Raw genomic sequence first — 283,457 nt, 5'->3', positions numbered from 1 at the left:
TAAATGAAGAGAGAGAGAGCCACATTTAAGTCCCTTTTGCTCCCACAAGGTCTGGGGCTCAGGCAATGTTTGCTGCTGACCCTGAAATGCTTAGGAATAAAAAGCCAGCCAGTGAGCCCTGGAGAGGCTGGGAGGATTAAGTTCAGCTCCAGATTTGGAGCTTGAAGACTGAGGCCTAATGTCAACGGCTTGCTGGAAAGGACCTCTAAGGCTCTGGCCCCAAGCCTGTGCAGGACAAGAGGGATTCACTTCTGCTTCCGAATCCACTGGTTCTCTTTGGTTCTGTCTCTTTCTCTAGAATATGGTATCTACTTTTCTGGAGTAGTTTTTTATCTTTCTGTCTGTTTCCTGGGCCTCTTTTCCCTTTTCTCTGCTCTTTTAAATTATATTTAAAGGAATATTTATTATATGAATTGGATAAAATTATATGTTTCTTACATATACATTCTTACATATGTCCTTATCAATGTAAATTGCTTTTAATGTCTGTGTAACCCTTAGTTGATTTTTTCAATTTTTTCTTTCTTTTTTCTTTTCTTTTTTTTTTTTGAGATGGACTCTCGCTCTGTGGCCCAGGCTGGAGTACAGTGGCGCCATCTCGGCTCACTGCAAGTTCCACCTCCCGGGTTCACGCCATTCTCCTGCCTCAGCCTTCCGAGTAGCTGGGACTACAGGTGTCTGTCACCATGCCTGGCTAATTTTTTGTATTTTTAGTAGAGACGGGGTTTCACTGTGTTAGCCAGGATGGTCTCGATCTCCCGATCTCGTGATCTGCCCACCTCAGCCTCCCGAAGTGCTGGGATTACAGGCGTGAGCCACTGCACCTGGCTCTCTTTTTTTTTTTTTTGAGATGGAGTCTCACTCTGTCACCCAGGCTGGAGTACAGTGGCACAGTCTTGGCTCTCTGCAGCCTCCGCCTCCTGAATTCAAGTGATTCTCCTGCCTCAGCCTCCCAAGTACCTCGGATTACAGGCATCCACCACAACATCCAGCTAATTTTTTTTTTTTTTTTTGGAGACAGAGTCTCACTCTGTCGCCCAGGCTGGAGTGCAGTGGCGTGATCTCGGCTCACTGCAACCTCCGCCTCCCAGGTTCAAGTGAGTCTCCTACCTCAGCCTCCCAAGTAGCTGGGATTACAGGCGTGCACCACCAGGCCCAGCTCATTTTTGTATTTTTAGTAGAGAGAGAGTTTCACCACGTTGGCCAGGCTGATCTCGAACTCCTGACCTCAAATGATCTGCCCACTTCACCTTCCCAAAGTGCTGGGATTAGTAAGCAATGGCGCCAGCCGTTTTCCATTTTTTTGAGGCAGGGTCTTGCACTGTCACCCAGGCTAGAGTGCAGTGGTGTGATCATGGCTCACTGCAGCCTTGAACTCCTAGGCTCAAGCAATGCTTCTGTCTCAGTCTCCCAAGTAGCTAGAACTATAGACGTACACTACCATTAGGTACACACGTAATTCAACAATTTTTTTTTGTAGGGATGGGGTGTAGTTCTGTTGTTCAGATTAGTCTCGAATTCCTGAGCTCAGGTGATCCTTCTGCCTTGGCCTCCCAAATTGCTGGGATTACAGGTGTGAGCCACCTCACCTGGCTAGATTTTTTAAAAATAATGTCTTTTTTCCCATAATAAATACTTACAAAATTAGAAAATCCAAAGATTTAGAAGATTAAAAAATCTTAAAAAGTATTCTAGGCTGGGTGCGGTGGCTCATGCCTGTAATCCCAGCACTTTGGGAGGCCGAGGCAGGCAGATCACAAGGTCAGGAGATCAAGACCAGCCTGGCCAAAATGGTGAAACCTCGTCTTTACTAAAAATAAAAAATTAGCTGGGCATGGTGGCATGTGCCTGTTATCCCAGCTACTTGGGAGGCTGAGGCAGGAGAATCGCTTGAACCCAGGAGGTGGAGGTTGCAGTGAGCCGAGGTTGCGCCACTGCACTCCAGCCTGGCGACAGAGCAAGACTGTCTCAAAGAAAAAAAGTATTCTAAAGTCTTAACTCCCAAAGACAATCAATAATAATTTGGGTGTAATTCCTTCCAATCTTTTCTTCTATGCATTTTTTTTTTTTTTTGAGACAGAGTCTTGCTCTGTCACCCAGGCTGGTGTGCAATGGCGCGATCTCAGCTCACTGCAACCTCTGCCTCCCTGGTTCAAGTGATTCTCCTGCCTCAGCCTCTTGAGTAGCTGGGACTACAGGCATGCGCCACCATGTCCAGCTAATTTTTGTATTTTTAGTAGAGACGGGGATTCACCATGTTGGGCAAACTGGTCTCGAACTCCTGACCTCAGGTGATCCACCCGTCTCGGCCTCCCAAAGTGCTGGGATCACAGGTGTGAGCCACCGCTCCTGGCCCTATGCATATTTCTTTACACACTTTTTGTGATTATGCTGTATAGACAATTTTCTTTAATTTAAAAACTTAACTGTCTTTTCATGTTATAAACTCTGACCATGAGGCTGTAACTGTATGTGTATGTTTCCTTACTGTTCCACTCTGACCTGAATACCTTTAAGTAGATCCCCATCTGGGGACATGTAGGTTATTTACCTTTAAGCTTTTCTTTTCTCTATTATAGATGACACTACATATACAATTGATTGTTTTATCCACCATGGCTCATTGACTATCTACAGAAAAAAAGTTCTTCATCTTTGGCTTGGAGACTGGGTCTCCATATAATCCTGAGTGGAATGGATGAGGATGTTTGGGTTTCTATGTCTATGACTCTGTGTGGGGGTCTCTTTCTGTTGGAACATGAGTAGCAGATTGTGGGGTGTTCAATAAATACCAAATGCTGACAAGGTATGTATATATTTGTGTTCATGTACCTTTCCCTGTGTCCCTGGTTTTGCTCTTGTGTATTTAAAGTGGGTGTTGTCTTTGTGCAAAAACTCTAAATACAGAAATTCCATATATGTGCAAGTCTGTGTATCTATGTCTATAAATACAGTGTGTACCTTTGCGCAAGTTGTGTATATGCCTGTGTATCCATGTCACACGTGTCATTAGAAATGTGTATTATAAGGCCAAGCATGGTGGCTCACGCCTGTAATCCCAGCACTTCAGGAGGCTGAGGTGGGTGGATCACCTGAGGTCAGGAGTTCGAGACCAGCCTGACCAATATAGTAAAACCCCGTCTCTACTAAAAATACAAAAATTAGCTGAGCGTGGTGGCGCATGCCTGTAATCCCAGCTGCTTGGAAGGCTGAGGCAGGAGAATCACTTGAACCCAGGAGGCGGAGGTTGCAGTGAGCCAAGATTTCGCCACTGCACTTCTGCCTAGGCGATAGAGCAAGACTCCGTCTCAAAAAAAAAAAAAAAAGTGTGTATTATACAGAACCTTATATGTGTATCTATGCCTGTGTGTATACAGCTAGGCTGGACCTCGTTTCTTGGGGCAGTGTGTCTGCATCTGTGTGTACCTATGCTCATCTCTGTGTGGATCTCTGTGTGCATGTTTGTGCTGGGTGTGCATGCTGGGACTGGGCTTGTGTGAGTGTGAGTGTGTGCACACCTGAAGGAGCTGTGGCCTTGCTTTCTCCCTGGGAGCAGAGTTGTGCCCAGGGCAGAGGTGACGCACCCTCCCTGAGCTCCCCATTCTCCTGGGAACCAGCTACAGAGAGTGAGACCGAGAGCAGACTGCGTCAGGAGCACCAGCCCCTTCTGTAACCAGCCCAGGCCTCAGGCAGTAACTGCGGTTCTCACAGGTCAGACCTACCCACTGTGTCTCAGCTGCCAGGAAACCGTGTTCCCAGCGCCCTCCTTGGGCCTGGGCCAGATCCCCAGTGAGCAGAACCCAGCAGAGGGGCCACATTAGTCACCCTGTGGCAACAGCAGGGAGTAACTTCCTGGACCTGAGCACCACTGCCTCTGTATGCAGTAATGCGGAGGCTGCCTCCCATCCTCCACTCTAATACATCCTTACAACTGAACTCCAAGATGGCCCAGACAGTGGCTTTTTTTTTTTTCTTTTTCTTTTTCTTTTCTTTTTTTTTTTTTGAGATGAAGTCTCGCTCTGTTGCCCAGGCTGGAGTGCAATGGTGTGATCTCGGCTCACTGCAACCTCTGTCCCCCGGGTTCAAGCAATTCTCCTGCCTCATCTTCCTGAGTGGCTGGGATTACAGGCATGTGCCACCACACTTGGCTAATTTTTGTATTTTTAGTAGAGATGGGGTTTTGCCATGTTGGCGAGGCTGGTCTCGAACTCTTGACCTCAGGTGATCCACCCACCTCAGCCTCCCAAAGTGCTGGGATTACAGACATGAGCCACTGCTCCTGGACCTTTTGTTTTGAGACAGGGTCTCACTCTGACATACAGGCTGGAGGGCAGTGGTGTGATTACAGCTCACTGCAGCCTTGACTTCCTGAGCTCAGGGGATTCTCTCACCTCATCCTCCCGAGTAGCTGGGACTACAGGCATGCGCCACCATGCCCAGTTAATTTTTGTAGTTTTTGTAGAGATGGGGTTTCACTATGTTGTCTGGGCTGGTCTCAAACTCCTGAGCTCAAGTGATCTGCCTGCCTGAGCCTCCCAAAGTGTTGGGATTATAAGTGTGAGCCCCCGTGCTCGGCCTGGATGGCTTTTATTAGCCTGTTTTCAGATGAGGGGATAGATCGAGCATCATGACCAAGGTTAAGGCAGAGCTGGGCCTTGGTCCCAGGTTTCCGGACACTGGGTCTAGGCCTCTTCCCGGCGTTCCATATGGGGGTTCTGCTCCCCAGAAATGGTTCCCTTAGAGGGCAACAGTGGGAGGCATGATTTCTGGGATTCACTAGGTTGTCCTAGGCTGGGGAGTGAAGGAGCAGGAGGCAGGACAGGTGTCAGCACTGAACAGGCCTGCCCTCTTACTGGAATGTTCTCAAGACTTTAAGCCTCACAAGCAGAGGCTTAAAGTGTTGGTGCCATAACTGGGATGACCATGGAATTCACTGTCATACTCAATGATTTTGTGACTGAACAGGAGCTCTGTTAATAACCTGGGTTATGGTCACCCTACCTGTAACCCCTCTGGAAGCGAGACTCAGTCATTGTCACCAGCTCCATGGTCTCCTTGACCCTCACCTGTGCCAATGTCCCTCTCCTCACCTGGTATCCCGACAACTTCCTGACTTCTTAGCAGTGAGGGGCAGCAGGGGCATCCTTGGGTCCCAGGTGGGCATAAGCGTTCCTTGGGGTAACTTGGAGCTGGCAGAAAAGCAGCACAGACCCCACCCAGGGACACCTGGGACACCTGCCACATGATCACTCCCTCCCTCAGACCTGTATTCTCTGTGGCTGTGTTCCACTGCTTCTGCCTGTCTTCCCTCAGAGCCCCGCACCAGCAAGCAGAGCCTGTCCCTATAGGTCTCTCTCCAGGGGTGGTGAGATCCCTCTCCTTGTGCAACAGTGGACCCTCGATTCCTGGGACTGTGTACATTTCTTAACCTCTTCTCCCCTCGCCTCCCCCGGCAAGCAGGCCATGAGCTCTGGTGACCACCCTGTCACTCACAGGGCCTTGGAGACTCAGCCTTCTGTTCCAGCCCCATCCCGACTTGCTGGGTGGCTTTGGCAAATTACCACCTTCATCGTCTTCAGAGTTTCTCCTGGTTGTGAAGTGGGGCTGATACTCTCTGCCCCTCCCTGGCTCCCAGCAGACCTGCAGGGATAAGCAAGATAATAGCCAGGAACTAATGTGGAGGGAGCTATCAAGGGCCAAGTAAGAGGTATCAGTGCTGGCCCGTGTTTACATGGGTGTGGACCTTTGGTTCCCAGCCTCCTGGGGCTCAGGACCAGCCCTGACAGCTTCTTGGCTTGTGGCTCCTTTGTCCCACTTCCAGAAAAAGGACAGAAACTGAAGCTAAGAGCCTGGTGTCTGAAGCAGATGAGACTTGCAGAGCCACAGGGTTTGAGGCTCTGGAATGTTGACCTCCTGGCCTGGCTATGTCCCCAGCCACTGGCTGTGTGACCTTGGGCCAGTCACTGCCCCTCTCTGGGCCTCAACCCCTCAGCTCTGACAGCCTCCATCAGCCCTATACTCAGGGGGCACTCCTAGAGGCTGTAATTGGAGGCCATCATTTGGAGACAGAAAGGATCTTGTTATCTAGTCCAGCTCCTTCATTCTTCATAGACTAAGTAAAGAAAAAAGGGGCCCATGGTTAGACCACAGATTAACTCCATGGTCAGCCTGGTTAACCCAAGGTCGTAAACTAGTTCCAAAGGGGATCATGTGGACCGTGTGCGGTGGCTCACGCCTGTAATCCCAGCACTTTGGAGGGCCGAGGCTGGCGGATCACAAGGTCAGGAGATCGAGACCATCCTGGCTGACATGGTGAAACCCCATCTCTACTAAAAAAATAAAATAAATAAAAAATAGCCGGGCGTGATGGCAGGCGCCTGTAGTCCCAGCTACTTGGGAGGCTGAGGCAGGAGAATGGCGTGAACCTGGCAGGCGGGGCTTGCAGTGAGCCGAGTTCACACCACTGCACTCCAGCCTGGGCAGCAGAGCAAGACTCCATCTCAAAAAAAAAAAATAAATAAATAAATAAACTTCTTTCTACTTTATACCCATGTTATTTCATAATTTATAGACTCCTTTAAGCTGTCTTTAGTTCTTCACCCATAAGGCAAGACATAAGCAAACAAAGGCTAAATAACCGATGACAAAATCAATAAAACCAGTCTCCATCTGGTGCTGGGTGGCCGCTCACCTTCTGCCTGGTTCCCCTGAAACTGCCCCTCCTCTGCTCATCCCTGTTTCTGTTGGTGGCATTGCCACCAGAGTCTGGAGTGGCTCCCTTCCCCCGGTCTCCAGTTCTGTCTTCTTCTCCCTCCCTGTTGTCTCTCCCACATCTCAGAGCTTCATGTTTTGGTGATTTCTTTCTTTCTTAAATGTAAATATATCTGAGGCCAGGGGCAGTTGCTCAAGTCTGTAATCCCAGCACTTGGGGAGGCCGAGGCAGGTGGATCACCTGAGGTCAGGAGTCGGAAACCAGCCTGGCCAACATGGCGAAACCCCATCTCTACTAAAAATAAAAAAATTAGCCGGGCGTGGTGGTGGGCACCTGTAATCCCAGCCACTCAGGAGGCTGAGGCAGAGAATTGCTTGAACCCGGGAGGCGGAGCTTGCAGTGAGCCGAGATCGCGCCACTGCACTCCAGCCTGGGCGACAGAGCGAGACTCGTCTCAAAAAAAAAAAAAAAAATTCAGAAAATGCAAGTTGACAAAAAACACAAAAACCATCTGTAATTATATCAATGACAGATAACACTACGGTCATTTGGGTTAATACCCTTTTTTAGTTTTTTTTTTTCCCCTAAACATGTAGACTTGAAAAAACCACAACAACAAAAAACTCCACTACAAGGGGTGTCTTTATTTCTTCCCCAGTCTGTTTTCTTAGTCTCCCTGGTTCTGGGCTCCTCTGATACAACCCCCAGGAGCCACTGCAGGTAGGGAAGGAGAGGCAAGCCCTCAGAGAGCCTGTGGGAAGGCTTAGGAAACCCCCGGGCTTCCGGGTTTAGGGCTTCCAGGTGGAGCTATTGACAACAATCTCTCCCCGGGGGAGCTTAAAAGTACCTTCCCAGGCTTTAGTCCTGCTTGGTTGGGTGGGGAAGGGAGTGGTCTTGTGCAATAGGGCAAACCACTCCTCATTCAGGGCTGTTTATTTTAGTGGGCAGGGATGGGTTTGGGAGAAACAACCCAGTTTTTGTGAGTGTTTACCTGAACTGTTGGGACCAATAAATTTTGGAGACAACTACCCAATATAGGGAAGGCAAGATGCGTTGTAAGGGACAAGATGCTGGGGGTTCTAGGCCGGGCGTGGTGGCTCACGCCTGTAATCCCAGCACTTTGGGAGGCCGAGGCGGGCGGATGACCTGAGATCAGGAGTTCAAGACCAGCCTGACCAACATTGATAAACCCCATCTCTACTAAAAAATACAAAAATTATCTGGGCGTGGTGGCACATGCCTGTAATTCCAGCTACTCTGGAGGCTGCGGCTGAGGCAGGAGAATTGCTAGAACCCGGTAGGCCGAGGTTGCGGTGAACCTAGATTGTGCCATTGCACTGCAGCCTGAGCAACAAAAGCGAAACTCTGTCTCAAAAAAAAAAAAAAGATGCTGGGAGTTCCAGAGGCAAATGCCTAGAAGTCCCAGGCAAGCACCTAATGCTGGGTGGGATGGGGGAGGACTGTGAATGGGTTAGTGCCTGCCCAGCTAAAGAGGACCCTGAACTCCGTGCCTGGATTGCTAGGTCCCCCGAGTTCTCACAAGAAGCTAGCCATATGGATTTTTTTTTTAACGAAGACTTCTGACTCCTTAAATGTTGGCAACTAAATTAAAGAAACTAAACGACTATTTGAGTCAAAGCATGATTGTAGGCTGTCGGTGTGCAACCTTTGACTAGCCTTCACCAGAGATCTGCTATGTGCTTCACACAGGTTCCCTCGCCTAATTTACTTGGTGTTGCTTCTTCCCTCTGTCTCTCTCCCTGTGCTGTGACCTCTGGTGATGTAGCCTGCTTATCTGCCCACTCCTTTTTTTTGAGATGGAGTCTTGCTCTGTTGCCTAGGTTGGAGTTCAGTGGCGTGATCTCAGCTCACTGCAAACTCTGCCTCCCGGGTTCAAGTGATTCTCTTGCCTCTTGCCTCAGCCTCCCGAGTAGCTGGGATTACAGGCATGCGCCACCATGCTCAGCTAATTTTGTACTTTTAGTAGAGATGGGGGTTTCTCCTTGTTGGTCGGGCTTGTCTCGAACTCCCAACCTCTGGTGATCCACCCACCTTGGCCTCCCAAAGTGCTGGGATTACAGGCATGAGCCACCGCGCCCCGCCCACTCTTTAAAGTTTAGATCACTCCTTTCCCCTCCTTAAATCCCCTCCACCCACCAAACTCCCAGCTTCCACCTCCCTGCTTCCAAATTGAGCAGCTTGTGGATCCCAAACAAAACCCAGGATCTCCACTGCCCAGCTTTTGCTCAGTGTGATTTTGTTATGCATGGAACACCCACACCCATCTGCTCATCTCATTTTTTTCCAATCTTTTTTTATTGTGATAAAATACATATAATGTAAAATTTACTATCTTAACCATTTTAAAGTATATGGTTTAGTGGCACTGAGTACATTCACATTGTTGTGCAACCATCACCACCATCCATCTCCTGAGCCTTTTCCTTTTACAAAACTGAAACTCTGTACCCATTAAGCAACAATTCTCTATTTCCCTTTTCCCAGCAACCATCATTCTACTGTCTGTATGATTTTGACTACTCTAAGCATTTCAGATGAGTAAAATCATACTTGTCTTTTTGTGACTGGCTTATTTCACTTAGCATAATATAGGTGTCCTCAGGTTCATCTGTGTTGTACCATATGTTAGAACATCCTTTTTAAGGCTGAATAGTATTCCACCGTGTATATTGTGTGTACTCCATTTTGCTTATCCATTCATCTGTTGATAGGCACTCAGGTTGACTCCATGTTTTAGCTATTGTGAATAATGCTATGTACATATGTGTGCAAGAATCTCTTGGAGACCCCTACTCACCTAGTTTTTTTTTTTTATTTTAGTTTTTTAAGATGGAGTCTCACTCTGTCACCCAGGCTGGAGTGCAGTGGTGTCATCTTGGTTCACTACAACCTCCACTTCCCGGGTTCAAGTGATTCTCCTGCCTCAACCTCCCAAGTAGCTGGGATTATAGGTGTGTGCCACCACACCCGGCTAATTTTTGTATTTTTAGTAGAGAAGGGGTTTCACCATGTTGGCCAGGCTGGTCTCGAACTCCTGACCTCAAGTGATCCACCCACCTCGGCCTCCCAAAGTGCTGGAATTACAGGTGTGAGCCACCGTGCAGGGCCACTCACCTGATGTTAGACTTTCTCCACGAAGCCACTTACTAACCTTAATCTCCTCCACTTGACTGGCCTCTGTTTTGTTCCAGCAGCCATTTTTCAGATACCTGGTACCCACAAGCAGGGCCTAGCTTGGGAGATGCTAGGATAACTAAGACCTGGTCAGCGCCCTGAGGAATCTCGTCTAGATAAAGGGAGACACACACTAGCTTGGGCTTACGCGTGCAGTGGAGCTGTGTAGAGCAGGAGCGCGTGGAGAGGGCAGCAATGAACTTTGGCTGGAGAGCCAGAGAAAGCTTCGTGAGCTGGAGCACGGGGTAAAGCAGGAGCTTTCCAGGGCTGAGGGGACTTCTGAAGTAGAGGAAACTGCCTGCTCAGGGCATGGAGGTAGGGATCAAAGTTCTGAGTCACGTGGGTGGACACAAAGCAGAGGATGGCTGGGGCCATCTCAGGGATAAGAAGTTTGGGGACCAGATTGTTTTGTCACCGTATCTGCATCCCTGTGGCCTGCACGCCAGAGTGTGAGCGCCAGGAGAGCAGGAGCTGTGTCTTGGCGTTCATTGCTCCACTCCTGTCACCTGCCTGAGACTGAGTCCTCACATCCTTGCAGGAAGAACACGGCATCCAGTCATAGTCACAGCGCCCCCTAGTGACCCCCGAGAGCTCCCATCTCCTCGGGCACTCCCTCTGCACATGCAAGCAGCTGTTACTAGGGGTGGCGCTTTGCCTGGCATCCTCTCACTTGATGTCTATCCCTCCCTGAGAGGATGTTCACTTCAGGCCAACAAACCCTTATTAAATACTTGCTCTGTGTTGATCACTGTTCTAGACACTAGGGTAGCGTCTGAGAACCAACTGATAATGGGGGTTGTTCCCAGTAGGGATCAAGTCTGTTTTGAGCCTCGAAGGATGGATGAGTGTCAGAGTAGGGGGTCAGAAGGGAAAACACGGTGCCCTATGAAATGGAACAGTGGGGATGAGCCCCACCCCCTGCCGCTTACTCAACATTTACTAAACTACAATTTACCAAGGTCACAGAGGGAGCATGGGGTGCCGGGAACCCAGACAGAACTGGATGCCATCTGCGGCTCTGGGAGCTCACAACCCGGCAAGAAGACAGACAGTAAATAAGAGGTGCTCTCGGCTCAGGGTGGTGTTAGCAGACACAGGGGTGTGAGGCAGGGAGTGTCCACCACCTGTGGTTGTGTGGGAGGGTTTTGAGCTTAGGCTGAGGCGTGCAAAACGGGGAGGTGGTCCATGAGAGCACCAAAACCAGGTGTTATCCATCAAAACGAGGCCTGTCCCAGCGTGCTAAGAAGGTTCTGCTTCTTGATCTGGGTGCCTGCCTCAGAGGTGTGTGTCATTATGGAAATTCATTGAGCTGTACACTTATAACTTCATATATGTACATTTATGGTAGTTGTACTTGCTTAAAATTTGCTTTTAAGTCCGCCCCCCACCCCCACCAACCCTGCTACCTCTTTTGTAAGACTAGACTCTGGGGATCCAGTCCTCCAATCTCAGCTCTAGGGCCTTGGGGAGGCAATTTCTATGAATTAGTTTCTTCACCTGTAAAATGGGGACGATTGTATTGTCATCACAAGGGCTGTGTGCAGCGCCAGCAACTCGAGATACGTAAAGCATTTAAATAGTGCTTCCTCTGTGCCCCTCTCAGCAGTATCAAATTTCTAATGATTGGCAGTGTCTGGCACAGAGGAGCTCAATGTAATTCACTGAATAAACGAGCGAATGAGCTCAAAGTATGATTTTTTTTTTCTTTTTGGCACTGGGAGGTAGCTTGAACAAATGCAGGGGTGTGGGTTGGAGTGGAGTGTCTCTACTAAAGGCTCCTGGGACGGAGCTCAGAGCCTGGTTAGGGGATGCTGCACTCCAGCGCAGAAGCCAGGGCTTCTGTGGGGAGGGAGACAGCTAGTCACATGGGCCCTAACATGTGGAGGTAGGAGCCAAGGTGCCTGTGCACCCCTAACCCCAACCTCCAGATGAACAGAATTGTGGAGAGCTCAGCCACTCAACAGGCTTGTGGAGAGGCTCACACCAGGAAGAAATGCTACATAGCAGCACTGCAGCCTCCCCACACTCGTGGCTCCCGTGGCCCTCTCACTCCTCCCCTCTGGTGGTCAAACCTGGCACTGCTCTCCAAAGTCAGGGGCCGGCCAGTTTCCAGAGAGACGATGGAAAAACCTGCTCTACAGGGTGGCCGAAGCCTGAACCAGCTGAACAGGACGGTCCCATCACCCCCCAGCAAACTTGTCCCTCTCCCGGCCCACAGAACAGAGACAGAAACCCCACAAACCACTTTTATTACCCAGTGGGCGGGCTGGACTGATGTTGGAGAACCTTGGGGGTGGGGGTGGGGGCTGCGGGATGCAGCTGAGCCTCTCCTGGCTCTGTCTGCCGGTCTAGGCCAGGGTGGGGCTGGTCAAGGGCAGAGAGCTCAATCTTGGGGGAAGAGGAAGAGAGGATAGAGAGGCCAAACAGGCCTCTTCCCCTCCTCTTCACCCATGCCACAGCATTAAATAAACAAAAAGCAACTCTTTACAGCACAAACTACACAGGGAAGTCCTTCCTCCCAGCCCTGGGCGCACAGCGTGGAAGAGGAGCTCTGGAGGATGGGGTTGGGGCCTCCAGGGCCTGACACCACCCTATGCCTCTTCCTAGCACCATGGGGTAGGGACAGGCAGCTTTGAACAGAGGAAACAAAACTCCAACTTCCTCCAAACTCCTATGCAGGCAGGTCTATCTAGTCTGGTAGTTCTGGCCCAAGGGTTTTCTGCTCCTTCCAAACCTTTGAGCTTTCTCAGGACCTGAGCTTAGCTGAGACTTCTCCAAGAGGGGCTGGAGCCCTGGTCTCTGAGGCACAGTGGGCCTGGGAAACAGGCAAGAGTCTGGTTCCAGAGTTTTTCCCAGCCCAGGCCTCTGCCTTGGCAAGCAGGAAGCAGGGCCAGGTGAGAGCCAGTGAGACCCAGGCTCAGAGGGGCCGGGTGGTGTGGTTATACACCAGGTGCTCCGTGTCCTCGGTAGTGGAGACAGTGGAGCTGGCAGGGGTGGGTGGTGGGTGGTGGCAGTGGTGGTGTCCGCGGAAGTCCTTTCTCTGGTTCTTGAAGAAGCAGTAACCCAGGATGGCTACCACCACCACAATGCAGATGACCAGGAACACTGCGACACCCACCTCCACAGAGCCTGGGTGGGGGAAGAAGGGGCAGAATAAGGGGCTCCCAGGGCCTGCCTGGTTCTGACACCCACCCCCACTCTATGGAAGAGACCAAGTCAAATGGATGCCAGGTGTGGAAGGACATGGGCACCCGACTCAGACCTCTCACATATGAGCAGCTGAACAGCTCTGTCCAGGAGCTCAGAGGAACTCTGGTGGGCCTCAGGTCTCAGCTCAAGTCGCTCTCCTTGCAGTTAACTTGGGGGAAGCCTCGGACGCTGCTGACAGACATCGGCATGCACTTTACTGTACTCCCTCCCTCGTGTGTGGCAGGCATCCCTATTTGATTACGGTACTCTGTCTCTATAGGCCACCTTGGCATCCTTCTCAACACAGGTTAGGCTGTCACAACAGGTGGAATTGATCCGTGAGTTGACACCTACATGCTAACCTCAGTTACAGGACAGTTCAGGGCTTACCTGTGCTGGGAAGGGGGCTTTCCCGCCTCAGGCCAAACACATCCTTCTCTGCAGAATGATGAGGGGAGAGACCAGTCAGTACTAAGGGCTCAGAGACTCAGCTGTTCCCCAGTGCCCCAGACCTCACACTGCCATCCTCTCCCACTCCTACTCCAGGCACTCTGAGGATGGAGGGGTGACTCCCAAAGGCCTGAGGACAGAGTGGAGGCCACTGGCTAAGCCTTCCCGCGTACATGCCCACCCTCTCACTGGCCCGCTCACTGGAGATGCCGCGACAAGACTCGAGGCACTGCTGCTCTTCCTCAAAGTTGTTCTTGTTGCCATAACAACCACCATAGGTAAAGCGGGCGCAGTGTTCGCTGAAGGGGTTGTAGTACCAGCGCGGGATGCTCTCCTTGCAGAGTCCTGTGTCTGGCAGGTCCACGCAGTGCCCTGCGGGGTATGGAGTAGGCTATGGTGAGCGAGTCCATGGCCTCCCTGCCACCTTCTGCCAGGCTCCACGTGGCTGCTGCCCAGCACCTCCCCACCCGCCATGGCTCAGGGAGGGCCTGAGAGGCCCCAAAACACCTGGCCCAGCTGCAGTGGTGCCAGAAAAGGGAAGACAAACCCTGGACAATAATTGTAGGCACAAAAGTAAACTATGCCGACTCATAGTTATTTCAATTTTCTTTCAGCTTTTCTGACTGGGTCACGGTCTCAGTTTTCCAACACTGGGTGGTTTACCTCTTTTTTTTAGACAGTGGCTCGCTGTGTTGCCCAGGTTGGCCTCAAATTCCTAGGCCAAGTGATCCTCCCACCTCAGCCTCCCTAGTAGCTGGGATTCCAGGTGTAAGCCACCACGCCTGGCTGGTTTACCTTTCTTAAAAAAAGGATGGGCCTCAGGGTCTGAGCCTTGGCAGGCAACAGCAACTAGCTAGAGCTTATTATTATTATTATTATTTTGCCCAGGCTGAGGTGCAGTGGTGCCATCTCAACTGACTGCAGTCTCTACCTCCCAGGTTCAAGTGATCCTCCTACCTCAGCCTCCTGAGTAGCTGGGAGTACAGGAACGCACAACCACATCCAGCTAATTTTTGTATTTTTTGTAGAGATGGGGTTTTGCCATATTGCCCAGGCTGGTCTTGAACTCCTGAGCTCAAGCAATCTGCCACCCTCGGCCTCTCAAAGCACTGAGATTATAAACGTGAGCCACCGCGCCTGGCAAGCTAAAACTTACTGTTTTATTATATTTATTTGTGTTGTTTTTTAATGTTTGGCAAGTAATAGTGGCTTCCCATTTATGGTAGTGATGTGAAAGTTCCTTTCTAATGTATTACATTTAAAAAGTAACTGATTAAGTAAATAGGATCTGAGCAATATGTGGTGGGCATGGCTGAAATTATGAAGGTGTTGGGAGAATGAGTGATGCCTGGAAAACACAGAGCCACAGAAGAGAGCCCAGGAGCCAGCCAGGGAAGAAGCTGTGCCATCTGGAGAACTGGGAGCCCACCCTGGCTCTTTGTACCCACAGGCCCGTACACCCGGCAGGCCCCTCAGGCACTGCTGGATGGAAATAGTAAGGATGGCAGTGTCAGCATCTGCCCTGATCCAGGGCACCTGGGGAGGATCTCACCTTTGTCACTGGGGAAATGGATGCGCTGGAGCTCGTCAAAGCCACTCGTGTCTGCAGAGATGAAAGGTCAGAGGCTCAGCCCAACAAGGGTCTCCCAGGGGTTCAGGGCAAGGCTGTCAGGACCTCCCTGTCTGCTGCCCAACCCCCTCTATCCCCCAGGCCTCACATTTTTCACAGGCAGCCTCATCGGAGGCGTCGGGGCAGTTGGGGGTGTCGTCACACTCCAGGAAACTGTCGATGCAGCAGCCATTGCTGCAGCGGAACTGGGTGGGCTGACAGGTGCCAGAGCACACTGGACAGGTGGAGGGGAGGTCAGGCTCAAGCAAAGAACAAGTGCCCAGGGCCCACCTTCTACTTGGCCCTCTCTGCCCAGACACAGCACATCCCCCAATCCCTTTCCACCAACCCCACTCCTCCCCCACGCAAACTGGGCAGATCCTCATAGGAGGATGCTGGGCTGGAAGGGGTGGGATGTTTGTGGTCCTTCCACAAGCTGTGAGGGGAGGAATGACTCGGTCAAAGGCAGGCTGCTCAGGGGCATGGGGATGATATGGGCTGGAGATGTGGCGGGGATGGGGGATGGGGAGGGGAGTAAAGCCCACCTGGATGGCGCCTTTCCATGGAGGGGCCTGGGGGAGAGAACAGAGAAGTGAGAGGAGGCACGACCAGGCTCCAGTGGGGATGAGATGATTGAGGTGGGTGGGCAAGGGAGAACTCCCACCACCCACCTCCCTGGCCACAGAAGAGAAAGACCACTCACCCTGGGGGAAAGTCGCCTGAGCCCCAGAGCTGCCTCTCAAAGGCCCACCTTGCACACCCCGACAGGCTAGAATGCACTCTTCTTCCCGAAGGTAGTTGTTCTTGTTGCCCAAGCAGCCTCCATAAACGAAACTCTTGCAGATCTGCTCCGTGGGATCATAGTACCAGCGTGGGAAAGAGCCCCGGCAGCGGCCCACCTTGTTGGATGCGAGGCAGTAGTCTAGGGGGGAGAGCTTATGAGGGGACGTTGCGGCCAATCAGCACAGCGGGGGCTCCAGGTGCTGCTCCTCACCCCTCCCTCACCTTCTGTCTGCTTGGTGGACAGCACAGTGACTGTGACGTTGGCTGTGTCCTCTGGGTGGTCTGAGCTAGTCACTGTCAGCTGGAACAGGTAGGTGCCTTCCTTGAGTCCCCACAGTTCCACCTGGTTTGGGTCTTTCCTCTGCACACAGGAGTGGCCATCAGGCTTGGGCACCCCCTGATGCCCTTGGGCTGTCCCAGGCCCGGCCAGACACACACCCACACCCCTGGGGAGGCCAGGGGGAGTTGGATTAAATGCATCTTCAGCCTCTCTCCACCCCATCCCATCCCATCCGGGGGCCATTGGTTGGCCTAGGGCCCCAGAAAGGGGCTCCCAGAAGGCTGGCAGGCAGAGGGCGGGGTCAGAGAGTCAGCCCAGTGTCTCACCTCTACCCTGACATCCGTGTCACCCCGCAGTAGACGCCAATCTGTGTTTTCCACATCCTTCAGCACCACGGGTTCCTGGGGTTGTACCTTCAAGTCTATGCCTGCCCAGGCCTTGGGGATCCCAGACCCTGGCAGGGGGAGAAAGTGAGATAAGGTCAATTCTCACTAGATGGACCAGGCTTCTCCCAGGAGCAAAGCGGGGTGATGAAAGTATGGGCCACACCTAGACCAAACTGGGACTCTGCAGCCTGCATGGGGTACGGGTGGGAGCCCCCAACAGAACCAGCTTCTTGATCTCTATTCAGAGAGCATGTTTTTGGTATACTGAAGATATTTTTATGTTGTAACCCACTTTCTTTTCTTTTTTTTTTGTTAGAGATGGGGTCTTGCTATGTTTCCTAGGCTGGAGCGCAGTGACTATTCACAGACTCGATCATGGCCACTACGGCCTCAAACTCAAGCAATCCTCCTGCCTCAGCCTCGTGAGTAGCTGGGACTAAAGGTACAATTACCACGCCCAGCTGTAAACCTTCTTTCTGAAGCAAATTACTGAACAAATTGCCATCTGATCTTATTGAGTAAACACACACACACACACACACACACACACACACACACACACACACACTTACTTGAGGGGATGCGCTTGTTTCTATTTTCTACAATAGAAATACCTCAGACAGACTCGGCCTCCTGTTACAAGGGGTCCCGGGAGCCACGCCCTTCCTTGACTTGACAGTGCCTGTGTCTGAGGCTTCCCCACCTCAGGGTCAGGGATGAGGGAGGGTGACAAGCACAGTGCAGGATCCCTGCCTTGTGGCCCCTCAAAGATATGTTCACATCTAACCCCTGGAACCCATAAACGTGACCTGATTTGGGAAAACGGTCTTTGCAGAAGTAATTAGGATCTCCAGATGCGATCATCCTGGATTAGCTGGTTAGGCCCCAAATCCAATGACAAAGTATCCTTATAAGAAACGGAAGAGGAGAAGACAGAGTGAAGGAAGAGAAGGGCACGCGAAGACAGAGGCAGAGACTAGAGTGATGCAGCCACAGCCAAGGTACGCCTGGGGCCACCAGAAGCTGGAAAAGACAAGGAAGAATTCTCCCCTAGGGTCTTTGGAGGGAGCACAGCCCTGCTGACACCTTGATGTGGGGCTTCTGACCTCCAGAACTGTGCAAGAATAATTTTTTTGTTTTGTTTTGTTTTTGAGATGGAGTCTCACTCTTTCATCCAGGCTGGAGTCTCACTCTTTCATCCAGGCTGGAGTGCAGTGGCACAATTTTGGCTCACTGCAACCTCCGCCTCCAGGGTTCAAGTGATTCTCCTGCCTCAGCCTCTCGAGTAGCTGGGATTACAGGTGTGCACAACCATGCCCGGCTAATTTTTATATTTTTAGTAGAGATGGGGTTTCACCACATGGGCCTGGCTGGTCTTGAACTCCTGACCTCAAGTGATCCTTCTGCTTCAACCTCCCGAAGTGCTGGGATTACAGGCATGAGCCGCCGCACCTGGCCAAATTTGTTTTAAGCCAACCAGTTCATAGCCATTTGTTACAGCAGCTCTAAGAAATTAATACATTGCCCTTCAGGGGATTAGTCCAGTTGGGCAGATAAGACCCCATGACATGAAGCAACATGTGGACAAAACAAGGCAGTGGACATTCAGAGAAAGGAGGCCACAGCAGGCTAGGGGGATAAGGCAAGGCTTTCTGGAGGAGGGAGAAAGGATTTTTTGATTTTTTTGTTTTTGTTCTTGTTTGGTTGTTGGGAGAATGTAGGGTGTTGTTGGAAATGGTAGAACACAGCTGGGCGCGGTGGCTCACGCCTATAATCCCAACACTTTGGGCAGCCAAGGCGGGCAGACACAAGATCAGGAGATTGAGACCATCCTGGCTAACACAGTGAAACCCTCTCTCTACTAAAATACAAAAAATTAGCTGGGCATGGTGGCACATGCCTGTAATCCCAGCTACTCAGGAGGCTGAGGCAGGAGAATCGCTTGAACCTGGGAGGCGGAGGGTGCAGTGAGCCGAGATCGCGCCACTGCACTCCAGCCTGGCGACAGAGCAAGACTCCGTTTAAAAAAAAAAAAAAAGAAAAAGAAAAAAGAAAATGGCAGAACACATGAGAAACCAAAGCAAGGAGTTAGGAATTTGCAAGGCCAGTTTGCTGGGCTTGAGTTGACCTCAAAGTGCCCTGGAGGCCAGGCCAGGGTGTTTGGACACAACAGGAGTAACATTCAAATATTAAACAACTGGTAGTACAGAAAGGAGACAGACACTGGCCGTGAGCAGTGGCGCAGAGTCCTGGAGGCCGGCTGCACCAGACATTGACCTCCTAGATACATGACAGAGGTCCAGGAGTTCAAAGGGAGGGGCCAAGGGCTTGGGCAGCAGGAGCACTCCTGAGCTCTTAGCAGCAACTGTTTTCCCATCTGTTTGGAAGTATTCTGTGGAGCGAGGAGGCTGGCAGGTATACCAGTGCAGTGGCCCAGGGCAGATGCAACAGGAGTGGCCCAAATGCCAGGTCAGCCAAAGGAATGGAGATAAAGTTGTGAGAAACAACGCTGGGCTGATGCTTCTGGCTTCTTCTCTGCCAGTCTCTGGGAACTGGGAAGGAAAAGCCAGGGTACAGGCAGAAGGGAAACCGGATTTAGAGGGAACATATAGGTTAAGTCATAGAGAAGTTAAATTTGGGAGAAGGCAGGCCACCTGGAACCTGCAGACAATGAGAGACAGGCAAGGGTTGGAAATAGAGGCACTGGCTGAGTGTATGCTGGGCAGCATGCTAGGTACTCTACCTGCATCAGCTATATCCGGGGTTGGCACTAAGCCTGCAGGCCAAATCCAGCCCACCATCTCTTATATTTTGGAACGGATGAAAAAACAAGAGCCGGGTGCTGTGGCTCACACCTGTAATCCCAGCACTTTGGGAAGCGGGACAGGTGGATCACCTGAGGTTGGGAGTTCAAGACCACCCTGACCAACACGGAGAAACTCCATCTCTACTAAAAATACAAAATTAGCCGGGTGTGGTGGCACATGCCTGTAATCCCAGCTGCTCGGGAGGCTGAGGCAGGAGAAGTGCTTGAACCCAGGAGGCGGAGGTTGCGGTGAGCCGGAGATCGCGCCATTGCACTCCCAGCCTGGACAACAAGAGCGAAACTCCATCTCAAAAAAAAAAAAAAAAGAAGGAAAGAAAAGAAAAAGAAAAAACAAAAGGCGAATCCTTTGTAATGACATGTGAAAAGCACATGAAATTCAAATTTGTGTCATCAATTGGAACACAGCCTTGCCCACACATTTACATGTTGAGTATGGCTGCTTTCATGTAACAACAGCAGAGCTGAGTAGTCGCAAGTGGGACCCTATGGCCCACAAAGCCTAATAATTTCTATTTAGATCTTTACAGAAAAAGTTTATTGATCCCTGTCCATCATGTACTTTCATAACCAGCCTGCCACACCTACATTCTCATCCTCTTTTCAGATAAGAAAGTTGACACCAGAAAGATTAAATGGCTTGCTCAGAGTCATTCAGTTTCTAAAGGCAGAGCTGGGATTTGAACCAAGGTCTGTCAGACTCCACAGCAAATGCTCTCTCCAAAACCTAATTCTATAGGTTATCCACCCGCTCAGAGGTTGTGATTTTAATTGCTTTTATAATGTTGGGTTTTTAAATTTTGCTTTTCTAGTTTAGCTAATACATATATGATATAAAATTCAAAAGGTGGCTGGGTGTGGTGGCTCATACCTGTAATCCCAAAACTTTGGGAAGCTGAGGCAGAAGGATGGCTTGAGCCAAGGAGTTTGAGACTAGCCTGGGCAACACAGTGTGACCTTGTATTTACAAAATAAAAAATTAGCTAGGTGTGATGGTGTGATGGCTACTTAGCTATTCAGGAAGATGAGGTTGGGAGGATCGCTTGAGCCTGTAAAGTCGAGGCTGCAGGGAGCTGTGGTTACACCACTGAACTCCAGCCTGAGTGACAGAGTGAGACCCATTTCTCTTTTTTTTGAGACAGAGTCTTGCTCTGTTGCCCAGACTGGAGTGCAGTGGCGTGATCTCGGCTCACTGCAAGCTCTGCCTCCCGGGTTCATGCCATTCTCCTGCCTCAGCCTCCCGAGTAGCTGGGACTACAGGCGCCCGCCACCACGCCCGGCTAATTTTTTTGTATTTTTAGTAGAGATGGGGTTTCACTGTGTTAGCCAGGATGGTCTCAATCTCCTGACCTCGTGATCCGCCCGCCTCGGCCTCCCAAAGTGCTGGGATTACAGGCGTGAGCCACCACGCCTGGCCCGACCCCATTTCAAAAAAGAAAAACAAAAACCAAAAGGTACAAAAGGCTAGTGAAGATTAAGTCACCTCTTCTCCTTAAGAAGGAACCTTCTCCATCAGGTTTATTACCCCAAAGGTATGTATGTGAGAGAGACAGAGAGAGAATATCAAGAGACAGTATTTGAATTCACAAGCATGTGAGTTCTTCATCTTGTTTTGCCCTTTATATATATTGGAAATCGTTCCATAGCGACACATAAAGAGTTTCCTTTTGTTGTTGTTGTTTGATCATATTCATTGTATAAATGCACCACAATTTATAATTTATTTAAACAGTCCCTACCAGTTTCCTGATTTAGATTTTCTTTCTTTCTCTCCTAAGAACTAAACCATGCTGCCTTAGGGTTTATTATTATTATGAAAACAACATCACAGTATTCAATTATAGGATGTGTTGACAGACAATGCGATTGTTTCCAATTCTTCCTTATTATAAACAATACTACGGGGACTAACTGGCTGGTAAGTTGTTTTATCCGTGTATAGGTGCAGCTGCAAGATAAATTCCTACAAGTGGAATTGTGTCCAGGGCTTTGTGCATTTAGGTTCGATAGATATTGCCCAACTACCCTCCACAGAGGCTCTCTAGAGAGTTTTTTCAAGTGTTAGAGTGAATGCAAAGAAAGAAGAGAAGGTAAAGAGATAAGAACAGCTGGTAGGAGGCTGAGTCACAGGGATTCCTCTTTGATGAAGTAGAGAAAGCAGAGCCAATGGGGGACTCACAGAAGGTGGTTCTGGGGCTGAGAAGACCAGGATGCACAATGACAGCAAAAGGGATGGGAAGGGAGAGATTTCAGGAAGAAACATGTTGAATGTTTCAGAGGCCTACAAAAATAGTAAAAAGAGAACTGGGTTCCAGGGATGAGCAGGAACGAAAAGTGGCTGTCTGGAGGCAACCTCCCAGCCCAGGGGCTTGGCTGACAAGCAGGAGAGCACCCTGAGAACACCTGCCAAGGGAGTAGTGAGCTGGGAGGATCCCAGTCCTCCTTGCATTTTGTAGAAAGAAGACAGACTACGTAGCAGTGTGCCTAGCAGACAGACAGGCTAGCCCCACCAGGCCCCCAGAGTGGAAGTAGCATGCAGAGTGATGCATCAGACTTTGAGCTGAATCAGGGGCTGAATCCCACCCCACCCCGCACAACTCAGTCCTCTCCAAGCCCCAGCCCCCAAGACCAAGGGGCAGGTACCTTGCCTTACCACTCCCTTCTTCCCACCCCCAAGAGAGCAAAGGGCTAGAGTGGCAATAAAACCAGCCCCTCCCCCAGTTAGTTACCAGGTCTCAGGACCTCAGGGAAGGGCAGACTCCGCCTCCTAAGCCACTCCTTCATAGGACTGGGGAGCAGGAGAGGTGGGGGAAGAGAAGGGGAGAGGAGGAAGTGCAAGCTGCTCGGCCTTCAGCTGCAGGAATCTGTACTGGCCTGACTTGGCCACAGGCAGAAAGAGGAACAAACAAACCCATTCTGGGGAGCATTTATCTATGCTATAGGAGAATCAAAGGTTTGGAAGCTCTCAGTGCCCGTGACCCACCCAACCCTCCTCATCCACCCTAGCCCTTAATGGCTCTACCCTGTCATTACCCACCTCCAACCTCTCTAACTGGACCCAGCTAAGAATAAACCCTTTGACACACACACAGCTTTTCCCACTTCCCAAAGCACTGCAGCACTCTAAGAATGGCCTAGAATGGCCTGGAGCTCATACTAAGTCCAAGCCCTACCTGCCTCCCTCAATGTCCCAGGAAATCCCCACTCCACCCTCTCTTGTGGCAAACAGGCAGGTCCTGGGGGTTTCCAGATGACGATGTCTGGTCTCAAGACCACGAGGCCATAGTCCAGCTCAGCTCCCTGACCAGACTCCAGAATTTCACACTCTGGCCCTGGAGAGGGACTCCCATGGGGCCTCCGTGGAGCAGGAAGGGCATGGGCAACTCAGGTCAGTAAGAGTCATCACCACCTACACCTTCTGCTACTTCCTTGTGGAACAGGCTGCAGCCCTGGTCCAGTGGGACTTGGTGGCCCAGACTGGCCCTCACATATGTCCCCCTCCCATCCACAGGAATCCCCATCTCACCTCTCCTCAGAGACCCAGGAGAGCTACTGGAAGGATAGGGAGAAAAGAGGACCCTTAGACTGGCAGAGAGACTAGCCCAGGAAAAGTCTGCGGAGGAAAGCCCTTTCTCCACTTTCCAGAACGGAGACCACCCCCACATGTGGCCCCAGCCCAGTTCTGGCCCCCAAACTCCCCAATCCCTGGTTCTGTTATCCACTGGGCTATGTTGGGTCAGAATGCTAGGTTTTTACCAGAGAGATGGTCTTGTGTGAAAAACAGCACAGGACTTTTTTTGGAGGTCTCCCCTGGGGTGAATCCCAGGCCTACCATTTATGGGCAGTGTTACCCTGGGCAAATTCTTTAACATGGGAGTCTCAGTTTCCTGATCTAAAAAGTGGGATGACTGCTAGTAGCACCCATTTTGGAAGTTGTTGCCATGAGGCCTGAGTGAGAGGACGGGTGGCACAGCAATCAGTAAGCTGTAAAGTGCTCACAGAGGTTATGAGAGGTGACCCACCCCTGCCCTGGAGCCCCACCTGGCCAGAACAGCAGGTGGAGAGAATGGGGGAACCAAGGCTCTGGACTGGCCCTGATCCCAGCAGACAGTTCAGCCCGAGGAAGAAAGAGGAGGAGCCCTGGCCTCCGCTTTGCCCTTATCCATGGAAGTAAACAAGGTTTGGCTACCAGATTCTAAGCAGGGAGAGCCCTGTCTGGCTCATGCGCATGCACACACACCTGCCTGGACAGCTGACATCCCTTCCCCTACTAGGTATACATACCAACAGGCTGACTCATCCCACAACCCTCCTCATCCCCCACCCCAGAGCCTCTAGGCTTCTGTGCCTACAATATCACTCCTCTCCCTTTGGATCAACCGCAGACTGGGCTTGTTTTCTAGTCTCAGATCTGGCAGTCTTCCTGGACCACCAAAAGGCCAATCCATTCCTAGAGGGTAGAGAGATGCTAAGCAGTCCCAAGTCCAGCCAGTGGAGGAGACTATGGCCAGGCTCACCTGACAGGGAATCGGTGTGCCCAGACCAGTGCTTAGCCAAGGTGCCTTTCTAGTCACCAGACCATCCAGACAGCTCACTCCTTCAATCAGCCTATCAGTGCCAGAGGTCAGGAGTCCTGGGGACTTCCTCTCCCCTCCAGTACACACGGCCCAGAGCCAAAGGCTTCCCTGTGAGCACCAGCCCATCACCTCTGAACATCCTGAGTTCAGGAGCCAGAGCCTGGGCCCTGCCCTCCTTACTCATGTCCCCTTTCGTTTAAGTTTACTGTTTGTACTGCCTACTACCGATGTGAGGGCGATCTGGCTGCGACATCTCTCACCCCATTGATCGCCAGGGTTGATTCGGCTGTACTGCCTACTTCTAAGGAGGGCTTCGGGTAGAAATAATCCCAGCACTTTGGGAGGCCAAGGCGGGTGGATCACCTGAGTTCAGGAGTTCAAGACCAGCCTGGCCAACATGGTGAAACCCCGTCTGTACCAAAAAAAAAAAAAAAAAAAAAAATTAGCCGGGTCTGGTAGCGAGCGGGTGCCTGTAGTTCCAGCTTCTCGGGAGGCTGAGACAGGAGAATCACTTGAACATGGAAGACGGAGGTTGCAGTGAGCAACCACAGATTGGGCCATTGCACTCCAGCCTGGGCGACAAGAACGAGACTCCGTCGCAAAAAAAAAAAAAAAAGTGAACTCTCCTTAACTCCTCTCTGATGTTCGCCTACCCTAGGACCCCATAACCAGTCCCTTTTTTGAGTCTCTCCAAACCCATCCATCTTGGCACCCTCCTCACCTCCAAAGCCCTGAGTCTGCAGCTGGCGGTAGGAGCGGTACACTTCCCTCGTGAGGTAGTTGATGAAGCCCTCCCTGGGCGCGAACTTGCACACGAAGTTCTGCTCGTAGAGGCAGTTGATGAGGAAGCAGGCGGCGATGGCGTCCTCCCCGCGGTCGGGCTGCAGCTCCACTAGCGCCAAGTTGCAGTTCTGGGTGGTGCAGCAGGCGCGCACGCAGTCCCAGCCCCGGCGCACGGTGGGGGACTCCAGGAAGGTGGCTCCGTTGCTGACCGAGGCGTTGGTGTCCAGCACGAAGGCAGACACCCCGGCGGTAAAGCGGTTCAGGCAGTCGGCTCCCGCGGGCAGCCCAGAGGGCGCGGGCGGTGGCCCGGCCTGGGTGCCCTGGAGGCCGAGCGCGCACAGAAGCCACAAGGCGACTGCAGGGATGCGGGCCGGGGCGAGGCGGGCGCGGGCCATCGTCCTCGCAGGGGCCATCGCCTTCCTCCCCAGGGGGGTAACCTTCAGAGCGCGGGCCTCTGGGTTCCGAGGGTGCTGGTGACCTGAGAGAAGGGAGGGGACAGAGGAAGAGACACATCTGATCAGCCCGGGAGACTTTGGAGGAGGCGGGCCGGGCGGGAGGAGGTGGCGGGGAGGAGGGACCGGAGCACCTCGGGAGCGAAGAGGGCGCACAGGCCCGGCCCTCCCACGCGCCCTCCAGGGACCCGGCAGCCAGACAGACGGACAGGCGGACCGCTAGGGAGCTCACGTACCCGGACACACGCACGAGCGCAGAACAAAGGGCCGGACATGCTCCAGCCCGCTCCGCCTGCGCCTCCGCCTTGCGCGCGGGGGCCCCGGTTACCTGCGCAGGTGAGTTGGGTGGGGCCGGGTCCGCCGAGGTTCGGGTCCCGGCTTCCTGCGCGGCTCGGGCCGCGGCTTCCGCCCCGGTGCTCGGAGAGCTGGGGCTCGGCCGCCTTCTCCCCCTGGTTTCTGGTGAAACTGAGTCAGCGCCGTCGGGGCGGGGCCGATATTCACCTTTGCGCTGCCGGCCCCGCCCACGCCAGGTGCGCTGCGGCCGCCTCTAGCGCGGAGCTCCAGGCCCGGCCCACCCCGCGGCCCCGCAGCCCCGGCGCCTCCCCGGCAGCCAGCTCCCCGGAGGGGCTCTCGGGCTCCACCCAGTCCAGCCTCGCGAGGGAACCCCGCGCCCGAAGCGCATCCCCCAGCCGGGAGGGGACGCGGCCGGGACGCGGGGCTTCGGCCTCTGGGGCGGCGGCCTCCCGTCTTCCTTTCCGGCCGGGGCCTGCTTTCCCAGCCCCAGACCTGAGGCCGGATGCAAATGATCTTTCCGGCCCTCGGGAAATCATTTCCATTTCGTGGCGGGAAGGGAACCCAAAAGTTGCGTGGCTGCATCTGTGATAACTGGGATCCGGGATGTCTGCCTCACTGTCAGCTCCGGGAAGCCCTCCCTGCTGTCAGGGTGAGAAACGGAGGCGATTCCCCGCGTCCAGGCTCCCCTGCGTGCTCCACGGGGCTTCCCTGTTGTTCAAGGCCCCTCCTCATCTTGTATGTGCAATTCGGTCCATTCCCTGCTATGGCTCATTGGACTGTTGCCCCCTTCCCTGGAGCCCAGGCTTCCTCTCTTTCACAAAGGGGACGCTGCTGGCCACTTTCTTCCGGGGAAATGTCATCCTTGGAAGCCTGGAGGTTCCAGTTCACCAAGTAGCTGAGTTAATGCCCTTCACGAAACAGTGGACTCCTTAAAGCCAAGCTCATTGCTCCTCCTGAGTAAAAAACTCTTAAGAGACCATTCTCTACGGCAAGGGTCTGAACAGATGAAAGACGGATGAAGGCAGGGCTGGAGGAATCACATAGCATGCTCTCTTAAAATACAGATTCCAGACCTTTTCCTGATGGCTTAACAACCCCCAACCCAATAGGAACATTCTTCCCAGTTTCTCATCCAGAGCAGCTTTGCCTAGCAGATCCTGTGGCCAACCCTTGGATTTTGCTGAACTGCAACATCCTCCAGCTGCTCACATAATGCGTGTTGGGGTGGGAATCTGGGGCCTGTCTCCCTTTCTCTGGGTTTTTAGGGTTTATCCACAGATCCTGGCACACTGGTGGATATACAACAATGATGGTATGCTGGGAATGAAGAAAATGATTGTGCAGTCACTGGGAAGAAAGGGTTTTGTTGTGATTTGATTTCCCCCTATGGCTAACACATTCAAGAATCTTTTTTTTTTTTTTTTTTTTTTTTTTGAGACGGAGTCTCGCTTTGTCACCCAGGCTGGAGTGCAATGGCACGATCTCCGCTCACTGCAACCTCTGCCTTCCGGATTCAGGCAATTCTGCCTCAGCTTCCCAAGTAGCTGGGCTTACAGGTGCACACCACCACGCCCAGCTAATTTTTGTATTTTTAGTAGAAACCAGGTTTCACCTTTTTGGCCAGGCTGGTCTCGAACTCTTGACCTCAGGTGATCCACCTCGGCCTCCCAAAGTGCTAGGATTATAGGCGTGAGCCACTGCGCCTGACCTCAAGAATCTTAATACAGGGGACTATTACCTTATGGTAATATTACATCACCATAAATTTATCATTACATCCATTATACACACCATTATAAAAACCAACATGAATTCAGCACTGACAATGCCCAAACTCTGTTCCTAAGCACTGCCCACATATTACCCTATACTCAAAACAAACCTAGGGAGGTAGTATTTTTAGCCCCATTTTACAAATGAGCAAACAGGCTCAGACAGGTAAACTGACTTGTCAGGTCATTCAGCAGTGAAGCGGCAGAGTAGGGATTGGAGCCCGGGCAGGCCAACTCCATGGCTTCAGTGCTTAAACCCTGGGCTTTATGGCCCTTGCAATTCTGACTTCATCTGGAAGTTCTGCCCTCACCTCAGATTCAACTTGCCTAAACCCATAAGTCACTTTCAAGTGGTGAGCATCCACCATTTGTTGAGATGCCCACTGTCTTCCCTCCAGGCACTTGACATAGGATTGCTAATTCTCAGGACAACTCTGAAAATTGTTTCCACTTTGCAGAAAGGTTCACTGACTCCATCAAGGTCAGGTAGTGAATGAAGAGTGGTGACAGGTTGTAGAGAAGTTGAACTTGTGAGCTTCAGACTCAGACTACTGGGTTTAGCTCTTGTATCTGCCACTTACTATTCGTGTGGCCTTATGCAAGTTATTTGAACTCTCTGCCTTAGTCTCCTTGAATGGGCAGTGGGGCTTCATAGGGTTTTTTATGAGGATTAAATGAGTTAATGCAGACAAAGCATTTGACACCAAGAGTTCTCAATAAATGTTACTTGAAATGACAACAACAACAACAACAAAAACACATGCTGGTGAGGATGCAGAGAAAAGGGAACGCTTATACATTGTTGGTGGGAATGTAAATCAGTTCAGCCACTGTGGAAAGCAGCTTGGAGATTTCTCAAAAACTTAGAACTACCATTCAACTCAGCAATCCTATTACTGTGTATATACCCAAAGGAAAATATATTGTTTTTCCAAAAAGACACCTGCACTTGTATGTTTATCACAGCACTATTCACAATAGCAAAGACATGGAATCAACCCAGATGGCCATCAGTGATGGATTGGATAAAGATAATGTACTTCATACATACCATGGAATACTATGCAGCCATAAAATTAACAAAATCATGTCCTTTCCAGCAATACTAATGCAGCCGGAGGCCATTATCCTAAGCAAATTAAGGCAGGAACAGAAAACCAAATACCACATATTCTCACTTATAAATGGGAGCTAAGCACTGAGTACACATGGACATAATGATGGAACAATAGACACTGAGGACTACCAGAAGAGAGAAGGAGGGAGGGGAGCGTGGGGAGCGTGGGCTGAAAAACAACCTTTTAGGTCATATGCTCACTACCTGCGTGACAGGCTCATCTGTACCCCAAACCCTATACCCATGTAACAAACCTGCACATGTACCCACTGAATCTAAAATAAAAGTTGAGGCCAGGAGCAATGGCTCATGTCTGTAATCCAAGCACTTTGGGAGGCCAATGTGGGAGGATTGCTTGAGCCCAGGAGTTCAAGACCAGCCTGGGCAACATGGCAAGACCCCGTCTCTATAAAAAAAAAAAATACAAAAAATTAGCCAGGCATAGTGGAGCATGCCTGTAGTACCAGCTACTCAGGAGGTTGAGGTGGGGGGATTGCTTGAGCCGGGGAGGTCAAGGTTGCAGTGAGCTATGATCATGCCACTGCACTCCAGCATGGGTGAAAGAACTAGACCCTGTCTCAAAAATAAGTAAACAAAATAAAAGTCGAAATGATTCTTTTAAAAAAGTGACAGAGCCAGGATTGTATCTGAAGTCTTTATGACATTAAAAGGCATACTTTCCATACTACCTTATGCTGCTTCTTACATACTAATAAGAAAAACTACATGTGAAGAGAAGAAAGACTATAAGGTATGCCATCAAAGTAGTGAAAGTGATGGTATTTGAATGGTGAGACTGTAGGATAACATTTCTTCTTTCTAGTTTTAAAAATATTTTCCAAGATCCCTTCAGTGAACATGGGATGCTTCCATAATGAAGAGAGAGACACACCGTGATGACCTCAACATACCATATTTAATGACAGTCTTCCTTGGTAATCACTCACATCCATCTCTTGTCTGTTCCCACTGCTGCCCTTAATCTAGGCTCTGTGCCAGCTTCCTGATGGAACTCCAGGCCACCCTGCACACTGCCATGTGGTTCCCTCCTCCAGCCCTGCCTTCATCTGTCCCTCACCTGTTCAGACCCTCAGTCATCCCCAAGAACTTCTCTGGCAGAGTGTACAGAGCCAACTGTTCCCTGGACCGACTCATGAAGTTCAGTATTTGCTTAGGCAGAGAGTGTCAGAGCTGTCAGAGGAGACTCAGCTAAAACCCTTCCCCTGGCTGGGCACCGTGGCTTACGCTTGTAGTCCCAACACTTTGGGAGGCCAAGGCAGGAGGATTGCTTGAGGTCAGGAGTTCGAGACCAGCCTGGGCAACATAGTGTCTGAAAAAATAAATTTTGAAAAACAACCCAGCAGGGCACGGTGGCTCACGCCTGTAATCCCAGCACTTTGAGAGGCCAAGGTGGGTGGATCACGAGGTCAAGAGATTGAGACCATCCTGGCCAACATGGTGAAACCGCGTCTCTACTAAAAATACAAAAATTAGCTGGGTATGGTGGCGCGTGCCTGTAGTCCCAGCTACTCGGGAGGCTGAGGCAGGAGAATTGCTTGAATCCGGGAGGCGGAGATTGCACTGAGCCGAGATCGTGCCACTGCACTCCAGCCTGGCGACAGAGCGAGACTCCAGCTCAAAAAATAAAATTAAATAAAATTAAAAATTAAAAAACCCTTCCCCTTACATACAGCAAACTGAGGTCCAGAGATTTGGCCTTGGTTTGTTCATAGACACAGGGCCAGCTCCAGACCTCAGGTCTCTTGACTGCCAATCTTAGGCCCTTTCCTTGATTTGAGCTGCCTTCCTGCAAAGTATTTGCAAATGATATTGTTTTTTAATTCTATACTGTGGGCCCAAGGGGAGTTCACTCTTCTCTTTTCTTTTTTTCTTTTCTTTTTTCTTTTCTTTTCAAGATGGAGTCTCGCTCTGTCACCCAGGCTGGAGTGCAGTGGCATGATCTTGGCTCACTGCAACCTCCGCCTCCCAGGTTCAAGTGATTCTCTTGCCTTAGCCTCCCAAGTAGTTAGGACTGCAGGTGCCTGCCACCATGTCTGGCTATTTTTTTTATTTTTTGGTGGAGATGGGGCTTCACCATGTTGCCCAGGCTGATCTTAAACTCCTGACCTCAAATGATCTGCCCACCTCGGCCTCCCAGAGTATTGGGATTACAGCCATAAGCCACCGTGCCCGGCCAAGGCTATGTGGCTTTTTTCTTAGGCCATACTCACTCTTTTCTTAGGCCGTGTAGTTCACTTTCCCACTGCAAGCTTGGGAAAAGCTCTGTGCCACAGGCTCCATTCCTATTTGCCACATCACAAATACCAATCATTGCTCTAAGGAGTGGATGATTTGATGAGAATATTCAGTTCTTACACCACTACTAGAGGAGGAACACTGACTGCCTTGTTGTGGATGTGGTCTGGCAGTTTCTGTAGGTAGGACTGGTGGATTGTCTACAAATGTGGCCACCGACAGTGCCTCCCATTCCTGGGTGTGCATGCTGCTTCTCCCACTAGAAGGTGTCTTTTACTTTCCTTCTCTTTGAATCTGGAACTTGCTTTGACCAGTTGGACCTAGCAGAAGTGGGGCCCTGTGACTTCCAGGCCTTATGAAATCTTGTAGCATTGTTTTTCCCTTTTAGAGCCAGCTGTGATGTAAAGAAGTTTGTGCTGCATGAGAGAGATAGCACCTGAAGACAATGAGGCCCTGGAGGATGAGAGACTCTAAAGGAAAAGGGAAGGGCCTGCTGTCTTCCAGCCACGCCCACCCCCAACTGAGAAGCTGGGTGAGGCCATCTTGCATCTTTAGCCCCAGTCAAGTTACCTTAACAGAGACTAGCTGACCCTGCCAAGCCCTGCCCAAGTTACAGAATCATGAGCAAATAAATGGCTGTTTCTGTTTTAAGCTTTTAAATTTTGGGGGTGGTTTATGTGTCAATAATAACTGAAACAGATAATATATACAGAATAAACTTTAGTTTTAATAATCTAAGTAAAAGCCCACTAATTCATTATGCAGAAAAAAATGATTTTTTTGAGACAGGGTCTCGCTCTGTTGCCAGCTGGAGTGCTGTGGCACAACCATAGCTCACTGCAGCCTCGACCTCCCTAGTTCAAGCGATCCTCCCACCTCAGCCTCCCGAGTAGTTGAGACCACAGGTATGTGCCACCACACCCGATTAATTTTGTAAATTTTTTGTAGAGATGGGGTCCCACCATATTGCTGAGGCTGGTCTCTAACTTCTGGGCTCAAGCCATCCTCCTGCCTCAGCCTCCCAAAGTATTAGGATTACAGGTGTGAGCCACTGTGCCCAGCCAATTTAACTTTTATTTTAAAAAGACATCCCCTCTCAGATACTGCTACAGCTCTGTTAAATCAAATTTAGCCTCCTTACATATTTTAAGTTTGACCTAAAAGTTTCTCTGTACATAGTGAACTATCACCTAAATGGAGATGTAAACAGCCTGTAATCTACCCTTGTGCCAAACACCAAGTTTTGGCCAATCAAAAGGGGCCAGCTGTTCAAACCCTCTTCAAATAAGGCAAACACTGAGCTGTAACCAATCTGGCTGTTTCTGTCCCTCACTTCCATTTTCTGTACATCACTTTCCTTATTCTGCCCATAAATCTCTGAGCCCACTCTGGCTCAGAATGCTGCCCAATTTACCAATCGTACTTTGCTAAATTAAACTCTTAAATTTAATTTGGCTATGTATTTTTTTTTTTTTTTTTTGACAGAAATTTGCTCATGTCACCCAGGCTGGAGTGCAATGGCGCGATCTCGGCTCACTACAACCTCCGTCTCCTGGGTTCAAGTGATTCTCCTGCCTCAGCCTCCTGAGTAACTGGGATTACAGGCATGCACCACCACACCTGGCTAATTTTGTATTTTTAGTAGAAACGGGGTTTCTCCATGTTGGTCAGGCTGGTCTCAAACTCCTGACCTCAGGTGATCTGCCCACCTCGGCCTCCCAAAGTGCTGGGATTACAGGCGTGAGCCACCGTGCCTGGCCTAATTTGGCTATGGATTTTCTTTTAACAGCCCTTAAAGGGGTATTTTTTTTTTTTTTGAGATGGAGTTTTGCTCTTGTTGCCCAGGCTGGAATGCAATGGCTCGATCTCAGCTCACTGCAACCTCCGCCTCCTGGCTTCAAGTAATTCTCCTCCCTCAGCCTCCTGAGTAGCTGGTTACAGGCATGCGCCACCATGCCCGGCTAATTTTGTATTTTTAGTAGAGATGGGGTTTCTCCATGTTGGTCAGGCTAGTCTGGAACTCCCAACCTCAGGTGATCCACCCACCTCGGCCTCCCAAAGTGCTGGGATTACAGGCATGAGCCACCGCGCCCATCCTGTTTTTATTTTATTTTATTTTATTTTATTAAGTTCTGGGGTACATGTGCAGGATGTGCAGGTTTGTTGCATAGGTAAATATGTGCCATGGTGGTTTGCTGCACCTATCAGCCCATCACCGAGGTATTAAGCCCTGCATGCATTAACTATTTATCCTGATGCTCTCTCTCCCCCCAACCTACCCCACAGGCCCCAGTGTGTGTTGTTCCCCTCCCTGTGTCCTAAAGGGTTATTTTTGAGGAATATTCTAATGTCAGAATTTGAGGAGTATTCTAATGTCAGAAATGCTCACATGAGGGTGGAGGGTACAGGGAGGTGATAATGAAAGGATACAATGCCTCAGGAGGAAGTTTGATATTTTTGTTTGAGATCTATTGTACATGGCAAATATAACTAATAATTGAGTACTGTACATTTCAAAATTGCTGAGAGAATAAATTTCAAATGTTTTCATTATTAAAAATATTAAACATTTGAAAAAAATGCTCACAATATTCCATTGCGGTAGGTTGCTTCTAAATGGTTCCCAGTGATCCATACCTCCTGGTACTCATGCCTTGTATAATTTCCTCTCCTTGAGTGTAGTTGGACCTAGTGACTTGCTTCTAATGGATAGAATCAAGCAAAAGTCATAGGATGTCACTTCCTGGATTTGGTTACAAAGACTGTAACTTTCTCTCTCTTTGTCTCTCTCTCTCTCAGTGCCCTTGGTGTGGTGGAAGCAAGGTGCCATGTGATAAGTAAGCCTCCAGAGAGGCCTGCATGGCAGGATCCAATGTCTCTAGCCAACAGCATCTGGGGACCTGAGACCTGCCAACACCCTTGTGAGTGAGCCTGGAAGTGGACCTCCTGCTCTTGAACCTTGAGGTGACTATAGTGCTGGCTGACACCTTGACTGCAGTCCCTGAGCTGGGGGGCCCAGCTGATCTACTCCCAGAATCCCCCCTACTAAAACAGTGATATAATAAATGCTTATTGTTTCAAGCTGTTAAATTTTAGAATGCATTCACTGAAAAAATTAGGATATCAAACTATAAACCATTTACTTAGTCAACCTTTTAGGGAACTAATATGGCCATAAATATCAAGCCTCTTACAATTTTGCACATTCTTTGACTTTGTAGTTCTACGTCTATAAACTTCTCTTAAGGGAAATCATGGATGCTAACAAAGAAATAGTTACAAAAGTGTTCAGCAGAGGAACACTATTTATAATGGCAAATTGGTGGCAATCCATATATCCAAAGATGGGACTGAGTGACTAAATCATGGAATCACCTCTAATAGAACAGGTTGGGATTCATTAGTGAGTTTTAAAAACGGTAAAGGGATTTGCCAGTGGCATTTGAAAAGACAAAATAAAATGAAATAGAATGAAAAATATCAGAGTAAGGACAAGTTTTGCCTCATAAGAAATTTAGCTTTATATATGTACATGTGTACATTGTGATATTAAATTCCTTACTCTGAGTCATGGTCCAAATTTTGAATAACTGCAGTGTTAATAAAAGATGTATATAAAACTACTTAGGCCAGGCACAGTGACTCACGCCTATAATCCCAACACTTTGGGAGGCCAAGGCGGGCGGATCACCTGAGGTCAGGAATTCAAGACCAGCCTGGCCAACATGGTGAAACCCCGTCTCTACAAAAATACAAAAATAGGCGGGGCGTGGTGGCTCATGCCTGTAATCCCAGCACTTTGGGAGGCCGAGGTGGGCAGATCACCTGAGGTCAGGAGTTTGTAGACCAGCCTGGCCAGCATGGTGAAACCCCATCTCTACTAAAAATACAAAAATTAGCTGGGCGTGGTGGCAGGCGCCTGTAATCCCAGCTACTCGGGAGGCTGAGGCAGGAGAATCGCTTGAACATGGGAAGTGGAGGTTGCAGGGAGCCGAGATCACGCCATTGCACTCCAGCCTGAGGGACAAGAGCGAGACTTTGTCTCAAAAAAAAAAAAAAAAAAATACAAAAATACAAAAATTTGCTGGACATGGTGGCATGTGCCTGTAATCCCAGAAATCAGGAGGCGGGGGAATTACTTGAATCTGGGAGGCAGAGGTTGCAGTGAGCTGAGATCATACCACTGCACTCCAGCCTGGGCGACAGAGTAAGACCCTGTCTCAAAAAATAAATAAATACAACTACTTAATGACATAAAATGTAACCAAAATATATGAAGTTATAAAATTCATGTTAGAAAATGATCTAATTTTGTGAAAACCCAAACAATATGTGAAAAAAATGGAAAATAAATACACCAAACAGATAATTTATACTTTATTCATTTGTATTTTAGAGTTTTCCACAATGAGCACATCTTTTTAAAAATTCATTTCTTGAGTAATCATACTAATTTAAAAGTTTTCCAAATAACTGTATGTGGTATTTAACTATGTTAAATATATATGCATAGACGGCCGGGTGCAGTGGCTCACGCCTATAATCCCAGCACTTTGGGAGGCCGAGGAGGGCAGATCGCCTAAGGTCAGGAGTTTGAGACCACCCTGCCAACATGGTAAAACCCCGTTTCTGCTAAAAATACAAAAATTAGCTGGGCATGGTGGCAGTTGTCTGTAATCCCAGCTACTTGGGAGGCTGAGGCAGGAGAATAGCTTGAACTGGGGAGGCAGAGGTTGAAGTGAGCTGAGATCACACCACTGCACTCCAGCCTGGGTGACAGAGCAAGACTCCATCTCAAAAAAAATATATATATATATATAAAATATATATAAATATATATAATATATATAATTATATATAATATATAAATATAATATATATAATATATAAATATAAAATATATATAATATATAAATATAAAATATATGTAATATATATAATATTTATATATATAATATATATTATTTATATATAAAATATATAATATATATATTATTTATATATAAAATATATAATATATATATTATTTATATATATAATATATAATATATATATTATTTATATATATATTATATATATTATTTATATATATAATATATATTATATTATTTATATATATAATATATATAATATTATTTATATATATATAAAGACTAGAAAAAAATAGACAAGAAAGAAACTTGTCAGAATGTTAGTGGTGGTGGTTTTTGTCTGGTGGGATTATGGGAAATTTTGAATGTTTAAAAAAAATTTTTTTTTGAGACAGAGTGTTGCTCTGTCGCCGAGGCTGAAGTGCAGTGGCACAATCTAGGCTCACTGCAACCTCCGCCTCCCGGGCTCAAGACATTCTTCTGCCTCAGCCTCCCGAGTAGCTGGGATTACAGGCACGTGCCACCATGCCCAGCTAATTTTTTGTATTTTTAGTAGAGATGAGGTTTCACCATGTTGCCCAGGCTGGTCTCGAGCTCCCAACCTTGGCCTCTCAATGTGCTGGGATTACAAGCGTGAGCCACTGTGCTTGTCCATGTTTTAGAAAATTTAGAAAAGTTTCTAAGTAAACACGTTTTTCTTCTATAATAAAGTATAAAGTTTTTTGTTTTTTTTGTTTGTTTGTTTGAGAGGGAGTCTCGTTCCGTCCCCCAGGATAGAGTACAGTGGCACAATCGGCTCACTGCAAGCTCCGCCTCCCAGGTTCACGCCATTCTCCTGCCTCAGCCTCCTGAGTAGCTGGGACTACAGGCGACCGCCAACACGCCCGGCTAATTTTTTGTATTTTTAGTAGAGACGGGGTTTCACCGTGTTAGCCAGGATGGTCTCGATCTCCTGACCTCATGATCCGCCCATCTGGGCCTCCCAAAGTGCTGGGATTACAGGAGTGAGCCACTGCGCCTGCTATAATAAAGTTTTTAATAAAAGAAAAGACATTTAAAAAGAGCAGCCTGGTTCTGCTGGGGTCTGCCTGCTGCCCATTTTATCTCAGCACTGGACCTGGCCCAAGCCAGGAGAGCAGGCAGGCACCTTTCTCCCTGCCCAGGCCCCCGCCCTCTTTTTCTGCCCTGATGTGGCTGTGTGCTCCTGGTGGCTTTTATCTCTCATCTCATCTTGGATCTTGAGCTCCCTTATCTTTGGGCAAACTTGCTAATGAATGGTGGTACCAATAGGCCAGGGAGGAGATGTGGGTCAGTGCTAAGTTGGAAGTATATAATAAGGAGCCTCTTGGTATAAATAATGGACATCACTCATTAGTGTGTCATCAGGCTTCATGGTATCCATGCTGCGTGCTCATATAGAATCTTATCAACCCCCAGTTTACGAATGAAACATGTTTTTTTGTTTCTTTGCTTTGTTTTTTGTTTTTTGTTTTTTGTTTTTTTTTTGAGATGGTGTTTCACTCTTGTTGCCTAGGCTGGAGTGCAATGGCGTGATCTTGGCTCACCGCAACCTCCACCTCCCAGGTTCAAGCGATTCTCCTGCCTCAGCCTCCTGAGTAGCTGGGATTATAGGTGCCTGCCACCAAGCCCAGCTAATTTTTTATTTTTAGTAGAGACGGGGTTTCTCCGTGTTGGTCAGGCTGGTCGCGAACTCCCGACCTCAGGTGATCCGCCCGACTCAGCCTCCCAAAGTGCTGGGATTACAGGCATGAGCCACCGCGCCCGGCCTGAAACATGTTCACAGAGGCTGCATGCATGCATCTGTCTGTCCCTGTGTAGGCTTTCATAAAGTTTGCATGTTTGTATGTCCCCAGCCCATTACCAGTCAGTATCTGTTAAACGTTACCTCCTAAATAGCTGTCTAATTTGCCTGCTTCTTGCCATTGACAGCACTACCTCCCCTACTAGCTCTACTGCAATGGCCTTCTAGCTGGCCTCCACCAGCCCTTCTGTGCCCTCTGATTGTCTTTCTGTGCAACAGCCACGGTGATTGTTTGGAAGTTTAAATCTGAACATGTCAACTTGCCCAAGCACCATTGCTTAAGACTCTTCAGTGACTGCCCAATGCCCTTAAGATGGAGACAAAATTCCTCAACATGGCTTACAGGGCCCTGCCTGGGTACCTCAACCCTTTCTCCTGCCTCACTTTTCCCTCTCTTCTCCCTCTGTTCCAGCCTCATTGACCCTCTTAGTCCCTTGTACTCACCATCTCCCTTCTGCCACAGGGCCTTTGCACGTCCTCTGCATTCTGCCAGGCCCATTCCTGCTGGCTCCTAGGCCAGGTTAACTTCTACTCATCTGTCAGAACTCAGTCCAGATGTTATCACTTTCCAGGTTATACCTTCATTAGACATTCATATAGCACCTCCTACTTTTCTTCAAATCACTAAATGAAATTGCAATTTTACATTTATTTGATGAGTCGATTATTGTTTTTTTATTTTCACACTAGACTATAAGTTCCTTCCATGAAGGCAGGGACTGTGTCTCTTTTGTTCTTCTTTGTTTGTTTTTTGTTTTGTTTGTTTGTTGTTGTTGTTGTTGTTATTTTTTGGGGATTTTTTTGAGACAGAGTTTCGCTCTTGTTGCCCAGGCTGGAGTGCAATGGCACGATCTCAACTCACTGCAACCTCCACCTCCTGGGTTCAAGCGATTCTCTTGCCTCAGCCTCCCAAGTAGCTGGGATTACAGGCGCCCACCACCACACCCGGCTAACTTTTTGTATTTTTAGCAGAGATGAGGTTTCACCATGTTGACCAGGCTGGTCTGAAACTCCTGACCTCAGGCGATCCACCCGCCTCAGCCTCCCAAAGTGTTGGGATTACAGGTGTGAGCCACCACGCCTGGCCTTTGTTTAGTTTTTATAGAGACAAGGTCTCACTATGTTGATCAGGCTGGTCTTGAACTCCTGGCTTCAAGCAATCTTCTCGCCTCAGCCTCCCAAAGTGCTGGGATCACGGGTGTGACCCACCGTGCCCATCCTGTGTCTCTTGAATAGCCACTGAGCATAATGTTTGGCCTACCAGGGGAGCTCATAAAATCTTTGTTAAATGAGTGAGTAAATAAATGAACAAAACACAGTGACTCTTCTCATCTAGTTTCTTTTCCTGAAAGGGCTCTCAAACCCTTCAGAAGATAGGAAACAGAAGAGGCAGGGAACTATCATAATAATGCCTCCTGGCCACAGAGTATTAAAGTGACAGCTGAGTCGACAAGATGCATCCTAGAGGCCCCCCTCCTCCTGCTCAGGAAGAGAGCCACATTGATGAAAGCCCAGGCATTGGCCACCAGAGCCTCGCCAGCAGGGCAGGGAGAGTGGGGAGGTAAATAAAGGACAGGAATGAATGTCTATTGACAGGGACTCTGTTTCGGATGCCATGCTAAATGTTTACATGCATCATCTCATTTTATCTTCCCAACAAGCCCAATCTGCAGATGTGAAAACAGACTGTGAAACTTGGCCAAGGATTATAAAACCAATGCAGGGCAAAGCTGAGTTGAACTCAGATTGTCAGCCTTCCTCCAAAGCCTGGGCTTTTCCTGGCTGCCATCTTAGCTTCCAGCCGCTCAAACACCTCCCTCACCTTCTTAAGTGAGGGCCTAAAATTTCATCATTAAACTGTCATCCATTCGCCTTTTTCCTTTTTTGAGACAGGGTCTTGCTCTGTCGCCCATGCTTAAGTTCAGTGTTGCCATCGTAGCTCACTGTAGCCTTGAACTCCTGGGCTGAAGTGATTTTCCCACCTTCCAAGCAGCTAGGATGACAGGTGTGCACCACCATTATCTGAGTAATCTTGCTTTTCATTTTTTACTTTTTTTTTTTTTTTTTGAGATGGGGTCTTGCTCTGTCACCCAGGCTGGAGTGCAGTGGCACGATCTCGGCCCACTGCAACCTCCGCCTCCTGGGCCCAGGCGATTCTCCTGCCTCAGCCTCCTGAATAGCTGGGGCTACAGACGTGCGCCACCATGCCTGGCTAATTTTTGTATTTTTAGTAGAAACAGGGTTTCGCCATGTTGGCCAGCTGATCTCAAACTCCTGACCTCTAGTCATCTGTCTGCCTCAGCCTCCCAAAGTGCTGGGATTACAGGCATGAGCCACCGTGCCTGGCCCATTGTTTACATTTTTTAATGGAGACAAGCTCTCACTATGTTGCCCGGGCTGGTCTTGAACTACTGGCCTCAAGCGATCTTCCCGCCTGGGTCTCCCAAAGCAGCTAATTTTTTATATTATTATTATTTTTTGGTAGAGACAGAATTTCACCATGTTGCCCAGGCTGGTCTTGAACTCCTGAGCTCAAGCAATCCACCCTCCTCGGCCTCCCAGAGTGCTGGGATTACAGGCGTGAGCCACCATGCCTGGCCCCATTTTAAAAAAATTACAGGCTGGGCACAGTGGCTCACGCCTGTAATCCCAGCACTTTGGGAGGCCGAGGCGGGTGGATCATGAGGTCAGGCATTTGAGACCAGCCTGGGCAACATAGTGAAACCTCGTCTCTACTAAAAATACAAAAAATTATCCGGGCATGGTGGCAGGTGCCTGTAATCCCAGCTTCTTGGGAGGCTGAGGCTGGAGAATTGCTTGAACCTGGGAGGCGGATGTTGCAGTGAGTCAAGATCACAATTGCCCTCCAACCTGGGTGACAGTGCGAGACTCCATCTCAAAAAAAAAAAAAAAAAAAAAAAAAAAAATTACAGTGTTCTTCTGTCACTTTTTTAAAAAAGTTTAGACATTTTCATTATGAAAGACTAAACAAAAATACCCTGCCTTAGAATGCAAGTATGTATGCCTGGAAGTATTAGTCCCTGACACCTGTGTATAAGTTAGGTCTGCAGGTTTCCTCTGTGTCAGCAAATACCTGAATCAGGGGAGGGTCAGGTGGTAAGAAACATGGCTTCCTAAGCAGTTGCCTCAGGGGAGCGGGCATGGTAGACAAGTCTTGATAAATTTGCCTTTACAAGCAGGTAAACTGCCTTTATAGGCCAGGCTGATAGCAGTTTACATTCGGACACACCCAGACACTGGGGGCACTGGTCCCATGGGAGCCATCGATAACTGACCTCCAACTCTATCTACCAGCTGGGGCTCTGCCCCCAGTAGTGCTACGCTCTAAGTAAGAATCCCTGCCAGCCAGGGACCCTGCTTCTGCGGAATCTGACCACAGCTTCTCAGAGCCCAGAGTGGATCAAGCCCCAGGAAGGTGGGATACAGAGGGATCTCAGGTGAGAACGACTCAGGTCCCATTCCAGAGCTGGCCATAGAGCAGCGATTGGAGCCCTGTACCCTTCAGGACCCCAGGGCCCCTTCCTCTTCCCTGGGCATGGCAGCCTCTTGACCTTTGCTCATCTGCAGTTTATGCCACTTTGGGCCCTAGAAGCTTCAGAAAGAGAGGCTGGGGCATGGCTCTGGAGTGCCACTCACTGGCTGGCAGTGAGGAGCCAGGAGACTGGCATTCCCAGCACCAAAGTCCTATTGATCTTTGCCCTTGCCCCTCCCTGGGAGCCTTGGCCCTCCTCCTGCCTTCATTTCTTCTCTGCTGGCCTCTCCTGTTCTCTGTCTCCTCACTTCCCTCTGTGGCTGTGCTCTGAACTGGCAGTTTTTCCCAGCTCCTTGCCCAGACCAATCCTTCCATGCTGTCTTCAAGCCCTGCTTCCTGCACATCTCCCAGCCCAGACGGGGAGAACCCATGTAAGAAGGTCCACTGGGCTTCTGGGAGGAGGAGGACATCATCCACAGACTCAGAGTCCAAGTCCCACCCGGACTCCTCCAAGATACCCAGGTCCCGGAGACCCAGCCGCCTGACAGTGAAGTATGACCGGGGCCAGCTCCAGCGCTGGCTGGAGATGGAGCAGTGGGTGGATGCTCAAGTTCAGGAGCTCTTCCAGGTGGGTAGCACAGTGGAGAGTGGGAGGAGATGGGGGCCTGGGGCCCACCCAGGGCACTGAGACCTTCACAGGAGCTGGAGGGCTGATGTGAGGTGCTTCCGTGAAGAGAAAGCTTTTGTAACTGATGAAAGAAAGAAGCATAGGTTTGAAGTCCAGAAGTCTGCCTCCCTCTAGGCTTGGCTGTGCCTCTAATGCTCTTTGTGATCTGGGGAAGGTCTTTTAACATCCCTAATCTATAATAGGACTGTTAGTGCCTGTTGTATCTCCTTTGTAGGACTGTCTGGGGCTCAAATGAGACAATAGAAGGGAAAATGCTTGGTCACACTGTTTTTCAAGATTTTATATCTTTATTTACTCCCATCCTCAATGCACATACATGTCTGGAGCTACATTTTCGTTTCTTTTCTTTTTCTTTCTTTCTTTCTTTTTTTTTTGTTTGTTTGTTTGTTTGTTTGTTTTTGAGACAAAGTCTTGCCCTGTTGCACAGGCTGGAATGCAGTAGTGCAATCTCAGCTCACTGCTCTGCCTGCTGGGTTCAAACCATCCTCCCACTTCAACCTCCTGAGTAGCTGGGACTACAGGTGCGCACCACCACGCCTGGCAAACTTTTTTGTACTTTTTTTTGTAGAGATGGCTTTTCACCATGTGGCCCAGGCTGGTCTTGAACTCCTGGGCTCAAACAATCTGCCTGCCTCGGCCTCTCAACGTGCTGGGATTACAGGTGTGCACCGCCATGCCCAGCCTAGAGCTACATTTTCCAATTCTGTAGCCATCAGCCATGTGTAGCTGTTTGACTTTAAATGTGTTATAATTAAATAAAATTATTCAGTTCCCCAGTCACGTGGGCCACATTTCTTTTTTGTTTTTCTTTTTTTCTTTTTTTTTTTTTTTGAGACAGAGTCTTACTCTGTCACCCAGCCTGGAGTGCAATGGCGTGATCTTGGCTCACTGCACCTCCGCCTCTCTAGTTCAAGCAATTCTCCTGCCTCAGCCTCCCGAGTAGCTGGGATTACAGGCATGCGCCACCATGCCCGACTAATTTTGTATTTTTAGTAGAGACGGGGTTTCTCCATGTTGGTCAGGCTGGTCTCGAACTCTCGACCTCAGGTGATCCGCCCACCTCGGCCTCCCAAAGTGCTGGGATTACAGGCGTGAGCCACCGTGCCCAGCCAACATAGGCCACATTTCAAGTGTTAAATAGCCCCATGTGGCTAGTGACTACTATGTTGTCAGCACAAATATAGAACATTTTCGTTATTTCAGACTGGACAGTGCAAGACTAGAATGTTAAGAGTAACCAAAGTTGAGTGCCAATACCAGGACCTAAGCAATCTTTAACCCTGGCTCTGACTAACACTCTTCAACCCCACTCTGGGAAAAGGACAGGTCTTGGTCCCTGGTCACTGGAAATGGCACTTTCTTACTTATATACCTTCAAACCTGGATTCTAGAGAGGTAACAACTGCTGTTCCAGCAATAAGAATAACATTCTGAACACTTAACTACATGCTAGGCACAGTGCCAGGCACTGACATGCATTCTTTCATTTAATCCTCCCCACAACTCCATTAAACAGGTAATGTTTTTCTTTTTTTATAGAGATGAGATCTTGCTATATTGCCCAGGTTGGTCTTGAACTCCTGGGCTCGAACGATCCTCCAATCTTGGCTTCTCAAAGTGCTGGGATTATAGGTATGAGCCACCATGCCTGGCCAGCAGGTACTGCTTTACAGCTGAGGGAATGGAGGTTTACAGATGTTGAGTAACTTGCCCAAGGTCATACAACTAGGAAGCCATGGGACCAGGTGTGGAGCCTGGCCACTTATTTGAGCAGCCAATGGTTCTCCACACCTGAAATACTTAAGAAAAAAAAACAGATGCCCTGGCTCCTCCTCAACTGAATTTAAATCTACTACAGTGGAGTCCAGATACTGGGCATTTTTTATAAGCTCCACAGTTGGTTCTAATGTGTGGCTGGGCTGAGAACCATAGGCCAAGCTAGCCAGGAGTTCAAAATATGTTGTCCTTGTTTCTCTTTCTTGTTGACTCAGATCCTATCTTTTTGGGGCAGCAGGGCCCTATAATTCCTGTGGGTAAGGGTTATCAGCAGTCCTAGGGTTGCAGGTGGTGAAGAATGATTGATGTGACCCAGTCTATCTCGAAACTAACTGGGTCATGTGTCAGTTTGGTCAAGGTGTTGACCAAAGATGCAGTATCCCAAGCATCTACCTCCCAAGCCCACTCACTGAGGGTGGGGAGACCCCTTGGAGCTGGGAGGCAAACTGTCTTGGCCTGTGTCTGCTCTGACCTCGCAGGACATATCCACTGCTCTTCCCTAATTCCAGCGCTCTCCACTGGATCAGTTTCAATTTCAGATTGTTTACTGTGCACTTGCATACAGTCTCAAATTTCTGACACTCCAGGGCAAATCCTTCCAGGCATCAAAGAAAGACAGTAGCTAAAGAACCTTGTTTTGCAAGATGAAAGTGGAGGGCTGGAGGCTGTACAGTAATAAGCCTGTAACACAGAAAGCAAGACATGTGGGAGGAGCGCTCCCAGGCAATGACTGGAATAAAATGCCTGGCCTGTGATTGCCATGGTAATTGTCCAAAGGTGCCAGGTGGCAGTTTCTCTCCCAATCCCTGCTCTTTTCAGCAGGAAGCAGTTAAGTGGCTGGGGAAGCCCCAGGTGGTTGGTCATCTTGGGCAGAGGTCAAGACAGCACAGTCTCCAGCCTTACTCTGCTCCATTCCAGTTTATGGAGAGCCCCTGCCCACCCACCAGGGCTCTACCCCAGACACCCACCTTAGACAGCAGCAGTGGGAAAGCATCTAAGGATGTAACACTTTACTTGTTTAGTATCTTGGGACCAACCTTCCTTTGTTGGAGGGCCCTACCTCTTCTCCCTGGATGTGCAGCCCAGTGTGGGGTCTTCGGAGGAACCAAGTCTGGGGACACAGACTTGGGGTCCTAGAGCTCCTGTTGTCCGGAGGTAGAGCATGATTTGCCTTCTAAGCAGGGACTTAAACATGCATGAGTTTCTTCTATTTTATGGAGACCCTTGCCCAACATGCACCCCTTTTGTTACCATCCCCTCTATTTCTTTTCTTTTTTTTTTTGAGACAGAGTTTCACTCTTGTTGCCCAGGCTGGAGTACAATGGCATGATCTTGGCTCACTGCAACCTCTGCCTCCCAGGTTCAAGTGATACTCCTGCCTCAGCTTTTCAAGTAGCTGGGATTACAGGCGCCCACCACCACACCTGGCTAATTTTTTGTATTTTTAGTAGAGATGGGGTTTCACCATGTTGGCCAGTCTGGTCTCAAACTACTGACTTCAGGTGATCCACCCACCTCAGCCTCCCAAAGTGCTGGGATTACAGGCATGAGCCACCATGCCTGGCCTGGCATCCCCCATTTCTTGTCACTTTAGAGCCAAACTCCTTAAAGGACTTGTCCACACTCACAGCCTTATTTACTTTTTCCCTGCCTGTCATCACTCAATCCACTGGAATCCGGCTTCTGTTTCCACCACTCTGTTGAGAGCTCTGGCCAAGGTCACCAGTCACTGCCTTGGGGGTAAATCTAATCTTCACATTAGCAAGGGACACTGTTGACCATCCCAGAGTTTTGAAACATTCCTTTCCTGTAGCTTCCTTTTTGATATAGTAACATTTTAATCCTATTAATTAGAATTTAATAATTCTATTAAACTTTTGACTTAAAAAAGTATTGTCAGCTGGGCACAGTGGCTCATGTCTATGATCCCAGCACTTTGGGAGGCTGAGGTGGGCAAATTGCCTGAGTCCAAGAGTTCAAGATTAGCATAGGTAATATGGTGAAACCCTGTCCAAAAAAATACAAAAAATTAGCAGGGGGTGGTGGTGCGTGCCTGTGGTTCCAACCACTTGGGAGGCTGAGGAGGGAGGATTGCTTGAGCCTGGGAAGTCAAGGCTGCAGTGAGCCATGATCGTGCCACCACACTCCAGCCTGGGTGACAAAGCAAGACCCTATCTCAAAAAAAAAAAAAAAGTATTATCAATGAATATGTGAAACAAACATTTGTGTTTAACTTGATTGCCTCTATAAAAAAAGGAAAAAAAATTGTTGGTTCATCTGAGCCTTATTTAATTGCTGGTCTCCCTAGTGGAGAGGTCAGGAGTAAGGACCCTGGGTATGGAAAGGAAGTAAGAAAGGGAGTCAAATCAGGCAGCAGCTTCCAGGAAACCACCCTATGTGACATAGAGTCACACGTTTCACACTTGTTCATCTCAGTAGGGGTTTTATATACCTGCTTATGTTCTGAGAGTTCAAAAATTATTTGAGGGCAAGAGTATTTGGACTGTGATGTGAGCCCATATTCTCAACACCAGATTGCAGTAGTAGTCCTTTTTTTTTTTTAATAGAGATGGAGTCTTGCTATGTTGTCCAGGCTCGTCTTTAACTCCTGGGCTTGAGCAATCTTCCCACCTTGGCTTCCCAAAGTGCTGGGATACAGGGGTGAGCCACTGCACCCAGCCTGCAGTGGCAGTCTCATACTCAGTAATACACATACCTTATATTCAATATATAGTCATACCCTGCTTAACCACAGGGATACATTCTGTAAAATGCTACATTGTTAAGCAATTTCATCATTGTGCAAACATCATAGAGTGTATGTACACAAACCTAGATGGTATAGCCTACCACACATGTAGGCTATATGGTGTAGCTATTATTCCTGGGCTACAAACCTGTACAGCAGGTTACTGTACTGAATACTGTAGGCAGCTGTAATATAATGCTAAGTATTTATATATCTACACATAGAAAAGGTACAATAAAAATACGGTAGAAAAGATTTTAAATGGCACAACTATATATGTCACTTACTATGAATGGAGCCTGCAGGACTGGAAGTTGTTCTGGGTGAGTCAGTGAGTGAATGGTGAGTGAATGTGAGGGCCTAGGACATTACTGTAGATTTTATAAACACGGTACACTTAGGCTGCACTAAATTCTTTTTTTCCTGCTGGGTACAGTGGCTCATAACTGTAATCCCAGCACTTGAGAGGCCGAGGCAGGAGGATTGCTTGAGCCCAGGAGTTCAGGACCAGCTTGGGCAACATAGTGGGACGCCACTCTACAAAAAAAATTTTTTTAATTAGCCAGGGGCCAGGCGCAGTGGCTCATGCCTATAATCCCGCACTTTGGGAGGCCGAAGTGGACGGATCACCTGAGGTCAGGAGTTAGAGACCAGCCTGGCCAACATGGTAAAACCCCATCTCTACTAAAAATACAAAATTATCCAGGCATGGTGGTGGCCACCTGTAATCCCAGCTACTTGGGAGGCTGAGGCAGGAGAATCGCTTGAACCCAGGAGACAGAGGTTGCACTAAGCCAAGATTGCACCATTGCACTCCAGCCTGGGTGACAAGAGCGAAACCCTGTAAAAAAAAAAAATTAGCCAGATGTGGTGGTGTGCACCTGTAGTCCCAGCTACTTGAGAGGCTGAGGTAGGAGGATTGCTTGAGCCTGGGAGGTTGAGGCTGCAGTGAGCCATGATTGTGCCACTGCACTGTAGCCTGGGTGACAGAATGAGACCCTATCTCAAAAACAAAAACAAAAACAAAAAAAACACTCCACAAAACAACAACAACAAACAAAAACAAAAACAAAAACAACACTCCACAAAACAACAACAACAACAAAATGTCTTTTTAAGTTTTAAAAAACTGGTCTTGAGGCCAGGCATGGTGGCTCACACCTGTAATCCCAGCACTTTAGGAGGCCAAGGCAGGTGGATCGCTTGAGGCTGGGAATTTGAGACCAGCCTGACCAACATGGTGAAACCCCGTCTCTACTAAAAAAATAAAAAATTAGCAGGACGTGGTGGTAGGCACCTGCAATCCCAGCTTCTCGGGAGGCTGAGGCAGGAGAATCACTTGAACCCGGGAGGCAGAGTTTGCAGTGAGCTGAGATCACGCCATTGCACTCCAGCCTGGGCAACAAGAGCGAAACTCCATCCCCCCAAAAAAAAAAATCTGGTCTTGAACTCCTGACCTCAAGCAATCCTCCTGCCTTGGCCTATCAAAGTGCTGGAATCGGCCGGGCGCGGTGGCTCATGCCTGTAATCCCAGCACTTTGGGAGGCCGAGGCGGGCGGATCACGAGGTCAGGAGATCGTGACCATCCTGGCTAACACGGTGAAATCCCGTCTCTACTAAAAATCCAAAAAGTAGCTGGGCGTGGTGGCAGGCGCCTGTAGTCCCAGCTACTCAGGAGGCTGAGGCAGGAGAATGGCGTGAACCCGGGAGGCAGAGCTTGCAGTGAGCCGAGACTGCGCCACTGCACTCCAGCCTGGGCAACAGAGCAAGACTCCGTCTCAAAAAAACAAAAAACAAAAAACAAAAAAAAAATCAAAGTGTTGGGATTATAGGCATGAACCACCATAACCAGCTGCTACACTAAATTTATAAAAATATTTTTTCTTTCTTTTTTTTTTTTTTTTTTTTTTTTTTGAGACAAGGTCTCACTACGTTTCCCAGGCTGGTCTCGAACTTCTGGGCTCAAGCAATCTGCCTGCCTTGACCTCCCAAAGTATTGGGATTACAGGCATGAGCCACTGTGCCCAGACTATACATTTTTTTTTCTTTCTTCAGTAATAAGCTAACTTCAGATTACTGTAACTTTTTTACTTTATAAACTTAAAATTTTTTTTTTAAATAGAGATGGGATCTGCTATGTTGCCCAGGCTGGTCTCGAACTCCTGGACTCAAGTAATCCTCCCACCTCAGCATTGCAAAGTGCTGGGATTACAGGTGTGAGCCACTACACCCGGCCCTAAACTTTTTAATTTTTTAACTTTTTGACTCTTTTGTAATAACACTTAGTCTAAAACACAAACACATTTTACAGTTGTACAGAAATATTTTCTTTCTTTATATGCTTATTCTACAAGCTTTTTTTTTTTTAGACAGGGTCTTACTTTGTTACCCAGGCTGGAGTGCAGTGGCACGAATAGGGCTCAGTGCAGCCTCGACCTCCTGGGTTCAAGTGATTCTCCTACCTCAGCCTCCCAAATAGCTGGGACTACAGCCGCACACCACCACGCCTGGCTAATTTTTGTATGTTTTGTAGAGATGGGGTTTCACCATGTTGACCAGGCTGGAGCTTTGTTCTATTTTTTAAAATTTTAATTTTTTTTAACTTTTTTAACTTTTTTTTTTTTAACCGAATACATAAGCACACACATTAGCCTCAATAGGGTCAGGATCATCAATATCACTATCTTCCACCTCCACTTCTTGTGCCACTGGAAGGTCTTTAGGGGCAATAACAGGCATGCAGCTGTCATCTCCAGCAGTGCCTTCTTCTGGAATACCTCCTGAGGAATCTCCCTAAGACTGTTTTACAGTAACTTTTTTGTCTGTTTAATGAGTAGAAGGAGAACACCCTAAAATAATGATAAAAAGTATAGTAAATACATAAACTACTATAGTTATTTATTATCATTATATGTATTCTGTACTGTGCATAATTGTATGTGCTATACATTTATACAACTGCAGTACAGTAGATTTGTTTACACCAGTATCACAAATATGTAATTAATGCCTTGCACTATGACATTATGATGGCTACAATGTCACAAGGCAATAGGAAATTTTCAGCTCCATTATAATCTCCTTTTTTTTTTTTTTTTTTTGAGACAGAGTCTTGCTCCGTCACCCAGGCTGGAGTGCAGTGGTGCAATCTCAGTTCACTGCAACCTCCGCTTCCCAGGTTCAAGCAATTCTCCTACCTCAGCCTCCTGAGTAGCTGGGATTACAGGCATGCGTCACCACACTAGGCTTATTTTTGTATTTTTAGTAGAGACAGAGTTTCCTCATGTTGGCCAGGCTGGTCTCAAACTCCTGACCTCAGGTGATCTGCCCGCCTTGGCCTCCCAAAGTGCTGGGATTACAGGTGTGAGTCACTGCTCCTGGCCTCCATTATTATTCTTATTTTTTTTTTGAGATAGATTCTGGCCCTTTGACCCAGGCTGGGGTGCAGTGGCTTGATCTTGGCTCATTGCAACCTCCACCTCCTGGGCTCAAGCCAGCCTCCCACCTCAGCCTTCCAAGTAGCTAGGAGCACAGGCCACCATACCTGGGTAATTTTTTCATTTTTTGTAGAGACGGGGTTTCATCATGTTTGCCTGGCTGGTCTCAAACTCCTGTGCTCAAGTGATCCACCCGCCTTGGCCTCTGAAAGTGTTGGGATTACAGGCATGAGCCACCGAGCCTGACCGCATTATAACGTTATGGGATTACCATTGTATATGTGGTTAGTTATTGACTGACATATCATTATGTGGCACATGACTATACATATATTGAATATCACAAGTGATATAATGATGGTTTGGGGGGCAGGACTGATACTTTTTTATTTTTTTATTATTTAATTTATATATATATGTGTGTGTGTGTGTGTGTGTGTGTGTGTGTGTGTGTATAGAGACGAGGTCTCACTGTGTTGCCCGGACTGGTCTTGAACTCCTGAACTTAAGCAGTCCTCCCACCTCAGCCTCCCAAAGTGCTGGGATTACAGGCATAAGCCACTGCACCTGACCAAGACTGATACTTTTTTAAAGGCAAAGTTCTAATGATTAGAGTGTTTTTTGCTTGTTTGTTTGTTTTTGAGACAGAGTCTCGCTTTATCGCCCACGCTGGAGTGCAGTGGCACGATCTCGGCTCACCACAACCTCCACCTCCCAGGTTTGACTGATTCTCCTGCCTCAGCCTCCCCAGTAGCCGGGGTTACAGGCATGCACCACCACGCCTGGCTAATTTTTGTATTTTTAGTAGAGATGGGGTTTCGCCACGGTGGCCAGTCTGGTCTCAAACCCCTGACCTCAGGTGATCCGCCTGCCTCAGCCTCCCAAAGTGCTGGGATTACAGGCATGAGCCACCACTCCCGGCCTAGAGTTTATCTTTATTATAATGCCCACCCGCACCCTCTGAGATTCCAGTTACAGATGTTAGACCACTTGATATCCACAGGTCATCAAAGTTCTTTTCTATTCTATCGTCTCCCTCTACCCTGCCCACCCAGGTTTTTTTTTAATCTGTGCTTCATTTTAGCTCATTTCATTTGCTATATCTTCAACTGACCTTTTTTTCCCCACAGTGTTAAACATGCTGTTAATTCTATCCAGTAAAGTTTACATTTAAAATATGCAATTTTTCTTCTCTAGGTGCTCCATTTGGTTTTGTTTGTTTGTTTGTTTTGAGACAGATTCTCACTCTGTCACCCAGGCTGGAGTGCAAATGGTGTGATCTCAGCTCACTGCAACCTCTGCCTCCCTGGTTCAAGCAATTCTCCTGCCTTAGCCTCCTGAGTAGCTGGGATTACAGGCATGTGCACCATGTCTGGCTAATTTTTGTATTTTTAGTAGAGATGGGGTTTCACCATGTTAGCCAGGCTGGTCTCTAACCCCTGACCTCAGGTGATCCCCACCTCAGCCTCCGAAGTGCTAGGATTACAGGCGTGAGCCATAGTACCTGGCCTGGTTCTTTTTTTCTTATTATTTTTTTTAATGGAGAAGAGTTCTTGCTATGTTGCCAAGGCTGGTCTCAAACTCCTGGCCTCAAGCACTCTCCTGTCTTAGCCCCCACCAAAGTGCTGAGATTAAGGCATGAGCCACTGTGCCTGGCTGGTTTTTATTTATTTATTTATTTATTTATTTATATTTTTATTTTATTTTGAGACAAAGTCTTGCACTGTCACCCTGGCTGGAGGGCAGTGGCATGATCTCGGCTCACTGCAACCTCCGCCTCTCGGGTTCAAGCCATTCTGCTGCCTCAGCCTCCCGAGTAACTGGGATTACAGGTACACGCCAGAACACCTGGCTAAATTTTTGTATTTTTAGTAGAGACGGGGTTTCACCATGTTGGCCAGGCTGGTCTCAAACTCTCAAACTCCTGACCTCAAGTGAGCCGCCCATCTCAGCCTCCCAAAGTGCTGGGATTATAGGCGTGAGCCACTGTACCTGGCCTGATTCTTTCTTTTATCTTCCGTATCTCTCATTACTGTGTTTATGTTTTCCTTGTCCGCTAATTCTATCATTTATGTCTTTTCTGGGTCTACTTTTTAAGTTTTTTAATCTAGGCCAGGCTGGGTGGCTCACGCCTGTAATCCCAACACTTTGGGAGGCTGAGGTGGGCGGATCACCTGAGGTCAGGAGTTAGAGACCAGCTTGGTCAACATGGTAAAACCCCATCTCTACTAAAAATACAAAAACTAGCCAGGCATGGTGGCATACACCTATAGTCTCAGCTACTTGGGAGGCTGAGGCAGGAGAATTGCTTGAACCTGGGAGGCAGAGGTTGCAGTAAGTCGAGATCGTGCCACTGCACTCCAGCCTGGGCAACAGAGTGAGACTACATCTCAAAAAAAAAAAAGTTTTTAATCCAGAGTGAGAGGGAGAACAGCAAGATTGTTAAGGGGCAGAAGGAGCTTGGTCTGCTTTTATTGACTAATTTCCCTCTTGGTTATAGGTCATATTTTCCTGCTTCTTAGCGTGACTAGTAATTTTTTATTAGAAACTGGACATTGTACATTTTATGTTGAGTGACTGAATTTTTAGTTTGGCTTTGTTCTAGTAGGTGGTTAAGTTACTTACAGTTCAGCTTGATCTGTCTGAGCTTGCTTTTAAGCTTTGCTAGGGTTAGTCTAGAGTAGCCTTTTGTTTTTGTTTTTTTTTTCTGAGACTGTCTTGCTCTGTCGCCCAGGTTGGAGTGCAGTGGCGCAATCTCGGCTCACTGCAAACTCCGCCTCCCAGGTTCACGCCATTCTCCTGCCTCAGCCTCCCGAGTAGCTGGGACTACAGGCGCCTGCCACCACACCTGGTTAATTTTTTTGTATTTTTAGTAGAGATGGGTTTTCACCGTGTTAGCCAGGATGGTCTCGATCTCCTGACCTTGTGATACACCCACCTCGGCCTCCCAAAGTGCTGGGATTACAGGTGTGAGCCACCAAGCCCGGCCTAGAGTAGCCTTTAATCTAGAGAATAATTTATCCCTCTAGTAAAGCCTGACCTTTGTTATTATTATTATTATTATCATTATTTTTTGAGACAGAGTCTTGCTCTGTTGCCCATGCTGGAGGGCAGTTATGTAATCAGGGCTCACTGCAACGTCAGCTTCCCAGGCTCAAGTGATCCTCTTGCCTTAGCGTCCCTCGTAGCTGGGACTACAAGAGCATGCCACCACACCTGGATAATTTTTACACTTTTTTTGTAGAGACAGAGTCTCACTATGCTACCCAGGCTGGTCTCAAACTCCTGAGCTCAAGTGATCCTCCCCTGTCAGCCTTCTGAATTCTAGGATTATAGGCAGGAGCCACCATGCCCAGTAAGCATGACCCTTTTGAGGTCTGTACTGAACTCCTGCATGATCAACGATAACTGTCCACTCTGGTTGAAACTCAGTTTGTCTCCAAGTGCTGTGTGGGGTCTCGGAACTGTTTCCCCCTGTGCCTTCAGTGCCTCATAGTATCTGGTCTTGTGAAAATTTTACTCTATGAATGTGCATCTTAAGAGTTCAACAAAGATTCAAGAGAAACTTTATGCAGATTTCTGGAGGTCTCTTTCTGCATACCTCCTTCCTTCCCAGAACTTTGTCCAGCAACTTCCAGCCCTCTCACCCCTCTTAAACTCTGATCTGTCATATCAATTTAGCAAGACCACTGTGCTGTGTTTGGGATCACTCTGCTCTGTGATTTGGAAGTTGCCTCCAGGAAGAAATCTGAGGCAATGGGAGTTTACCTCTTTTGTGTCCCTCGTCTCTGGGATCACAGTCCCGAGTTACCTGTCATCCAATGTCTGAAAACATTGTTCATATATTTTGTCTAGTTTTCTAGTGACTTAAATTGTGAGAATAAACTTCATCATGACCAGAAGCATAAATATCTGATTAACTCAGCCTTCAGGTCTCAGAGCTCACTGCCTACCTAGGAAGCCTTCCTGAACCCCAGGCTTGGTTAAGTTCCCCTCCCATGTGCTGCCGTAGTATCTCATCAGGGTGCCTATCACCCTGTATTGTTTTTTGTCATTTTTTTTTTTTTTTTTTTTTTTTTTAGATAGTGTCTCACTGTTGCCCAGGCTGGAGTGCAATGGTGCGATCTTGGCTCACTGCACTCACTGCAATCTCAGCCTCCCGAGTTCAAGCGATTCTCCAGCCTCAGCCTCCCGAGTAGATGGGATTAAAGGTGCCCACCACCACACCCAGCTAATTTTTTTGTATTTTTAGTAAAGAAAGGGTTTCACCATATTGGCAAGCTGGTTTCGAATTCCTGACCTCAAGTGATCTGCCCACCTAAGCCTCCCAAAGTGCTAGGATTACAGGCATGAGCCACCGTGCCTGGGCTCACCCTGTATGGTAACTGCCATTTCACTTGTCTGTATCCCTCAATAAACTATAGGCTTTTCAAGGCCAGGGTCCTCCTCTCTGTCTTGCTGTATGTGTCATCATGATGCTTAGTACATAGGATGCACTCAATAACAAGGCAGAGGCCAGGCCTGGCCCTGTCTCTACAAAGAAATATAAAAATTTGCCAGGTGTGGTGGAGAATGCCTGTAGTCACAGCTACTCAGGAGGCTGAAGCAGGAGGTTTTCTTGAGTCCAAGGAGCTTGAGGCTGCAGTGAGCTATGATCGCACCAATACACTCCAGCCTGGGTGACAGAGTGACACCGTGACACCTTGAATCAAAAAAAATGAATAAAAATAAATAAATAAATGCTGAGTAGATGACCTAGAGATCAAGGAAGCAAAGGGGAAAATCTAGATCTTAAGGTGAAAGGGCTAACTTAGGCACTATTTATTTTTAAAAAGGTATGGAAGGACCAAAATTGTTAAAGTGGTTATCCACTGGCAATTGGAGCAGTGAGAAGGTAGGTGAGGTTTCTTTTTCTTTTTCTTTTACTTATTTTCTTTCTTCTCTCTTCTTTCTTCTTCTTTTTTTTTTTTTAACAAAAGCAACTTTCTTGAAGTATAATTAACATAGCATTAAATTTGGACTTTTTTTTTTTTTTTTTGAGATGGAGTCTCCCTCTGTCACCCAGGCTGGAGTGCAATGGAGAGATCTCAGCTCACTGCAACCTCTGCCTCCCAAGTTCAAGCAATTCTCCTGCCTCAGCCTCCCGAGTAGCTGGGATTACAGCCGCAAACCACCATGCCCAGCTAATTTTTGTATTTTTTTGTAGAGATGGGGTTTCATCATGTTGGCCAGGCTAGTCTCAAACTCCCGATCTCAGGTGATCCACCCGCCTCGGCCTCCCAAAGTGCTGGGATTACAGGTGTGAACCACCCCACCTGACCTTAAATTTGCCCTTTTTAAGTGTACATTTGGACGTGTTTTGCCATATGTAACTACCACCCTAATCAAGATAAAGAACATTTCTATCATCCAAAAAGTTCCCCAACTAGCACTTACCTTTAAACAAATTATATAACTTAATTACTTTTTTTTTTTTTTTTTTTTTTTGAGACAGAGTCTCACTCTGTCTCCCAGGTTGGAGTGCAGTGGCGCGATCTCCACTCACTGCAAGCTCCGCTTCCCGGGTTTACGCCATTCTCCTTCCCCTGTCTCAGCCTCCCGAGTAGCTGGGACTACAGGCACCCACCACCAGGCCCCGCTAATTTTTTGTATTTTTTTTAGTAGAGACGGGGTTTCACCGTGTTATCCAGGATGGTCTCGATCCCCTGACCTCGTGATCTACCCGCCTCGGCCTCCCGAAGTGCTGGGATTACAGGCGCCACCGCACCCGGCCTATATAACTTAATTACTTATTATGTCTGTTTTTATTATGTCTCCTTGACTGCCACCACGATATAGACTCTTTGAGGCAGGATCTTTATTTTGCTCACTGAAGTTCCCAAGTTCACAATGCCAGGTAAATAATAGGCACTGGGCACATATGTTGAATAAATTCCAAAGGATTTAATCAAATGCGAAAGGTGAAATTCTCGGTCAGGCGCAGCGGTTCACACCTGTAATCCCAGCACTTTGGGAGGCTGAGGCGGGCAGATCACTTGAGGTCAGGAGTTCAAGACCAGCCTGATCAACATGGTGAAACCTCGTCTCTACTAAAAATACAAAACTTAGCCATCGTGGTGGCAGGTGCCTGTAATCCCAGCTATTCGGGAGGCTGAGGCAGGAGAATCGCTTGAACCCGGGAGGCGGAGGTTACAGTGAGCCGAGATCAAGCCACTGCACTCTAGCCTGGGCAACAGAGACTCCATCTCAAAGAAAAAAAAAGTATGGCTGGGCGCAGTGGCTCACACTTGTAATCCCAGCACTTTGGGAGGCTGAAGCAGGTGGATCACGAGGTCAGGAGATCGAGACCAGGCTGGCTAACACTGTGAAACCCTGTCTCTACTAAAAATACAGAAATTAGTTGGGCATGGTGGCGGGCACCTGTAATCCCAGCTACTCAGGAGGCTGAGACAGGAGAATCACTTGAACCCGGGAGGTGGAGGTTGCAGTGAGTTGAGATTGCACCACTGCACTTCAGCCTGGGCAACAGAGCAATACTCCATCTCAAAAAAAAAATTTAATTAATTAATTAATTAATTAAAAATGCAAAAATTAGCCAGGCCTGGTGGCGGGCTCCTGTAGTCCCAGCTACTCAGGAGGCTGAGGCATTGAGAACCACTTGAACCTGGGATGGGGCGGTTGCGGTGAGCTGAGATTGCGCCACTGCCCTCCAGCCTGGGCAACAGAGTAAGACTCTGCCTCAAAAAAAAAAAAAAGTGAAATTCTCAAACCAGTGAAAAATTGTAAACGTGAATATAAAATATGTATCCAAGTCAGTATGGGAAGAACTTGTTAAGCATTTTAAAAGAAAAAAAAAAAAGGCCGGGCGCAGTGGCTCACACCTGTAATCCCAGCACTTTGGGAGGCCAAGGCGGGCAGATCACGAGGTCAGGAAATCGAGACCATCCTGGCTAATATGGTGAAACCCCATCTCTACTAAAAATACAAAAAAATTAGCTGGGCGTGGTGGCGGGCACTTGTAGTCTCAGCTACTCGGGAGGCTGAGGCAGGAGAATGGCATGAACCCGGGAGGCAGAGCTTGCAGTGAACCGAGATCGCGCCACTGCACTCGAGCTTGGGTGACAGAGCGTGACGTGGGTGGATTGCTTGAGCTCAGGAGTTAGAGACCAGCCTGGGCAACACGGTGAAACCGCGTCTTTACCACAAATATAAAAATCAGCTGGGCGTGGTGGTGCACGTCTGTGGTCCTAGCTACTCAGGAAGCTGAGGCGGGAGGATTGCTGGAGCCCAGGAAGTTGAAGCTGCAGTGAGCCGTGATCTCACCACTGCACTCCAGCCTGGGTGACAGAGCGAGACCCTGTCTGGAGAAAAAAAAAAAAAAAAAGCGCCAGGCACAGTGGCTCATGCCTGTAATCCCAGCACTTTGGGAGGCCGAGGCGGGCAGATCACCTGAGGTCGGGAGTTCGAGACCAGCCTGACCAACATGGAGAAACCCCGTCTCTACTAAAAATATAAAATTAGCCAGGCGTGGTGGCGCATGCCTGTAATCCCAGCTACTCGGGAGGCTGAGGCAGGAGAATTGCTTGAACCCGGGAGGCAGAGGTTGTGGTGAGCCGAGATCACGCCATTGCACTCCAGCCTGGGCAACAAGAGCAAAACTCCATCTCAAAAAAAAAAAAATAGCAATACACACTGGAAAATACCATTAGATTTAACTATATAAACACATACATGTATTTCCCCAACAGCACCCCTCCAGCACAATAGCTATTTCCATCATATGTGAAATCTAGGTTTAATCTGAATTCAATAAGTTAAAAAGAAGGAGTTCTTAAATCAGTATGAAAAAAACTGAAAATCTCAACAGAAAAATGGTTAACATATCAGTTCTTGAAGTGTAGTCTAGTGACCGATGGAGGTTCCCAAGAACTCTTTCAGAGGTTCTGTGATTATTTTCATAATAACGGTAATTTTTTTTTTTTTTTTTTTTTTTTGAGAAAGAGAGTCTTGCTTTGTTGCCCAGGCTGGAGTGCAGTGGCGCGATATTGGCTCACTTCCTGAGTTCAAGCCATTCTCCTGCCTCAGCCTCCCAAGTAGCTGGGATTACAGGCGAACGGCACCATACCTGGCTAATTTTTGTATTTTTAGTAGAGATGGAGATTTCACCAAGTTGGCCAGGCTGGTCTTGAACTCCTGACCTCAAGTGATCCATCTGCCTCAGCCTCGCGCCTGGCCAATGCTAAGATTTTGTTTGCCTTTTTCAGTATGTTGACATTTGTGCTGATAATGCAAAAGCAACAGTGGCCCTTCACATGAATCAAGAAAGTGGCACTAAACTGTACTAGTAGTCGTGTTCTTCACTACTACATCGTTTTCACTTAAGAAAGTCCTCTTCATCTGTAAAATGGGTAAAGGAAAAGATAACAGAAAGAATGTCCTTGTTGAAGCAGTAAAATATTAATTTTATTAATTATATTTGAGCTCACGTCCTTTTTTAATAGACCTATTTTTTAGAGCAGTTTTAGGTTCACAGACAAATTGAGCATAAGGTAAAAGATATTTCCCATATCTCCCTGCCCCCACATATGCATAGCTTCCCCCACTATCCCCCACCCAGCAGCAAGGTTATATATTATTTGTTACAATCAATGAATTTACATTGACACATCATTATCAACCAAAGTCCATGGTTTAAATTAGGCTTCACTGTTGGTGGTGTACATTCTATGGTTTTGGACAAATGTGCATGACATGTATCCATCGTTATAGTGTCATACAGAAGAGTTCCACTGTCCTGAGAATCCCCTGTGGTCTACTTGTCCCTCCTCCCTCTTACCCCTGTAGCAATCACTGATCTTTTTACTATCGCCATACTTTTTCCAGCAGGTCTTACTGTTGGGATCATAGAGTATTTAGGTTGGCTTCTTCATTTTTTTTTTTTTTTTTTTTTTTTGAGACAGGGTCTCTACTTTTTTGCCCAGGCTAGACTCCTTGGGACTATACAGGTGCATGCTACTGTGACTGGCTTCAAACTGGCTTATTTAACTGTCATATGCATTTTAGGTTCCTCCGTGACTCTTCCTGGCTTGATAGCTCATTCATTTTTGCACTGAATAATATTCCATTCTGTGGACATACCAGTTTGTTTATCCATTCACCTACTGAAGACTATCTTAGTTGCTTCCACGTTTTGGCAATTATGAATAAAGCTGCTATAGATCATCTGTGTGCATGTGTTTTTTTTTTTTTTTTTTTGAGACAGAGTCTCTCTCTGTCGCCCAGGCTGGAGTGCAGTGGCGCCATCTTGGCTCACTGCAAGCTCCGCCTCCCGGGTTCACACCATTCTCCTGCCTCAGCCTCCCTAGTAGCTGGGACTACAGGCACCCACCACAACGCCCGGCTAATTTTTTGTATTTTTAGTAGAGACGGGGTTTCACTGTGTTAGCCAGGATGGTCTCAATCTCCTGACCTCGTGATCAGCCCGCCTCAGCCTCCCAAAGTGCTGGGATTACAGGCGTAAGCCACCGCGCCCGGCCATCTGTGTGCAGGTTTTTGTGTGAATGTGTTTTCATCTCATTCGGGTAAATACCAAGGGAGTGCAATTAATGGACTGCATGGTAAGAGTGTGTTTAGGGCTGGGCATGGTGGCTCACGCCTGTAATCCCAGTGCTTTGGGAGGCAGAGGCGGGAGGATCACTTGAGACCAGGAGTTTGAGACCAGCCTGGACAACATATTGAGACTTCTGTCTCTACAAAAAATTAAAAATTAGCTGGGTGTGGTGGTGTGCACCTGTGGTCCCAGCTACTTGGGAGGCTGAGGTGGGAGGATCCCTTGAGCCTGGGAGGTCAAGGCTGCAGTGAGCCTTGATCGTGCCACTGCACTCCGGCCTGGGTGACAGAGCAATACTGTGTCTCAAAAAAAAAAAAAAGTTTAGTTTTGTAAGAAACCACCAAACTGTCTTCCAAAGTAGCCATACCATTTTGCATTCCCACCAGCAATGAATGACATGAATGAATGAATGTTTTAATTTGCAATTCCCTAATGACTGATGTTGAACATCTTTTTATACACTCACTTTTCATCTATATATCTTATTTAGTGGGGTGTCTGTTCATATCTTTTGTCCATTTTTCAATTGTGTTGTTCATCTTCTTCTTGTAATTTAATTTTTTTTTTTTTTTTTGACAGAGTCTTGCTCTGTCACCCAGGCTGGAGTGCAGTGGTGCGATCCATTCTCTGCAACTTCTGCCTCCCGGGTTCAATCGATTCTCCTGCCTCAGCTCCCGGAGTAGCTGGGATTACGGGTATGCGCAACCACACCCAACTAATTTTTGTATATTCAGTAGAGACGGGGTTTCACCACGTTGGCCAGGCTGGTCTCGAACTCCTGACCTCAAATGATACACCCGCCTCGGCCTCCGAAAGTGCTGAGATTACAGGCATGAGCCACCGTGGCCAGCTTTTGTTTTAAGACAGAGACTTGCCCAGGCAGGCTGGAGTGCAGTAGCACGATCTCCGCTCACTGCAACCTCCACCTCCTGGTTGAAGCCATTCTCCTGCCTCAGCCTCCCGAATAGCTGGGATTACAGGCATGTGCCACCAGGCTCGGCTACTTTTTGCATTTTTAGCAGAGACAGGATTTCATCACTTTGGCCAGGCTGGTCTTGAACTCCTGACCTCAAATAATCCACCCACCTCAGCCTCCCAAAGTGCTGGGATTACAGAAGTGAGTCACTGTGCCTGGTCAATAATTCTTTGTATTTTTTGGGTAACAGTCCCTTATCAGCTGCCTTTAATTTATTTATTTATTTTTTTTTTGTGACGAAGTCTCCCTCTGTCACCCAGGATGGAGTACAGTGGCACAATTTCGGCTCACTGCAACCTCTGCCTCCCAGGTTCCGGGTTCAAGTGATTCTCCTGCCTCAGCCTCCCAAGTAGCTGGGATTACAGGCATCCACCACCATGCCCGGCTAATTTTTGTATTTTTAGTAGACACAGGATTTCACCATGTTGGCCAGGCTGGTCTTGAACTCCTGACCTCAGGTGATCTGCCTGCCTCAGCCTCCCGAAGTGCTGGGATTACAGGCATGAGCCACTGCACCCAGCCAAAATATAGTATATGTTTAGTAAATTACTGTTGAATGGAAAACTGAATGGGTGTTCTGAGTGAGGAGAAAGTCTAACCATGGGAAATTGGAGAGAGGTGGGTTGAGTCCCTGACAGTAACCTTCATTCCAGCACCAGCTGGTCAGGCCCCTCTGAGACCCATGTGATTTCCAAATAGGATCAAGCAACCCCTTCTGAGCCTGAGATTGACCTGGAAGCTCTCATGGATCTATCCACAGAGGAGCAGAAGACTCAACTGGAGGTAGGATGGGGGCTAGAAGCTGGCCTTGGGTCAGTGGGAACCCAGAAACCCAGGTTTTGCCTCCTTTGGTGGAGTGCAGAGAACCAATCCAGAGGGGAGAATTCTTGGGAGATTGGTGGGGACTTGCGGGAAAGTGCTGTGACTTGGGGCCCTCTCTGTGTTCTCTCCTATCTAGGCCATTCTCAGGAACTGCCCCCGCCCCACAGAGGTAAGGGATGTTCTGCTGGTCTGGGGTAAGAGGAGGCCCAATGGGGGAGGCAGCTAATGAGGAGTATTTGAAGGGAAGGCTTGGCTGTGGGTCCTTCTCCCTTCTCTGGGGAGTCAGGGGCAGGGGAAGATTAGGGAGGGCAGGGTGGGGGGTGAACTGTGACCCCAAGCCTTGGTCTCACTCCTGTTTCTCTCTCAGACTTTTATCTCTGAGCTGCTCAGTCAACTCAAGAAACTCCGGAGACTCAGCCGGCCTCAGAAATAAGCCTGAGAGACCATCTTTAGCAGCCTCAGCACTGCCAGGCCTGCCCTGAAACTCCAGATCCTGGCTAAGAAGGAAACAGCTCCTTGGGACACAAACAAGAAATGTGGACAAGGAGGGACATTTGCATACTCCTACTGTCTGTGCGGTCACAGCTAGTTTCTGTCAGCTGGGCTCTCTGGGAGAGAGCTGGCTGTTGTCCAGTGCCTTCCTTGGCAGCCAAGTGGATAAAACCTTTAGAAGCCCCAGCTCAATGGAGTGTGGAACATATCTGTGCTGAGGGACAGGGGAGGGAGAGAATGAAGTGATACACAGGAAGGCCACAACCTAAGTCCCTTGGCTGTGCCTACACACCTCATCCATCCATCCATCCATCCATCCATCCATCCATCCATCCATCCATCCATCCATCCAAAGGACTCGAGAATTCAAAAACGAAGGTCACAGCTCCACTTCAGAGAGATCACAATCTAGCAAGGCCTCGGGGCCAAGCAGACATTATCTGCCTAAGGTACACAGCCTCCTGGCATAACCAACAAGAGGGACGCCAATGGCAAAGACTAGTTTCAAATCCTAGAGAGGAAGTAACAGGAAAAATCTAGCTGGATCTGAGAGCCTCAGAAAAGGCTCCTCCAACCAAAAATGATGCAGGAGGTAGACCTCAGCCCGAGGGCTCTTTATAGTTGGTTCCAGCCAGCGGCAGGAAGAGAAACAGCAGAGGCAATGCCAGAGGCATGTGAAGGGTACATGCCGAGAGGTCAGGGGTCCGGTTAGGGCGCATTGCTGGAAGAGAGATACTGAGACTGAATGGCAGGCAGGTTGGGACAGGAGCCCTAGGAGGTGGGGTCCTTTGCCAGTAAGGCAGGAAGCAGGGTGTGTGTGCATTGTTCCTGTGTGCATTGTGTGAGTAGGAGAGAGGCTGAGAAATCCAAGATAGTGGGGCCTGGTGGCTAAGTGGGGCTGCCCAGAGCTGGAGCACAGTTCAGTTGAATGAATACACATGCTTACTTCGTATGAGGCCACCAGGATGGGTAGGGCTGCTCCTGCCTGGAGAAGTTCACAGGATGGCTCAACCATTTCCCCCATTCCCCACAACTGTGCTTACAGCCTGCTCTGTTCCTGCCACCTCTCACAGGGCCCAGGCTCACAGGGTTGTAGAAATGAGATGCTGGGCCCAATGAATCAACATACTTTATTAGATCCACTAAGTGCCAGGGGAGGGCCCTGTGCCCTACAGCCAGGTTACAGGGCTCACCCGTAGATTCAGTCTGGTCTCTCCCCATCATGCCTCTCACTTCCAGTCTGGGCTTCTAATAGGAGGGCCCCGACTTCTTCCCTCCCAGTCATTCTCTCGAATGGAGAATCTTTCCTCATTCCAGGGACACCAAGGCTCAGGAAGGGGCCTATCCATCATCAGTAGAGCCAGACAAGCTCTCCCATCAGACGTCCTGTGGCTGGGCCCAGAAATGGGTGCCGCTGCCTGTGGGACTGCCCTTCCAGGAGGACCAGAGTATCTTCAGTGCTCTCGGCCTGCACGCTGAGGAGAGTAGGCAGATGTCTGGTGCTCTTTAAGCTCAAAGGCATCATGGCCCTCTCTGTGGAACAAAGGGATACAAGTCAGGGATCCAGGCAGCCCTTAAGCTCTCGCACAGAATATTCCACCTGCACCCACCGGAAGCAGCGGGCACAGAAGAGGTCTCCATCGCAGCCAGCGCAGCGTAGGGTGGCATCCTCATTGCAGATGCAGCACCAAGGGAGCTCCTCTTCCTCAGCCTCAGGTCTGGGGTCCACATCCTGGGCCTTCAGGGATCAGAGAGGAATGGAGGAAGTAAGGTACCCAGTGGGGTGTGGGAGCTGCTGCGGGAGCAGTCATCCAGGCAGGAAGCAAGGCTGGGGGCGGCCTGGGGGTCTGCATCTGGGGCTTTTCTCACCTCAGGCTCTGCCCTGCAGGGTTGGGTCCGAGGTCGAGAAGCCTGCTCCGCAGGGATGTTAAAGCCACTTGCCTCATCCAGGGCAGCTTCTTCAGTGAGCTGCGGACAGGGCGAAGAGGTACCACTCCCCTGCTTCAGGCCCAGGCCCTCCATCTCCCAGTATTTCTGTGCACTGTGGACTTAGCTTCTCAAACTCATCTTTTTCTTTACTTGTGGCCTGTGGCTGCTGATTCCCTATCTCCAGGGACCAGTGGGCAGGTCTGGGTCACAGGGACAGCGGGGGCCCAAAGAGAACAGGAGCTTCACAGTTACTGTCCACCCAGCCCCAGAGTGGAGGTGGGGTAATGAGGCGGAGATGGGACAAGGGGTGGTGGGGTGGGTAAGCCAGGCCCACCTGCTGCAGGACTCTCTGGATGGCTGTCTCCTCATCCTCGTCGTCATCACTGTCTGGGAGGCGATAGTCCTGGAGGGTCACTTGAAGAGGGAGACATGGGAACAGGGGAAAGGGGAGTGAGGGTGAGAGATTTCACATGAGTGCCTGCCCTCCTGCCTCCCAGAACTGGTTTGGTTCCCAGGCGCACTTATTCTAGAGCTGAGAAGCCTCTTCAGCCACCCTGATGACCTGTCCCTGCCTGCCCCAGCCCTGCAGGGCTGCGCCATCACTGAAGCAGGCCTGAGGGCTAGGTTGGGGGCCGGAGCGGAAGCCTCAGCCCCTGAATGGACTGAAGGTCCCCTGCCTTCATGGCTGCCCCTGACTCCTCACCCACTGCTTTGCTCTACCACCTTCCTTGTGACTCTGGGCTGGGCTCAGCAGATCTCTGGGCGCAAATACCCCCAGCACCTGACTCAGCCCTGCCAGGGAGGCCTTGACCAAGGGATACCAGTGAGCAGCTGCTCCCCAGCCTTCACCTCTCTCGGGGTCCTGTCCCCGCAGCACGGCTAGTCGCTTGACCAGGGCCAGAATCCGTTCCTGCCTCGTGTTCTCCTCCCGCAACTCAAGTGCTGCCTCAGCCAGCAGTCTGCTCTTCTCCTCCTCCAAGGACCAGCTGGCCTGCCTCTTGGAATTAGCGCTCCCTGGGCCACCCTGGTTGAGGTCATTCTGGAGAGAGGCAGCTGGAAGGGGTAATGCCATCAGGGAGGCAGAGACATCCCAATATCTCTCCTCAGAAGCCAATGAGCCCATTTCTCAACCCTTTCTTTTTCTTTAATAATTTTTTCTTTTCTTTTTTTTTTTTTTTTTTTGAGACGGAGTCTCACTCTGTCACCCAGGCTGGAGTGCAGTGGCGCCATCTCAGCTCACTGCAACCTCTGCCTCCTGGATTCAAGCGATTTTCCTGCCTCAGCCTCCTGAGTAACTGGGATTACAGGCACATGCCCCCATGCCTGGCTAATTTTTATATTTTTAGTAGAGACGGGGTTTCAGCATGTTGGTCAGGCTGGTCTCCAACTCCTGACCTCGTGATCCACCCGCCTCGGCCTCCCAAAGTGCTGGAATTACAGGCATGAGCCATCACGCCCAGCTTTTCTCAACCCTTTCTAATCACAGGTCATCAGCTTTTTGCTCAGTACTAGCGCCTATGGTTTCTATTACAAATAAAATCAGTATTCCTCCATTTTTCCAAGTGTAAAAAACTAGTAATCTTAGCCATGTCTTTTCCAACCACATCCATCCCCATCTACCTGATATTTTAACATTCTGCCCTAAGGGTGGGGGTCCTATGGTTTGAGAATCACTGCCCTAAAGGATCAAGACATGATGAGGCCCAGGTTCAGCCGATCTCATTGCCTTTCAGGGCAGGAATTAGCATTTCCTGGGATTAGCACAGAGAGGGCAATGAAGGAAGCTAAGAGCTTGTATATCATTGGGCAGGAAGAATTTTACCAGATTAGGTGTGGCTCTGACACAGTCACCTTCAGTTTAGTGTTTCAGAGCAAGAAGCTTAAAATCACAGCTTTAGGTTTAAGTCTCATCTCTGCAGCTTAATAGCTGTGTGACCTTGGTCAAGTTCCTCAAGCTCACCAGGCCTGTTTCCTCATTTATAAAAAAGAATAGTATATACCTTATAAGATTTTTTTTTTAAACAGGGTCTTGCTATGTTGCCCAGGCAGGTCTTAAATTCCCCGGCTCAAGCTATCCTCCCTCCTGCCTCTGCTTCCTTAAGTGCTTGGGATTACAGGCATGAGCCACCACACCTGGCCTCATAAGATTATTGAGGCTATTCAATGAGATTGTGCCTCTAAAGCAGGATTTCTCAATCTTAGTTCTCTTGACACTTTGGACCGGGTAATTCTTCATCGTGATGTGCTGTCCTGTGACATAGTAGATTTAGTAGCATCCCTGGCTTCTATCCTGTAGGTGCCAGTAATATCCTCTGGGTTGTGACAACCAAAAAGTCTCTAAATGTTGCCACAAGTAGCCTGGGGGACAAAATCATCCTTTGTTGAAAAACACTGCTCTGAAGCCTTCAAATAGCACGGTCCAACAGAATGTTCTATGATGATGGAAACATTCTACATCATGTTCTATATCTGTGCTGTCCAAGATGGTAGCCATGAAGCCCATATGGCTACTAAGCATTGAGATGTGGCTGGTGCTACTAAATAGCTTCTTCTTCCTTATCAACATCATGACTGCAGAGAATATTCACTGAGTACTCACTATGAGTCAGATATGTTCCCAAGCACTTATTGGATTATCTCATTTACTCCCCATGATCTCCCTGTGAGGCAGGTTTTTCCATACATACCTTCATTTTACACATGAGGAAAGTGAGACTTAGGTCAAGTAACTTGTCCAGCATCACACAGCTAATACGTGGTAGAACTGGGAATCACTGTCTGATTCTAAAGCCTGTGCACTTAAACACTAGGCTTACACTGGCTCCCTTTGGAGTAAGCACTCAATGAATGGTAACTCTTATAATGTTGATCACTCTCTGATTTATATTCATCTCCCAGAGGGTGGACAGCAGAGCCTCTCCAGTCTGGGGAAAGAGGTGGGGAAGATTCCTAGGGAGCCAAGTGGAGGGGTTACCTGGGCCTCCTCTTTTCCAGCTTTCATCGATAGCCACCTCAGATGCCAGCTGTGTTAGCAGATCCTGTGTCTGCTGGGCTTGGGTCCTGGTGTCTGGTATGTGATGTGCCTGCACAGACGAGGAAACCTCAGTGGAGAGCAGGGGTAGCCCAGAAGCAGTCTAGGTCAGGGATGGATGCTAAGTAGTTCTCAAAGCCCAGGGAAAGGAGAAGGATCCAGGGCCCACATAATCAAGTAGGTCTGGCAGTCCCCAACAGGACTGAGGGGCCACTTTTTCCTGCCCTACCCAATCGTGCTGTTTGTCCCTGGTCCCCGGGTCTGGTAGCAGGCCTGAGGATCAGGAGGTAGGGGTGGGAGGCTTTGCCAACTCCTGCAAAGTACATAAAGTACAAAGGTTGGTGCAAAAGTAACTGAGGTTTTTGCAATTAAAAGTAATGACAAAAACCGCAATTACTTTTGTACCACCCCAATACCTGTATCGGGGCTTCTGCTGGGTCCTCCCCCTAGCACCCCCACTTCTTTCCTAAGCCATAACACTCACCGGCTGGGGGGTTTGAGAAGGTAGAACTCTGCCCTGCAATGCTGCAAGTCGTTCCTCCATTTCCTGGGTGGAAGGGATGGAACCCTGACGTTCATCCTTTAGCGCAGCCAGCCGTGCCTCTATCTCTGCCTGTGAGGGGACTAACTCTGCAATTGGCATGAGGGGAGCCTTGTAAGGGCCAGAGGCATCTCAGTCCCAGAAGCCCTGGACTGTGTCCTCTAGGCAACCCCATCTGCCCCTGCTCACTGGGCTTGTTCTCCTGGCGGAGTCGTGCTAGGCGCTCAGCAATCATCTGGTCTTGTCGGGTCAGTCCCTGGCTCTGGGAAGTGCTGGGCTTCTGCTTGGCTTCCAAGGCTGCCACACGCCTGGCAGGATATGAGATAGAGGCTCTTGAAGAAAGCAGAGGGGAAGAGTGAAGGCACCCACTCACTGTTTCCCATTCAAATCAAATCATTTCTGGGCACCTAGGGAGGCCTCCAATGGGCAATCTGCTGTACCCCTCACTCATGTCACCCTGCAGCCCAACCTGGCTGACCAGCCAGAGGGTCCAGCTGAAAGGACAAGCTCTACCAAGTGCCTGTCCTGGAGAGAGGGCTGAAGAGCTGCTTTACCAACCCAAGAGGGCAGTCAGGAGCCGGAGAGGAGAGCATGCTCCTGAATCTGTGCTCATTTCATCTAGAAGATGGGGGGAGGGTCTTTCCCTATGGCTCCCTTATCCTTTCCCCAACCTCTTTGTCTTTTTCTCTTCAGCACTTACTTCTTATAGTTCTGAGGTGGTGACCACTTGGAGGCATTGGCAGAAGACCCTCTACAGAGAAGAAATCTAGTGTTATAAATCCTGCCATCCCACCAGGCAGTGCCCCCTACTCCAAACACTTCCTCAGCTGACTCTCGCCACAGAGTACAAAGCTGGGAGGGCTGGCCAGACGCCCACTGCCATACTTGACTGAACTTTCACCCATGCCTGCCTCTTACCTGGTCAGGACCTCATGGCATTGCTTGCAGACTTTCTGTTGGGTGTTCCCAGTCCGAGGCACTGCTGCACTGAAGCTTAGGCAGCCAGAACAGAAGGCCCTGCCACAATTCTTACAGCCGTACTACAAGAAACATGAAGCGGGAGATCCCCCTCTCACCCGCCCCTGCAGGCTGCTCCCAGGGACTCTCCAAGCACACACAGAGAGAAGTCACTGAAGTTATGACCAGCTGCTGGGAGGAGGAAGAGAAGTGGGGCCCCTAAGGCCTAGGGGTGGAGAGTAAAGCAATTCCTTGGTTTCCAGTACCTTATTCAAGCCAAATGAAGGTTTATACAAAATTCCCATGCTTTCTACCCTGTCTTCAATTCCCTGACCCAGGGATGTAGAAGACAGATAAATAAAGCCCAGTATTTCAGGCCACTGACTCTTCCACAAAGGAGAATCAGAGAGACAGGGCAGAGCCGATGCCTCCTCTGCTCTTGCAGAGATGGAGGGAGGCTTGGCTCAGGATGGGCTAACAATAGCCTCCATTTATTAAGCACTTACTATGTGCCAGGCACTAAACCCAGTACTTAACATTTATCATGTGATTTATTCCTCACAATTTACACACATTATTTTACTTAATCTTGATGCCAACCGTGATTATCCTTATTTCGAGAGGGCCAGAGAGGTTACATAACTTATCCAAACCAAGGTCACCGCCTCAATAAGACAGCAGAGCTCAGAGTTGAACCCTGACTCCAAAATCCAGGTTGGTAAACGCTGCACGGTCCTGCCTTCCTACGCGACACTAATTTACTCCATCTAGTTCCCATCATCTCCTGGTCAGAATCCCTGGCCACAACTGAGGCAGAGGGAGCCTGCAGTTTACCAGAGGAATCTGGCAGGTCTGTGATAGGGACAGGACAGCCAGCCTTCACCATGGTGCCCCAGAGGCCGGAGGAAGTGTGGTAATCTAACTCCAGCGACCTGGAGAAGGGCAGGCTGCGGGATGGGGAAGGTATCAGAGCAGAGGGAGTAACGGGCTTGGTGTGATGGACACCGCGCTTCGGAGGAGCAGGGTGGAGAGAAGAAAACCGCCAGATGCTACACTGGGCCGACAGAACAGAGTAGCTTTGCAAAAATGACGGCAGCGCGCTTTACAGTTTATAGGGAACTCTCACCTAAAGCACTTCAGTGGACCCTCACATAAACCCTGAAAGCGAGGGAATGTTAGCCCCATTTTACAGAAATGGAAACTGAGGATCAGTGACTTCATCAAAACCACATAACTGGAAAGGAGCCGTAACACCAAGTCTTTGGACGTTAAGTCCCGCGCTTTTCCCTTCTCTCCTCCCTGGCCCTGCAGCCCTCGGGGAGGGAAGACTCGCCTCCTTCTTGAAGAGGGTGAACTTGACAGCGCAGCCGTAGCACCTACTCTCCATGGTGGCTCCCAGCACCGCAGGGTCTGCAGAGCTGAGATCACGCCGGCCAAGTCCTGGAACCCTTGGACCCTCACCCCAGCTCCGCCCTTCCCTTCCCTGCCCTGCCCTGCCCCGCCCCGCCCCGCCCCACACGCCCACTGGCACTGTCCCGCGGCGACCTAGAGCAGGGAATCCGGACGCTCTCCTGCAGCCAGCGTACGGCAGCGGCAGCAACGGGGGCTGCTGGGAGTCGTAGTTCATTCACGACTGCCGGCCTCCCTCAGAGTCGGTCAAGCCTGACCCAGAACACGATTCCCAGAGGTCTGGGCGCCGCTCGGAGCCGGCGGTCCTCAAGCGCGCTTAGACTCTTGGGAGTTGTAGTACGAATCCGTCAGGCCGGAACCATGGCAGTGACCAAGGAGCTCTTACAGATGGACCTGTACGCGCTGCTAGGCATTGAGGAGAAGGCAGCGGACAAAGAGGTGAGAACGGTGGCGAGGAAGGCTGATCCTGAGAGGTCTGGCGGCCCTTTCTGTCCTAGCGCCTCGGCCGCGGCTGGCATCCGCTCTCCAGGTTCATTCGGGTCCTGGGCGGGAAGCGAGGGTCGGCGCTATGCCCTCCGCAGGCAGGCTCCCAGACACTTCCTGGACGGTCCGAGGGCCTCAAGAGGAAGCGAGGCACAGAGGGCTCTTCGCGCCGGGTGGCTGTGCTCTCCCCGTGGCCCCTGTCTGCTAGAGGCCGCCGGGTGAGGCAGCAAGGGAACGCTAGCCTCTGCGCCTGCGCAGTCTCGGCCTCCGTTTCCGCTTCTGCCTTGACTGTGACAAGAGGTGCCTCATTTCAGTCTCTTCTGCAGGCTGATTTAATTCTTCCACTTAGAGCCTAGGATGAAAGAAAAATCAGATCTCAAAGCCTCTCCACTCCCTTTTCATGTGACCTTGCCAATGTGACCGATGACCCTGCTGTCTCTATTTTCTTTTCCACTCAAGCCCATTGACTCTTTTCAAGTAGCTGATGCCCTTCTCAGCATGTGCTAGTTAGTGGGCTAAAAGCAGGAGGATCAGAAGATTAAGGCAGATGGTATAGAGTTCCATGCTACCTTAGGTGGTGATAAATATGCCAGGGAGTGAAACACTGATCAAGCTGGATTTAGGATTTCTGTTATCTCCCCCTGAATCATGGTGGTAGTTTTAACAATATACGAAGGAGAGGCGTTCATCAAATGAAAATTAGTGCCCAAATGAGCCGAGATCGCGCCACTGCCCTCCATCCTGGGCGACAGAGCAAGACTCTTTCTCAAAAAAAGAAAGAAAATTAGTGCCTACTAGGCCGGGCGCGGTGGCTCACGCCTGTAATCCCCGCACTTTGGGAGGCCAAGGCGGGCGGATCACGTGGTCAGGAGTTCGAGACCAGCCTGACCAATGTGGTGAAACCCCGTCTCTACTAAAAATACAAAAATTAGCCGGGCGTGCTGCGCGCACCTGTAGTCCCAGCTACTTGGGAGGCTGAGGCAGGAGAATTGCTGGAACCCGGGAGGCGGAGGTTGCAGTGAGCTGAGATTATGCCACTGCACTCCAGCCTGGGTGACAGAGCGAGACTCTGTCTCAAAAAAAAAAAAAGGAAAAAAGAAAATTAGTGCCCACTAATGTCCCAGTACTTCTGGGCTGCGCTGCTCATGGGGTGAGTGAGCTTTTGAGAAGAGGAAGCTCTGGGGCAGAAAATCAGAGAGACCCAGAGGGCCCTTGAGAAATGCTGTCAACCTGCACAAATCTGTCCCCTGCAGCCACAGTTGAAATCAGAAATGGCCATGGGATGTCTATGAAGCATCAAAAGCATCTGCTCCACCTCTCTCATGTTTTAATATTTTAGGATTAATAATTCCTAACACCTGTGTAATGCTTACTATGTCCTAGACAGTATTTTTTTTTTTCTGGATAGTATTCTAAGTGCTCTATGTTTGCAAATTATAATTTTTTAAATTCTTTATTTATTATTATTATTATTTTTATTATTTTTGAGACGGAGTCTTGCTCTGTCGCCCAGGCTGGAGTGCAGTGGCGCGATCTCGGCTTACTGCAACCTCCGCCTCTCGGGTTCACGCCATTCTCCTGCCTCAGCCTCCCCGAGTAGCTGGGACTACAGGCGCCCGCCACCATGCCCGGCTAATAATTTTTATTTTTAGTAGAGACGGGGTTTCACCGTGGTCTCGATCTCCTGACCTCGTGATCCGCCCACCTCAGCCTCCCAAAGTGCTGGGATTACAAGCGTAAGCCACCGCGCCCGGCCTGTTATTATTTTTTGAGACGGAGTCTCGCTCTGTAGCCCAGGCTGGAGTGCAGTGGCGCAGTCTCAGCTAACTGCAACTTCTGCCTCCCAGGTTCAAGCGATTCGCCTGCCTCAGCCTCCCGAGTAGCTGGGACTACAGGCATGCACCACCACGCCCGGCTAATTTTGTTTTTTTTTTTTTTTATTTGAGACGGAGTATCGCTCTTTCGCCCAGGCTGGAGTGCAGTGGCATGATCTCGGCTCACTGCAACCTCTGCCTTCCGGTTTTAAGTGATTCTCCTGCCTCAGCCTCCCAAGTAGCTGGGATTACAGGCGTCTGCCACCACACCCAGCTAATTTTTGTATTTTTAGTAGAGACGGGTTCTCACCATGTTGGCCAGGCCAGTCTTGGACTCCGGACCTCGTGATCTTCCCACCTCGGCCTCCCAAAGTGCTGGGATTACAGGTGTGAGCCACTATGCCCTGCCTGCAAATTATTCAATTAGTACTTTATTAATAGTGAGAAACTATTTGAGACATTTCACACAAGATCCAAGTGGGAAATCTGGAGGGGTTTTTTTTGTTTGTTTTTGTTTTTTGTTTTTTTTTTTTTAGACGGAGTCTCACTCTCTTGCCTAGGCTGGAGTGCAGTGGTGCAATCTTGGCTCACTGCAACCTCTGCCTCCCAGGTTCGGGGAATTCTCCTGCCTCAGCCTCCTGAGCAGCTGGGATTACAGGCATGTGCCATCACGCCCAGCTAATTTTTGTGTTTTTATCAGAGACAGGGTTTCACCATGTTGGTCAGGCTGGTCTTGAACTCCTGACCTCAAGTGATCTGCCAGCCTTGGCCTCCCAAAGTGCTGGGATTACAGGTGTGAGCCACCGCGCCCAATTGAAATCTAGAGTTTCTAACCCTGAAGCTGCGAACTCCTGAGGAAGTCAGTTGGAAGCCATTCTCTATTAATTAGAGAAGTTACATAATCAGATTTTTTAATTTTTTTATATTTATGTCTATTTTTTGAGAAAAGATCTCACTCTCATTCAGGCTGGAATGCAGTGGCACAATCACAGCTCACTGCAGCCTCAACTTCCTGGGCTCAAGTGATCCCACCTCAGCCTCCCATGTAGTTGGGACTGCAGGTGTGCATCATCATGCCTGGCTAATTTGTTTTGTGTTTGTTTTTGCTTTTTTTTTTTTTCCCAGAGGTGGGGTCCAGCTATATTGCCCAGGCTGGTCTTGAACTCCTGGGTTCAAGTGATCCTCCTGCCTTGGTCTCCCAGAGTGCTGGGATTGCAGGCGTGAGCCACTGTGCCCTGCCCATAATTGGATTTTAAAGAAAGTATTTGACTGAGTGTGATGGCTCACACCTGCAGTCCCAGCACTTTGGGGAGGCCAAGGTGGAAGGAACGCTTGAGGCCAGGAGTTTGAGACCAGCCTGGGAAACATAGTGAGACCCTGTCTCTCTATATATTAAAAAAAAAAAGCTGGGCAGGATGTTACGCACCTGTAGTCCCCGCTACATGGGAGGCTGAGGTGAGAGGATCACTTGAGTCTGGGAAGTTGCAGTGAGCTATGATTTTGCCACTGTATTCCAGCCTGGATGACAGGGTGAGACCCTGCCTCTCTCTCTCTTTTTTTTTTTTTTTTTTGAGACGGAGTCTGGCTCTGTTGCCCAGGCTGGAGTGCAGTGGCACAATCTCGGCTCACTGCAAGCTCCGCCTCCCGGGTTCATGCCATTCTCCTGGCTCAGCCTCCCGAGTAGCTGGGACTGCAGGCGCCTGCCACTACTCCCCGCTAATTTTTTGTATTTTTAGTAGAGACGGGGTTTCACCATGTTAGCCAGGATGGTCTCGATCTCCTGACCTCATGATCCGCCCGCCTCGGCCTCCCAAAGTGCTGGGATTACAGGCGTGAGCCACTGCGCCCAGCCCTGCCTCTTAAAAAAGAAAAGAGAAAAGAAAAGAAAATTCAACACTAGTGTGCACAATGAAAATGGGTGGGGGTGGGAGGAATGGAAGAGCTGCCACTAGGGGGTTAGGTGGGGCTGGTGTCTAGGCAAGAGACCAAGGTCTGAGATGGGCAGTGGTGGCTGGGATCCAGTTCTAACTCAGATGAGATAAGGGATATGTGTGAAGCCGCTCTATAAAGGGTAACAGGTGCTGCTCCTGCCTTTTAATGGGGGAGGCAAGATTCACGCATCCAAGGGAGACATGGTAAGTTCCTTAAGAGGGGTACACAGTGCTGTGGATGTTCAGTGTAGGCTGAGATTGCTTTTAGTTTGAGAGAAGGAATAAAGGAAGTAGAGAAGGTATTTGGGGCCTTGAAGAATGGGCAGAGTTTGGACATGTGGAGATGGAGGCAGGGCATTCCAAGAAACCAAATGTATATATTAATACATACAGTCTATGTTGGAGCATAAGTAGGTGGCACCCTCAAAGAGGCCTTACCTATTTTTCTTTTCATAGCAGCCATTCTCCTTTCTAGCACTTACTGCCATTTACACTTTGGATACACTGGCTAGCTTCATGGCAGCGCACTTTTTGTTAGAAAGCAAGAGAGACCTAGGCCCTGGTGTCCTCGCATCATGGTTTAATACCTGTCATAGACAACCTAGGTTACTGTCATAGGGCAACCTAGAGGACAAACAAATATTTAAAATGTATACAAGGAAGAACTCCTAAACTGGTTGTCCAAATAGCCTAGGAGTTCTCAATTTGGCCTCTACAGAAAGGCTCCAGGAACTGGGTGAAGGAACCTCTGAAAATCATGTGTGATTTTTTTTTTTTGTATTTATTCTGGAGTAGAGGAGGACTTTTTTTTCTTTTCTTTCTTTTTTTTTTTTTTTTTTTTTTTGACACAGGGTCTCTCTCTGTTGCCCGTGCTGGAGTCAGTGGCATGATTACTGCTCACTGCAAACTCTGCCTCATGGGCTCAAGCAGTCCTCCCACCTCAGCCTCAAAAGTAGCTGGGACCACAGGTGTGCACTGCCATGCCTGGCTAATTTTTGTATTTTTGTAGAGATCGGGTTCCACCATGTTGGCCAGGTTGGTCTTGAACTCCTGGGTTCAAGCAGTCCTCCCGCCTTGGCCTCTGAAAAGTGTTGGGGTTATAGGCATGAGCTACCACGCCCAGCCAGAGGAGGGAATTTTAATCCAAAAGTCAAAGAAGCCCTGATGGAGGCCAAGCTCCCTGTGTTACTGATGGTGAAACTGCAGCTCGGAGAAGGTGGTTAGTGGCAGAATTGGGACTAGAACCCTAATGCCCTGATGTCCAGCTCAGGCCTCTGCTCCTTCTACTAAGCCTCCCTGGCCCTGTCCAGCGTGGTTCAGTGGTAGTGATGAGCACCACCACCAAATTTAACTTGTGTTCAGACTACTTCTCTGAATCTCAAATCCGTGTGTCTATCTGCCTGTTTGATCCCTCCATTTGGATGTTTCACAGCGGTCTAAATCTTACTACATCCAAAAATTGGCCGGGCGCAGTGGCTCATGTCTGTAATCCCAGCACTTTGGGAGGCCCAGGCAGACAGATCACCTGAGGTCAGGAGTTTTAGACCAGCCTGGCCAACAGGGTGAAATCCCATCTCTACTAAAAATATAAAAATTAGCCAGATGCGGTGGCATGTGCCTGTAGTCCCAGCTACTGGGAGGCTGAGGCAGGAGAATCACTTGAACCTGGGAGGCGGAGGTTGCAGTGAGCTGAGATCAAGCCACTGCCCTCCAGCCTGGGTGACGGAGCTAGAATCTGTCTCAAAAAAAATAAATAAATAAAATTGAACTCTTTCAATTCTCTCTCCAAACCTGCTCCTTCCTTGGATTTCCATCTTATGGCACCACCATCCATCCATTCAAGCTAGGAACCTGGAGTCATTCTCAGTACCTCCCTATCCTGTCACCCCTGCCATCTAGAACATCACTGGGTCCTGATGAGTCAGCCTCCCAAATAATCCCCAAACCTGTTCACCCTCTCTATCTCCACCACCACTGCTCCAGCCTAGGCCCCCATCCACTCAGCTGAATGTTTAGAGGAGCCTGCCAACTTGTTTCTGCTTTCAGGCTATTCCATTCTGATCTATTGGGCCTCTCCAATTCTCCTCACAGAAAATGGAATGATCTTGGCCGGGCGCGGTGGCTCACGCCTGTAATCCCAGCACTTTGGGAGGCCGAGGCGGGTAGATCACGAGGTCAGGAGATCGAGACCATCCTGACTAACACGGCGAAACCCCGTCTCTACTAAAAATACAAAAAAAAAAATTAGCTGGGCGAGGTGGCGGGCGCCTGTAGTCCCAGCTATGCGGGAGGCTGAGGCAGGAGAATGGCGTGAATCCCGGGGGGCGGAGCCTGCAGTGAGCCGAGATGGCGCCACTGCACTCCAGCCTGGGCGACATCGAGACTCCGTCTCAAAAAAAAAAAAAAAAGAAGGCGCATCTATTTATGTGCTGGTCTCCCTAACTTCACCATGGGCTCCTTGCAGCTTATTTAGTCTCGTATCTCCATGTCTAGCCCAGGTTGACGTTCAAAACATAGTTGTTAAATGAATGAAGTAATTTGACCAACTAACCCTGGAACACAAATCTTAACCTGGGGTCGAAGGTCCCATGATGGTTGGGGGGTTGGGGGGTGGTTGGTGAACTTGAATAGGAAAAAAGAAAAGAAAATGGAATGATCTTGTTACTCCCTGAAAACCCTATTTAGCACTTCTAATAAAATACTCAATAGAATTTCTTTTCTTTTTTTTTTTGAGGAGTCTCGCTCTGTCACCCAGGCTGGAGTGCAGTGACTGCAAGCTCCGCCTCCCAGGTTCACGCCATTCTCCCGTCTCAGCCTCCTGAGTAGCTGGGACTACAGGCGCCCGCCACCATGCCCGGCTAATTTTTTGTATTTTTAGTAGAGACGGGGTTTCACCATTCGCAGGATGGTCTTGATCTCCTGACCTCGTGATCCGCCTGCCTCGGCCTCCCAAAGTGCTGGTATTACAGGCGTGAGCCACCGCACCCAGCCAATACTCAACAGAATTTCTTAGCTCATTCATACATTTTCCTCTGCCAGGAATGCTCTTCCCCCCCTTCTGCTAATCTGAGTTGCTTTTACTTGTCCTTCAGAACTCAGTCAAAATGGCATCCTCAGAGAAGCCTTGCCTGTATTCTGTTTCATGGCAGCTGGTTTTTCTTTTTTCTAGCATTTATTTCAGTTTGCAGTTATGTATTTATCTGTGTGATTATTTGTCTCATGCCTTAATCCCCTCTGCACTCCTACTTCTGAGGACCAGATCTGATTCATGCTCTTCTGTAGCAGCCCCTTACCTGGTGACTGGCACATAGTAGGTTCTCAATAAGTATTTGTTGAATGAATGAAGTAGTAGCTAAAGAGACCACTGCAACGACTTTACTTGAGAATCAGGAGACCAAGGGCAGTCACTGCCTCTCTCAGGGACTGACTTTCCCCAAATGTAAAATGAAGGAGTAGGGCAAACTACAGTTTGAGGGGGCAAATGACCCATGACCTTTTTTTTTTTTTGAGACGGAGTCTCGCTGTCGCGCAGGCTGGAGCATGGTGGCACAATCTCGGCTCACTACAACCTCTACCTCCCGGGTTCAAGCAATTCTCTGCTTCAGTCTCTGGAGTAGCTGAGATTACAGGCACCCGCCACCACACCCGGCTAATTTTTATATTTTTAGTAGAGATGTGGTTTCACTATCTTGGCCTGGCTGGTCTTGAACTCCTGACCTCGTGATCCGCCCGCCTCGGCCTCCCAAAGTGCTGGGATTACAGGCGTGAGCCACCACACCCAGCTGACCTTTTTTTTTTTTAATGGCTTATGTGCTAAGAATGGTTTTTACATGTTTAAATGATTGTAGAAAAAAAAACACAGCTCAACAACCAAAAAACAAACAATTCAGTTAAAAAGTGGGCAAGCCAGGAGTTTGAAGTTACAGTGAGCTCTGATCACGCCACCATGCTCCAGCCTGGGTGACAGAGTGAAACTCTGTCTTTAAAAAAAAAAAAAAAAAAAAAAAAGACAAAGAATCTCAATAGACATTTCTCCAAAGAAGATGTACAAATGGTCAATAAGCACATGAAAAGATGCTCAACTTTACTAGTCATTAGGTAAATGCAGATCAAAACCATGTTGAGGCCAGGTGCGGTGGCACACGCCTATAATCCCAGCACTTTGGGAGGCCGAGGCAGGTGGATCACCTGATGTCAGTAGTTCGAGACCAGCCTGGCCAACATGGTTAAACACCGTGTCTACTAAAAATACAAAAATTAGCCAGGCGTAGTGGCAGGTGCCTGTAGTCTCATCTACTCGAGGAGGCAGGAGAATTGCTGGAACCTGGGAGGCAGAAGTTGCAGTGAGCCGAGATCGTGCCACTGCACTCCAGCCTGGGTGATGGAGTAAGACTCCATCTCAAAAAACAAACAAACAAAAACATGTTGTGATACCACTTCACACCCATTAAGATAGCTATTATGAAGACAAAAACAACAACAACAACAACAAAACCCTGGTGTGATGGCTCATGGAGAGGCTAAGGTGGGAGGACTGCTTGAGCCCAGGAGTTCCAGGCTACAGTGCGCTATGATTGTGCCACTGCACTCCAGCCTGGATGACAGAGCGAGACCTTGTCTCTAAAAATAAAAAGTAAAAAGAGAGAGAGACCAATAAATGTTGGTGAGGATGCAGATAAATTGGAGCCCTGTGCATTGCTGGTGGTGCAGATAATGTTAAGATGATATGGTGATTCCTCAAAAAATTAAACGTAGAATTACCATATGACCCAACAATTACCATATGATTCATATGATAATTAAATATAGAAGTAATGTGATCCAGCAACAGAAACAAAACACAAAACAACAAAGGAGAATATACAACAAAGACCATATGTGGCTCCCTAAAATTTTTACTCTCAGCTCAGGCCGTTTACAGAAAAATTTGCTCATCCCTGTTCAAGTTAGGGACAAGTTCAACTCTGCCTTTCTGTACACGGAACTAGCCTTTCTGCAAATGTTCTTCCCTCATATCACAACAAACCTAGCAGGCCAGAAGTGGGCTAAACACTGCCTTTCATGGGGATTTAACAATCAGCCATTCTCCTTGTTCCCCATCCAGCCCTAGAGGAGACAGGCAGGGCATGGTGTGGTTTTTTTGTGTGTGTGTGTGAAAGCCTTAAGCTGAGGACCTGGGTTTCGCGTGGAAGTGCTCCTAGGGAGAGGATCAGTCTCCTGCTAGAGCCTGAAGCAGCGAGCACCAAATTCTTCTTTTTTTTTTTTTTTTTTGAGACGGAGTCTCACTCTGTCGCTCAGGTTGGAGTGCAGTGGCACGATCTCGGCTCACTGCAAGCTCTGCCTCCCGGGTTCACACCATTCTCCTGCCTCAGCCTCCCGAGTAGCTGGGACTGCAGGCGCTCACCACCACACCACCACGGTTAATTTTTTTTGTATTTTCAGTAGACACGGGGTTTCACCGTGTTAGCCAGGATGGTCTCTATCTCCTCACCTCGTGATCCGCCCGCCTCAGCGTCCCAAAGTGCTGGGATTACAGGCATGAGCCACCGCGCCCGGCCAGCAAGCGCCAAATTCTTATACAGACACTCACAAGGCAGGGCACCACGGCTGCCAGAATGAAGGATTAAGTCGTGAGTTAACGCTGTTTGCAAACCTTCAAGAGAGATTCCAAAGTAATCTCAGGAATTACCTGAGTGACTGCAGTGACCTTCTAATCCTTTTCCTATTTCTGTTCTTGATCCTCTTCACACAGCAGCCACAGTGAGCCTTTAGAATGTAAATCAGATTTTGTTATCTCTGGTCACAACTCCCAATGGCTTCTCCCAGTCTTAGAATGAAATCTGAAGTCCTTCCCCTGGCCACGCGGCCCTTACTGCCTGTCCTGCACGTTCCCTGCCACCACTCTCCCCTTTGCTGACTGTGCTCCAGCCACATCAGTCCTCCTGATATTTCCTACAACATTGTGATAAACAGTGTATTTAACACAAAATTTACTATTTACCATTTTAATCCTTTTTGATTGAAGGATTCACTGGCATTAAGTACATTTACATTGTTGTGCAGCCATCACTACCATCCATCTCTAGAACTTTTCCATCATTTCAATCTGAAACTCTGTACTCAACAGTGACTCCCCGTTCCCTCCTCCCCCCAGCTCCTGTGAACCACTTCTACTTTCTTTCTCTATATGAATTTGACTATTCTATGAACCTCATATAAATGGAATCATGCAGTATTTGTCCTTTTGTGTCAGGCTTATTTCGCTTAATTAACATCATGCATTTGAGGTTCAGCCATGTTGTAGCATGTGTCAGAGTTTCCTTCCTTTTTAACGTTGAATAATATTCCATTTTTTGTACATACCACATTTTGTTTATCCATTCATCTGTTGATGAATATTTTGGTTGTTTCCAGCTTTTGACTATTGTGAGTAATGCTAGTATGAATGTGGGTTAGAAATCTGTTTGAGCCAGGTGTGGTGGCTCATACCTGTAATCCCAGCACTTTGGGAGGCCGAGGCTGGTGGATTGCCTGAAGTCAGGAGTTCAAGACCAGCCTTGCCAATATGATGAAACCCTGTCTCTACTAAAAATAGAAAAACTAGCCAGGCACGGTGGTGGGTGCCTGTAATCCCACCTACCCAGGGGGGTGAGGCAGGAGAATTGCTTGAACCCAGGAGGCGGAGGTTGCAGTGAGCCGAGATTGTGCTACTGCCCTCCAGCCTGGGTGATAGAGTGAGACTCCGTCTCAAAAAAAAAAGAAATCAGCCAGGCGCGGTGGCTTACACCTGTAATCCCAGCACTTTGGGAGGCTGAGGCAGGTACATCGCCCAAGGTCAGGAGTTCAAGACCAGCTTGGCCAACATAGTGAAATCCCGGCTCTACTAAAATACAGAAATTAGCTGGGCATGGTGGCAGGTGCCTGTAATCTCAGCTGCTAGGGAGGCTGAGGCAGGAGAATTGCTTGAACCCGGAGGCGGAGGTTGCAGTGAGCCAAGACTGTGCCATTGCACTCCAGCCTGGGCAACAAGAGCGAAACTCCATCTCAAAAAAAAAAAAAGAAAGAAATCTGTTTGAGTCCCTACTTTATGAATTTTTTGTGGTTGTTGAAACAGGGTCTCGCTCTGTTGCCCAGGCTGGAGTGAAATTGTGCGATCACAGCTCACTGCAGCCTCAACCTCCTGGGCCCAAGCAATCCTCCCACTTCAGTCTCCTGAGTAGCTAGGACTACAGGCATGTACCATCATGCCCAGCTGATTTTTCAATTTTTTGTAGAGATGGGGTTTTGCTATGTTGCCCAGGCTGGTCTCAAACTCCTGGCCTGAAGTTATCCTTCTGCTTGGGCTTCCCAAAGTGCTAGGATTACAGGCATGAACTACGATCCCTGGCAGAGTCCCTACTCTAATTTCTTGTTCTAGTGCGGTGGATAATGCCTGTAATCCCAGCACTTTGGGAGACTGAGGCAGGAGGATTGCTTGAGCCTAGGAGCTTGAGATCAGCCTGAGCAACATGGCAAAACTCTGTCTCTACAAAGGAAAAAAAAGAAAAAATTAGCTCATTGTGGTGGCGCACGCCTGTAGTCCCAGCTACTCTACTCGGGAGGCTGAGGAGGGAGGATTGCTTTAGCCCAGGGGATCAAGGCTATAGTGAATTGAACCACTCCACTCCAGCCTTGGTGACAGAGCGAGATTGGGTCACAAAAACAAAAACAGTTCTTTTGAGTATATACCCAGAAGGAGAACTGCTAGATCATATGGTAATTCTATGTTTAATGTTTTGAGGAACTGACATACCGGCTTCCACAATGGCTGTGCCATTTAACCTTCCCACCAGCAATATACAGGAGTTCCATTTTCTCCACATCCTTTCAACACTTAAATTTTCTGTTTTCTTTGGATAATAACCATCCTAATAAGTGTGAAGTGGGCCTCCTGTGATTTTTTTCAAACTCACCTAACACATTCCTGATTTTCAGGGCCTTTATACTTGCTAATCCTTCTGCTAGAAAATTCTTTCTCTGGGCAGTTGTCTATCTCCCACACCTAATTCAGGTTTCCATTCAAATATCATCTGCTCAGAGAGGCTTTTCCTGACCATCTATTTAAATGAGCTAGCCCCACACCCTTATCTGCTGTCTATTTTGAAGTAGATCTCGCTACTACACATTATAGTACATGCCCATTTGCTTACCATTGCTCTCCCATTAGAATGTAAAAAATCCAGGAAGGAAAGGACTTCCTCTGTTTTGTTTACTACTATGTCTCCAGCACCAAGAACAATGCCTCGCCCTTGGTAGATGCTTAATAAATGTTTGTTGAGTGATTGATGAACATGCATTCTTATTTTCTTGGGCAGTAATATTTTATGACGAAGTGAAATTATTAGACTGAGAGTAAATATATTTACAAGCTTTTGGTTTATAATGCAGAATTGCATTTCAGAAAGGTCATACTGACCTATATTCCCACCCGGTAGGTAGGAAGTCTCCCATCTTTCCACTTGCAGCCCTGACTCTAGAAAGCCACATGCTGTGCGTTTGGTGCCTTGCCCAGAGCAGGCACACACTGAACCTGTTTTATTTTATTTTTTGAGACAGAGTCTCACTCTGTCGCCCAGGCTAGAGTGCAGTGGCATGATCTTGGCTCACTGCAACTTCTGCCTCTCGGGGTCAAGTGATTCTCCTGCCTCAGCCTCCCAAGTAGCTGGGACTACAGGTGCCCACCACCACGCCCAGCTAATTTTTGTATTTTTAGTAGAGACGGGGTTTCACCATGTTGGCCAGGCTTGTCTTGAACTCCTGACCTTGTGATCCGCCTGCCTCAGCCTCCCAAAGTGCTGGGATTACAGGTGTGAGCCACCACGCCCAGCCCACACTGAACCTTTATTAAATTAAACTTGATAGTGTTCTGTCTGGTTCTTTTTCATTTCCCTTCCTTTTCTCCATGAGTGTTTTAGAGGAGGGTTGAAACATTTCCCATAAACAGCATTTTTATTAAGTGCCTATTGTGTGTCAAACTCTGAGCCTGGTGCTAAGGATACAGATGTGAAGAGAAGCGGTTTTAGGGCCCCCACATCTTGTCTGTTTCCATCTTCTCTGTCTCTTGCTCCTGGGACCCATCATTTTGAAATGCAGAGGCTAACGTTGGCAGTTCTTCTAGAAATTCATATTTTTCTTCCTTCCCTCCCCTGCTCCCTTCCATCCCTTCCATCCCTTCCTCCCTTCCTCCCCTTCCTCCCTTCCTTCCTTCCTTTTTTTTGAGGCACTATCTCCCTCTCCCGCCCAGGCTGGAGTGCAGGGGCGTGGTCATGGAAGCAGTCCTCCCACCTCAGCCTCCTAAAGTGTTGGGATCACAGGCGTGAGCCACTGTGCCCAGCCTAAAAGTTCATGGTTTTTAATCAGCTGATGATTTCCTAGAGAGGAACTTGGTGCAGAAAATAACAGTTTTTCCATAGAGGAGCAAGAGTCAGCTAAAAATATATATTAAAAATAAATTTATGGTGGCTCATGCCTGTAATCTCAGCACTTTGGGAGGCCAAGGTGGGGGGGCTCACCTGAGGTTGGGAGTTCAAGACCAGCCTGGCCAACACGACGAAACCCCATCTCTACTAAAAATACAAAAAATTAGCTGGGCTTGGTGGCAGGCACCTATAATCCCAGCTACTCAGGAGGCTGAGGCAGGAGAATCACTTGAACCCGAGAGGCAGAGGTTTCAGTGAGCCGAGATCGTGCCACTGCACTCCAGCCTGGGCGACAGAGCAAGACTCCATCTCAATAAATAAATAAATAAATAAATTTAATAAAGAGAGTAACCATTTTTATTTTTGTTTTTTGTTTTTTTAAAGATGGTCTCGCTTTGCCCCGGCCAAAGTGCAGTGGTGCAATCATAGCTCACTGCAGCCTTGACTTCCTGGGCTCAGGTGATCCTCCCACCTCAGCCTCCTGAGTAGCTGGGCTTACAGGTGTGCACCACCATGCCAGGGTAATTTTTGTATTTTTTGTAGAGATGGGGTCTCACCATGTTGCCCAGACTGGTCTTGAACTCCTGGGCTCAAGTGATCCTCTGGCCTTGGCCTCCCAAAGTGCTGGGATTACAGGCATGAACCACTGTGCCCAGCCAAAAGTAACAGGTTTTGTTTTTGTTTTTGTTTTTGTTTTTTTTCTGAGATGGAGTCTCGTTCTATCGCCCAGGCTGGAGTGCAGTGGCACAATCTCAGCTCGCTGCAACCTCTGTCTCCTTGGTTCAAGCAGATCTCCTGCCTCAGCCTCCTGAGTAGCTAGGATTATAGGCATGCACCACCACGCCTGGCTAATTTTTGTATTTTTAGTAGAGACGGGGTTTCACCATATTGGTCAGGCTGGTCTCAAACTCCTCACCTTGTGATCCGCCCGCCTCAGCCTCCCGAAGTGCTGGGATTGAAAGTAACAGTTTTTGTAACTATCTTTAATGTGTAAGGCTAAGAATTGTTGCTTGTTGCATCTACCATGTGTTGAGAATAGATGGAAATCATGATATAGATGTTAGAATTATAAATGTGCCTTCATAATCACCTTTGTACTTATTAGCAGTTAAGAAAGTGGACTTTGGAGTCAGATTGCCTGGATACTTGCCCCATGACCTAGTTTGTGACCTGGAGCAAATATTTAACCGCTCTGTACCTTGGTTTCCTCGTCTGCAAAACGAGGATGATGATAGTCTATCCTGGATAGCGTTGTTTTGAGGCTTGATCCACGTAAGCATTTGGCACAGTGCCTGGCACAGAGTGAGCGCTCACTATGAGTCAGTTCTTGCTGTTTTCATCGTGAGTCCATCTTCCTTACACTGTAAGCTTGGAAAGTCAAATGTAAATCGCCCCCAGCTTGTGTCCAAGGCTGCCCTCCACCTGGACCCCTTCTTTACTCACTCCATGCCTGACAGATCAGTGCTGAGTCGCCTAACAGCAAACCAGCGATTCTCAACTGAGGCAGTGGCCAGGGTAGAAAGGCGGTGGAGGATCAAGTAGAACAAAATTGAGGTTCACCAGAGTTCAACATTTAGTTCACATCAACAAATGAATGGAGTTCATCACCACGGACAAGGTACGGTTTGAGCATGGTAGGACTTAGAACTGAGTAAGATACCACTTCTGACTTCTGACAGCTCACACAGTTATATACTTAGTGAACGCTGAGGTGCAATGAATGAGGTTCAGTAAGAGTATACAAGAAAATGCTGTAGGAATAAAGAGGAAGACATGATTTATATGACTGGTGTTTTTATGCAAGATCTTGAAGGGAGAAAAGAATATATTGCAGCAGTTAGAAGGGATCTTCATGGGCTGGGCACGGTGGCTCACGCCTGTAATCCCAGCACTTTGGGAGGCCGAGGCGGGCAGATCACGAGGTCAGGAGATCGAGACCATCCTGGCTAACATGGTGAAACCCCGTCTCTACTAAAAATACAAAAAAATTAGCCAGGCGTGGTGGCGGGCACCTGCAGTCCCAGCTACTCGGGAGGCTGAGGCAGGAGAATGGCATGAACCGAGGCGGAGCTTGCAGTGAGCCGAGATCGTGCCATGCACTCCAGCCTGGGTAACAAGTGAGACTGTCTCAAAAAAAAAAAAAAAAAAAAGAAGGGATCTTCATGGTCATTTACTGTCTTATTTTGTAGACTGGAGAATGGAGGTTCAGAGAGGTTACAAAATTTTCCATGACCATCCAGCGAGTGAGCATCAGCCTGAGACTAGAGCCCCAGTCAAGATCCTTTCCACTTTTGTGCAGCCTACATGTGTATTTCTGGGGTTCTCACTCTGTCCTCCAGGCTGGGACCACAGGAGTGCACCACCATGCCCAGATAATTTTTAGAAAAATATTTTGTGGAGATGGGGTCTCCCTATGTTGCCCAGGCTGGTCTAGAATTCCTGGGCTCAAGCAGTCCTCCTGCCTTGGCCTCCCAGAGTGCCGGGATTATAGGCATGAGTCAGCATGTCCAGCCTGTCTTTCTCTTCTGTCTGTAGCAGCCTTACCTTTCACTGGAAGCCCTTTGAAGGGTGTGTAGCTCATTCATCTTGGCAGGTAATTACTTGGGGAAGCCAGATGTTTGAAAATGCATTTTGATTGTTTTTCAAGACTCAAAGCTTAAGTCTATTTATCAGGAAAACTCCCAGGGAAACTTAATATTGACATTTTCTGGGAGGGAGGTTATATTATAGCATATAAATTACTGCAAGGAAAAGCCTATATTATCTTTAAGCTAGCTATTATCTTAGTACCACTAGCTACATATTTCTTTTATACCCTAGAAGGTGGTGCATCAACATTGTTTCTTAAAAATTTAAGAAGACTTGGTTTTTGAGGACAGAGGACAGACAAGGGCTTGAAGGAGCAACCGGGGCATGCAGATGTGGAATGCCTAGCATGACAGGGAATGGGCACGGCCTAGGGTTTGCTGAGGAGGTCGCAGGAGATGAATCTGAGAAATGTGTGTTTGGGCCTCTAGGCCCTAGGGTAGTTACACTTGATTCTGTGGGCATCTGGGGGCCATTTCTGGATCTGAAGTGTACCTGATGTAGTCTGTTGTCTCCAAAGGGGGCTTTTCCCAGAACCTCTTATATCTAGACCAGATGCTGAGGCCTTGAGGTTGGGTACTGAGCCTGTTTGTTTTGTTTTGTTTTGTTTTTTTCAGATGGAGTTTCACTCTTGTTGCCCAGGCTGGAGTGCAATGGCGCGATCTTGGCTCACTGCAACCTCCGCCTCCTGGGTTCAAGCGATTCTCCTGCCTCAGCCTCCCCAGTAGCTGGGATTACAGGCGTGTGCCACCACACCCAGCTAATTTTTGTATTTTTAGTAGAGACAGGGTTTCACCATGTTGGCCAGGCTAGTCTCGAACTCCTGACCTCAGGTGATCCGCCCACCTCGGCCTCCCAAAGTGCTGGGATTATAGATGTGAGCCACCGCGACCGGCCGCCTGTTGTTTTTTAGTTTAGTTTTTTGAGATGGAGTCTCACTCTGTCACCCTGGCTGGTGTGCAGTGGTGCGATATTGGCTCACTGCAACATCCGCCTCCCAGGTTCAAGCAATTCTTCTCCCTCAGCCTCCCGAGTAGCTGGGTCTACAGGCACACGCCACCACACCCAGCTAATTTTTGTATTTTTAGTAGAGACAGGGTTTCACCATGTTGGCCAGGCTGGTCTCAAACTTCTCACCTCAGGTGATCGCCTGCATCGGCCTCCCAAAGTGCTGAGATTACAGTCATGAGCCACTGCACCCAGCCTTTTTAAAATTTTTTTGTAGCCTCAATATATTACCACATTATTTATTTATTTATTTATTTATTTATTATGGTTTTTTAGAGGCAGGGTCTCCCTACATTGTCCAGGCTGGTCTCGAACTCCTCGGCTCAAGGGATCCTCCCACCTTGGCCTCCAAAATTGCTAGGATTACAGGTATGAGTCACCGCACCCGGCCTATTTTTTTTAATTTATTTTAAGTTATTTTTTCCAAGCCTGGTTTCACTTGAAGATAGTTGTTCTTCACCAAGGGCCTGACCAGCTCTGGGTGGATCTAGCAGACGGTCTCTAAGTCCTCTCAGTATCTCCAAGTCCCCTCAGTGTCACTCTTCACCAAAGCTGTCTGGCTGAAGCTCTGGATTTTTTAAGTTACTTAGGTGCCTGTTAAATCAAAAGGAATGATTCATTTGTGTTTGTAAGCTGTAAGCGATTCATTAGCATTCAAGATAATACTTCACATTTATATGACACCAAAGTGCTTTCACATAAATTATCTCATTTGATGTGACCTTCAAAACAAGGTAGTCAGGGACTACTGGCACCAATTCATAGATGTGGAAACAAAGACTCCAAGAATTTAAGTGATTCGCCCAGCATAAGGTGGCTGGTACTGCCACCTTATTTTCTTTTTATTTGGAAAGAGAGTCTCGCTGTGTCGCCCAGGCTGGAGTGCAGTGGCACGATCTCGGCTCACTGCAACCTCTGCCTCCTGGGTTCTCAAAAAGTTTTTGAGAACTTTTTCCATGACCCACGCTTCAGGACCAATTAGAGCAACAGGAGACGGGTCTGTGGGCCCCAGAGAGTCTCACAACCCCATCTGTAACACAGATAGAGATTTTACCTGCCTGGGACTTGGATAAACCCAGCAGGTAGTAAGCTGCTCTGAACAGCTTAAGGAACTGTGTTAAGATTTGTGTTAAAACTACCATAGCACAGTTTCCATTTCAGTTAAGTTAGTGGCATTCAAAATGTTGTCCATTTGCATAGCGCTTTCCCTATTTTTGCTGTTCCTAAGTATTGTTATTAAGTTATTTTCACTAAATCAACTAATTTCTTTTCTTTTCTTTTTTTTTTTTTTTTTTTGAGACAGTCTCTCTCTGTCGCCCAGGCTGGAGTGCAGTGGCGCAATCTCGGCTCACTGCAAGCTCTGCCTCCCGGGTTCACGCCATTCTCCTGCCTCAGACTCCCGAAATCAACTAATTTCTTTTTACTAATACAAATTTGTTTATAAAGGAAACAATGCATTAAGGGAAGACAGAAACGAATGAGATGTAGGAAGTACCAGGGCCCAGAGGGAAGGAGTTCTACCCCCTGGGAAAGGGCAAAGACTGGACAGAGGAAGTGGCTCTGGGGCTAGAGACCCAGGCCTCTAGGGGTTAAGAGTGACAGCAGGCAGTGGGGAGACGTTTCTGGCAGATCTGGGCAGTGAGAATCTACAAGCTGAGAGAAGAAGGTAGGAAAGGCTTTTGGGGTCTGAGCCTAATATAGCGGTTAGGATAATGTTAAAAGGGAGGAGGTGGGCCAGAGAGCAGGGTGGTATCTGAGGAGGAGAAAGAGGGCTGTAGACTGGGTTTCAAGTGGGCTGGTTTGGGGAAGTGGACCGAGGAGAGCAGGATAGGAGGGAGTACTGTAGGGGAGTGAAGGAAGGGGGACCTGGAGATGAGAGCCGGGGGATGGGAGGAGCTAAAGAGTGACCTCAGGATTGGCTGAGGAACCAGAGCCCACAGGGGGTACAAGGGCCATCGTTTGGGTAGAAGCAGGCCAGGCTCCGTGTGTGGCCCCAGCTCTTCTAGGTGGCACAGGCCCCTGTTCTGAGACTGAACCATAGGCCATGGTTATCAGCCTGAGAGGGATGTCAGTGTGAGGCCCAGGTTCTCTGGTATTATCTTGGTACCACCAGCAGGCCCATGTTTTGGGAGCATTGAGCTGAGGGGGCTGTCTGGGGTTGGCCGGCTCTCTGCTTGTGCCAAGCCTTGGGAGCAGCCCATAGGTTGTACATTGCCCAGGCATTGGGGGATTTCTCTGTAGTGCTGTCCCAATAGGGGTCACAGGCTGTAAGGAATGAAAGGATCAATCTTTCAGGCACAGGGAACTTCTCTTTTATTTTTATTTATTTATGTTTATTTAAAGAGATGGATCTCACTCTGTTGCCCAGGCTGGCATGCAGTGGCATGCAGCCTCAAACTCGTGGACTCAAATAATTCTTCCCAGCCCCACCCAAGTAGCTGGGACTACAGGTGCATGCCACCATGCCTGGCTCATTAAAAAAAAAAAATTTTTTTTTTTTTTGAGATGGAGTCTTGCTCTGTGGCCCAGGCTGGAGTGCAGTGGCATGATCTCGGCTCACTGCAGGCTCCGCCTCCCGGGTTCATGCCATTCTCCTGCCTCAGCCTCCCGAGTAGCTGGGACTACAGATGCCCGCCACCATGCTGGCTAATTTTTTGTATTTTTCGTAGAGACAGGGTTTCACCGTGTTAGCCAGGATGGTCTTGCTCTCCTGACCTCATGATCCACCCACCTCGGCCTCCCAAAGTCCTGGGATTACAGGCATGAGCCACCGCGCCCGGCCCATTTTTAAATTTTTTGTAGAGGTGGGGTTCACTTTGTTGCCCATGCTGGTCTTGAACTCCTGGCTTCAGGCGATCCTCTTGCTTTGGCCTCCCAAAGTGTTAGGATTACAGGCATCAGCCACCATGCCTGGCCAGAGGGGACTTTTAGACAGGTGGCCAGAGCTCTGTGGTTTGCTTCCTGTGTGTGACATCAGACAGTCATATACCTCTGGGGTTCCTGCTAGTGAGGGGATGGGGAGGCATCTGCCTCTCCGGGCTTGGGGAGACGTGGCTGCCCCATCTCTTATCACTCACTGTCCCTGTGACTGGAACTGGGCCTGGCAATGGGTTTCCAGCTGATTTACCTGGGATGCTTTTTCCATTCAGTGCTTGTTGTCACATAGAGCTGCCTCCCTCTGTGTCCTCCTTATCTAAGTCTAACCTATCAGCCTGGGCCTCTTTACTTGTACCACTTATTGACCTGGCTCCAAGCTTTATTATAAGAAAGGACAGCAACCTTTTAAAAAATAATGATCCCTTCTTTGTAGGGCACCTTTCTTTTAAGTTAATGATGGCTATTTTCTATTTATTGGATCCCTTAGCACTTTGCTTTTTTGGGTGAGTCAGGAGTTCCTTCCCCCGTCAAGAGGTGAAACTGGAGGCAGGTGGATGTCAGAGGCCCTGCTGTGTGCTTGCGGCAAAGCCCAGTGGAGGTGGCTAGAGATCCAGCTCCCAGCCCCCCTTCCCTGCTCTGGGTTCAGGTTGCTGAAAGTGGTAGAACCGGTTTTGGAGCTTCCGGGGAAGGGCTGGGTGGCTGCCAATTTATTATTCATTGTCTGATGTGGGCAGTGGGGGGGTAACATTTAGTTCCCACTGTGGTTATCCTGGCAGTCTGCTTTCGTAATTCCTTCCCTTTCCCAGACTTGGTTTTTTAAGAGGAAGTGTTAGCAGGGAGGAGGAGAAATTGTGAAATAGTGGTCAGATCTCCTAGGGTCTGGATGGCACCTACTTCCTTTTGCTCCTCAGTGGGTCTGAAGTAATTGACATAGTTGATGTTTCCGATTGTGTTTTGGTTGAGAACAAATGAATGTTTGCCAATTAATGCAACAGATATTTATTGTGTGCCTGCTGAGTGCCAGGTGCTGTTCACTGTTCTGGACCCTGGGGAGAAGCAGAACTCCCTGCCTCCTAAGTACATCCGCTTTATTTGTAAGGGGAACCCCCATACCTTCCTATCCCTTATGCTCTCATTTAAGGTACAGTTATAACCAGCTTATCTGTTTCTCCAGACCGTACCAGAAAAGAAGCAGCAGATGAGCAGCACTTCTAGGGAAGGGCTGGCATCTGGCAGTCTAGTAGAGGCCAACTAAGGAAGTAATAGGAAAACTATTAAAAGAGTAGAATTTAAAATCCTCGCCACCTAGGGAAGCAAATGAAAAGCCTGACGCCGCTCTCCGTAGAACGTGTCATACTATTCAGTAGTTTATGTTCTGGATGATGATCCTGAGACATCAAAGACAGATTAAACTCAACCAGTCTAGGATGGAAAAAGGGTGGTAGACAGTGAGGTTTTTAGAAAGACATCAGGAGAAAGACCAAGTTTCTGCAAATTGCAGTTTGAAGTACTCACGGAGCTTACATTTATCTGAGATCTTCGTCCTTCTGAGGCTGGGCCTTAGAAAGAGCTTCTCCTCTGAAAAGCCATGATCTGGATGGGGAACTTTGGGTTGGAAACATTTGAACTGTCACCTGAATCCTTTGTGAAGTCTCAGAAATGCAAGTGTTTCTAAGTGCTAGAGAGACCAGGGGATTTAGGGGAAACCTATAGGTAAAGAAGAAAAGCTGCAAGTTAAGGCTCTAGGAGCCTTCCGCACCTTGCTGTGGCTGCTTCAGCTCTGCCTCAGTGATCCCAGCACCTGCAGACACAGTTTCTTTCTTTCTCTTTTTAGAGATGGGGTCTTGCTGTGTTGCCCAGGGTGGTCTCAAACTCCTGGGCTTAAGCGATCCTCCTGCCTCAACCTCCCAAAATGCTGGGATTACAGGCGTTGAGCCACTGGACCTGGGCCAGAGTCGGTTTCTGGAGGAGCTTCCAACCTGGGATACCTGGGTTTCAGCAGTCCTGTCTATCCTATATCATGAGGAGTAAGATTTTAGAGGATGGCCCTTCTATTTCTTGTTCTTCTGAAAGTTCCTCTCCTTCCCAACTTTATGATAGTTATAAAAAATAATTGTTGTACATTTTTACCCTGAATCTAGCCTTTGAGCTGTTCATAAGGTAGGATTATTTAATAATAAACAATACTGAGACCGGAAGGTTTTTCAAAGGCCTGCTTTAGGAGAGTTGTGTTTACATGGTGAGAAATTCTTCAGGCAGCAGTCAACTCCAGGAGGGCTGGACAAAGCTGGGAATCTAGTTTGTAGTACAAAGCACCAAATTCTAGGCCAACCGGTTCAAAGTCAAAACTGGTCTTCCAGGCTAAAACCAAGGGATGGGCCCTGCCCAGGGCAGGTTTAACAGTTAAATATAGTAATAACTAGTTAATCAAGACAGACATACTTGACCAACATTCTTAGGCCAGCTGGGTTTTGATTCAAGGCCACTCTGGAAGATCTCAGGCTACCTACCCATCCCTTCTACCCCTTGAATAAGAGTATTTCAGAGATCCTGGGAGTTAACCCAGGATTGAATTTTAGATCTACCCCGCAGCAGACTCAAATCCAGCCCTGTCCACTTAGAGAATTGAAATGGAGTTGACCTGCATCCAGTGTGGACCAGGGTCCATTTCTGAATTCCTGTCCAATTGGCATCCTGCTGGCCTGGTGTCACAGTTTACCCTCTTCCAGAAGTAGAGGAGAGAAAGGTTTGGGAACTTGTAGGAAGCACCTAGTTTTTGTCAGGTGCTTACACGGATCATTTTCTTTAATCCTTCCAGCAGCCCTGTGTGTAGGGTTTATTCTTCCCATTTTGATGTTGAAGTCCCTAAGGCTTTGTGAGCTTCAGTAATTTGCCCAAGGTCATGCTATCAGTATGTAGAAGATTCCGAATTTGAAAATACATCTGCCAGACTCCGGAACTTGCCCTCTTTTAGTGAACCATGCTGCCTCCTAGCTTAGAATTGTGGAAAGAAGCTAAACAATTTTGTTTTTGTTTTTTACCAGTTTTTTTCTTGTATCACCTGAAAAGTAATACAAGCTTATTATGGAAAGTAAATATCAGCTATAACCCTTTCAGCTGTTTATAAGGTAGGATTATTTAATAATAAACAATACTGAGACCGGAAGCTTTTTCAGGGATATCCCTTTCCTTTCAGAGATGTTGTTGTTGTTGTTGTTGTTGTTTTGTTGTTTTGTTGTTGTTATGGACTTTCACTCTTCCCTCCCAGGCTGGAGTGCAGTGGCACGATCTCGGCTCGCTGCAACCTCTGCCTCCTGGGTTCAAGCGATTGTCCTGCCTCAGTCTCCTGAGTAGCTGGGATTACAGGCTCCCACCACCATGCCCAGCTAATTTTTGTATTTTTAGTAGCGACGGGGTTTCACCATGTTGGCCAAGCTGGTCTCGAACCCCTGACCTCAGGTGATCTGCCCGCCTCGGCCTCCCAGAGTGCTGGGATTTCAGGTGTAAGCCAACACGCCCAGCCCAGAGATATTTTTATATTTTTGTATATCTGTCTGTTGGGGATGAAAGTCCTAGCCTCCCTGTTTGGCGTTATCTGACACCACTCTGGCAGAGCTTTGGGGTAGCAAGAGTGGAAGTCTATGCTCTCTACCTGGCCTTTGATGGCATGGGTGGGGTGGCGGCCACTGTTTTTTCTGTGGTAATTGACTGGAGTAGAATAGTTTTTGCCTAAAGTAATGTTTGTATGGCTTTTCATTGAATGGAATTTTGGGTATCATAATTAACCCTTATGTCACAGTTTCCTCATTTGTAAAATGAGGAGGATAATAATTTCTACCTCATAGGGGCTTTAAGAATTAAATAAGTTAATATATGTAAAGCATATTTGACAATATGAGTGGATTTTTCAGTTTGAATAGTTTTATTTTCCTATTACAGTGAAAAACCAAAATTCCAATATAGAACATTCAAAATAAATTATGAAACACAAAACAATATTTATCATTACCTTAGAATGAAATTCAGAAAGCATTCTCTCAAAAAAAGGAAAGAAAATGAAGGAGATGCCACTGCTGGACACCCCTTCTGTCTTGTTTTCTTACTGCTCCTTCTTCTTTTTTTTAATTTTTTTTTTTTGAGACAGAATTTTATTTTTGTCCCCCAGGCTGGAGTGCAGTGGTGCAATCTTGGCTCACTGCAACCTCCGCCTCCCAGGTTCCTGCCTCAGCCTCCCTAGTAGCTGGGACTACAGGCGTGTGCCACCACGCCCAGCTAATTTTTGTATTTTTGGTAGAGACAGGGTTTTACCATGTTGACCAGGCTGGTCTTGAATTCCTGACCTCAGGTGATCCGCCCACCTCGGCCTCCCAAAGTGCTGAGATTACAGGCATGAGCCACCACACCCAGCCTGCTCCTTCTTCTTCACACTCACTTCTACTCCCCCTCTCAGATTTACAAAAAGGGACATACAAACCATTTTATTTTTTTTTTTTTTGAGACAGAGCCTTACCCTGTCACCCAGGCTGGAGTGCAGTGACGCGATCTCAGCTCACTGAAGCCTCTGCCTCCCGGATTCAAGTGATTCTTCTGCCTCAGCTTCCCAAGTAGCTAGGATTACAGGCATGCGCCACCACACCCGGCTAATTTTTATATTTTTAGTAGATACAGGTTTCACCATGTTGGCCAGGCTGGTCTCAAACTCCAGACCTCAAGTGATCCACCCACCTCGGCCTCCCACAGCAATGAGATTAGAGGTGTGAGCCACCGTGCCCAGCCTAAACCACTTTAAAAGAGCCCCATGATACAAAAGAAAACATCTTCCACAAAACCCCCCTACATCCCTGGGGCAAGCCTACTAGTCCTAGTCCTGAGGAAGTTCATCTTGAAGGTAGTGTTGCAGGTGATGCCGTAGATACTGGGACATGGACCGCCTCCCCTCCCTTGCCCTCACCCATCCCAGAGAGAGGGTGGAGATAGGATCAGAGAGGAGGGGCCCAGAGGCCAGGAACAAACACCCAACAGACTCCTGTCAGTGTGTGTAGGTGCTTATATATGTGGGAATGAACCTTGATGTCAGAGGGCTGGGGAGATTGAGAAAGAACATCTTTATAATGTTTTTGGTATTGTTTTACTTATTGAAAAAAAGCAAACAAGGGCCCTGAAATATAAAATATGTTCAGTAAAGGAATGAGGCTGGGGGCACAATAAAGCAGGCAAAGAGAGCAAAAGAAAGAAAAGACGAATGATAATGGACCTAAAAAGTAAAGATGATATTGCAAAGATGACACTGTCTTAAGCTAGCACCTCCTTTCCCTTAATATTGTTCTTTTTTGTAGTGAAAACAGAGCTAGGCAGGGAGGGTTAGGGTGGGAGGTGAGCAGGCAGGGCAGGTGTGCTTCTGTGGGCGATTGGGAAGGTGGGTGGCACGTCTACACCCTCTCTGCCCAGTGCCTGTCCTGGGTGGTTCCTGCTGCCTCCAGGGCAGTCAGGAGAACCAAACAGCTTGGGCTGCCCTGGCAGGTCCCCTGGCTGTGGCCCAGCAGGTGGCAGCACACCCCCAGAGGTCCTGGGCCCGGTGGCTGCCTCATGGATGAATTGCCCAGCAGGTGCTCACCTTGTGGATGCTGGCTGCTTACCTCTGAAAGTCCTTATTTAGCACACTTGGGTGTAGAAGCGTTTTCTTGCGTCCATCTTGGAAGCTTAGAAATCCAATCTGCTTAGCTCTTGCTCCAGGAGGTTTGAGCAGCAGGTAACACACACCAAGCAGAAGGGAGAAAGCAAAGGCCTTGGAGGCAGAGGACGGATTCTGGGGTTGTGTACCCTGTCTTCACTGACGACAGCTATTAGGTAGCACACGAAAGAGAATCTTGGTAGCTGTGTTTATTTTTACTTATGTAAGAAATATTGGGGTTTCTTTCTTTCTATTTATTTAAGAGAGAGCGTCTTGCTCTGTCACCCAGGCTGGAGTGCAGTGGCATCATCATAGCTCACGGCAGCCTCAAAATCCTTGGCTGAGGTGATCCTCCCGCCTCAGCCTCCTTAGTAGCTGGTACTACAGGCACGCACCACTATGCCCAGCTAATTTTTTATTTTATTTTAATTTAATTTAAAATTTTTCTATTTTTTTTTTTGAGACAAGGTCTCACTTTGTCATCTAGGCTGAAGTGCAGTGGTGTGAACATGCTCACTACAGCTTCAACCTCCTGGGCTCCAGTGATCCTCCCACCTCAGCCTCCTGAGTAGGGGGACAAAGGCACATGCTACCACACCTGGCTCATGTTTAAAAAATTTTTGTAAAGATGAGGTCTTGCCATGTTGCCCAAGCTGGGCTGGAACTCCTGGGCTCAAGCGATCCTCTCGCCTCAGCCGCCTGAGTAGCTGGGACTACAGGCATGCACCACCACACCTGACAAAAAAAAAAAATTTTTTTTTTTTTTGAGACAGAGTCTCGCTCTGTCGCCCAGGCTACAGTGCAATGTCATGATCTCGGCTCACTGCAACCTCTGCCTCCCAGGTTCAAGTGATTCTCCTGCCTCAGCCTCCCGAGTAGCTGGGACTACAGGCGCCCGCCACCACGCCTGGCTAATTTTTTTGTATTTTTAGTAGAGACGGGGTTTCACCGTGTTAGCCAGGATGGTCTTGATCTCCTGACCTCGTGATCTGCCTGTCTCGGCCTCCCAAAGTGCTGGGATTACAGGCTTGAGCCACCGCGCCCAGCCTAAACTCAAAAGTTTATAATATCTATGTCAGAACATGGATACCTCTGTCTATTATAATCTTTTATTTAAAAATTTTTTTAATAAGCATAGCAAATTCCTGAACAAACTTTTTAAAATTTATTTTTTATTATTTTTTTGAGACAAGGTCTCCCTCTGTCACTCAGGCTAGAGTACAATGGCATGATCTCGGCTCACTGCAACCTCCGCCTCTGGGGCTCAAGTGATTCTCCTGCCTCAGCTTCCCAAGTAGCTGGGTCTACAGGTGCATGCCACCATGCCCGGCTAATTTTTGTATTTTTAATAGAGACAGGGTTTTGCTCTGTTGGCCAGGCTGGTCTCGAACTCCTGACCTCAAGTGATCTGCCCACCTCAGCCTCCCAAAGTACCAGGATTACAGGCATGAGGATTACAGGATTACATGCCAGGATTACAGGATTACCCCATGTCTGGCCAATCATAATCTTTTTTTTTTTTTTTTTTTTTCTGAGATGGAGTCTCGCTCTGTCGCCCAGGCTGGAGTGTAGTGGCACAATCTTGGCTCACTGCAACCTCTGCCTCCCGCATGAATCAAGCGATTCTCATGCCTCAGCCTCCCAAGTAGAGGTATTACAGGCGAATATGTCATCACACCCAGCTAATTTTTGTATTTTTAGTAGAGACGGGGTTTTGCCATGTTGGCCAGGCTGGTCTCCCACTCCTGACCTCAAGTGATCCACTCTCCTCGGCCTCCCAAAGTGCTGTGATTACAGGCGTGAGCCACCATTCCCGGCCTCAATCATAATCTTTTATTTTATTTTTATTTTATTTTATTTTATTTGAGACAGAGTCTTGCTCTGTCGCCAGGCCGGAGTGTAGTGGTGCAATTTCGGCTCACTGCAACCTCCGCCTCCTGGGTTCAAGCGATTCTCCTGCCTCAGCCTCCCAAGTAGCTGGGATTACAGCTACCCGCCACTACGCCCAGCTAATTTTTGTATATTTAGTAGAGATGGAGTTTTACTATGTTAGTTAGGCTGGTTTCAAACTCCTGACCTCAGGTGATCTGCCTACCTCAGCCTCCCAAAGTGCTGGGATTACAGGCGTGATCCACCGCGCCGGCCAATCATAATCTTTTAAATGAGTCTCCCTGTTGATGGGGATCTTGACTGGCTAGTATCAACAGTGTTGTAGAGAGCATCCTTGTATATTTATTTTTGCCATACTTCTACAAGTCCAGATTCCTAGGACTTGGGTCAAAGGGAAAGAACATTTTAAATTTTGATGGCTGAATTTTCTTCCAGATAGGTTGCCCCAGTTTATATGCCCACCGAGAATGTGTAGAGTACCTGTCTGCAAGTGGCTGTAGAGAAAGCAGGGTACCGTGCTCCTGCCTGTTCCCGCAGCCCCTTGACATCTGCAGTGGTGAGATTGAGCACTTGGCAGGAAGTGGGCCCAGCTCCTGTGCTGGGCGACAGTGGCTCGCTCCCTGCATGGCCTTGGCCTCCTCCATTGCCAATCTCCCTGGTGGCTAGGAAGTGGGCGCCAGCAGCTTCTCTTTTAGGTGTGCATGGGATTCCCCTTACCCATTGAGCAAGGTTTTCCTGTTTGTCCCTGGGATGAGAGTGAATGGCCGTGTCTTCTGTCTGACTCTTCCAGGTAAAGAAGGCGTATAGGCAGAAGGCCCTCTCCTGCCACCCAGACAAAAATCCAGATAATCCCAGAGCAGGTGAGACTCTTCTCAGGGCGTGGGGAGAAAGAGACCCACTCACCCGGGTATTGTGTTTCCTGATGTAAGCTCTGCATGTGAGTGCTGTGGGGTGTAAGCACACATTGCCTGGCTCCAGGCAGTGGGTCCCAGGGCTTCGCTTCTGTGAGGGGTGTCTGGTCAGTTGCTGATGTGCTCACCGCTCCTTGTTGGTCTGTCATCTGCTGATGTCGGCTTGTCTGCCATCCTGTGACTTCTTTGAAGTGTTTGTTTTTTTTTGTTTTTTTTTGAGGGAGCACACCATTACAAAGTCTTAACTTTATTTTTCTTCTGTCTTTTTGATCCTTATGTTTAGCTGAACTCTTCCACCAGCTTTCTCAGGCCTTGGAGGTGCTGACCGATGCTGCAGCCAGGGTAAGCACAGCCTCCTTCATCGGAATCGTCCCCCATGGTTAGAGACCACTGCTGCTTCTCGACCTCGGTCCTCTGCCCTTTGCCATGTGGCACAGTCCTTGCTGTCTAAGCCCAGGAGACCCAGTCACCAGGCTGCCACTCTGACGGCTCGTGGGCTGGGGGCCAGGCAGATTGCTGGGGCTCTGTCTTTACTCTCTCGCTGACCCTCTGCCCTGTGCCCCTTTCTCCTGCCAGGCTGCATATGACAAGGTTAGGAAAGCCAAGAAGCAGGCAGCAGAGAGGACCCAGAAACTTGATGAGAAAAGGAAGAAAGTGAAGCTTGGTAGGTGCCATCATAGTGCTCGGTGGCCTGTGGTTTCCTGTGGCCATTTTCATTCATCTCCCTCACCTGAAGCTTCACTTCCAGCAACTCATCTCAAAGCCTTTTGGCTCAGGCTCTGGGCAAAACACTGTTCTTAGAGGTTGGTTCCTAAAGACACTCTTAGGAATAATAACAATAATAAGGTTTAATATTAGCTAAGCATTGTGACAAATGCCTTATTGTCCCTTTAATTATCATAACTATACAAGGAAGTGTGGGTACTAAACATTTTTTAAGAACATGGTTTTTTGAGACAGGGTCTCACCCTGTCACCTAGGCTGGAGTGCAGTGGCATGATCTCAGCTCACTGCAGCCCCCACCCTCTGGGTTCAGGCGATTCTTGTGCCTCAGCCTCCCAAGTAGTGGGACTACAGGCATGCACCACTACGCCCAGCTAATTTTGTACAGTTTTTGTAGAGATGGAGTTTCACCATGTTGGCCAGGCTGGTCTTAAACTCCTGGCCTCAAGCTATCCACCTCAGCCTCCCAAAGTGCCAGTATTACAGCTGTGAGCTGCCATACCTGGCCTCTGAAGCCATTTTTTATAGGCAAAGGAGCTAAGGCACCAAAAGTTTAAGAGCTTGCTGGAGCTGGTATTTAAACTTATCCAGTGTGAGTAAAATTGGTGCTTGTGGCCGGGCGCGGTGGCTCACACCTGTAATCCCAGCACTTTGGGAGGCTGAGACGGGTGGATCATGAGGTCAGGAGTTCAAGACCAGCCTGGCCAAGATGGTGAAACCCCTTCTCTACTAAAAATACAAAAATTAGCTGGGTGTGGTGGCGGGTGCCTGTAATCCCAGCTCCTCGAGAAGCTGAGGCAGAGAATTGCTTGAACCCAGGAGGCAGAGGTTGCAGTGAGCTGAGATCACGCTGCTGCGCTCTAGCCTGGGTGACAGCAAAACTCCATCTCAAAAAACAAAACAAAAAAATTGGTGCTTGTATTCACCATTTCTGGCTGAGTCTTCTTTTTTTTTTTTTTTTTTTTTAAAGAAAGACGGGGTTTTGTACTGTCACCCAGGCTAGGGTGGCACCATCATGGCTCACTGCAGCCTCAAACTCCTGGGCTCAAGCAGTCCTTCTGCTTCGGCCTCCTGAGTAGCTGGGACTACAGGTGTGAGCCACTGTGCCTGGTTGGGTCTTTTAGTTTGTTCTAACCCCAATTCCTACCCGGAGTTTTCACTTTGAGAAGCTCCCTCAGAAGGATTCAAAGAGGTCCAGGCTTTCTCTTCTCTAATAGCTTTATTGAGGTATTCTTTGTATATCATAACATCAACCCATTTCAAGTGTACACTTCAATGATTTTTCGTAAATTTACCAAATGATGCAACTCTGACTATAAATCAGATTTGGAACATTTTCATCAACCCAATAAGATTGCTGCAAGCATTTTTCTTTTCTCACTTAAAAAAAAAAATCACTGGTTATAGCAGCATGGTCCAAGCACTCTTTTTTTTTTTTTTAAACGGAGTTTTGCTCTTGTTGCCCAGGCTGGAGTGCAGTGGCACGATCTCGGCTCACTTCAATCTCTGCCTCCTGGGTTCAAGCGATTCTCCTACCTCAGCCTCCCAAGTAGCTGAGACTAAGTTGCGCACCACCACACCTGGCTAATTTTTGTATTTTCAGTAGAGACGGAGTTTTGCCACATTGGCTAGGCTGGTCTCGAACTCCTGACCTCAGGTGATCCACCCCGCTTGGCCTCCCAAAGTGCTGGGATTACTGGCGTAAGCCACCGCACCTGGCCCAGTCCAAGCATTCTTTACTCAATTTTCTCCTTTTCCTCTTGCTCTTCAACATCCATATATTTTAATATGTGCATATAGCATCCCAATATCCATTTCTCTATTAAAAGAAAAGCAAGTGCCGGGAGACCCCATCTCAAAAAAAAAAAAAAAAAATAGAAAAGGAGAGTCTAAGTAAGTAAAGTGCACAAACTTCTCTGGCCTAAGAGAAGGGTTTTCTCACGGCAGCTGGCCTGGCACATGGTTGCAAGCAGGTTTCTCTTGGAAGGTAATGCCCTCACACAATCTGGGACCCAGGGTGATGCCCTAACACTCTGCCCATCCCTGTAGCCAGGTCCACAGTGAGGCTTGGTAAATGTGAGTTGAGGTGGGAGGTAAAGGAGACAGTGAGAATTTGAGCTCAGTGTGTGAAAAGAATCAAAGCCAAAGCAAGCCAAGCTGTGGTGCCAAACCACAGAAATCGAGCCCAGCAGCTCCGCCCATTGGCACCCCTGACACATGGCCCTGGGCTGCTGACATAAGCACCACCCACACCATGTTCACTAGAGAGAACCAGCTTCGTCAGTGTGAGCTGTTTTTAACTCTTCCAGACCCCTGGCTACTCTGCTAGACCCCATACTTCTATGCTGTGATTTTTCTCAATGGAAATTGACTCGGGGGCATGGGCATGGAGGGAGGGGACAGAGTTACTGTATGGTCTCGTCGTGATTGAGACTTTGGGGAGGCAGCCAGAGCTGCGGTGGGCCGAGGCCACGTGGAAACTGAACAGACCAGCAGTATGGTCATTCAACCCTTGTGTCTAGACCTGGAGGCCCGGGAGCGGCAGGCCCAGGCCCAGGAGAGTGAAGAGGAAGAGGAGAGCCGGAGCACCAGGACACTAGAGCAAGAGGTGAGCACTCAGGCACACTGGCCAGAAGGCCACCTGCAGGAGGAGGAGGTGGGGGAGGACAGACCTGGTGGTCGCCATGGCAGGAGAGGGCATGCTCTTTGCACCTTCAGTGGGAGCTGGGTGATTTGTCCCCCCCACAGGTTGCTGAGTCCTAGCTTGCAGGTGGAAGCTCCCAGGGACTTTTTACAAGGTGAGCCAGCCTGGAACTGGACCTGCACAGAATTGTCACCCCCGCCCCCTGCTCTGCAGATCGAACGCCTGAGAGAAGAGGGTTCCCGGCAGCTGGAGGAACAGCAGAGGCTGATCCGGGAGCAGATACGCCAGGAGCGTGACCAGAGGTTGAGAGGTGCAGGTCCATCACCCCGCCTATCTCCCCTCCAAGGCAGCTCCAGATTGCTCAGAGCGGCCACGCTGGCTGTTCGGTGGAGCTGCCGTGGAGGCTTCTACCTGCTGGATCCCTGGGGTCGCCCCATGGTACCTTACTCTGACACATGCCACTTATCCTGTCTTCCTCCCAGTTCTCTGGGGCCTATTTGCTTTTTACTCTGCCTGAGATCTCCTGGCCACCTTTGTCTTAGTCCCAAGCAGAGGTGGCCTTGTTTTGGGACAGATCACCACGGGGAGGGGCCCTGGGACACTTTGTTTCCGTAGAACCTCATGGTCTGTTTCTCTGCCTCCTGTCCCTAGAAGGTGTTCCTAGCTCTCCATTCAGAGAGTGCTGACAGGTGGCCTTCAGGAGGCAGCTGGGTAGACCACCCCTGGGGTGGCAGCTTCTCTGGGGATGGGCATCTACTTTCCCCACCAGGCCCTCAGCAGAGCTGGGCAGGTATTGCCCTTGGTCAGGAGTGACCCTTTCCAGATCCTTCTGGCCCTGGGCTGCATTTCCTTTGGGAGAATCTCTGACTCCCTCATATTCTACTTTTCTTCTTTTCCCAATATTTCTAGGAAAGGCAGAAAGTACTGAAGGCCAAGGAACCCCCAAACTAAAGGTGAGCCTGGGCAGGATCTGTGGGCCACCTCATACTCACACAGCCTCCCCTCAACAGGAATAGATGCTTCCTGTGGCTCGAGGGTTTCTGGTGGGGCCGCTGGATCTGCATGGAGCCAGCATCATTACCATCTCCCTCCATGCTGCAGCCTCCTGGAGATCAGAGCTTGCCACGAAAGGCTGCTTTTAGCCCTGATCACAGGGCAGAGGATTCCCTAGAAGCCCTCTCAGGAGAGGGTCTTCTGGATGGGAAGCATCCCTAGGGTGAGCAGGCCCTCCTGCTACAAGTTCCCAAGGGGAAAATGTTCCTGGTGGCACTCCCCAGATTGCAGGAGCCTTGGAGACTTGGAGGGTGGGAGGATGTCTGCTCAGACTGTCAAGCTCAGTCGTGGGGTGAGGTACTGTTCAGCCAAGAATCAATGTTTCATGAGGCTGTCTTTTCAGCTAAAATGGAAGTGCAAGAAGGAGGATGAGTCAAAAGGTGGCTACTCCAAAGACGTCCTGCTACGGCTTTTGCAGAAGGTCGGCCCTGTTGACGTCCACTCTTTCCTATCATCTCAGTCCACGTCTCAGCCCACACCCTAGGTCTCTGCTCTCAATGCCTGAACTTCCCTTAACATATCTACCTGCTTTTTTTTTTTTTTTTCTGTCTCATAGACCACGGGACGTCCTAGAGACTTCTCCCGAGGCTACAGCCTTCCTTTCACTTGTGTGGCCATGTGCCCCCTTCCAGCCCTCTGTCCTTTGCTACCTCGGTCTAACCCTTACCCTTAGAAGCAAAGAGCTTGGCTGAGTGGGTTGGGAGGGACGAGGTGCATATCTGGCACAAAAGCCCCGTCCTTTTCACCACGTTCAACTAGCAAGGACGCTATGCAATGAAATATGTCAGTCTAAGTCACCAGGGCTTTGCTCATCATTCCTTTGCTGCTCTGTGTTCCTAGAAAAAAATTTCTTTCTTTCCTATCTCTGATCTCACTTCACTAAGTAGGTGGGGCAAGAAGTTATCTCCCAGCTGAAAATGCCCCATGGGCCTCAAGGTAGCCCAGGCTTGTCTCTGGCATGACCTGGGCCATCCTGAAGGCCAAGTCATGCTTATTAGGACCCCTTTGTCCCCACAGTATGGTGAGGTTCTCAACCTGGTGCTTTCCAGTAAGAAGCCAGGCACTGCTGTGGTGGAGTTTGCAACCGTCAAGGCGGCGGTGAGTGCTGCATGAGGCTTGGGAGCCCCTCGTGGCCCTGTCATTCTAGGGCAGGGACCTAATTCTGTGGGCCCTCTGAGTTAGGTAGTCCGCACTCCTAGGGAATCTCCGGGCCAGCTTAGAGCCAAGGCTTTTCCCAGGGGCCCCTGACTCCTGGAAATAGAGGCACCGTGTGTGAAGGGATGGATGGGGGGTGCTCTGGGGAGAAAAGAGTACAGACTTGATTCTGCTCCCTGCTGGTGCCTTCACACCCTCCACCTGTACCCCTTGGGGCTGTGAGCCCCAGCACTGCCTTCCCACCCTTTTTGCTCCTCGCCTCCCCACATCAGAAAGCTCCCCCAACCCCTCTCCCGCAGGAAAGGCCAAAGCGTTAACACCCATCACTTGAAGGCTGCTGAGGTTGGCATCTCTGCTTAGAGGGCTAGAATGCTGGTTCTATTCTCTCTGTGGGGGTAGAGAGAGCCTCTTTATAGCTGACTCAACGGATGGGACAGGACTAGATGCTGTGTTTGGCAGGAGCTGGCTGTCCAGAATGAAGCTGGCCTGGTGGATAACCCTCTGAAGATTTCCTGGTTGGAGGGACAGCCCCAGGATGCCATGGGCCGCAGCCACTCAGGACTGTCAAAGGTGAGGAGTCAGGCCTCGCCCGGCTGGGCACTCAGGTCTCGGAGCTCTTCCTACCTGGGCTCCTCTCAGACTCTTTCCTTCCAAATTCAGGTCTTGGGGCCTAGAGTGAGCTTGGCAGGTCCACCAACCCAGGCAAGAGGGGCCGTGATTTCACGTTGAACCCTTTTCCTCTCTGAGGGCCAGAGAGGCCCCACCCACAATGTATTCTTAGACCTTGCTTTCTCTCCATATCTGGTCTCCTGTTGGGACTCTCCTTCTCACCAAAGGGATCTTCCTGGCCCTCAGGTTGCTTGGTTGTGGCGTGTGAAGCATTTGGAGCTTAGACGACCCAGTGCTACAGAGAAGGGGCAGGTGACTACTAGGGCAGCCACTTCCTTCCCAGCGCTTCCGTTTTCTGGATGTGTCTCTGGCTGCCCCAGACAGGGACCGACTGTCAAGAGGCAATATCTCCTCTTAGAAGTAACCCTGGCAGGCTGGGCGTAGTGGCTCACGCCTGTAATCCCAGCACTTTGGGAGGCCGAGGAGGGCGGATCACCTGAGGTCAGGAGTTCAAGACTAGCCTGACCAACATAGTGAAACCCCGTCTCTACAAAAACACAAAAATCAGCTGGGCATGATGGTGCGCACCTGTAATCCCAGCTACTCAGGAGGCTGAGGCAGGAGAACCGCTTGAACCAGGGAGGCAGAGGTTGCAGTGAGCCGAGATTGTGCCATTGCACTCCAGCCTGGGCAACAGAGCAAGACTTCATCTCAAAAAAAAAAGTAACTCTGGCTACCCTGCTGACACGGGGTGCTGCCTGCCCAGAGTCTGGGTGCCCTGCCTGGGTGAAGTGTAGACCTTCCAGCTTGTGTGTAACCCCCAACCCGCAACCATGGCCCTGGTGTCTTTTGGCCTGGATACAAAGGCTGGGGCTGTGGGGCTCCTGGCCACACCTGTCCCCACCTTGGTGGAACAGATTGCTTTGGGGGCAAGATCTAGCAACCTGGTTCTCCCCTTCTCTGCAGTGGCCTAGGGCCTGTCTGGTGTGTCCACAGACCCTCAGCAGGCTGGCAGGAGGCTGCTCTCATTACTTTACCCACACCAGCCTGCTCCTCCACTTGACTGGGGTGACTGGAAAGCAGCTTTCTGCAAGTGTGTCCCAGATCCTGGATGGAGGGAAACGAACTGGCCTGGGCCTGACTCAGGGCCCTGCTTTAGAGACCTCATTCCCACCTTCAAGTCTCAGCATTTCACAGCCCCAGATAACACTCCATAGATTGTGTTAGAATTGTATTCATCCTCTCCTGTACCCACAGCTCGGTACCTATACACAAGGGGAGGAAGGAGGGAGGCCACCGATTTAGGTCGTAGAAATGGTGTGTGCCGGAGCTTCCCTCTCCCCTTTGCTACTCTTAGCGAGTCCTGGGGTCCACCAACACATGGCCCAGCCAGTGCTGCTGAGCTCTGGTTTCTGTGTTCTGGTGAGGCCATGGGGTGGGGCCGTAGCACAGCCTGTGGCTTTGACCCAGTGGGCTTGGCCTGGTTGGCAGGTCCATCATCGGAGGGTTCAGGCGGCAGAACTCTCTAATCCTGGGAGACGGTTCTGGAGACCAGCTGTGCCGCTTTGCTGTTGAATGCCCATCCCTGGATCCAGTTCTCCTCTCTTCGAGGAAGGAAATCTGCCAGGGCTCCCATCACTAATAATTCTGGGAATTCCCCAAAGCACCCCTTTGCAAGCCGTGCACGTGCCTTTGGCTGGCATTCTCTAGAGCTGCCTTCCTTCACCAGGGATTGCTCCAGGTAGCTGTGTTGGCAGACTGAGCCACGTCCTCATTTCTGCTAAGGATTTGCCTGGTCTTTTTCCTGAGTTATACTCTCTCTCTACCTATCTCTTCCTACGTGGCCAGCCCCTGTATGCGTCTCGCCTTTGCTGGTGGCTCCAGGCCATGGTCTAGCCAGCGCTGTCCATTAGAACTTTGTGCAGCGATGTTTACGTCCATTCTGCACTGGCCAGTGTGGTAGCCGTTAATCATGTGTGGCCACCGGGCATTTGGAATGTGGAATCTGGAATAATGGCGCAGCTGAGGAACTGAATTGTTAATTTTATTTAATTTCAATTCAGTGTCATGCAGTGAGTGGCCACCAGAGTAGACCGGGTCAGGCCTTCTCCCCTTTCTTCCCGGGCCTTCCCACTTTCCTCTTCTGCCTGGGTTGGACTGCCTTTACCCAGGCTTGTCCCGTGACCTCTCTGTTGACAGTGGCTTCCCAAGAGGCTGGCACAGGCCTCTCATCTCCTCTGCCCAGTCTGTGTCCTCCCACTTCCTGACCTGACCCCGTGCCACCTTTTGGCCCTGCCAGCCTCGACCTGGTTCCTGTGGTTGCCGCACATACATAGCCTCCCTTTCCCGGCATAGCCAGCTTCCTTCAGGGTCCTGCCAGGAAGGGCCGCCCCCCCCGACATTTCCAGCTTGCCTCTGTCCCTCCACTCTGGGGTGCCTGGGAGGACTGTTCAGGACCCAGAGAGCAGGCAGAGCCCTGGATTCCTATCCTGGAATCCTCCCCCAGGATGGAGAAGCTCTGCCTGTCTGAACCTTCCAGCGATAGGCCTGGAGTCCTATCCCTGTCCTTTCTTTAATCCCCAACCTCTGGATCCTCCAGTCACCCTGGCTTTGCCCACCCTCACCCCATTTAGAAGCTGGGCTCGCTAGGAAACTGCTCCCTTAGCATCTGCAGAACTTCCTCAAGAAGTGAAATCCCCAGGTCCACTTTGAAGGAGAGGAAGGGATCACTGAGGTCTGGGGTAGGTGTCCTCTGGAAGCAGGGAGTGTCCACAAGGCCCTTCTCTGAGTGCTGGTGGAGGGCACTGGACAGAGAGAGCGCCGATGGCAAGGTGGCAGAGTAGGTTGCTGTGTAGGCAGGTGGGGGCTCCAGGATGTTGGGGCAGCTTGAGCTCTCTCGGTAGAGGCGTGGGGGCTTGGGTGGGGCCAGCAGGGTGGCCCGGGGCTGCTCGTCCCCCCACAGTGGCAGGCGCCGGCCATCTGGCCTCCCTTGTAGCTCCCGGATGACTTCTCGGTTGCTGTACTCCTCGTGGTCCCCACCCGCTGTGCTGGCCTGGCTAAGCACACTGCCCTGTCGCCGGAGCCGCCGCGGCCGCCCCAGGCTCAGCCGCTTGAAGAAGGAGGCGTTGCGGAAGGAGCCTTTCCGCCAGGTCTCCATGGGGCCCAGGGGAGCCAGCAGACAGGTGTTCAGGAGCAGCCAGGGTGCATGCGGTCCCTGCTGGGGCAGTGAGTGCCAGCAGCTGGGGAGGCTCCCCTAGGAGCAGAGGCCTCGGGGTTTCCGCTCAGCACAGACCTTTGACCACATCTTGGATGGTGAGAGGAGGGCTCAGGAAGAAGGAACTTTTTTGTCCAGGAGAGCAGACAGCTGGGAGTTCCTGGCAGCAAGATTTTCCCACAGGGACAGGACTGGCCTGGTTACTGAATAGGGCAGTGGAAAAAACCCCAGAAGGAAGAAGCAGCACTTACTGGAGCCAGAATGAGGGCAGCTCCGGCGGAGGCAGAGGTGGACCTTCTCGGGCTGGGTGAGGCTGGCGAGCACTCCTTCCACAGGCAGGCGGCAGATGGCCCGAGCTCACTCGCCTGGTGTTTGCCTGGCTCCTATGCGTCTCTGGGGCAGTGTGGGGCCGTGCCCTCTCTGCCGGTGGCTCCTGGACTCTGATGAGTGGCTTGGCTGTTTGTGGCGGTGGAGATGTGTTTTTGTTCTCAGCTGACTCAGTCAGATGGGAAGCCAGGTTTCGTGCTCTTGGGTAATTGCAGCATCCGCGTGCAGGGATGGGGCAGCTGGGACCAACACCCCAGGGCAATGGGAGCTTAAGATTCCTCTGGGGACTCGTGTGGGGGCAGCCCTGCTTCATGTGTCACCACGCGGCTTCCTTTCTCATCACAGCCCCACCACCCTGGGCCCCCAGCAGGTGCGCCTGGCTCCCTGCCCACAGTGTCTGGGTAGGAGGAGTTCGGGGCGGGTGGGAGTTAATTGAAAGGCAGGCGTGTGGAACGATTGTTGGGGAAGTAAGAGACCTGTAGCTGGTATGGGTGACTCAGCCCTGCTGTCAGGCCCTCACGAGCAGGACCTGCGGGAACAGGAAGCGGGGCAGAGGGTATGTTAACGGGGAGCAGCGCTATGCCTGTGATGGGCGGGCTCTGCTGCCCAGGGTTGGGCTGGGGGCCCGCCAAGGGTGGCTCCAAGTTTTCTTGGCAGAGCAGCATTAACCTGGGGATGGGAGACGTGGCCTCCTCTTGGCCTGCCATCAGCCTGGCTGCTATTTCCTTGTCCTCCCTTGTTTTACCCTAGAGGGCTCCTGCCAGGAGAGCGGCTGCTGAGGGCCGGGCCGTGCTGCCTCCTACACCTGGCTGTGCTCCAGCCCTTCCCCTCTGGCTACCGGGCTTCCTCTGGGGTCCTCCTTCTCTTGCAGGAGGCTGGGCCAGGGAGGCTGCCGTGAATTGTCAGCCGTGCTCTGGGCCACGCTTAGCAGTCCGGCCTAGCTGGGACTGCTGCAGCCGGGGAGAGGGGAGAGGGGAGAGGGGAGAGGTGCAGCTATCGGGAGGAACAGGGGAACCCAGGCTGAGTAACACTTCCTGTTTCTCTACACCCCTTACTCCAAACCTGCTGGCCAGGGCCTGGCATCTCAACCCCAGCCACTCCCTTCCTATTCCCCGGGTCACTGACCACCACATTTTCCTCCTGCCTTGTTCTGTGACAGCGTCCCCACGTGGGGTACCATGGATCAGGGCCCGACAGCTCTCTGCTACGGGCAGGCCACCGCATCTTGCAACCCCTGGCGTAGCTCACTTCTGTGCCAACTCAGGTGGGCTCCACACTTCTCTGAGAAGTTGTTGGGACCACATGATCATCACACAGCCTAAGTGGCACTGAGGGAGGAGAAGGTTTAATTCCCACCGCAGACCTTATCAGGGCGTGGGTTGGCAGCTTAGGCCCCGCTGTAGAGCTGCTTCTCCACCCTACAGCCTTGGCCCATTCAGACGGTTGTTTATTATTCTTTTGATTATTTAAATACAGCATTCCTTAATCTCCCGCACTGTGCTGGCAAGTTCATAAAAGCTTTGAGCCATGGGCCCTGCCCTCCAGGAGCCCTGGTGTGTAGTTTTAGAGGCACGCTGGCCTCATACTTGCCTTTCTCCCCTTCGAGGGTGGGGCATTCCGGGCTGCCTCGGGTAGGGCTCCCTTCTGCATCCTCAGCAGGAGCCAGACCACAGGGCACCGGGCATGCACAGTGCCAGGGTCAGTGCCCAGCAGAGCCAAGTGCATCCCTGCTCCTCAAACAACTTCCCTTCCTTGGGAACCTAAGAGGCAGAAGCCATGGGGCAGAGGGAAAGGGGTGAAGGATAAAGGGCCCAGAGGAAATGAAGGGAGACGAGGGCCCGGCTTAGAGGGCCCGCAGGTGATTCCTGAGAAACAGATGGACCAGAGCTGACGGGGCCTGGGGAAAGGGAGGGGGAGCTGGCTGGGTAGAAGCCGGCCTGGAGGCCAAAGGTGGCGTGTTCTGGGGTACACAGGCGAGCCAGGATTCCAAAAGGATGTTCCGGGTTCCTTCCCTTCCTCTGCCGTCCTCCCTCCGAGACTTAGACCGCAGCTCTGCCTCGGCACCGTACTCGGAGTCTATGAGGCTGTGCCCTGATGTCCCTGACCCCTCCCTGTCCCTGCTCTGTCCGACAGGGCTCAGTGCTGTCAGAGAGAGACTACGAGAGCCTCGTCATGATGCGCATGCGCCAGGCGGCCGAGCGGCAACAGCTGATCGCACGGATGCAGCAGGAAGACCAGGAGGGGCCGCCCACATAACCCCAGCTCCAGCCATCCACCCCTCAGCCCTTTTCTTCAACGTCACCAATAAATTTTTTTTTTTTTTTTTAGGATTTTACCTCTATTCCATACATAGGTATAAGGTGCTGGGTTCTGCCGCAGACGGCTCCACCCAGGCCTGGCGCCCCTCCCAGGAAGTGGGCAGACCCCCAGGGAAACGCTCCGCAGGGTGAGTCCCAGAGTCCGTGCACAAGCAGAGCACAGACACAGCCACTCATCACAGCCCTTTATTGGCTTGGGCTAGCTATGCAGGAGCCACGCGCCAGGGCCGCTGGGGTGCCCAGCTCCGGCCCGGGGCAGCTGCCCGAGGAACATGGCCTACACAAGGCCCTCGGCCCAGGCCCGAAGCAGGAGGGCAGCTGGGAGCACCAGGGCACCGGGCACTGCCCTCTCCCACTGCTTGACGCAGGGTTTCAGAGAAGGCCATTCACTGCCCGTTGGGGCTGGGCCCATGGCGGTGATGATTTGGGAAGAGAGGGGCAAGGCAGATGGTGAAGCAGGAGCTTGGAGGTCAGGGCCCACAGCAGCCCCTCCACAGGGGCGCCCCATCTGCAAATCAGCGTGAGAAGGTCACTCCTTGTGCAGACACCACACCAGCGTCTGGCCCACCCCCGTCATGCTCAGCACACGGAAGCCCCTGCGTTCCAGCTTGTCCAGGACTATGCGGGGAGGGTCATCGACGTAGTATTCATAACTGCAAAGAGACAGGATGGGTGGGGTGAGGAGGGGCTCACAGCAAGCTCCTGGCACAAAGCTAGTGTCTGCGGCAGGCAGCCTGGCCACTCTTGTAGTGACTCACACTTGCTGGCTGCTTGCTGGGCGCTGGGGTAAGTGCACGCCCCCTGCCTCCTCCCCTTCTAGGTACTTCACGAGCTATCTCATTTGTTCTTCCCAACAGGCTAGTGAAGGTGCCACTGATGGGGCCATTGATAGATGAGAAAACAGAGGGGTTAAGCAGGTTCCCCAGCGTCCCAGATGGTAGAGCATGTTAGTCTGACCACAGCCCTGCCGCGGCGCTCCCTGAGCTTGCTCCCCACCCAGGCTTCCAGCTGGGAGGAGGTTGAGGCTGCAGTGAGCCATGATTACACCACTGCACTCCAGCCTGGGTGACAGAGTGAGACTCCATTTCAAAAAAAAATAAGCCTCCAGGCCCCTCACTGCCCTGGCTGTCCTGCAGTTCTGAAGCAACAAGGCTGAGCCCCAGTAGCTCCTGGCTCTGTGCACCACTCCCTAGCATGGAGAATGCTGGTGGTCCTTCTTTCAGGTTTAATTGATGCTGAAAGACCATGAAGCAGACAAAGGGCTCAAGCCTCAAGCTGGGCATGGAGAGGCAAGTGCCTCATGGCAAAGGGAGGGGGCTGGCTTCTGTCCCCGAGCCTTGACCCAGGGGCTGGGATCAGCCCTCCTCTTTCCCCAATTTGAACTGGCACTCAATCTGACAACTCTTTTCAGAGAGCCTGTGTAGCTTGGGTTCTCCCTGCCTCCAGGGGTGAGAGGAGGAATGGAAGCAGTAGTCACAGTTTAGACATGGAGGCATTAGGAAGGATGCCAAGGGAAATGGCTAGGTCCCCCGGCAGCAGCCACCCTGGAGGTAGGACGTAGGCTCCCTGCTCCATGCTTCTAGGGCTTAGCTTTGCGACTCAGCCAGATCCTCACGACAAAAACCTTTCTCTGTGCCTGTCTATGCTTGATGGGGTCCAGCTTAGGAGAGGGCAGGGCAAGGAACAGTCCGCTAGTGGAGTCCTAGACCCAGGGAATGGACTGTTTCTGCGGTTCCAGTAAGGATGTGGAAAGCTTTCAGAGCAAGGCTCATGGGGGAGAGGGGGGATGTTGGAGAGGCTACAGATGGGACCAACTCCTCCAGAGAACAGAGCCCCAGGATGCAGGCAGGGGGCTCTGATGCTGGGCCCTGTCCCTGGGCTTGGAGGTTGTGTAAAGGGAGCAGAGGCAGGTCTAGGGGCTGGCAGGTAGAGGATACTGAGGGAGGCTGCTACTTACAAGTTGTTTCCCAAGACACTTCTCTTTGAAGCCCCCAGATGCTGCATCAGCTCTGGATCCGACTGTTCATCGCCCACCATAGTGGGGCCCACCTCCTGCAAGGTAAGCCACAGTGGCTGCTTGGCTGGCTGCCAGAAGGTGGTGCAAGGTCTTGCCTGTCCTTCCTCCCCTGCCTGCTAGCCCTGAGTAAGCTTCAGGTAAAGGCTACAGAGAGTAGCGAGGATCCTTAGGGGCTGAGCACAAGCTGTGAAGGAGTGGAGCCCATCAATGATCAGGAGGAGCAATGTAGGGGCCCTCCCTAGTGCCTTAAAGCTCAGCTTTAACTGGGCAAAGTATCAGGAGCCTATAGTCCCAGCTACTGAGGCTGAGGTGGAGGATCGCTTGAGGTGGGAGGAGTTTGAGGCTGCAGTGAGCCATGATTGCACCACTGCACTCCAGTCTGGGCGACAGAGTGAGACTCCATTTCAAAAAAAACAAAACAAAATAAACATTATGTAAATGAAAGAAGCCAGACTCAGATCACATTACCACAGAAAGGTAATTAGTGGTTATCTAGGGCTGAGGGACTTGGGAGAAATCAAGAGTGTCTGCCAGTGGGTACAGGGTTTCCTTTTGGGGTATTAGAAATGTTCTAAAACTGATTATGGTGATGGTTGCACAACTCTGAGTACACTAAAGAAACAACAACACTGAATTCTACACTTTAAATCAAAGAATGTATGGTATGCACATTACATATCAATAAAGCCATATCTTTTAAGAAATAAGAATCACTTCCAGGGGGGCCATTTCCAAGTATGGGTTCCCAAGCCCCAGACAGAGTTTTAGGAGGTCTGGGAAGGGACCCAGGAATCCACATTTTAGCAGCTGAGCAGATGGCTGCTTCACAAAGCGCTGCCCAGGGCTCTGCAAGAGCTCTCTGTTGGGTGGTGAACCCACCAAGGAGGTTGTGTACCCTTTGCTGGTTCACCCCAGCACTGGGCAGTGAGCAAGGGCAGAGAGCACCTTGCTGCCCATCTGGGAGGCAGAGTCATGTCTTTCTGAAGCTAAAAGGGGACTCCTGAGGGGCAATCAGAACCTTTTTACAGATAAGGAAACTGCACCCAGAGAAAGGAACGTGACTTCTAACTCATGGTGTTCCCACCTCTAACTGCACAGCCCCTTCTCGCCTTCCTTTTTTCCCAAGCAGGGGGTTCTTTGTTTTCTTCCTTCCCTAAAGCTTCAGGGATAGCCCTTCCTGGAAGTGCCTAAGGGTGCAGCTAGTTGCTGTTTATGGGTCAAGGACTTGGCACCGGGGTTTCAGCGCCTTGGCACGTCCTTATCTTTTCCAAACCTCTTTCCCTCAGGTTATTCCCCCTTTTTTCTCCTGCGGAGCGGCTCTGTGCAGGGCACTGGGTGCTGCGCGTGAGGCCAGGGCTCCCTGGGTCTCTCCCGCGGACAGGTAGGACAGGAGCCGGAAGCGCCCGGAGGTCGCCCTGTTGCCGGGACGCACGTACCCGGGCCCCTTCGCGGCAATAAAGGCTCCGGGCCGGCCAGAGCTCGCTAAGTCCCAGGAGCCGAGCTGAGCCCGCTTCTCCACTCCCTCTCCCCGGCCAAGGGGGCGTGTCTGGGCGGGTTCCCGGTCCAGCCCCCGGTGGGTGCAGCCCAGGAGGGAGGCATGAAGGTGCGGTCGCAGCCCCCTAGGGCCTGGTCCCGGCTCCAAGTCGCCAGGCGGCCGGTACTTACCATGCGGATCTGGGTGCTGATGAGCAGGTAGGGCATGGTGCACGCGTCCCGGCCTGGCTCCCACCGGGGGTTCTAGGCTGGACGCCGACTCCAGCCCTTCTCGCGTCGGGACTGCGACGCGCAGCTGGGAGTCCCGTTACTCCGGCTCTGGCCACAGGCGGCGTCAATCCCGGGGCACCTCGCCCGTGACCGCCGTGGCCGCCAATCAGGAGCGGCTGCCGTGACGCGCCCTGCAGTCGGCGGTTCGGGACCCGCCCCCGCCCTCCCGGCGGCGGACTTGGACCCCGGGGCCCACCTGAGGCTTCCGCCGAGTGATCCAGTTGCGGGAAGGTGGAGTGCGGGGAGGAGAGGGCGGTCCCACGACCTGGAAGGATACTATCCTGAAGCTCCAGCGTCCTCCAGGACGCTTAGTGCTGCTTTCTTTGCAGCCTGTGATCTTACTGCGTCCCCGCGCGCGTGTTGCCCCCGCGCCCGCTTCTTGCAACGCTGCAGGCCAGGTTCCAAAGTCCCTGCCAGGCTGAACCCAGAGCAAACGGCGTCCTCACGGAGGCCTCTCCAGGCCCCAGTCCACCCCTCTCAGAGACGCCTCGACAGCTTCAACTGGGCCCCACTTCCCCTCGCCAAGACATGCGCTCCAGAGATTCCTTAAGCGCTGAGGAGGCCAGGGCACGAGGCTCGGAGCTAGCCCTGAAGGCGACAACTAAAATACCACCCAGGGCGCACTGCGCATTCCCCCTCCCAGACCCTAATTCCAGCACAGAGGCGGATCCTTGCTTTTCTGTGGACCCGCAGGAAAGTCTGTAAAGGAACCGCGCGCTTGGCTGGGTGCCAGGTCTGGAGTGACTGAATGTACGGAACCTGGCCTTCCCTCCCCTGAGCTTCCCGCGCAGCTGGACAGACGCGGCGCACGCGCAGGAGGTCACTGGGCAACACCTGGGGCAAATGAAACAACTTCCCCCGCACCAGCCACCAGTGAGCGGCTGCGAGTTCCCAACGGTGCGTCTACGCCCCTCATCCGCATGTATCAAAATCTGACAACTCATCATTCTTTATCTGCCTTGTTGTGATTGGTTTTCTTTTTTCTTTTCTTTCTTTCTTTTTTTTTTTTTTTTTTTTCTGGACATGGAGTTTCGCTCTTATTGTCCAGGCTGGAGTGCAATGGCGCGATCTCTGCTCACCGCAACCTCCGCCTCCCAGGTTCAAGCGATTATCCTGCCTCAGCCTCCTGAGTAGCTGGGATTACAGGCATGCGCCACGACGCCTGGCTAATTTTGTATTTTTAGTAGAGACGGGGTTTCTCCATGTTGGTCAGGCTGGTGGCAAACTCCCGACCTCAGGTGATCCACCCGCCTTGGCCTCCCAAAGGGCTGGGATTACAGGCGTGAGCCACCGCACCCGGCCTGTGATTGGTTTTCTAGAAAATAAAGCAAAACAAAAACAGCCTGTAGGTAGCCTTCCCTCCCATGGGAGGGTAAAAATCTTCACTTTTTAAGAGGGGCATTTATAGGGGATGCTGCTGTTCCAACACTTTGACAGACGTGGAGAGAGCTATAAGGGAAGCAGGAAGTTGTAATCCTAAAGGTTCCTTAACTGGTCTAATTTATTATTCTGTAGTTCCTACCCCTGCCCTCTTACCCACTGACCTAACAAGTTAGCCAGAGAGATAAAACACATTCATGCTTAACAAAGGATGTGTTAAAACTGACAGAAGGGCCGGGCGCCGTGGCTCACGCCGCTAATCCCAACACTTTGGGAGGCCGAGGCGGATGGATCACGAGGTCAGGAAATCGAGACCATCCTGGCTAACACAGTGAAACCCCGTCTCTACTAAAAATACAAAAAATTAGCTGGGCGTGGTGGGGGGCGCCTGTAGTCCCAGCTACTCGGGAGGCTGAGGCAGGAGAATGGCGTGAACCTGGGAGGCGGAGCTGTAAGGGAGCCGAGATTGGTTGGGCCACTGCACTCCAGCCTGGGGACAGAGCAATACTCCGTCTCAAAAAAAAAAAAAAAAAAAAAAAAAAAAACTAACGAAAGATTAATGCCCAGGAGCTCCTACAACTCAGTGAGAAAAAGACGAACAATGGAAAAAACAGGGGTAACTGACTTGAATAGGCCCTTCACAAAACCAATAAATATATAACATGATGCCCAGTATAGCATTAGAAATCCAGGAAATACAAATTAAAGTCAATTTTACTTTTTTTCATTTTAACCACATTTATTTAAACCACAAGACCTTGTAGACACAGTGGCTCACGCCTGTAATCTCAGCACTTTGGGAGGCCAAGGCGGGAGGATCACTTGAGCCCAGAAAGTTGAGGCTGCAGTGAGCCATGATTTGGTTTATTTTTAAGTAATTTATTCCTACTTAAAGACAGATTACCCTACATGTGAAAGCTATGCACAAAAATCATCCACTGATTAGAAGGATTTTTTTAAGTTATACGATTGACCTTGGTTTTTACAATGGTAAATGAAAAACATAAAATTCTTCAGTTGAATGAAGTATGGAAGGATTTTTATGTTGTCATTTTTTAGTTAAAACAGAGCAAAATATAACTCACTGGAATATAGAGATAAGAGCTGAGCCAGGCACGGTGGCTCATGCCTGTAATCCCAGCACTTTGGGAGGCTGAGGTGGGTGGATCACTTGAGGTCAGGAGTTCGAGACCAGCTTGGCTAACATGGTGAAACCCCGTCTCTACTAAAAATACAAAAATTAGCTGGGCGTGGTGGCACACACCTGTAGTCCCAGCTACTTGGGAGGCTGAGGCAGGAGAATCGCTTGAACCCAGGAGGCAGAGGTTGCAGTGAGCTGAGATCATGCCATTGCACTTCAGCCTGGGTGACTGAGTGAGACTCCGTCTCAAAAAAAATAGCCGGATGTGGTAGCACATGCCTGTAGTCCCGCTTGAACCTGGCAGGCGGAGGCTGCAGTGGGCCAAGATTACACCACTGCACTCCAGCCTGGGCAACAGAGCAAGACTCCATCTAAAATAAATATATGAAAAAAAGATAAGAGCTGAATGAGCATGCCACAAATGGAGAAAGGGGGTATTTTCACAGAACCAGTATTTTTCCCAGTCCCATCTCCACTTGATGTCAATCAGAACACACCACTGGCCATTTTACAAAAAACAAACAAAAAACACAAATGCAATATGCTGGTGCACACATACCCATTACTGTATGTACAACAAAGGAAAGGGGAAGGTGAAAATGAAATAAAACTATACTATATTGGTCGGGATGTAATGGAACCAAATTGCAGTTTTCTAATTGAGGATGTAATCTTGGTCTGTAAGAACAGAGGTTTGGAGTAAAGTAGTAGGTTCCTTTTTTAGTAGACACCTGTCTCCTGCAGGAAAACGTCAATTGTGTATTCATCCTCCATTACCAACTGTGCAGGTATGTCTGTTTCATTGATTGGCTGCCCATTAAATCTGAATCTGATCTGCCTCATTGACAAATCCTGTTATTCACAATAGGCTCTCATCAGTTTACTAGGTGGTGTATGCCTCTTAAACTGCGCCACAGAACTATCCTGCCATACCACCTTCAAATAAATATGATCGTTGTTCTCAGTCTTAACTTCTTCCTTGAGCTTCCATGGCCATGGCAAGCACCAGAATCTCTGCAGCTGCTGCTTCACAAAGCAGGTACTGTTACCGCCCTCAAGGGAGGGTCGCTTGACCCGTCCGGTGCAGTTCTCACCAATAGAATGAAACCAGGTTCAGTAAAGCAGAGCAGAAATGTTCATTGGTCAAGAATGGAAAAGGGGAGCTTCTGCTCAAAGCACCTGCTCCCTGGACATTGGGTAAAGGGGGATCTTAAGGGTTTTTTGGGCAGATAGGTGAAGACTGGGGTAGGGATTCCTGGATGGGTTCTTCCAGGAGCAGCTGGAATGTGTAGATTCTTTTTGCACCTGGCACTGTTTGTGCTTAGCAAGGTACATTTCTCCACACTGGGTGCAGATTTTAGTATAGCAGTGAAGCAGTAACTCAGGTCAAGGCAGCACTGCTGAGTTCAATTCATCTTGTCACTGGTTCCTGGTTATTGGCACCTGGCCTTTGTTTCTGTAAGCAAGCACGGCTGGGAGGATGGTTAATTTCACAGGTTTTGGGGCTTCCTGAAAGAACTGAGGGCCAGCGCAGTGGCCCCTGCCTGTAATCCCAGCACTTTGGGAGTCCAAGACATGCAGATCACCTGAGGCTGGGAGTTAGAGACCACCCTGGCAAACATGATGAAGCCCCGTCTCTACTAAAAATACAAAAATTTGGCTGTGCACAGTGACGCATGCCTGTAATCCCAGCACTTTGGGAGGCCAAAGCGGGTGGATCACTTGAGGTCAGTAGCTCAGACCAGCCTGGGCAGCTGGTCTCTGCCCAGCGAAATCCTGTCTCTATTAAAAAATACAAAAAATTAGTTGGGCCTGGTGGCGGGTGCCTGTAGTCCCAGCTACTCGGGAGGCTGAGGCAGGAGAATCGCTTGAACCTGGGAGGCGGAGATTTCAGTGAGCCAAGATCAAGCCACTACACTCCAGCCTGGGCGACACAGCAAGACTCCGTCTGAAAAAAATAAAATAAAAATAGAAAAATTAGCCAGGCATGGTGGCATGTGCCTGTAGTGCCAACTGTTTGGGAGGCTAAGGCACAAGAATCACTTGAACCCTGGAGGTAGAGGTTGCAGTGAGCCCAGATCACACTGGGCAACAAAGCGAGATTCCATCTCAAAAAAAAAAAAAAAAAAAGAATTGAGGTCATGTTGCGGTAACAGTACCAGATCCAACCAAACAAGCACATAAGCAACACCAGGAGTACAGAAGACTAAATTACTTTTTTTCTTTTTTTTAAGAGGCAGGGTCTTGCTCTGTCACCCAGGCCAGAGTGCAGTGCTGTGATCAAAGCTCACTGTAACCTTGAGCTCCTGGACTTGAGGCATCCTCCCACCTCACCTCCCACATGCCACCATCCCCAGTTAACTTTTTTTTTTTTTTTTTTGTAGAGACAGTCTCACTGTGTTGCCCAGGCTGGTGTCCAACTCTTGGCCTCAAACGGTCCTCCTGCCTCTGCCTCCCCAAATACTGGGATTATAGGCATGAGCCACTGTGCCCAGCCTAAGCTACCTTTTTTTTTTTTTTTTTTTTTTTTTTATTGAGACAGAGTCTAGCTCTGTTGCCCAGGCTGGAGTGCAGTGGCACAATCTCGGCTCACTGCAAGCTCTGCCTCCTGGGTTCACGCCATTCTCCTGCCTCAGCCTCCCGAGTAGCTGGGACTACAGGCGCCCGCCACCACACCTGGCTAATTTTTTGTATTTTTAGTAGAGATGGGGTTTCACGGTGTTAGCCAGGATGGTCTTGATCTCCTGACCTCGTGATCTGCCCGCCTCGGCCTCCCAAAGTGCTGGGATTACAGGCGTGAGCCACCACGCCCGGCCGTAAACTACATTTTAAATCTGCAGTGAGATAGTGCTTTACAGGTTAGCAAAAAATAAAATAAATAAATAAATTTAAAATGTTAAAATCTGTAAATATCAAGTGTTGGTGAAGATGTCAACAATCCCACTACCGTTGGGCTTGCAAGTTGGTGTGAATGATACCCTATGATGCAACCAAACCTCTCCTAAATAAACCTCAGGAAAACTCACAGCCATCAGGATACATGTACAAGAAAGTTCACAGCAGCACTGTAACCAGTAAAAAACTGGAAACAGCCCTTATATCTATCAAAATCAGACTAAAAGTTTTTGAGCTAGGTTGGGTGGTTCACACTTGTAAGTCCCAACACTCGGGGAGGCCAAGGCAGGAGGACTGCTTGAGTCCAGGATTTTGAGACCAGTCTGCGGAACACAGTGAGACCTCCATTTCTACAAAAAAGAAAGTTTCTGGCTGGGCGTGGTGGCTCATGCCTGTAATCCCAGTGCTTTGGAACGCCAAGGCAGAAGGATCGCCTGAGCTCAGGAGTTTGGACAACATAGTGAGACTCTGTCTCTACTGAAAAATTAGCCGTGCATGGCGGCACACACCAGTAGTCTCAGCTCCTCGGGAGGCTGAGGTAGGAGGATAGCTTGAGCCCAGGAGTTCAAAGCTACAATGAGTGGTGATTGTGCCACTGCACTCCAGCCTGAATGGCAGAGCAAGACCCTGTCTCAACAACAACAACAAAAAATTATTTATATATATATATATATATATATATATATATATTTCTAAAAGGGTTGGGCATGGTGGCTCATGCCTGTAATCTCAGCATTTTAGGAGGCCGAGGCAGGAGGAATGCCAGAGCCCAGGAGTTTAAGACCAGCCTGGGGAATACAGGGAGATGCCGTCTCTACAAAAAAATTAAAAAATTAGCTGAGCATGGTGGCATGTGCCTGTAGTTCCACCCCTGGCTGAGGTGTGAGGATATTTTGAGCCTGGAAGGCAGAGGTTGCAGTGAGCTGAGATCATGGCAAGCCTGGCTAATTTTTTTTGTATTTTTAGAAGAGACGGGGTTTCCCCATGTTGGCTAGGCTGGTCTCAAACTCCTGACCTCGTGATCCACCCACCTCGGCCTCCCAAAGTGCTGGGATTGCAGGCATGAGCCACCGCACCCAGCCAATTTTTGTATTTTTTAGTAGAGATGGGGTTTCACCATATTGGCCAGGCTGGTCTTGAACTCCTGACCTCGTGATCCGCCTAACTGGGCCTCCCAAAGTGCTGGGATTACAGGCGGCAGCCACCGTGCCCGGCCTAGAGAAAGAATTATTTTTTAAGGCATCAAGAACCTTAAACGTTATACACACGGGTAAGGCCACCATCCCAAGGCATTTGACTTGTCACCTCTCTTGGAAGAGCCGGGGTAGATGAGGCAGATGTTCTGGGCAGAGGGCAGGACAACAGTTTGGGGTCTGGTCTGCTCTCTTCTCAGGCTGGGCTGTGGAGGGGGTGGGAAGGTGGGCAGTGCATATCTCAGGCAGCCAGGCCTTTATTACATTTGCAAAGCTGGTCTGCAGATGCAGCACAAGATAAAGAGCTCTGTCCAGAACCACCCACCACACTGCTGATTGCCCTGGCAGACACGTGCCTGCCAGATAACATCTTTAATATCCAGGGGGAAATGAATTCCCCTGCTTGGTCTGCCCATTTGGCCTAGCCTCTCATCACAATCCGTTTATCTCACAGAGCTGCCTCCCCCCACATACAGAGAGGAGAAATTATTCTTCTGCCACTGAGCTTTCTGCCACAGCTGAGAACACACTGTCAAAGTGGCAGGGCGTGCTGTGGGTCACGCCTTCTTTTCTTCCTTCCTCCATTCAGCTTTTATGGATGCTTTTGCATTAGAGCTGTGCCAGGCACAGGAGACCTGGGTTGAATCAGGAGTGAACCCCATCCTGGAAGAGTGGGCAGTCCAGTGGTGTAGACAGAGTAGAAAGCAAATAATCACAGAACAGAGTGTAATGGGTCTGGTGCAGTGGCTCACGCCTGTAATCCCAGCACTTTGGGAGACTGAGGCGAGCAGATTACTTAAGATCAGGAGTTTGAGACCAGCCTGGCCAACATGGAGAAATCCCGCTTCAAATAATCACAGAACAGAGTGTAATGGGCCTGGTGCGGTGGCTCACACCTGTAATCCCAGCACTTTGGGAGAATGAGGCGAGCAGATTACTTGAGGTCAGGAGTTCGAGACCAGCCTGACCAACATGTAGAAATCCGGTATCTGCTGAAAATACAAAAAGTAGCCAGGCGTGGGGGTGCAAGCCTGTAATTCCAGCTACTTGGGAGGCTGAGGCAGGAGAATTGCTTGAACCCAGGGGCGGCGGAGGAGGTTGCAGTGAGCCGAGATCGCACCACTGCACTCCAGCTTGGGCGAAAGAGCGAAACTCCGTCTGAAAAAAAAAAAAAAGAGTATAATGGAGGCAATAGAGCCACAGGAGCAAAGCAGGGTGAAAAGCTTAATTTCACCAAGGTGGTGGTCTGGGAAGGTTTCCAGAGGAAATTTTTATTTCCTCCAAAATAAAGTGTATATATATATTTTTTGTTGTTGTTGTTGTTGTTGTTTTGAGAGGAGGCCTCACTCTGTCGCCCAAGCTGGAGTACAGTGGCGAGATCTTGGCTCACTGCAACCTCTGCCTCCCAGGTTCAAGCGATTCTCCTGCCTCAGCCTCCCGAGTAGCTGGGATTACAGGCGCGCACCACCATGCCCAGTCAATTTTTGTACTTTTAGTAGAGACGGAGTTTCGCCAGGTTGGCCAGGGTGGCCTCGAAATCCTGACTTCTGTTGCCCAGAGTGCTCATGGCTCACTGCAGCCTCGACGCCCTGGGCTCAGTGATCCTCCCATCTCAGCCCCCAGAGTATCTGTGACTACAGTCACGTGCCACCACGGCCGGCCTCCTGTATTCTTATATATATACAATATCTCACAATTAAAGGGAAATAAATATAAGATCTAGTCAAGGGTATTGGGAGGACTGGCCTAGATATTTCTTCTTTCACTAAACTAAATTTTAACTCTTAAGAAATGTTCACAATAAAATTGTTATCATAGTCCATAAAATCGGTCTTTTTAGTTGCCACAATTATAAGCTGCACACAATTACAAGAGTAAAATAGAATTATAAGACATGCTGTTTAAGATTTATGGCCGGGTGCGGCGGCTCACGCACTTTGGGAGGCCGAGGCGGGCGGATCGCTCGAGACCAGGAGAGCGGGACCCAGTCTCTACAAAATAAAAATAAAATGTGGGGAGAGGGTGACGTTTTCCAGGTACAGAGGAGAGGTCCAGGCAGAAGCGCAGGTAGAAAGTGTGAATATGCTGAGCGTATTCCGGAAGCAGCAAGTAAGCCGGTGTGACCGGAGGGAAATGGAAGCCTGGCTGCCGAACGGTGAGGGTGACTGCGAGAGCGTCCGCCCAGGAAGTCCCCGTGCTTTCCCGCCTTTCCCGTCTTGGGCCCCTTCTTGCTTTCCTTTCGCGCTCTGTGCTGACTCCGCCCCTCCGGCGGCGCCCGTGGCCCCGCCCCTGAGGGAAACAGACAGCGGGCAGGGCCGGCGTGGTCATCTCTCTGCGCCTTCCCTCAGGGCGCCGAGCAGCTGGCGCCGTCTGCCTGACGTCACGGTCGCTGACAGCGTGAGCCCGCGGCGGCTGCTGCCATGGTGGTTGGCGGCCGGGTAAGGGTCTGAGTGGATCTCCTGCCAGGCCAGAGCGCCTTCGGGGCCCGCGAGTGGAAGGCCAGGAGTTTGCAGCCAGGACGGCGGGTTTGTGGTCTGCAGTGTCGTGAGGCTGAGGTGGGGGTTGAAGGCCCAGAAGCCGGACTCTGTGACCCGGGTCGTGTGGTGTGCTGGAGGGGCGGCTACGTCCAGGCGGGGTGAGAAGAGCGGCAGTGGGGCCCAGGAGGCTGGAGGAAGCCTTAGGGTTCAGATTGGGGTGCGCGTAGTCGGGAGCTCAGGGTTTGGGCAAGGGGATACCTGCCGGGGTTCAGCCTTGAGGGTGGGTTTACGGGGTTCACGAATCTCTCTCTCCTTACCCCCGCCCGCGCGCCTGTCTGCCTGCTCCCGGTGACTTCTGCTGGCCGCAGGTGCAGCATGTCTAGACTGGGAGCCCTGGGTGGTGCCCGTGCCGGGCTGGGACTGTTGCTGGGTACCGCCGCCGGCCTTGGATTCCTGTGCCTCCTTTACAGCCAACGATGGAAACGGACCCAGCGTCATGGCCGCAGCCAGAGCCTGCCCAACTCCCTAGGCTATACGCAGACTTCAGATCCCGGACGCCAGGGTAGGAGCCCGTCTCCTGAGACCGCGGTCACTGCAGACTAATGGGCCTGAGGTCTGGGCTGCTTTCGGTGGAGACTGTGGGACAGGGTAACGGAGAGAAGTGCTTTAGGGTTTCACTTTTTTGGAAGCTTGTTGAAAAAGCAGTCGTCGGGCTGGGCGCGGTGGCTCACGCCTGTAATCCCAGCACTTTGGGAGGCCGAGGCGGGCGGATCACCTGAGGTCAGGAGTTCAAGACCAGCCTGGCCAACATTCAACCAGATGTCAACCTGGTGAAACCCCATCTCTACTAAAAGTACAAAAATTAGCCGGGCGTGGTGGCGCGGCCTGTAGTCCCAGCTACTGGGGAGGCTGAGTCACGAGAATCGCTTGAACCCGGTAGGCGGAGGCTGCAGTGAGCTGAGGTTGCGCCACTGCACTCCAGCCTGGGTGATAGAGTGGGACTCTGTCTCAAAAAAAAAAAGGCAGTCGTGGTTTTCTCTACTCTTTCGCCTGTATTCACAAGAAAGTATATTTCAAAAAGACTGTTTAACTTTCACTTTTAGTTCTGGCCACAATAGTGCTATGTGGGTATTAAAGGCACTTGCTTAGTGTTGGGTGAGGTGTGTAATAAGTAGAGGAAGAGTCCAAAAGAGGGCAAAAAGAATAATCTTGTAGGGATTAAAAGTCTTGAGGCTTATGTATTAAATCATATATTAGAATTTGAAGACTACTTGGCAACTGTCAAGACAACTTGGCAACTATCTCATTCAAGTTTTTTTTTTTTTATCCCTCCTATAAGGAAACCAAGATTCAAAAAGATGGTATAACTTTCCTGAGGCTGTCACAGATTAAGTGGCAAGGTTGGGCCTGGTCACCTGGTCCAGTGGACTTTCTACGGCATAAGGCTAGGAGCACGCTTAATGCAATTGAAGCTGAATGTGGCTGGCAGCCTGTACAGCTGAAATGAGTAGTTCTTGCAGATTTGTTAATTCATTTGAGCAAAGGATCTAGGGCTGGTTCAAACTACTACCATCTTTATGCAAGAGGAGTGTTTTTTTCTTTTCTTTTCTTTTCTTTTTTTTTTTTTTTTGAGATGGAGTCTCACTCTGTTGCCCAGGCTGGAGTGCAGTGGCATGATCTTGGCTCACTGCAACCTCTGCCTCCCTGGGTTCAAGTGATTCTCGTGCCTCAGCCTCCCGAGTAGCTGGGATCACAGGTGCGTGCCACCATGCCCAGCTAATTTTTGTATTTTTAGTAAAGATGGGGTTTCCCCATGTTGGCCAGGCTGGTCTCGAACTCCTGGCCTCGGCCTCCTAAAGTGCTGGGATTACAGGCATGAGCCACCACACCTGGCCAAGAGGAGAGTTTACATTATCTCACTCCCATGCTAATTGAAAATGAGTGTTTTCTCTGATTACCAATGTTAGATGGTTTGGAAAAGTTAGTTTTGGAGTCTTCAACGAGCTATCACCTTAGATTGCAAATGATTGTCAGCATTTTATAATCTTGTGGTAATCTAGTATTGGAGTGTGCTTCCTTCCCTTGTATTTTGTTTGTAATTGCTTCGCAGTAGTCTTTCTTCTGAGATTAGAAGAAAGTGGCCACATTGCCAGGGATCTTTCTTGCACTACATTCTTGAGCATTATTGGATGTATGTTGTGGCCTGGCCTAGTTTTTTACCAGATTTCCTTTAAGAAGGGATTTATGCTTGCCAGATTGTAGGGTCCCGCCTCTCTGGTTTTTTTTTGTTTTTGCATTTTCCAGTCCAGTTACCATAGGTGGCTGTCACTTTGCTAGCATTTCACTGCTGGAATTTACTCAGAGTGAGATCTAGGGTTGGGTCAGCAGGGCTTAGTAACGGTGTCTTTCTGAGGCAGTTTGGATGGGCTTTTTCTGGTGTACCTTTTCTCTTAGTAACTGCCCCTTCTCCTAGTCCTTCTCTGATATACTAAATGAAGTTCTGGGAGAAACTCCAAGTTTTCCCTACTATTCTTTGTGAAGTGAGAGATCAGAATTTGAGGGAGCTCAGTTTTAGTTTTAGTTTTGCTATGTGGTTGGTATTGACTCCCTGGTATTGGGCACTATATGGTGAGGTAAAGGTTTTTTTTTTTTTAACTCTAGCAGGACAGCTGTCCTCCTTCAGGCTCCACGCTCGGGCAAGCATGTTACATTATCTGTCGTGGTGTGCAGCATTCCTGAAGGGCTCTGGTATGGAAGGTTCTTGGAGCAGAGGGCTCTTGTTTAGAGATCCCTGGGTAGTTTCTTGAGACTTGTTACCACGACCTGGCTGTGAATGTGTGCTATCTGAGTGTCACTGGGCCTTCTCTTCCAATGGAAAGCAGGTATTCTTGAATTCTGGGTGTGAGATCTCTTCCCCACTATATTCCTGTGTATCACTGGCTCCCATTCGTTCCCCCTTCAGTGATGCTCCTGCGGGCTGTCCCAGGTGGGGCTGGAGATGCCTCAGTGCTGCCCAGCCTTCCACGGGAAGGACAGGAGAAGGTGCTGGACCGCCTGGACTTTGTGCTGACCAGCCTTGTGGCGCTGCGGCGGGAGGTGGAGGAGCTGAGAAGCAGCCTGCGAGGGCTCGCGGGGGAGATTGTTGGGGAGGTCCGGTGAGTAATGCAGCTTCTTCTCCTGCTTTATCCCTCCCCTGCAGCTTTTCAGCTGAGGTGTGTTCTGGCCTTCGCTGTCTGTCCCTAAAGAATAAACCAGTTCTATAGCTTCTAGCCTAATCTGGGTTGAAGCTGTACATTTGGTACCTCACCTTGCACATGCTCCTTGCTGCTTCCGGACTCTTATGGTTGATCTGTTGTAGCTGCTGAAGCGCTCTGTTTGCCTAACCTAGTCTGTCCGTGCGGGCTGGGCCCAGGAAGCTGCCCTGCTTACCCTCCTGAGGGTTAGAGACTTAGGATTTTCTTTGCTTTTGGCCCTTTAATGAGGAGCAGTAGTAAGAGGCACCCCATGGTGAGCAGAAAGACAGGCTGGATGGGACCTAATGGTACCCTTCGGGATGGGGCCTGCTTTCCAGATCCCACATGGAAGAGAACCAGAGAGTGGCTCGGCGGCGAAGGTTTCCGTTTGTCCGGGAGAGGAGTGACTCCACTGGCTCCAGCTCTGTCTACTTCACGGCCTCCTCGGGAGCCACGTTCACAGATGCTGAGAGTGAAGGGGGGTGAGTTGTCTCTCTTGGAGGCAGTTATGGCTACAGCCAGGTTGTGTTTTGTAAAAGTATTATCAATGGAAAATCCAAACCAAGCTGCTGCAAATGATTTTTGGAACAGGTAAGAGTATAATAAATACAGAAGAGTTGAAACAAAAAACCCATCCAATTTATGTCATTCAGACAAATGTAGATGTTAATAGCAGTTATTGCTTGCATCTGTTATCTTAGTTTATTACATAGTTATGATAATTATTTGGGCATTTTTCTGTGTTATCACAAGGACTTGATAAGCATTGTTTGACTTTGTTCCTTTCCTTGGGTGGCTGAGCTGGTATACGGAGATGGCTAAGCACGAAGCATGCTCCTCCCTGGGAGTCACCCTCTTCCCACAGGGGAGCCTTGCCTGTGATCCTTTGCATTTTTACAGGTGGGAGGTGGATGTCCTGAGTTCTCAGTGGCCCAGGAGGGCTGATGATAGGCCTTTCTGTGAGGCGGGGCAGCTGGCAGGAGTCTGGTGGACAGCCTCCTCCAAGTCTGGTCATGCTAAGGGCGTTTTGAGTTTAAACCACTAGCACCACTTTGAAACTCTGGTCCCAAGGATAGAGTGTGATGTTGTCAGTAGCAGCATCTGACCCATCTGACCTTGTCTGCTGCTAGCTCCAGTCATTCAGGTAGCCTGTGTGAGGCCTAGAGGCCGATTTCTCCTTGTCCAGCCTTTATTCTTCTCAAGGGAAAGACTGGTGCAGAGAACAGCCAAGTTTTATGCTGGATCAGAGGAATTAGCTATAAGCGGGCACATGGAAACCAGAAGTTAAAATCAGTCCAGGTGCGGTGGTGGCTTATGGGTAATCCCAGCACTTTGGGAGGCCGAGACAGGAGGATTGCTTGAGTTCAGGAGCTTGAGACCATCCTGGACAAGGCAGCAAGACCACGTCTCTACATAAAATAACTACCTGGGGGAGGCCGAGGTGGGCGGATCACCTGAGGTCAGGAGTTTGAGACCAGTCTGGCCAACATGTCGAAACCTTGTCTCTACTAAAAATACAAAAATTAGCCAGGCGTGGTGGTACATGCCTGTAATCCCAGCTAATCGGGAGGCTGAGGCGGGAGAACTGCTGGAACCCAGGAGGCAGAGGTTTCAGTGAGCCGAGATCGCACCACTACACTCCAGCCTGTGAGACAGAGTGAGACTCCATCTCAAAAAAAAAAAAAAAAAATTAGCTGGGCATGGTGGCATGGGTCAGTAGTCCCAGCTACTTGGAAAGCCGGGAGTTTGAGGCTGCAGTGAGTCATAATTGTGCCACTGCACTCCAGCCTGGGTGACACAGCGAGACCCTGCCTCAAAAAATAAAATAAAATGTAAATACTAGGTGATAGGAATTTTTCAGCTCCATTATAATCGTATGCACCCACTGTTATATGCGCAGTCCGTGGTTGACTGAAATGTCATTATCACCAACGCTGGATTTGATGACTGCTCAGGGGTCTCCAGAAACCTGTGGAGTGGTAGTGAAGAGCTCTCTGTTCCTCCATGGGGGACTGCTGTTGCCTGGGTTGTCAGATCCCTGTTATCTGTATTCTCAAGGGCAAGCAGAGGTGGCCCTTTTCCATTCAATTTACCTAAATGGCTCTGGGCCAAGAGATGCTTCCAGAAGTTGTGTTAAAGAGGGGGCAAAAATGAAATTAATATTTGATACATCTGAATTGAAGAGAGAGACGGAGGAAGTAGTTGATAGTGGGCACTGAGATGTAAAGAACATCTCTGCAATCCAAGGAAGCAGGCCACTTGGGTGGGGAATTGATGTTTGAACTCTGTAAGGAGGTTGAACAGAAGGAGAGGTCACAGCTCTGCCCAAGATCAAACAAAGCTTGAGGCCCTTCACAACTGTTTTTGGTTTTGTTTTGTTTTGTTTTGAGACAGGGTCTCACTCTGTTGCCCAGGCTGGAGTTCCGTGGTACCATCACAGCACAGCAGCCTCAACCTCTTGGGCTCAAGTGGTTTTCCTGCCTCAGCCTTCTGAGTAGCTGGGACTACAGGCATGTGCCACCATGCCCAGCCAATTCTATTTTTTTTGTACAGATGGGGTCTATGTTGCCCAGCCTGTTCTTGAACTCCTGGCCTCAAGCAGTTCTCCCACATCAGCCTCCAAGAGCTGAGATTACAGGTATGAACCATCGCACCTGGTCCTCTTTGTGATGATTTAAAGAAGTTGTACTAGGCCAGGTGTGGTGGCTCAGGCCTGTAATCCCAGCACTTTGGGAGGCCGAGGCAGGTAGATCACCTGAGATCAGGAGTTCAAGACCAGATGGCCAACATGGTGAAACCCCGTCTCTACTAAAAATACAAAAATTAGCCAGGCGTGTTGGCAGGCATCTGTAATTCCAGCTACTTAGGAGGCGGAGGCAGAAGAATCACTTGAACCTGGGAGGTGGAGGCTGTAGTGTGCCAAGATTGCACCACTGCACTCCAGCCTCAGTGATAGAGCAGTACTCTGTCTCAAAAAAAAAAAAAAAAAAAATTACCGAGGCCAGGGTGTGGAGGCTCATGCCTATAATCCCAGCACTTTGGGAGGCTGAGGTGGGCAGATCACTTGAGGTCAGGAATTCGAGACCAGCCTGGCCAACATGGCGAAACCCTGTCTCTACTAAAAATACAAAAATTAGCTGGGCGTGGTGGTGCGCGCCTGTAATCCCAGCTATTCCGGAGGCTGAGGCAGGAGAATCACTTGAACCCAGGGGGTGGAGTTTGCTGTGAGCCGAGATTGCACCACTGCACTCCAGCCTGGGCGACAGAGAAAGACTCCATCTCAAAAAAATAAAGAAGTACAAACTTCTGGGGTTAGTGGGAGCCAGAGCAGTTAACCAGGGACACTTGTGGGTCCTTCACTGCTTGGGGTGCTCACTGGGACGCCCAAGGCCACAAGGAGCAGGCCAGGGCTGCCAGACACCTGTGATGGGGCAAGGGGAAGGGTGGGTTTCTTAATTATAGCTCCATCAGGCTGTGTCCCATGCCCAGTCCCGTGGCATGAGAGCAGGTGGTGGTGCAACACTGTGTGGTTGAGCCGGATGTTCTCTAGGGCAGTGGCCGTGGTGAATGATTCTTTGTGCCATGGTCATTGCCATGTAGGTCAAGAGAGAGCTCTAGGAGTCTACAAACTCTGAAATGGCTTTGAACATGTGTGTCTTGGGGCAAGGAGAGCTGCTTTGAGGGATGAAGGGCTGAGATTTGATGGGCTGCTTGATTTCACTGAAAGCTGTATTCCTTCCTTCTTCCAAATAACAACTTTGAGGTCTCAGGAGATTGAGGGTGGCAGAGGCAGAATCATTGTGCAGCTCTGTGAGCTTGTTCCCCAGGCATTGTGCCAAACACAGTTTGAGTTCCCTCTGTCAGAACCCAACTTGCCCTAAAACACCAGCTCCTCCAGCAAGCCTTCCCAGGCATCTCAGCCAAGAGAGATTGCCTGCAGCCTCATCATGAAAACTCCTTCTTGGGCATTTATGACCTCATTAAGTTGGGTCTTATCTCAAGGTCAGGGTCCATGTGTCTGGTTATCTTTGAAGGCCTCATACTCAGTCTCTAACACGGTTTAGGTGGAGTTAAGAGAAACTTAATTGCCAGGAGGGGAGATGTGTGTAACTGAGTCCTTCATTACTGCTTAAGAGTAGAGTGGCAGTCTCTTTGCTCAGAGGGAGCCTTGGGTCTCTGGCCGACTGTGAGAACTCCTGTCCTCCGGAGTGCACAGGACCAGAGGGCCTTTTCAAAGGTCCCTGCTTGTCTCTGGCAGATCTCAAAAGCCTCAGGGTATGTTAAAAGGGTCACTCCTCTCTGGTAGATTTCTCCAAAGGCTGGCTGGGTTAGTCTGGGAGGTGGAAAGAGAGAGAGAATGGTGTAAATGTGGTAGCCCTTGGCATGTGATTAATCTCTTCTGAGGCCACAGAAGCTGCCTCAGGCAACAGGGTTTCAGATTGTTGAGGGTTCCTTAAAGTGGGGCTGAGATGCAATTAAAGTCCACTTTCTGTGCCAGCTTCCCTGGAGCCTCCCTGCCTCACAGGGCTCTACCATCTTTCACTCTATTTGTGGCAGCAAGGCTCCCTGACCTCTCTTCTTGGCTTTGTGAGCTGGGCCTTTAGGATCGAGAGGGATGGCAGCATCACAGCTCAGGTCCCAGGGGATTCTGTGCTGATGCCTGGGCTCCAGCAGGGCTAGGTCCCTCCCTGGGAGTGCTGGAGGCAGAGAGACTCCTCTTTGGACTCCTGATTGGCTGAGGCAGCCCTCAACCCAGCAAAAAATAGGGTCTCCCCCTCTTTCTAGCAAAGGGAGATGATGCAATTCCAGCTTTCCGTTCCAGATAAACCATCTACCCATTTTGCATTTGGGCCTGGCTGGGCAGAGGAGACTCTGGCTTGATTTTTCTCAATCTGGCAGGAGCAGTTGGGAGTTTCATTCTCTAGGTTGCCCATGGGTGGTCTCGCTCATCAGTACCCAGGTTGGTTATGAAATCTAATGACACTTATCCTTGTCCCTTTAATTTCTAAAGGTGTTTTTTTTTTTTTTTCCTAATAACTAAAGGGGAAATCTACTTGGATAACCTCTTAAAAAACAAAGGTGAGGTTAGGAAAGGTTTTAAATACCCTACAAGTTCTTGTAGTAGATGTGTCTGGAGCCTCTTTTTTAGATGAGGCTGAAGCTCCTCTGTAAGGATGCAGTCAGCACGGACTGGGTACCAGGTCTGGCTGCTCACTTCCAGAGCCTTCAGAGCCTGCCACCTTGTGGTTTCTGGTTTTCTGGGCAGGACACCACTTCTGCCCTGACATTAGGCTGTCAGGTGTTGACTTTATTTGTAGATGTGTGTGTCATCTCTCCTTCAGTCCTGTTTTGCTCCAGCCACAGGGAGCCTATTCTTTTTTTTTTTTTTTTTGAGACGTAGTCTTGCTCTGTTGCCCAGGGTGGAGTGTAGTGGTGCGATCTCGGCTCACTGCAAGCTCTGTCTCCCGGGTTCTCCTGCCTCAGCCTCCCGACTAGCTGGGACTACAGGCACCTGCCACCATGCCTGGCTAATTTTTTGTATATTTTAGTAGAGACAGGGTTTCACCGTGTTAGCCAGGATGGTCTCGATCTCCTGACCTCGTGATCCACCTGCCTCGGCCTCCCAAAGTGCTGGGATTACAGGCATGAGCCACTGCGCCCAGCCTTGTGTTTGCTTCCGACCCCCAGAAGTCCTACCTTTTCCCCTGCTCAGTCCTTATCTATTTTAGGCATTTAGGGAAAACACCCTAATCAGCTGCTGGTGGCTGAGATCCAAGAGAAACTTGGCTTCCTCTTTAGTGGGTGCATCAGGGTTGGGGCTCCTTAGGAGCCACCTGGCATATGGCAGCCCCCCAAACACCTTTTTAGGAGGTGGTTTGCATCGTCTTCCCCTTCTTGCTTCTGGCTGCAAAATGGTTCCTATCACCTCTCCTCACACCCTTAAGTTCTCAAGGTTACTATGGGCTACTCCTGTTGCAGTTTAGGTTTGGTTGTTGACTTGGGCCAGAGGTTACGAGTTTGTGGATGTGCGTGGCTGCCCATGGCCTGAGGCTGCACCCACCCATGTTGGTTGTGGCAAGTGTCTCTGACTGATAAGGCAAAAATGAGCAGGGGCTTCTCACATTTGCCTTAACTGTCACAGGGTCCCAGCTGGTTGGCTACTCTTTCCTTCCCGGGTCATTTTCCCAGCCCTGAGTTCCCATAGGAAACTTTCTCTCAAATAATGATTTCTGCTGGGCATGGTGGCTCATGCCTGTAATCCCAGCACTTTGGGAGGCCGAGGTGGGCAGATCACTTGAGGCCAGGGGTTTGAGACCAGTCTGGGCAACATGGCAAAACCCCATCTCTACTAAAAATACAAAAAAATTAGGTGGGAGAATTGCTTGAGCCCAGGAAGTGGAGGTTTGAGTGAGCCAAGATCGAACCACTGCACTCCAGCCTGGGTGACAGAGCGAGACCCTGTCTCAAAAAAAAAAAAAGAAAGAAAGTCTGCCCTTAAGAGGTATGAATGATTGTGATTTGGTGCTTTGGACAATGCTATGTAGAGTGCTTCTTTGGGGGTGAGGGATAGACAGACCCTAGGGGCTCTGAGCTGAATAATCCCTCTTATTATCCCTTATATTTCTCTGCCAGTTACACAACAGCCAATGCGGAGTCTGACAATGAGCGGGACTCTGACAAAGAAAGTGAGGACGGGGAAGATGAAGTGAGCTGTGAGACTGTGAAGATGGGGAGAAAGGATTCTCTTGACCTGGAGGAAGAGGCAGCTTCAGGTGCCTCCAGTGCCCTGGAGGCTGGAGGTTCCTCAGGCTTGGAGGATGTGCTGCCCCTCCTGCAGCAGGCCGACGAGCTGCACAGGGGTGATGAGCAAGGCAAGCGGGAGGGCTTCCAGCTCCTGCTCAACAACAAGCTGGTGGTGAGGCTCCAGCTGCCTATCTGCTTCTCCTTCCCTCCCTCCTTCCATCTCTCTGCTCTTGACCCCTGGGGAATGAAGGCCCGTGTGGTTACTGCCCCTACAAGGTGACATGGGACGAGAAATGGTGAGACAGCTGGTTTTGCATCTGTCCCCCAGGTCGCATATCCTCTTCCAAGGAGGCCCAGCGTGGACCCTAGGGCCAGTGTACTGCTTGCCCCAGAGCTGCCTCCCCTCTGGGGAGGGGGAGTATAGTTCTCTGCCTTCTGTAGAGCTACTGCAGAAAGAGCTCTACCTCTCACCTCTAGGGAGAAATGTGGAAAGAACTGTATTTTTTTTTCCTCCTCATTTCCCTTGAGGCAGAGTCCAAGCTGCCAGCCCCATTACAAGTGACAACCCTGTAGGTCACTCAGCCACAATTCTCTTCTCAGGTTCACTGACAAAATGTATGCCCACCCAGGTATAAATGCCCCCCCCAGAAGTTAGAAGTTTCCCTTTTCCTTTCACACTTTCTTCATGTGCCAGCAAAAGACCTCTCAGGCCTTATGACATCTTGGAGTTGACCTTTCCTTCCAGCAGTTCTAGGAGGCCAGAATGCCTTCACCCCGTGATTGTGCAAGCTACTGGCTAGACAGAGAATGTGTCACACATTAACTGCACGTGGGAAGGGATGACTGGGGGGAAGCCTGCGTGTAGGAGCTGGCCTGATATTGATGACTGTAACATACTAGCTTGGAAATTCAAACCTAGGGTGTGGGGGAAGGCCAAGGCCCCCATTCTCCACAGCTGAGGAAAAAGGGGCCTCACCCGTTTCTGTCTGGTCTGCAGTATGGAAGCCGGCAGGACTTTCTCTGGCGCCTGGCCCGAGCCTACAGTGACATGTGTGAGCTCACTGAGGAGGTGAGCGAGAAGAAGTCATATGCCCTAGATGGTAAGTGCTGACAGCTTCCTGTGGGAAGGTGACTGACTGATTCAGGGGTGGGGCTGGCCCATCTGCCTGGGGACCCGGGGAACCACTAAGATGCTGTCAGCAGTTGTGGCTCAGTTACCCACTAGGGACAAACTCTGGCTCCCAAAGACCCTTGCTTTCTCCTCTGGAAGAAGAGAGCAGTCTTTGCTTATCTGTATATCATGCTAATTAGTAACACACATGCATGTGTTTTTAGGAGTAGTATCCTATCAATGTTATTCGTTTTTCTCACTCTAGCCACAGAGGGCAAAACCTTTTTTCTTAACCTGAGGTTTTTTGCTGCTGCTTAGAAATCTGGTTTCAGTTTTCTGAGCTGGTGGGGCAGGTGTTCTAAGAATATTGCTAGCTTAGAAGACTGGAATCTACTTGGCAAGTCTGTTGGCAAAGGCTCCACCCTGGAGGATAGGGTACATCTGATCTGTGCCAGGCTCAGGGCTTGGCCTTGTCTGTCATGAGGTCAGAGGATCCTTGGACTTTAGAGACTGATGTGTCCTGCTGAACTCCACACACTGAGTCAGGTACCATCAATGGGTAATGGGTTTCTAAGTCTGTGGTTCAGTTAATATCTTTTTTTTTTTTTTTTTTTTTTTAAAACAGTCTTTCTCTGTTGCCCAGGCTGGAGTTCAGTGGCCTGATCTCGGCTGACTGCAACCTCCACCTCCGGGGCTCAAACAATTCTCCTGCCTCAGCCTCCCCAATAGCTGGGATTACAAGCACATGCCATCATACCCGACTAATTCTTATATTTTTAGTAGAGATGGGGTTTCACTATGTTGGCCAGGCTGGCCTTGAACTCCTGGCCTCAAGTGATTCACCCACCTAGGCCTCCCAAAGTGCTGGGATAACAGGCATAAACCACTGTGCCCGGCCAGTTAACTGTCTAAAATGGATTTGTCTACCTTTCTATTATAAGTATAGCCTTACAAATATTATTGAATCCTTGATAATGTATACTCAAACAATACCTCAAAGTTAACATTCTAAACATTTGTAGAATTCTGTCGATGGAGAAAGAACAGACCAATTGAGTAGGATGTCTCTGTAGACCCTCAGAAAAATTCCTGGAAGTTTTAACAAAAGATGCTTATTTATGATTACTTTTTCTCTCCAAAAGTTTGTTTTCCCTCCTAAATTTCAGATGAGGATTCTCAGCTTTTGGGCTGATTTTTGGACTCTTCATGTCAAGAACCTTTCCTTTCCCTCTTGATCATTGATCATCTCTTATTAGTGCTAGTAGCCAGCATGAACCCCAAAGACAGAAGTGGAGGCAGTGGTTAGAGGGGCAGCACTTGGTTGGTCTGGCCTCCTGAGCTTAGCACCCATGGACAAAGCTTTACCTGCTGGAGGTCAGATGACTATGGAATGTCTTTGAAGGTTCTGCTCTGAGATCACAGCCTTTAAGAATTATCCTTACTGGGTATAAAGTTTATTTCATTGTATCTCTAGGAGCTGGACCACCAGGAGGTAGTCATTCTGTGGGGTCTCAGGCAATGCCTTGTCTACAACACTGTCTGTCTAGCTTGGCAGGAACTAGTTGTCTCATTCTTTGCTATTATTTTCCTAGTGAGACAGTACTTTGAAGAGGGCAGAGAGAAATCCCCAAAGAGGTAGCGTCCCTCATTGGTGGAGCCATGTGGTCCTTCTGTTTGGGAAGAGAGGTAGAGTCTTTCACAGCATCAGTTGTCTTAAAAATGCATTTGTGGCCAGGTGTGGTGGCTCATGCCTATAATCCTAGCACTTTGGGAGGCCAAGGCAGGAGGATTGCTTGAGCCCAGGAGTTAGAGACTAGCCTGGGCAATATAGTGAGACCTTGTCTCTACAAAAAAAAAAAAAAAAAAACACTTAAACAATTAGCCAGGCATGGTGGTGGAACATGCCAGCAGGAGGATTGTTTCAGCCCAGGAGGCAGAGGTTGTAGTGAACTGAGATTGCGCCACTGCACTCCAGCCTGCGCAACAGAGAGAGACCCTGTCTCAAATAAAAAAAGGAAAACATTTCAGATTAGCCAGTTTACCACCTCAATCCATTAACATTTGTTCCCTTTTCTCCATGTTTCCTTCCAAACTTGTTTTCTTCAAATAATTCTTGGCTGGGCACAGTCGTTCACGCCTGTAATCACAGCACTTTGGGAGGATGAGGCGGGTGCATCACCTGAGGTCAGGAGTTTGAGACCAGCCTGGCCAACAAGGCAAAACTCTGTCTCTACTAAAAATACAAAAATTAGCCAGGTGTGGTGGCACACACCTGTAATTCCAGCTACTTGGGAGGCTAAGGCAGGAGAATCACTTGAACCCAGAGGCGGAGGTTGCAGTGAGCCGAGATCGTGCTATTGCACTCCAGCGTGGACGACACAGCGAGACTCTTGTCTCCAAAAAAAAAAAAAGTCCTATGTTGCAGTGTTCTCCAGAGCATACGCATGATGGTCCTTATCTGGTGGTCTGTAAGCTCCAGCCTCGATACTCTTAAGTGACACTTCTCAGAACTTTCATGTGTATGGGCTTTCATTTCTTTGTTAGAACACTAACCTAGAAAACTTGAGTAAGACTAAGTGAACGTCATCTCTGGTCAGACCTCAGTCCATGTGGCTGTTGTGAAAGAGTTTTGGCCTAGAGCTAATTAATATTGTTGGATCGTGGATCCTTTTGAGAATTTTTTTTTTTTAAGAGATGGGGTCTGCCTATGTTGCCCAGATTGGTCTTGAACTCTTGGTCCCAAGCTATCCTCTCCTTGGCCTCTCAAAGTTCTGGGATTACAGGTGTGAGCCAATGTACCCATCCCCTTTAGAGAATTTTGTCAAAGCTGTGATCTCTCTCCCCACTTACTAAAATTTTATACAACTTGAGATTCATGGACACTGCCCCTCCAGAGTAAGGTCTGTTGGGGACAATTTCTGATTGTGTTGGATCCTTTTTTTTTTTTTTGAGGCGGAGTTTCTGTCGCCCAGGCTGGAGTGCAGTGGTGCAATCTTGGCTCGTTGCAACTTCTGCCTTCCAGGTTCAAGTGATTCTCCTGCCTCAGCCTCCCAGGGAGCTGGGACTATAGGATGTGCCAACATGCCTGGCTAATTTTATATTTTTAGTAGAGACAGGGTTTCACCATGTTGCTCAGGCTTGTCTCAAACACTTAGCCTCAAGTGATCCACCCGCCTCGGCCTTCCAAAGTGCTAGGATTACAGGCATAAGCCATCATGCCTGGCTGGATTCTTTTATATTTTAAATGCTAAAATCTGCTTCAAGCACACCAGGTGGACATTATAAAAAGAAGGTAACTGGGGTTTCTAATGACAGATGGGGCAGCCAAGGTGAAGCAGAAGTCATCCCTGAAGTCTTCCCTTAGAAGCTGTTTGCAGCCTTTTCTGAGACAGTCTTGCTCTGTCACCTAGTCTGGAGTGCAGTGGTGCAATCTCGGCTCACTGCAACCTCTGCCTCCCGGGTTCAAGCGATTCTCCTGCCTCAGCCTTCTGAGTAGCTGGGACTACAGGCGCCTGCCACCACGCCCGGCTAATTTTTGTATTTTGGTAGAGATGGGGTTTCACTGTGTTGGCCAGGCTGGTCTCCGACTCCTGACCTCAGGTGCTCTACCCGCCTCAGCCTCCCAAAGTGCTGGGATTACACAGCACAGAGGCGTGAGCCACTGTGCCTGGCTTCTTTGCGGCCTTTCATTCTGCTCAAGTTCACAACTATTTCCAAACAAGTCCAAGCTGGGCAGGGATTGGTGAGAGCTAAAGCAGTCATTCTTCCCACAAGCCTTCCTATGAAAGTGTGCATAAGAGCTGTGTCAACTCTGGATCTACCTTTGTCCTACAGGAAAAGAAGAAGCAGAGGCTGCTCTGGAGAAGGGGGATGAGAGTGCTGACTGTCACCTGTGGTAATAATACCCTGCAGTGTTCTGGGAAGAGCCAGCAAGGGCCAAAGCAGAGGACAGCCCTTTCTTTTCTCTGCCTGGGCCACAGAGGCATTTTCCAAAGGATCCAGGAGAGGGAGCTCTGGCTTGTATCTCCACATGCCTCAGTCCACCCCTAGCCAGAGACAAGGGAAGTTTCTGGTAGGGGAGGTGGCTTAGGGATGAGGCAAGCGGGGAATACAAGCTTTTTTTCTGATGGGGCTTGGAGAAATGAGTAGCTTTGTTAAGAGTCATCCTAGCTACAAAACTGGAGTTCTTGGCTCTCAGGAGGCTGGGACAATCTGCAGCTCCCCTATCCTGCATAAGCTCTTCTTTCCCCTGTGTGTGATCCCTGGCTGCTGGTACTTTGGCTTCTTTGCTTGGTTCGCGTGAGGAAAAGTAGATGTGAGCTCACCCCCCGGAAGTTTAGTGGTCAATTTATTAGGCTGCAAAAACATCAGCCCTTTTTGTGGTCTCATGTGAGGCAAAGTTCTGTCAACTTACCTGGGCCAGGGCTAACTCATATCCTGGGGTCTGGTTCCAGCACCTGAGTTTTAGTGAAAATGTTCCTTTCCTTTCCCACCGCCACCCTTGCTTTCCATGTCTCCACCCTCAGACTGTGAGCTAAGTGAGAGGCTGTGTTCCTCCATCTGTTGCTGAAACTTTTGTCTCTGCAAGGGTTCTTCTCAGAGGCCAGGTAACTGTTTCTTGGGTGTCATTGCTTCCCTGGGCTTCCAAGGATGAATAGCTGTTTCTGAGGAACAACTGTTTGGATTAAACATGGAAATGAGCCTCTAGAAGTGTCTGATACCCCCTGGATACTTAGCATATACATGAAAAAGCAACTTGGGCTGGTTACTCATCTAATGTCAACTGTGCTGCTAGAAACAATGCTGGGAGGATGGGGAAGTAAGACTTTGTTTCTGAAGACAGATGATGGGAAGCTGGCTGGCTGGTTCCCTTTGGGAGGGGGGATGTGGGGGAGAGGGCATAGATAGGAGGTCTTTCTTCCTCTGGTTCTGTTGGTTTCTAAGTTAACATCAGAAATTCCTAGAATATCCCCTTCCAATGTGACTATCCTAAGAAATTGCTTCCCAAGTCCCAGTGATACACCTGTATGCTTAAAGGCTAATGAGACTCACTTTTTTGTCTGCCCAGAAGATAAGTAGTATAGTCAGGTCTCTTATACTTTTATACTGATTCTTTTCATGCTTTTCAAGTTTTTATTAATGCCTATGGCTGTACTCCTTATGACAGGGGAAACTTGGAGATATGAGCTGAGAACTTGCGTAAATATTCTTAAGTGTAAGAGAGATTTACTGTGGTGAACCCAGCTTTTTTTATACCTAGAATACTTTGGAGACTTGTAAGCCTACCATTATCTACTAAAGAATACTAATTGGGGCCAGAGGTCCGTGAAGAATGGGGATTACGTACAGATGAAAATTAGGTATTTTCAGCTCTAGTTGAGGGTACAGGGATAGGGGACAATGCAACTAGGCTGTGGGTGGGGCATCCATTCCTTGCAGTGATGGTACTCAGCCCTTGTCCCTGAGCTTGCTGCTTCCCCCCTAGGTATGCGGTGCTTTGTGGTCAGCTGGCTGAGCATGAGAGCATCCAGAGGCGCATCCAGAGTGGCTTTAGCTTCAAGGTGAGGACAGGCTTTTCCTCCTTCCTTGTGCTGGCCTATCCCAGATTCCCTGCTCCTTTCCAGCTCTCTGTCAAAAACTTTTCTACAGCCTCAGTGACTTGCCTTTCTTCTTCTTTTTTTGAGACAGAGTCTCACACTCTATCGCCCAAGCTGGAGTGCAGTGGTGTGATCTTGGCTCACTGCAACCTCTTGGGTTCAAGCGATTCTCCTGCCTCAGCCTCCCAAGTAGCTGGGATTACAGGCATGTACCACCATGCCTGGCTAATTTTTGTATTTTTAGCACAGATGGGGTTTCACCATGTTGGCCAGGACTGGTTTCGAACTCCTGACCTCAGGTGATCCGCCTGCCTCAGCCTCCCAAAGTGCAGGGATTACAGGCATGAGCCACCGCATCGGGCCCTTGCCTCTCTTTTAGCAACTCTGGTGTCTGATGTTAGTTTATATTTACATTTTCCCCTTAGGAGCATGTGGACAAAGCCATTGCTCTCCAGCCAGAAAACCCCATGGCTTACTTTCTTCTTGGCAGGTGGTGCTATCAGGTAAGCTGCATTTCAGTGCTTGACATAATGGTCCTAAATGCCTTCTGACACCGATTTCCTTGCCAGGAAGAACAAGATCCTCGGCCTTCTCTGGCTCAGGTGCCCTTTCTTCTGAATGTTTGACCCTATTTTCAGTATGTCCCCAAAGATTAAAACAAAACAAAACAAAAAAAAACTTATAAAACCTCTTATACACACCTTGATCTTTTTGTGGCAGGTCTCTCACCTGAGCTGGCTAGAAAAAAAAACTGCTACAGCCTTGCTTGAAAGCCCTCTCAGTGCCACTGTGGAAGATGCCCTCCAGAGCTTCCTAAAGGTATGAGACTTCCTAAAGGTATGAGAGGGGCAGGTGGCAGGCAAAAACACCAGGGTAACCTTGTTTTTTCCTAAGGACATTATTGAGACCCTTAATGGGAGGGGTTTTCCTGGTAGGGGGCAATTTTGTGTTTGCCTGTTCTATGGGAAAATCAGAATCACTTGCACAGCTTATCAAAAATATAGATTTCTTCAGACCCACTGAATCAGCCACATGGTTGGGGACTAGAAATCTAGTTTAATAAACTTCAGCCTGATTAGAATATAGGAACCTCTTACTGAAATATCTTTGTCCCTTTTCCCAGGCTGAAGAACTACAGCCAGGATTTTCCAAAGCAGGAAGGGTATATATTTCCAAGGTAAACTCATTTGTCTACTTCAACATAGATCTGGGAACTCCTGAAAGTACATAGTATCAGGTTTCACTGTTGTCTCTTTTCAGTGCTACAGAGAACTAGGGAAAAACTCTGAAGCTAGATGGTGGATGAAGTTGGCCCTGGAGCTGCCAGATGTCACGAAGGAGGTAAGGCTTTTTAATACTGCCTGTTGGGCAGATCACCTGAGGTTGGGAGTTCGAGACAGCCTGACCAACATGGAGAAACCCCATCTCTACTAAAATTACAAAATTAGTTGGGCCTAGTGGCACACGCCTATAATTCCAGCTACTTGGGAAGTTGAGGCTGGAGAATCGCTTGAATCCGGGAGGTGGAGGTTGCAGTGAGCTGAGGTTGTGCCATTGCACTCCAGCCTTGGCAACAAGAGCGAAACTCCATCTCAAAAAAACCAAACAAAACTGCCTGTCATCACTGAATCATCATGTGACATTTTTAGAAAATAATCTTTCCTAGAGGTCTTATTTCCCTAGGAAAAAAGAGTCTACCTCTAGGGGAAGAGACAGATTTAATAGGCTCCAGGCTATCCTGGGAAAGTAGGAAAAAGACTGTAGCAGAGCTCAGGAAGGAAGCAAAGGGCCCCTCTTCTTAGGTTCCACTGGTTTGGGAAAATGCTGGTTTAAATTTTGAGTCCTAGATTTGTTCTTTGTCTCCCTAGGATTTGGCTCTCCAGAAGGACCTGGAAGAATTGGAAGTCATTTTACGAGACTAACCACGTTTCACTGGCCTTCATGACTTGATGCCACTATTTAAGGGGGGGGCGGGGAGGCTTTTTTCCTTAGACCCTGCTGAGATCAGGAAATCACACAAATCTGTCTCCTGGGTCTGACTGCTACCCACTACCACTCCCCATTAGTTAATTTATTCTAACCTCTAACCTAATCTAGAATTGGGGCAGTACTCATGGCTTCGGTTTCTGTTGTTCTCTCTCTTGAGTAATCTCTTAAAAAAAATCAAGATTCACACCTTGGGTGTGATTACACATGGGTGGAGCCTGCAAGACCTGAGACCTTCCAATTGCTGGTGAGGTGGATGAACTTCAAAGCTATAGGAACAAAGCACATAACTTGTCACTTTAATCTTTTTCACTGACTAATAGGACTCAGTACATATAGTCCTAAGATCATACCTTACCTACCAAGGTAAAAAGAGGGATCAGAGTGGCCCACAGACATTGCTTTCTTATCACCTATCATGTGAATTCTATCTATCTGTATTCCTGGGCTGGACCACTTGATGACTTCCAGTGTCCTGGCAGCTTTTGGAATGACAGCAGTGGTATAGGGTTTATGATGCTATAAAACAATGTCTGAAAAGTTGCCTAGAATATATTTTGTTACAAACTTGAAATAAACCAAATTTGATGTTATCAGCTCTTTATTCTTACTTGACACCTCCATAATTGTTTCCACCTACAGAGGCTGTTGCAGGCAGGTTATGGTTAATGCTCTTTACCATATATAAAATACAGGTATTGAGCTTATTTTTAGCCTAAACAAGGCCTATTGCAACTAAGCAGGTACTCCCTGCCCTTCTCATGTTCATTCTTAGGGCCATGAGCACAAACCCTTAAATCTACCTAGAAGAAAATTTAAGACTGAGATGCTTAGGCCGAGCGTGGTAGCTCATGCTGGTAATCCTAGCACTCTGGGAGGCCGAGGCGGGTGGATCACTTGAGGCCAAGGGTTTGAGACCAGCCTGGCCAACATGGTGAATCCCCCATCTCTACTAAAAATACAGAAAAAAAAAAAATTAGCTCGGTATGGTGGCGCACACCTGTAATCTCAGCTACTAGGGAGGCTACGGCAAGAGAATCACTTGAGCCTGGGAGGCGGGGGTTGCAGTGCACTGAGATCACACCATTGCACTCTAGCCTGGGCAACAAGAGCGAACCTCTGTCTCAAAAAAAAAAGACTGAGATGCTTTCATATAAGAACCAACCTCTTAATCCAGAATGTCACTGTGTCTTTATTATACCAACCCAGATTTTTTTTTTTTTTTTTTTTTTTTGCTGGAGTCTCGCTTTGTCACTCAGGCTGGAGTGCAGTGGTGCGATCTTGGCTCACTGCAACCTCCACCTCCTTGATTCAAGCAAGTCCCCTGCCTCAGCCTCCCAAGTAGCTGGGATTACAGGGGCATACCACCATGCCCAGCTAATTTTTTTTGTATTTTTAGTAGAGACGGGGTTTCACCATGTTGGCCAGACTGGTCTCGAACTCCTGACCTCAGGCAATCCGCCTGCCTCGGCCTCCCAAAGTGCTGGGATTACAGGTGTGAGCCACCATTCCTGGCCCCCAGATTTATTTTGTGTTGTAGTAATGAAAGATTATACTCAATTATACTGAAATATACAAAGATTATACTTTGATTATACTCAATTCTAATAATAAAACATTCTTTTTTGGTCTAAAACCTAGATTCGGTGGGTCGAGGAATCCATCTATCTCCAGGTGATATTCCCAAAGAACAGGCAAACACAAAATTGCCCCTTACCAGAAACCCCTCCCACTAAGGGTCTCAATAATGTCCTCAGGGAAAAACAAGGTTACCCTGGTATTTCTGTCACCTGCATCCCTCGTCTCCCCCAGTACCTTTAAGGAAGCTCTGGATGGCATCCTGCACAGTGGCACTGAGAGGACTTTCAAGCAAGGCTGTAGCAGTTTGTTGTTTTTTTTTTCCTAGCCAGCTCATGTGAGACCTGTCACCAAAAGATTAAGGTGTAAATAAGAGGTTTTAAAGGTTTTTTATCTTTAGGAACACTGACTATTCTGTACAGAAAACAAACAGGGCTTGGCCCAACCACCAATAACACGAGCATTCAGAGGAAAAGGTACCTAAGCCAGACCCGGCTGAAAACTGTTCTTCCTGGCAAGGAAATCAGTGTCATAAGGACACTTAAGACCATTTTACTATAATTTTTTTTTTTTTTTTTTTGAGATGGAGTCTTGTTCTGTACCCAGGCTGGAGTGCAGTGGTGCGATCTGGGCTCGCTGCAACCTCCGTCTCCTGGGTTCAAGCGATTCTTCTGCCTTAGCCTCCCAAGTAGCTGGGATTACAGGTGTGTGCCACCACACACAGCTAAGTTTTGTATATACATATTTTTTGAAACAAAGTTTCTTTCGCTCCTGTCACCCAGGCTGGAGTGCAATGGCACGATCTCGGCTCACCGCAACCTCCGCTTCCCGGGTTCAAACAATTCTCCTGCCTCAACCTCCTGAGTAACTGGGATTACCGGCATGTGCAACCACGCCCGGCTAATTTTGTAATTTTAGTAGAGATGGGGTTTCGCCATGTTGGCCATGCTGTTCTCGAACTCCTGACCTCAGGTGATCCGCCCACCTTGGCCCCCCAAAGTGCTGGGATTATAGGCATGAGCCACCTTGCCTGGCCTCCTTATATGTATTACTATCTCATAACATCATGTTGTATACCTTAAATATACAATAAATTAATGTAAAAAACAGGAAAACGTTTTGGGTGGTCACTGAGCACTTTGGGTAAGATCTGGATTGGAAGTCCTAACTAGTGAAAAGAGGTAAAGGGGGAAAAAAAGAGTCCCATACACTCCATTTGGCATCTGGCTTCCAGGGACACTGACAATGCTACTTTTCAATCTGATTTTTTTTGAGACAGGGCCTTGCTTTCTTACCCATGCTGCAGTGCAGTGGTGTGATCAGGGCTCACTTGCAGCTGCTACCTCCCGGCCTCAAGGGATCCTCCCACCTCAGTCACCGGAGTAGCTAGGGACTACAAGTGCATCCCACCATGCCCAAATAATTTTTTAATTTCTAATTTTTTTGTACAGGGTTTCACCATGTTGCCCAGGCTGACCTCAAACTCCTGATTCAAGTGATCTACCCACTTTGGCCTCCCTAAGCGTTGGGATTACAGATGTGAGCCACCGCGCCTGGCCCACTCCCTGATTTTTTTTTTTTGAGACGGAGTTTCCCTCTTGTTGCCCAGGCTGGATTGCAATGGCGCAATCTCAGCTCACCGCACCCTCCGCCTCCCAAGTTCAAGTGATTCTCCTGCCTCAGCCTCCCGAGTAGCTGGGATTACAGGCATGCACCACCATGCCCAGCTAATTTTGTATTTTTAGCAAAGATGGGGTTTCTCCATGTTGAGGTTGGTCTCGAATTCCTGACCTCAGGTGATCCACCCGCCTCGACCTCCCAAAGTACTGGGATTACAGGCCTGAGCCACCAAGCCCGGCCCGATTCTTAATCCTTAAAGACAGGCCAGGCATGGTGGCTCACACCTGTGATCCCAGAACTTTGGGAGGCTGAGGTGGGCGGATTACCTGAGGTCAGGAGTTCAAGATCAGACTGGTCAAAATAGTGAAAAACTTCTCTACTGAAAATAAAAAAAATTTGTCAGGCATGGTGGCACGTGCCTGTAATCCCAGCTACTCGGGAGTCTGAGGTAGGAGAATTGCTTGAACCTGGGAGGTGAAGGTTGTAGTGAGTTGTGCCACTGCACTCCAGCCTGGGCAACAGAGCAATAGACTGTCTCAAAAAAGACTAGAACTGCTTTTAAAACAAAGCATTGTAGGGCTATATGTGGTGGTTCGTGCCTGTAATCCCAACACTTTGGGAGGCCAAGGCCGGCAGATCACTGAGATCAGGTGTTCGAGACCAGTCTGGCCAACATGGTGAAACCCCATCTCTACTAAAAATACAAATATCAGCAGGGCGTGGTGGCGGGCGCCTGTTGTCCCAGCTACATGGGAGGCTGAGGCTGGAGAATTGCTTGAACCCAGGAGGCAGAGGTTGTGGTGAGCCGAGATCGCGCCATTGCACTTCAGCCTGGGCAACAAGAGTGAAACTCCATCTCAAAAAAAAAAAAAAAAAAGGGGGGGTGGGTGCCACAAGGCAAGCCATGGTATGTCTTTCATTTATTTTCCATTAGGTTTTAAGCACAATCATCTGCAAGTGGGACTTTCCTTTCTGGTTTCAAATCTTAAAGCAACAGAAACTGATCACCCCTATACAGTGCCACAAAGATTATGGAAACCCTGTCTTGAAATAGCTTGCACTGCAATAATTGCTATAAACAGCACATTCACTACTAATAACTACTTTATTAGAAGCCTCACAATCAAATCTGTTTACTTAGCCTCTGAAATGCTTTCTTGTTTGAAACATGGTCTCACTCTGTCACCCTGGCTGGAATGCAGCGGTGCAATCTCAACTCACTGCAACTTCCACCTTCCAGGCTTAAGTGATCCTCCCACCTCAGGCTATCGAGTAGCTGGGACTACAGGCACGTGCAACAGTGTGTCCAGATTAAGTTCTGCATTTTTTGTAGAGATGGGGTTTCACCATCTTGGCCAAGCTGGACTTAAAACTCCTGGGCTCAAGCGATCCACCTGCCTTAGCCTCCCAAAGTGCTGGGATTACAGGCGCAGGACACCACACCTGGCCTGAAATGCTTAAGACTCTAGAATTATCTTGAGTTAGTCTTAGCAATAAAAGACCAAGCTGGTAGATGGTGAAGGGCTAATGGCCCAGTAGGTTTGGCACAAGACTCCATAACCAAAACCTTACACAAGATCATTCAGACAGACAACTTAAAAACCTGCTTGAGAGTTTTACTGACAGAAAAAAAGAATCTGTGCAGAGACCCATTCCCTTTGCTACATAGCTCAGGCATTTTATTTTACCATTAATTCAGAAGTGAGAGAATGGTCAGGTCTCTCCAGCTTTAGTTCTCTTGGAAACATAAGATTGTCCAGTAGACAGCTTGTTAAACCCAAGTCATTCCCAAGGCACCATGTCAAAGATACTTCATACCCCTCCTCCAAAACCAAAGAAAACACACAGAGATTAATACACTACAGAAGGAATAAACATTTTAGATTAGTTTGTGACTACTGACCTGTCTCCTGTTTACACCATCAGAAAAGCTGATACAATAGCTGTTTTCCCGGAAGCTTTATCCTGGCAGTCACAACAGGAAGAGGCCTGTAGAGAACCCCAGGGAGCAGTGCACTCTCATTAGGCTGCAGCACTTAAGGTTTTTAACAGAGGAAAAACCCAATGATTCAGTCTTTGGCATCTCCCACTCCATCTGCATTAATGGCAAACATAGCTTCAGCTTCAGGAAGACAGGGAGAGTCGTAGATTTTGCAGATTCTGGTTTCCCCTCTTCCTTTCCTCAGATACAATCTGACCCAAAGACACAGACCAAAGCACCAATTTATTATAATTAAACAATTCCGTTCCTGACTTTATAACAGAGCTGAAAATTTTTTAGACATATATTCTTCCTAGGACCCTGGGAATGTTTCTGTACTGTTTTCCTTAGTGCATTTCCAACCTGGCAGAATCCATTTTTGCCCTGGCCCCTCTCAGTGGATTGTCCATAATGAAACAAATATTAAAAAAAGAAAAATTTAGGCCGGGCATGGTGGCTCATGCCTGTAATCCCAGCACTTTGGGAGGCCGAGTCGGGCAGATCACGAGGTCAGGAGATCGAGACCATCCTGGCTAACACGGTGAAACCCCGTCTCTACTAAAAATACAAAAAAATTAGCCAGGCGTGGTGGCGGGCGCCTGTAGTCCCAGCTATTCGGGAGACTGAGGCAGGAGAATGGTGTGAACCTGGGAGGTGGAGCTTGCAGTGAGCCGAGATCGTGCCACTGCACTCCAGCCTGGGTGACACAGCGAGACTCCATCTCAAAAAAAAAAAAAGAAAAGAAAAAATTTTTTTTCAAGACAGCGTCCTGCTCTTTTGCCAGGCTGGAGTGCAGTGGTATGTGATCATAGCTCAATACAGCCTCGAATTCCTATTCTCAACTGATCCTCCCGCCTCAGTCTCCTGGGTAGCTAAGACTACAGGCACACGCCACCACACCAGCTACTTTTTTTTGTAGAGACAGGGACCTCACTTTGTTGCCCTTACTAGTGTCGAATTCCTGGCCTCAAGCCATCCTCTCACCTTGGCCTCCCAAAGTGTTGGGATTACCAGTGTGAGCCACTGTGCCCAGCCCAAACATTTTTTAAATAACAGGGGAGAGGCATATCAATTATTCATATTCATTCTTCCACACTTGTGGGTTTTTAATTCTTTTATGAACTAAAACATCTATACCAACCAGAGCATGTTAATTAGATTAGCAAGAGTTCCTAAGTGTCTATACAACAGTAGCTTTAACAGGGCTTAAATGAAAATGTTATATCTTCATGTCTGCTTCACAGTTAACATGACATTCTGAAAAGAAGAACTGATCCCATCAACACCTTACCTGGTTGTTGACGCATGGGCGATGATATTTCCTCCAATAGGTTTTTTGGGATCAGCAGCAAACATCGCTGCTCCATCCACTTGAGCTACCACCTGATTAGTGATTACCACTGCTACACCAAACTGATGGGGAAAGGATAAATGTCAATTTTGTGGCCACAGACACTCCAAAAGCCTTAATGCTGCCACCACTTTCCCCCACAAAGTAACGAATAACTAATGTCTCTCTTCTTCCTTTTCTAAGAGCTTGATGATCTCAGGCACTGATGTCTTAGCCTCCTAGCAAGGCTCCTGGAATTCATAGCCACTGAAAGTAGGCATTCTCTGTCCCTATCCCACAACTTACCTCATCAGCGAGTCGCAGAAGCATCCGCAGAAACCTGGCCAAGTGCATCTGCCTGGCTGAAAGCTCACCTCGACCTGAGTAGTCTGTTCTGTAAAGGGCGGTGGCACTATCTACAATAAGCAGTGCATACCTACAGGAAACAAGGATTCTGTGAAGCCTATTTCTAGCCTGTGTCAGATTCTGCTCCTTTCCTTACCACCCTAAAATCTCATATTCATAGTTTTTCTTGTATATAGATATATTTTTTTTTTGAAATGGAGTCTAGCTCTGTCGCCCAGGCTGGAGTGCAGTGGGGCAATCTTGGCTCACTGCAAGCTCTGCCTCCCGGGTTCACTCCATTCTCCTGCTTCAGCCTCCAGAGTAGCTGGGACTACAGGCGCCCACCACCACACCCAGCTAATTTTTTTGTATTTTTTCAGTAAAGATGGGGATTCATCGTGTTAGCCAGGATGTTCTCGATCTCCTGACCTTGTGATCCGCCTGCTTGGCCTCCCAAAGTGCTGGGATTACAGGCGTGAGCTACCACGCCCAGCCTGTATATAGATGTTTTATTAAAATATCTGCACAGCACTAACATCTGAGGCACCGTTTAACAAGATTTCCAGCAAGTTCAAGTAGATTATGGTTTCATTTTTAATAGTGACTTGACCTAAACTACAAAGCAAGAGTGTCAACACAGGAATCATACTTAAACCTCCTCATTTGTAATTCAAACTACTATCAATCTAGCCAAATAGCCATTACAAGATTCAGGGAAGGACTCTAAGAACATATTTGGTGTCTTATACTGAGCACATACCTAGATTCTACCATCATGGCTGATGCTTGATAAAGGAGCTGGGTCTGGTGGTCTGTGTTGAACGCTCGAGCATATGCTACATTATCCAGGACATCACTGCCAGAGAGACCATACCTATGAGAGAGGAGAGAACATTTTTAGGCTGCACACAGAACTCAGGCAGATGAGCAATTCATTTCTGACACTTAAATTACCTGAATAGGTAGGAAGAAGTGGTACTGACAGTAGTTTCAGGGCCAAAGAATGTAATTCCCTTTCTATTAAGAAGTTCAGGCAAACTATAAGCAGAGAGATGATAGCACCCAACTACTCTGGAGCTCTACCTGGCAAGTCTTCAGGATAAATCAAATCCATTCTTTTTTTTCTTTGAGACGGAGTCTTGCTCTGTCACCCAGTCTGGAGTGCAGTGGTGTGATCTCATTGCAACCTCCACCTCCTGGGTTCACACGATTCTCCTGCCTCAGCCTCCCGAGTAGCTGGGATTACAGGCGTGCAGCACCATGCATGGCTAATATTTTTATCTTTAGTAGAGACAGGGTTTCACCATATTGATCAGGCTGGTCTTGACCTCCTGACCTCATAATCCGCCCACCTTGGCCTCCCAAAATACTGGGACTACAGGCATGAGCCACCCCACCCAACCTAAATCAAACCTATTCTTTGAGGGCCAGGTGCGGTGGCTCACACCTGTAATCTTAGCACTTTGGGATGCCGAGGCAGGTGGATCACCTGAGGTCAGGAGTTGGAGACCAGCCTGGTCAACATGGCAAAACCCCATCTCTACTAAAAATACAAAAATTAGCCGGGTGTGGTGGCAGGCACCTGTAATCCCAGCTACTTGGGAGGCCGAGGCAGGAGAATCGCTTGAACCCGGGAGACAGAAGTTACAGTGAGTCGAGATCATACCATTGCACACCAGACTGGGCAACAGAGTGAGATTCCATCTCAAAAAAAAAAAAGAGAATGTTTACATAAAACCCAGTGTGCTATGATTATGTTCTAGGTTCACGATTCTGTCATGAGGATAAACAGATGGCATTAGGATAGAGTTACACCTTACGATCCTGACCAAATAAAACAAGAATGAAGAGATATAAGTTTTCTCTATTTAGATCATGAATGTATGGTGAAAAAAAAAAAAAGATCTAACAGGTGTAAGTACTTTACTGCACAAGTCTTCTAGTTCTGCCTCAAGAAACACTGATATGGCTGGGCGTGGTGGCTCACACCTGTAATCTCAGCAATTTGGGAGGCTGATGTGGGCAGATCACTTGAGACCAGGAGTTTGAGACCAGCCTGGACTACATGGTGAAACACCATCTCTACTAAAAATACAAAATGTAGCCCGGTGTGGTTGCAGGCGCCTATAATCCCTGCTTCTCAGCTACTTGGGAGGCTGAAGCAGGAGAATCGCTTGAACCCGGGAGGCAGAGATTGCAGTGAGCCGAGATCGCGCCACTGCACTCCATCCTGGGTGACAGAGCAAGACTCTGTCTCAAAAACAAACGAACAAAAAAATACACTGATATAATCTACTATCAGAAAGGGAGAAAAGGCTGGGCACGGTGGCTCATGCTTGTAATCTCAGCACTTTGGGAGGCTGAGTGGGGAGGATTGCTTGAGCTCAGGAGTTTGAGACCAGCCTGGGCAACATGGCAAAATCCTGTCTCTATTTATAAAATTTTAAAAAAATTAAAAATTAAAAAAGGGAGACTATCTATTTGCTATAAAAACAGAGAAGGTTTACCAGAATAAAGAGTTATCCTAGCTTTTCTCTCAGTGGCGCTCACAAAAAAAGCTATGGGAACCTCTGTGCTTAGGCTCCAGAAGCAGGACATGGAATTCCCACAGCCTGGGACAAGTTGGCTGGAAATACCATCCTCTTTTTTTTTTTTTTTTTTTGAGACAGAGTCTCGCTCTGTCGCCCAGGCTGGAGTGCAGTGGCACGATCTCGGCTCACTGCAAGTTCCACCTCCCAGGTTCACGCCATTCTCCTGCCTCAGCCTCCTGAGTAGCTGGGACTACAGGCACCCGCTACCAAGCCTGGCTAATTTTTTTTATTTTTAGTAGAGACAGGGTTTCACCATGTTAGCCAGGATGGTCTCGATCTCTTGACCTTGTGATCCACCCGCCTCGGCCTCCCAAAGTGCTGGGATTACAGGCGTGAGCCACCACGCCTGGCCATAGCATCCTCTTTCATAGTGTTTCTTGAACTTCCTTAAAGATAATAACCTGGAACACCTGTTAGAAAACAAATTCCTGGGCAGGCTGTGGTGACTCATGCCTGTAATCTCAGCACCTTGGGAGGCCATGGCAGGTGGATCACTTGAGGTCAGGAGTTAGAGACTAGCCTTGCCAATAAGGCGAAACCCCGTCTCTACTAAAAAAAATACAAAAATTAGATGGGTGTGGCAGTGCACGCCTGTAATCCCAGGTACTTGGGAGGCTGAGGCAGGAGAATCGCTTGAACCTGAGAGGCAGAGGTTGCAGTGAGCCAATATCACACCATTGTACTCCAGCCTGGCAGCCTGGGCAACAAGAGTGAAACTCCGTCTCAAAAAAAAAAAAAAAAAAAAATTCCTGGGCCTAACCTAGACTCAATGAATTATAATTATCAGGGAAGAGTCTGGTAATTTGTATATTTAACAAATACCTCAGGTTATTCTTAACATATAAGTTTGAAAAACTAAGCTCATCTCAAAGGAGTTCTGTCATTCTTTCACAGTACTTCAGACTTTCAAGAAAGGCTAGCAATTGTGGTCATGATTTTCAAACTTTAGCAAGCATCGGATTACCTAGAGAGCCTGCATTTTTTTTGTTTTGTTTTGTTTTGTTTTTTTGAGATGGAGTCTCACTCTGTCGCCCAGTCTGGAGTACAGTGGCACGATCTTGGCTCACTGCAACCTCCGCCTTCTGGGTTCAAGTGATTCTCCTGCCTCAGCCTCCCGAGTAGCTGGGATTATAGGTGCCCGCTAACATGCCCAGTTAGTTTTTGTATTTGTAGTAGAGACAGGGTTTCACCATGTTGGCCAGGCTGTTCTCAAACTCCTGACCTCAGGTGATCCACTCCCTTGGCCTCCCAAAGTGTTGGGATTACAGGCGTGAGCCACGGTGCCTGGCCCTGGAGAGCTTGTTAAAACAGGTTGCTAGCCTGAGTATCTGATTGTTTCTGATTCAGTAGATCTGAAGTCCCATCAGACAATTTGCATTTCTAACAAGTTCTCAAGTAATGGTAATGCTGCTGTTCTGGGGACCATGTTCTGGGAACCCCAGAGCTACAGTAACATGAATGTGGGCTAATATTCTTCAATAGGGCATGGCAAAAATTAATCAGTAAGGGCTCTTTTGTTGTGAATGAAAGAGGGCTATTTTTATTAGCTTAAGGAGGCCTTGTGACATTCTCAGAAATATTATTCAATTATAAAATTTTTTCTTGATAAAGAGACCTGATTAAAACAAATTAATGAAATTTCTATGTAAACATATTTTTCAGCGAGGCACAGTCACTTATGCCTGCCTGTAATCTCAGCACTTTGGGAGGCCGAGGAGGGAGAATCACTCCAGGCCAAGAGTTTGAGACCAGCCTGGGCAACACAGCGAGACCTCATCTCTACAAAAATAAGAAATAGGCCAGGCACGGTGGCTCACGCCTATAATCCCAGCACTTTGGGAGGCCGAGGTGGGCGGATCACAAGGTCAGGAGATCGAGACAATCCTGGCTAACACAGTGAAACCTCGCCTCTACTAAAAAATACAAAAAAATTAGCCGGGTGTGGTGGTGGAAGCCTGGAGTCCCAGCTACTTGGGAGGCTGAGGCAGGAGAATGGCGTGAACCCAGGAGGCGGAGTTTGCAGTGAGCCGAGATCGCACCACTGCACTCCAGCCTGGGCGACAGAGTGAGACTCCGTCTCAAAAAAAAAAAAAAAAAAAAGAAATAAAAAAATTAGCTGGGCTTGGTGGTGTGTGCCTGTAATCCCAGCTACACTGAGGAGGGGGGACTGCTTGAGCCCTGGAGTTAGAAGCTGCAGTGAGCTATGATTGCACCATTGCATTCTAGTGGGGGCAGAGTGAGACCCATCTCTAAAAAAACAAACAAAAAAAATATTTTTTGTGAGCAAAATATTCATTAACAAATCCTGAATGCATTGCTCTATTGCTTGGGCATCCAGTAGGTGACCAAATCAAAGTTCTTGTCCTCATAGCCTATATTCTACTAGGTCATCTATCCTATCTGAATACTTATTTATGTTACAAGAGAATGTTTTAGTGACTCTGTCCAAAAGATAATCCTTAAACTACTAAAACAGTATACTTAAAAGTATGAAAGCTATACAGGATTGCCAAAACATTTTGAGAGGGAAGACACAATTAAGTATATACATCCTCAGAAAACTAAGATCAGGCTGCAAAAGAGTAATTCCTTTTCCTTCATAGGAATTTTGTAGGCAGAGACAAAAAGCTGCAATTACCATTCCAACCTAATTTTATGCTTCAGTGATATACATTCAATAGGCTGCATCCTCAAATTATAAGCTGGGAAAGATAATTTGATTATAAAACGAGAGAGAATATTCTCAACTTATTTAGGCAGGTTCCAACTTGAGTCTGACATCTCAGCAGACAATTAAATTGTTTTATCACTGGGTTTCCATAAAATGTGTGGCAGGGACTAAATTACCACATTTGACTCTAGACAAAGGAAAAGAAGTAAAACAATTTTGAGGATGTATTTAAAAACTTTATTTGATATAGAAACTTACAAACTCTTTACGAGCTTTACTCAGGTATAATTAAGATAACTCAAAAATGACCTGCTGTAAGTATAAAATTCACTGAAAGCTTTAGTGAATTTGCAGAGTTGTATAACCATGAACACAATCCAATTTTAGAACATTTTCATCACCGCTAAAAAATCTCTCAACTTCATTCACAGTTATTCCTCATTCCTATCGCCAGTAACCACAATTCTTCTATCCCTTAGATTATCCTCTTCTGGAAATTTCATATAAATGGAATCATACATTATGTGGTCTTTTGTGTTTAACTTCTATCATTTAGCATATTTGAAACCTCATCCATGTTGTTAACACGTATCAGTACTTAAGTTCTTTTTTATTGCTGAAGAGTATCCCATTGTATGGAGAAAACACATTTTGTTTATTCATTTACCAGCTGATGGACATTTTGGGCTATTATAATGATACTATAAACATTATCATACAAGTCTCTGTATAGACATGTTTTTATTTCTCTTGGGGTATATAACTAGAGTGAAATTGCTGCATCATATGGTAAATTTATATTTAACTTTTTAAGAAGCCACCTATTTTGCAAAGAGACCACCATTGTATATTGTCACCAGCAGTATAAGAGGGTTCCAGTTTCTCTACATCCTCCCAGTATTTGTTACCATCTTTTTAATTATAGCCTTCACAGTGGGTGTGAAGTGGTAGCTCACCATGGTTTCAATTTGCATTTTCCTGATGACTAATGATGTTGAGCATCTTTTTATGTGCTCATCAACCATTTGTAAATCCTCTTTGGAGAGATGTCTATTCAAATCCTTTGCCCATTTAAACAACTGGGTTATCTTTTTATTGTTGGGTTACAATAGTTCTTTATATATTCTGGATACTAGACCCTTTATCAGATACGTGATTTGCAAATATTTTCTCACATTCTTTGGGTTATCTTTTCACTTGCTTCATAGTGTCCTTTGAAGCACAAAAGTTTTTAATTTCGATGAAGTGAAAGCTAACTCTATTATCAATTTATTCTTTCATGGACTGTGTGTTTGGTGTTGTAGCTAATAAATCTTTGCCTACCCCAAGGTCACTAAGATTTTCTCCCATGTTCTCTCTGAAAAATTATAGTTAGGCTCTTATTTAGGACAATCACCCTTATAAAAACAGTATTGTAAAACATACACATATAACATTAAATTGAGCATTTTAACTATTTTAAAGTATACAGTTCAGGTACATTAAGGACATTCATGCTGCTGTGCAACCATCACCACTATTCATCTCCAGAGCTTTTTCATCATCCCAAACTGAAACTGTACCATTAAACAATAACTCCCCAGTCTCCCTACCCCCAGAAAACCACCATTCTACTTTGTTTCTTTGATTTTGAAGTATCACATATTAGTGGAATCAGACAGTTTTTGTCCTTCCCCCCCGCCCCACCAAGTTTCGCTCTTGTTGCCCAGGCTATAGTGCAATGGCATGATCTTGGCACACTGCAACCTCCACCTCCCAGGTTCAAGCGATTCTCCTGCCTCAGCCGCCAGAGTAGCTGGGATTACAGGTGTGTGCCACCACGCCTGGCTAATTTTTTGTATTTTTAGTAGTGATGGGGATTCACCATGTTGGCCAGGCTGGTCTCAAACTCCTGACCTAAGGTGATCCACCTGCCTCGGCCTCCCAAAGTGCTGGGATTACAGGCATAAGCCACCACGCCTGGCCTCAGTTTTTGTCCTTTTGTGACTAACTTATTTCACTTAGCATAATGCCCTGAAGGTTAGTGGATATTAATAGCATGTGTCAGAATTTCCTTTTTATCTGCAGGACTAGGTCTAAGAAAAAAAATTTGTTTTCTTCCTTTTAAGGCTAAAATAATATTTCATTGTGTGTATATACCACATTTTATCTATTCATTTGTCAATGGACATTGGGTTATTTCCAAAGCTATTGTGAGTAATGCTGCTATGAACATCGCTGTCCAAGTATCTGAGTTCCTGTTTTCAATTCTTTACATAGCTGGAAATGGAACTGCTGGATCACATGGTCATTCTGTGTTTAGTTTTTTGAGGAATGACCACACTGTTATCTATTTTAATTTTTATGTGTGGTGTATAATAAGGGTCTAAAGTTATTGTTTTGCATTTGGAAATTAATCTACATCAGCACCGTTTATTGAAAAGGCCATTTTTTCCCTCATTAAATTGCCTTGTCAGCCAGGTATAGTGGCTCACATCTGTAATCCTAACACTTTGGGAGGCTGAGTAGGGATGATCACCTGAGGCCAGGAGTTCAAGACCAGCCTGGGCAACACATCGAGACCACGTGTATTTGTAAAAAATTTTAAATTTTAAAAAAACTGCCTGTTACCTTTGTCAAAAATGAAGTGACCATAAAGGTTTCATTTCCGAACTCTCCATATTTATCCATATGCCATCACCATATTGTCTTGGTTACTGTAGCTTTATAATAAGAATTTAAACCAAAAAGTCTAAGACCTCAAATTTTCTTTTTTTTCCAGACATTTTGGCTATTCTGGGTCCTTTGCATTTCCATGTTATGTTCCATAAATGTTATGATTACTTTGTAAATTTCTGCAAAAAAAGCTTGCTGGAATTTTGATAAGGATTGGGTTGAATCTATAGATAAAATCTGAGGAGAACTGCCTTTTCTTGAGATAGAGTCTCGCTTTGTCACCCAGGCTGGAGTGCAGTGGTGCAATCTCAGATCACTGCAACCTCTGCCTCCCTGGTTCAAGTGATTCTCCTTCCTCACCCTCCCAAATAGCTCAGACTACAGGCAGTGTGCCACCATGCCTGGCTAATTTTTGTATTTTTAGTAGAGACAGGGTTTTGCCATGCTGGCCAGACTGGTCTCGAACTCCTGACCTCAGGTGATACGCCCACCTTGGCCTCCCAAAGTGTTGGGATTAGACAGGTGTGCGCCACAGTACCGGGCCAAGAATGCCATTTTAGTAATATTGAGTTTTCCCATCCATGACGTGGAATGCTTCCCTTTATGTAAATCTTCAATTTTTCTCAGCAATGTTTCAGAGTTTTGGCTGTACAAATCTTACATTTCTTTTGTTAAATTTATTCCTAAGTATTTTATTCTTTTTCTTGCTACTGTGAATGAAGTTTTTTTTTCAAGTTTTACTTTTGAATTGTTATTGTCTAATATATAGAAATACAATGGATTTTTGTATATTGATATTGTATTCTGCAACTTTGCTGAACAGTTTATTTAGTTCTAGTTTTTCTTGTGGGTGGATTCCTTAGGATTTTCTACATATGGCACCGTGTCATCAGCAAATAGTTTTCCTTCTTCCATTCCAATCTGGATGCCGTTTATTTCATTTGCTTGTCTGACTACACTGCCTACAATCTTTGGTACATTGCTGAATGTAAATAGTGAAAGTGGGCATCCTTGCCTTGTTATTGACTTTAGGGGGAAAAGCATTCAGAATTTCACCATGAAGGCCGGGTGCAGTGGCTCACACCTGTAATCCCAGCACTTTTGGGAGGCCAAGGCAGGCAGATCACTTGAGGTCAAAAGTTTGAAACCAGCCTGGCCAACATGGAGAAACCCTGTCTCTTCTAAAAATACAAAAATTAGCCAGGCTAATTTTTGGCTGAGGCCGGAGAGTCACTTGAACCCGAGAGGTGGAAGTTGCAGTGAGCCGAAATAGCACCACTGCATTCCAGCCTGGGTAACAGAGCACCATTTAGTATGATGCTACCTGTAGGTTTTTCACAGATGCCCTTTAGCAGGGCCTCTGATACATGTTATATTCATTATTGAGAGTGAGTTATTGAAGCCTGTATCCATTACTGAAAATGAAAAACTGGTCCCTTACTATTATTGATGAGTTGTCTATTTTCCCCTTTAATTCAGTTTTTGTTTTGTGTATTTTGGGGCTTTGTTGTTAGGCGTGTGTGTATCTTTACAACTGTTATATCTTCCTGACAAACAGTTTGTCATTATATACAAATGTTCCTCTTTGTATATAATGTATCTTTTTTTTTTTTTTGAGACGGATTCTTGCTCTGTCGCCCAGGCTGGAGTGCATTGGCGCGATCTCAGCTCACTGCAAGCTCCGCTTCCCGGGTTCACGCCATTCTCCTGCCTCAGCCTCCCGAGTAGCTGGGACTACAGGCACCCGTCACCACATCCGGCTAATTTTTTGTATTTTTGGTAGAGACGAGGTTTCACTGTGTTAGCCAGGATGGTTTCGATCTCCTGACCTCGTGATCCACCCGCTTCAGCCTCCCAAAGTATTGGGATTACAGGCGTGAGCCACAGCGCCCAGCCAATGTGTCTGTCTTAAAGTGTACTTTGTCTGATATTAGTATAGCCATGCAATGTCTCTTATGGTTACTATTTGCATGCAATATCTTTTTCCATTCTTTTACTTTCTAAAGGGTTTCTCTGGAAGAAAACATATAGTTGGATTTTTTTTTTTTAATCCAGTCTGACAGCAACTCTAAAGAATGCCTTTTTCTGGCCGGGTGCGGTGGCTCACACCTGTAATCCCAGCACTTTGGGAAGTCAAGGCAGGTGGATCACCTGAGGTCAGGAGTCTGAGGCCAGCCTGGCCAATATGGTGAAACCCCATCTCTACTAAAAATACAAAAAATTAGCTGGGTGTGGTGGTGTGCGCCTGTAATCCCAGCTACTAGGAAGGCTGAGGTGGGAGAGTTGCTTGAACCTGGCAGGCGGAGGTTGCAGTGACCTGAGATTACGCCACTGCACTCTAGCCGGGGTGACAAGAGCAAGACTCCATCTGAAAAAAAAAAAAAGAATGCCTTTTTCTACTAAGGAAGTCATTCTTTTGAACCACACATACAACTTTGGGAAATGGGGTTATAGAAGAAACATTCTTCAGCCAAACTAACCCTGGCAATCACTACATTGGTAAGTGTAGCCATAGTCTCTCTTATCTAAACCAGTAACCTACCTCTCAGCCACTGCCAGCAGCCGTTCTGGCCTAAAGGTACCCTCGGTGTCAATGTACATGGCCTTTCCTTCACCTCCACCCCGGTCAATGGGAAGCTATAGAGAACAAAAACAACAGTAGAAATGAACACTGTATTTCTGATACAGCTGACCAAGCTCCTCATGACATCTTTATAATTCCTCCAAGGCAAAGGGAAAAAAACATTTAAAAATGACAGTGGTAGGGAGGAGGCATTCCCTTCTGATATTAATAGAAATACAGCTAGAAAAATATGTAAAGCTGATTGTGTCTCAGTACATACAGCTAGTCCTGTCAGAACTGGACTGCTTAGAAATATAGCCCAAAGTAGGTAATAAAATTCTTTTCTTTTTTTTTTTTCTTCTGATAGTCTCACTCTGTCGCCCAGGCTGGAGTGCAGTGGTGTTATCTCGGTTCACTGCAACCTCCACCTCCTGGGTTCAAGCAACTCTCCTGCCTCAGCCTCCTGAGTTGTTGAGATTAAAGGCACATGCCACCACACCCAGCTAATTTTTGTATTTTTAGTAGAAACAGGGTTTCACCAAGTTGGCTAGGCTGGTCTTGAACTCCTGACCTCAGGTGATCTGCCTGCCTTGGCCTCCCAGAGTGCTGGGATTATAGGCATGAGCCACTGTGCCTGGCCTTTTTTTGTTTTGGAGACAGGATCTCACTCTGCCGCGCAGGCTGGAGTGCAGTGGTGCAATCTTGGCTCACTGCAACCTCTGCCTTCCGGGCTCTGGTGATCCTCCCATCTCAGTCTCCCAAATAGCTGAGACCATAGGTGTGCACCGCCACACCCGATTAAATTTTTTTGTAGATAGGGTTTTGCCATATTGCCCAGGCTGGTCTTGAACTCCTGGACTCAAGTGATCTGCCTGCCTCAGACTCTTAAAGTGCTGGGATTACAGGCGTGAGCCACCACACCTGGCCAGTAATAAAATTCTATAACTGCATACTAATACAAGACTGATCAATTCAAAAGTACAGAAACTTGGAAGACCATTTACCTTAGCTTTAATCAATAATGGGCCATGATCCAAAGCCCAGTTAATTTTAGCATGTCTAGATCAAACTTATACTTCACTTTATTGAGCAGTTCATTCTTCAGGGGTACTAAAGGGACTAGTCAATGCCCTCAGAGTGTCCATAGCAAATTTCAAGTGTGAGCAAGAAAGAAGAAAAAAACATATTTACTCCAATAGTATAAACAAGATGTTTAAAATGAACAATTGGAGAAAACAGAAAAATAAGTAGAAAGAATTTTAAAAAGAAAACAAAAAGGAAAGAAAAGAGAAGTAAATGAAATGCCATGAAAACTGTCTTATGAGCCACTCAAGGAAATCTCTGCTTTAGACTACCCATTCCATACCAGATACCTTTGAATTTTTCTACAAAGTTTAAGTGAATGATGCTAAAGGGTAATTTCTATTCTAGAAATCTACTTTGGAGTCATAATTCACATTTAAATTATGAGGAAAATCCTTTAGAACATTTTATGTTAAAGGCCTAGTAGAACCCAATTTTTTCTTTCTTTTTTTTCTGAGACGGAGTTTCGCTCTTGTTGCCCAGGCTGGAGTGCAATGGCACCATCTTGCCTCACCACAACCTCTGCCTCCCAGGTTCAAGGGATTCTCCTCCCTCAGCCTCCCAAGTAGCTGGGATTTCAGGCATGCACCACCACGCCCGGCTAATTTTGCATTTTTTAGTAAAGATGGGGTTTCTCCACGTTGGTCAGGCTGGTCTTGAACTCCTAACCTAAGGTGATTCACCCTCCTTGGCCTCCCAAAGTGCTGGGAGGCGTGAGCCACTGCACCCAGCCCAAATTTTCTTTCTTATCTTTGAGAATTTTTTTTCGAAATTACAAAACAACTATATGCCTATATTAAAAACCCAAACAATATAGAAGTAGAGGGCCGGAGGCCGGGCGCAGTGGCTCACACTTTGGGAGGCTGAGGCGGGTGGATCACGAGGTCAGGAGATCGAGACCATCCTGGCTAACATGGTAAAACCTTGTCTCTACTAAAAATACAAAAAATTAGCCGGGCGTGGTGGCGGGCACCTGTAGTCCCAACTACTTGGGAGGCTGAGGCAGGAGAATGGTGTGAACCTGGGAGGCGGAGCTTGCAGTAAGCCAAGATTGTGCCATTACACTCCAGCCTGGGTGACAGAGCGAGATTCCGTCTCAAAAAAAAAAAAAAAAAAAGAAGTAGATGGCCAGGCGTGGGGGCTCACACCTGTAATCCCAGCGAGTGGATCACCTGAGGTCAGGAGTTCGAGACCAGCCAGGCCAAAATGGTGAAACCCTGTCTCTACTAAAAATACAAAAATTAGTGGGGGCGTGGTGGTGCACACCTGTAATCCCAGCTACTCGGGAGGCTGAGGCACAAGAATCACTTGAACCTGGGAGGCGGAGGGTGCAGTGAGCGAGATCATCCCACTGCACTCCAGCTTGGGTGACAGAGTGAGACTTTGTCTGAAAAAAAAAAAAAAAAAGAGGAAGTGGTGGAGTAAAAACTGAAAGCTCTTCACCACTCTCCATCTCCCAGAAATAATTCCCCAGATTATTTTCTATGCATTTTCATATACTTCTTTTATATAAGTGGTTCTTCCACTTACTATGTGACTGAGAATATTGTTTCCCTTTCTGTAAAATGTAAATAAAACCGACCTTATGGGATTGTTTTAAAAACTAAATAAAATAATTCATGTAAAGTGTTTAGCACAGTACACTCTGAAGACATGATTTTCCCAATCTTTAGGGCACTGACTTTAGTGTATACAGTTATGGAAGGCTTTGTTAATTTGGTAAGGGAAAAATTATGTTACTATTTGGCAGATAAAATCTTTCACATCATGGGAATCCATGGAAGGAGCAAAGGACACATATACAACAAAAGAGGGTCATGCCTAAAGAAAGACTTGGAACCAGTGGCCAAGAGGACAGAGAGCAGAATCTGCCTCAGTTTCTTGGAGAGGAGGAAATATTAACACTCTGGGGACTAAGTCCCCAGGAAATAAGATAAATGAAGTTCTCCTTTCTCCTACCTCCAGGTAATATTAAGTGCTAACATGACAGGGGATTCTTTTCCAATTGAATAGACTTCCTTGGCAAAGGAAAGGCCACAGATGATTGGGAATAGGTAGGTAGACTGACAACAGGATAGTGGACAAGCTCCCAAGGTAAATCCCAAGGTAAATCTCCCAAGGTAAATCTCCCAAGGTAAATCCATGGGGATGGATTGCATGGTCTGTTCTCCAGCTTATTTGGCCCTTTCCACCTTGCCCTCCCAGTGCCATCATAGCCATCTTCTGTTACTGGATTGGGATATCATCAGGTTAGCTCTTCTTAATAACTGCTTAGGACCATAATTTAACACTTCTCATTTTATAGTGATGCAATATGTTTCTAACTTTTACCATTTTAATGATGCTTTGGTATAAATTATTTGTACATTTATCTTTGCGTATATGTGAAATGTTCTGTAAGACAAATTTTCTGTCAAAGGCTATGTGATTTTTTTGTTTTGTGGTTTTTTGTTTTTTGTTTTTTTTTGAGACAGAGTCTTACTCTGTTGCCCAGGCTGGAGTGCAGTGGCACGATCTCGGCTCACTGCAACCTCCACTTCCCGGGTTCAAGCAATTCTCTGCCTCAGCCTCCCAAGTAGCTGGGATTACAGGCGCCCACCCCCACGCCTGGCTAATTTTTGTATTTTTAGTAGAGACGGGGTTGCACCATCATGGCCAGGCTGTTCTTGAACTCCTGACCTTGTGATCCATCTGCCTCAGACTCCCAAAGTGCTGGGATTACAGGCGTGAGCCACCATGCCCGCCTGGGTATGTGCTTTTAAAATTGGTACTTATGTTAAATTGTCTTCTCAGAACTGTTTTTATTTTTTAATTGAGATGGGGTCTCGCCATATTCCCCAGTCTCGTCTGGAACTCCTGGGTTCAAGCAATCCTCCGGCCTCAGCCTCCCAAAGTGCTGGAATTACAAGCATAAGCCACCATGCCCGGCCCAGAATTTTGAAATTACTGTAGTACTTTGAACAAGCATGGGCTAATTCATTTTGTAACCTAACTGTAGCTCTCAACTTTATGACTTTTCTATTAGAGAGAGATCTAACATACAATGGGGTTTTACTTCATTAAATTGAGAAAACAAATGAGAGTAGATAATATTTAGATTTAAGTAATATTCTAACATCCTCTCTATATCCCTGGTTCCAGCTCTTAGGCTGATGAAATGTAATCTTTTCTATTAATTAATTAGCATTCTTTCTCTTTAAAAAAAAAATCAACGATCTATATAGTTGTTCAGCCATCTGCAAATGTTATTTTAACAGGCTATGTTTACTTGAGAATTTTGCTTTAGTTTATTGTTGACAGACATTATCTGACTACTTAATAAACATTCTCAGGCTAGGATTCTATTTGTACAACTTTGGAGTGTCAGCATGCTATGCAGAGTTGCCATGGCAACTATAGATATTATGTACTGTAGTCTAAATACTTATTCTACATAAATCCCTGTCAAAACATGGGAAAACATTTCTATTTAAAAAGGTCACACATCATGTCAAATGACGGATGTAAGAGCGACATTTTAAACAGCCCTAATTCCCTTTAGCTATCAAATTTCTAATGGAGCTCGGGCAATAGCTATAGTTTCTATAACTTACTCTTCCTCTTCTCAATGTTTCCTCCTTTATTATCATAAAAGGTCTCCTAAGCATCCTCCTCCACCCCTCCCCCTCAGCTCTTTCTTCCTAATGATTATGAGGATCTGGGTGCAGAGGCATTTGCCTGTAATCCCAGCTATGTGGGAGGCTGAGGTGGGAGGATTGCTTGCGCTCAGGAGTTCAAGAACAGCCGGGGCAACATAGACCCAATCTCAAAAAAAAAAAAAAAAAAAAAAAAGAATTTATTTCTGAGGAGAGTTAACAATGGACTAGGTCTACTCGATACTGACATGCTAGCTTGGCTGTCTCATAAGACATATGGTAGCCGGCCAGGCGCGGTGGCTCACACCTGTAATCCCAGCATTTTGAGAGGCCAAGGTGGGCGGATCACAAAGTCAGGAGATCGAGACCATCCTGGCTAATACGGTGAAACCCCGTCTCTGCTAAAAATACAAAAAATTAGCCAGGCGTGGTGGCGGGCGCCTGTTGTCCCAGCTACTCGGGAGGCTGAGGCAGGAGAATGGCGTGAACCTGGGAGGCAGAGCTTGCAGTGAGCAGAGACGGCGCCACTGCACTCCAGCCAGGGCGACAAAAAAAAAAAAGTAACATTTTGGTCCACAAAAATATCAGTGGAGCAATAAAGAAACAATTAAAATCACAACAAAAAGCCGGGCACGGTGGCTCACGCCTGTAATCCCAGCACTTTGGGAGGCTGAGGCGGGTGGATCACCTGAGGTCAGGAGTTCAAGACCAACCAGCCTGGCCAACATAGCGAGACCTTGTCTCTACTAAAAATACAAAAAATTAGCTGGGTGTGGTGGCAGGCACCTGTAATCCCAGTTTGGGAGGCTGAGGCTGGAGAACTGCTTGAACCCAGGAGGTGGAGTTTGCAGTGAGCCAAGATTGCACCATTGCACTCCTGCCTAGGCGACAGAGACTCTGTCTCAAATAAAAAAAATTAAAAAAAAAAAAAAAAAAAAAAGGAAAATAAGAAAAATGGGAGACTATCAAGCTAGGTTACTTGACGTTAAATTTAAATAAACTTGGGCCAGGCACGGTGGCTCACGCCTGTAATCTCAGCACTTTGGGAGGCCGAGGCGGGCAGATTAACTTGAGGTCAGGAGTTTGAGACCAGCCTGGCCAACATGGTGAAACCTTGTCTCTACTAAAAATATAAAAATTAGCTGGGTGTGGTGGCCATCATGCCTGTAATCCCAGCTATTCGGGAGGCTGAGGCAGGAGAATGGCTTGAACCTGGGAGGCAGAGGTTGTAGTAAGCCAAGATCGCACTACTGCACTCCAGCCTGGGCAACAGAGTGAGACTCCTTCTCAAAAAAAAAAAAAAAAAAACTCAATAGAGTTGAGTCCCGAGGATAGAAAAACACTAGGAAGCCTCTTCTGTAACATTGATATAAGGCAGATTTTGTTTCAGTTGTTTTGATCTCCAACAGTAAGTTGTGTCCATGGCAGAAGTGGGTATAATCTATCTAGATTAAAATAATGCCATGTTCTTCAAAATAACTAAAATTATAATAAAGCTTCAAAAGATTATAACAGAAGAGTTGGTCCATGGGCATGGGCCAGGTTCAAGGATACTTTGTGGACTGGCCACTCATGCAGCACATCCTTAAAGCCAGAGAACATTAAGACTAACTTAGACAAGGAAAAATGGCTCCCCATTACACTGCCTGAAGTTGCAGAAAAGATGAGAGTTTGTTAGCTTTCTCTTCTATATCCTACTCCCTCCCTTTCTCATGGATCTTTCATTTCCAGATTCCATTTTTACTTCTCTCTGTGACTTAGTTCCACATCTCTCAATGCTAGAAATTTTCACTCGGGGTTTGTCACCTCAAACCTGTCATCTCTAAACTTGTACTCATGTTTCCAACAAAACATGTTTCCAGAAAATTGTCTTCCCCTCTCAAACACTTTTTAGGTTTACTAAGTTACTGTAATACATTGTTGGGCTGAGGTGTATTTTTTATTGTCAGCCATTAAGTGCTGCCCTTTACAACATCTTTTCCCTATGTCTCTTTATTGTCACTATCTTAGTTTCCTGACCAGCTAATGCTTACTCTTCACAAAATCAAGTTTAAACTTCTTAACCTTCTGAAATAGGATCTTAATTTTTTTTTTTTGAGATGGAGACAAAATCTTGCTCTGTTGCCCAGGCTGCAGAGCAGTGGTACAATCTTGGCTCATGGCAACCTTGGCCTCCTGGGCTCAAGCGATTCTCCCACCTCCACCTCCCAAGTAGCTGGCACTACAGGCAGAGCCCACCACGTCTGGCTAATTTTTATATTATTTGTAGAGATAGGGTCTTGCCATGTTGCCCAGGCTGGTCTCAAACTCCTGAGCTCAAGCGATCCACCCACCATGGCCTCCCAAAGTGCTGGGATTACAGGTGTGAGCTATCATGACCAGTTTGATGTATCTTTTTAAGGGTCATCTCCTACAACTTTTCTATACAAACTCTAAACCAGTTAAATGACCTTGCTTATTTATTGTCTTTTCCTTCTAACTTATGCCTTCCCATCCTCCGTTCATCCCATTCTGTACAGTTAAATGCTTTTAATTTCCTTCCTTCCCAAATTTAGCATTTTTCAGAAGTCTGGTCCAAAATCTTTTCTCCATTAAGTATTCCATGATCACTCTAGGATGAAATTACCCCTTTCTATTCCTTAAACAGCTAACCCATTTCCTCTATGACATTCATTTTATATATCAGGCATGTTTTTGGACATCTATTATCTCCACTCATTCAAGCATTTATTGTTTACTGAGAGCCAAACACTGCCTTAGGCACTAGCAATACAGCAGAAAACATGCAGTGACATGATCCCAGTCACTGGAGGCTTGACCTCCTGGGCTCAAGAGATTCTACCACCTCAGCCTCCTGAGTAGCTAGGACCACAGGTACACACCATCATGCTGGGCTAATATTTTTAATTGTTTGTTGTTTGTTTGTTTTTAGAAATGGCATCTCAGAAACAGGGTCTCACTATGTTGCCCAGGCTGGTCTCAAATTCCTGGTCTCAAGCAATCCTCCCACTTTGGCTTCCCAAAGTACTGGGATTACAGGCATGAACCACCATGCTGGCCTCTTATGAAGTTTTAAGAACATCATCTCTGAAGTCTGGTTTGAGTCCAGTATTTCCTACTTAAATACAACGTACTGGGCAATTATTTAACCCACTGTGTCTATTTCCAAATCTTCCCACCAATGGGAGCATAAGTAAAGGAAAAAGAAACTGAAGGGGTCCAGGGAAGGTTTTTCCTAATGGAGGAGACACTAGGCATATTTGTATACTGATGAGGATAATCTCATAGAGAGGTACAAGAGAAAATGGAAGGAGTCCTTGAGAAGGTGGCAGGAGATGGTAACCAAATCATATTGATAGAATGGGCCTTTGAGAAGAAAAGGGACACTTTCTCAATTGTAACCTGAGATAAGAAAAGATGGGCACAAATGTAGATTTGATGCAAAGAGCAGGTTAGGTTTTTGGCTAAGAATGAGAGTTGAAGAGGAGCATAAAGTTCTGATAACAGAAGACGAAGTATGAGATATGAGATGCCTGTTTAACTCAGTGGGAAAGTACACCTAAATGGAGAAAGTAGACTTGCCAAGAAGTCTTGAATGTTAATCTAAAGTTTTGTCATCTTGAATTTTTTTCCCTTTTTTTTTTTTTTTTTTTTGAGACAGAGTCTCGCTTCTTTGACCAGGCTGGAATGCAATGGCGCGATCTCAGCTCACTGCAACCTCTGCCACCCTGGGTTCAAGCGATTCTCCTGTCTCAGCCTCCCAAGTAGCTGGGATTACAGGCACGTGCCAACACGCCCAGCTAATTTTTGTATTTTTAGTAGAGACGGGGTTTCACCATGTTGGCCAGGCGGTCTTGAACTTCTGACCTTTTTTTTTTTTTTTTTTTTGAGACAGAGTCTCGATCTGTCGCCCAGGTTGGACTGGAGTGCAGTGGTGCAATCTCGGCTCACTGCAAGCTGCGCCTCCTGGGTTCACACCATTCTCCTGCCTCAGCCTCCCGAGTAGCTGGGACTACAGGCACCCAACACCACACCCGGCTAATTTTTTGTATTTTTAGTAGAGATGCGGTTTCACTGTGTTAGCTAGGATGGTCTCAATCTCCTGACCTTGTGATCCACCTGCCTTGGCCTCCCAAAGTGCTGGGATTACAGGCGTGAGCCACCGCGCCTGGCCGAACTCTTGATCTGAAGTGATCCACCTGCCTCGGCCTCTCGAAGTACTGGGATTACAGGCGTGAGCCACCGTGCCTGGCCTGTCATCTTGAATTTAAAGTGAAGTCAGTCAGCTGTATGATATGATTTTTCTCCAGTATAATCAGCTACTTGGGTACAGACACTGAAAAGATAAGGTTGGCATCTCTTCAAGTGGGTATGTAAACTGAGGCTGTTTGCAAGAGAATTACTTTAATGATGAATCATAAAATCTAGACTAATGAAGAAGATGGAGGGCTGGGCGCAGTGGCTCACGCCTATAATTCTAGCACTTGGGAGGCCAAGGTGGGTGGATCACTTGAGGTCAGGAGTTCAAGAGGAGCCTGGCCAACATGGTGAAACCCCCTCTACTAAAAACACAAAAATTAGCCGGGCATGCTAGTGGGCGCCTGTAATCCCAGGTACTCGGGAGGCTGATGAAGAAGAATCACTTGAACCAAAGAGGAGGTTGCAATGAGCTGAGATCACGCCCAGGCTGAGCTGTACTTCAGCCTGGGCAACACAGCGAGACTCTGCCTCAAAAAAAAAAAAAAAATGTAGCAAGTAAAGCCAGGAAAGGCCTGGTAGGAAAGTATTTGAAATTAACGTATCTGACAGGAGATCAATGATTTGGAAGTTTCTATGACATGGAAGAATTCTGAAAGGAGTCTATCTTCTAACTATTAACAGCTATAAGATTCTTGAGGACAGAGAAAGTGCCTTTTATGGCCATCCTAACAGATACTTGCAAACCGCAGGAATGAAGTAATGCCTGCTTATTTGATTAGCTATAGCCCCAACAGCTCACCTGGCAGGTGACAGCTAGCGTATGACAGATCTGGGTCTTCCCAGTTCGGAATTCTCCAAACATTTCTGTGATAGATCCAGTCTCAATTCCACCTAAAAGAGCGATAAGAAATACCTCTTAGCATAATACAAACATGTAGTAACTGTAGTCATAGAAATGTTCTTGGAGCTCATCAGAAAGATGTTTATATAAGTTAAAAATTCAATTTCCAACAAGCGATAATTTTTCAAAAATGTATTTTGAGGCTAGCCGTGGTGACACATGCCTGTAATCCCAGCACTTTAGGAAGCTTAGGTGGGTGGATTGCTTGAGTTCAGGAGTTCGAGACCAGCCTGGGCAACATGGTGAAGCCCTGTCTCTACAAAAATTAGCCGGGCATGGTGGCGGATGCCCGTAGTCCCAGCTACTCAGGAGCTAAGGTGAGAGGATCACTTGAGCCTGGGAGGCAGAAGTTGCAGTGAGCCGAGATCATGCCACTGCACTCTAGCCTAGGTGACACAGTGAGACCCTGTTTCAAAACCAACCAACCAACCAACCAACCAACCAACCAACCAAAAGTATTTTGAAATAATTATAGATTTATAGATAGCTGCAAATAAGGCCAGGTGCGGTGGCTCACACCTGTAATCCCAGCACTTTGGGAGGCCGAGGTGGTCCGATCACCTGAGGTCAGGAGCTCGAGACCAGCCTGGCCAACATGGTGAAACCTCATCTCTACTAAAAATACAAAAATTAGCTGGAACTGGTGATGGGCGCCTGTAATCCCAGCTACTAGCAGGCTGAAGCAGGAGAATCACTTGAACCTGGGAGGTGGAAGCTGCAGTGAGCCGAGATCACGCCACTGCACTCCAGCCTGGGTGACAAAGTGAGACTCCTCCAAAAAAAAAAAAAAAAAAAAAAAAGGCTGGGCACAATATGGTGAAACCCTGTCTCTACTAAAAATACAAAAATTAGCCGGGCATGGTGGTGCATGCTTGTAGTCCCAGCTACTCAGAAGGCGGAGGCAGAAGAATCGCTTGAACCCGGGGGCAGAAGTGGCAGTGAGCCAAGATCACACCATTGCACTCCAGCCAGGGTGACAGAGCAAGACCCATCTCAAAAAAAAAAAAAAAAAAAAAAGCTGGGCGCGGTGGCTCACGCCTGTAATCCCAGCACTTTGGGAGGCCGAGTTGGATGGATCAGGAGGTCAGGAGTTTGAGACCAGCCTGGCCAAGATGGTGAAATCCCGTCTCTACTAAAGATACAAAAATTAGCCAGGCACGGTGGCAGGTGCCTGTCATTGCAGCTACTCAGGAGACTGAGGCAGGAGAACTGCTCGAACCTGGGAGTCAATGGTTGCAGTGAGCTGAGATCGTGCCACTGCATTCTAGCCTGGGCAACAGAGCAAGACTCTCTCTTTAAAAAACGAACAAGCAAACCAACAATAAAAACCATACGAAGTTTCTATGCACCTAGCCTTCTGCAGTGTTAACATCTTGCATAATGATAGTATAGCACTGATATTAGAAAACTGACATTGGGGGCCAGGCATGGTGGCTCACGCCTGTAAGCCCAGCACTCTGGGAGGCTGAGACGCGTAGATCTCTGAGGTCAGGAGTTCGAGACCAACCTAGCCAACATGGTGAAACCTCATCTCTACTAAAAATACAAAAATTAGCTGGGCATGGTGGCACTCGCCTGTAGTCCCAGCTACTTGGGAGGCTGAGGCAGGAGAATCACTTGAACCCAGGAGGTGGAGGTTGCAGTGAGCTGAGATTATGCCACTGCACTCTGGCCTGGGTAACAGAGTGAGACTCTGTCTCAAAAAAAAGGGAAAGAAAACTGACATTGGGCCAGGCAAGGTGGCTCAAGCCTATAATTCCAGCACTTTGGGAGGCAGAGGCAGGAGGATGGCTTGAGCTCAGGATTTTGAGACCAGCCTGGGCAACATAGTGAGTGAGGCCCCGTCTCAAAAAAAAAAAAAAAAAAAAAAAAAAATTAGCCAGGTGGTAAATGACCATAGTCCTAGCTTGGGGAGACTGAGGCTAGAAGATCACTTGAGCCCAGGAAGCAGAGGTTGCAGTGAGCTGAGACCATGCCACTGCACTCCAGCCTGGGTGACAGAGTGAGACCCTGTCTCGAAAAATAAATAATAAGGTCAAAAGCTTTATAGTTTTCCCTGAAGTCCTGAAGATTAGTGTGTACACAATGAGTAGTATTCAAACATGGAATGTTTTAACCAGTCATTAGGTTTTCAACCTTGTGGTAGAGTAGGTTATAATTATAGTTACTTCCTTAAGCAAAAGGAGCTTACTCTCTTAACGCAATATTAAATGGAGACTAAATTATTTAATTTGCAGATAAGTTTAGTATTTTATAAATAAGGTCCTACCTTGCAGCAGCCTTACCTCTTCAATGTGGATACTTCCTTTATCTCTCTTTTTTTCTGAGACAGAGTTTTGCTCGTCACCCAGGCTGGAGTGCAGTGGCACAATCTTGGCTCACAGCAACCTCCGTCTTCCAGGTTCAAGTGATTCTCCTGCCTCTGCCTCCTGAGTAGGCATGTGCACCTACAGGCATTACAGGCACGTGCCACCATGCCCAGCTAATTTTGTATCTTTAATAGGTTTCTCCATGTTGGCTGGGCTGGTCTCGAACTCCCAACCTCAGGTGATCTGCCCACCTCGGCCTCCCAAAGTGCTGAGATTACAGGCATAAGCCACTGCACCTGGCCTTCCTCTATCTCTTTTATCATTATCTAACAAGGAAATGCTACGCAAATATTTCAGTTTTGTTTTATAACCTGGAAGCTTTCCTAACTAGAGTTCACAACACAGGATAAAGGATTACTACACCTTGAAGTAGTTTGTCAAGCTCTTTGGAGCCAGTAGTAATCTGTATGATCTCTGACCGCCTTTGGTGGAATTCAGTTGCAGTGGTGAAACCCATTGGAACTAATTTAGCTGCCTCAGCCTGGGAAAAAGAAGAAATGTTAAATCAACAAAATAATATTCCTTACCACAGTGATCTTGATGGCAAAAATACATATATAGAGAGAGAGAGAAAAAAGAAATATTCGTAAAACAAGGTGTGAAATGGGAAGAGAAAATATCTAATAAAATTACCAGGATGATTTCTCTTTAGAAAGTCATAAAAAAGGATAATCTAATTCAGAGATTCCATGAAGATCAATTTTTAAATCACCAATTCAAGTTAATATATTAATATAGTTTTAAAAACTATTATAGATCCGGCCGGCTGCGGTGGCTCACGCCTGTAATCCCAGCACTTTGGAAGGCCAAGGTGGGCGGACCACAAGGTCAGGAGATTGAGACCATCCTGGCTAACGCAGTGAAACCCCATCTCTACTAAAAAAATACAAAAAATTAGCCGGGTATGGTGGCGGGTGCCTGTAGTCCCAGCTACTCGGGAGGCTGAGGCAGAAGAAAGGCATGAACCCAGGAGGCGGAGCTTGCAGTGAGCCGAGATCGCGCCACTGTACTCCAGCCTGGGCGACAGAGCGAGACTCTGTCTCAAAAAGCAAAACAAAACAAAACAAAAAACTATTATAGATCCATACATATGTGTTTTACCAAATTTATGACAAAAATGACAATACAGTACATCTTCATTTCCTGCTCCATCAACCGCAGACTGTATCCCTTAACTTCCTACTTCGTAAAAATGAGGACATTTGCCCTTCAATCTTTTCTCTCTCCATGGCTACTTCCCCACCTCTATCAGCTGTACCTTTTCTTTCATATTGTCTGGCTGAGAACATTCACATTCTATTTTGTAATTACAGATAAGTGTTCTATAATAGCACTATGGGTTGATTCTAAAATTAAAAAGTGCATTCACAAATATGCAAAAATAAAGCAACACACTCCTAAATAAGCAACAAGTCAAAGAAGAAATGACAAGGGAAATCAGAAAATGTTTTTGCAATGAATGAAAATGAAGATATACCAAAACTTATGGTCTCCAACAAAAGCAGTGCTTAGAGAGAAATTCATAGCTATAAACAGCTATATTAGAAAAGAAGGCTGGGTGCGGTGGCTCACGCCTGTAATCCCAGCACTTTGGGAGGCTGAGGTGGGAGGACTGCTGGAAGTCAGGAGTTTGAGACCAGCCTGAGTAACAAAGCAGGACCTTGGCTCTAAAAATGTTTTAAAATTAGCAGGGTGGCTGGGTGTGGTGGCTCACCTCTGTAATCCCAGAACTTTGGGAGGCTGAGGTGGGCAGATCACAAGGTCAGGAGTTCAAGACCAGCCTGACCAACATGGTGAAACCTCCTCTCTACTAAAAATACAAAAATTAGCCGGGCGTGGTGGCACGCGCCTGTAGTCCCAGCTACTCGGGAGGCTGAGGTGGAAGAATCACTTGAATCTGGGAGGCGGAGGTTGCAGTGAGCCGAGATTGCACCACTGCACTCCAGCCTGAGAGACAGAGCAAGATTCCGTCTCAAAAAAAAAAAAAAAAAAAAAAATTAGTAGGGCATGGCTGGGCATGGTGGCTCACGCCTGAATCCCAGCACTTTGGGAGGGTGAGGTGGGCAGATCACGAAGTCAGGAGTTCAAGACCAGCCTGCCCAATATGGTGAAACCCCATCTCTACTAAAAATACAAAAATTAGCTGGGCGTGGTGGCGTGCGCCCATAGTCCCAGCTACTCAGAAGGCTGAAACAGGAGAACTGCTTGAACCCGGGCAGCAGAGGTTGCAGTGAGCCAAGATCACACCACTGCACTCCAGCCTGGGCAACAGAGTGAGACTCCATCAGAGAGAAAAAAAAAAAAAAAAAGGCCTGGCGCGGTGGCTCACGACTGTAATCCCAGCACTTTGGGAGACCGAGGCAGGCAGATCATGAGGTCAGGAGATCAAGACCATCCTGGCTAACACGGTGAAACCCTGTCTCTACTAAAAATTAGCTGGGCGTGGTGGCACGTGCCACTCAGGAGGCTGAGGCAGGAGAATCGCTTGAACCCAAGAGGCAGAGGTTGCAGTGAGCAGAGATCACGCCACTGCACTCCAGCCTGGGCACAGAGGGAGACTCCGTCTCAAAAATAAAATAAAATAGAATAACATAAAATAAAATAAAATAAAATAAATAGCAGGGCATGGTGGGGCGTGCCTGTAGTCCTAGTTACCTGGGAGGCTGAGGCAGAAGGTTTGTTTGAGCCAGGAGTTGGAGGCTGCAGTGAGCTATGATCGCACCACTGCACTCCAACATAAGTGACAGAACAAGACTCTGTCTCTAAAAATAAAAAAGATAAATCATAACCTAACCTTCCAAAGAAAAGCAAACAAAACAAAGCAAGCAGAAGGATGGAAATAATACAGGTTAGGGTAGAAACTATTAAGTAGAGGACAGAATAATAGAGAAAAATCAATGAAACCAAAAGCTGGTTCTTTGAAAACATCAACAAAATTGACAAACTTTTAGCTGCATTGCCCGAGAAAAAAAGAGAAAAGACTCAAATTACTAAAATCAAGAATGAAAGAGGGGACATTACTACTGACTTTATGTAAATAAAAAGTAGTATAAGGAAACCCTGTGAGCAACTCTATGTCAACAAGTTAGGTAACTTAGATGAAATAAGCAAATTCTTAGAAAAATAAACTACCAAAACTCACTCAAGAAGAAAATCTAAATAGACCCATAGAAAGTAAAAAGATTAAACTTTTATAATTTTAAAACTTCCCATGAAGAACAAAAATCAACAAACAGCTGAAAAATCAATGAAAGTTTATTCTCTAAACTTTTCTATATACTTAGTATTTCATTTAAAAATTCACTGCAGGGCCAGGTGCAGTGGCTCACGCCTGTAATCCCAGCACTTTGGGATACTGAGATGGGCGGATTACCTGAGGCCAGGATTTTGAGACCAGCCTGGCCAATTCATATACTCACTGTCATTTCAGTGCAACTAACATGTACTAGACACTTACTCTGTATGAAACATAGTCCCTGGGACTCTGAAGGATATGGAGAAAAAGAAGAGCTGATCCTTGCCTCCACAGAGCTTATAACTTAATCAGGAAGATAAACTATACAAAATAACTATAGTACAAGTAAATGTGATGGGTAATATGAGAAGTACTAACAAGCCATGGGAGCTCAAGGAATACAGACTACTTCCTTTGGTGAAAAACAGGAGAAGGTATTAGCAAAGATGAAACTGGTAGAAATGGTCAGGCTAGTGGCATGTGCCTGTAGTCCCAGCTACTCAAGAGGCTGAGGAGAATTCCTTGAGCCCAGGAGTTTGAAGCTGCAGTGAGCTTTGATCATGCCACTGCACTCCAGCCTGGGCAACAGAGTGAGACTTTTTTTTTTTTTTCTTAAAAAAAAAAAAAAAAAAGGTGGGCGCAGTGGCTAGTGCCTGTAATTTCAGCACTCTGGGAGGCTGAGGTGGGCAGATTGCTTGAGGCCAGGAGTTTGAGACCAGCCTGGGCAACATGGTGAAACCCTGTCTCAACTGAAAATACAAAAATTAGCCAAGTATGGTGGTGGGAGCCTGTAATCCCAGCTACTCGGTAGGCTGAGGCAGGAGAATCACTTGAACCCGGGAGGCAGAGGTTGCAGTGAGCAGAGCCAAAATTGCACCACTGTGCTCCAGCCTGGGTGACAGGGCGAGACACTCTGCCTCAAAAACAAAAAAAACAAAAAAAAGAAACAAAAAAAACAAAAAAAAAAACAAACAATACAATCATAATCTTTACTGGCCAGAAACGAAGAACATAAAATATTGAAAAGTAAAGACACATAAGTCTATACCATATTGCATCTCAAATCATGTATTCTAGGTTTGCATTTTTGTGTTCATAGAAACAGAGAAGTGACTTGATTTCTGAAACCAAGATCTCACAAGGCAAAAAGAAAAGATCCCGTCAGCATTTGTTCATTCACAAAAACTGATGCCCAAAAAGCGAAAACAGAAAGACTTTAGGGACCCCTACTGGCTTAGTCAATATGACAATCTTTTAACAAAAGTACTGTTAGGGACTCAGAACCCTTATTTCCAATTAAGCAACCACTTCAACAAATATTCATTTGAGTAATCCAATAAATTTATCTAACACTAACAGTAATCGATACGTGAAAATACAATTTTATAAATAAATATTTGCAGTGGGGTGCGGTGGCCCCAGCACTTTAGGAGGCTGAGGTGGGCAGATCACAAGGTCAGATCAAGACCATCCTGGCCAACATGGTGAAACCCTGTCTCTAATAAAAATACAAAAATTAGCTGGGTGTGGTGGCACATACCTGTAGTCCCAACTACTCGGGAGGCTGAGGCAGGAGAATCACTTGAACCTGAGAGGCGGAGGTTACAGTAGACCAAGATCATGCTACTGCACTCCAGCCTGGCAACAGAGTGAGACTCCGTCTCAAAAAAAAAAAAAAAAAAAAAAAAAAAATTCTGCTTTATACTATATAAAACTTCAAGGGTAAAGGCAATAAAACTGTGTAACTATATAAACACTGAAGGACTAGGTTCATAAAACAAAATGTAACCATGGGGAAGTATGTATGTTAAAGAACTATATGAAGCTAGAAAAATAAATAGGCCAGGCACAGTAGCTCACACCTATAATCCCAGCACTTTGGGAGGCTGAGGTAGGTGAATCGCCTGAGCTCAGGAGTTCGAGACTACCCTGGCGGCATGTGCCTGTAGTGTAGTCCCAGCTACTTGGGAGGCTGAGGTGGGAGGATCGCTTGAGTTTGGGAGGTGAAGGTTGCAGTGAGCTGAGATGGCACCACTGCACTCCACCCTGTGTGACAGAGCGAGAACCCGTCTCCAAAAAAGAAAAGAAAAGAAAAGAAGAAAAGAAACAGGTAACAGTCACCCCTGGAAAGGATAATGAGATGACAAGAATGAGAGAGAGAAGGAAGAAGTCTTTCACTGCATTCCCTTTTGTACTATTCCCACTAATGCCTCCCTAGGTTAAGTAAGCAGTACTTACCAGAATTTTATCAGCTTTGGCTTCACTAATTCCCTTAATATTTATTAGCTCCTTCTTTGGTGCATAGGCAACAGCCTCCACAGTATGGAATCCAGCTTCTTCCAATTTCTTCACATCGTTGGCATTTATGCCACACTGCTGCAAATGAAGAAAACCATGGATAAATTTAAGCTTTAGTTCTCTAATCTAACACAGATGTTATGTGTCCTACATACTTCACAGAGGTGCTTGAAGACTTGTAATACAACTGTCCCTTGAAATCCTGGGGTGGGGAGATGGGAAGTTGGTTCCAGGACCCCTAGCAGATAACAAAATCCAACAATGCTCAAGTCCCTTATATAAAATGGCGTATTACCTGCGTATAACCTATGTACATCCTCCTGTTTACTTTTTTTCTGATATGTAGTTGATTGAATTTTTGATACGTAGTTTGTTGAATCTGCTGACACAGAATCCGGAGATACAGAGAGCCTACTGCATTATATGCAAAAGCTGAAAAATGAGCCCTATATATGAGGTACTTAATAACAAATTAACAACCTTTTCATTATCAAAATCAATAATTTTAAACTAGCATGATGCCATGTACATTAAAAAGAACTCCTATTAGCAATTGGAATTAAAAAGTAACTCCCAACCTTTTTTTGTGACCCTAAATTATCCTCTGAGACCTTGGGCCCTACAGGACCACTTTAAGACAGTGTTGCTCAACACTTTCCACATCAAGCACACATAAAAAACGGTATTTTTACACTATGGTAGGGTAAATAGATAAGGCTGCTCAGAATGTAAAGAGCACTATCTTGGCCTATCAATACTCTTTTTGTTGAACAATGACCGGAAAGCTCTGCTCTAACAACTGACATTAACAGTGAGGAAAACTACTTTTTGTCAGGGACTTTTATACCTCTTCTCAAAACAAACCACTCAAAGACACCTCTTTCTTCCTATATTCAAGTCAGCTTTGGTTTCATTAGCCACCAAAACCATGACTTCTGGGAAAACATGAGTTAGTAGGTGAATGTGGGTGTATTCAGGGGTTAGGAGAATTTAGAAGAGGGGAGAGATTAGTTTGCCAACATAAGCCATGTCTGCTATTAATATTTAAGCAATATGCATGTATGAGTATAAGGATGCTCATGGCACCAGAAATTATGACTCTGAACTTTCAAATGTTTATCACAAATCCATTTAAGTAACTTCTAGAGTCTTTTTTTTTTTTAATTAGCCTTTTGCACTCCTAACTTCTAGAGTCTTGAAGATTAGTCAGAGATGGGAAATATGAAAAAAAGAGACAGAAGAATCAAGTCTTTCTCTGCTTTCCTCCTACTTAGCCCAAATCAGCTGCACTCACAGGGCAGTCTCTATACAATGGACAGAAATAGTGTAAGGCCTCGGCTCTGGTGCTTAATGTTCTTGTGCAGAATCCTGAATTGGAGCTTGTCTCTTATACCATAACACCATCACACCCTTCTCTCTGCCAATGACAGCTGACAGCACAAATCTAGGTCAATGGAGAGAAGGTGCTTCCCTGTCTTCCTTGCATAACTGGTCCAGGCCACTATAATTCCCCGAACAGCACTTTCATACTTAGTGCAAATAGCACAGGATGCTTTGACCAGGCATGGTGGCTCATGCCTGTAATCCTAGCAGTTTGGGACGCTGAGGCAGGTGGATTGCTTGAGGCCAGGAGTTCAAGACCAACCTGGTCAACACAGTTAAGACCCATTTCTTAAAAAACAAACCAAAAAACAGCACAGGCTGGGCGCAGTGGCTCATGCCTGTAATCCCAGCACTTTGGGAGGCCGAAGAGGGTGGATCACCTGAAGTCAGGAGTTCGAGACTAGCCTGACCAACATGGAGAAACCCTGTCTCTACTAAAAATATAAAATTAGCCGGGCGTGGTGGCTCATGCCTGTAATTCCAGCTACTTGGGAGGCTGAGGCAGGAGAATTGCTTGAACCTGGGAGGCAGACGTTGCGGTGAGCCAAGATCACGCCATTGCACTCCAGCCTGGGCAACAAGAGCAAAACTCCATCAAAAACAAACAAGCAAACAAAAAAAACAGCACAGAGATTCCACCATGGGATCCTAGGCCTTAGTTTCTGACAGTCCAACTCTCAGAAATAAAAATGATAAAGTAGGAAGAGAATTGTTGACAAAGGAAGAGGCCCTGCCAGACATATTTAGCAATGATCTGCACCCTTTCCACAGGATTACTGACAACACTTCTGAAAAGTCTAATTTGGGTCTTGACCTTGGTAGTAAACCTATATTTTATGTAAAGGTTGTAATACCTTCCACTAGGTAGAAGAATCTAGTATATAATTCCAAAATTAGCAACTAACCACATACCTCTAACCGTGAAATGGGTTGTGGGCCAAAGCTTTCTTCTTCCACTGAAGTATCTGCATTTGCTTCAAGCTGCATCTGCATTGCCATTACTGAAAAATACAAATGCTTATCAGTATAAACACTAGAGAAATAAGGTGCATCTCTCTCCCCATCTTCTATCTAGCTAGTCGTATCAAAAAGACTTTAGGAAGAGGCAAGGCTATTCTCTTATCGTGCCTCTGTTCTCCTGCTTTATATTCCTTCAGTGTAGGGACCAAGTTTTACTTATTTTTATATACCCCATTATACATTATAAATGTGTTTGCAGACAAATACTGCATGATCTCACTCATATGTAGAATCTAAAAAAGTTGATCTTGGCGGGGTGCGGTGGCTCATGCCTGTAATTAATCCCAGCACTTTGGGAGGCCAAGGCGGGCGGATCACCAGGTCGGGAGATCGAGACCATCCCGGCCAACATGCGAAACCCCGTCCCTACTAAAAATACAAATATTAGCAGGGTGTGGTGGCACACACCTGTAGTCCCAGCTACTCGGGAGGCTGAGGCAGGAGAATGGCTTCAACCCGGAAGACAGAGATCGCAGTGAGCCGAGATCACGCCACTGTACTCCAGCCTCATGACAGAGCGAGACTGCGTCTCCAAAAAAAAAAAAGGTTCATCTCATACAAGGAACAAATAGAAGAGTGGTAACCAGAGACTGAGGAGAACACAGTCGTTGCAGGGGGCGGCAGGAAGGAGAGAGGTTGGTCAACAGGCATAAAGTTTCAGTTAGATAGGAGGAATAAGTTCTAGGGTTCTATTTCACAGTAGGGTGACTACAGTAAACAGTAATGTAATGTATACTTCAAAATAGCCAGAAGAGAGTATTTTGAATGTTCTCATCACAAAGAGAAATGACAAGTGTTTAACTGAATTGATGGATATGCTGATTACCCTGATTTGATCATTCATTATACAATGTATATATGTATTGAAATATCATCTTGAACCTCATAAATATGTACAATCATCTGTCAAAAACAAAGTAAAACTTATTATTTTCACAACCTTGGGACAGAAAAAGATTTCTTGAAACTGGACACATAACGCACTAGCCAAAAAGGAAAAGACTGAAAACTGAACTACATTTAAATTCAGCACTTCTACTGGGCACTGTGGCTCACACCTGTAATCCCAGCACTTTGGGAGGCCCAGGTGGGCAAATCACTTGAGTTCAGGAGTTCAAGACCAGCCTGACCAACATGGAGAAATCCTGTCTCTACTAAAGAAAAATACAAAATTAGCTGGGCATGGTGGCACATGCCTGTAATCCCAGCTCCTCGGGAGGCTGAGGCAGGAGAATCGCTTGAACCCGGGAGGCGGAGGTTGCGGTGAGCCAAGATCGTGCCATTGCACTCCAGCCTGGGCAACAAGAGCGAAACTCTGTCTCAAAAGGAAAAATAAATAAATAATAATAAAAAAATAAATTCATCACTTCTATTCATCAAAGGACACCACTAAGAGAGTGACAAGTCAAACCACAGTAGAGGAGAAAACATTTAGCACAAACATAACTGAGGGCTGATAACCAGTATATAAAGAACTTCACATCAGTAAGAAAAAGATAATTCAATAGAAAAACAGGCAAGAGATTTGAACAAGCACATCACAGAAGATATCAAAATGGGCAAAAACATATGAACAAATGTCCAACATCATTAGTAATCAGGAAAATTAAAATCACATTGAGACATTACTGTGTAACCAGCAGAATAGTTAAAATTTAAAAGGCTGAAAAATATCGTGTTGGCAAGCATGTGAAACAACGAAACACTCAACACTCCTGATGTATTTTTATAAAAAATTCAAAAACAAGCAACATTAGTTCATCTCATTAGAAATCAGTATAGCAGTTACCACTGTAAAAAGAGGGGAAAATATTAAATACTACACAAGGAAGGCTTCTGAGGACGATTCTATTAAGTGGTGATTACGTAGGTGTATATTCATTTTGTCTTGCTCTATCGCCCAGGTTGGAGTGCAGTGGCCTGATCACGGCTCACTGCAGCTTATACCTCCCAGGCTAGATCCTCCCTTCTCAGCCTCCTGAATAGCTGGGCCTACAGGTGCACGCCACCATGCCTGACTAATTTTTCCTATTTGTAGAGATGCGGGTCTCACTATCTTGACCAGGCTGTTCTCGAACTCTTGGGCTCAATCGTCCCCCCACCTCCACGTCCCAAAGTGCTGGGACTACAGACGTGAGACACTACGCCCGGCCAGTATATTTTATAATAATTCAAGGAGTTGTATACAGTTGTGAATGTGAATTTTTCTACATGTATATTACATTTCGCTTTAGAAGTTTAAAAAAAAAAAAAAAAAAAAACAGAGGCCAGGCGCTGTGGCTCACGCCTGTAATCCGAGCACTTTGGGAGGGAGAGGCGGGTGGATAACCTGAGGTCAGAAGTTCGAGACCAGCCTGACCAACATGGTGAAACCCCGTCTCTACTAAAAATACAAATATCAGCCGGGCGGCGTGGTGGCGGGGGCCTGTAATCCCAGCTCCTCGGGAGGCTGAGGTAGGAGAATCGCTTGAATCCGGGGGGCGGAGGTCGCAGTGGGCCGAGATCGTGCCACTACACTCCAGCCTGGGCGGAAGAGCGAGACTCCATCTGAAAAAAAAGTTTTAAGAAAACCAAACCTCACTTCAGATCATTCTCTAGGCAACATGTGAATGGTTTTCCGCATTAGATGACGAAAATACTGTTTTGGCAATTGGAGATTGGTACTTTCTAAGCAGGGTGTAATGGAAAGACAGACCAGGAATCCGGAAGCCCTGGCTGTGATATTAAACAGCTGTGGCTACACCGCTCTGATCTCGGACTTCTCGCCCGAACCCATAAAATAGGTGTTGCCTATAAAGGCTCTAATGTTTCTCCCCTAGTTCTAAAGACTGGGGTCCACTTGTGTTTTCGCCCCAGCAGCTGAGGGTCGGTCGGGCGCGGACACGCCCTGCCACCTCCGGATTTCACACTGCGCGTCGAGGCCCCACCTGCCGCTGAGCACTGGACCGGCCAGGACCCAGGTGGGCGAGGACGAGCCGCGGCTCTGGAGGGCCCAGCCTGCGCCTCACACACTCACCTCGGTCCGCAGCGCTCCCCACTCCAGCAGGCCGCGCGCTCCGACTTCACCCCGCGGGCGTGGCACGCGCCCGACCCGCGCGGCCCCCAACGCCCCTGGCTTACGCTCCACTTCTCTACTCGCTTGCCCCAGCCTTCTGCGCACAACCCAGATGAGTTTCAGCTCCCAGCTGCACGCCTCGGGAAGCGCCGCACTCTCCTTAGGGCTCGGTCTCTGGCCGCTGCGCGCGCTCCGCCGGCGACTTTCAGAATTCCCGCCAAACCCTCTCACCCAGGGTCACGCCCGCGTCGGCGTAACGTATCCCCGCCTCCCGGGTCCGCCTTCTCCTCGCTTCCGCCCTGCGCGCTAACCCAAGACGGGAGCTCGAGAGCTTGATCCTGCGCGAGTTTACAGACTGCCCTCTTCCCTTTTTGCGTAAGGACTAATTCAAACTTTATGCCGGGGGCGGTGGCTCTCGCGTGTAGTCCCAGCTGCTCGGGAGGCTGAGGCGAGAGTATCGTCTGAGCCTAGGAGTTCGAGGCCAACCACGGCAACGCCCCTACTCCTACCCCAGTCCCTCGCGGGTGGGGCGAGGGGTTTCAGGGGGCGGTGGGGGAAGACTTATCCGAGTTGGCCGTCTTCTGTTTACCTGATCGAAGACCACAACTCCCAAGAGGTAATGCGTCGGCCCGGGACTACATCTCCCGGCATGCACAGCTGGCGGGTCCGCGAGTTCTCACCATCCCAGCTGGACTATTAGCGGGGGCCTTAGCGCTCTTGTGGTTTGTTTCGGCAGTATTTGAATGTCAGCTTTTGGCACTTCTGGTCGCTCTGAGCCTCCGACTCACATTCCTGGAGCCAGGTGCTTTCCAGGCCTCATGGAGGTGGAGGAGCTGAGGAAGCTCGAGAAGATGGATAGAAGTGGGAAATGGAGCTAGCGTAGGGGAGAGGGAAATGGGTGGAATATTCGTCAATCTGTGGTGCTTTACTGGAGATTTGCAGGACTTCAGAGGAAGGGGGCATTGAATTTCATAACGTAAACCGTATCGTGGTTTATCAGAAAGTTTTGACCCGTGATTCCGGTTTTAAAGGCTGAGTAGGGCCGGGCGCGGTGGTTCACGCCGGTAATCCCAGTAGTTTAGGAGGCCAAGGCAGGCGGATCACCTGAGGTTAGGAGTTGGAGATAAACCTGGCCAACATGGTGAAACCTCGTCTTTAGTAAAAAATACAAAAATTAGCCAGGTTTTGTGGCACATGCCTGTAATCTCAGCTACTCGAAAGGCTGAGGCACGAGAATCGCTTGAACCCAGGAGGAGGTTGCAGCGAACCAAGATCTCGCCGCCGTACTCCAGCCTGGGCGACAGAGCGAAACTGTGTCAAAACACCACCACAAGCTAGCTGAGTAGGGTTTCTTGGGCGAAGTGGAAGACATTAATAAGCAAATAGGGTAGTATGGGCGTGGAAACGAACTACAGGATTAAAGATTAGTATTATCTGGCGAGGGAGGAAAAGTGCCAGAGCAAGTGCCGAAACTGGAAGGTTACATTTAGTTCAGGATGTGAAGAGGCTTAAGATCATATAAGGCCTGCACGGTGGCTCACACCTGTAATCCCAGCACTTTGGGAAGCCAAGGTGGGGGAGGATCGCTTGAGCTCAGGAGTTGGAGACCAGCCTGGGCAAGATAGTGGGACCCCATATCTCAAAAAAAAAATAATAAGCTGGGCGTGGTGGCTTGTGCCTGTGGTCTCAGCTATCCCGGAGGCTGAGGTGGGAGGACTGCTTGAGCTCAGGACGTCAAGGTTGCAGTGAGCTATGATGGGCCACTGCACTCCAGCCTGGGCTACAGAGTGAGACCTTGTCCCAAAAAACAAGCGACAACAACAAAACATGTAAGGAGAGGCTAGGCGCGGTGGCTCAAGCCTGTAATCCCAGCACTTTGGGAGGCCAAGGTGGGCGGATCACGAGGTCAAGAGTTCAAGACCAGCCTGGCCAAGATGGCAAAACCCCATCTCTACTAAAACTACAAAAATTAGCCGGGCGTGGTGGCGCATGCCTGTAATCCCAGCTCTTTGGGAGGCTGAGGCAGAGAATTGCTTGAACCCGGGAGGTGGAGGTTGCGGTGAGCCGAGATCACGCCACTGCACTCCAGCCTGAGCAACAGAGCAAGACTCCATCCGAAAAAAAAAAAAAAAAAAGGTAAGGAGCTTTGGTCTCTAGGTACTGAAGAAATCATTTAAGTTTTTAAGAAAAGTCATTTGGTTAGATCTATTTTCCCTCCACTTACTAATTTATTTTTATTTTTATTATTTATTTATTTATTTATTTATTTATTTATTTATTTATTTTAGATGGAGTCTTGCTCTGTTGCCCAGGCTGGAGTGCAGGGACGTGATATCAGCTCACTGCAACCCCACCTCCCGGATTCAAGCGAGTCTCCCTGCCTCAACCTCCCAAGTAACTGGGATTACAGGCGCCTGCCACCACGCCCAGCTAATTTTTTGTATTTTTAGTAGAGACAGGGTTTCAGCATGTTGGCCAGGCTGGCCTCGAAGTCCTGACCTCAGGTGATCCGCCTACCTTGGCCTCCCAAAGTGCTGGGATTACAGGTGTGAACCACCGCGCCCGGCCTTATTTTTTTATTTTTGAGACAGCATCTCGCTCTGTTCAAGTTGACCTTGAACTCCTGGCCTCAAGTAATCCTCCCACCTTGGCCTCCCAAAGTGTTGGAATTACAGGTGTGAACCATTGCAATGGCCTTATTACTACTTTATATTTGTGGAGTGCTTTAAAGTTGACAAAGTTTTTAGTTAATCCTCATACTATTACCTTGTGGCATTGAAGAACAGATTTCAGGAGAGTGAAAGTGAAGACACCAAAAAGGAAGTTCTTGCAATATTTCAGGCAAGAGATGAAGATTTGGATTAGATTCCAATTCTACCTTTTTGGCACCAGGGAGCTGTTCTGTGAAAGACAATTTTCCACAAGGCTCGGGGGTGGGCATGAGGCAGAGGATGGTTTCGGAATGAAACTGTTGCACCTCAAGATCATCAGTTAGATTTCCATAAGGAGTGTGCAATCTGGATTCCTCACAGGTGCAGTTCAAAATAGGTTTTCAGTTCCTGTGAGAATCTAATGCTCTCCCTGATCTGACAGGAGGCAGAGCTCAGGCAGTAATGCTTGCTTGCCAGCTGCTCACCTCCTGCTGTGCAGCCCAGTTCCTAACAGCCCACAGGTCTGTGTTGGGGCGTTGGGGTCCCCTGAATTAGAGGAATGACAGAGAGAACAGACTCAGACAGCTTTCTGGATGTAGAAACAACCTAACTTAGTGATTATAGATAGTACCTGTGATAATAGTGAACTTTCTTCCATATCAAAGTTACACACCTTTGCCTCCGGTTTTTCCAACACCCTTAGAGCATCTGCAAACCTACAGCCCTCCTCCTAGCTGACTGTAGTCACATGACTTTTACCTTTCTGGCCACCAGTTGTACCAGCAGTGTTCATCTGGCCCCAAATCGGCCAATCATTTTCCTGCTCCTGGAAAATTAGACTTGGGTTTATATTCAAGTCTGACCTCAGGAATTTATGGGGCAAAGTACACAGATAGATGTGTGTGAATGTCAAATCAGAGAAAGCACATCTGCAGAAAGATTAAGAAATTGATGTCGGGCACGGTGGCTCAAGCCTGTAATCCCAGCACTTTGGGAGGCTGAGGCAGGCGGATCACCTGAGGTCAGGAGTTCGAGACTCCTGACCAGTAGAGATGGTGAAACCCCGTCTCTACTAAAAATACAAACATTAGCCAGGCGTGGTGGTGCATGCCTGTAATCCCAGCTACGCAGGAGGCCGAGGCAGGAGAATCGCTTGAAACCGGGAGGCAGAGGTTGCAGTGAGCTGAGATCGTGCCACTGCACTCCAGCCTGGATGACAGAGCAAGACTCTGTCTCAAAAAAAAAAAAGAAATTGAGATACTAAGGAGAGAGTCAAAGATAAATAAACCATTTGAATTCTGACTCCTTTCCAGATCGCCTTTCCAGTTTCTCAGAAGCCTAGCAGTACTTACTCCTCCTGCTCTTGGGTTCTTTTTTACTTTTTTTTTTTTTATATAAACCTTGAACTCTTAAGGATTAATGCTCTTGAGTTATAAGATATCCCTACATTCCAATAAATCTCCCTTCCATTTTTATTGATTAAACTAGTTTGAGTAGTTTCTGTTCCTTTCTTCCAAAACAACCCACTGAGAACTTGGAAATAAGGCAAACTAGATTTCCCTCTAATAGTTAAATTGGCAATCTCTGAGAATATTTATAAATGTGTTAATTGAAAAATTTTGGAGTGTGGTGGCTCACACTTGTAATCCTAGTGCATTGAGAGGCTGAGGTGAGAGGACCATTTGAGGCCAGGAGTTAGAGACTAGTCTGGGCAATGTAGTGAGACCCCCCAACTCTACAAAAAAAATTCTTTTGTTTTTTTTTTTTGTTTTTTTGTTTTGAGATGGAGTCTCGGTCTGTCACCAGGCTGGAGTGCAGTGGTGAGATCTGGGCTCACTGCAACCTCGGACTCCCAGGTTCAAGTGATACTCCTGCCTCAGCCTCCCGAGTAGCTGGGACTACAGGTGCATGCCACCACGCCCGGCTCATTTTTTGTATTTTTAGTAGAGATGGAGTTTCACCATGTTGGCCAGGATGGTCTCGAACTCCAGACCTCATGATCCGCCCGCCTCGGCCTCCCAAAGTGCTGGGATTACAGGCGTGAGCCACCGTGCCTGGCCAAAAAAACACTTTTTTTTTAAATTAGCCAGGTGTGGTGATGCACACTTGTAGTCCTAGCTATCTGGGAAGCTGAGGAGGGAAGATTGCTTGAGCCCAGGAGTTTAAGATTACAGTGAGCTATGATTGCACCTTGCACCACTGCACTGCAGTCTGGGTGAAAGAGTGAAACTTTGTCTCAAAAAAAAAAAGTATAAATATATATATATGAATGTATATATATATAGATACATACACACACACACATATATATATATGTATTCTTTATATATAAGGTGATGTGTATCAAGTGATCTAATCTGTTCCTAATTCACCTTCTCTAGTATGCTTACAAAATGAGAGTCCTGGAATAGCAGACATGCATTGTAAATAAATGAACATCTTTCTACAAGTGTATTTCCCCAAGGTTCAACTGAATATAGTTTGCTATGATTTCTTAAAATTCAATCAATTTCACATCCATTAAACTTAAAAGTACCGTAATCCAGTTTTCCTAGGAAAACTAAGCCCAGCCGAACCTTGGGAAAAATACCTCTGTGTTAAACATATATACATGATAGATTTTAAATGTTTTCACCACAAAAAATGGTAAGTACGTGAGGTGATGGATTTGTTAACTGAGAAGCAGGCACACCAAATCACAATGGGTCTGATTCAATCCTCCCTGATGGCAATGGAGACCCATCTAACTAATCCCAATTACCTTTCTCTTTCTCCTTACAGACCTAAAAATCTCACCATTTCTATTAGCCTGAAAATAACATCCCTCTGTTCTTCTCTTCCTCCTTCAGCACTGAATCTCGCTTACACTAGGTTTTATTTAATGATTCTCCTCCTTATACTTTCTGTCTCACCAGTTTCCTCTCACACTTATTTACCTACTACACAAAATTATTCTTATTGGGCTTATGTGCCCTTTCCTCCACTTACTTGACCTCCCACCTGGATTGATGCTCCTGCAGAAATCTACACTAACGAGTTTGTGGATGCCTGGAGCTACAGATGACTGAGTTTGTGGATGCCTGGAGCTACAGATGACCGTTGCCCTGCTCAACCAGGAGAAGGAGGCACTACATTTAATGTTATCATGGGTTATAAATAATACCCTCTGTGCCTCGGACATGCACCTGGTTGTATCCATCTAGAAACTCAAGTCTGGGCTGCTTATCTTCCTGAGAGATCAGCTACAGAGGAACCGGGACATTTGGTCTCTGGCCTCTTCCTTTCTCCTTTAAAACAAATGAAAGGGGGAGTAATGGGAGATACCCCATACTTTCAATAAGTAGCCTCCAGGCATTCCCTTCCACCAGAGGAGCAATTGTTTTTTAAATAGCCCTTTGGCGCCCAGTCTATTACTAAACCATATGAGTCATTTTTTAATATTACTGCATGTGAGTTAACACAGTCTTCCCAAATTAAAGTTTTAGATGGGCCCTCAAAATTTTTAGGGCATGGTTTTCCTGCAGGTTTATATGGAAAGTATGGGGTCCCTGACTTCTCGCAACAGTGGCCTACACTGCCTTTCAAGTTTACCTAGGCCTCCAAAGCACTTTAGCCTGTGGGGCTTGCCAGAACTCGGATTCCAACTGCTGGAATGGACAGTTCCCCTCTGGCTAGGGTTGATCTAATGTTCCCTCTGGGTTACTGGCTGAGTTCTGCCCTGTGTGGCTTTCTGCTGTGCCAGGGCAGCACTGAGTTCAAATGCAGAGTCTCACAATCATTGTATTCTTCCTCCCCCAGGAGCACCCATTCTCTCTTTACACCAATTGGCCACTGCCAGGGGATGAAGGGGGATGATGTCGACAATTCAAGACTATTTCTTACCCTCTTCAGTGCCTGTTTCCTTAATATGATAATAAACCAGGTACTGCGATCACTCACCTGATTTTTGGTTCTTATGAAGGTGCTTTTTTAAATGTAGTTGTTCAATTTGATATTTCTGTCGGAGGGATGACTGCTGGAGGCTTCTATTAAGCCATCTTGCTCTGCCTTCTTGCAACACATAAAATTCAACAGTTTTGTGCAACTGTAAGTTCAAATGTTTGTAATTTTATTTATTTCATTTTTTTCTTTGAGATGAAGTCTCCCTCTGTTACCCAGGCTGGAGTGCAGTGGCGCGATCTTGTCTCACTGCAACCTCTACCTCCTGGGTTCAAGCAATTCTCCTGCCTCATCCTCCCAAGTAGCTGGGATTACAGATGCCTGCCACCATGTCTTGCTAACTTTTGTACATTTAGTAGACATGGGGTTTTTCCATGTTGTCCAGGCTGGTTTTGAACTCCTGACTTCAAGTGATCCACCTGTCTCAGCCTCCCAAAGTGCTGGGATTACAGGTGAGAGTCACTGCTCCCTGCTGCAAATTTCTTATTAAATTTGTTTGACAGATTTTAGAATTTCTATAAGTAATGTTTAAAATTACAACCATTTGAGCTGGGTGTGGTGGCTCATGCCTGTAATCCCAGCACTTATTTTATTTCTTATCAGGAGAATGAGAATCACCATTCTACTTTGCATCGGAGGTTAAGCTCATTCTTTCCCTTAAAATGGGAAGATAAAGGCATTACCCCCTCAAGGCCTCATATGATACTCCCCATTCTGACCCAGAACACCCAGAACTTTGGAAATTGGCTATTGCCATGTCTGGACTGCAAGTATGGGAAGCGGAAACTATTCTGTCTGTTGTCCCCACTACCATCCCCCTCTCTCAGTATCAACGTAGATCCAGACATTCTGCTTTACCTACCTCCAACCTGACTGTTCCCATACAGAGTTGTGTTAAGCCTCCTTACATGCTGTTAGTGAGAGATATCAAAATTTGGACAAACAGTCAAACTGTCCAATGCATTAATTGTCATTTATACACTTGTATTAACTCCCATTTTGACTCCAGGAAAAGTGTTACGTTGGTTCGAGCTCAAGAAGGAATCTGGATTCCCATAACTTTGCCGAGACCTTGGGAATCCTCCCCTTCAATACATTTAATTAATGAAGTGTTACAGTGAATTCTAAAAAGATCTAAGAGATTTGTTTTCACTTTAATCGCTGTTATCATGGGCCTAATTACAGTCACTGCAATGGCCACCACTGCTGGAATGGCATTACACCAATCCATTCAAACGGCTCATTTTGTTAATGATTGGCAAGCCAATTCCATCCAAATGTGGAATTCTCAACAAGGCATCCATCAAAAATTGGCAAATCAAATTAGTGATTTTAAGACAGTCTGTTATTTGGCTTGGAGATCAGGTAGTGAGTCTCGAGCATCGCATGCAAATGCAGTGCTATTGAAACACTTCGGATTTCTGCATCACCCCGTATTCCCATAATGAGACTGATCATTCACGGGAAATGGTCAAAAGACACCTTCTGGGTAGGGAAGATAATTTATCATTGGACATAACTAAATTAAAGAAACAAATTTTTGAAGCCTCTCAAGCTCACTTATCCATTGTGCCTGGAGCTGAGGCGTTAGATCAGGTGGCAGAAAATCTTTCTCAATTAAACCCCAAGACTTGGATTAAGTCTACTGGGGGCTCCACTGTAGTAAATTTTGGAATTATGTTTCTCTGTTTAATCGGCTTGTTTGTTTTTAGTGTGCCAGACCAGTCAAAGAATCCTGCGTCAAAATCAAGAGAACGAACAAGCCTTCATCTTCATGGCTTAAAGAAAGGGAGAGATGTTACGGGAAGTCAGGGACCCCGAACGGAGGGACCAGCTGAAGCCATGGCAGAAGAACATAAATTGTGAAGATTTCATGGACATTTATTAGTTCCCCAATCAATACCCTTGTGATTTCCTATGCCTCCTAAGCTGAGGAGGATGTATGTTGCCTCAGGACCCTGTGATGATTGCGTTAACTGCACAAATTGTTTGTAGAGCATTTGTGTTTGAACAATATGAAATCTGGGCACCTTGAAAAAAGAACAGGATAACAGTGATGTTCAGGGAACAAGAGAGATAACCTTAAACTCTGACTGCCGGTGAGCTGGATGGAACAGAGCCATATTTCTCTTCTTTCAAAAGCAAATGGGAGAAATATCACTGAATTCTTTTTCTCAGCAAGGAACATCCCTGAGAAAGAGAATGCGTCCCTGAGGGTAGGCCTCTGAAATGGCCGCTTCGGGGCGGCTGTCTTTTATGGTCGCAGCTGTAGGGATGAAATAAGTCCCAGTTTCCCATAGCGCTCCCAGGCTTAGTAGGACGAGGAAATTCCCGCCTAATAAATTTTGGTCAGACCAGTTGTCTGCTCTCAAACCTTGTCTCCTGATAAGATGTTATCAATGACAATGCATGCCTGAAACTTCATTAGCAATTTGAATTTTGCCCCGGTCCTGTGGTCCTGTGATCTCGCCCTGCCTCCATTTACCTTGTGATATCTTACTACCTTGTGAAGCATGTGATCTCTGTGACCCATACCCTATTCGTACACTCCCTCCCCTTTTGAAAATCACTAATAAAAACTTGCTGGTTTTATGGCCCAGGGGGCATCATGGAACCTGCCAACATGTGATGTCTGCCCTGGACACCCAGCTTTAAAATTTCTCTCTTTTGTACTCTGTCCCTTTATTTCTCAAACCGGCCGACACTTAGGGAAAATAGAAAAGAACGTGAAATATTGGGGGTGAATTTCGCCCGATATCTGGCTGAATTTCCCGTGATAGGCCACAGGGACCGCAATTCCTGGGCAAGTCCTTGTGCCATGCTAGGCTTAGAGCCAGCAGACTTTGGTGTGCACACAACCTAGTGAGATACCAGCTGGGGTGGCCAAGGGAGTACTTGCATCACCCCTCCCAGAACCCCAGGCAGTGCAGCTCACAGCTCTAGGAGAGACTCCTTCCTCCTGATTGAGGAGAGGAGAGGGAAGAGTAAAGAGAACTTTGTCTTGCATCTTGGATACCAGCTCAACTACCATAGAATCGGGCACCAGGCAAAGTCCTGAGGCTTCATTCCAGGCCCCTGCTGCTAGATGACATTTCTAGACACATCCTGGGCTAGAAGGGAGCCTGCTGCCTTGAAGAGAAGGACCCAGTCCTGGCAGGATTCATCACTTGCTTACTAAAGAGCCATTGGGACCTGAATAGTCAGTACTCACGGCAGGCCTTGGGTAAGACTCAGAGCCATGCTGGCTTCAGATGTGACCCAGCACATTCCCAGCTGTGGTGGCTATGGGTAGGGACTCCTTCTGCTTGAGGAAAGGAGAGGGAAGAATAAAGAGGACTTTGTCTTGCACCTTGGGTACCAGCTCAATCACAGTGGAGTAGAGCAACAAGCAGGCTTCCAGGGTCCCCATTTCCAGGCCTTGCCTCCTGGAAAGCATTTCTGGAACTGCTCTGGGCCAGAAGGGAATCCATTGCCCTAAAGGGAGAGAACCAGGCATGGCAGCATTCACCATGACCTGACTGAAGAGCCCTTGGGCCTTGAGTGAACTTTGGTGGTAGCCAGGCTACTTGCCCTGGGACTGAGGTAGTAGTGGTCATGGGGAGAGACTCTTCTGCTTGACGAAAGAGGAGGGAAGAGTGGGAAGAACTTCATCTTACAACATAGGTGCCAGCTTAGCTGCAGTACAATACGGTACCAGGTAGAGTCCTAAGGTTCCTGACTTGAGGCCCTGGCTCCTTGATGGCATCTCTGGACCCACCCAGGGCCAAGGGCAACTTCACTGCCCTGAAGGAAAGGACATAAGACTGGCTGGATTCACCACCTGCTGATTGTAGCACCCTTGGGCCTTAAGTGAACATAGGCAGTAGCCAGACAGTGGTCACCATGGGCATTGGGTGACCCAGTGCAGTTTCAGTAGTGGTGGTCATAGGAGTGATTGTGTCACCCCTTCCCCAGACCTCGGCAACTCAGCACAGAGAGACAGAGACTTTGTTTGGGGGAAAGTGAGGGAAGAGAACAAGAGTCTCTGCCTGGTAATCCAGGGAATTCTCCCAGATCTTACCCAAGACCACGAAGTTGGTATCTCTAAAAGTCTGCAAGAGCCACAGCATTACTGAGCTTGGAGTGCCCCTTAATACAGATACAGCTACAGTGATCAAAGACTTAGATCATAACACACAAGTCCCTTAGAATACTTGAAAAGCCTTCCCAAGAAGGACAGGTACAAACAAGCCCAGACTGTGAAGACTACAATAAATATCTAACTCTTCAATGCCCAAACACTGACAAACATCCATAAACATCAGTTCTATCCAGGAAAACATGACCTCACCAAACAAACTAAATAAGGCACCAAGAACTAATCCTGGAGAAACAGAGATATATGACTTTTTAGACAGAGAATTCAAAATGGCTCTTTTGAGAAAGCTCAGTAAAATTTAAGATAACACTGAGAAGGAATTCAGAATCCTATCAGATATATTTAACAAAGAAATTGAAATAATTTAAAAGAATCAACCAGAAATACTGGAGCTGAAAAATGTAGTTGATGTACTGAAGAATGCATCAGAGTATTTTAACAGCAGAATTGATCAAACAGAAGAAAGAATTAGTGAGTTTGAAGACAGGCTATTTGAAAATACACAGTCAGGCCCGGGCCCAGTGGTTCATGCCTATAATCCCAGCATTTTGGGAGGCTGAGGTGGGCGGATCACCTGAGGTCAGGAGTTCAAGACCAGCCTGGCCAACATGGCAAAACCCCGTTTCTAGTACAAATACAAAAATTAGCCAGGAAATGGTGGCACGTACCTGTAGTCCCAACTACTCAGGAGGCTGAGGCACAAGAATCACTTGAACCCAGAAGGCAGAGGTTGCAGTGAGCCGAGATTGTTCCATTGCACTCCAGCCTGGGTGACAGAGTAAGGCTCTTTAAAAAAAAAAAAAATGTCCAGGCGCAGTGGCTCATGCCTGTAATCCCAGCACTTTGGGAGGCCGAGGCGGGCGAATCACCTGAGGTTGGGAGTTCAAGACCAGCGTGACCAACATGGAGAAACCCTGTCTCTACTAAAAATATAAAATTAGCCGGGTGTGGTGGCAAATGCCTGTAATCTCAGCTACTCAGGAGGCTGAGGCAGGAGAATCACTTGAACCTAGGAGGCAGAGGTTGTGGTGAGCCAAGATGGCGCCATTGCACTCCAGCCTGGGCAACAAGAGTGAAACTCTGTCTCAAAAAAAAAAAAAAAAAAAAGATGAAAGAAAGAGAAAGACACAGAGAGAGAAAGAAGAGAAAGAGAAAGAGGAAGAAAGGGAGAAAGAAAAAAAGGAAGAAAGAAAGGAAAGAAAGAAAAAAAAGAGAAAGGAGGGAGGGAAGGAAGAAAGGAAGGAACGAACGAACACAGTCACAGGAGACAAAAGAGAAAAGAGTAAAAAACAAGCACACTACAGAATCTAGAAAATAGCCTCAAAAGGGGAAGTCTAAGAGTTACTGGCCTTAAAAGGGAGGTAGAGAGATAAATAGGGCTGGAAAGTTTATTTAGAGGGATTATGTCAGAGAATTTCTCAAACTTAGAGAAAGATATCAATGTTCAAGTACAAAAAGGTCATAGAACATCAAGCAGATTTAACCCAAATAAGACTACCTCAAGTCATTTAATAATGAAACTCCTAAAGGTCAGAGATAAAGAAAGAGTCCTAAAAGCAGCAAGAGAAAAGTAACAACATACAAAGGAGCTCTAATACTTCTGGCAGCAGACTTATCAGTGGAAACCTTACAAGCAAGGAAAGAATGGTATGACATATTCAAAGTGCTGAAGAAAGAAACTTTTATCCCAGGATAGTATATCCAAACATGAAGGAGAAATAAAGACTTTCCTAGACAAGCAAAAGCTGAGGGATTTTATCAACACCAGACCTATCTTATAAGAAATCCTAAAGGATATTTATTCTGAAAGAAAAGAATGTTGATGAGCAAGAAATCATCTGAACGAACAAAACTCACTAGTGAAGAGGCACAGCAAGATGGCAGAACAGAAGGCTACACTCTGTCCCTGCTTTTGGAACACCACATTTTAATAATTATCGACACACAGAAAAGCACCATAACAAGAACCAAAAAATCAGTTGAGCGATCATAGTACGTGGTTTTAACTTCATATCACTAAAAAGGCATTGAGGAGGGCAGTCTTGAATCATCAATGCCACCCCTCCCCCATCCCCTGGCAGCAGCCATGTGGTGTAGGGAGAATCTGTGCACTTTGGGGAGAGAAAGCACAGTGACTGGGGTACTTTACATTGAACTCAGTGCTGCCCTGTCATAGAAGAGAATAAAGCCATGAGCCCAGCACCCATGCATGCAAAAAACATTTGGACCAGCCCTAGTCAGAGGGGAGTTGCCCATCCCAGTGGTTGGAACTTGAGTTTCTCTGGGGTCCTAGATAAACTTGAGAGGCAGTCTAGGACACAAGGACTGCAATTCCTAGGCAATTCCTAGTGTGAGGCTGGGCTTAGAGGTGGGCTAGCTTAGCTGTGTAGAATAGAACACCAGGGCAACTGCTAAAATTTTTTACTGTAATCCCTGGCTCCCAGACAACATCTCTGGACACACTTGGGACCTGGTGGAACTCGCTGCCCTGAAGGGAAAGGTCTTGGGCAAGACCCAGTGCTGACCGGGCATGGTGGTTCACGCCTGTAATCCCAACACTTTGGGAGGCCAAGGCAGGCTGATCACTTGAGGTCAGGAGTTCGAGACCAGCCTGGCCAATATGGTGAAATCTCATCTCTACTAAAAATACAAAAAAATTAGCTAAGCATGGTGGCGGGTGCCTGTAATTCCAGTTAGTCAGGAGGCTGAGGCAGAGAATTGCTTGAACCCGGGAAACGGAAGTTGCAATGAGTCGAGATCATGCCACTGCACTCCACCCTGGGCGACAGAGCAAGACTCCATCTCAAAAATAAATAAATAAATAAAAATAAATTAAAAAAAAAAATCAGGCCGGGTGCGGTGGCTCATGCCTGTAATCCTAGCACTTTGGGAGGCCAAGGTGGGCAGACCACGAGGTCAGGAAATCAAGACCATCCTGGCTAACACGGTGAAACCCCGTCTCTACTAAAAATACAAAAAATTGGCTGGGCGAGGTGGCGTGCGCCTGTAGTCCCAGCTACTCGGGAGGTTGAGGCAGCAGAATGGCATGAACCCAGGAGGCGGAGCTTGCAGTGAGCCAAGATTGCGCCACTGCACTCCAGCCTGGGCGACAGAGCGAGACTCTGTCTCAAAAAAAAAAAAAAAAAAAAAAATCATCGCTGTGCTGGCTTCAGGTCTAACCCAGTGCAGTCCCAGTGGTGAGGCCACAGATGCTTGCAGCACCACACTGCCACCTATAGGTGGCTCAGGACAGAGAGAGAAAGAGACTTCATTTGTTTGGGAGAAGGGAAGAACAAGAGTCTCTGCCTGGTAATCTAGAGTATTTTTCCAGATCTTAGCCAAGACTACTAAAGCAGTACCTCTGAGTCTCCAAAAGCCACAGCGTCATTGGGCTTCGGGCCCAAGTCCCAAAGCCAGACTGCGAAGACTACAATAAATACCTAACTCTTCAATGCCCAGACACTGACAAATATCTACAAGCATCATTTCCATTCAGAAAAATATGACCTCACCAAACAAACTAAAGGCACCAAGGGCCAATCCTGGAGGAACAGAGATATCGCTGACCTTTTAGACAGAAAATTTAAAATAGCTGTTTTGAGAAAACTCAAATTCAAGACAAAAGACAAAAAAAGAATAAAAAATGAAGCACACAGGATCTACAAAATAACCTCAAAAGGGGAAAATCTAAGAGTTATTGGCCTGAAAGAGGAGGTAGAGAAAGAGACAAAGATAGAAAATTTTTCAGAATAAGCCATCTAAAAAATGTAAAAGAAAACAAAAATATGGCCAGGTGCAGTGGCTCACCCCTGTAATCCCAGCACTTTGGGAGGCCAAGGTGGGCAGATTACCTGAGGTAGGAGGCTGAGGTAGGAGAATGGCGGGAACCCGGGAGGCGGAGCTTGCAGTGAGCCGAGATCTGGCCACTGCACTCCAGCCTGGGTAACAGAGACTCCGTCTCAGAAAAAAAAAAAAGAAAACTTACTCAAAGGAAGAGATAATATCAGAGAAGATTCCAAACCTAGAAAAAAAATCAATATTCAACTACAAGAAGGTTATAGAACACCGAGGAGATTTAACCCAAATAAGACTACTACTAATAATCAAACTCCCAAAGGTCAAGGTTAAAGAGAGGGCCCTAAAAGCGGCAACAGAAAAAAAAAACAAATACCACACAAGGGAGCTCCAATACGTCTGGCAGCAGACTTTTCAGTGGAAACCTTACAGGCAAGGAGAGAATGGCATGACATATTTAAAGTGTTCCTTGTCATCCCATTCTTTCCTTGCTTGTAAGGTTTCCATTGAAAAGAAAGGACCTTCCCAGGCAAACAAAAGCTGAGGGATTTCATCAACACCAGACCTGTCCTACAAGAAATACTAAAGGGAGCTCCTCAATCTGAAAGAAAAGAATGTTGATGAGTAAAAAGAAATAATCTGGGCCAGGTGCAGTGGCTCATGCCTGTAATCCCAGCACTTTGGGAGGCCAAGGTGGGCAGATTACTTGAGGTCAGGAGTTTGAGACCAGCCTGGTCTACATGGTGAAACCCTGTCTCTACTAAAAATACAAAAATTAGCTGGGTGTGGTGGCGGGTGACTGTAATCCCAGATACTCAGGAGGTTAAGGTAGGAGAATCACTTGAACCCAGGAGTTGAAGGTTGCAGTGAGCCGAGATCGCACCACTGCACTCCAGCCTGGGCGACAGAGTGAGACTGTCTCAAAAAAAAAAAAAAAGGAAAGGAAAAAGAAATCATCTGAAGGTACAGAACTCACTGGTAATAGTAAGCACACACACAAAAAGCACAGAGACACATTTAACAAAGAGACACATTTAACTTACAAAGATGCACATAGACTTAACACAAAGGTGAGAGGTGACAGCGTGCTGACAGTCCTCACAGCCCTTGCTCGCTCTCGGGGCCTCCTCTGCCTGGACTCCCACTTTGGCGGCACTTGAGGAGCCCTTCAGCCCACAGCTGCACTGTGGGAGCCCCTTTCTGGGCTGGCCAAGGCTGGAGCCAGCTCCCTCAGCTTGCAGGGAGGTGTGGAGGGACAGGCGCGAGCGAGAACCGGGGCTGCGTGCAGCGCTTGTGGGCCAGCTGGAGTTCCGGGTGGGCGTGGGTTTGGCGGGCCCCGCACTCGGAGCAGCCAGCCGGCCCTGCCGACCCCGGGCAATGAGGGGCTTAGCACCCGGGCCAGCGGCTGCGGAGGGTGTACTGGGTCCACCAGCAGTGCCAGCCCACCGGCGCTGCACTCGATTTCTCGCCGGGCCTTAGCTGCCTTCCCGCGGGGCGGGGTTCCGGACCTGCAGCCCGCCATGCCTGAGCCTCCCACTCCCTCCGTGGGCTCTTGTGCTGCCCCAGCCTCCCCGATGAGTGCCGCCCCCTGCTCCATGGCACCCAGTCCCATCGACCACCCAAGGGCTGAGGAGTGCCGGCGCACGGCGGGAGACTGGCAGGCAGCTCTATGGGCAGCCCCCGTGTGGGATCCACTGAGTGAAGCCAGCTGGGCTCCTGAGTCTGGTGGGGAGGTGGAGAACCTTTATGTCTAGCTCAGGGATTGTAAATACACCAATCAGCACCCTGTGTCTAGCTCAGGGTTTGTGAATGCACCAATCGACACTCTGTATCTAGCTACTCTGGTGGGGCCTTGGAGAACCTTTATGTCTAGCTCAGGGATTGTAAATACACCAATCAGCACTCTGTATCTAGCTCAAGGTTTGTAAACACACCAATCAGCACCCTGTGTCTAGCTCAGGGTTTGTGAATGCACCAATGGACACTGTATCTAGCTAATCTGGTGGGGACGTGGAGAACCTTTGTGTCCAGCTCAGGGATTGTAAATGCACCAATCAGCACCCTGTCAAAACAGACCAGTCGGCTCTACCAATCAGCAGGATGTGGGTGGGGCCAGATAAGAGAATAAAAGCAGGCAGCCAGCAGTGGCAGCCTACTCGGGTCCCTTTCCACACTGTGGAAGCTTTGTTCTTTCGCTCTTTGCAATAAATCTTGCCACTGCTCACTCTTTGGGTCCACACTGCTTTTATGAGCTGTAACACTCACCACGAAGGTCTCCAGCTTCACTCCTGAAGCCAGCGAGACCACAAGCCCACCGGGAGGAAAGAACAACTCCAGACGCACCGCCTTAAGAGCTGTAACGCTCACCACAAAGGTCTGCAGCTTCACTCCTGAGCCAGTGAGACCACGAACCCACCAGAAGGAAGAAATTCCAAACACATCCGAACATCAGAAGGAACAAACTCCAGACGCGCCACCTTAAGAGTTGTAACACTCACCGCGAGGGTCCGCGGCTTCATTCTTGAAGTCAGTGAGACCAAGAACCCACCAATTCCGGACACAAAAGGATGGAAAAAGATATTCCATGGTAATGGAAACCAAAAGAGAACAGGAGTCGCTATACTTATATCAGACAAAATAGATTTCAAGACAGTAATGGTGGTATGTAGACTACTCTTGTCTTAAGTAGGAAGACTAAATAATGACCCAGGCTGAGTGGTTCATGGCTGTAATACCAGCACTTTGGGAGGCGGAGGTGGGTGGATAACCTGAGGTCAGGAGTTCGAGACCAGCCAGGTCAACATGGGAAAACCTGTACTAAAAATACAAAAAAGTAGTCAGGCATGGTGGTGGGCTCCTGTAATCCCAGCCACTCAGGAAGCTTGGGCAGGAGAATCGCTTGAACCCAGGAGGCAGAGGTTGCATTGAGCTGATTTTGTGCCATTGTACTCCAGCCTGGGTAATAAGAGTGAAACTCTGTCTCAAAAAAAAAAAAAAAAAAAAGACTAAATAACCAATAAAAAATAACACTTTTCTTTTCTTTTCTTTTTTTTTTTTTTTTTTTTGAGACGGAGTCTCACTCTGTCACCCAGGCTGGAATGCAGTGGCGCGATCTCGGCTCACTGCAACCTCTGCCTCCCAGGTTCAAACTATTCTCTGCCTCAGCCTCCCAAGTAGCTGGCATTACAGGCACCCGCCACCACGCCCAGCTAATTTTTGTATTTTTAGTAGAGACGAGATTTCACCATCTTGGCCAGGGTGGTCTTCAACTCCTGACCTCATGATCCACCCACCTTGGCTTCCCAAAATGCTGGGATTACAGGTGTGAGCCACCATGCCTGGCCTTAACTACAACTTTTCAAGACATGGATAGTACAATGAGACAAAGAGAAACAAAAAGTTAAAAAGCAGGGAAATAAAGTTAAAGTGTAGACTTTTTATTTTCTTTTTGTGTGTTTGTATATGCAATCAATGTTGTCATCAATTTAAAATAATGAGTTGTAAGACAGTATTTGCAAGCCACATAGTAACCGCAGGTAGAAAAACATACAATTGATACACAAGAAATAAAAAGCAAGAAATTAAAGCATACCACCAGAGAAAATTACCTTCACTAAAAGGAAGACAGGAAGGTAGGAAAGAAGGAAGAGAAGATCACAAAACAACCAGAAAACAAAGGTAAGAGTAAGTCCCTACTTACCAATAACATTGAATGTAAATGGACTAAACACTCCAATCAAAAGACACAGAGTGGCTGAGTGGATAAAAAAACAAGACCCAATGATCTCTTGCATACAAGAGACACATTTAACTTATAAAGATGCACATAGACTTAACATAAAGGGATGGAAAAAGATATTCCATGCTAATGGAAACCAAAAGAGAACAAGAGTCGCTATACTTACATCAGACAAAATAGATTTCAAGACAAAAACTGTAAGAATAGATAAAGAAGGTCATTATATAATGATAAAGGTGCCAATTCAGCAAGAGGATATAACGATTATTAATATGTATGCACCCAACACTAAAGCACTGAGATTAAAAAAAAGCAAATATTATTAGAGCAAAAGAGAGAGATAGACCTGAATACAATAATAGCTGGACACTTTAACACCCAACTTTCAGCATTGGACAGATCTCCTAGACTCCTTTTCTCCCAGACAGAACGTCAACAAAGAAACATTGGACTTAATCTGCACTATAGAAAAAATGGACCTAATAGATATTTATAGAACATTTCATCCAATGGCTGCAGAATACACATTCTTCTCCTCAGCACATGGATCATTCTGAAGGATAGACCATATGTTAGAATACAAAACAAGTCTTAAAACATTCAAAAAATTGAAATAATATCAAGCATCTTCCCTGACCACATTGGAATAGAACTAGAACTCAATAACAACAGGAATTTTGGAAAATATACACACACATTGAAATTAAACAATATGCTCCTGACAGTGGGTCAATGCAAAAATTAAGAAGGAAATTGAAAAATTTGTTGAAAAGAATGATAATGGAAACAAAACATACCAAAACCTATGGGATACAGTGAAAGCAGTATTAAGAGGGAAATGTATAGCTATAAGTGCCTACATCAAAAAATAACAAAAACTTCAAGTAAATAACCTGATGATACATCTTAAAGAACTGGAAAAGTAATGTCCAGACACAGTGGTCTGTAATCACAGCACTTTGGGAGGCCAACTCAGGTGGATCACCTAAGGTCAGGGGTCGAGACCAGCCTGGCTAAGATGGTGAAACCCCATGTCTACTAAAAATACAAAAATTAGCTGGGCATGGTAGCATATGCCTGTAATCCCAGCTACTCAGGAGGCTAAGGCAGGAGAATCCCTTGAACCCGGGAAGCGGAGGTTGTAGTGGCCGAGACTGTGCCACTGCACTCCAGCCTGGGCAAAAGAGCAAGACTCCGTCTCAAAAAAAAAAAAAAAAAAAAAAAAGCACTGGAAAAGTAAGAGCAAACTGAACCCACAATTAGGAAAAGAAAATAAATAATAAGGATCAGAGCAGATATAAATGAATTTGAAATGAAAACAATACAAAAATCAACAAAACAAAAATTTGTGTTTTTTTTTAAAGATAAAACTGACAAACCTTTAGCCAGACTAAGAAAAAAAGAGAGAAGGCCGGGTACAGTGGCTCACGTCTGTAATCCTAGCACTTTGGGAAGCCAAGGTGGGCGGATCATGAGGTCAGGAGATTGAGACCATCCTGGCTAACACGGTGAAACCCCCTTTCTACTAAAAATACAAAAAAAATTAGCCAGGCGTGGTGGGGGGGCACCTGTAGTCCCAGCCGCTCGGGAGGCTGAGGCAGGAGAATGGCGTGAACCCGGGAGGCACAGTTTGCAGTGAGCCGAGATCACACCACTGCACTCCAGCCTGGGCGATAGAGCGAGACCCCGTCTAAAAAAAAAAAAGGAAAAGAAAAAAGAAAAAAAGAGAGAAGAACCAGGTAAGTAAAATCAGAGATGAAAAAGGAGATATTACAACTGATACAGAAGAAATTCAAAGGATTGTTAGTGGCTTCTATGAACAACTATATGCCAATACATTGGAAAATCTGGAAGAAACGAATACATTCCTAGACACATACCACTTATCAAGATTGAACCATGAAGAAACTCAAAACCTGAACAAACCAATCACAAGTAATGAGATCAAAGCCATAATAAAAATTCTCCCAGCAAAGAAATGCCTGGGGCCAAACCAACATTTAAATAAGAATTAATACCAATCTTACTCAAACTATTCCAAAAAATAAAGCAGGAGGGAATACTTCCAAACTCATCCTACTGCTGGGCACAGTGGCTCACGCCTATAATCCCAGCACTTTGGGAGGCTGAGGCAGGTGGATCACCTGAGGTCAGGAGTTCAAGACCAGCCTGGCCAACATGGGGAAACCCCATCTCTACTAAAAATACAAAAATTAGTCAGGTGTGGTGACACATGCCTGTAATCTCAGCTACTCAAGTCATCTACCCGCCTCAGCTCCCCAAAGTGCTGGGATTACAAGTGTGAACCACTGTGCCCGGCCTAACACCTGGTGTTTTGGTAACACCTTTTCTCTAAGATCTAGAACAAGGCAAGCATGCCCACTTTCAGCACTGTTATTCAACATAGTACTGGAAGTCCTAGCTATAGCAATCAGACAAAAGAAAGAAATAAAGGGAACCCAAAATTGAAAGGAAGAAGTCAAATTATTCTGTTTGCAGATGATAGGCTTTTATATTTAGAAAAACCTAAAGACTCCACCAAAAAAACTCAAATTCAGTAAAGATAAACAAATTCAGTAAAGTTGCAGGATACAAAATCAACATACAAAAAGCATCAGCATTTCTTTCTCTTTTTTTGAGATGGAATCTCACTCTGTCACCCAGGCTGGAGGGCAGTGGCGTGATCTCGGCTCACTGCAACCTCTGTCTCCTGGGTTCAAGTGATTCTCCAGCCTCAGCCTCCCAAGTAGCTGGGATAACAGGCATGCGCCACCACACCCAAATAATTTTTGTATTTATTTATTTATTTTTGAGACGGAGTCTTGCTCTGTCGCCCGGGCTGGAGTGCAGTGGTGCAATCTCAGCTCAATGCAACCTCTGCCTCCTGGGTTCAAGTGATTCTGCCGCCTCAGCCTCCCAAGTAGCTGGGACTACAGGCGTGTGCCACCATGCCTGGCTAATTTTTTTGTGTTTTTAATAGAGACAGGGTTTCACCATGTTGGTCAGGCTAGTCTCAAACTCCTGCCCTCATGATCCGCCCACCTTGGCCTCCCAAAGTTCTGGGATTACAGGCATGAGCCATTGTGCCCGGCCAAGCAGCAGCATTTCTATATGCCAACAATGAACATCTGAAAAATAAATCAAGAAAGTAATCCCATTTACAATAGCTACAAATAAAATAAAATACCTAGGAATAAACTTAACCAAAGTGAAAAATCTCTGCAATGAAAACTATAAAACACTGACATGGCCGGGCGTGGTGGCTCACGCCTGTAATCCCAGCACTTTGGGAGGCCAAGGCAGGTCGATCATGAGGTCAGGAGATTGAGACCATCCTGGCCAACATGGTGAAACCCCGTCTCTACTAAAAATATAAAAATCAGCTGGATGTGGTGGTGTGCACCTGTAGTCCCAGCTACTCAGGAGGCTGAGGCAGAAGAATGGCGTGAACCCGGGAGGCGGAGCTTGCAGTGAATGGAGATCATGCCACTGCACTCCAGCCTGGGCGATAGAGCGAGATTCCGTCTCAAAAAAAAAAAAAAAAAAAACTGATACAAAAAATTAAAAAGGACACATAAAAAGGAAAGCTATTCCATGTTCATGGATTGGAAGAATAAATATTGTTAAGATGTCCATACCATCCAAAGCAATCTACAGATTCAATGCAATCACTATCAAAATGCCAATGACATTCTTCACAGAAATAGAAAAAACAAACTTAAAATGTATATGGAACCAGAAAAGATCCAGAATAACCAAAGCTATCCCGAGTAAAAAGAATAAAACTGGAGGAATCACATTTTCTGACTTCAAATTTTATTACAGAGCTATAATATTGAAAACAGCATGGTAGTGGCATAAAAATAGACACATAGACCAATGGAACAGAATAGAGAACTCAGAAATAAATCCATACATTTACAATGAACTCATTTTGACAAAGCTGCCAAGAACATATACTGGAAAAAGGAGAATCTCTTCAATAAAAGGTGCTGGGAAAACTGTATATCCATATGTATGAGAATGAAACTAGACCCCTATCTCTCACCATATACAAAAATCAAATCAAAATGGATTAAAGACTTAAATCTAAGACCTCAAACTATGAAACTATTAAAACAGGTAACCAAAGCAAAAATGGAGAGATGGGATCACATCAAATTAAAAAACATCTGCACAGCAAAGGAAACAATCAACAAAGTGAAGAGAAAACCCATGGAATGGGCGAAAATATTCGCAAACTATCCATCTGACAAGGGATTAATAACCAGAATATAGGCTGGGTGCAGTGGCTCATGCCTGTAATGCCAGCACATGGGGAGGCCGAGGCAGGTGGATCACTTGAGGTCAGGAGTTCAAGACCAGCCTGGCCAACATGATGAAACCCCATTTCTACAAAAAAAAAAAAAAAAATTAGCTGAGTGTGGTGGTGTGCACTTGTAATCCCAGCTACTCGGGAAGCTGAGGCAGGGAAATTGCTTGAGGCTGGGAGGTGGAGGTTGCAGTGAGCCAAGATCATGCCACTGCACTCCAGTCAGGGCGACACAGTGAGAATCTGTCTCAAATAATAATAATAATAATAATAATAATAACCAGGCGGGGCACAGTGGCTCATGCCTGTAATCCCAGCACTTTGGGAGGCTGAGGCAGGTGGATCACAAGGTCAGGAGATCAAGACTATCCTGGCTAACACGGTGAAACCCTGTCTCTACTAAAAATACAAAAAAATAGCTAGGCGTGGTGACATGTACCTGTAGTCCCAGCTACTTGGGAGGCTGAGGCAGGAGAATCACTTGAACTCAGGAGGTGGAGGTTGCAGTGAGCCGAGATTGCACCACTGCACTCCAGCCTGGGCAACAGAGCAAGACTCCATCTTAATAATAATAATAATAATAACCAGAACATATTAGGAGCTGAAACAACTCAATAGACAAGAAATCTAATAATCCAATTAAAAATGGGCAAAAAATCTGAATAGGCATTTCTCAAAAGACTTACAAATGGCAAACAGGCATATGAAAAAGTACTCAACATCATTGATCATCAGAGAAATGCAAATCAAAACTGCAATGAGAATCGTATCACCTCAGTTAAAATGGCTTTTATCTAAAAGACAGACATGAATGCTGGCAAGGATCTGGAGAAAAGGGAACCCTTGGACACCGTTGGTGGGAATGAAAGTTAGTATAACTACTATGTACAACACTTCAGAGGTTCCTTAAAAAACTAAAAATAGGCCGGGTGCGGTGGCTCACACCTGTAATCCCAGCACTTTGGGAGGTCGAGTCAGGCAGATCACGAGGTCAAGAGATCGAGAACATCCTGGCCAACATGGTGAAACCCCATCTCTACTAAAAATACAAAAATTAGCTGGGTGTGGTGGTGCACACCCGTAGTCCCAGCTACTCGGGAGGCTGAAGCAGAAGAATTGCTTGAACATGGGAGGTAAAGGTTGCAGTGAGCTGAGATCATGTTACTGCATTCCAGCCTGGCGACAGAGTGAGACTCCATCTCAAAAAAAACCCCAAAAAACTACAAATAGAGCTACCATATGATCAAGCAATCCCACAGCTAGGGGTATACCCAATAGAAAGAAAATCAGTGTATCAAAGAGATATCGGCACTTCCATGTTTATTGCAGCACTATTCACAATAGACAATATTTGGAAGGAACCTAAGTCCCCATCAACAGACGAATGGATAAAGAAAATGTGATACATACACACAATGAAGTACTATTCGGCCAAAAGAAAGAATGAGATCCTGTCATTTACAACAACATAGATGGAACTGGAGGTCATTACAGTAAATGAAATATGCCAGACACAGAAGGGCAAACTTTACATGTTCTCACTTATTTGTGGGAGCTAAAAATTTAAATAATTGAGGCCCGGAGCGGTAGCTCATGCCTGTAATCCCAGCACTTTAGGAGGCCGAGGCGGGTGGATCACGAGGTCAAGAAATCGAGACCATCCTGGCCAACATGGTGAAACCCCGTCTCTACTAAAAGTACAAAAAATTAGCTGGGTGTGGTGGTGGGCGCCTATAGTCCTAGCTACTTGGGAGGCTGAGACAGGAGAATTGCTTGCACCTGGGAGGTGGAGGTTGCAGTGAGCCAAGATCACGCCACTGCACTCCAGCCTGGCAACAGAGCGAGACTCCGTCTCAAAAAATAAAAAATTAATTAATTAATTAAATAAAATTTAAATAATTGAACTCATGGAGAAAGACAATAGAATGATGGTTACCAGTGACTGGGAGGGTAATGGGGACGGACGCGAGTGTCGATGGTGAATAAGCACAAAAATACAGTTAGATAGAATGAATAAAATCTAGTATATGATAACCTAAAGTGATTAAAAATTTTTAAAAATAATTGTGATACTAAGTTTAGCATAAAAACAGATTTTAGACAGAATCAGTTTATATATCATGAAATCTCTGTACTTAGCCATGGACAACAATATTTTCCATTAGTCCATTTTCTGTTGCTTGTAACAGAATACCTAAAACTCAAGTCATTTATAAAGAAACAAAAATGTATTTCTTACAGTTCTGGAGGCTGAGAAGTCCAAGGTTGATGAGACACATCTGATGAGGGCCTTCTTGCTGATAGGGACTCTGATGGGGTGCCTGTTGGCAGAGGGCACCACAGGTCGTGGGGGCTGAGAGTGTTAGCTCAAGTCTGTTTTCCTTTTTTTTTTTTTTTTTTTTTTTTGTGGGGGACAGGGTCTCACTCTCATCTAAGCTGGAGTGCAGTGGCATCATCTTGGCTCACTGCACCCTCTGCCTCCTGGGCTCAAGTGATATTCCCACTTTAGCCTCCCAAGAAGCTGGGACCACAGGCATGCACCACCATGCCCTGCTAATTTTTGTATTTTTTGTGCAGATAGGATTTTGCCATGTTGCCCAGGCTAGTTTCAAACTCCTGAGCTCAAGAGATCCCCCAACCCATTCCTCAGCCTCACACAATGGTGGGATTACAGGTGTCAACCACCGTACCTGGCTCTCTCATCCTTTTTTTTTCTTGAAATGGAGTCTTGCTCTTGTTGTTCAGGCTGGAGTGCAGTGGTGTGATCTCAGCTCACTGCAACCTCCACCTCCGGGGTTCAAGCGATTCTTTTCCCTCAGCCTCCCGAGTAGCTGGTACTGCAGGCAGGTGCCACCACATCCAGCTAATTTTTGTATTTTTATTAGAGATGGAGTTTCACCATGTTGGTCAGGCTGGTCTCAAACTCCTGACCTCACGTGATCTGCCCACCTCAGCCTCCCAAAGTGCTGGGATTACAGGTGTGAGGCACTGCGCCTGGCCAGCCTCTCTTCCTCTTCTGAAACAGCCACCAGTCCCACTCCCATAGTAACACATTAATCCATTTCATGAGGTTACAGCCCTCATGACTGAATCACCTCTTAAAGGCCCCACATTTCAATATTGGTGGATTGGAGATTAAGTCTCAAGAGTTTTGGAGGGGACAAAACATTCAAATCATAGCAATTGCTTTCTCGTAACATTGACTCCTGCAATAATGCTCTTCTGGTAATGTGAATGTCGGTTGTGTTTACAATAAAGTATATGGATAAATGTGTTAAGGTTTCATTATTAACAATTAATAAAATGCTGTGATGGTGTTTATGTTACATTAGATAAGAACTGCTATGTAGAAGTCTCTTGTGTTTGGTTAGTGCCAGTCTGAACACCTTACAGAGCTCCAGTAAAGGTTTGACCCAGGAAAAGATTTTAGACATAATCTGCTTATGCATTGTGAAATCTGTGTATTTACCCATAGACAACTGTGGCGGCAAACCTCAGCGATCTCAGCTCACTGCAACCTCTGCCTCCCGAGTTCAATCGATTTTCCTGCCTCAGCCTCCTGAGCAGCTGGGACGTAGGCGCGCACCACCACGCCCGGCTAATCTCTGTATTTTTAGTAGAGACGGGGTTTCACCATGTTGGTCAGGCTGGTCTCAAACGCCTGAACTTGTGATCCGCCCGCCTTGGCCTCCCAAAGTGCTGGGATTACAGGCGTGAGCCACTGCGCCCAGCCATATCCTGGGGATTAAAATCTCTTACATCATTATTTTTTCCCTAAATATTTCTGCTGAAATATTTTTAAAGGAGTGAAATGTATATTTTTGCCACTTGGGATTTATTCTGTCATTCAGTCTAAAAACTTTCTTCAGCTGTGAGTATAATTATTCTCAGCTATAGGTCCTACCAGGCTCAGTCTGATTTGTTATTTACATTCCTTTTTCTTTTTTTTGGGAGATGGAGTCTCTGTCACCCAGGCTGGAGTGCAGTGGCACCATCTCAGCTCACTGCAACCTCCGCCTCCCAGGTTCAAGCAATTCTCCTGCCTCAGCCTCCCAAGTAGCTGGGATTGCAGGCACGTGCCAACACGTCCAGCTAATTTTTGTATTTTTAGTAGAGACGGGGTTTCACCATGTTGGCCAGGGTGATCTTGAACTCCCAACCTCAAGTGATCCGCCTACCTCGGCCTCCCAAAGTGCTGGGATTACAGGCATGAGCCACTGTGCCCGGCCTTACTGTTCCTTTTCACAAACTTTAGAACTGAAGAAAATTTTAGGCCAGGTGTGGTGGCTCACACCTGTAATCCCAGCACTTTAGGAGGCCAGTGTGGGTGGATTACTTGAGCCCAGGAGTTTGAGACCATCTTGGGCAACATGTTGAAATCACATCTCCACAAAAATTAGCTGGGGGTGGTAGTGTGCATCTGTAGTCCCAGCTATTCGAGAGGCTGATGTGGCAGGATCGCTTGAGCCCAGGGAGGTCAAGGCTGCAGTAAGCCATGATCGTGATACTGCACTCCAGCCTGAGTGACAGAGAGAGACCCTGTCTAAAAAAAAGAAAGAAAGAAAAAATTTCAGAAGCAAACATATTAATGCTGGAATCAATCTCTTGCCCCACAAGTATTTTTTATTTGTGGAGCAATCACCTTCAAACTCTTGTTCTTCAAGTCTGATCTGGATCTTTGGGGCTGAGCTCTGTTATGAAGTCATGTTCTAAGAAACAATAATATTCTCACTTTCTTATTGACCAAAAAAGACATATATATTTAAGACTGGGCACAATGACTCAGGCCTGTAATTCCAGCCCTTTGGGAGGCTTAGGCGAGAAGATCATTTGAGCTCAGGAGTTTGAGACTAGCCTGGGCAACATAGTGAGACTTGGTTTCTCAAAAAAACAAACAAACAAAAAAAGACATAAATATTAAAAAAAAAAAAAAACACATTAGGAGAAGAATGAGTGATAAAAAAACATTACTTAGAAACAAATATATGGGGCCGGGCATGGTGGCTCATGCCTGTAATCCCAGCATTTTGGGATACCGAGGCAGATGGATTACCTCAAACAAAAAGAAAGAAAAGAAATATATCATCTTAAGTACTTGTTAAAAGAATGAAAATAGGCTGGGCACAGTGGCTCATGCCTGTAATCCCAGCACTCTGGGAGGCTGAGGTGGATAGATCACCTGAGGTCAGGAGTTTGAGACCAGCCTGGCCAACATGGTGAAACCCTGTCTCTACCAAAAATACACAAATTAGCTGGGTGTGGTGGTGCACGCCTGTAATCCTAGCTACTCAGGAGGCTGAGACAAGAGAATCGCTTCAACCTGGGAGGCAAAGGTTTTGGTGAGCCGAGATCGGCCACTGCACTCCGGCCTGGGCGACACAGCAAGACTTCGTCTCAAAAAAAAAAAAGAATGAAAATAAATGAGCTAGGTACCTACCATCACAAGAAGTTAGAAAAAGAACAGCAAACTGGGTGCAGTGACTGACACCTGTAATCCCAGCAATTTGGGAAGCTGAGATGGAAGGATCTCTTGAGCCCAGGAGTCCGAGACCAGCCTGGGCAACATAGCGAGACCACATCTCGAAAACAAGAAAATTTTTTATTTTTTTATTTTTAGATGGGGGTTTCACTCTTGTTGCTCAGGCTGGAGTGCAATGGTACGATCTTGGCTCCCTGCAACCTCTGTCTGCCGGGTTGAAGCAATTCTGCATCAGCCTCCCAAGTAGCTGGGATTACAGGCATGTGCCACCATGACTGGCTAATTTTGTATTTTTAGTAGAGACACGGTTTCTCCATGTTGGTCAGGTTGGTCTCAAACTTTCGACCTCAGGTGATCTGCCCACCTCAGCCTCCCGAAGGGTTGGCATTACAGGCATGAGCCACCATGCCCAGCCAAGAAAAAAAATTTTTTTAGAGATAGGGTCTTGCTATGTTGTGTAGGCTGGATTTGAATTCTTGGCCTCAAGCAACCTGCTTGAACTCGGCCTCCCAAACTGCTGGTATTACAGGTGTGACCCAATGCACTTGGCCTAATCTCAGTTTTGAATAGGTAGGTGTCTCCAGAGGAAGGTTTCTTTGGTATATCTTCAAAGGTCTATTGGATAAATGCTAAAATACTCTTTATAAAGAAACACTACTCACAAAAGATTTCAAGTAATAAACTTATTTTAATAGTGCAAAATGTAATCTGCTTTCCAATCAATAAAAGAAAAACTTTAAAAAAATTTATGAAACTAGTCAATACCTTGAACAAAGAAAAACACAAATAACTAAGTAAATATTACAATTGTGTACTCCAAACCCAAAAAAGCAGAGACCGTCATTACAAGCCAAACCTTTTTTAGAGTTGGTTGTTGCAGGTTACTAAAATGCATAAAACAAAATCTCTACTTTTCAGACTTACAGAAAAGAAATAACTCCAATAAGAAAGCTAACTTAAGTTTCATGGGAAACAGATCATACTGATGACTTTAAAATGTTTTTCAAGGAGTTTACAGAACAGAACATCTATATCTTGATTTTTATGGCAAATGAGGTTTGTGTTGACTTTTGAAGCTTATGTGTCTTTTGATGTATAGCTCAGAAGTAAAAACCAATCAAGAGGGACAATAACATTCAGGGGACTCACAGGACTTTAACCTGATCCAAAAACAAAGCAAAATTTTGAGACAAATTAGCTTAAAAATGCAAATGTATTTTGGTTTAGAATTAAATATAAAACAAAAATGATCACAATTAGGATCTGAATGAAGTTTGAGTAAATTTTTTTGTCTACTTCATACATAATATTGGTCATTTAATAATATGTATGACAAGGGTATGGCATCAGAAAACAATACTTACAGCAAGTCTATTATTACTGCTAGAAATTGATAAAACTAGTGTTTTGGATGTGACATTGTTTGACGTGTCATTATTTAATAAAAGAAAATAGAAAATTTTGCTGTAAAACATTCTTCAGAAAATTGGGAACTGCCTAGACAGATGAGTATCTATATATCTAAATGAATTTCTATATATATCTCCTTACTACATCACAAACACAAAACAACATTAATATATTTACATATATGTACTAGACAAAAATGAATTAACTTTCCCTAGAAAAACTATACTTATTAAGAAAACATTGCTGGGTGTGGTGGCACACACCTGTAATCCCAGCACTTTGAGAGGCCGAGGCAGGCGGATCACGAGGTCAGGAGATCGAGACCATCTTGGCTAACACCGTGAAACCCCACTTCTACTAAAAAGACAAAAAATTAGCCCGGCATGGTGGTGGGCACCTGTAGTCCCAGCTACTCGGGAGGCTGAGGCAGGAGAATGGCGTGAACCCAGGAGGCGGAGCTTGCAGTGAGCTGAGATCATGCCACTGCACTCCAGCCTGGGTGACAGAGCGAGACTCCATCTCAAAAAAAAAGAAAAAGAAAACATAATAGACACCATAGAATAAAAAGCAAGGCCCTCAAAAAAAGACGGCAACCATTTCAATAGCTGAGTGCTATTGCTTTCTCTGTTTTTTTGAGACAGGGTCTTGCTCTGTTGCCTAGGCTGGAGTGCAGTGGAATGGTCTCGGCTTACTGCAACCTCTGCCTCCTGGGCTCCAGTGATCCTCCTGCCTTAAGCTCCTAAGTAGCTGGGACCACAGGCGCAAGCCACCATGACTGGCTAATTTTCGTATTTTTTGTAGAGGTGGGGTTTCGCCATGTTGCCCAGGCTGGTCTTGAACTCCTGGACTCAGGCTATTCGCCCACTTTGGCCTCCCAAACTGCTGGTATTACAGGTGTGAGCCACCGCACCCAGCCCTACTTTCTCTTAATAGCATTTTAGTAACAGAGAAAAAGGATAATAGTTTGTAGACAGATACATTTCTACTCCAGAAATATCTGCTAGGCAGAAGCCAGGCAACCTAAAAATCATAGCTCTATCTAGTTATGGGAAAATGGCTAATGTTTTTGTCAGTGGTAACACTTCTTATACTTAAAAGTTAATCCTTAGGGCTTGTACTAAAGCAGAAAGCACTAGTTTAGTTAGGAGACATTTTTCCTAAGTGTCCTATTACTTAAACCTTTGGTACAAAGATGAGTAAGTTGACAGTAGGCTATGAGGCCTACCATCCAGACTTCATCACCATCATTCTGCAGAGATCTAAAAAAATACAGATTAACTATAACATCATCAGAAGGAATTTTACTCGGCTTGTAATGACCTAAAAACAAAGGCTGAACAGCAATGGGACCCTGAAATAATATCAAGTACATTCTGCTTGGTTGTTCCAATGGTGGTCCAAGGGTCTAGTGGTAGAAATGGCGGTCCTGAAACAGATCTTGGTAAATTTGCTTGACTACATTCTTCAGGTAGTTGTTCTCCAGTGGCACTTTAGATAGAATGGTAGCAATATCATCTTGGCTGGAAAGAACAAAGGTTAATCAATTTTTTTTTTTTTTTTTTTTTTGCGACGGAGTCTCGCTCTGTCGCCCAGGCTGGAGTGCAGTGGCGCAATCCGCTCACTGCAAGATCCACCTCCCGGGTTCACGCCATTCTCCTGCCTCAGCCTCCCGAGAAGCTGGGACTACAGGCACCTGCCACTACGCCCGGCTAATTTTTGTATTTTTAGTAGAGATGGGGTTTCACCGTGTTAGTCAGGATGGTCTCGATCTCCTGGCCTTGTGATCCACCCACCTTGGCCTCCCAAAGTGCTGGGACTACAGGCGTGAGCCACCGCACCCAGCCAGGTTAATCAATTTTTAAAAAAATCTTACACTTGTCTCTAATTCAGTGGAATTTATGTTCTTGGTCTCTCAGTTTCCTAGGAAACACAAATGAGCATTTCTGGAAATAACCAGATGTCCAGTTTGAAATGGGATTCCAAAACAGGGCCTAAGAACCAATTCTATATGTAATTGTGAAGTATCTTAACCTAGCTACTTTTGTTGGTCATAAAAAATCTTAGTCTTGGTGTTTGCTGACAAATATAAGGTGAGCAAATTTCCCCCCCCCCCCGCCCCCGAGTCTTGCTCTGTTACCCAGGTTGGAGTGCAGTTAGTGGCACAATCTAGGCTCATGGCAACCTCTTTCTCCTGGGTGCAAGCAATTCTCCTACCTCAGCCTCCCAAGTAGCTGGGATTACAGGCGCCTGCCACCATGCCTGGCTATTTTTTGTATTTTTAGTAGAGACGGGGTTTCACCATGTTGGCCAGGATGGTCTTGAACTCCTGATCTCATGATCCGCCCATCTCGGCCTCCAAAAGTGCTGGGATTACAGGCGTGAGCCACCACGCCCAGCCAAAAACAAAGGGTTTTGTAATGTTGGCCAGGCTGGTCTCAAACTCCTGGCCTCAAGCGATCTGCCCACCTTGGCCTCCCAAAGTGCTGGGATTACAGGCATGAGCCACCATGCCCAGCCTAGGTGAGCACATTTTTAACTGTTATCTTCCAATCTGTCAGCAGTGCATCTAAAAAGTCACAAAATACATCATAGTCTAGGAGGAATGAAACATTTTTAGGGCTGGTTCCACAGACTCTGTTTTGTTTTGAGACAGCCTGGTTCTGTCACCCAGACTGGAGGCCAGTGGCATGATCCTGGCTCACCACAATCTCTACCTCCCAGGCTCAAGCAATCCTCCCACCTCAGCCTCAAGATTAGCTGGGACTACTCACCACCACACCCAGCTAATTTATGTATGTTTAGTAGAGGTGGGGATTCGCCATGTTGGCCAGGCCGTTCTCGTACTCCTGAGCTCAAGTGATCCGCCCATCTCAGCCTCCCAAAGTGCTGGGCTTACAGGCGTGCGCCATCGTATCCGGCCCTAACCTTTTTTTTTTTTTTTTTTTTTGAGATGGAGTTTCGCTTTGTCTCCCAAGCTGGAGTGCAGTGATGCGATCTCGGTTCACTGCAACCTCCACCTCCTGGGTTCAAGCAATTCTCTGCCTCAGCCTCCCCAGTAGCTGGGATTACAGGTGTCCACCGCCACGCCTGGCTAATTTTTTGTATTTTTAGTAGAGGCGGGGTTTCACCATCTTGGCCAGGCTGGTCTTGAACTCCTGACCTCGTGATCCACCTGCCTCAGCCTCCCAAAGTCCTGGGATTACAGGTGTGAGCAACTGTGCCCAGCCAACTCTGTTTTTAAGGCCATAAAAATTGTTTACATATCATCTGTACTAAGCTAATGGTGAGTTTTTTCCTTCTTGATTCATGTTTTAGGTTGGAGTATTCAAAAAGTGAAGCAGGTACAAAAGAATAGACCAGTGGTCTCCAGCATCCACTGGAGATAGCAATAAAGGTCAATGACTTTAAGAAGAAATTCTTCGCCTGTAATCCCAGCACTTTGGAAGGCTGAGGTGGGCAGATCACGAGGTCAAGAGATCGAGACCACAGGCCAACATGGTGAAACCCCATCTCTACTAAAAATGCAAAAATTAGCTAGGTGTGGTAGCGCGTGCCTTTAAGTCCCAGTTACTCGGGAGGCTGACGCAGGAGAATCACTTGAACCCAGGAGGCAGAGGTTGCAGTGAGCCGAGATCGTGCCACTGCACTCCAGCCTGGTGACACAGCGAGACTCCATCTCAAACACACACACACACACACACAAATTCTTCAAAATGATCTCAAGAGAACTCACATTTAGCTCTCACTATGGTCCACTGATTTGCTGACCACTTTGAGGAATCTCTCAAATAAAATGAACACTAAAAAGTAGTCCTTGCCAGGCGCGGTGGCTCAAGCCTGTAATCCCAGCACTTTGGGAGGCCGAGGTGGGCGGATCACGAGGTCAGGAGATCGAGACCACGGTGAAACCCCGTGTCTACTAAAAATACAACAAATTAGCCGAGTGCAGTGGTGGGCGCCTGTAGTCCCAGCTACTCAGGAGGCTGAGGCAGGAGAATGGCATGAACCCGGGAGGCGGAGGTTGCAGTGAGCCGAGATTGCGCCACTACACTCTAGCCTGGGCAACAGAGCCAGACTCCATCTCAAAAAAAAAAAAAAAAAAAAGTCCAGAGTCTTACCCTGTTGGCCCTTTACTCACCTAGTGTTCCCAACATGATTCTGAATGGTGGAAGGTAATGGTACAGATGGATAATAGGCTGAGAGAAACAAAGTTATTTCAAACTTTGCAAATGCTGCAGAGCTAGAGAATAAAAGTCTCAATCTGTAAAAGACAAGATCCACAATTAAAAATGCAACACAATAATAGCATGAAACACAATTTCTTTTTTTTTTTTTTTGAGATGGAGTCTTGCTCTGTTGCCCAGGCTGGAGTGCAGTATACAATTTTGGCTCACTGCAACCTCCACCTCCCAAGTTCTATTGATTCTCCCAAGTAGCTGGGATTACAGGCGCCTGCCACCACATCCAGCTAAGTTTTGTATTTTTAGTAGAGACAGGCTTTCACCAATGTGGCCTCAAACTCCTGACCTCAGGTGATCCGCCTGCCTCACCACCCAAAGTGTTGGGATTACAGGCGTGAGCCACTGTCCCAGCACAATTTAATTTTATTTTTACGCTGGCATATCCAAGTTAGGCATACATTATTTATTTTCTTTTTGTTTTTCTTTTTTTTTGAGATGGAGTCTCGCTCTGTCGCCCAGGCTGGAGTGCAGTGGCGTGATCTCGGCTCACTGCAACCTCCGCCTCCCAGGTTCAAGCAAATCTCCTGCCTCAGCCTCCTGATTAGCTGGGACTACAGGTGTGCACCACCACGCCCAGCTAATTTTTGTATTTTCAGTAGAGATGGGGTTTCACCTTGTTGGCCACATTGATCTTGAACTCCTGACCTCAAGTGATCCACCTGCCTCACTTCCCAAAGTGTTGGGATTACAGGCTTAACGTGAGCCACCGTCCCAGCCCAATTTCATTTTCTTTTCACACTGGCATGTCCAACTTAGGTATATATTATTTCTTTTCTTTCTTTTTTTTTTTTGAGACGGAAACTCTTTTTTTTTTTTTTTTTTGAGATGGAGTCTCACTCTGTCACCCAGGCTGAGTGCAGTGGCGTGATCTCGGCTCACTGCAACCTCCACCCTCCAAGTTCAAGCGATTCTCCTGCCTCAGCCTCCCAAGCAGCTGGGATTACAGGTGCCTGCCACCGCGCCCGGCTAATTTTTTGTATTTTTAGTAGAGACGGAGTTTCACCATCTTGCCCAGGCTGGTCTTGAACTCCTGACCTCGTGATCTACACGCCTCGGCCTCCCAAAGTGCTGGGATTACAGGCGTGAGGATATGGAGTCTCTTTGTGCCCAGGCTGGAGTGCAGTGGTGAAATCTCAGCTCACTGCAACCTCTGCCTCCTGGGTTCAAGTGATTCTCCTACCTCAGCCTCCTGAGTAGCTGGGACTACAGGCGCCCACCACCATGCCTGGCTAATTTTTGTATTTTTAGTAGAGACGGGGTTTCACCATATTGGCCAGGCTGGTCTCAAAGTCCTGACCTTGTGATTCGCCCACCTCGGCCTCCCAAAGTGCTGGGATTACAGGAGTGAGCCACTGCGCCCAAGTTGTTGACCAAGTTGACCAAGTACTTACTGTATATATATATTCATTTAATAAATTGCTAACCAAGTACTTACTGTTGGGTTGAACTGTATTTCCCAAAATTCATATGTTGAATTCCAAACCCCCAATACCTCAGAAAGTGACCTTATTTGGAAATCTGGTCACTACACAAGTAATATGTTAAGATGAAGTCCTACTAGAGTAAGGTGGGCCCCTAATCCACTATGACTAGTGTCCTTATAAAAAGGGGAAATGTGGATGCAGACATGCAGAATGAAAGACACCACGTGAACATGAAGGGAGAGATCAAGGTTATGCATTTACAAGCCAAGGAATGCCAAAGATTGCCAGCAAACCACCAGACACTGGGAGAAGGCATGGACAGATTCTAACAGCCCTCAGAAAGAACAACACCCGCTTACACCTTAATCTTAGACCTCCAGCCTCCAGAACCTGTTAAGGTACCCAATTTGTAGCACTCTGTCATGGCAGTCCTTGGGAACTAATACACTTACTCATTATTATTAATATCTATGTTCATTAGGTTATAATTTGGTCCCCATCTCTTTAAATACTCAATCTCCTCTCCAAGGAGTCTGCAATGGTGCACTACCAGTGAGAATTCTTCAAGCATCTAGAAAAAGTGGGAAAAAAAATCCAATGAAATTATGAAAACATTTCAGTGCTTAGTGGCTCACTTATAAAGAACTCAAAAAAGTTAAACAATTGAATACATTTATCATTTCAGGATCCACTATTATTTATGTAAAGTTTCAGTTCTGCTTTTTTTGGAAAGATATCACAAATTTTCCTTTAAATACTTCAATCAGGCTTTAACCTTGGGTAACTGATGCTGGGTTGTACATGTCTTCTTCCAGGATTCCTTTTCTTCAACGTACTGGAAAATAAGCTTATGAACTAAAAGGGAGGAAGGAGGAGCTTGATCCTCTGGGAAAGGAAAAAAAAAGCAAAAGCAGGTTATTACTTATGATTCATATATTTTATATAAGCAAAAAATACTATATTATATAAGCTAGAAATATTCTCAAACTACCAGGTACATAAGTATTCTCTCCATTTTTTCTTTTTATTTTTTTTCTGGAGTCTCCTGTCTCCCTCTGTCACCCAGGCTGGAGTGCCATGGCGTGATCTTGGCTCACTGCAACCTCTGCCTTCCCGGTTCAAGCAATTCTCCTGCCTCAGCCTCCTGAGTAGCTGGGATTACAGGCGTCTGCCACCATACTCGGCTAATTTTTGTATTTTTAGTAGAGACGGGGCTTCACCATTTTGGACAGACTGGTCTTGAACTCCTGATGTCAGGTAATCCACCCGTCTTGGCCTCCCAAAGTGCTGGGATTACAGGCATGAGCCACCATGCCCAGATGTATTCTCTCCATTTTTATTTTCAAACATGATTATAACATGTATGGTGAAGATAAGACATTTCTACAAAAACTCAAGACTTTATCACATATAGAAACAGTACTTGAGTGAGAGTGTGGGTTTACATGTAACACAGACCTGAGTTTAAATCCTGGATTTCATTTCTTCTTTTGAGACGGAGTGTGACTCTATTGCCCAGGATGGAGTGCAGCGGCATGATCTCAGCTCACTGCAACCTCCACCTCCCGGATTCAGGCCATTCTCCTGCCTCAGCCTCCCAAGTAGCTGGGACTACAGGCACACACCACAATGCCCGGCTAATTTCTTCGTATTTTAGTAGAGACAGGGTTTCACTATGTTGGCCAGGCTGGTCTTGAACTCCTGACCTCCAGTGATCCGCCCGCCTTGGTCTCCCAAAGTGCTGGGATTACAGGTGTGAGCCACGGCACCCAGCAATCCTGGCTTTCTTTAATACCTAAGTGATCCTAGACACAACACTTAAGTTTTTTGATCTGTAGTTTCCTAATTTGTAAAATGGGGAACAAATCGCATGGACTTCATAGTGTTAATTTAAGTAATACACATGCCTGATACAGACTAAGTGCTCATAATTGTAATTTTTAAATTATGAAAATAGCTACTATTAATCATTGCTCAAGACTCCGTAATAATTTTTTTTTTTTTTGAGACGGAGTCTCGCTCTGTTGCCCAGGCTGGAATGCAGTGGCGCGATCTCGGCTCACTGCAAGCTCCACCTCCCAGGTTCACGCCATTCTCCTGCCTCAGCCTCCCAAGTAGCTGGGACTACAGACGCCAGCCACCACGCCTGGCTAATTGTTTTTTTATTTTTAGTAGAGACGGGGTTTCACTGTGTTAGCCAAGATGGTCTCAATCTCCTGACCTTGTGATCAACCCACCTCGGCCTACCAAAGTGCTGGGATTACAGGCGTGAGCCACTGCTCCTGGCCTTTTTTTTTTTTTTTTTTTTTTTTTGAGATAGAGTCTCGCTCTGTCGCCCAGGCTGGAGTGCAGTGGTGCGATCTCGGCTCACTGCCAACTCCGCCTCCCAGGTTCACGCCATTCTCCTGCCTCAGCCTCCCGAGTAGCTGGGACCACAGGTGCCCGCCACTACGCCTGGCTAATTTTTTTGTATTTTTTAGTAGAGACAGGGTTTCACTGTGTTAACCAGGATAGTCTCAATCTCCTGACCTCGTAATCTGCCTTCCTCGGCCTCCCAAAGTGCTGGGATTACAGGCGTGAGCCACCGTGCCCAGCCTTATTTTTTATTTTTGAGACAAGGTCTCACTCTGTCACCAGACTGGAGTGCAGTGGCATAATCTTGGCTCAACACAACCTCCACCTCCCAGGTTCAAGTGATTCTCCTGCCTCAGCCTCCTGAGTAGCTAGGGCTACAGGAGGGCGCCACCACACCTGGCTAGTTTTTGTATTTTTAGCAGAGACGGGGTTTCACCATGTTAGTCAGGCTGGTCTCAAACTCCTGACCCCTGGTGATCCACCCGCCTCAGCCTCCCAAAGTGCTGGGATTAAAGGCATGAGCCATAGTGCCCAGCCCCAACAAATTTTTAGAGACTTAAATGTTTTCAACTTACCGTCTAACAGAGATTGAAAATTGACATCAACAATCTTCCTATAACGCTTGTCCAGGAAAGGGAGACCAACTAGAAAAAACCAGAATAATGATTTTAAAAAAATTTTTTAGACAGAGAGTCTCACTTTGTCTCCCAGGCTAGAGTGCAATGGCGCCGTCTTGGCCCACTGCAAGCTCAGCCTCCCAGGTTCAAGCGATTCTCCTGCCTCAGCCTCCTGAGTAGCTGGGACTACAGGCGCCCGCCACCACACCTGGCTAATTTTTTGTATTTTTAGTAGACACGGGGTTTCACCATGTTAGCCAGGATGGTCTCGATCTCCTGACCTCGTGATCCGCCTACCTCGGCCTCCCAAAGTGCTGGGATTACAGGCATCAGCCACCGTGCCTGGCCTTGTTTTTTTTTAAACTACCTGATTTGAAGTCACATAAAACTCAGTACTTTAGAATCCTACTCCTTCTGTGTAGCAGAGTTTTTTCCACAGGAAGTTGAAGGGTTATCCTTGAATCATTATTCTCTGTATCTAGTAAAGGCTCCCCTGAGACTGTTCAACTACATTGATTGGTATGTCTTTGAAGGACATTTAAAAGGTAGTACACAGCTATAATTGTTAAGGCCTCCTCTTTTAACCCCTAACTTCTGTGCAAAGATAATTTTATTTTCAGCAATCATATAAGGAAAATGGCTATCATCTCCCCACAACTCCTATCATTGTATAAATACAGTAAAAATGAGTTATGCTTTTAGCATTGCTATAATACATTTTAGGTAGCTGAGATAGCTGCTCGCTCCTCCAAACTCTAGAGTTATCTCTGTCTCCTGAATTGATTATTTTCTCTTTATTGAATGCTTTGTTACATATTTTCTATGTGTTAGGCACTGTGGATACCATGAGAAAAACAGCATACTCAACCTGTGCCCTCAAGAAGCTTACAACTCAGGGAGACGCACAGATAACTGCACTAATAAACACTGCAAGAACTACAAACTACGATAAGCACTATTAAGGAAAACCACAGAAAGCAAGAACATACAACAGAAGGGTGAGAAACTGATCACTGAGAGCTGAGCTCTTACAATTATTAGTAGGAGTTCATTAGTGAAGCGGGGGAAAACAGCGTTTGGGCATAAGAAACATCAGCATGAAGGTGTTGAGATAGGATGAATATGGCTGAGCAGGAAACACCATGATCATTTAAGGAAATAAAAGAAGTCCACTGTGGCCAATGTGCAGAGGTAGGAAGGTAGTATGAGATAGGAAAAGGAGAAAAATTCAATTCAGGCAATGCTTCATAGGCTAGATCAAATACTTTGATCATTAGCCTAAGAGTAATAGGTGCATAGTCAGATTTTCAGTAATCACTATAGCTTCAGGGAGGAGAAGGAGAAGATCCATAAAGTCCAGCTGGAATGTTACTGTAGTCATCTAGGTTAGAGATGATTATTGACAGAACAGATGAAAAACAGTGGATGAATATTAAGAAATTAAAACCAGTAGGTTGGGCGCTGTGGCTCATGCCTGTAATCCAGCACTTTGGGAGGCCAAGGTGGGCAAATCGCTTGAGGTCAGGAGTTGAGACCAGCCTGGACAACATACATGTTGAAACCCCATCCCCACAAAATATAAAAAAATTAGCCGGGGTGGCGCATGCCTATAATCCCAGCTGCTTGGAAGGCTGAGGCAGGAGAATCACTTGAACCCAGGAGGCAGAGGTTGCAGTGAGCAGAGATTGCACTACTGCACTTCAGCCTGGGTGGCAGAGTGAGACTGTCTCAAAAAAAATAAATAAATAAAAATAAAAATAAATAAATAAAAACAAAAAGCATGTCTTACTGATGATTTGAATATGTACAGCAAGGGAGAAAGAGGTATAGAGTGATTCCTAAGTTTTAATTTTGGACCTGGACAGAAGGTAACGCTATTCATTGAGAAAAGAAACTTTCAAGGAGAATCAGGTTTAGAGGCCCAGAGATTGTGAAGATCCTAAGTTCCAATACGGCCATGTTTGCCCATGGTTGGCCATGTTGACGCTGATTGGTTAAAGAGAAAATACCTAAAAGACACTGACAATTAGTGAACTCCAACAAAACAGCTGGGCCTCTGTTCAGTTACCATATAGTGATTTCCACCCTATATAGTGGTTTTATCCTTTTAGATGATAAACCCAAATATACACACAGAACTTCCAATTAACTTGTTAGGGCCTCACTTTTTTTTTTTTTTTTGAGACAGAGTTTCGCTCTGTTGCCCAGGCTGGAGTGCAGTGGCACAATCTTGGCTCACTGCAACTTCCCCGTCCTGGGTTCAAATGATTCTCCTGTCTCAGCCTCCCGAGTAACTAGGATTACAGGTGCATGCCCAGCTCATTTTTTGTAGTTTTAGTAGAGACGGGGCCTCACCATGTTGGTCAGGCCGGTTTCAAACTCCTGACCTCAGATGATCCACCCACCTCAGCCTCCCAAAGTGCTGGGATTACAGACGTGAGCTGCAGGGCCTCACTCTTAAGTAAAAAAAGAGAAAAAAAAAAAAAAAAAAAAAAAAGAATCTCCAGCCATTAGGGTAAATTCTCTATTCTCTATCACGAAAGATGGAGATGAAAAGAAAGAAACTCATAGTAAATAGACATGAGTAGCTTATGTTTATCCATTATTTGGATAGCAAAATTTTTATTTAATGTAATTCAACAAAGGGCAACGTTCACTAATTCCATTTTTATTTTATTCTTTACATAATAAAATAAAATTCTGCTATCAATAAAGTGACTATTCTAAGACTTTCAGCAGTGCTCTCATCATGCCAATAGTTATCAGTATAGTAAAATAAAGATTTGAAATCTTTAGTGAGTGTAGCCATTCATTTTTCTGTAAAAGAATTATCTCACTTTGGCTCCTTACCAACTGACTCTTCAAAGGTGATGGTGAGTTGTATCGTGTCATAAACAAAGGTGAATACAGCTTGATCATCACTCCACTCAACGACATCCCACTCAGACAAGCTGTAGAGAGATAAACAAGATTTTAAAAAAGCATTTTTAAAATTAACATAAAAGAGAACTTCTGATACCACCCAAACAGTACCAACAGCAGCTGCTAATGTTTTTCCACTGGACTGGGAGAAAATATTTCAATTCATATATTGTGAATGTACAAACTTAAGCTTTTGAAATAACTAAGAATCCAATCTTGAGTTGTATATCGGAGAAACACCAAGTCTACGTAATGAAAAGTATAAAATATGGAAAAATTATAATTCCATAGTTCTTCTACTCTATTTCCAGCTTACTGTTGAGTACACTGACTCTTTTTGAAACAGCACTGCATAGGTTAAAAACAGCAACACATTAAAAATACATCAATTGCTCCAATCGGTTTAAACAACCACGAGGTACAAAATAAAACACAAACAAATGATGCCTGCATTTCCTTACCTCAACTGATCCAGTAGCTCTTCAGTTCTATTTCTTTGTTTTTGCATAAAGTCTATTTGAGCAAGGGTCTGCTCTTTTTGTATCTCCAGTTCTAAGAGATTTCTGCAAATAAAAGCAGGTATTCAGAGAGATAAGGCTTTTGTTAGAGAATTCAGACTCTATCAATATAAAAGGTTTATGATAAGAAGTCACATGTTACATGACTCCCCATTGAGGTAATAATGTTAGGTGTATGGCATCCATTTCTGCATTCTTAGTTTAGTTTTATTTTATTTTTTTATAAGCATTAATCTAGAAGTGGGTCTACCCGGGAAAGGCATAAATCATTGTTTTTCAAATTAGGATGCATGAAGATATCCTTGGGATTCACATATTAAGATAATTTTTAAATACTACATTTTTATTTTTGATAAAAAGCAAAAATATAAAAATATAAGCATAATGTAGATCATAAGATCTACTTTAAAACTGAGACATGTCACAGTTTTGTTTTTTTTTTTTTGCCTGTATTTGGTTTTGTTTAGTTGTTAGAGCTAAACAGAACATATCTTTGTTAATCATTTTGCTAGCATCAATTTAATTTCAGCCAAACACTATCACCTGCCAAATTAATGTTGTCAACTAGAATTTTAGTGGTTTTGTCATTATTTCTATTTACTTTCTTTTACACTTACAGTTGAATAAGATTCATAGGCCTAAGAAATATATACTTCATTTTATACTTGTTTATATTTATATTTATTAAACAAAAAGGATACTGGTAGTATTCAAGCTTGAGAAACACTGTTGTGGATAAATGCCCTGTAAACAATAAGTGCTTCAAAACTACTGTTGACTAAGATGGACTCTAGGTTTCCATTTAAAGTGGAGAAGCCCTGAGTCAGCCTAAGTCAAGACTCATGTCCCCAAATCCTGTCAGTCTCTGGAGGCAGGAAGTCATCTAGCCTTCTGTAGTTTAGCATTATATTTTCTAACACTTTGATTGAAGGCTGACCTTTGAAGCTCCTCTTCTTCAGTTTTCAGCTGTTCCAATTCTTTGGAAACAGAAAACAAACAAACAAACAAACAAAAAAACCAGAACAAACATATTAGAATGTTGCCACAAAAATCATCTGTTTTATTGAAAATTCTGACTTAATCTCACCGAAGTATATAAACAAACTCAGAACAGAAGGGCTTCCCCCACACCCATTTATCTCCTTAACTAATTCAATTACCTTTTTCTGCAGCTCTTATTTCAGAATCCCATTCTTCCACAGGATTGTCTTTCTCTTCATCTTCCAAATTCTTAGTTTCTAAAGTAGACAGTATGTGTTAGAATAATTCAGTGAAAAATAAGTAAAAAAAGAAAACAAAATAAGGAAAAAAAAAGAATAATTCAATCAAAAACAATTTATTAAACAATGACAGATTGTTTCTTTGGTAGTAGGAAGTTCAGAAGTTCTAGTCTGATGGCTTCTATTTTTTTTTTTCTCTGTGAAAGAGAAAGTAAGGTAGTCAACAAAGCGGTGAACTTTAGACTATGGAATTCATGTACTCATGGTCAATTCAGTGCAAAAAACATGTACTAGGCACTTACTCTGTATGAAATATAGTCCTAGGGACTCTGAAGGAGATGGAGAAAAAGAAGAGCTGATTCCTGCCTCCACAGAGCTTATAAATTAATCAGGAAGATAAACTATACAAAATAACTATAATACAAGTAGATGTGATGGGTAATATAAGAAGTACTAACAAAAGAGCCACGAGAGCTCAAGGAAAATAGACTACTTTCTTCGGTGAAAAACAGAAGGAGAATGTAGTATGTAGTAGCAAAGACCAAAGTAGAAACGATCAGGCTAGTGGCATGTGCCTATAGTCCCAACTACTCAGGAGGCTGAGGAAGGAGGATTCCTTGAGCCCAGGAGTTTGAAGCTGCAGTGAGCTATGATCATGCCACTGCACCCCAGCCTGGACAACAGAGTGAGATTCTGCCTCTCTCTTTTTTTTTTTTTTTTAAAAAAAAGAAAAAGGCAGGTGTAGTGGCTGATGCCTGTAATCCTAGCACTTTGGGAGGCTGAGATGGGCAGATCACTTGAGGCCACGAGTTGAGACCAGCCTGACCAAGATGGTGAAACACCATCTCTACTAAAAATACAAAAATGAGCTGGGGGTGGTGGTGCATGCCTGTAATCCCAGCTACTTGGGAGGCTGAGGCACAAGAATTGCTTGAATCCAGGAGGCAGAGGTTGCAGTGAGCGGAGATCATGCCACTGCAATCCAGCCTGGGTGACAGAGCGAGATTCTGTATCAAAAAAGTGGCAGAACTGCATAAAAACAGCAATGTTTGGTTGGAATTTAAGCGGTGTATGGGAGTAGTAACAAATCATGTAAATCTGAAAACAACTGTAGAAGATATGAAATGTCAAGCTCAGAAGTTTGGACTTTTTTTTTTTCTTTAAGCTAACCACAGAGAAAGTTAAGTTTGGGCCAGGCGCGGTGGCTCACGCCTGTAATCCCAGCACTTTGGGAGGCCGAGGCAGGCGGATCACCGGAGGTCGGGAGTTCGAGATCAGCCTGACCAACACGGAGAAATCCCGTCTCTACTAAAAATACAAAAAAAAGAAATTAGCCGGGCCTGGTGGTGCATGCCTGTAATCCCAGCTACTCGGGAAGCTTAGGCAGGAAAATCGCTTGAATCCGGAAGGCGGAGGTTGCAGTGAGCAGAGATTGTGCCATTGACTCCAGCCTGGGTAACGAGAGTGAAATACCGTCTCAAAAAAAAAAAAAAAAAAAAAATTAAGTTTGGACTTTACTTTGTAATAAATGGAAAGACAGAAGTTTTTCAAAGGAGTAACATTAATGAAAACTGTCTTTCATAATTATTAATCTGGCAGCAATGTGCAGGCTGGAATGGAAAAAGGTGGAATAATGGTAAGAATGTATAAAGATTAGTTAGAAGACTGAAATAGCACATTTCAGAATTAAGATGAGCCTTAATAGGAAAGGAAAATAAACACATGAGATGCTGAAGCTGCCGATGACAGGACTTGTCAAAAGAGCCTCAAAGACAATGAAAGTATTGAGTCTTTTACAATGTATAAGAATTGTGACTGCTATAAATAAAGATGAGAAACATTATAAGAGAGAACAAGTTTTTGGATTTTATTTTGGAGTTCGGAGAATATATTTAAATTTATTTATTTAGTTCGCTCTGTTGCACAGGCTGGAGTGCAGTGGTGTGATCTTGCCTCACTGTAGTCTTGACCTCCTGGGCTCAAGAGATCTTCCTGCCTCAGCCTCCCAAGTAGCTAGGACTACAGGTATGTGCCGCCACGCTGAGCTAATCTCTTGTTTTTTGTAGAGATAGTGCCTCACTCTGTTGCCCAGGCTGTATTCACAGTTTAAGGTGTTTAAGGATATTTTTTGCATACAGGTTCAGAAGGAAGCTAGAAATTGAGTCTAGAATTCAAGAAAGAGAGGCTAAAGATGCCCTCACCTGAAATGATTATAAGCTACTTTAGGGCAAAATCTGTGTCTTAAATATTTTTATTTCTTTTCTGATACTAAGCACAGTATCTGGCATGCAGTATACGCTCAAAAAATGCTTGAGGAATTTAAATTTGGGAATCAGTCACATAATTATTAAGGCACATGAAAGCATTGGGGGAGAGAATATAGAAAAGAACAGATGATAAAATCTAAATCCCCACAAGGGATCAGTTAGAGAAAGAGAGGCCAACAGAGAAGCTGGATTGAGCAGCCAGGAGAAAACAACTGGGTCAAGATAGTGCATTGTCACAGAGATTAAGGGAGATGAACATTTCAGGAAGAAAAGAACAGTCATCAGTGTCAAATGCTGAAAGAGGTCAAAATGGCTAAGGACTGAGAAGAACAAAATCTGATGACTGCAGAATCATGTGATCTTTGAGAAAAGAGTTTCAGGAGAGTAACTCTAAAAAGTTGGGATTATAAAGACCAAACTGAAAGGACAGACGGCTTTCAAACTGAGATAAATTCATCTATTAAAAAACACAAAATTACAGTCTAGGTTAAATCTTGATTGAATCATGGATGACTATAGTAAAGGAACTTTAATTTGCTCTAATTTATTTATTTATTTATTTTATTATTATTTTTTTTGAGATGGAGTCTCACTCTGTCACCCAGGCTGGAGTGCAGTGGTGCAATCTTAGCTCACTGCAACCTGCACATCCTGGGTTCAAGCGATTCTCCTGCCTCAGCCTCCTGAGTAGCTGAGACTACAGGTGGCCACCACCACGCCCAGCTAATTTTTAAATTTTTAGTAGAGATGGAGTTTCACCATGTTGGCCAGGCTGGTCTCGAACTCCTGACCTCAGGTGATCTGCCCGGCTCGGCCTCCCAAAGTGCTGGGATTACAGGCATGAGCCACTGTGCCCAGCCAATTTACTCTAATTTAATATTTCAAGTTGCTAAGACAAGTCTTCAATATCGTGGTACCAACATTCTCTACTGTAGGAGAGCATTTAGATAAAATTAAATTTTCTTTTGGAAAAGTATTTAAAATACTTTACCTGTTTCCATCTCAGTGAGGCAGTTATCGATCTTCTTAAGTATTTTATCCATCTCATCTATCTTTATTTGAAGTTTCTCCCTCTCATTCTAAATACAAAAGATTATAGACTGTCAAGTTAAACCTCTAAAGAAAATATTATAAATGGTTCAAATTGCTCACATAATCGCTCTATCATGATCACAAACAGGCAAATCTCTCTCTTTTTTTTTTTTTTGAGGCAGAGTCTCATTCCAGGCTGGAGTGCAGTGGCGCCATCTGGGCTCATTGCAAGCTCCGCCTCCCGGGTTCACGCCATTCTCCTGCCTCAGCCTCCTGATTAGCTGGGACTACAGTTGCCTGCCACCACGCCTGGCTAATTTTTTGTATTTTTAGTAGAGAAAGGGTTTCACCGTGTTAGCCAGGATGGTCTCGATCTCCCAACCTCGTGATCCGTCCGCCTCAGCCTCCCAAAGTGCTGGGATTACAGGCGTGAGCCACCGCGCCCAGCCCACAAACAGGCAAATCTTAAAATGAAGGTCAAAGCTTTAGGTTGGAACTTAAAAAAAAAAGTAAATTTTATTAAAATAAGTTTTAGCCAAAAGAACTCTGGAAAATAAGTTTATTTTATAAATTTAATAAAATATTTTATTAAAAGAAAATGAAATAATTTAAAAAGCATATTGACATAAAACTAATTCTGGCACTTTATTTTAGCATTTCTATAGGTGTTCCATGGAATACAATATATTAATATTTATTACTTAAAAACATTTCTATGATGAACTAAACATGGGAAACAGTGGTCAAAAAGAATTACAGCATTAATGCTTAGACTTAAAAAAGTTATATTTCTCTGAAAGGGCATATTGCTTGCAACATTTCCCATACTTACTTGCCAATGGAAAGTTTTTTTATGCAGAGCCTTTTAAAAAAGCTAATCATTTTGGGAAATGCTACTTTAAACACATATGCATACATATACAGCTTAGTATGGACTATGAAGAAGATAATACTATGGTATAGTCCTTAGCAATGGGAGACCAGAATCCTATGTATTTTATTTCAGTATGTATGATGGATAATAGTATTTGAGATGAGACATAGGTCCACATTAGTAATTTTATTCCAATATTACTCAAGATGTCAGGATTTGCCACTTTTGACAAATTGAACCTTACCTCTTAATTTTAAGTTTTTGCCCAAGTCTTATTCACATGTCTTCTAAGGAAGATTCTTCATATTCTATAACCACTAGAAAGTAATTTTAATATCTCTTTCTTTCTATGATATTAACTGTCTCAAATTACCTGAGCTGACTGCACCAGCTTGCCATACAGAGCCACTTTTCCTTGGTGAGTGAAGACTTTAGTCATCTTGGTAAAACGTGACTTTATTTTGTTAAGATAAATTCCAAAGGCCTTCAGCTGGAAGGGAAAGTTATAGAGAACACTGTACTAAAACAAACGAGTCAGAAGAGGTAAATGGTCTAGGAAGGCTAGGCTTTGCCGATCCTAAGGCAGGATATCCTAAGGCAGGATATTTGTCATTTGCAAGTTTAATTCCATATAATTGTCTAAGACCAGAAAAAAGATTTCAGTTTTGATTCCTGCCTTTAATTCACTTATTCATATTATGAATTAGAAAATGACAGGCTCTTAGTTAATGAAACTTTTTAATATATTAGAGCACATATAAAATGGGTCGCTTGCTATTTAATCAATTAAAGTAAATCTTTTCTTCGTCTAAATCTAAGTGAAAGGCAAATAGCAAGGAGGGAACTCTAAATAAACTTCAACTATATTTCATATATTAAATTGATCATCTCAGGTTTGAAAAGATTATATATTAACAATTGTGTATAATTAAATAAGACCTTGGTACCACATTACACCTAAAAAATCAGTTAAATAACTCATCACTGTGACCAAGTAACAGTTACTCATTTCACAATAAACATCGTTCAGAAATGTCTTTACTGATTCTCATTCAGAAAATGAGACAAAAGTACCTCTTTGTCAGAGCAGTGTCTCATTTTTTCCCACAGGTTCTTATTTATATCAACCAACAGCTTATCTTGGTTCAATGCAGAAAGCTTTAATCTAAAATACGGAAAAGTTAATTAGCACTGTAGGGAAAAGAAAGAGATCAGACTGTTACTGTGTCTATGTAGAAAGGAAAGACTTAAGAGACTCCATTTGGAAAAAGACCTGTACTTTGAACAACTGCTTTGCTGAGATGTTGTTAATTTGTAGCTTTGCCCCAACCACTTTGCCCCAGCCACTTTGACCCAACCTGAAGCTCACAAAAACATGTGTTGTATGAAATCAAGGTTTAAGGGATCTAGGGCTGTGCAGGACGTACCTTGTTGACAAAATGTTTACAAGCAGTATACTTGGTAAAAGTCATCGCTATTCTCTAGTCTCAATAAACCAGGGGCACAATACACTGCGGAAAGCTGCAGGGACCTCTGCCCTTGAAAGTGGGGTATTGTCCAAGGTTTCTCCCCATGTGATAGTCTGAAATATGGCCTCGTGGGATGAGAAAGACCTGACCGTCCCCCAGCCCGACACCCGTAAATGGTCTGTGCTGAGGTGGATTAGTAAAAGAGGAAAGCCTCTTGCAGTTGAGATAGAGGAAGGCCACTGTCTCCTGCCTGCCCCTGGGAACTGAACGTCTCGGTATAAAACCCGATTGTACATTTGTTCAATTCTGAGATAGGAGAAAAACCGCCCTATGGTGGGAAGCGAGACATGTTTGCAGCAATGCTGCCTTGTTATTCTTTACTCCACTGAGATGTTTGGGTGGAAACATAAATCTGGCTTACGTGTACATCCAGTCACAGTACCTTCCCTTAAACTTAATTATGACGTAGATTCTATTGCTTACAAGTTTTTGTCTTTATTATCAACCTGCTCTCCTACTACATTCCTTTTTGCTGAAATAATGAAGATAATAATCAATAAAAACTGAGGGAACTCAGAGACCGGTGCCAGCACAGGTCCTTGGTATGCTGAGTGCCGGTCCCCTGGGCCCACTGTTGTTTCTCTATACTTTGTCTCTGTGTCTTATTTCTTTTCTCAGTCTCTCGTCCCATCCGACTAGAAATACCCACAAGTGTGGACGGGCAGGCCACCCCTTCAAGCACAGGGTTCAGAAGCCAGCTTGAATGAACCAGCTCAGATCTACAATCATGCTTAATTTAATTCTTCCTAGTTTTTTTCTACATAATAAAAGGGGAATTCATTCAAGAAAAGCCTGATTATTCACTTGAAGAATGGCAGTTCAAGAATGTCATACATCAAAAAAACTTCTATCACTAACAGAATTCTCATCTCAACCTACCAACTTGTTCCAATGTGAAACATTTTGCTTATAAAGAATCCTAAGGTCTGTCAATGATCGCTGCTATAAAGTTGTAGCTATTATTATTTGATTTTTTTTGAGATGGAGTCTCACCCTGTTGCCAGGCTGCCAGGCTGGAGTGCAGTGGCACAATCTTGGCTCATTGCAATCTCCACCTTCTGGGTTCAAGCAATTCTCTTGCCTCAGCTTCCCGAGTAGCTAGGACTACAGGCGTGTGCCACCACGCCCATCTAATTTTTTTGTATATTATTTTAATAAAAGTTCCCAGCCAGGCGTGGTGGCTCACGCCTGTAATCCCAGGACTTTGGGAGGCCTAAGGCAGGTGGATCACGGGGTCAGGAGATCGAGACCATCCTGGTTAATACGGTGAAACCTCGTCTCTGTTAAAAATACAAAACATTAGCCAGGCATGGTGGCAGGTGCCTGTAGTAGTAGAGGTTGAGGCAGGAGAATAGCATGAACCCAGGAGGCAGAGTTCTCAGTAAGCCGAGATCGCGCCTGGGTGACAGAGTGAGGCTCTATCTCAAAAATAAAAATAAAAAATAAAATAAAAGTTTCCAATTCAGTTCAAAGTCATATTTCACATTTTTAGAATAGCATCTATAAAAGCAGCAAAGCCATGATAGTCTCAATATATATTAGTCTTTTGTTAATAAACAGAGAAAATAAATTTCTAACAGAGATAGAATATCTCTTGTAGAGGACATATGCAGGCACACAGATGCAAAATCAAAGAGTAAAGCACACCTAAACCTACTGCTCACTGAGTGTAAGATCCTGTTTCATTCAAAATAAACATTCTCAGCTGGTGCGGTGGTTCACGCCTGTAATCCCAGCACTTTGGGAGGCTGAGGTGGGTAGATCACTTGAGGTCAGGAGTTCAGGACCAGCCTGGCCAACATGGTGAAACCCCATCTCTACTAAAAATACAAAAATTAGCCTGGCATGTTGGTGGGCACCTGTAATCCCAGCTACCCGGGAGGCTGAGGCAAGAGAATCGCTTGAACCCAGGATGCAGCGGTTGCAGTGAGCCGAGATGGTGCTACTGCACTCCAGCCTGGGCAACAGGGCGAGACTCTGTCTCAATTAAAATAAACAAAGAAACAAACAAACAAACATTCTCAGGGAAATCCTGACACAGCCAACTCTTTCCAACAACATGAAGATACAAAATTTGCCAGTTTTTTCGGTGATGAACCCCAGTGCCTAGTATAGTACCTGGCATATGTAGGTGCTCAATAAATATTTGTTAAATGAACAGAATCAGGAAAATCTGAAAAATCTTAAATTTCTGATTTTAAAACTACGTAATTCTTTTTTTTTTTGAGACTGAGTCTCGCTCTTTGGCCCAAGCTGCTGGAGTGCAGTGGTGCGATCTCAGCTCACTGCAAGCTCCACCTCCCGGGTTCGTGCCATTCTCCTGCCTCAGCCTCCCGAGTAGCTGGGACTACAGGTGCCCGCCACCACACCTGGCTAATTTTTTGTATTTTTAGTAGAGACGGGGTTTCACTGTGTTAGCCAGGATGGTCTCAATCTCCTGACCTCGTGATCCACCCACCTCGGCCTCCCAAAGTGCTGGGATTACAGGTGTGAGCCACTGCGCCCGGCCAAAACTACGTAATTCTTTTGAAAAATTTTTAATATTCTTTTTCTTCTACTTCTAAAACCCAGATAATTCTTAAAGATTATTTTATTTCTTTTCTGTTAGATTGGTTCAAATTTAATTGGATAGTCCCAGATAAGTATGACATAAACATTATTTTGAGTTTTACAGTCTGATTTACCTATGGGAATCTAGATATATCTAATTTGTAAATCAGTCTGCAGTATTTACGTATACCATAGCAATGAGCTATCTTCTATGTAAAACCATGTTATTTTATATATGTAAACAAGCATAAATGTGGTAAAATTATAAACTCAAAGGCAATCTGATTTCAGGCACTATATATAGATTGAGTATCCCTTATCTGAAATGCTTGGGACCAGAAGTGTTTTGGATTTTGGACTATTCGGATATACGAGACACCTTGCAGGTGAAACCCAAGCCTAAACGTGAAATTCATTTATGTTTCATATATACCTTGTACACATAGTTTGAGGGTAATTTTACACAATATTTTAAACAATTTTGTGCATGAAAAAGTTTGTGTAAAGTACTTACGTATGTGTGGAATTTTCCACCTGCATCATGTTGGTGGCTAAAATGTTTTGGATTTTGGAGCATTTCAGATTTCCGATTTCCACATTAAGGTTACTCAACTTGCATAAATCTCTAAAGGCTATTTTCTTTTGAAGGTGTTCTCTAGCAATCAACTTATGATATCATAATCTAAAAATTACTGTTTATTCTTAATAAGGACCTACTTTTTCCTAAGAATGGTATGAAAACAATTTATATATGCCATTTCTATTGTTCATATCTATTGGCTGAGTAGGCTTTATTATCCTCACTTTAAGGATTTGGAAATGAAGGTTAAATGACTTACCCAAGGTTACACAGCTAGTGTTGAAGCCAAGACTGAGCTTCAATCTGACTACGAGGCCAAAGCTCTTTCTCCCACATCACACTGCCAATTAATGCCATCAATTTTACCCCATGCCAGCATTATTCTAATCAAAACCTTACCACACAAACTATTCACTGATCCCTCCCCTCAAAAAAACACACAAAAATTAAAGCTTTCATACTCTTCAATCTTTTGGCGACGAGCCTCACAATCTTCTCTATAAATCTGTATCTTGGGTCGGTAAACATATTGACTTAACATCAGGTCTTCTGGAGTAGGTGGTGTGTTTACAGTAAACTGGAAAAAAAAATTCAGTCCCTGAGAACTGGTATCTTGCAGACAAAACCATATTTAACAATTAACTCAAATTTCAGAGTGCCTATTTTAAAATGTTCTACAAAGAAAAATTTGAATACTCAAGTTCATAATGCCAGTAAACAAAAAATTGGAATCTGAATTCAAGTCTCTGACTTCTAAGTCCCTTTCCCCATAGATGTTTATTGGAACTGTGGTTGTTCTTACTCACATGGGAATGACAGTAATTTGAAAATGGCTTTGCGTTAAGAAAATAAATATTACCTAAAAATTCAAACTTACCAGGAACCCTTTTTAATTTTTTTTTTAAGCCAGTTTCCTAGTAACTATTCCCATTCTCTAGCCATAATCCTTACTCTATCCCAGGCTGAACTCAAACTTTTCTGGCATATCCTCCAATTATAAAATAAAGCAGTGAAAATTTGGTTATTTAAAAATGTTTTATAGAACTAATCCAATGGCTTTGATGTCCTTGATGCAGTATTGATAAAATCAAGTCAGGGCCGGGCACGGTGGATCACACCTGTAATCCCAGCACTTTGGGAGGTGGCAGGCAGATCACTTGAGGTCAGGAGTTTGAGACCAGCCTGGCCAATACGGTGAAACCCTGTCTCTACTAAAAATTCAAAAATTAGCTGGGCATGGTGGTGCACACCTGTAGTCCCAGCTACTCCAGAAGCTGAAGCAGGAGAATTACTTGAGCCCGGGAGGTGTAGGCCGCAGTGAGCCGAGATTGCGCCACTGCACTCCAGCCTGGGCAACAGAACAAGACTCCATCTCAAAAAAAAAAAAAAAAAAAAAAAGAAAAGAAAAGAAAAAAATCAAGTCAGCTCCTTATTTACAAAAATCAAACAAAACCCCACAACTGAATCTCCAACTCCTAGGCTCAAGCGATCTTCCTGCCTCATCCTCTCCAGTAGCTAGGACTACAGGTGTGTCACCACGCCTGGCTAATTTTAAAATTTTTTGTAGAGATGGGGTCTTGCTATGTTGCCCAGGATAGTTTTGAATTCCTGGCCTCAAGTGATTCTCCTGCCTCAACCTCCCAAAGCACTGGGATTACAGATGTGAGCCACTGTCTCCAGCTATGACTAGCCTTTTTTTTTTTTTGAGATGGGGTCTAGCTGTTGCCTAGGCTGCAGTGTAATGGTGTGATCACGGCTCATTGCAGCCTCAGCCTCCCGGGATCAAGCAGTCCCCCAACCTCAGCCTGCCAATTAGCTGGGACTACAGGTGCATGCCAGCCACCATGCTTGGCTAATTAAAAAAAATTTTTTTTTCCTTTTTTTTTTTTTTTTGAGATGAAGTTTTGCTCTTGTTGCCCAGGCTGGAGTGAAGTGGTGTGATCTCAGCTCACTGCAACCTCCACCTTGCGGCTTCAAGCGATTCTCCTGCCTCAGCCTCCACAGTAACGGGGATTACAGGTGTGTGCCACCAGGCCCGGCTACTTTTGTATTTTTAGTAGATACGGGGTTTCACCATGTTGGCCAGACTGGTCTCGAACTCCTGGCCTCAGGTGATCTGCCCACCTCGGCTTCCCAAAGTGCTGGGATTATAGACATGAGCCATCGTGCCGGGCCAAAATTTTTTTTTTTAGTTATGGGGTTTTGCTACGTTGCCCAGGCTGGTCTCAAACTCCTAGATCAAGTGATCCTCTTCCTCTGGTCTCCCAAAGTGCTAGGATTACGAGCATGAGCCACTGCACCCAGCCAAAAAAAAAAAAAAAAAAAGGATTTTTAAGGCTAGAATTATACATAAAAATCAAAACTATATGTACTGGTTAAAAAAGAAATGGCAGGCGGGGTGCAGTGGCTCATGCCTGTAATCCCAGCACTTTGGGAGGCCAGGGCAGGTGGATCACCTGAGTTTGGGAGTTGGTGACCAGCCTGACCAACAATAGACAAACCCTGTCTCTTCTAAAAATACAAAATTAGCCGGATGTGGTAGCACATGCCTGTAATCCCAGCTACTCGGGAGGCTGAGGCAGGAGAATCACTTGAAATCGGGAGGCGGAGGTTGCGGTGAGCAGAGACAGTGCCATTGCACTCCAGCCTGTGCAACAAGAGTGAAACTGCGTCTCAAAAAAAAAAAAAAAGAAAGAAAAAAAAAAAAAGAAATGGCAGCCAGGAGCTGTGGCTCACGCCTGTAATCCCAACACTTTGGGAGGCCAAGGCAGGTGGATCACCTGAGGTCAGGAGCTGAAGACCAGCCTGGCCCACCTGGCGAAACCCCATCTCTACTAAAAAATACAAAAATTAGCCGGGCGTGGTGGCGGGCACCTGTAATCCCAGCTACTTGGGGTGCTGAGGTGAGAAAATCACTTGAACCCGGGAGGTGGAGGTTGCAGTGAGCCGAGATCGCACCACTGCACTCCAGACTAGGTGACAGAGCAAGACTCTGTCTCAAAAAAAAAAAAAAAAGAAAGAAAAGAAAAAAAAATGGCAGACCTGGGCACAGTGGCTCATGCTGTAATCCCAGGAGGTTGAGGCAGGAGGATCACTTGAGATCAGCCTGAGAAACAAAGCAAGAGCTTGTCTTTAAAAGTTTTTAAACTTTAGCTGGGCATGGTGAGGAAGTGAGACCCCATCTCTAAATAATGACAACACCAGAACCCAGATTATGTTTTCCCCCTCCCCTCCCCTCCCCTCCCGTCCCCTCCCCTTCCTTCCCCTCCCCTCCCCTCCCCTTCCTTCCCCTCCCCTCCCCTTCCTTCCCCTCCCCTCCCCTCCCCTCCCCTCCCTCCCCCTCCCCCTTCCCTCCCTCCCTCCCTCCCTCCCTCCCTCCCTCCCTCCCTCTCTCTCTCTCTCTCTCTCTCTCTCTTTCTTTCTTTTGAGATAGAGTCTCACTCTGTCATCTAGGCTGGAGTGCAGTGGCGTGATCTTGGCTCACTGTAACCTCCGCCTCCTGGGTTCAAGGTTCAAGTAATTCTCCTGCCTCAGTCTCCCGAGTAGCTGGGACTACAGGTGCATGCTGCCAGGCCCGGCTAATTTTTTTTGTATTTTTAGTAGCGATAGGGTTTCACTGTGTTGCCCAGGCTGGTCTTGAACTCCTGAGCTTAGGCAATCTGCCTGCCTTGGCGTCCCAAAGTGCTGGGATTACAGGTGTGAGCCACCATGCCCAGCCAAGTATTTTGGATTTTTTTTTCAGATTTTTGGAATATTTGCATACACATAATGACATATCTTGGGGATGGAACCTGTCTATACATGAAATTAATTTATGTTTCATATATATCTTATACTCATAGCCTGACAGTAATTTCATACAATATTTTAAATCATCTGCATGAAACAAAGCTTATATACATTGAACCATCATAAAGCAAAGGTATCACTACCTCAGCCACCCATGTGGACTATCTGTGGCTGTTCGGCATCACCATCATTCCTGACTCACAGTACATTTTAATAGCAACCCATTACATGAGGTCAGGTGTGAAATTTTCCATTTGTGTTGTCACGTCAGCACTAAAAAATTGTGGGTTTTAGAGCATTTCAGATTTTTGATTTTTTGGATTAGGGATGCTCAACCTGGAGTATATCACTTCTTTACAACCCCTAATGAATTAATGGCTGCATACACGTCATCACCAGACATTATCTATTTCCTAATGGAATTACAACGATAAAGTAAACTTGAAAAAAAAAAAACGCTGTTAATCTGATCAAGCCTATATTAATTTACAAAAAAAACAAGGGCAGAGAAATATTTGGGTATGCACAATTAGCAACATCTGGACTGTGGTAAACTCTACAAGAAAAATCTGGTTTCTTCATTAAAAGGAAGGAAGGAAAGAAAAAAAGCGAAGATTAAAAAAAATTTTAAAAATACAAAAAAAAAAGAAAGAAAAAAAAAAGAAAAAGAGAGATGGAAAAGGACCTTATAGATTATAAGACTAGAGAGGGATTTCAACTAATTGGCAATGTTTGAATCTCATTTGGATCCCAAGATAACAAACTGGGGAAAAAAAAAAAAAAAAGGCATAAGACGATCAGGGAAATGTAAACACTGACTGAATAATTAACCATTTTAGGTTATGATTATATTGGATATGTTTTTAAAATAAGAGTCTTCACCTTTTTAGGGAATACACATTGAAATACTTACAGATTGATTGATGATGCTTGGGATTTGCTTCACAATAATGGGGGGAGGGGAAATGGAGGGTTAGGTAGAGAAAAAACAAGAGTTGATAATTTTGAGACAAGGTCTCACTCTGTTGCTCAGGCTGGAGTGCAGTGGCGCGATGTCAGCTCATGCAGCCTCCATCTCCCGGGTTCAAGTGATTCTCCCACTTCAGCCTCACAAGTAGCTGGGACTACAGGCATGCACCACCACTCTCAGCTAATTTTAGTATTTTTTTGGTAGAGGGGGGTTTCACCAGGTTGGCCAGGCTGGTCTCGAACTCCTGACCTCAAGTGATCCTCCTGCCTAGGCCTCCCAAAGTACTGGGATTACAGGGATGAGCCATAGCACCAAGACTAGAGTTGATAATTTTTGAAGTTGGGTGACAGACATACAGGGGGTTAATACAACTATTCTCTATTTTCTGATATGTTTGAAATTTTCTATAATACTAAAATTGTTTTAAAAAGGTTTCATCATAAACTTTCATAACACATGAAGTGAAGCACAAGACCACATTCCCAGAGATCTGCCAGGAATAAAAGTGCCAATGAATATTAGGCTCATGCACAGCAGGCACATATTGAATGCAGTTGCCTATGCTGTATGCAGTGGGTGGATTAATTGCTGCACCTTGAATTCAGCACCATGTATAAAGCCACCCTCCTCTCCTGGACTTACTATGATTAAGTAGTGTCCAACTTATACATAATCAGCACCTGAGAACTTCAAGCCTAGCAGGAGCACTTGCAATAATTTCTCAACCAGCTGGGTGCGGTGGCTCATGCCTGTAATCCCAGTACTTTGGGAGGCCGAGGCAGGCAGATCACCAGAGGTCAGGAGTTCGAGACCAGCCTGGTCAACATGGCGAAATCCCATGTCTACTAAAAATACAAAAATTAGCCAGGCATGGTGGTGGGTGCCTGTAATCCCAGCTACTGGGGAGGCTGAGGCAGGGAGAATCACTTGAACCCGGGAAGTGCACTCCAGCCTGGGTGACAGAGCGAGACTCCGTCTCAAATAAAACAAAAAACAAACAACAAAAACAGTTCCTCACCCTTACTAGGGGATGTGAGTTACAGTGCTTTGGCCTGAGTCACTACATGAGCATGCAAGGGGTCATGGGCCTCTACAATAGCACCTTCTGCTAGTGCCGCCAACTGAGTTCCTGCAACTGTACGTATATATTGGAGCTGTGTACATGTCGATGAGGGCTGGCACACATCTCTCCCCCTGCCTCAAGAATACATTCCCCAGGTGGGTGCGGTGGCTCACGCCTATAATCTCAGCACTTTGGGAAGCTGAGGCGGGCGGATCATCTGAGGTCGGGAGTTTGAGACCAGCCTGACCAACACGGGGAAACCCTGCCTCTACTAAAAATACAAAATTAGCCAGGCGTGGTGGTGTATGCCTGTAATCCTAGCTACTTGGGAGGCTGAGGCAGGAGAATTGCTTGAACCCGGGAGGCGGAGGTTGCGGTAAGCCGAGATCATGCTACCGCACTCCAGCCTGGGCAAGAAGAGTGAAATTCCGTCTCAAAAAACAAATCCTGAAACAGGCCGGGCATGGTGGCTCACGACTGTAATCCCAGCACTTTGGGAGGCTGAGGTGGGCAGATCACGAGGTCAGGAGATCGAGACCATCCTGGCTAACACAGTGAAACCCTGTCTCTACTAAAAAAAAATACAAAAAATTAGCCGGGCATGGTGGCAGGCACCTGTAGTTCCAGCTACTCGGGAGGCTGAGGCAGGAGAATGGCATGAACCCAGGAGGTGGAGGTTGCAGTGAGCCGAGATCGCGCCACTGCACTCTAGCCTGGGTGACAAAGCAAAACTCCATCTCAAAAAAAAAAAAAAAAAAAAAAAATCCTGAAACAGATGCCCACAGCCATGAACCTCATTTTCCATGGTCCACATATAATCCATCTCTTTGGCCTTTTCCTATTTTGGGATTTTCAACTTCTTTCCTGAAGTACCCTGAACTCTCTTTCCATTTTGATAGGTTTGTTCCCAGATATATTTTCCTATTACTGCCCCTCCTGACTTCAGCAAGACCTGGGAGGAAAGGAGAAGATTCATAACATCAATCTGTCAAGGACCAATTCCTAAAGCATCCTGTCCCTCCTTCACCCTGCCAGCATCCTCCCTGTTCCTATCCTTCCCCTCTGCTCTCCTCTGTTTGGTCTTGGTCTCCTGATACTCTTTCTACTTTCCCTTTGTAAGAAAAGTAGAAAATCAGTCCCTGGATGCACACCTAAGCTCCTTTCTCCTCCCTATCTACAGCTGAGGCAAGAGGATTCTACTGGCAGCTATCATGGTAATGAGGCTGAGGCCCAAAAGAGGTGTGCCCATCTTCCCAATTTCTATCCTTGATTTACCTTTCACATTCAAATATATAATTCTCCAGTAATTGATTTGTTTCTAAACAGCTTTATAGAGATACAATTCACATAAAATGCAATCCATCCATTTAAGTATACAATTAAATGAATTTTAAAGTATATTCATGCACCAGGCGTGGTGGCTCATGCCTGTAATCCCAGCACTTTGGCAGGCTGAGGTGGGCAGATCACGAGGTCAAGAGTTCGAGACCAGCCTGGCCAAAAGGGTGAAACCCTGTCTTTACTAAGAATACAAAAATTGGCCAGGTGTGGTGGCATGTGCCTGTAATCCCAGGTACTTGGAAGGCTGAGGCAGAAGAATCGCTTGAACCTGGGAGGTGGAGGTTGCAGTGAGCCGAGATCATGCCACTGCACTCCAGCCTGGGCAATAAGAGAGAAACTCCATCTCAAAACAAACAAACAACAACAACAACAAAAACCTAAGATACAAACACACATGTTAGCCTAGGCCTACACAGGGTCAAGATCATTAATATCATTGTCTTCCACCTCCACTTCTTGTCCTACTGGAAGGTCTTGAGAAATAATAACACCCATGGAGCTATCATCTCCTATGAGAACAATGCCTTCTTTTGGAATAACTCCTGAAGGACTTGCCTGAGGCTGTTTTACAGTTAACTTGTTTTATTTTATAAGTTGGAGTATACTCTAAAATAACAATAAGGGCTGGACATGGTGGCTTGCACCTGCAATCCCAGCACTTTGAGAGGCAAAATAGGATTGCTTGAGGCCAGGAATTTGAGACCAGCCTGGTCAACATACCGAGACCCCATCTCTAAGAAATATTTTAAAATTAGCCAGGTGTGGTGGCTTGTGCATATAATCCTAGCTACTTGGGAGGCTGAGGCAAGAGAATCACTTGAGCACAGGAGGTTGAGGCTGCAGTGAGCCAAGGTCACTGCACTCTGGCCTGGGTGACAAAGTGAGATTCTGGTTCAAAAAAATAAAATAACAATGAAGAGTACAGTATAGTAAATACATAAAACAGCAACCTAATGGTCTGTTATCATTATCAAGTATTATGTTACTGTACATAATTATACGTACTACCCTTTAACAGGAATGGCAGCGCAGGTTTACATTAGCATCACCACAAACATGTGAGTAATGTGTTGTGCTACATTACAATGTCACTAGGCAATAGGAATTTTCCAGCTCCATTACAATTTTTTTTTTTTTTTTTTTGAGACAGTTTTGCTCTGTCGCCCAGGCTGGAGTGCAGTGGCGTGACCTCGGCTCACTGCAGCCTCCGCATCCTGGGTTCAAGCGATTCAGTAGCTGGGACTCCAGGCACATTGCCATCATGCCTGGCTAATTTTTGTAATTTTTGTAGAGATGCGGTTTCGCCATGTTGGCCAGGCTGGTCTCAAACTCCTGGCCTCAAATGACCCACCCGCCTTGGCCTCCCAAAGCGCTGGAATTATAGGTGTGAGCCACCATGCCTGGCCTCCATAAAAATCTTATGGGACCCCCTGTGTATATATGTGGTCCGTTGTTAACCAAAACGTCCTTATGCAGCACATGACTGTTCTTTGGAAAAATATCTTTTCAGATCCTTTGATCATTTTTAAATTGGGTTGTATTTTATTTATTTATTTAAATAGAGACAGAGTCTCACTATGTTTTATTTATTTATTTAAATAGAAATGGGGTCTCACTATGTTGCCCAGGCTGGTCTCAAACTCCTGAGCTCAAGCAATCCTCTAGTCTAGGCCCCTCAAAGTGCTAAGATTACAGGCATGAGCTACCAAGCCAGGCCTAAATTGGACTGTATTTTTATTATTGAGTTGTAAGAGTTCCTTATATATTTTGGATAAAGCTTCTTATCAGATGTATGATTTCAACTGTTTTCTCACATTCTGTGGGTTGCCTTTTCACGTTCTTCTTTTGGTTTTTTTTTTTTTTTTGAGACAGGGTCCGGCTCTATCTCCAAGGCTGGAGTGCAGTGGTACAATCTTGGCTCCTTGCAAGTTCTGCCTGCTGGGCTCAAGTCATAATCCCACTTCAGCCTCCCGAGTAGCTGGGACTACAGGCACATGCCACCAGGCCTGGCTAATTATTCTGTACAGGATTTCACCTGTTGCCTGGTCTGGTCTCAAATTCCTAGGGTCAAGCAATCCTCCCGCCTCTGCCTCCCAAAGTGTTGGGATTACAGATGTGAGCCATGGCACCCAGCAAAAAATTATTTTAGTCTCTTTTAATCTATGAGTATGTTTTCTTTCTTAATCTTCTATATTTTAGCTTTCTCTTTTTTCATTCACTCATTTAATTAAAAGATGTGGGCGGGGGGGTCTCGCTATGTTGCCCAGGCTGATCTTGAACTCTTGGTTTCAAGTGATCTTCCCTCCTCAGCCTCCCACGTAGCTAGAATTACAGACACCAGCCACTGTGCGCAGCTGCTTGTTTCTTCTTAATTAGACTCTTCAGGAGTTTTCTTATTTTATTGTCTTTTCAAAGTATAGCTTTTGGATTTATTCTTTTTTTTTTTGAGATGGGGTCTTGTTCTGTTGACCAGGCTGGAGGGCAGTGGTACAATCATGGCTCACTGCAGCCTTGAACCCCTGGGCTCAAGAGATCCTCCCATGACAGCCTCCTGAGTAGTTGGGACCACAGGCACAGGCCACTACACTTGGCTAATTTTAAAATTTTCTGTAGAAACAGGGTCTCCCTGTTTTCCTGAGGCTGGTATCAAACTCCTGAGCTCAAGCATTCCTCTTGCCTTGGTCTCTCAAAGTGCTGAAATTACAAGTGTGAGCCACCATGCCTGGCCTGGATTTATCCTTTCCATCAATTTTTGTTTTCTATTTCATTAGCTCCACTTTTTACCTATATTAATTCTATCTTCCTATCTTTTTTGTGGATATTATGAGTATTAATATCTTGGCTGGGCGTGGTGGCTCATGCCTGTAATCCTAGCACTTTAGGAGGCCAAGGTGGGTGGACTGCTTAAGCCCAGGAGCTCAAGACCAGCCTGGGCAACATAGCAAGATCTCGTCTCTAAAAATAAAAAATAAATAAATAAAAATTCCTTTAGTTTTAGACTCCACGATAACAAAGATATCTAAGGCTTTTAATTCCTGCTAAGTATAGCTTTTGCTGTATGTCCCACAGATTAGCCATTAAATATTCTCCTTTACTTAGAAATAGTTTCGACTTCTTTGATCTAGGAGTTATCTATAAGTGTTTCCTGTTTTTTTTTTTACCCAACTATGTTGTCTACTACAGCAGTCCCCAACCTTTTTGGCACCAGGGACCAATTTCATGGAAGACAATTCCTCCAAGGACCAGGAAGAGGGGATAGTCTCAGGATGATTCAAGCACACTACATTTATTGCGAACTTCCTTGTTTTTATTTTTTTTTTTATTTTTATTTTTTGAGACAGGGTCCAGCTCTGTTGCCTAGGCTGGAGTGCAGTGGTGCAATCTTGGCTTAATGCAACCTTCACTTCCTGGGCTCAAGCCATCCTCCCACCTCAGCCTCCTGAGTAGCTGGGACTACAGGTGTATGCCACCATGCCCAGCTAATTTTTGTATTGTTTTAGAGACGGGTTCAGCCATGTTGGCCAGACTGGTCTTGAACTCCTAAGCTCAGGCGATCTGTCTGCCTGGGCCTCCCAAAGTGCTGGGATTACAGGTGTCAGCCACCATGCCCAGTCTGAACTTTATTTCTATTATTACTACATTGTAATATATAATGAAATAATTATACAACTCATCATAATATACAATCTGTGGGAGCCCTAAGATTATTTTCTTGCAACTAGACGGTCCCATCTGGGGGTGATGGGAGGCGCTGACAGATCATCATGCATTAGATTCTCATAAGGGGTGCACAACCTAGATCCTTCGTGTGTGCAGTTCACAATAGGGTTCGTGCTTCTGTGAGAACATAATGCTGCTGCTGATCTGAAAGGAGGCAGAGCTCAGTTGGTAATGCAAGCAATGGGAAGTGGCTGTAAATACAGATGAAGCTTTGCTCACTCCACCACCATTCACCTCCTGCTGTTTGGCCCAGTTCCTAACCCCAGGGGTTGGGGATGCTTCATCTACAAGATACTGTGTTTCTTAATTCCTAAGAATCTCAGAATGTTTTGGTTCTTTTATTAGTTCTAATTGTATTGGATCAAGATTAGATGATGTAGTCTCTGTAAAACCTCCATTTTTAAAAATTTATTAATGTTTTCTTTGTGGCCAAGAGTATAACTAACTTTTGGAAATGTCTGATAGACTTAAAAGAAAAAACATTCCTATGTAAGGAATATAAGTTTTTCTATTAATCTTTTCAATTGAGATCGTTGATTGTATTATTCAAATATTCTATGATCTTAAATTTTTTGAGACAGGATACTGATATGTTGCCCAGGCTGGCCTCAAACTCCTGCCTTGAAGTGATTCTTCCACCTCAGCCTCTTGAGTAGCTGTGATTACAGGCACCTGCCACTGTATCCAGTTTACATATTTTTGATTTTGAAAACTGTTCATTAAAAACCTCCGCTACCCTTAGATTTTTATAATGGAGGAAAAAGCACCTGTTAGTTTCGTAATCAGGAAAATGTATCAAAAAAATAGATGGCAAGGAATGAAGGGAAAATTCAAATTTTATCTTATCAAAATCCATGATTAAAAAAATCCATGTGAAAATTTTTGTTTTTTGTTTATGCTAACCACGAATCTCTCTACTGTAAGAAAACTCTCGGCCGGGTGCAGTGGCTCACGCTCGTAAACCCAGCACTTTGGGAGGCTGAGGCGAGTGGGTCACGAGGTAAGGAGTTCAAGACCAGCCTGGCCAATATGGTGAAACCCTGTCTCTACAAAAATACAAAAATTAGCCGGGTGTGGTGGCACGCGCCTGTAGTCCCAGCTACTCAGGAGGCTGAGGCAAGAGAATCACTTGAACCCAGGAGGCAGAGGTTGCAGTGAGCCGAGATCGCGCCACTGCACTCCAGCCTGGGCAACAGAGCGAGACTCCATCTCAAAAAAAAAAAAAGGAAAAAAAAAAAGAAAACTCTCTATAGGAAAATTTGCTCTCTTCCATTCTTTTTGTGCTTTTAAATAAATGTTTGCTTTGATGCAGTTTAGTAAAAAGTGCAATATATTTTAACTGAGATAACCAGTTTGCCAAGAAACTGCACTTACATTGCCTGGGAGATTGCTCTGTCGGGGTTTCTGTACCAAGATGTGGACCTGGAGAAGTATAAAGAACTCCCTTATTGTTATTCTCCCATCTTGGAGTTTCTGAGAAAAGAAAAAAAAAGTTTGCATGACCATTCAATGTGATCTCACTTTGATATATAACCACTTCATTTGTTTCTAAAAGCTTAAGGTATCTTGTATACATTTATGGAAATATTATCCAGATATCTGCAGGCTATACATGAGCAGATTTTATCTAAGATCATTTCTTAAGGTTATTGAATAACAAAGTTTTAAAAATCCCAAAACCCAAAACATACATCATTTTTTCTCTTTTTTTGAGACAAGGCCTTGCTCTGTCACCCAGCCTGGGGTACAGTTGTGTGATCATGGCTCACTGCAGCCTTTAACTCCTGGGCTCAAGTGATTCTCTTGCCTCAGGCTCCATGTTGCTGGGATAACAGGCATGAACCACCATGCCCAGCCAAAACAAATACCTTTTAATCGTGACTTCTACTCCATTTAATTAATTGTTATGTTGGATCTTTAACAAAGAAAAGTAGTCTTCTGTATATTTGAAATATTTCGTAATTAAAAAAAAATTTTTTAAACCAAGAACATTACGTGTATTAGAAACGAGACGTTTAAACCTCTTTTCTTTATAAATAAAAAAAAGAAAAAGAATTTTAACATACCTCCCTCAAGCTCTCTTCACAAATAGTATCTCTGAGAAACTGTGATTCCATTTGACTACTGTGGTAAGCTAGAAGTAAAGCAAATTCTGGTGATGAACAAGTCAAAACTAAACTGTGAACTTAATTGTGGTTATCATTCAGATTGTTTCTGATCCTGAAGCCACCCACTGGGATCTTTCTGGGAAGACAGTCATGTAGCAGGGCAAAGTATATAATAGTTTTAAGGCTCCAGTGTTTCTCCACTAGTTATAAGCCCATGAAGGAAATCACTCTATTTCTCTGTAGTATGTCACTTCTCAGTGCATTACAATAACTAAGAATTAAAAATAAACTAAATATTATTTTACTGATCAACTTTTTATAACCCCAAAAAGGCATATACAACATTCAAATATTTCCTGAACTGAAAGCTACTTAATATTAGTTAAGTAAGCAGATGGCTGCTATTATTTAGCCTTCATGAAGCTCTTACTGCTGAAGTCCAGAGAGGTCCCATCAGCCTTGATTGAATCCAGAGAGCTGCTGCAACTAGATGGGGTCCTGCTCAGGTTTTTTATCAATACACTGTTAGCACTTTTATCTATATCCTCTTCAGTATGGTGATCAAAAATCTGAAATTGTCAATTAACGAATATCATCAGAATAAAATATACACTGTATACTTATGACAAACACTAACAGAAATACTACTTCTAACATACAATTTATCTATAATTCATATGAAATATCTTAGTAAAGAATTAGAATAAGTAACAAACATCTTAAGCCTTTAATTAGAGTTAAAAGTAATTTTATTGAAAATAACTCTATGGATTATACTGTGTATGCAAATTATTTCTCATTATGTATCTAAGTTATAATCAGATCCTGTAAGCTACCAAATGTTCACCTATCCAATTATTCAACTACTAGCCACCAACAGCAGGGCAACCACACTGCAGAAAACCAGACTAGAATATTGGCTGTATGTGGTGGCCCTGGCTAGAGTCCAGACAATAAACTTATTTCCAGGCTTTTCTACGTTCCTCCCCAGCTGACCAAGACTTCTTTAGCTGAATAAGTTATGTGGTCCTGCTTTTACTATTTTAACCATTTGACTTCACAGCTTTAAATGCCATCTTCATCTATCTTCTTACATGCTTTTTGATAAGTTTTTTTTTTTTTTTTTGGGGCGGAGTCTCACTCTGTCGCCCAAGCTGGAGTGCACTGGCGCGATCTCGGCTCACTGCAAGCTCCACCTCCTGGGTTCACGCCATTCTCCTGCCTCAGTCTCCTGAGTAGCTGGAACTACAGGTGCTCGCCACCATGCCTGGCTAATTTTTTGTATTTTTAGTAGAGACAGGGTTTCACCGTGTTAGCCAGGATGGTCTTGATCTCCTGATCTCGTGATCAACCTGCCTTGGCCTCCCAAAGTGCTGGGATTATAGGTGTGGGCTACCGCGCCTGGCTGAAAACAGTATATTCTTTTATGTAAATGCTATTAAGGGGGCTGGGCATAGTGGCTCATGCCTGTAACCCCAACATTTTGGGAGGCTAAGGAAGGCGGATCACTTGAGATCAGGAGTTTAAGACCAGCCTGGCCAACATTGTGAAACCCTGACTCTACTGAAAATACAAAAATTAGCCAGGTGTGGTGGCACATGCCTGTAATCCCAGCTACTCAGGAGGCTGAGGCAGGACAATCGCTTGAACCTGGGAGGTGGAGGTTGCAGTGAGCCGAGATCACGCCACTGTGCTCCAGCCTAGGCAACAGAGCAAGACTTAATCTCAAAACAAAACAAAAATAAATAATAAATAAACGCCATTATGGGCCGTGGTGGCTTATGCCTGTAATCCCAGCATTCTGGGAGGTCGAGGTGGGTGGGTCACTTGAGGCCAGGAGTTTGAGACCGGCCTGGCCAACGTGGTGAAACCTCGTCTCTACTAAAAATACAAAAATTAGCAGGGCATTGTGGTGTGCACCCGTACTCCCATCTACTTGGGAGGCTGAGACACGAGAATCACCTGAACCAGGGAGATGGAGGTTGCAGTGAGCCGAGATCGCGCCACTGCACTCCAGCCTGGGCGACAGAGCGAGGGTCTCAAAAATAAATAAATGAATAAATGCTATTATGTAAACTCCATGACAGCAGATTTTTGTCTGCATTCCCAGCACATAAAACAGTGCCTAAGACATAGCAGATAATCTATATATTTATCGAAAATAGAATGCAGGCTCGACGTGGTGGTTCACTCCTGTAATATCAGGACTTTCGCAGGCCAAGGTGGGTGGATCACCTGAGATCAGGAGTTCGAGACCAGCCTGGCCAACATGGGGAAACCCCATCTCTACTAAAAATACAAAAAAAAGAAATTAGCCAGGTGTGATGCCAGGCACCTGCAATCCCAGCTACTCGGAAGGCTGAGGCAGGAGAATCACTTGAACCCAGAAGGCAGAGGTTGCAGTGAGCTGAGATCACACCACTGCACTCCAGCCTGGGCAACAGAGCAAGACTCTGTCTCAAAAATAAAATAAAATAAAAATAAAATTAAATAATAAAGAAAATGGACTCTCAACTTCTACATATCCTTGTCAGCCAAGGAAATTCAGTCAAGCTTCACTTCATGCAGTTGGCAAAATAAAAAGCTTTTTACTCCCCAAATATAACAACACTGAAGATGACTTTTCAAGCTATATATAACCTCCCTAGAGATTCTTATATAAAGCCAAATTGACAAATCACTAGAGGTGACAGTATATACCTTTTGAAATTTTTGAAATTATACAATTTTAACTTTGGCTACTTTTTGTACAATTTTCCATTTAATTTTTTTGTGACTATTTGTCACTTTAAATTGCTTTGAAGTCTAGCTGTTAGTCAATTAATTCCTGAAGGTTCTACATAAGAATATTTCTCCAGCCCTATAAGTGGAAATAATTATTTTCTGCCTACCTGAGACTAAGATTAAAATTTGAGAATGCCCACAATTTAAAAAAACAAAACAAAACCCAAAATTCAAGAACATTCTTTGGTTCAAGACAGAGCTCACCTCCCCATCTTGTGTCGTATCACCAAACTTAATCTCATTTTTTCTGATTTTTTTCTCCTTATGAATATCTTCTTCTTCTTGTACCCACGTTCTTTTTTGGCTATTGCAAGTTTTTTCCATTTTATTTTCATATGGTGAAATCTCTTTTTGGTATGTCTCAATCAAAGCCTTTTCCTCATTTTCTATGTTAATAGAGTCTGAAGAATTGATCTCATCAGGATATACAGGAAGATTTTCCTCATTTATATATTGAGAAGGACTTAGGTTCAGTTTAGCTGCAACAGATCCAATGCCTGAATCTTTGCTAGAGACTGGCTGAGTTTCTAAGTGATTTGAATCAGTTGTGTCTGCTGGAATCTGTTCCAGGTCATCAACACCAGTGACACTACAATTTCTCTTGTTGGGCAATCTAGGCAAAAAGACTCCCAAAGAACATCTCCTTACTTTATCTTTAAAAACTGCCTTTGGTGGTAGAGAGGTGGTTTCAGCTCCATTATGAGACTCTTTATTTTCTTCATCTCTACTATTTTTAGCATTGCTGGAGATTATGTTAATATTATGTATTTCTGTAGCTTGCACTATACTCATATCATTGTGTGCCTTATTTCCTAATTCAAGTAATTGCTCTGGAAGGGGTGGTATATGAACAGTTTGAAAAGCTAAGAACTCTTCAGTTTTTCCATTCAAAATATTCAGATTTGGTTTGATACTATGAAAACATGGAACATTAGATGTAATTACAGGATCTGGTGCTTCTCCAGCATTGATATGAGTTTGAATGACTTGCTTAGTTAAGTCTGAGTTACTGCGGAAATCTAGAGCTGTATTATAGTTAGTTGTTTGAATATTTTCCTTCAGTTCTTTTTTACAGGCTGCAGCAAACCACTCCTCATTATTGAGTATTTTGGGCTTGTTTTCACATATGGGTGCAGAGGAATTTTCTATAATATTTAAACTCTTATTTCCAGCTTTAGACAGTATTACTTCATCTTTATTGATACTACTCTGTCCTTTTTTAGGTAATGGAGGTTGGTCGGTTGAGAAATGAGGCTGAGGAATGACACAAATGTCATCAACATAGACTTTCATTTGATCCTTTGGAAGCTTAAAAGATACTCGCTTTGAATTAAGTTTAGTCATCTCCCCCAGATCTTGACTACATACTAAAGTTTGATTAACCAATAGATTTCGTGGATCCTTAATCAGATCTTGATCTTTGTGCAGTGTTATGACACAGTCTAACTGTCCTTTGGTACTGGTTTGAACAACTTCTTCCTTCTCTAACAAAGGACAAGGAGCACAGAGAGGCTGTCCCTCAGATTCCAAGTAATATTCACTGGCAAAATCATTTGCATAAGCAAGATCATTTTGCACTGGGCAATAGTTGGCTTTTTCCTCATCTTTATCACATAAGGGCATGGCACTACCCTCCAAATTATCAGTAAAGGAAATAACATTTGGTAAACAGGAATAATTATCACTGGATCCACAAACAGCAGTTGCATGACTGCTTGTAAAGTCCACATTTCTTCTATCTCTATTATTTAACTGACAGCTTTCAACTTGGGCTTTTTCCAATGTACAGGCCTGGTCTACAACTTTCCCTATGACCTTTTCATCCATAGCAGCACTATGAAATTTGATGATTTCATTAGTAGTTCTATTAGTAGAAGCAAAGAGTTGTTGCTTTTGCTCAGTGTGAAGAACAATTTTGTTTCCTACAGCCAGTGCTTGTTTTTCAGCGATTTCTTGAACACAGCTATTATCCTTAGGAAAGGAAACACCCAAGTTTTTTCCTTTTCCTATTCCAAATTTAGGGTTCTCTTCAAGTATTTTCTCTGTGGCTTGACAGTCAATGAAAACAGTATGGGAATTGGTGACTTCCAGATCACTGTAATTATCTGTGAACAATACGGTTTTGTCCATGGGCCTAATAGCTATTTCATTTGGCAGGAGAGTTTTACATTCTAAGGCAGTTGTGTGACTCCTAGTGATCTCCATGTCATCCTGCCCACATGAATACAAAATAGTTTTAGAAGCCCCTGCCAAATGGAAGTCCTCTTTATCCTCCAGGGCACTTTCGTTATCTATTTCCACCATACAACTCTGGGTAATATCCATATCGTTTTTATCATTCTCTGAAAATACAATGGTCTTGTCATTTTTTAGCTTAAGGCTTTTTCTTCTCTGACTTTTGCCTGATAGAGGTTCATTCAGAAATCCAGGATTTTGTACATCTTTGATGTTTTTGCAAGTGGCTGATTTAGACAATTCCATGTTATCAGCTACCTCTACAGGGCCCCTATTATTAGACCATTCCTCCAGAGGGGTTAGCTGGCTGTCATTTGCTACTAGACGGTCACTTTCACCATTTTCTGGAAAGAAAACACTCTCCTCAGTAGGAGTACATATCACTGTTGGTGTTCCTAGGCTTTTCCTTTGGGATAGTTCAAAGTTAGGTTTGTCTCTTCTTTCCTTTTCTTGGTAGTCAATGAAAACAGTATGGGACTTTGTCATTTCTAGTTCAACATGATTATCTACAAACACTATAGTTTTGTCCATAGGCCTAGTAGTTATTTCATCTGGTGAGACAGTTTTACATTCTAAGGCAGCTGTGTGACTTCTAGTGATCTCCATGTCGTCTTGCCCACATGTACATAAAATAGTTTCAGAAGTTCCTGCCAATGGCACCAAATGACAATCATGTTTCTCTAATAAAGGTCTATGGTTTATTTCTATTGTATAACTCTTAGTGATATCCATATCATTCTTATCATCTTCTGAAAATACAATAGTCTTTTCGATTTTTGGTCCACCAACACTTTTCCTTCCCCAAATTTTGACATTTTGCTTTTCCTTTGGAAATTTAGGTTTCTGTATACTTTCGTCCTCTAACACATCCATAATAGAGTTAGATTTAAGTACTCCACTTTTTTCTATGGGACTTCTTCCACATTTTTCAACTTTTACAGCTATCTGTCTGTTCATTGTTGTTAGCTGGCCAGTAGTGTGTTCTAAATTCGTTTTACCAAGTTCTTGTAGTTCAGAAGGACCAAATCCAATGACAACAGTGTGGCTCTTTGTTAGATCCATATTTTGCTCTTCCTCTGAACATATAATCATCTTGTCATGGCAATAGTCAGGTGTGGGATTGCTTAAACTTTTCCTCAGTGGCTCAGCCAGTTTAGAATTCTGGCCTAGTACAGATTTCACTGTATGACCACTTATAGCAGTATCATGATTTTTCATAGAGAACTGTCCTGATGAAAATAATGGCTTTGTGGTAGAAAACAAAGATTGTTCCCATGAAACTGTATTTCTACTAGCTATTTGTTTATCAAGAACTCCACCACAGTAGACTATATTATGGCTTGTTGCTATCTCCTGATTACAATCAGCTGACTGAGGAGAATCTTTATCAGGGTAGGGCAAAATCTTCAAAGCCCCATCTTTGTCTTTGTTCCAGGTGTCGGTTAAGCTGTTTTTGGCTATTATGTCTGATCGTTGAAATGGTTCATTACGACTTTTGGTAATTTCTTCACATTCATCTGAAGAGCTTTTGCTCTGAGAGTGAGATTCATTGGTATTCTCCGGTGCTAGATTATAAGTTGCAAGAGGAACTTGACTTCCTAAGTTACTTGTGTGACTTTCAGTCAAATCCGTATTTTCACCTGATAAGAGTTCAGTCTTTCTATCAGTCAATGAAATAGACAAAGGATCTGACAGGCTCTGCTGTATTCTTTCCTTAGATACATGAGGAACTGAGTTACAATTTACATTCATTTTCCCATCTTCTGATGTGGTCATACGATTTTGAAGCATCATTTCCTTTTCAGGTGTTGGTGCAGCTGCTATTTGCACATCTGATTGATCTTGTTTAAAAATTTGATTATCTATTGCAACTGTATGACTCTTGGTAATGTCCATGTTCTCCTCTCCAGAATAAATAGTTTCCTCTGTGAGACAAGACATAGCATCTGTATTGCAATACATTTTAGAATAATTACTGTCATGCTTTAGCAAATTTTTCTCCTCTCTCATATTTGAGAGACATTTGGTCATTTCCATGGCATCATTACAACTAGAATAGAAAACAGTCTTACAACCTTGAATAGCTGGATTAGAACATATAGATTCTGGGGTCATTGCTAATATTCTGGCATCCTGATTACAAGTCTGTGAGACTATGTGAGTTTCTGCCCCCATAATATGACTTCTGGTAATATGTATTTTGTCTGCAGAGTTTATGGAAAGGTCTTGAAAAGCAGTATTTTGTTTACTCTTAAAAATTGTTTTATTTCCTGAAGCTTTAGTTCCATAACCTGTTGTTACATCCATGGCACTCTGAGTTTGATTTTCTATTTCAGAAAAATTACCTGTTGCAGGTAAAATCTGCAAAGTGTGGTTAAATGTCAAATCCATAAAGTCATTGCCATAAATTGTAATATCATTACCTTTAGATTCCTGTGAGTTGGTCTCACTGGATGTGGGAATCAATGTCTGAATATTGGCTGTATGACACTGGGTGAAATTCATCCCATCATCTTTTTCTCTAAAGATCCTAGTAATATTACTGTTATTCTCATCTTCATTAAGAGATATATGCATTTGATGTGTAGAAGAGGCACTATTTGGTTCCTTGGAATAAACAGGTATCTCAAAATTTTCTTTATCAGGCACATCAGGAAAAGCATTACATTTTCCTGTTTTCAACCTTTTTATGAAGTCATTGAAATCTATTTTATTTTCTGAAGAAGTGTTTTGATCCATGGAAAAATTTACTTCTTTTTTCATTCTTGAGTCCTCAGTGTGAAGCTTTAAATTAGCTAGAAATGATGTGGTATCTATCTTGGTGGACTTTTCACTTTTGGGATTATCTAAAATGCCTTTGGTAATCATTACAGTGTGACTTGATGTCAGGTCCATCTGGTTTTCATCTGAAAAAATGACTGTTTGGTCATTTGCATGTTTCCTTTCATGGTTATGTTCTATAATTGAAAACTATAATGAAAGCAAAATATAAGAGATCAGAACAAAAGCAAACTTTTAAAAAGGCATTTTACAACATGTACTATATAAAAAATCCTCAGTGATGGTTTCATAACACGTTGGTTTGCTTGAATCAATGGTGTAGCATGTTGCATATAATTTGTCATTAAAAATTATTCTTGGGAAGCCGAGGCGGGTGGATCACGAGGTCAGGAGATCAAGACCATCCTGGCTATAGCACGGTGAAACCCTGTCTCTACTAAAAAATACAAAAAACAAAATTAGCCAGGCATGGTGGCGGGCACCTGTAGTCCCAGCTACTCAGGAGGCTGAGGCAGGAGAATGGTATGAACTTGGGAGGCAGAGCTTGCAGTGAGCTGAGATCGCACCACTGCATTCCAGTCTGGGCGACAGAGCAAGACTCTGTCTCAAAAAAAAAAAAAAAATTACTCTAGGCTAGGCACAGCGGCTCACGCCTGTAATCCAAGCACTTTGGAAGGCTGAGGCAGAGGGACGGCCTGAAGCCAGGAGTAACAAAGTAAGATCCTGTCTCTACAAAAAATTATAAAAATTAGGCACAGTGGTGCATGCCTGTTGTCCTAGCTACTAGGAAGGCTGAGATGGGAGGACTGCTCGAGTCCAGGAGTTTGAGCTGTCATAGGCTAGGATCACACCATTGCACTCCAACTTCGGCAACAGAGTAAGACCCAGTCTATTAGGAAAAGAAAAAAAAATCTAAAGTCTGTGAGTAATTTACTTTTCAGTGTTTTGGGACAAATTAAAAATTCAAGGTTAATTATACACCCAGTAGAATGACTAAAAAATTAAAAACACTGACAGCACCAAATGTAAACATGACAAAAATTCTAATTACTATATTGAATAGAAGGTCATTCTTATCCTAAATTTTAAAAGTCTAGGAAAGACATAAGCCCATGATGGCTAATCTATATTACATTCTAGACTGGGCTTGGTGGCGCACACTTGTAATCCCAGCACTTTGGGAAGCCAAGGCAGAAGGATCCCTTGAGCCCAGGAGTTCAAGACCAGCCTGGGCAACAGAGACCTTGTCTCTACAAAAAAATGAACAAAATTAGCTAGGCATGGTGGCATGCACCTGTAGTCCCAGCCACTCAGGAGGCTGAGGTGGGAGGATCGCTTCAGCACAGAAGGTTGAGGCTGCAATGAGCCAAGATTGTGCCACTGCACTCCAGCCTGGGCAACAGTGTAAGACTGTGTCTAACAACAACAACAAAAATCCTTCTGTAGGAGATAGCTTAAAATATATATATATATATATATATTACACTCTGTGCTACAACAGTTTTTTCAGTGAGGACACAGATTAACTCTTTGCTACTGAAAGTATGGCCTATGGACTTGTGTACTAGTATCACTAAGGAAATAGTTAGAAATAAAGACTCATGTGCTCTTTAAACTTTGAAAGGTACTGGTATACTGTATTTCCCATTATTTAAACTGGCAGTGACTTAACTATCCTTAAGTTAATTGGAAAGGTAGGAAGCCTTTCCAGTTTATGCTGATTCATTTTGTTAAGTCATCCCTAAATTATGCCATTATCATTGAATTGTGTTTTCTAACAATCAAACAACATTAAAATATGAAGGTATTTGCATGAACTCATACCTCCTTCTGTTGCATCTGGGTATGAATGGGAGCAGAAAGCAAGGTGTTCATCCCTATTTAGAAAAAAGAAAAAACTGTAGTCAGAAAATATATCACTGAGCCTGATTTTCCTTTTCTTAGGTTCTTCATCAGTTACAAGTATTTACTAGAATTTACCAGTAATTAAGCCCTTAAGAACTTACGTATTAAATTTTTTAAATTTTTTAAAAATTGATACATAATAGTTGTACATATTTTTGTGTTACATGTGATATTTTGATACCTGTATACCTTGTGTAATGATCAAATCAGGGTAATTGGAATATCCACCACCTCAAACATTTATCTTTTGTGTTGGGAACATATAAAATTTCATAAGACTTTTAATTATCCTATGTTAGTGACAGAGAGACCAATAATTATTGTATCCTCTGTGTGGCTGAAATATTTTTATAATGTGGTGGTGATTTTAAAGATGGAAAGTTTGGACTACTACTTATTATTATTATTATTATTATTATTCACTTCTCTATTTTTATTTCCTGGATAGTAGAAGTCCCATGGAGAAGAGCATCAAATGATGAGACTGAAAGGTTAGGGTAGGATTCTGAAGGGTCTTTTATTCTATGTTAAGGAATCTAGATATTCCCATGATAAGACACATGTGCTTTATAAAAATAATCCCATTATAAAATATAATGCATTTTAGAAAAATAGTAAAAAGTAATAAGGAGAAGTAGATTCAAGAGAAGATAAACCAATAAGGAAGTTACTACAACAGTTCAGATTAACGCAAGAGGTCATGTTAGGGCAACAGAGCAGTGAAAATGGAAATAAAGGATTAGACTCAAGACTTATTTTAGAACTACAAATCAGACTTTGTAAATAAGGAAGGGATTCAAAAGGCTACATTAAAACAGGAAATACATTTAAAAATACTTACATTTAAAGTGTAAAGGCAAATCTTTAGAACATATTAAAGAATTTATGACGAGCTTGAGTACATATAATGAAATAATTATAAGCTTTTTTTTTTTTTTTTTTAACTAAAAGCCTTATTTATATGTCAGGCTTCCATTCATTTTTTCAACAAATGTTGGTTCAGAACCTATTACATGAAAAAAACAAAACAAACAAACAAAAAACACACCTCAACTGTCTACTAAGGTATAAAGAAGAACAAGACAAAATTTCTGGATTTCTGGACTCCCAGAGATGGTAGTTCAGGCTATTCTGAGCACGCTGCCTATGGGGTAGCCCTGCTCCACAAGGAGGAGTATCTCCCACCCCCTGCAAAAAAAGTTTTAGCCTCTTTAATAAGACAGCCAGAAATAAATACTTAAAGTATAATGTGATAAATTCTAAAATATACTGAGAAATAAAAGAGGTGCTATGGGAGCACAGAACATGTGACTAACTCCTTAGTTTTGCCAGAGAAGGTTGCATTTAAGCCAGTGCTACTTGAAGTATGGTGCCAGACTATGAACTGCTTGTTATCTATTCATAACGAGATAAGGAGCTGGTGGCAAACATAAATCATATAATAATAATTGCTAGGAAAAAAGTGTAAGCTGAACTAAACAGTGGCTTAATGCCACAGTTAATGCACATTATGGTGCAAATTCCTTTTCTGTCATGGACTGAGCAGTTACTTTGTGGACTGGACACTTTGGATAGCACTGAAGTTAAACTAAGTGAAGTGAAAAATGAGAAGCCTGACAGGCAAACTGGAGTAGAAAGATCACTTTAGATAGAGAAAATAGCATTTATAAATGCATATAGGGGCTGAGTGCGGAGGCTCACGCCTGTAATCCAAGCACTCTGGAGGCCAAGGCAGGTGGATCATATGAGGTCAGGAGTTTGAGACCAGCCTGGCCAACATGGTGAAACCCCATCTCTACTAAAAATACAAAAATTAGCTGGGCCTGGTGGCACGCCCCCTGTAATCCCAGCTACTTGGGAGGCTGAGGCAGGAGAATCGCTTGAACCTGGGAGGCGGAGGTTGCAGTGAGCCAAGATCGCACCACCTCACTCCAGCCTGGGTGACAGAGTGAGACTCCGTCTCAAAAAAATAAAATGAAATAAAATGAAAAATAAATGCATATAGGCAGAAAAAGAGTTTATATAGTGAACTGCAAATAATTCATCATGGGCTAGAGCATGGGATACCTATATAACGGGTAGGAGATAAGTTTGGAGAAGAAGACAGGCCAAGTGATAAAGGACATTCTAACTCACTGCTAAGGAGTATGGGCTTTATTCTGTAAGCAAAACAGTGTCATTGAACCATTTTAAGCTGGGAGGTAACATAATCAAATTTAGAAATATGGAGAATGGATTGGAAGGATAAGAAATGAAATACAGTAGCCCAAGAAAAAATAATAACGACTTGAATTAAAGCAGTGACAGAAGGAATACAGAATAGGTAACAGATTTTCAAGACATTTAGGAGACAAAACAGAAAGTAGGCCAAATGGACATTAGACATAAAGGAAGATTTGAAAATGACTTCTTGATTCCTGATTTCAGTGAATAACTGAACGAGCAGAAGTCCAAGACAGAGAAAACAGGAGAAACAGCAGGTTTGAAAGAAGTAATAGTGAGTTGGCTGGGTGCAGTGGCTCACACCTATAATCACAGCACTTTGGGAGGCCGAGGCAGGTGGATCACCTGAGGTCAGGAGTTTGAGAGCAGCCTGGCCAACATGGAGAAACCCTGTCTTTACTAAAAATACAAAAAAAATTAGCTGGGTGTAGTGGTGGGCACCCGTAATCCCAGCTACTCAGGAGGCTGAGGCAAGAGAATTGCTTGAACCCGGGAGGTAGAGGCTGCAGTGAGCTCAGATTGCACCACTGCACCCCAGCCTGGACAACAAGAATGAAACTTCATCTCAAAAAAAAAAAAAAAAAAAAAAAAAAAGAAGTAATAGTGAGTCTCTGAAATTTTAAATTGAAGACACTGTGTAAAGAACAAAGCCCTGGGCCAGGCGCGGTGGCTCACATCTGTAATCCCAGCACTTTGGGAGGCCAAGACGGGTAGATCACGAGGGTCAGCAGTTTGAGACCAGCCTGACCAACATGGTGAAACCCTGTCTCTACTAAAAATACAAAAAAAATAGCTGGGCGTGGTGGCGGGCGCCTGTAATCCCAGCAACTTGGGAGGCTGAGGCAGGAGAATTGCTTGAAACCAGAAGGCAGAGGTTGCAGTGAGCTGAGATTGTGCCACTGCACTAGCCTGGGCAATAAGAGCAAAACTCCATCTCAAAAAGAAAAAAAAAAAAAAAGAACAAAGCTCTGTTTGGAGCCACTGCTGGAGTGCAGTGGCACGATCTCAGCTCACTGCAATCTCCGCCTCCTGGGTTCAAGCAATTCCCCTGCCTCAGCCCCGAGTAGCTGGGACTATAGGAGCGCACCACCACGCCCAGCTACTTTTTTGTATTTTAGTAGAGACTGAGTTTCACCATGTTGGCCAGGATGGTCTCGATCTCCTGACCTCGTGATCCGCCTGCCTCAGCCTGCCAAAATGCTGGGATTACAGGCGTGAGCCACCGTGCCTGGCCTCTGTTTGCTTTTTCTTTCATGGTTCATGGTTTCTTGTACATATTAGTGATCAAGGAACCTAGATGAATAGACTATCTTACTATAAGAAAAGTATTCTAGTCATACTCACCAGTAATTTCACAGTAATTATCTTCTAATTTCTTATTCCTAAAAATTAAAGAGTATTTTTATAATCTATACCCCAAACAATTACCAAGAATCTTTCAATAACAGCTGAAAGAGTACAGAAGGTGAAAGACTTTCATAGAATGACTAGCAGAAAATTATAAAGACATCTTTTTAAAAAAGACTCATCTAATGCAGAAAATTATAAAGACATCTTTTTAAAAAAAGACTCATCTAATACTGGCTGAAGGAATTACAAGGCAACTAAAGGATACTTTCCAGATTGGTCTTAATGGTTTGCTAATTTCAAGAAATTATCAGCCAGCCGTGGTGGCTCACATCTGTAATCCCAACACGTTGGGAGCGTGAAGTGGGAGGATCACTCGAGACCTGAAGTCCAGGGCTGCAATGAACTATAATCATGCCACTGCACTCCAGCTGGGTGACAGAGTGAGACCCCCATCTCAAAAAAATAAACTAGAAAAATATGCTTAATATATACTGCTTATTTTTTCAAAAAATTACCTATAAAGCAATTCCTTTTCTAAAACTTGAGCCTTAAAAAGTACATAAAAGAAACCACTCAAGTGTCCATCAATAGGGAGTTCACTAAATGTTGGTGCAGCCATACAAGAGATTGTAACAGACTGAGGTAAATCTTTATGTAATAACATAGTGCTACAAGACGTATTACTAGGCAATCCCATTTTTGTCTTGTTTAAAAAAATAAAAGCTAAACATGCACTTGGACATACAAAAAAAATTTCTGCAAGTACACCAAAAATTGTCAACAGTGGTTATCTGTAAGGAGTGAGTCACCTGAAGAAGAGGGAATAGGCTGGGTGTGGTGGCTCACGTTTGTAATCCCATCACTTTGGGAGGCCAAGGCAGGCAGATCACCCGAAGTTAGGAGTTTGAGACTAGCCTGGCCGACATGGTGAAACACCGCTTCTACTAAAAATACAAAATTAGGACAGGTGCAGTAGCTCATGCCTAAAATCCCAGCACTTTGGGAAGCCAAGGCGGGCAGATGAACTGAGATCAGGAGTTCGAGACCAGCCTGGCCAACATGGTGAAACCCCATCTCTACTAAAAATACAAAAATTGGCTGGACGTGGTGGTGTGCGCCTGTAGTCCCAGGTACTCGGGAGGCTGAGGCAGGAGAATCGCTTGAACCCATGAGGCAGAGGTTGCAGTGAGCCGAGATTAGGCCACTGCACTCCAGCCCGCACAACAGAGCAAGAATCAATCTCTCAAAAAAAACAAAAGGGGGGCCAGGCGTGGTGGCTCACACCTGTAATCCCAGCACTTTGGGAGGCCGAGGCGGGCGGATCACAAGGTCAGGAGATCGAGACCATCCTGGCTAACACGGTGAAACCCCGTCTCTACTAAAAATACAAAAAAATGAGCTAGGCGTGGTGGCAGGCGCCTGTAGTCCCAGCTACTAGGGAGGCTGAGGCAGGAGAATGGCGTGAAACCGGGAGGCGGAGCTTGTAGTGGGCGGAGATGGCGCCACTGCACTCCACCCTGGGGGACAGAGCGAGACTCTATCTCAAAATAAAATAAAATAAAATAATAAAAATAAAATAAATTAGCCAGGTGTAGTGGTGCACACCTATAGTCCTAGCTACTCAGGAGGCTGAGGCAGGAGAATTGCTTGAACCCAGGAGGCTGAGGTTGCAGTGAGCCAAGATCATGCCATTGTACTCCAGTCTGGCCAACAAGAGCAAAACCCCGTCTCACAAAAAAGAAAGAAGAGGGAAAGAGGGAATAATTTTTACTTCTCAATGTATATACTTCTGTACCTTTTTATTTAAAAAATTCTTTTTCCTTTAAGCTCTGTTGGAGTTGATTCTGTACCTTTTCTAAACCATGACTACTATTACTTCCATTTCTTCGTTTCAACAATTTTAAGAATGTAATAGGTAATATTTTCATATGGTTTTCAATTAATAAACCACAAAACCAACATGTAACCTATAGCAAGGTTCTTTTCTCTGTAGGCAATCTTACTAGTTTCTTCCAGAGATATTATGCATATATATGCATAAGTCACTACATATACATACATTATACATGTACACACACGAGAAGATACACACACACACACACACGCTTTTCTTCTTCCCTGTTTTACACAAGTGGTAATACATGATGTACTTTGTTTTGCGCCTTGCTTTTTATCTCAAGTAATATAGCTTAGAGATTTCTCTATTCAGCATAAAATTTTTTTTCCGGCTGCATAGTCAATTATATGGAAAATGTACAATTTATTTAACCAGTCCCTTATTGATGAACCTTCAGGACCTTTCACAATGTTTACTATTATAATAAACGCTGCAGTGAATAACCTTATCTATTCATCATTTCAAACATTTACACGTATATTGGTGAGACAATTTCCAGACATAAAACTGAAGTCAAAGGGCATGTGCATTTAAAATTCTGAATGATATTACCAAGTTGCCTTCTACAAATTATACTCCCACTAGCACTGAGTGACTTTTTACCTATTTCCTTAACTGACTGGATAAAAATATCTCTTTTTTAGGCCAGGCACAGTGGCTCACGCCTGTAATCCCAGCACTTTGGGAGGCCAAAGTGGGTGGATCACGAGGTCAAGAGACCAAGACAATTCTGGTCAACATGGTGAAACTCCGTCTCTACTAAAAATACAACAGAATTAGCCAGGCGTGGTGGCAGGTGCCTGTAGTCCCAGCTAGTCGGGAGGCTGAAGCAGGAGAATCACTTGAACCCAGGAGGCGGAGGTTGCAGAGAGCCAAGATCGTACCACTGCACTCCAGCCTGGCGACAGAGCAAGATGCCATCTAAACAACAAACCAACAACAACAGCAAAAAAAACTCTTTTTTGGAGACAGAGTCTCGCTCTGCTGCCCAGGTTGGAGTGCAGGGGCATGATCTCAGCTCACTGCAACCTCCGCCTCCTGGGTTCAAGCGATTCTCGTGCCTCAGCCTCCTGAGTAGCTGGGATTACAGGCACAGTGCCACCATACCTGGCTAATTTTTTGTATTTTTTTTTTTTTTTTGAGACGGAGTCTTGCTCTGTCGCCCAGGCTGGAGTGCAATGGCATGATCTCGGCTCACTGCAACCTCTACCTCCCAGATTCAAGTGATTCTCCTACCTCAACCTCCTGAGTAGCTGGGACTACAGGCGCCCGCCACAACACCCGGCTAATTTTTGTATTCTTAGTAGAGACGGGGTTTCACCACGTTGGCCAGGATGGTCTCGATCTCCTGACCTCGTGATCTACCCGCCTCAGCCTCCCAAAGTGCTTGGTTTACAGGCGTAAGCCACTGTGCGCGGCCAATTTTTTGTATTTTTTTAGTAGAGATGAGGTTTCATCATGTTGGCCAGGCTGGTCTCGAACTCCTGACCTCAGGTGATCCACCAGCCTCGGCCTCCCAAAGTGCTCGGATTACAGGCGTGAGCCACCACGCCCAGCCAAAAATATCTCAATATAATCAAACTTGTACTTCTCTTATGATGAATAAAGATAACCATCTTTTCATTTGTTGAAGAGCTACTGGTATTTGCCTTTCTATGTAATAATATTATAAGAAAGATTAATAAAAAAACTAAAGACTTGCTATCTATTGTTTTATATTAGTTAATAAATATAAAGGTTTATATATTGTATTGTTTCATCACTATTAAAACTATAAACTGTACAATGGCCATATTAATCAGAAATAGCAGTATACTAAATTCTGCAAAGAACTTATTTTCTGAATTAATCCTAAATATTCCACAAAAGGAACACAAAAATAAGAAACAAAAACAATATTAATTTATAACTTTTTAAATATAATTTGAACATTACTTACTGTATCAAAAGAAGATTTTCTCCTGCTTCTGTTTCTAAAAATAAAAATGAAATTAAAATTAAATTTGTCCAAGGATACACTGATAAAGCATTAGAAAAATTACTTAAGGACAGCCGGGCCTGGTGGCTCATGCCTGTAACCCCAGAACTTTGGCAGGCTGAGATGGGTGGACCACGAGGTCAGGAGTTTGAGACCAACCTGACCAACACGGTGAAACCCTGTCTCTACTAAAAATACAAAAATTAGCCAGGTGTGGTGGCGTGCACATGTAATCCCAGCTACTTAGGAGGCTGAGGTAGGAGAATTGCTTGAACCTGGGAGGCAGAGGTTGCAGTGAGCCAAGATTGCACCACTGCACTCTAGCCTGGGCGACAGGGCAAGACTGTCTCAAAAAAACCAAATACAATAAAATTTTTAAAAACTTACTTAAGGACATTAACAACATTTTAAAAAATTATTAACTGCTGGACGTGGTGGCTCACGCCTGTAATCCTAGCACTTTGAGAGGCCAAGGCAGGCCGATCACTTGCGGCCAGGGGTTCGAGACCAGCCTGGCCAATATGATGAAACCCCGTCTCTACTAAAAATACAAAAATTAGCAGGGTGTGGTGGTGCATGCCTGTAATCCCAGCTACCTGGGAGGCTGAGGCAGGAGAATCGCTTAAACCCAGGAGGCAGAGGTTGCAGCTGAGATGGCACCATTGCACTGCAGCCTGGGGGACAAGAGTAAAAATCCATCTCAAAATAAATACATAAATAAATTTACTTACTATCCACTCTACTCTCTACCCGCAAGACTCAAGGTGTACTTTTTTTGTTTTTGAGACAGAGTCTTGCTCTGTTGCCCAGGTTGGAGTGCACTGGTGCAATCACTGCAGTCTCAGTCTCCTGGACTCAAGTGATCCTCTCACCTCAGCCTCCTGAGTAGCTGGGGCTACAGGAATGCACCCCCACACCTGGATAATTTTTATTTTTTGTAGAGACAGAATCTCACTATGCTGTCCAGGTTGGTCTTGAATTCCTGGGCTCAAGCGATCCTCCCACCTCAGACTGCCAAAGTGTCGGGATCACAGGTGTGAACCACTATGCATGGCCCATCATATATTTTTTAAGCAATAAGATAGACAATAAGTTATATTAGTTGTCTGGTTAGATAGCTACAGTAAATTTTTTAAAAAAGCAGATTTAGCAGGAATTATAGTAACATACTTACCTTCCATTTCTGACTTTCTCACTATTTTCATATGAGACTCCGTCTGGAATACCCTAGAAGAGAAAATAAAGATTATTGAAAACCTGCAATTTGTAATCATTATCTTTTGGTGTTGATTTATAGTCTGTGTTGAGATAGGTAAAGATAATACTTTGATTTTAGCTTCCTCTTTGCTATGCCATATACTCCTAGTATTTCAAATGCCAAAAGTAGTTTACCACAATAAAATCTGCTATAGTTTTGTTTTTTTGTTTTTAAACAGGGTCTTGCTTTGTTGCCCAGTCTAGATTGCAGTGGTGCGATCACAGCTCACTGTTGCCTCAATCTCCCAGGTTAAAGTGATCATCCCACTTCAGCCTCCTGAGTAGCCTCACCAACAAGCCTGACTAATATTTTTTATTTCTAGTAGAGACAAGGCTGTTATAGTTTACTTATTTATTCATTTATTTATATTTAACTAAGATGCTGAGCCATTTGTTACTGCAGAGGTTATAGTTTTTAAATGAGCTCTGACTTAGTAATTATTATATCCCTCTCAATCACCTAAAATATTCATTTAATTCAACAAGTATTTATTAAACACTCACTATATACCTGGTATCATACTAGGGCCTGGGATACAAACACATGATCCTTGACTCAAGGAACTTCCACTATAAATAGAGCTAGAACAGTGATTATAAACATTATTTCACTGGCTTTTGTTATTAACAGTTCAGGTATGGTAGCATGGACTCCATAGGAAGGGATCCCTTTTCACTGGGCCGGTTAAGAATAAGCTTCAAGGAGCATTTGACATCTGCCTTGAATCTGACCAGTTGATTCTAATTCTGCTAATATTAGGTATCACTCACTATATAGAAGCTATTCTTTTTTCTTTTTTGAGACAGGGTCTTACTCTGTTGCCCAGGCTGGAGTGCAATGACACTATCATGGCTCACTGCAGCCTGGAACTCCTGAACTGAAGCAATCCTCCAGCCTCAGCCTCCTGAGTATCTGCGACTACAGGTGCATGGTATCATGCCTGGCTAATTTTTTTTTTTTTTTTGTAGAGATGGGATCTCGCTAAGTTGCTTGGGCTAGTCTCGAACTACTGGCCTCAAGCAATCTTCTGGCTTCAACCTCCCAAAGTGCTGGGATTACAGGTGTGAGCCATCACACCCGGCCCCTAGTACAATGTCAAATAACAGTTGGATATCATTGTTTTGTTCCTGACTTTAGAGGGAATGCTTTGTTTCTCTTTTAAACATAATACTGAATAACCCTTTAAATAATAACTAACGTTTAATCAAAACAGATTATTCAAGTCAGTACCAATACATTTGGTTTGATACACAAAATACTAGTACCTGTAATATTTTAGTTATTTCTGCTTTCAACTTACTTTATAGTATCTGCAAAGCTGACGCGACGAGAGTTTTTCTTATTTCTCAAAGCATTGGATTCCTAAGGGCAGAGAATATATGGTATAATTCTTAATAAAATCACTGTGAATTACATCTCCAGAGTACTATAGACAGAGATCAAGTCCTTTTTTTTTTTTTTTTTTTTGAGATGGAGTTTCGCTCTTGTTGCCCAGACTGGAGTACAACGGTGCAATCTTGGCTCACCACAGCCTCTGCCTTCCGGGTTCAAACGATTCTCCTGCCTCAGCCTCCCGAGTAGCTGGGATTACAGGCATATGTCACCACGCCTGACTAATTCTGTATTTTTAGTAGGGACGAGGTTTCTCCATGTTGGTCAGGCTGGTCTCGAACTCCCGACCTCAGGTGATCCACCCACCTCGGCCTCCCAAAGTGCTGCTGGGATTATAGGCATGAGCCCCTGCACCCAGCCAAGTCTTTTTTTTTTTTTCAAGACAGTTTTGTTCTGTTGCCCAGGCTGGAATACAGTAACTCGACCTCAGCTCACTGCAACCTCTGCCTCTCAGGTTCAAGTGATTCTCATGTCTCAACCTCTAATTTTTTGTATTTTTAGTAGAGATGGGGTTTCACCATGTTGACTAGGCTGGTCTCAAACTCCTGACCTCAAGTGATCCTCCTGCCTCAGCTTCCCAAAGTGCTAGGATTACAGGCATGAGCCACTGCACCCGGCCAGATATCAAGTCTTATTCTGAATTACTTCTTCACATTTTGTAGTATGTGTCAGAATTCCCTTCTTTTTTTCAAGGCTGAATGATATTTCACTGCATGTATATATTACCACATTTTGTTTATCCATTCATCCATCAATGGACACTTGAGTTGCTTCCACCTTCTGGCTAGTCTGAATAATGCTGCTATGAACATGGGTGTACAAATATCTCTTTGAAACTCTCAATTCTTTTGGATATATATCCAGAAGTGGAATTGTTGGATCATATGGCAATTCTATTTTCAATTTTTTGAGGAATTGCCATACTGTTTTCCATAGCAGCTGTACCATTTTATATCCCCACCAAGAAAGCACAAGGGTTCCAATTTCTCTGCATCCTCATCAACACTTATTATTGTCTTTTATTTTAACCATCCTAATGGGTGTGAGGTGATATCTCATTTAGGTTTTGATTTACATTTCCCTAATGGTCAATGATGTTGAGCATTTCTTCATTAGAATACACTATTTTTACTTTCCTTCTCCACCTTCCTTAACAAGAGCAAACATTTCTACTCACATAAATACCACACACAAAAACTAAAAGACATTAAGGATGAGCTTGCTGTTAAGTAAAAACATAAAATAATAATAATAATCAAAAGACAGAAACAAAATCCACAGAGAGTTTTACTGGGTTAATTCTGAATACCTGATCATAAGTCTTATTATAATAAAGAATCAGAAATGGTAACCCCTCTGCATCAAAGCAGTGATGTGATTAAGGCCCTAGAAGATGCTACAGGTAGCCTTGAGCTTAATATGACAATTATAATACTGACATGGTAAACACTGGGACTAACAGAGACTAATACATTTCTTACTGAAAAAAAAAGAACACTGATCTTTTCGTAGTTCATAGGTGTGACTGGGTTTTCACATGCATGTGTGAGATGTGCTTTTTTCAAACTTTGTTACGATGTTGGCACATTATACATCTGACATGAAAAAAGAAAGGCCCAGCACGATGGCTCATGCCTATAATACCCACACTTTGGGAGGCCCAGGCAAGAGGATCACTTGAGCCCAGAAGTTCAAAACCAGCCCAGCCAACATAGCAAGACCCTGTCTATACTAAAAAAAAAAAAAATTTTAAGGGCCAGGTACAGTGGCTCACGCCTGTAATGCCAGCACTTTGGAAGACCAAGGTGGGTGGATTACTTGAGCCCAGGAGTTCAAGACCAGCATGGGCAACATGGCGAAATCCTGTCTCTATAAAAAATAAAAAATTAGCCGGGCACGGTGGCATGTTCCTGTAGTCCTAGTTACTCAGAAGGTTAAGGTAGGAGGATCTCTTGAGCCCAGGAGGAGGAGGTTGCAGTGAGCCATGATCACACCATTATACTCCAGTCTGGGCAACAGTCAGACCCTGTTTCTAAATAAATAAATAAATAGCTAAGTATGATGGCATGTGCCGTAGTCCCAGCTACTCAGGAGGCTGAGGCGGGAAGATTGATTGAGCCCAGGAATGCAAGACTGCAGGGACTTATGATTGTGCCACTACACTCCAACCTGGGTAAGAGAGGGAGACGCCATTTCTAGAAAAAAGAAGAAAAATGAAAAATCAAGAATGCCAGTATATTCAAGTCTTTGGAAACTCATGGGATGCTTACACATTTCCTCTTCATAGAGCTAATAAAGTTCTTGACTTAAAAATATAACTGAAAATAGTCATCTATAAAGTATTTGCACAAGAGACTTACCTGAACTGTTTCATTCCCACCTCTGAGGTCCTGAAGAGGACTCCTTGGGGGTTTCAAAATCTAGGGTAACAATTAGAATTATTCAAAAAAAGTCTGGCATATCTATTAAGAATCAGTTTATTTTAAGTTATATCATAGGTAGAAAGCTAAAATTTTCATTAAAAACTCTGAAACTCCTCAAGTTCATTCTGCTCAATGCTATACCGTGTGGCAGATTTAAATATCTGACATCTATTCCCTTCTACCTGCCCATCCTCTCCAATTATTTTACCCACTCTCATCCCACATGGTCTGAGTGAATGCCACACCAACTCTAGGGTAAAACACATGGCTCTGTCTAGAACAATCTGATATTCTCTTGTCAATGATGATTTGTTCAGCTATGAGGACTTGACCCACATCAGGATAATCGAGCTAACATGATTCAATTCTGAGTCTTTTCTGTTTTCAGGAAAAAGACACTATTCTTCACGTAGGACTTGAGCCTGGAAGTAAAAGAGCTAGATGTACCACAGTAATTATAGGGAAAGAATCTATCCGCTGGAGATTACCCAGAGGAAGCACTAAGAGTAGAAAAAGCAAAAGGAAATCCTAGTACTGGTGTCATGCTTAGAATCTCTGGTCAGTAAGCTGTGCCTAAAGCCATCCCTTCTTTGGATTTTTTAGTATCATAACCCAATACATTTTGTGCTTAAAGCAGTTTGGGCTGGGCACGGCGGTGGCTCACGCCTGTAATCCCAGCACTTTGGGAGGCTGAGGCAGGAGGATCACTTGAGGCCAGGAGTTTGAGACCAGCCTGGGCAACACGGCAAAACCTCACCTCTTCTAAAAAATAAAAAAATTAGCCACACATGGTGGTACATGCTTGTAATTCCAGCTACTCAGGTGGCTGAAACACGAGAATCGCTTGAAGCCAGGAGGCGGAGGTTACAGTGAGCCGAGATCACACCACTGCACTCCAGCCTGGGCGACAGAGCGAGACTCTGTCTCAAAAAAACAAAAGCAGTTTGGGTAGGTCTTTTGTCTCTTGCAACAGCTTTGTATCACAGGTTAAACATATCTTTTAAACAGCTTTATTGAAGTATAACTTACATAGCATAAAATTCATAAAATTACTACCAAAATTCATAAAGTATGAATTTTGGTATATTTACAGAATTGTATAACCACGTTAAATATTTGAGTCTTTATCTAGAGAGCAATAGGAAGCTAGTAAGGGTTGGATGGTGAAGCCACAGTCAAAACTACTGTGATATATGGTTATCATTAAATAAAAGCTGACAATTATTAATTCAAGAAAGTCTTTCTTACTGAAGAATGCCGTCTTCTAACAGGTCTCTCTATATTGTCACTGAAAAAGGAAAACAAAATTATATACACAGTGATAAAAAAAATGAATTCACAAAAGACATCATCACAGCACCCCTTACATGCTTTCAAACTGGTCATCACTTTCACTTAGCACTCTGGCAAGCAAAATTGATATACAAGACTTTAAATTCAGTTAGGAATTCAGTGTTTTAAAATACATATTGTGTACTACGAGACTATCTCTTGAATAATAATCAGTACAACATAATTTACCATATTTATAGAGGTATAATAATAAGATAAACGGGCTATAAGTCAAGAGACGCTAGTTTTGGTTTTGCTACTATATGATTTTTAGACCAGGTTTTGAAAATTCAAATGCCTATGAGGCTAAACAGATAATTTTTTAGGAGCAAGAAAAATAGGTAGTGTTGAGATTATAATAACCTAGAGAACTCCTCTCTCACCTAAAGGTCAGTCATTCCTCTGTTGTGGTTAGCTGTTGCCAAACAAGAATAGGAGCCCAGTGTTGCCACGCTTGATTTTTCAAGAGAAGCTGAAAACCCAATTGTACAAAATTTTGAGATTTTGAAATTTTGGCAACTAATTCAAAAACTAAAAAACATGTGTAGGCCAAAGCCAGCCACAGTGGCCCATGTCTATAGTTCCAGCTATTCAGGAGGCTGTGGCAGGAGAATCACTTGAGCCCAGGAGTCCAAATCTAGCCTGGGCAACAAAGCAAGACACAGTCTCTTAAAAAGAGACAATCAAAAAATACTATGTATAAGCCAAAAACTTGTGACTGCAGGCTGCAAACAAGCCACCAGGTTGTGATGGCAATTTTAGACAAATCATTTTTCTTCCTGGTTCTCAATTTTCTCATCCTTAAATTGAAGAGATAGGAGATAGTACCTAAAGTCCCTCTCAGATTTGACCCTAGATGATGATGATGATGATGATGATGATGATGATGATGATATGTGAGACAGGGTCTTGAGGTAGGAGGCAGAACTTGACTCCACAGGTGGGGCTTGGACACAGGACCAAATTGAGGACTAGCTAAAACAGGTCTGGGGCAAAAGCACCTCCCCACAAGACACTCCCGCCAGGGTGCCTTGTCAGTTTAGCATTGCTATGGCAAAAACCCAGCAGTTACCTGCTCTTTCCATGGCAATGACCTGACAAGCTGGAAGTTACTACCCTCATTCTAAAAATGTCTGCAAAAAACACCTCTTAATTTGCATATAATTAAAAATAGGTATAAATATGAGTGCAGAACTGCCTCTGAGCTGCTACTCTGGGCATACTGCCTATAGGGTAGCCCTGCTCTGCAAGGATCTATACCAGTGCTGCTGCTTTACACTATGCCACTTCAATAAAAGTGCTGTTTAACACCGCTGGCTAGCCCATGAATTCTTTCCTGGGCAAAGCCAAGCATCCTCCCTGGCTGGTAAAGCCAAGAGCCCTCCCTTTAAAAAAATTTATTTTTTGTAGAGATGGGGGCGGGCGTGTCTTACTATGTTGCCCAGGCTGGTCTCAAGTTACTGGGCTTAAGATATCCTCCCGCCTAAGCCACTCAAAGTGCGGGGACTACAGGTGTGAGCCACCATGCCCAGAGTAGATGAGTTTACACAAAGTTATGGCAATGGCAAGGAAAGCTATGAGTCTGTAACATCTACTTCTTTTTGGATGAGTTCATGTACTTTGCAGGGACATGGATGAAGCTGGAAATCATCATTCTCAGCAAACTATCACAAGGACAGAAAACCAAACACCGCATGTTCTCACTCATAGGTGGAAATTGAACAATGAGATCACTTGGACACAGGGTGGGGAACATCATACACCCGGGCCTGCCGAGGGGTGGGGGACTGGGGGAGGGATAGCATTAGGAGAAATACCTAATGTAAATGAGTTGATGGGTGCAGCAAACCAATATGGCACATGTATACATACGTAATAAATCTGCACGTTGTGCACATGTACCCTAGAACTTAAAGTATAATTAAAAAAAAAATCTACTACTTTTTCTTGGAACACAATGGAAAAAGATCTCAGAAGTTATGGATAGGTCTTACTAATTAGAAAAATATCTTTCTCTGATAGAATATAATATTTTTAGCTGCATTAAATGAACTTACTTTTCTTCATTAGCCTCTGAAGACACCCCATCCATTTTTGAAGAAAACTTTTCTGTAACAAATATACAATATTAGAAAAGATGAGGAAAAAGGAAGAGCAACTACAGTCTAAGAAGAGATTAAGAGTACATACAGATGGTGACTTCAGGGTTACTTTCTGAGGGAAGACGAAAGATGGGAAGGAAAGGCCGGGCGCGGTGGCTCATGCCTGTAATCCCAGCACTTTGGGAGGCCGAAGCAGGCAGATCACCTGAGGTCAGGAGTTTCAGACCAGCCTGACCAACACGGAGAAACCCCATCTCTACTAAAATACAAAATTAGCTGGGCGTGGTGGCGCATGCCTGTAATCCCAGCTATTTGGGAGGCTGAGGTAGGAGAATTGCTTGAATCCAGGACGCGGAGGTTGCGGTGGGCCGAGATCACTCCATTGCACTCCAGCCTGGGCGACAAGAGCAAAACTCTGTCTCCAAAAAAAAAAAAAGGGAAGGAAAAAACTACACTTATGAAGATACAAAACGTGATGCATTTTGGCCGGGCGCGGTGGCTCATGCCTGTAATCCCAGCACTTTGGGAGGCCGAGGTGGGTGGATCACAAGGTCAGGAGATCGAAACCATCCTGGGTAACACGGTGAAGCCCCGTCTCTACTAAAAAAAAAAAAAAAATACAGCACTTTGGGAGGCCGAGGCGGGCGGATCACGAGGTCAGGAGATCGAGACCATCTTGGCTAACACGGTGAAACCCCGTCTCTACTAAAAATACAAAAAAAAAAAAAAAAAAAAAAAAATTAGCTGGGCGCGGTGACGGGTGCCTGTAATCCCAGCTAATCAGGAGGCTGAGGCAGGAGAATGGCGTGAACCCGGGAGGCGGAGCTTGTAGTGAGCCAAGATTGCGCCACTGCAGTCCGGCCTGGGCAAAAGAGCGAGACTCCGTCTCAAAAACAAACAAACAAACAAACAAAAAACAAAACAAAAAATTAGCCAGGCGTGGCGGTGTGCACCTGTAGTCCCAGCTACTAGGGAGGCTGAGGCGGAGCTTGCAGTGAGCCGAAATCGCACCACTGCACTCCAGCCTGGGCGACAGAGCGAGAGTCCGTCTCAAAAAAAAAAAAAAAAAAAAAAAAAAAAGATGCATTTTTAAGGATTTTTTTTTGAGACGGAGTCTGGCTCTGTCACCCAGGCTGGAGTGCAGTGGCGCCATCTCGGCTCACTGCAAGCTCCGCTTCCCGGGTTCAAGCCATTCTCCATTCTCCTGCCTCAGCCTCCCGAGTAGCTGGGACTACAGGCGCCCACCACCTCTCCCGGCTAATTTTTTTTGTATTTTTAGTAGAGACGGGGTTTCACCGTGGTCTCGATCTCCTGACCTCGTGATCCGCCCGCCTCAGCCTCCCAAAGTGCTGGGATTACAGGCGTGAGCCACCACGCCTGGCTCATTTTAAGAAATTTAAACCACTATTATAATTAATATTCCTGGAAAATTATCACACTCAAGATAAAAATCAGTGACTAACTTTGATCAGGATGATAGGGACTTTACTGGTTCAAATAAAAATTTGGCCTAGCTTATAAGAGTTTGCAGATTATTTAATAATCCACTCCCAAAATGGACATCAATTAGATAAGTGGTCCCCAACCTTTTCCAAACCAGGGATCAGTTTTATGGAAGACTATTCTTCCACAGACCAGGAAGGTGTGATGGGGGATGGTTTCGGGATGAAACTGTTCCACCTCTGATCATCAGGCATTAGACTCTCATAAGGAGCCCGCAACCTAGATCCCTCGTGTGCGCAGTTCACAATAGGGTTTGTGCTCCCCTGAGAATCAAATGCCACTGCTGATCCGACAGAAGGCGGAGCTCAGGCGCTAATGCTCGCCTGCTACTGATCTCCCACTGTGCCACCCAGGCAGTGGACCTATACTGTTCCACGGCCCAGGGGGTTGGGGACACCTGAATTAGATATCTAAATATAGTGAATTTGCATCATATGTATATTTATCTGAGGGAAAGTCAACGGTAAGTACTCAGCAAAAAAATTTAACACATGAAAATAGCACCTTATTAGCATAGCTGATAATGCTTTAAATTTCACTCGGTGAGTTTTTGCCCTGGAAAGAATATGAACTAAGAGGCATAACGTGAAGTTTCCTGAACTGGTCTCAGTTCCTGCCTCCCTATATTTCATTTTCACTTTATGTATTAACTTTAGAATCTCATCCTTGGATAACAAAAAAATGCTACTGCAGATTTCAAAAAAGAACAGCTAGAGATTTTGACTCAACCATATGAGCATTTCCGCCACAACACTAAATTAATACAATACACATAAACAGGATCAATGTTCTTGCTTTTAGCAATAAGTAAACAGGTACCTGAAAGATATTTGATGTGCTTTGATCCACCTGCCTCTGCCTCCCAAAGTGCTGGGATTATAAGCATGAGCCACTGTGCCCAACTATTTTTCTAGTTTTAGCCATTAAACTGTCTGTCTTCCCACCATGGGAGATAAAAATTTAACTTCCTTTCCTGCAACCACCTCTGAGACACACATATACACACACCAAGGAAAGATTACATGCCATTCTCAAAAGTATAAAAATCCCAAATAGCCGGGCGTGGTGGCCCACGCCTGTAATCCCAACACTTTGGGAGGCCAAGGTGGATGGAACACCTCAGGTCAGGAGTTCGAGACCAGCCTGGCCAACATGGTGAAACCCCGTCTCTACTAAAAATATAAAAACTAGCCAGACAAGGTGGTGGGTGCCTGTAATCCCAGCTACTAAGGAGGCTGAGGCAGGAGAATTGCTTGAACCCAGGAGACAGAGGTTACAGTGAGCCAACACGGTGCCACTGCACTCCAACCTAGGCAACAAAGTGAGATTCCATCTCAAAAAAAATCCAAATAAATACCAGCAAGAAGAATCCAGCAATTTGTAAGAAGGATAATATATCACGGTCATGTTGGTTTTATTGCAGAAATGCAAAATTGGGTGGGCAGATATGGGGCAATGTCCCTGTAGTCCCAGCTACTTGGGAGGTTGAGGCAGGAGGATCTCTGGAGCCCTGGAGTTCCAGGCTGCAGTGTACTATGATTGTAACGGTGAATAGCTACGGTACTCCAGCCTGGGCAACATAGGGAGACTCCGTCTCTTTAAAAAAAAAAAAAAAAGGAATACATAATCGGTTTAATATCAGAAAATCAACCTTGCAATTTACCTTACTAACAGATTAAAAGGTAAAAATGATATAATCATCTCAACAGATGAAGAAAAAAGTTAAGGGCTGGGCGCAGTGGCTCACGTCTGTAATCCTAGCACTTTGGGCGGCTGAGGCAGGCTGATCACTTGAGCTCAGGAGTTCAAAAGGGGCCTGGACAACAGGGCAAAACCCCATCTCTACGAAAAATACAAAACTTAGCTGGGTATGGTGGCTTGCACATGTAGTCCCAGCTACTCTGGAGGCTGAGGTGGGAGGATCGCTTGAGCCTGGGAGGCAGAGGCTGCAGTGAGCAGAGATCAAACCACTGCACTCCAGCCTGGGCAACAGAGAAAGACCCTGTCTCGGGGGGTGGGGGAGGATGCTTAATGAATTTTAACATCCTTTAGTGTTTAAAAAAAAAAAAAAAAAATTCTTTCTTTTTTTTTTTTTTTTTGAGGCAGAATCTTGCTCTGTGGCCCAGGCTGGAGTGCAGTTGCGCAATTTTGGCTCGCTGCAACCTCCACCTCCCGGGTTCATGCCTCCCAAGTAGCCTCTCTAGTAGCTGGGACTATAAGTACCCACCATCATGCCCAGCTAATTTTTTGAAAAATACTCTTTTTTTAAAGCTATAGTTGTTTAAAAAAAATTTTTTTTTCTCAAATGGGCCAGGCATGGTGGCTCATGCCTGTAACCCCAGCACTTTGGGAAGTCAAGGTGGGAGGACTGCTTGACTCCAGGAGTTTGAGAGCAGCCTGGGCAACATAGTGAGACCTTGTCTCTACTAAAAATAAAAATAATTAACGAGGTATGGTAGCACACGCCTGTAGTCCCAGCTACTTGGGAGGGTGAGGCAGGAGGACAGCTTGAGCCTGGGAGGTAGGTGCTGCAGTGAGCCGTGATCACACCACTAGACTCCAGACTGGGCAACAGAGCTAGACCCTGTCTCGAAAACAAATTAAAAAAAAATTTTTTTAAATACAGCAAACCAGAAATAGAAGGTAAATTAACAGTATCTATTCAAAAAACTAATAGGAAAGATCAACTTAATAGTTAAACTTTGAAAACTTTCCAAGATCCAAAAAGTATTACAGCCATTTACTTCTATTCAATCCAACATCTAATTCTATTTCCAATATATATCCCCAATATCCCCAACCCACTCATTTCTTTTTTTTTGGGGGGGGGGCCAGGGGGGCAGGGAGACAGGGTCTTGCTCTGTTGTCCAGGCTGGAGTGCAGTGGTGTGATCTAGGCTTACTGCAGTCTCAAACTCTTAGGCTCAAGTAATCCCCCTGCCCCAGCCTCTTGAGGAGCTGGGGTTACAGGCACCTGCCACCATGCCTGGCTAATTTTTTGATTTTTTTTTTGTAGAGCTGGAGTCTACTAGGTTGCCCAGGCTTGTCATGAGCTCCTGGCCTCAACTGATCCTCCCACCTCTGCTCCCAAAGTGTTGGGATTACAGGTATAAGCCAGCAGGCCCGGCCTCAATAAACATTTGCTGAATGAGTAATTAAGAAACAATTATTTGACCACCAACTCGCATATTTTTTCTCCTTTGGAAATATTTTCTTTTTTTTTTTGAGACGGAGTTTCCCTCTTGTTGCCCAGGCTGGAGAGCAATGGTGCCATCTCAGCTCACCACAACATCCCCATCCCGGGTTCAAGTGATTCTCCTTCCTGCCTCACCCTCCCGAGTAGCTGGGATTCCAGGCGCCTGCCACCACGCCCAGCTAATTTTTGTACTTTTAGTAGAGACGGGTGATCACCATGTTGGTCAGGCTGGTCTTGAACTCTTCACCTACTGATCTGCCCGCCTCGGCCTCCCAAAGTGCTGGGATTACAGGCGTGAGCCACCGCGCCCAGGGGAAATATTTTCAAATTCAGTGCACATGTTCAAAATTCACAGATAATAACTACTATCAACTCAAGATCACCTAAATATCTTTGTTGTTTAAAATAGTCATTAAGCATAATTCCTGTCCAATCTGTAGACCAATCGGTTAGCAATTAACTGATGAAATTCAAACTTACTGAAGTCTCCCTTTTAAAATATTCTATAACTGTTAAGTTCCACTTTCAACACAAATAGGAGACTCCAGACTCACAAGTTAAGCTTCATTTATAAAACACCGTTACGGCCAAACTCTTGATTACTGATACATTAAGTTGCTGGTTCCAGGGGCCTGGTGCGATGGCTCAAGCCTGTAATCTCAGCACTTTGGGAGGCCGAGGTGGGTGGATCACTTGAGGCCAGGAGTTCAAGACCAGCCTGGGCAACATGGTGAAACCTCTGTCTACTAAAAATACAAAAAAATTAGCTACGCATGGAGGCGTGTTCCTGTAATCCCAGGTACTTGGGAGGCTGAGGCAGGAGAATCCCCTGAACCCAGGAGGTAGAGATTGCAGTGAGCTGAGATGGCACCACTGCATTCTGGCCTGGGCAACAGAGTGAGTGAGACTCCGTCTCAAAAAGAAAAAAAAAACAAAAAAGTTACTGATTCCAAACTGTGTACCTGGCACCCAAGGGTGCTACAGCATACTCACAATGGTGTCCTGGGATATTTAAAAATTTTGAGAGATGCACAGCAGTTCTGAACATCTGTCAGGTACTGTGTGAACTACTAGATCAAAACAGTACATTTGCATTACATTAGTTTTAATAACTTATCACTGTAAAGACAAACTGTTCGCAGTTGCTGTGATAAAAAGCAAGTACCTTTTTTTTTTTTTTTTTTTTTTTTTTTTTTGAGATGGAGTTTCACTCTTGTTGCCCAGGCTGGAGTACAATGGCATAATCTTGGCTCACTACAACCTCTGCCTCCCGGGTTCAAGTGATTCTCCTGCCTCAGCCTCCCAAGTAGCTGGGATTACAGGCATGCGCCACCACGCTTGGTTAATTTTGTATTTTTAGTAGAGGCGCGGTTTCTGCATGTTGGTCAGGCTGTTCTCAAACTCCTGACCTCAGGTGATCTGCCCGCCTCGGCCTCCCAAAGTGCTGGGATTACAGGCGTGAGCCACCGCGCCCGGCCCAAAAGCAAGTATTTTTTTATTAAAGTAGTACAGGAAATGAGGGTGACAGGGTATAAACCGATTCCAAAGTTTCAGAAGTTGTGCAGTGTCCAACTGGCACAGATATCCAATCAGTAAGTGTGATTATTTAATAATAAAATTTTGGCCAGGCACGGTGGCTCACGCCTGTAATCCCAGGACTTTAGGAGGCCAAGGAGGGCGGATCACGAGGTCAAGAGTTCAAGACCAGCCTGGCCAACGTGGTGAAACCCCGTCTCTACTTAAAAATATGAAAATTGGCTGGGCCTGGTGGCAGGTGCCTGTAATCCCAGTTACTGGGGAAGCTGAGGCAGGAGAATCATTTGAACCCAGGAGGCAGAGGCTGCAGTGAGCCAAGATAGCACCACTGCACTCCAGCCTGGGTGACAGAGCGAGACTCCGTCTCACAAAAAAGAATAAAAAATGAATAAAATTTAAAATATCATATTTTCCTTCAATTTCTGTATTTTTTTTAAATGGCTACTAAGTTTGGGACATATAAACTTAATATTTGGACCCAACCACTGTACTCAATAAATAGACTGTTAGGTATTTCTTTGATCTAAGGGTGCCATGCATCAAGAAAATTTGGGAACCACTAATCTAAATAATCCGTAGGTCTTCAAACAGCGACTGAGCCCAATTAGCCTTTGAGCTAAGAGTGTTTTTTTACACTTTTAATGGATTGTAGAAAACAAGGCAAGCAATAACAACTAAACAAACAACATGTGACAAAGACCATGTAGCCTGCAAAGCCTGAAATATTTACTATCTGGCTCTTTGCCCACTCCTACATTTATACGACAAATATCTAGAGTTAGTATTTTCCGGGATTGTAGGAGGATAAGAGTGAAATGACAGAGACTCTAGACCTGTGCTGTCCAATACAGTAGTTATTTACATTTAAATTAATTAAAATAAAATAAAATTTAATAATCAGTTCTTTGGTCACAATAATGACATTTCAAGTGCTCCATAGTCCCATGTCGCTAATGGGTACTATGTTGGAGTGCACATATAAAACATTACTATTTTCACAGGAAGCCCTATTGGACAGCACTGCTTTACTGGCAATATCTAGAGTCAGTATCTTTTACAGTCTATTATTTAACATCGAACACATCATTAATACTACCATTTCAAACATTTTAATTCAACTTACATGTATTTATCATCTTGTAAAGATTTCCAGCCATTCACAAAGTCAAGAATTATACTGCTTTGACCCTAATCTTTAATTACCAAAATTTTACCATATATTAACTCCCATCTCTGTAAATCATCTCTCTAACCAACGTCCACCTCAAATGCGGTCTTCTCCACAAATCCATCACCAAAAGCATCAAATAAGCTCTCCCTTTTCTGTGCTCCCACACCACCTTAGAATGTCCTATAATCTTTTACATTCTGTCTTGTATTCTAGTTATTTGTGTATATTAGTTATTTCCCTTTCTGGATTGTAAACCCCTCTAGGTTTGGGGGTCTGAATCATCTGTCCTCGGCCCTATCACAGGATAACGAACCCAATAAATATCTACAGAATTCGACGGAAGTGAAAACATCAATTTTAATATCTAGACTGGAATAAGCTTCTGCTTTGGTCTTCATCCACATCCTTTATCTGTTAATGCCTATTAAACCTATCTGTAAAATTCCAATCGCCAATACTTTTCCCTCCCTCAAACTTGAGTATTTAAATAAACGTCAAGAATAAGGGCTTAAATCCTAAGGAATAATGAACAGAAGAGGATTTTTAAAAACTAATTTGCGCAGTACTAATATTGACTTCATTTGTTAATGTTATTATATCTGCAGGAAAAGAAAAATCTGTTACGTGCGGCCAGCACTACGAGCAAACACCTTAAACTACGAAGAGCTGAGAATTTTAAAATCACTCATTGCTGTCACTTCATTTACAGCCAAGAAAAGCTTAAGTGAGAAATACAAACAGCAGAGAGGTCCCTAGGGAAGAGCGGCAGGGGTGCAAGAAGAGTCCGCGAGCCCTGACAGAACACGGCAGGCCGGGGCGGAAGGGGACGCCAAGAGAGCGACGGATAAGCAACCCGAGCCGGGTGGCCGGAGGGGCCCAGGTGCAGGCGGAGAAGTGTTAGGGAAGCGGGAGGCGGCACAACGTGCAGGCCGAGGAGAGGAAAAAAGAGCACAGTGTGCCCGGCCCGGGGCAGAGGCGTCTACTCGGCCCGGAGCTAACGGAGGCCGCCAGGCTGAGGGAGCGTACCCTCCTACCTCCCACCGCGGGAACTTCGGGGAGCCCAGACAAAACCCGAAGCCTTCCCTGGAGCCCAGAACGAAAGAGATTCTCTTTACCTGCCGCGGCCAACCTCCTCGACAAATTTTGCGCAGACTTGTTTGGGGTCCACACGCTCTGAGTTTCCTCACAGCGGAAAGTCACCGCCGCCTGTAGCAGTCCCCTCACAACGCCCAGCTCGCCTCAGTGAAGTATTCAAATCTAACCGCCTAGGTGATGCGCACGCGCAAAGCGGCTCTACGCGTCGGCTCCGCCCCTTAGGTTCCAGACCAACCCTATTTCTAAAACTCCTTTAGGGGAACTACTTTCCCAGCCTCCGTGCCAATTTTATTTCCTTCAAGTTTATCTCATTTTCGACCGAATTTCCTCTGCCCTTCCCCAGTGCAGACCTCCCCCACAATCATGGGAGCGGCCATCTTCTTTCGATTGCTTGCTATGGAAGTGATTGGACTTTGGCTTCCGTACAAAATGGCGGCTTCCATAACATTGCGTCACATCCCCTTGATATTACTCCCTATAGCAATCAGGAAATAGGAGGTTTTCGGGACGAGGTGGCCGAGTGGTTAAGGCGATGGACTGCTAATCCATTGTGCTCTGCACGCGTGGGTTCGAATCCCATCCTCGTCGATGTGATGGTTTCGTTTTGCTTATAACCAAAGTAAATTTGCAGAGCGGAATAAATTTTTTAATAACCAAAGTAAATTTGCAGAGCGGAAAAACTTGAATACTCATTATTTATTACTCAATTAATCTGGCACCATCAATTTCAGGCCTGAAATGTTGAAATACAGTATTTGGAACGTTCCGACATCACAGATAAAGATAAGGGAGGGAAAGAGACTTTCCAGGAATCAGAAATCATGCTGGATTTAATTTCTTTTTATATGGAGTTAACAACAGTGAATAGAATTCCACAATTATTACCATCCCATATGTTCCAATGCTGCTCTGTTCCAACTTTAACACAGCTCCTAACTAAGGAGTTTCAATTATTGTAGACTGTTACTCTGGAGTTTTTAACACCTGTCCTGATTATGAGATACCAGGTTTCACTTCAAAAGCTACCACGAGACACTTTATCCGGTATTTATTATCTACAGGCACCACATGTTTTACATGAATTACATCACTATAACCCTTGATCATGACAGATATTTTTATTACTCCATTTTACAGATGAGGAGTCTGAAAGATTAGCTTGCCCGAGGTTATACAGCTTCTAAATTGAAGAAAGGAGAATGTAACCCAAATCTACTAGATGCTGGCTTGATCACCCTTCTAATCTGTGCTGTAGATTAATAATTAGTATTTATCAATCCTACACTGTGCTGTAGATTAATAATCAGTATTTATCAATCTTTTGCAGTCATGATTTACAGATTCTCTCCTCCACGAGGCTGTCTGCATTACACCATGCTCCACAACCCGGCCTCTGGCAGGTGCTTGAGCAAGGTTTGGGCACTGAGTATATGGAAAGCAGTGGCCCCATTCTCTGCTGGCTCCAATAGCTCCTTTCTGTTATAGATCCAAATCCGTTGGGAATGTTGACACCTCCTTGGGCTCAGGATATTGAGTTACCCTTCCTTAGCCTTGCTCTCCAATGCATTCTCCACCCTGCTGCTAGGAAGGGTTTCTGCTGGGTTCCACGCATTTCCAAGGGGTCCATGGATAGAATTCAGTGGGTTATTTGGTTCAGAAAAAGATTTCATCCTTATTTCCGTACTCCCTAATTGAAAGCACACCCTTCAGTAATGGTAAGCAACTAACTACAGTAATATTAACCTTATCCATTATTTTGTCACCAATAGAAATCACAGATATTTTTATATCAGATTACTGTTATTGCTTTAGGCTCATTGCTACTTCAAAATTATGGTAATTTTTAGACCTGCTATTAGGTCTTGTAATGTTATGCATTCATAAAGAAGTGCATGCATTAAGCTGGGCGTGGTGGCTCACGCCTGTAATCCCAGCTTTTTGGGAGGCTGAGGCGGATGGATCATTTGAGGTCAGGAGTTCAAGACCAGCCTGACCAACATGGTGAAACCCCATCTGTACTAAAAATACAAAAATTACCCGGGCGTGGTGGCGCATGCCTGTAGTCCCAGCTACCAGGGAGGCTGAGGCAGGAGAATTGCTTGAACCCGGAAGGTGGAGGTTGCAGTGAGCCAAAATCATGCCACTGCATTCCAGCCTGGGCGACAGAGCAAGACTCCATTAAAAAAAAAAAAAAAAAAAGTGCATGCATTATTATATTATTACATCACAAACTTTGAGAATATTTTGGCAACTATTCCAACAAAATTGGTTGCCTTTGTATTCCAACATATTTAATTTTATACATTTAAAAACAATATTCTGGCCAGGCATGGTGGCTCATGCCTGAAATCTCAGGAGCAGCCCTTGAGTCCGGGAGTTCAAAGACAGTCTGGGCAACATAGTGAGACCCCTGTCTCTACAAAAAAATTTAAAAATTTAATCAAAATTAAAAAAAAAATTCTGAGACGAGATCCTTAGACTTCCCCAGACTGCCAAAAGGGTCTGTGTCACAAAAAAAGGTTAAGAGCCCCTGAGAGATACCTTTCTAAATCTCCCTGGAGACACAGATCTTACCTTTCCTTGAACTAGGATTTTTTCTCTTTCCACAACAAGTTTGTAGATACCATCCCTGCTCCTCTCCCTGCAACATACCCCTGACCCCACCCTCTTCTTTCTCATCATGTCACTGCCTGGCCGGCTCCTGCTCC

At 46.0% G+C, this 283,457-nt stretch overlaps 9 protein-coding genes, 1 long non-coding RNA gene, 2 other non-coding genes and 1 pseudogene across 23 annotated transcripts; 6 read left to right on the top strand and 7 right to left on the bottom strand.

Moving 5' to 3' along the window:
• Positions 1–11,380: 11,380 nt before the first annotated feature.
• SPINT1 (serine peptidase inhibitor, Kunitz type 1) lies at positions 11,381–25,201 on the bottom strand. Of its 4 annotated transcripts, none has more exons than XM_024232720.3 (10): positions 24,727–25,201; positions 16,545–16,672; positions 16,161–16,299; positions 15,859–16,077; positions 15,701–15,727; positions 15,265–15,390; positions 15,099–15,149; positions 13,748–13,918; positions 13,487–13,534; positions 11,381–13,036 (listed from the first exon to the last, which is right to left on the bottom strand). In XM_024232720.3, exons 1-10 carry the CDS (start codon positions 25,199–25,201, stop codon positions 12,825–12,827), a joined length of 1,596 nt encoding a protein of 531 aa, XP_024088488.2. In that variant the 3' UTR covers positions 11,381–12,824. The 4 variants fall into 4 exon arrangements, with proteins under 4 accessions (XP_024088488.2, XP_024088490.2, XP_054387371.1 ...); XM_024232722.3 differs by having other exon boundaries at positions 15,907–16,077; XM_054531396.2 differs by lacking the exon at positions 15,265–15,390.
• Positions 25,202–25,239: 38 nt separating this feature from the next.
• LOC112129079 (uncharacterized) lies at positions 25,240–33,809 on the top strand. Its single transcript, XR_008513550.2, has 4 exons — positions 25,240–25,576; positions 31,068–31,211; positions 31,469–31,584; positions 32,165–33,809. It is a non-coding gene; the product is annotated as an uncharacterized LOC112129079 (long non-coding RNA).
• Positions 33,810–41,139: 7,330 nt separating this feature from the next.
• Positions 41,140–61,601, top strand: PPP1R14D (protein phosphatase 1 regulatory inhibitor subunit 14D). Of its 2 annotated transcripts, XM_024232555.2 has the most exons (5): positions 41,140–41,493; positions 59,705–59,820; positions 60,801–60,884; positions 61,060–61,092; positions 61,291–61,601. In XM_024232555.2, exons 1-5 carry the CDS (start codon positions 41,239–41,241, stop codon positions 61,403–61,405), a joined length of 603 nt encoding a protein of 200 aa, XP_024088323.2. In that variant the 5' UTR covers positions 41,140–41,238; the 3' UTR covers positions 61,406–61,601. The 2 variants fall into 2 exon arrangements, with proteins under 2 accessions (XP_024088323.2, XP_024088324.1); XM_024232556.2 differs by lacking the exon at positions 59,705–59,820.
• Positions 61,602–62,526: 925 nt separating this feature from the next.
• Positions 62,527–69,554, bottom strand: ZFYVE19 (zinc finger FYVE-type containing 19). Of its 4 annotated transcripts, none has more exons than XM_009249724.4 (11): positions 69,419–69,554; positions 67,835–67,956; positions 67,617–67,667; positions 67,106–67,224; positions 66,860–67,005; positions 66,319–66,427; positions 64,194–64,397; positions 63,679–63,758; positions 63,285–63,383; positions 63,026–63,153; positions 62,527–62,948 (listed from the first exon to the last, which is right to left on the bottom strand). In XM_009249724.4, the coding sequence occupies exons 4-11, from the start codon at positions 67,149–67,151 to the stop codon at positions 62,870–62,872; spliced, it is 891 nt and encodes a 296-aa protein (XP_009247999.2). In that variant the 5' UTR covers positions 67,152–67,224; positions 67,617–67,667; positions 67,835–67,956; positions 69,419–69,554; the 3' UTR covers positions 62,527–62,869.
• On the top strand, positions 69,540–112,676 carry DNAJC17 (DnaJ heat shock protein family (Hsp40) member C17). The gene is made up of 11 exons (XM_009249727.4): positions 69,540–69,721; positions 97,792–97,861; positions 98,196–98,254; positions 98,489–98,576; positions 101,158–101,243; positions 101,493–101,589; positions 102,189–102,232; positions 102,676–102,753; positions 103,350–103,430; positions 103,947–104,057; positions 109,771–112,676. Exons 1-11 carry the CDS (start codon positions 69,644–69,646, stop codon positions 109,891–109,893), a joined length of 915 nt encoding a protein of 304 aa, XP_009248002.2. The 5' UTR covers positions 69,540–69,643; the 3' UTR covers positions 109,894–112,676.
• Positions 105,315–108,193, bottom strand: C16H15orf62 (chromosome 16 C15orf62 homolog). The gene has a single exon (XM_002825310.5). The coding sequence runs from the start codon at positions 107,251–107,253 to the stop codon at positions 106,726–106,728; it is 528 nt and encodes a 175-aa protein (XP_002825356.3). The 5' UTR covers positions 107,254–108,193; the 3' UTR covers positions 105,315–106,725.
• Positions 110,129–114,479, bottom strand: GCHFR (GTP cyclohydrolase I feedback regulator). Its single transcript, XM_002825311.6, has 3 exons — positions 113,638–114,479; positions 111,913–112,007; positions 110,129–110,608 (listed from the first exon to the last, which is right to left on the bottom strand). The coding sequence occupies exons 1-3, from the start codon at positions 113,671–113,673 to the stop codon at positions 110,485–110,487; spliced, it is 255 nt and encodes an 84-aa protein (XP_002825357.1). The 5' UTR covers positions 113,674–114,479; the 3' UTR covers positions 110,129–110,484.
• Positions 114,480–116,611: 2,132 nt separating this feature from the next.
• Positions 116,612–117,355, bottom strand: LOC103892492 (small ubiquitin-related modifier 2-like; annotated as a pseudogene).
• A 4,806-nt stretch (positions 117,356–122,161) lies between these two features.
• RMDN3 (regulator of microtubule dynamics 3) lies at positions 122,162–142,086 on the top strand. 4 transcript variants are annotated; one of them, XM_009249718.3, is made up of 13 exons: positions 122,162–122,783; positions 123,191–123,384; positions 125,785–125,977; positions 126,394–126,537; positions 132,689–132,971; positions 133,797–133,899; positions 137,745–137,805; positions 139,396–139,471; positions 139,933–140,010; positions 140,228–140,326; positions 140,631–140,684; positions 140,768–140,848; positions 141,376–142,086. In XM_009249718.3, the coding sequence occupies exons 1-13, from the start codon at positions 122,428–122,430 to the stop codon at positions 141,427–141,429; spliced, it is 1,776 nt and encodes a 591-aa protein (XP_009247993.2). In that variant the 5' UTR covers positions 122,162–122,427; the 3' UTR covers positions 141,430–142,086.
• A 4,257-nt stretch (positions 142,087–146,343) lies between these two features.
• RAD51 (RAD51 recombinase) lies at positions 146,344–182,087 on the bottom strand. The gene is made up of 10 exons (XM_002825304.5): positions 181,968–182,087; positions 178,844–178,932; positions 176,489–176,626; positions 171,379–171,496; positions 168,545–168,636; positions 158,807–158,901; positions 149,108–149,221; positions 148,309–148,438; positions 147,964–148,085; positions 146,344–146,884 (listed from the first exon to the last, which is right to left on the bottom strand). Exons 2-10 carry the CDS (start codon positions 178,928–178,930, stop codon positions 146,761–146,763), a joined length of 1,020 nt encoding a protein of 339 aa, XP_002825350.1. The 5' UTR covers positions 178,931–178,932; positions 181,968–182,087; the 3' UTR covers positions 146,344–146,760.
• A 30,668-nt stretch (positions 182,088–212,755) lies between these two features.
• Positions 212,756–281,168, bottom strand: KNL1 (kinetochore scaffold 1). Of its 2 annotated transcripts, none has more exons than XM_024232777.2 (26): positions 280,770–281,168; positions 272,205–272,256; positions 270,064–270,103; positions 268,753–268,812; positions 266,301–266,362; positions 264,917–264,969; positions 263,704–263,737; positions 259,862–259,899; positions 256,214–256,266; positions 249,578–254,578; positions 247,020–247,158; positions 246,548–246,615; positions 245,856–245,954; positions 234,060–234,175; positions 230,014–230,104; positions 229,313–229,429; positions 228,025–228,112; positions 224,707–224,784; positions 224,484–224,523; positions 223,490–223,591; positions 222,957–223,057; positions 220,065–220,133; positions 217,910–218,019; positions 217,587–217,705; positions 215,608–215,730; positions 212,756–212,989 (listed from the first exon to the last, which is right to left on the bottom strand). In XM_024232777.2, the coding sequence occupies exons 2-26, from the start codon at positions 272,237–272,239 to the stop codon at positions 212,875–212,877; spliced, it is 6,951 nt and encodes a 2,316-aa protein (XP_024088545.2). In that variant the 5' UTR covers positions 272,240–272,256; positions 280,770–281,168; the 3' UTR covers positions 212,756–212,874. The 2 variants fall into 2 exon arrangements, with proteins under 2 accessions (XP_024088545.2, XP_054387370.1); XM_054531395.1 differs by lacking the exon at positions 280,770–281,168 and adding an exon at positions 270,531–270,619.
• Positions 267,893–267,993, top strand: LOC112129295 (small nucleolar RNA U13). Its single transcript, XR_002911701.1, has one exon. It is a non-coding gene; the product is annotated as a small nucleolar RNA U13 (small nucleolar RNA).
• Positions 281,169–281,255: 87 nt separating the features above from the next.
• On the top strand, positions 281,256–281,337 carry TRNAS-GCU (transfer RNA serine (anticodon GCU)). The gene has a single exon. It is a non-coding gene; the product is annotated as a tRNA-Ser (tRNA).
• Positions 281,338–283,457: the final 2,120 nt, after the last annotated feature.

The sequence above is a fragment of the Pongo abelii genome, chromosome 16, assembly GCF_028885655.2.
Source record: "Pongo abelii isolate AG06213 chromosome 16, NHGRI_mPonAbe1-v2.0_pri, whole genome shotgun sequence".
In the NCBI taxonomy this organism is placed as follows: domain Eukaryota; kingdom Metazoa; phylum Chordata; class Mammalia; order Primates; family Hominidae; genus Pongo; species Pongo abelii.
Note: the sequence above shows the minus strand (reverse complement) of the source record. Positions and strands in the feature narration are given on the sequence as shown.

Excerpts from the sequence above, each read along its gene's own strand:
- RMDN3 (XM_009249718.3), top strand. The coding sequence starts at position 122,428 with ATGCTGAGCGTATTCCGGAAGCAGCAAGTAAGCCGGTGTGACCGGAGG. Across the intron at positions 132,972-133,796 it reads TGCTCAACAACAAGCTGGTG|TATGGAAGCCGGCAGGACTT; the intron begins GTGAGGCTCCAG and ends TCTGGTCTGCAG. Across the intron at positions 139,472-139,932 it reads AGAGTGGCTTTAGCTTCAAG|GAGCATGTGGACAAAGCCAT; the intron begins GTGAGGACAGGC and ends TTTTCCCCTTAG.
- C16H15orf62 (XM_002825310.5), bottom strand. The coding sequence starts at position 107,253 with ATGGAGACCTGGCGGAAAGGCTCCTTCCGCAACGCCTCCTTCTTCAAG.
- RAD51 (XM_002825304.5), bottom strand. The coding sequence starts at position 178,930 with ATGGCAATGCAGATGCAGCTTGAAGCAAATGCAGATACTTCAGTGGAA. Across the intron at positions 168,637-171,378 it reads GCTTGACAAACTACTTCAAG|GTGGAATTGAGACTGGATCT; the intron begins GTGTAGTAATCC and ends TCGCTCTTTTAG. Across the intron at positions 158,902-168,544 it reads CGCTAGCTGTCACCTGCCAG|CTTCCCATTGACCGGGGTGG; the intron begins GTGAGCTGTTGG and ends TGTTCTCTATAG.
- ZFYVE19 (XM_009249722.4), bottom strand. The coding sequence starts at position 69,500 with ATGAACTACGACTCCCAGCAGCCCCCGTTGCTGCCGCTGCCGTACGCT. Across the intron at positions 67,006-67,105 it reads CCGCCAGGAGAACAAGCCCA|AGTTAGTCCCCTCACAGGCA; the intron begins GTGAGCAGGGGC and ends TGCCAATTGCAG. Across the intron at positions 63,759-64,193 it reads GGGACAGGACCCCGAGAGAG|TGACCCTCCAGGACTATCGC; the intron begins GTGAAGGCTGGG and ends TCCCTCTTCAAG.
- GCHFR (XM_002825311.6), bottom strand. The coding sequence starts at position 113,673 with ATGCCCTACCTGCTCATCAGCACCCAGATCCGCATG. Across the intron at positions 112,008-113,637 it reads TCAGCACCCAGATCCGCATG|GAGGTGGGCCCCACTATGGT; the intron begins GTAAGTACCGGC and ends CTTACCTTGCAG. Across the intron at positions 110,609-111,912 it reads AGTGTCTTGGGAAACAACTT|TTATGAATACTACGTCGATG; the intron begins GTAAGTAGCAGC and ends GTCTCTTTGCAG.
- SPINT1 (XM_024232720.3), bottom strand. The coding sequence starts at position 25,201 with ATGGCCCCTGCGAGGACGATGGCCCGCGCCCGCCTCGCCCCGGCCCGC. Across the intron at positions 16,300-16,544 it reads ACACGGATGTCAGGGTAGAG|AGGAAAGACCCAAACCAGGT; the intron begins GTGAGACACTGG and ends TCCTGTGTGCAG. Across the intron at positions 15,391-15,700 it reads CATGGAAAGGCGCCATCCAG|TGTGCTCTGGCACCTGTCAG; the intron begins GTGGGCTTTACT and ends CCACCTGTCCAG.
- KNL1 (XM_024232777.2), bottom strand. The coding sequence starts at position 272,239 with ATGGATGGGGTGTCTTCAGAGGCTAATGAAGAAAA. Across the intron at positions 268,813-270,063 it reads TTAGAAGACGGCATTCTTCA|ATTTTGAAACCCCCAAGGAG; the intron begins GTAAGAAAGACT and ends TTGTTACCCTAG. Across the intron at positions 212,990-215,607 it reads AATCATGTTGGGAACACTAG|CCAAGATGATATTGCTACCA; the intron begins GTGAGTAAAGGG and ends TGTTCTTTCCAG.
- PPP1R14D (XM_024232555.2), top strand. The coding sequence starts at position 41,239 with ATGCTGTCTTCAAGCCCTGCTTCCTGCACATCTCCCAGCCCAGACGGG. Across the intron at positions 59,821-60,800 it reads CGGAGTAGCTGGGATTACGG|GATCAAGCAACCCCTTCTGA; the intron begins GTATGCGCAACC and ends ATTTCCAAATAG. Across the intron at positions 60,885-61,059 it reads AGCAGAAGACTCAACTGGAG|GCCATTCTCAGGAACTGCCC; the intron begins GTAGGATGGGGG and ends TCTCCTATCTAG.
- DNAJC17 (XM_009249727.4), top strand. The coding sequence starts at position 69,644 with ATGGCAGTGACCAAGGAGCTCTTACAGATGGACCTGTACGCGCTGCTA. Across the intron at positions 69,722-97,791 it reads AGAAGGCAGCGGACAAAGAG|GTAAAGAAGGCGTATAGGCA; the intron begins GTGAGAACGGTG and ends TGACTCTTCCAG. Across the intron at positions 98,255-98,488 it reads TGACCGATGCTGCAGCCAGG|GCTGCATATGACAAGGTTAG; the intron begins GTAAGCACAGCC and ends TTCTCCTGCCAG.